Source organism: Aquarana catesbeiana, linkage group LG01, assembly GCF_042186555.1.
Source record: "Aquarana catesbeiana isolate 2022-GZ linkage group LG01, ASM4218655v1, whole genome shotgun sequence".
Classification (NCBI taxonomy): Eukaryota; Metazoa; Chordata; class Amphibia; order Anura; family Ranidae; genus Aquarana; species Aquarana catesbeiana.
Genome location: NC_133324.1, coordinates 193,463,979 through 193,677,459, shown reverse-complemented (window position 1 = coordinate 193,677,459; position 213,481 = coordinate 193,463,979). Strand labels below are relative to the sequence as shown.

Here is a 213,481-nt window from a genome sequence, read left to right as displayed (position 1 = left end):
CTCAAACCTTCTGGCACAAAGTCATTTGGAGTGATGAGACCAAAATTTTGCTTTTTGGCCACAACCATAAACGTTTTTGGAGAGGAGTCAGCAAGGCCTATGATGAAAGGTACACCATTCCAACTGTGAAACATGGGGTGGATGTTGGGGATGTGTGAACTACAAAGGCACAGGAAATTTGGTCAAAATGCATGGCAAGATTAATTCAGTATGTTATCAAAAAATACTGGAGGAACGTTTGCAGTCGTCAGCCAGGAAGCTTGTGCATGGGACGTACCTGGACATTGCAACATGACAATGATCCAAAACACAAGGCCAAATTGACCTGTCATTGGCTACAGCAGAATAAAGTGAAGGTTCTGGAGTGGCCATCTCAGTCTCCTGACCTCAATATCATTGAGCCACTCTGGGGAGATCTCAAACATGCAGTTCATGCAAGACAGCCTAGGAATTTACAGGAACTGGAGGCTTTTTTCCAAGAGGAATGGGCAGCTTTACCGTCTGAGAAGATAGAGCCTCATCCACAAATACCACAAAAGACTTCAAGCTGTCATTGATGTTAAAGGGGGCAATACACGGTATTAAAGTGGATGTAAACCTGAAATTTTTTTTTTTATGTCATAATGTAGAGTATAAGATCTCCTATCATTTGAGCCTAGTCTTGCCACAAAGAGTTAATCCAGCTCTGAGCAATCCTCTTTTATTGTTCAGTGAGATAAAACTTGACAAACAGAAAAAAACTTTGTCAAATCTTCCCCCTTGCTGTGAGTGACAGGTGATTTACATCTTGTGCACTAGCCTAAGACATGCATTATTTTTTAATTCCCCCCACTCCTTTCTTCAGCAGCTCAGCAAGGATTGGCTGTTCCACACCTCAGCATGATTTGGCATGCTGAAGTCATGTGGTTACTTTCCTGTCTTTTCACTGGATGTTAGAGATCATAGCAGAAGTTCAGTGTTAGAAATACACAGGAGAAATGCATATTGACAAGGGGATTGTAGAGGTGGGCTGGGAGTCTACTGACATCACGACTCCACCCACCGAGCTCCAGACAACAGACCCACCCACAGAATATGCAGTTTTTCGGGTCTCATAACAGACAGACGGGAGACATTTGACAGGTAAAGATACATGCAGGAGGCATGTATATCCTTATAGATAACCCCTATGGCAGTAGTTTAGAAAGGATGACATTGGGTTTACATCCACTTTAAGAACTGGGGTATGTAAACTTTTGATCAGGGTAATTTGGGTAGTTTCTGTTGTGATTATGAAATAAAAAGAGTAAACACAGCTGACTGATAATAAATGGCTTTGGCCAAACACTAACCTTGAATGAAAGAAAAGTTTTTGTGTTATCATTCATATTCTCTGAAAAATGGCCAATAAATCATAAATTTTGCCAGGATATGAGCACAACTGACATGGTCACACAATGCTCCAGTTGTGTGCGCTTGATTTCCGATGCATGCTACTAAACGCTACTTGTGTTTTTTAAACCTTTGGGAGCTTTTATTCCATTAATCTGTTACGATTTGTCGCACTTGATCAATTAATAGCAGTTTTGTTTTGTTAAAAATCATGTTTTAGCTTTCACTTTCAGGCCATCCTCCCATTATATAGTATGTTAGCTTAAAATTCTAAGGTCTCATTTACACTGGCACTGATGCCTGGCACTGATGCCTGTACACCATGAACAGGCCTCTCATCCTAATGTGACAGGCATGTGGGTGCACACTGTCTGTCTGCGTTTATAGCTGCTTACTCATATCCATTCACGTGACACATTAGGACATCCTAAAAGAATTGCACACCGCACCTTCCGGCTAAGGTCACATAAACAAATGGGCCCGCTCAGTATTTGGGCATCGGCGCCAATGTGAACAAGGCATTAGTCAATGAAGCTTCTAGGCCCAGCCCCACTAACACAGTGAGTCACATGAAAACTCTATACTTCAGTTATGAGCAATTATTTTCTCCCAGATATTTTATAGTTTTGGCAACTATACGAAAAAGTTATGCATGATATTTTACACTTGTGAAATGTATTTTTTTTTCCTTTTGTCATTTGAGTGTTACATCTGCTTTTATGCAAAACTATCTACCATATTCTTCATTGTAGAAGGGGCATTATAAGGGGCAGAGAGCCATGCAGTGATTCTTTTTAGAAATGCTATATGAATTACCTGCATTGTGAAGTCTTCTGGTGTTGCAAACGTAATATTCCCTATGCGCACATTCCCAAGAATGGCTGTAGTAATGCTGGGTGCTGTAATGACCACCAGGTGGAAACTGTAAGCAATCAAAGTGTAGAAATGTCATCAGCACACCAAGGATTCCTCAGAAGGATCCAAAGCTTTATTCATAGTCGCACAGTACACATACTGTACAACAATGTTTCAGAGCCACGCAGGGCCCCTTCATCAGGCAAGTGAGCCACTTGCCTGACGAAGGGGCCCAGCGTGGCTCTGAAACGTTACTGTGTGACCTTGTGAATAAAACTTTGGATCCTTCTGAGGAATCCTTGCTGTGCTGATGACATTTCTACATATTGGTCTTTTGGTGGTGATCACATATAGGTGGGGGTGTGAGTAATACACTGACTTTAGCTTCCTTTAGCTTGCTGTGTCATTTATCTCTTCCTTTTGTGCTACCAAATTTCTTCGCATCTATTACACACATCAGACTTTTTGATTCATTCCAGTATGTTCTTAAGAACAGTTGCTACAGGCACTTGTGTTTAATTCATCACAAGTGTCTGAACAAGGCCGATCTTGTGTTGTAATTGTTGTCATTATACTTCAAAACAGGAGGAGGAACACCACAACTCAAGGGCCTGTAGTTTCTGACTAAAGGAATATAGCTCTAGAAATGTGTTTAAAACTACAACAAAAAAGCAAAGTATCACAGCAATGGATGTTTATATATATATATATATATATATATATATATATATATATATATATATATATATATATATATATAGTAGGCTACTGCCCTGTACACACGATCGGCCTTTCCGACGGAAAATGTGCGATCGAAGCTTGTTGTCGGAAATTCCAACCGTATGTAGGTTCCATCTGACTTTTTCAATCGGAATTTCCAACACACAAAGTTTGAGAGCTGGAGCTAAAATTTTCAGACAACAAAATCCATTTGCGTAAATTCCAATCGTGTGTAGACAATTCCGACACACAAAGTGCCACGCATGCTCGGAATCGAGCGGAAGAGCAGCACTGGCCATTGAACTTCATTTTTCTTGGATCGTTGTACGTCACTGTGTTCTTTACGTTCGGAATTTCCGACCAACTTTGTGCAAACGTGTATATGCAAAACAAGTTTGAGCCAACATCCTTCGGAAAAAATCCGATGGATTTTGTTGTTGGAATGTGCGATCTTGTGTACAGGGCATTAGTGTAGCTAGTCCTTTTGTCTTTTAATGAGAAGTGAGCCTGTGTGTAACACATATCTTCCTTGTGAAATTCCATTGCAAAAGCTATGACATGAACTTGCAAACATTTAAATGTGGTACATTCTAAAAATTTCTGCCACCAAAATAAAGCTAGAGGCATTGGGGTGGATGAGCAGAGGTAATAAGCATATACAGTATTTGTTGGCTATAATATAGTCTGCAATACTATATGCTGCAATACTACTTGGGTATCATTATTTAAATCTGCCTTTGGGTCACATGTTCTGCAGCAGCTCTGCATTGTAAGTGCCATTGTCAACAGCGTGTTCATTGCTTTTTAAATCTCTGACAATACAGTAGCATCCCATTGCATGTCTTTAGGTCACTTGACCTGGAAGGGGAAAACCCCAATTTGTTGTGTTACAACAGGTAAGTTTATGCTTGGGATAGCACTATACTGTCGCTAATGCTTCTCCAGCTTTCTAACTGATTGAAGCAAACCTAAAGTGTAATTTGACTTTTGTTGAGGACAAAGTAGCATGCAGAATGCCTGCAGGTTGCAATATTGCACTAATTTGTGCAGAAAATTACAGGGGCTGCAGATTGAAAAGAAAAGGTAATTTTAATTGCATTAAATTGCAATATGGCTTGTCTAGTATGCCAACAACAGTGTACCTGATTGTCGCTACACAAGTCCCAGTGTCGCCAGACCAGTGTAAGCCAGCAACCGTGTTCTAGATTGCTTCCACACCAGTCTCAGTGTCACCAGACTAGAGTATGCCAGCAACAGTGTCCTTAATCACCACCACACCAGTCCCAGTGTCACCACGCCAGTATAAACCAGCAAGAGTGTTCCTGATTGCTGCCAAATTGGTCTCCAGTGTTGCCACACCAGTGTAAGCCAGTAACCATGAACCTCTTCACTTCCACTCAAGTCCCAGTGTCACCAGACCAATGTAAGCCAGCAGCAGTGTTTGTAATTACCGCTACACAAGTCCCAGTGTAAGCCAGCAACAGTGTTGCCTCTGCCCGCTGCCTGTACTGACCTTGGCCTAGTTATTAACCACATTTTCTGCCTGCTGCCTGGACCATTCCACTGCCTTTTTACTGACCATGTCTCTGCCTGCTGTCTGAACTGACACATCTTCATGTCCCCACCAACTAGGTTTCTGCAAAACACCAGTTTCAGCCATTTTCTGAAGACCACTGCACTGGAGTCCTTTCTTCAGCCTCCTGTGCTTCCTGGCCAGTGAAGATGGTGTTCCTAGAGGCAGCCAAGTACCAGTAAGCTAGGTTTGCAGGGACAGGGAGAGCTATAGGTGACACTTCACTAAGCTGTATTCCGTGACCACTCATACAGGGGTGACCATTACAGCATACTGTTGTTGATACGATTGGCTTATTTGTAACAGGCAAGATATAATGTCCAGTACATAAATTACATTTTCATAATGCCTTTCAGAAAATACCTTTGGGTGTATGCCTTCTAAAATGGGGTCATTTTTGTGTGTGATTCTCCTGTCCTGGCACATCAGGGACTCGAGAAATATTATCAGTAGTCAGGAAATTAAATTGATGTGTGGATTGTGCTAACTTCTAAAAAATAATTAATACCATACCACTTCTATTAACCAAAAAAAAAAAAAAAAAATATATATATATATATATATATATATTTTTTTTTTTTTTTTTTTTTGGTTAATATATAATATATTTACACCTATTATCTATTTATGTGTGAACCCCTTGCAGATATGTTTCTTCATGCTGACAATTTATATATGCCCAAACTACACCACAATATAATATTACCATGTGGGAAAACCTTAACAACAAATATTTATCAATGGTTTAAAGTGCAAGTGCCAAATTTATAAAATATTGAAATATAGAAAAAAATGTGAAAAAAAGAAAAATGAGGATAAGGTTGAGAATAAACCAAAAATTTACAGATATTGTGTAATCAAATAATTCAGTTCATTGAGTCCATGCATAAAAAATGCGTGTATTACAAAGTACAGTGAATGTCCACAGTGAGTGATCAATTCCTTTCAATGGTGACGTTCCTCAGCAATATTTAAGTGCTTCCACTTTCACCATTACAGTGACTACACCACCACCTAGTGAAATGGCCACTCACCACATATAAACAATGATGTGCCTTTGGTTCATTCATTTCGGATAACCACTCCTTTTTTCATAGGTCCAACAGCAGCCTTTCCAAGCAGTATACTAATGCCTCTTGCTCTATTGGTTCTCATGAAACATATAGATAGCCATCATAGTGTAGTATGTAACTGTATTTTTATTAAAAAAGTTAAAAACACACAATTGAACTCACATGTTCAGGTGCCCCTAAGCCGGCACAAAGCTAATCCAGCCATGTACGTAAAAATGTTGTTTTTTTTTTTCCTTTTATACCTTTTTGTATAGTAAAAAGTGAAAAACCCAGAGGTGACTACCACCAAAGCTCTATGTGTCTCAAAAAAAAAGTTATAAAATTAATTTGGGTACAGTGTTGTGTGCCTGAGAAAAATGGCCTGGACTGGAAGGGAGTGAAACACTCCAATCTTCAAGTGGTTACGTTATCTGTGCTAAATTGTTGGGAGAAGTTAGAGTAGATGAAAATGTAGCAACCATGGCTATTGTGTAGTGGAGCACCTTACTTAAAGTGATTGTAAAAGATCACCTTGTAAAGCAACCCATTCAGTTTAAAATAGAAATGAAAGGCAAAACATTTTTGTATAGATATAAAAAAAAAACAAAAAACATAAATACCTGTTTTCTCTTTTTTATAAGTGATCTTCTGTTCTCAGCTGCATACGAGCTGGGGGGGGGGGGGGGAGCAGTAGCAGCACACTGAGCTTCCCAGTGACTGGCTGTGCATGGGGGTGTATCAGGACAAGTCTGATCATTGGAGGATTCACTTTATTATTGATTTTGTTTATGTATCACATTCTTTTTTTTGAGAGAGGCTTTTTTATTCATCATAAGCCTTTATACACTGCCTAGTGAACTGCACTTCACATTTGTTTGGAATTCAGATAACATTAACCCATTAATTAGGGTTTATTCAGTAAATACTCACCTTTGCCTGTTACCCCCACTGTGTTAGGGGGGTATTTTATTATTAGCAGCGCCGTTTTCCCTGTTTTTATCACACATGTTTCATCATAGAGCAATGTTTTTGAAGGGTTGCAGTGTTTAGATTTGTGACATTTCAGATTTCTTTAGAAAAACAAATACACCTGTCCATGTCTATGTGTGTAGGATGGATCATGGCAGATTTTACTGCTGATCAGGGCAAATTAAAGGGGTCACCTACAGTGGAACTTTACTTAGGGGGAATAAAGACAAATCTTACAAAATTGTTTTTTTTTTTTTTTTTTTTTAATGTAATAAAATGTATTAGGCAAATACACACTACACAGGTACAAAATCATGTAATATGAAAGCACTGTATAAAGATTTAGGGCTGGTTCACACCACAATTTCTGTTTTTCAGATGTGTTTTTGCATATGTGCTTACGTTGCGTTCCAGTGCATTTTTTCCTTTTTTTCTTTCTTTTTTTTTTTTTAAATGTATGTCGACACAGGAAAAATCTCAAGACTGTGTGTTTTGGTGCATTTACATGTGTTCCAGTGCATTCCAGATGCATACCATACAGAAAGAAATACAGCAGGTTTTGCTTTTGTTGACTGCACTGGTGGGAACTAGGGCTACTGGAGTACATGGAAAACGCTGTGCATTCGTTTTTGATGTGTTGTTTGTCCAACAACACAGTTGGACAGACAGACAGACAGGCAAAAAAATATATATAATACAAGCACAATAGTTCAATGCAATGCAAGTAACAAAAACTGTTGACTTGTTTTTTTTTTTTTTTTTAAAAACACCATTTTGTGTTTTTACCTGTGAGGGTGACTTGGGTCCAAATGCATTTTGAGGAGACAGGATAAAGGAGAAATTTAGACTGAAGTCTGATGTTTGCAGGAGTTTGAACCGGAAGCCTAGTCTCTCAATATTTTATCAAATAGACTTGTACATTTCTTTGTACAGGGACAGTACTTTGTTGACCAGACATTTCCATAAATTGATGTCCAAGTCTACAGTGAATGTCCAGTTCAGCCCAATGTTTTTCCTCGTGTAGAAAAGCATTCGGCAAAGAAAAGTTATTTGGATGCGCTAAAGTTGATAGCCCCAGAGATGCCTATTAGACACCAGTCCGGTTTACCGATATTGGGAATAGTAAAATTCTGGGAAATTAGAAGCATTATACACTTTCAAATGCTTTTGTTATTTTAACTAGGTAGTCATGTAGTTATATGCACAGTGCTGTTTGATTGCCTTACCTATTACTTCAGCTAGCTTGTCTCTAAACAAGTTCCTGTTCCGGGTCACACAGCATCCAGTGCTGCCTTGCCCTCCCCTCTGTGTCACATCACAAAACTGGGAGTGCTAATATAATAAAAAATAAATAAATACAAAATCTTCCAGCTGCATGGTAAGCTCTCTGTGTGTCTGTGAATGCTCTGCAGGCTTGTGACTATGTCAGATCTAATTACTGCGCAGCTCTCACCTGCACCAGTATTGTACTGAGAATACCCAGACATTGTAGGATATGAAGTTTCTGGACAGAAAATGTCTGGTCTCGCACTCAAGATAGAGGTCATGCCAAATACCTCATGTTTCTACACAAACAGAAAGTGCTGTGGAATATCTCTATCTACCGATTGACATTTATGAAAGGTAGGTGTATTCCAATGTGCCCGTTATAAACAATCTAACCTGGGTAAAATATGATCTATGAAAATACTGTTCTGTGAGTTTATCTGGGGCAGATATCAATAAAAAGTGGTATACCGCGCTAAAGTAGCTTAGTGAATATGTACATATAATGAGGGACTGCAGCGACTAACCATGTGATCTAAACATAGCAAAAACATACATTAAACATACACAAAAAGTTGTGCTAATCTCAAAAAATGAAAAAAAGAAAAATTTAAAATCCTTCATGTGACATGATACACTCTGTGCATAAATAATGCCCTTGTATTTTTCAGGTGATGAGAAAAAAAGAAGACAGTTCAAAAACTGTGCAAGTAATTAATCCTCGTAGTAAATATGTAGAAATCCAAAACAAAACTGATTAGACAGGGATTCCATCACCAAAAAATCATGCAGAGCCTTCTGTGGCACCCCACACCCTGTGATCAAGGGCGGAGCTACACGCTGACACCATCGTGCCATACATGACCCCAGAGGTGCTAGTGAAAGAATTTGTGTTTGCCGGCAAATGATTTTATCTATGCTTTTACTGCTTTTTAACCACTGTAAGTAGCCATTTGGCTTTATTCAATAAACGTATATACAGTATTACACTATTGGAGCTCTCTATTTGTATAGTCTACCTTCTGTTTGAAGCTGGTTTGGTTATCCCACTGTGAATTTGACCGCACCGGAGGACCCATTCTATCATCAGAGCGTCCCAGAGGCTTCCTGGTTGACCATTCTAGCAATAGGTGATCCCTACCATCTGGTAAGTGTCCCTGATCACAGGGTGTGGGGTGCCACAGAAGGCTCTGCATGATTTTTTTGGTGGTGGAATCCCTAATCAGTTTTGTTTTGGATTTCTACATATTTACCACAAGGATTAATTTCTTGCACAATTTTTGAACTGTCTTCTGTTTTCTCATCACTTGAAAAATACAAGGACATTATTTATGCACAGAGTGTATCATGTCACATTAACCGCTTGCTGACCGCTGCACGAACATTTACGTCGGCAGAATGGCACGGACAGGCAAATGGACGTACAGGTACGTCCCTTTAAATTTGCCGCCGTGTGATCACGTGCACGACCCTGCCACGAGCTCCGTGAGTGTGATTGCAGGTCCCGCGGACTCGATGTCCGCGGGAATACCCGCAATCGTCTCACAGAGAGGAAGAACGGGGAAATAATGATGTAAACAAGCATCTCCCTGTTCTGCCTAATGACACTGATCACAGCTCCCTGTGATCAGGAGAGGTGATCAGTGTCGTGTCACACATAGCCCCCCCCCCACAGTTAGAATTACTCCCTAGGACACACTTAACCCCTGCAGCGCCCCCTCCTGGTTAACCCTTTTACTGCCACTCACATTTACACAGCATTTTTAATCACACTGATTGCTGTATAAATGTGAATGGTCCCAAAAAAAGAGCCAAAAGTGTCCGATCTGTCTGCCATAATGTCGCAGTCATGATAAAAATCGCTGATCGCTGCCATTACGAGTAAAAAATAAAATTATTAATAAAAATGCCATAAAACTATCCCCTATTTTGTAGACGCTATAACTTTTGCGCAAACCAATCAATAAACGCTTATTGCGTTTTGTTTTTTTTTTTACCAAAAATATGGAATATAGAATACGTATCGGCCTAAACTGAGGAAAAAAAATGTTTTTTTTTATATATTTTCTTGGGGATATTATAGCAAAAAGTAAAAAATAAGGCATTTTTTTCAAAATTGTCGCTCTTTTTTTGTTTATAGCGCAAAAAATAAAAACCGCAGAGGTGATTAAATACCACCAAAAGAAAGCTCTGTTGGTGGGGAAAAAAGGACGTCAATTTTGTTTGGGAGCCACGTCGCACAACCGCGCAATTGTCAGTTAAAGCAATGCGGTGTTGAATCACAAAAAGTTTCTTTCTTTTATTAATTTTTGATACTAGCGCAACTTTTTGTTTAACCGCGCGATGTCTGCCGGGCACCCGTGATCGCTCGTGACAGAATGACAACGGGGATGTGTGTGTGTAAACACACAAATCCCGGTTGTGACGGGAAGAGAGACAGATCGTGTTTTCCTACTAAATAGGAACAACAATGAATCCGAGACTTCCACACTTTCGATTTATCCCGGACCCAACTATATGGGCCCGATATGGTATAAAAACACAGATATTACCTCCCTGAATGGGTTTTACACGTTTGATGCTCTAAAGAGGGATCATGGAGTGCCTAACCATATGTTTTTCCGATACCTTCAGCTCCGTCGAGCCCAGTTCCCCCTTCCTGTCATGCTGGAGACCACTGAGGTTGAGCGCATGTTAGGTCTGGAGGAGGACCTTAAACCCGTCGGCTCTCTACTCCGACTTTGTCGGGTTGGACACCTCCAGGGTATCCCGATTGTTCTCTAAATGGCAGGCGGACGTGCCGGCACTTGCTGATGATGATTGGGGGGGAGGGTATTCAGCAATGCCTTCCCCTCATGATCTCTGTGAGGTTCACCCAGGTTAAGTTTATACACTGAGTATATTACACCCCTGAGCGGCTAGCCAGGGTGTACCCGACCAGGAGCCCAATCTGTCCCAAATGCATGGGTTCATTCATCCATGTTACCTGGTCCTGTCAGCAACTCCAAATTTTCTGGGAAGGGGTGGTTAAGGATATCAACTCGATTAGCAAGCTACATGTCCCACACAACCCGATACCACTGCTCCTGGGTATTGTTTATACACTGGAGACTACACAATCTAAAAAACTGTTTGTATTCTACACAGCCTTTTATGCCAGAAAAGCGATCCTCCAAAAGTGGAATGACCCCTCTTCCCCCCCCCAACGGTACAACAGTGGAGATCCCTGGTGGATGCAGCCTTACCCCTGTATAAACTAACTTATATGGGATGTAACTGGATATGGGCGGCGTGGATTAGGGAGAGACAGTTAACTATGGAGTAGGGTTTGGAGCCGGGCACTGAATAGCTTGAGATCGGCAGAAATTTGAATTTAAGGGGTGCCCCCCCCCACCCCCCGTCAATAACCTGATTTCGCTGTAGATTCAGACTCGTACCCAACCTTTCTGGATCCCCTCTAATGGTTCCACCTGATCAGGCCCTAAACTGGTTGGGTCCCCAGGCACAGCTGTACTCGCCTATATTGTATTACCATGTCGCTTCTTTGTATTTTTATACATACCTTGTAGGAAACCGGTAAAGCCTGCTTCACACCCTTGATTACGACTACTGCTTTAAGGTTTCTATTGTCTAAACTATGTCTGTGGATTGTTGAGAATGTACCACTGTTTTTGTTGTTTTTATGTGTTATTCAAAATTAATAAACTTTTCGTTAAAAAAAAGTAGGAACGATATGTCTCCTCTAGTCACTCCCATCACCCCACAGTTAGAACACACAGTGAGGGAACACATTTAACCCCTTGATCACCCCCTAGTGTTGATTCGTTCTCTGCCAGTGACATTTATACAGTAATCAGTGGCTATTTTTTAGCTCTGATCGCTGTATAAATGTCAATGGTCCCAAAAAAGTGTCCGATCTTTCTGCCGCAATGTCACAGTCCCGATAAAAATCCCAGACGTAGTATCTGCTTCTGTACCGAATCCCTCAAAAATATTCTGTAACCCTAACTGGGCCCCTGTTGTATTCCTAAATTGGAGATCTCTAAGGCCCTTTTCACATCTTGTGTAGAAGGAATAAACGTTCCCGCTCATGATTTTTGTAAGCGTGATTTCCACTTGTTTCCATGTATCGCGCATAGGGCAGCCCGTTCACTTGAATGGGCTGCCATACGTGTGTTACGCAAAAGAAGCTTGTGCACCTTTTTGGGCAATCCGCTTCGTGCAATTTTTAAACGTGGGTAAAATCACACCGTGTTTAGGGTGCCATTAAGAATGATTCTGCCCACGATTCCAATCTACTTGCTGTGAATGGGGCCTCAAATACAGTGCCAGCCATCACTAGTTCCTTTTTAAGTAAGGAAAATTATTTAAATGATCCCTGAGAGTACAATCAGTGTAGATATTTCATTACCACTTGGGCCCATTGAAGGCCACTGGGAACAATTAGGAAGTCTACTTGCTCTGGGTTATACCAACTAGAATTTATTAGGAGAGTTGATTTGGGTGGTATGTGGGAGCATTTGAAGATATCTGTACGTTTTAAAGACACTGTTAAAATTGCAGTACCTTCATAAGTGGAGAGTATGTATGTCTATGGATATTCTTAGAAAATATGTGTTTTTTACACAAAAAGAACGCTGCAGCCTCCATGACTGGCTGCATTATTTAGATGGAGAAATAACCACCAATGTACAGTATTTACACCAGCTGTGAGGAATAGTAATATCTCTGTAGGTCTGGTAATGCCAGGCCCTCTTGGGTGAAAGGGAGCTCTAAAGTTGATAAGGAGAATCTGGGAGGCTTGGGCTGCTAGAAAAATGAAGATATCAATGAGTTAAGTTCTTGGAAACTAAACCTGCCTTTAATGATATAAACAGGGAAGTTAGAGAATATTATGAACAGAAATTTTAGGAGAAAATCCATTTTACATAAATTGATTCTTCAGAGGAGAGTAATAGGAGTCCTGTCCGAACTGCAGTTTTATGTTTTGAATACTATGATAATGGGAGTTAAATTGTTTTCAATGTATTTGACAGGGCTAGCTCTATTTCTACTCCTAAGTATCTTAAATTATCAGTATGTTGCAGGAAAGTGTTGTTGTATTGTACACTCTATCTTGATGCTCAGAGGAATTAACTGCGTAGGTGTGAGATTTATATCATCCTGGACTGACCAATCAAGATGGATGAAGTCATAGAATCTGAAAGAAGACCAGGCATTGGTGTTGCATCATAAAAGCAGAGGTAAGTACAGCAGATAAATTCTGTCGTAACAACCTCATCCTCAACAGTAGTTATGTTACATTTGAGCTTTGAGAAGGGTTATTTTAGGAGTGCCAATGACAATTTTTGCACAGAGCCAGCCTTAGATGAATATACTCGGGTTACTTGATGTGGTATTGACAGAAATTATTGTTGATTGATGTAAAGGATTCAAATAAGCATTTGTGTTATTGAAAATGGTTAATGAGGCAGATGATATTTCTTCAAGGGAAACATGGTTGATCTTGTTTGTTAACAACAGACGCCAGACTGAACTTGTCCAGTTTAGAAAAGACGCTAAGCTGTACGCATGAGAAACTCTCTGCAGGTGTTCTGGAGATGAGATGATTCTGATTACAGCTACTCAGAGGCCAAGCGTTACACTGCTGGAAATTACCTGGGGGACTGCTAAACTGGAAGATAATTTATTACATGAATGAGTAATATTTAAAATTAATCTTTTATCGGGTATACAGGAGGGTTTTTTTTTTTTTTTTTTACCAAAATACATACATTGACTCCTGATATAGACTCATTGCCCTAAGCCAAGTCTGGCTCTTTGTCTTGCTTTCACTGAGTTATTTTTATCCCTGCCTTTATGCATATTTTTTCTCTTTCTGCATACAACCTTGTTTAAAGGATAGGCTTATGTTAAGAAACATGTTACACCTGTATTTAGGAGATAAACATATGCCAGCACCTGCCCTCTTCACCCCCGAGTCCCTACCCTTTTGACAGGGGGTTTCTCTTCCCCACAACCACTGTCTCATTTAAATACTGCCTAGCCAATCGAGGGCCATTAAATATCTCAGCATACATATACTGATGGCATTATCTACTCTGACTCATCTTAATTATACCCCTTTACTATATACCTTTCATTCCTGCCACACATTTTGTGGTTTGGCCATATAAATGCTGTGCAAATGGATATTTTACCAAAACTTTTATAAACTTTTCAGTCCATCCCAGTACCCCCTCCCTTCAGCTTTTTTTTTCTGTCTGTCAATAAAGCTGTCCGTTTTTTTGTATGGCGTAATAAAAATAAACCCCCAGGATTAGACAACCATTCTCTCCCTGCCTAAGGTTGGAGAGGGGTTGCCTTACCTCAGATTGCCCTATATTTCCAGGCGGCATCTTTAGTTAGAGGTCCGCTAAATTATGGACTCAATTTGAAGCTGATCTGATCTCCCCAGAACTTATTTCTTTACTTTGGACAGACCCCACTCATAGGCCCTTGAAGGACCTCTTGGCTATGTACTTGCATATTGATTGCTCTCCCATTATTTTCCCATTGCAAAAAGAGGAAGTGGAAGAGAAGAAAGCAGAATGCCAGACTCTTAACTTATTAACTGCTCTTTAACTGAAAAGGAAACATTATGTCATTTCATCAGTTCCTCATAAAATCTTCCTTTCCATTAGATCGAAAAAAGCATAACTTTCCTCAAATCTTTTAAAGCTTAACTCTAGACAGATATAAAAAGACACAGATGCAGATCCGTAGTCTTTGGTATATCATTAAATGTATTTTTTTAAAGGCAAGCAATGTAAGTACCAGGTATCAGACTCTTACAATCCCTGTACAGCACGACTGCAGTGTGAGAGAAAGAAGTACAATGAGCCAGTCAGTTCATGTGCTAACAAGAAGCATGCTGATAGGAAGACAAAGCAGAGTGACTAAGGGATAAGCTCACCGCTGTGCTGTTTTTCCCTTCATTATCCAGTCACAGATTGGGATGGGTCCAGGATGACCTGGGCTCAGACAAGGTGAGTTGAATAATGCTGGTCATGTGACTGAGGACAGCTACTGGCCCCCTACTATGGAGGAAAGCTCCAACATTAAGATGAATATTGCAGCAAAAACTGGTTTGTGGCTCTCATTTTTATCAAATTTTGGTGGAGTTCTACTTTAAGCAGCAGCATACCAATGCCCATGTTTAATATTGGCAATACACATTTAGGTTTTGTTACTGACAAGTTGAAGAGATTGGCTTACCCATCTCAATACCATTGTTTAATACCTCTTCAGTTCCATCCTATTTTTCAGTTTTCAGTGCTGTGATAGTTTGACAATTGTTTGCTCATGCGATAGCGTACCCACACTTAATAACATTTTATATATATATATATTTTAGACAATTTTCCTTTGGTTGTATTTAAAAACTACTGGGCTGTTATAAAATATATAAAATAAATAGTTTTTCTTCATAAATTTAGAACAAAAGAGTATACTGCTTTTAGAGTCTACATATACTGTATATAACCTTAATAATCTGACTGCTTATCACATTTCATGAGGCCCTAAAATACCAGGACAGTAGTAACATCCCCAAAATGATCTAGTTTTGGAAAGAGATGTATCACACACAGCAAGGGCATACTTAAAAGTACACTGCAAAACACATTCTGCTACTCCTCCTTAGTATAGGGAAAGTACGTCTGAGACTTTTTCGCTGTGTAGCTATATGAAGGGGCCCAAAATCCAAGGAGCATCTTCAGGCTTTCATGGGTCATACATTTTGCAGCTAATTTCCTGATTACCTATCACATTTTTCAGGTCCTGAAGTTCTAAGACATTAGAAATACTCACAAAATGACCCCTTTGTGGAAAGCAGACACTCTAAGGTATTTGCTAAAAGACATGGGGAGTTTTTTTTTAAGATTTCATTTTTTGCCACAAGTTTTTAGAAAACGCCAAAAGAAAGTTAAATAGGCACCACAGTGGCTAAGTGGTTAGCACTGCCACCTGGCAGTCCTAGGGTCGATGGTTCCAATCCCACCCATAGCACTACACGCATGGAATTTGCATGTTCTCCTTGTGCCTGTGGGGTTCTTCTAGGTACACCGGTTTCCTCCCACACCCCAAAGACATGCTGGTAGGTTAATTGGCTCCTGTCTAAAATGGCCCTAGTATGTGTGTGTGTGGTATGAATGTGAGTTAGGGACCTTAGATTGTAAGCTCCTTGAGGGCATGGCTGATGAGAATGTATAATAAATATGTAAAACGCTGCATAAATTGATGGCACTAAAAAGCACCTGTAATAAATAAAATATAAATTTTAATAGGATATTTCTCACACACAGTGTGGACATACTTATGCCCCGTACACACGGTCGGACATTGATCGGACATTCCGACAACAAAATCCTAGGATTTTTTCCGACGGATGTTGGCTCAAACTTGTTTTGCGTACACACGGTCGCACAAAGTTGTCGAAATTTACGATCGCCAACAACGCGGTGACATCAACCACGTACGACGAGACTAGAAAAGGCCAGTTCAGAACCAAGCGCGGCACCCTTTGGGCTCCTTTTGCTAATCTCGTGTTAGTAAAAGTTTGGTGAGAGACGATTCGCGCTTTTTCAGACTCGTGGCTTTCAGATCGTTTTCTGCGGTTCAGTTTGTGCTTGTGGGTTTGTATCTGCTCTTCAGTGCAAGCAAGTTCCGCATGACTTAGTCATTGTGTTCTTGTTCGTTCGTTACTGTTTTTCAGGTCGCTCTTCACAGGCCTTGCTGTTCTTCAGTGCGTTCTGTTACTTCGTTCTGAGCAGCCGACCGTTTTCTAGCCATGTTGCATATACGTACTCCTCGTAGAGTTCGTGCTGTGCGGGGGCTTGGTGTTGGGGTCCTGACCTTGGCACAAGTCCAGTCCATGAACAGGGTGGGGAGGAGTTCATGGACCAAGAATTGGTTGCTTCAGCGTGACCAGTTCTCTCATATGCCTTTGCTCCGTGAGATCCGTGAGAATAATCCTGATGATTTCAGGAACTTTCTCAGGATGACGGACCCCGTATTTCACCGTCTGCTGGCTTTGCTGACCCCCTATATCAGCAGGCAGGATACCTGCATGAGGCAAGCCATCACTACGGAGCAGAGGCTCGTCGCTACCCTGCGGTACTTGGCAGTAGTTCTCAACAGGCATCTCCCCCCAGGCTCTGGGTATCATTATCCCAGAGACCTGTTCTGCCATCATCCAGGTCCTGCAGAAGGAGTATATGAAGGTAAGGTTTTTATCCTTTAATATCACATTTTATTGTATATAATGTTTGCTAATGTAATGTATTTCTTTCCTCATTCCCTAATTACCATGATTGTAATATGCTGTGAATGTCCCCTTTGTTCTCATGCATGCTGGATTTTTATGTAATTATTTTTTTTGTCCTTCCTACATATTTGCCTTCACTAACCTCCCCAGCATGCTCTCCTGCCCTATATTCACCTCATGTAGTCACTTAACAATGTATTTTGTCAGCTCCATAGTAGTGCTTTACCCCAAACACCCCCTAAAATGTTTTGAAATGTGATTTGTGCTTTAACCACTTCAGCCCCGGAAGGATTTACCCCCTTCCTGACCAGAGCACTTTTTACAATTTGGCACTGCGTCGCTTTAACTGCTAATTGCGCGGTCATGCAATGCTGTACCCAAACTAAATTTGCGTCCTTTTCTTCCCACAAATAGAGCTTTCTTTTGATGGTATTTGATCACCTCTGCTGTTTTTATTTTTTGCGCTATAAACGGAAAAAGACCGAAAATTTTGAAAAAAAATGATATTTTCTACTTTTTGTTACAAAAAAAATCCAATAAACTCAATTTTAGTCATACATTTAGGCCAAAATGTATTCGGCCACATGTCTTTGGTAAAAAAAATGTCAATAAGCGTATATTTATTGGTTTGCGCAAAAGTTATAGCGTCTACAAACTAGGGTACATTTTCTGGAATTTACACAGCTTTTAGTTTATGACTGCCTATGTCATTTCATGAGGTGCTAAAATGGCAGGGCAGTACAAAACCCCCCCAAATGACCCCATTTTGGAAAGTAGACACCCCAAGGAAATTGCTGAGAGGCATGTTGAACTCATTGAATATTTATTTTTTTTGTCCCAAGTGATTGAATAATGACAAAAAAAAAATAAATAAATAATAAAAAAAAAAAATTACAAAAAGTTGTCACTAAATGATATATTGCTCACACAAGCCATGGGCATATGTGGAATTGCACCCCAAAATACATTCAGCTGCTTCTCCTGAGTATGGGGATACCACATGTGTGGGACTTTTTGGGAGCCTAGCCGCGTACGGGGCCCCGAAAACCAAGCACCGCCTTCAGGATTTCAAAGGGCATAAATTTTTGATTTCACTCCTCACTACCTATCACAGTTTTGAAGGCCATAAAATGCCAAGATGGCACAAAACCCCCCCAAATGACCCCATTTTGGAAAGTAGACACCCCAAGCTATTTGCTGAGAGGCATGTTGAGTCCATGGAATAGTTTATTTTTTGACACAAGTTGCGGGAATGTGACAAATTTTTTTTTTTTGCACAAAGTTGTCACTAAATGATATATTGCTCACACAGGCCATGGGCATATGTGGAATTACACCCCAAAATACATTCTGCTGCTTCTCCTGAGTATGGGGATACCACATGAGTGGCAATTTTTGGGAGCCTAGCTTCATACGGGGCCCCGAAATCCAATCACCGCCTTCAGGATTTCTAAGGGCGTTAATTTTTGATTTCACTCCTCACTACCCATCACAGTTTCGAAGGCCATAAAATGCCAAGATAGCACAAAACCCCCCAAAATGACCCCATTTTGGAAAGTAGACACCCCAAGCTATTTGCTGAGAGGCATGGCGAGTATTTTGCAGCTCTCATTTGTTTTTGAAAATGAAGAAAGACAAGAAAAACATATTTTTTTTTTCTTTTTTCAATTTTCAAAAGTTTGTGACAAAAAGTGAGGTCTGCAAAATACTCACTATACCTCTCAGCAAATAGCTTTGGGTGTCTATTTTCCAAAATGGGGTCATTTGTGGGGGGTTTGTGCCATCTGGGCATTCCATGGCCTCCGAAACTGTGATAGGCAGTGAAGAGTGAAATCAAAAATTTACGCCCTTAGAAAGCCTGAAGGCGGTGCTTGGTTTTCGGGGTCCCGTACGCGGCTAGGCTCCCAAAAAGTCTCACACATGGGGTATCCCCGTATTCAGGAGAAGCAACAGAATGTATTTTGGGGTGTAATTTCACATATTCCCATGGCATGTTTGAGCAATATATCATTTAGTGACAACTTTGTGCAAAAAAAAAAAAAAAAAATTTGTCTTTTTCCCGCAACTTGTGTCACGATATAAAATATTCCATGGACTCGACATGCCTCTCAGCAAATAGCTTGGGGTGTCTACTTTCCAAAATGGGGTCATTTGGGGGGGGTTTGAACTGTCCTGGAATTTTATGCACAACATTTAGAAGCTTATGTCACACATCACCCACTCTTCTAACCACTTGAAGACAAAGCCCTTTCTGACACTTTTTGTTTACATGAAAAAATTATTTTTTTTTGCAAGAAAATTACTTTGAACCCCCAAACATTATATATTTTTTTAAAGCAAATGCCCTACAGATTAAAATGGTGGGTGTTTCATTTTTTTTTTTTCACACAGTATTTGCGCAGCGATTTTTCAAACGCATTTTTTGGGGAAAAAACACACTTTTTAACATTTTAATGCACTAAAACACACTATATTGCCCAAATGTTTGATGAAATAAAAAAGAAGATCTTAGGCCGAGTACATGGATACCAAACATGACATGCTTTAAAATTGCGCACAAACGTGCAGTGGCGACAAACTAAATACATTTTTAAAAGTCTTTAAAAGCCTTTACAGGTTACCACTTTAGATTTACAGAGGAGGTCTACTGCTAAAATTACTGCCCTCGATCTGACCTTCGCGGTGATACCTCACATGCATGGTGCAATTGCTGTTTACATTTGACGCCAGACCGACGCTTGCGTTCGCCTTTGTGCGAGAGCAGGGGGGGACAGGGGTGCTTTTTTTTTTTTTTTTTTCCTTATTATTTTTTTGCTTTTTTATCTTATTTTTAAACTGTTCCTTTCATTTTTTTTTTTTTTAATCATTTTTATTGTTATCTCAGGGAATGTAAATATCCCCTATGATAGCAATAGGTAGTGACAGGTACTCTTTTTTGAAAAAATTGGGGTCTATTAGACCCTAGATCTCTCCTCTGCCCTCAAAGCATCTGACCACACCAAGATCGGTGTGATAAAATGCTTTCCCAATTTCCCAATGGCGCTGTTTACATCCGGCGAAATCTAAGTCATGAAATGCTCGTAGCTTCCGGTTTCTTAGGCCATAGAGATGTTTGGAGCCATTCTGGTCTCTGATCAGCTCTATGGTCAGCTGGCTGAATCACCGGCTGCATTCTCAGGTTCACTGTTGGGACAGGAGAGCCAGAGAAAAACATGGAAGACGGTGGGGGGGGGGTCATTCCCTCCCACTGCTTGTAAAAGCAGTCTAGAGGCTAATTAGCCGCTAGGATTGCTTTTACATGAAAGCCGACCGCTGGCTGAAAAGAATGATACCAAGATGATACCTAAACCTGCAGGCATCATTCTGGTATAACCACTCAAAGTCCAGCAACATACCAGTACATTGCTGGTCCTTGTTGGGCATACATTGTAAACTTTTTTTTCATGCAGCCTGTGGGCTGAACGAAAAAAAGATCTTGATCGGTGGGTATGCCCACCATTAGAATACCTCCCTTCATCCATCCACTTCTAATGATGGGCATACATGCACCGTTTTATATATGCCGAAGCATGGAGGCATCCTCCCACAAAAGGCAGGAGCAAATCGCTCCTCCACCCACTGCTGCCCCCACGCTTCGGCATATATGCTGAAGTATGTAACTGTGGTGGTGAAATCACCTCCGACAGCGCTGGAGTCACGGCTTTATGTATCGTGGGAGCAAACGCTGTTGCTGTCAAGATAAATAAATCCGCGCTGCAACTGAATGGCGTACCTGCTAAGCAAATGATGGTAAACAAAGTAACATTACAGTATAACAGTAATACTTACCATACCTGCAAAGCAAATACAAAAAAAAAAACATAGTAAAAAATAAAACATTTAACGCAACCTGTGCCTACCTAAAATATATATATGCCGAAGCATGGGGGCATCCTCCCACAAAAGGCAGGAGCAAATCGCTCCTCCACCCACTGATGCCCCCACGCTTCGGCATATATGCTGAAGTATGTAACTGTGGTGGTGAAATCACCTCCGACAGCGCTGGAGTCACGGCTTTATGTATCGTGGGAGCAAACGCTGTTGCTGTCAAGATAAATAAATCCGCGCTGCAGCTGAATGGCGTACCTGAAAACAAAAAAATGGTTAAAACACATTAAACTATAAAAAAATTACATACCTGAAAAGCAAACATGATAAACCATAACAATAAAACATTGCAGAATAGAATACAGTAAAAAAGAGCAGAACAATAGAGAGAAAATAGAGAGAGAGAGAACAATAAAACGACAACTATTTTTGTTTTTTTTATTTTATATTTTTTTTGTGTATTTTTTTTTTTTTTTTTACTTTTTTTTTACTTTTTTTTTTTATAACTGTAACTTTTAAAACTGTAACGGTTCCAGGTTTGGGTCTCTCAAAATGCGATGGCATCTTGGGAGACCCTGTGAAAGTGTGTCCTAGTCTGTGCAGTGCTGTACCCTACGCTAAAACTCAACTAGTGTATGGTAGTGTTCAAAACATTCACCAATGCAAAGACCAGGATTGCCAGGACAGGAGGGACAATAATACCGGGTGTCACGCCTAAATCCGCGCTTGCTGCAGACACGACATTTTCTTTGGGGGGCTCGTTGGGTAGGGGTACTCTGGAGGCCATAAGGAAAATGCCTCTCATGCAGCCGGCCTACTGCATTTGGTTGGGGAAGGTGAGGTGGAGCACCGTCTGGAAACAGAAGGGCTCTGACGATCTCTTCCTGGAATTTAAGGAAGGATCCAGTCCGTCCTGAAGCTCTGTATAGCACATGAGCGTTCAGCAAAGCCAATTGAAATAAGTATACAGACACTTTTTTGTACCAGCGTCTGGCCTTACGGGCAATTAGGTACGGCGCCAACAACTGGTCGTTGAGGTCCACCCCTCCCATATTTTGGTTATATTCGTGGACACAGAGGGGTTTCTCCACAACACCAGTCGCCGTAGTAATTTGGGTCGTCGTGTCTGCATGAAGGGAGGTAAGAACGAATACATTCTTATTGTCCCTCCACTTCATAGCGAGCAAGTTATTACACTGCAAGCAGGCTCTCTCCCCCAGCCTAAGACGGGAATCTACAAGCCGCTGAGGAAAGCCCCGGCGATTAGGTCGCACGGTGCCACATGCTCCAATTTGATGATCAAAAAGGTGACTAAAAAGTGGCACACTCGTGTAATAATTGTCCACGTACAAGTGGTACCCCTTTCCGAATAAGGGTGACACCAAGTCTCACACTATCTTGCCAGCGCTTCCTATGTAGTCAGGGCAGTTTGTCGGCTCTACGTGACTATCTTTGCCCTCGTAAACCATAAATCTACATGTATAGCCTGTGGCCCTGTCACAGAGCTTATACATCTTGACCCCGTATCTGGCACGCTTGCTGGGAAGGTACTGTTTGAATGACAAGCGGCCAGAAAATTTAATCAGGGACTCATCAACGCAGACAACTTGATGGGGAGTAAACAAGTCTCCAAAACGTTGGTTGAAGTGGTTTACGAGGGGCCGAATTTTGTAGAGCCGATCGTATTCAGGGTCTCCACGAGGACGACAGAGTTCATTGTCGTTGAAGTGCATGAACCGCAAAATCTGCTCGTATCGTGCCCTGGCCATGGAAGCAGAGAACACGGGCATATGGTGAATTGGGTCAGTGGACCAATATGACCGCAACTCACTCTTTTTGGTTATGCCCATGTTGAGGGAAAGGCCCAGAAAGATCTTAAATTCGGAGACCGTAATTGGTCTCCAATCTCTGGCAAGGGAGGACTGGGGAATAGTGGCGATGTGTTGACCAGCGTATAAATTGCTTTGGTCCACAATAGATCTATAGAGATCTTCGGTGAAAAACAGTGAATAAAAATCCAGTGGCGTAAAATCAACTGTTTCCACCTGAATTCCGGGTTGGCCAGTGAATGGGGGCAATACGGGTGCTGCAGAAGTGGTGGGTACCCAATTCGGATTGGCGAATGCAGCAGGAAGGGCACTATGGGCACGACGGGCCTGTGTTCGTCTTCTTGGTGGCAGCGGGACCCTACTAGTGCTTGCCACCTCACCAGCTTGAACTGCACTTATGGGACTCGCCACGTCACCACGTGATACTGCAGTGCTGGATGTACGACCAGGGTGTACTAGGCTGCTGGTGCTTGCCAGTTCACCAGAAGGAATAGCGGCACTAGTACTGCTCTGCTCCATACGAGGGACCTGCGGTTCTTGCACTTCAAGGACAGAAGAAGAAGTTCGGGGTCTGGTACGCCTGACCCTAGCAGGGACCACAACTCCGTCGTCAGAGCTATCTGTCATGGAGCCGCTGTCCTCTACAGGATCGTATTCTGAGCCTGAACTTGACAGATGAGTGGCTTCCTCTTCACTATCTGTCATGCTCAGAAACGTGTAGGCCTCTTCACTAGTGTACCTTCGATTTGCCATTTTGGGCTCTAAATTTAGGGGTACACTAGTGAGACTCACAGGCAAAAAAGCTCCTGACTGTCAGCGACTGATTCAAAACGCTACCAAAAAACTGTTAGCGATCGCAGGGATCAGGCCTGACTCTGCGAACGCTGCAGTTATGTGTGCTTAGTGTTTTGTGACAGTTATCGATCGATACTGCACTTGGGTGGGCTGGGCAGGGCTGGGCCGAGGAGCAAAACGCAGGTGCTAGCAGGTATCTGGGCTGATCCCGCTAACACTGCGTTTTTTTGGGGGACCCTAAACTGCTGGGGAGTATAGATCTGATCGGATCAGATATCGATCCGTTCAGATACTATAGCACTAAGGGAGGTGTATGCTGCGTGCGTTGGTGTTAGCGGTACTGGCGCTAACCTGACGCTGCCTGGGGCGACGCAGACCTTATCTGACCCTAAAAACTTAACTTATATCACCGCCGGGCAATTAGGGGGTTAAACCTTTATAAGGTAATAAACGGCGGGTGCCCTAAAACTATAATAAACTATAATAAACTATAAAAAACTACAAAAAACAAACCAACTAACCAGCGTCACCCGTAACAATTATATGGTGATCACTGGTGAAAGGGTTAACTAGGGGGCAATCAAGGGGTTAAAACCTTTAGAAGGTAGTATATGGGGGTCCCTGTCGCTATAAAACACTGACGGCGAACCTATATACTTACCTCCCTAACTAGCGTCACCTGTGTCACTAATACAGCGATCAGAAAAACGATCGCTTAGTGACACTGGCGACGGGGGGTGATCACGGGGTTAAAACTTTATTAGGGGGCGTTAGGGGGGTACCCTGGACCTAAGAGGGGGTACCCTAGACCTAAAGGGGGCTAACCTAACTGCCCTAACACTTATAACTGACACAAACTGACACCAATGCAATAATCAGAAAAAAAAAAAAACCTGCTATTGGTGTCAGTATGTGTGGGGGTACAGGGGGGTGATCAGGGGGTGACTGGGGGGTGACAGGGGGGTGACAAGTGTGCCTGCGTGTTCTACTGTTAGTGTAGTGTTGGTGCACTTACTTGGATGTCTTCTCTCCTCTGCGCCGGATCAAAAAGACCGGCTCGAGGAGAGATGACATCACTTCCTCCGCTTCTGTTTACATTCACAGAAGCCGAGGAAGCCCATCATTGGCCAGGAGCGATCGCGAGGGGGGAGCCACGAATGAGTGGCCTCCCCCTCACCTTCGATCGACCCTGACCTGAATCCGACCGCCGCTGGCACCGGGGGGGGGTCCGATCGGACCCCCCACCCGCGGGCAGGCAAGGACGTACCTGTAAGTCCTTTTGCCTGCCCGTGTCATTCTGCTGACGTACATCGTCGTGCGGCGGTCGGCAAGTGGTTAAATTCAGGCAGAGTGCCAGAGGCATTTTTTTTGTGGTGTCCCCAAATCATTTTTATTAACGCTCCCTCCCCCCAACTGCTAAGTCAGCTGATCCCAATTCTCTATCTATCCTCAATCATCTATCTGCTGACTTTGCCAAACCCATACACACTATACCCATCTCTTTTGTGGTCAAATGTATGGATGAATTACCCAAAGCATGTAGTGCAAGGGCCTCCCTGTATACTTTCAAATGGTACTGTTGAAAGTTTTTGTATCCTATTATTATCTTGATAGGTAATAGCAGAATGCCCAAATGTGCTCAAATGTGTACAGTGTGTATTTATATCTTTGTATTATGACACTTCTTACCTGTCCAGTGGGCTGCCAATAGTGTAACTAAGGAGGGGCTGTTCCAAGTAATACCCTGTATTTAGGCATTCATCTCTCAATGAAGTGGAGAGGGTTACCTGTCCAAGATTCCCCCCCCCCCCCCTATAATGTTAGAAATGGCCCATGAGAGGGGGGGGGATATGATAGGTGTACCTTATACTTTGGTGTTGTAAAATTCCCCTTAATAAATGTTATCTGAAGGTTGGCCAAGAATGTTTGTGTCTAATCTGCTTGCCATGTTTATGTGCAAAAATACTAATTTTTTTTTGTTTTCCTCAACAGTTTCCTTCCACACCACAGGAATGGCAGACTGTGGCCTCCCACTTTGCCCAGCGATGGGATTTTCCTAACTGCGGAAGGGCAATTGATGGGAAACACGTCCACATCGTCCCACCACCCAACTCAGGGTCGTACTATTATAATTACAAGGGGTTCAATAGTATTGTGATGTTGGCGGTGGTGTCGGCTAATTACGACTTCTTGTATGTGGATGTGGGGAACAATGGCCGGATGTCCGATGGTGGAGTCATCGCCCAGACAGAGTTTTACAGGCGTCTCCAGAATGGCAGCTTGGACTTGCCACCTCCAGAAGACAATGTGGAAGGACTCCCATTCGTCTTCGTTGCGGATGAAGCATTTGCGCTGGGGGACCATCTTATGCGGCCATTCCCTATGATCACCCTCACCCCGAAACAGAGGGTTTTTAATTACCGGCTGGCCAGAGCCAGAAGAGTGGTGGAGAACACATTTGGAATCATGGCCAGCCGGTTCCGCCTATTTCTGACACCCATCCATATGGCGGAGTATAAACTTAATCATATAATCCTGGTGTGCTGTGTTCTACATAACTTTTTACGCCAACATTCTGCCAACTATGCTGGCTCAGTTGGGCCTGAGGCCGGAATTCTACATGAAACAACCCTGACGGCACTTGAAAGTGGCCGTCCTGGCTTGCCCTCCCTGAGCGCCCGTGATGTCCGGTTAAGATACCTTGAGTTCTTTGCAGGTAGGGGGGCCATCAATATGCCAGACAATTTGTGAAGCCTTTATCAAATAAAAAAAAAAGCTAATCTTTGGTGACATTTACTGCTTGTGTTTGTTTTAGCTGACTCTGACAGCAATGTGGGGAGTCCTGAAAATGGCGTGATTGTGTAACCTGATACAAAGCACTGTTGGGTGTTATTTACTAAAGGCGTAGACACTTTGCACTACAAGTGCACTTGAAACTGCACTGAAACTGCACTTGTAGTGCAAAGAGGATTTGCCCTTAGGAAATAACCCCCATGTTCACAGAAAACAGCAATTACATCACCACAAAAGTGTTGTAGCGTTGAGACAATAATCCACACATTCTTGATTAACAATCTTTTTAATACCTGCACAATCACATGTGCATTTAGAAAAGGTTTTTAAAACAAACCAACATGTTTGTTGTATAACAATTTTTGGGGTGGCATTATCAAAAATAGAAATGTCCATTTGAGATAAAACAGGCCTGTGTAAAACCAACAAGACAAAAATCTTGAACTTACAAAGTTCACATATGGTAAAACTTGAAGGCAATATCAGACATGAGTATTTAGGAACTGTGTTTGATATTGCGTTCAGATGGGGTGAAGTCACCCCCTGAAAAGCCAAATTTGGAAGATGCACACCAATTTACGAATGTCAACATGTGCTAGCTGCCATCACGGGGGATCAAGGGACGTGCTTTGGGGGAGCAACCCCTTCCTCACAGCTACTTTATTATTACGGAAGGGGTTGCACCCCCAAAACGCGTCCATTGATCTCCCGTGATGGCAGATAGCACATGTTGGCACACTGTGTGCATCCTCCAAATTTGGCTTTTCTAAACATCGCTAAAACATTTTTAAGATTGTAGCACACAAAAAAACAAAGTGATTTTGCGGGGTTTTAAATTCGCCCCAAAACATCAATGATGTTATTATTTTTTTGAATAACATCATTGATTTTTTCTTGAGGTTTTCCAATTCTAAATTACACCCCATGATCTCCCCGATCAGGATCTGGGCACTTTCTGTTGTGAAAGGATCTCGATCCACAACATCACGATCACCTAAAATAAGAGAAACCAAACAAAAACGGGTATCAAAAATTTGCCGGCATCCATCTCTTACCTGAGTCTGTGGTCGCAGACACTCACCTGTTGTGGTGTCAATTTCCACCACGTCTTCTTCCTCCTGCTCAGCTTGGGTTGGGGGTATTTCCCCTTCTTCCAGAGGTGGGGTGTCTGTGGTCTCCTTGGATGTGGGGTGTCCTCCGAGTCTTTTCTCCCCTATGTAAAACAAAAATGGTATAATTAGCACACAGATATTTGATGGCCGAAATATAAAGATGAAACATTGCTTGGAAGTGTGGTACAATTGTCTATTTGGGCAGAGTTCCAAGATGTAGCATTTTTATTGTCCTTTGTCTATCTTCAATACTTTACCTGTCTTGTACAAGCTTCATTGATGGAGACACCCCTATAGTATACACTGGAGCACCTGTGTGGGCCCCCTAATAAAAAGGGTGTTCTTGTGTCCCACACTAGTGCTCCAGCGTCCAGATGTGAAAACAGCTGCTGAGTGTCCTCTCCTTACACAGAATCTAGTTTGCATTTCATTCTAGTAACAAACCCATCTACACAACCAAATAGTTTTCATACAAGTAGGCCCTAAAAAATGTTGGCAAATGCATATGGCCTAAACAATGGTGTTTTATAGGCCGAAAAAAAATATGTTTGATACGAACGAATAATGGGCCCATGAACATTAAATTTGCCATTTTAAACTAAGAAAAGCATATGGAGCAGCACGAACGTAATAAAGGCAAAAAGAATAGCAACACAGCATAACTACTTACTTTTTTGCAGCACTCTCCGGATCTTTCTGTACTGCTCGGGTTCTCTTAATTTCAGGTCCGACCACCGCTTCCTGAGCTGATCTTTCGATCGTCGTACCCCGAAATTCCGGTGCATACTTTTGACCACTTTCGCCATGATCTTGGCCTTTCTGATATTGGGGTTGGGGTAAGGTCCATACTTCCCGTCATAGTCAGCCTTCTTCAGGATGTCCACCATCTCCAACATCTCCCCAAAGGACATATTTGTGGCCTTAAATCGTCTCCTTCTGGATCGGGACGTTTCCGGATCCGGGCTTTCCTCCTCCTCGTTGTTATAATTAGCACGCACCTGCTCTGACTCTGCCATGTGCTCTTCACCCACTGCGCCGAACAAAAAGGGGCGGGGAATAGACTAAAAAGAACGTCGGGGGCGGGCGGAGTTACACGCATGCGCAGTGTGTATAAAGCGTAACACGCGTGCGTATTACATACGATCTGTGAGCGGAGGAAGGAGCATTGGAGACGCCGATCGTAATAACGAAGGTAAGAGACAAACTTGGGCCTATACTGCTTCTAGATTGAGGCCTATATTGTAACAAGATTAGGAGAGTTTTGCCTGACATTAGGGTTTGTCCTAGTTAAAATGGATATCTTGAATGATACAGACTTCATGGCAATATTCATTGACATGTTCAGGGAGCTGCCTTGTCTGTGGGAGATCAACCACCCACATTATAGGAACCAAACAAAGAGGAAGGCAGCGCTGGATCAATTGTTGGAAATTGTGAAGCAGGTGATCCCCACGGCAGACATCACATATTTGAAGATCCTAATTGGTGGCCTGAGGAGCACATATGTAAGGGAGCGCCAGAAAGTCCAGGATTCGCAGAGATCCGGAGCAGCAGATGACATCTATGTCCCCAGGATGTGGTACTATGACAGGCTGCATTTTCTGGCAGGTCAGACTGAACCCAGGTCATCACTCTCCAGTCTTCCTTCCACGCTTCCTTCCCCCCCAGCTGAGGCTTCTGACGCCCAACCTGGGCCTTCCAGGCAACAACATGTGGAGGAGCCCAGATTGAGCCAGGTATAGCATTCCTCTAAATATTTCAGGTTGTCCAATCAATGATGTTAACTAGATGTTAGTTTGGAGTACTAATTTATGATTGTGATTGATGATGCAAAACATTAAACCATGTCCCTTTTTCATACACAGGGAAGTCTCAGCCAGGAGGTGGCCGGGCCATGCAGGCTGCCTGATATGCAGGTCCTTCCCCTACACCTGCAAAGAGAAAGTGGCAGGAAGAGAAGTGCCCTAGAGGAGGCTGCTATAGGCCTCTTTTGGAAGGCTACAGAGGCCCTGGGAGCACCACACACTGTGGAGGAGGACTTTGCTGGCATAATTGCGTGTAAAATGCAGCGGATGGAGGAGGGCCAACAACTCATGTGTGAGTCATTATTTTGGAGGCTCTCAATAAGGGGTTGAGGGCCCAAATAACATCTGATACCCACCTTTGTGACCTCACACATGGTCCTCCTCCTCCTCCAGGTCCTCCTCCTCCTTCTCCTCCAGGTCCTACTAGTCCTCCTCCTCATCCAGGTCCTACTCCTCCTCCTGCCACATCTCCAACAGCAGAGCCACAGCCAAGAAGGAAGCGTGGAAGGAAGACCAGAAAGTGATGGCCATGGGTTCAGTCTGGTTGGCCAAAAGATGCAGCCTCTTGTGGTACCACAGCCTGGGGACACAGATGTCATCTGCTGCTTTCCGGATCTCTGGGACTTCTGGACCAGACTGCACTCCCTTACATATGGACTCCTCCTTTGATGTTCAAGAATTGATGTCTGCCCTGGGGGTCCAAGGCTTCGCTAATTTCTCCTGTTTCTCCAGCGTTGCCTCCCTCTTTGTTTGGTTCTGATCCCTTAATAAAGGATTTTTGGTTTCAGTTATACTTGCCTATGTGTGTTTTCCTTCTAAAAGGACAGTTTGTTTGTGAGGATTCAGGTACATTTAAAAAATACAATGTGAAATTAACAAGGGACACCAACACCAAACAATCCCCTTGAGATTAAATAATACAAGATAGTTATGGTGTTGTGGTAACTTGACACACAAAACACGCACAAAAATATTCTGGAGTAAAACTAAAACTAAAATAAAACAAAGATCAGCCTTTGAAAAAATACAAACCTAAAATAAAAAATAAATCTGCCTTTAAAAAAAACAAAACAAAAAAAACAACACAAACATATTTTTGTCAGATGTGACAAATCAAAATATATTAAGGGAATCCCGATAAATAATAAAGAAATAAGTTTGTGAGAAGTGTGTGTGAATATGAGCAGCAAAACTACTTAATTCTTCTCACATTATAAATAAGAAGAGAGTGCACTGTATTAAACCATTTTTTACATTGCACCGTGACTAAAGTGCTGTATCCATTGCGAACTCAGTTTACCAGACCGAGCTGTTCCGTGTCGGAATTTCTTCTGAGCATGCGTGGCACTTTGTGCGTTGGAACAGGCCACACACGGTCGGAATTGATGCGATCGGATTTTGTTGTCGGAAAATTTTATAGCCTGCTCTCAAACTTTGTGTGTCGGAAAATCCGATGGAAAATGTCCGATGGAGCCCACACACGGTTGGAATTTCCGACAACACGCTCTGATTGGACATTTTCCATCGGAAAATCCGACCGTGTGTACGGGGCATTAGAATTACACCTCAAAACACATTCCGCTACTCCTCCTGAGTATGGTGATAAGTGAGAGATTATGTACCTGACCTTGTATCTTATGTATCAAGAAAATCAAAGAACATTGTGATAAAAACATTGTCTTTGTGGTATAACAAATGCAAAAACACTATCACAGCAAAAAATAAAATAAAAAAAACACGGGTCCAGCATAAAGCAGTTCAAATGTGTGTAATTATTAAAGTAGAATTTCAGGTTAAACCTAACTGATCTTAAAAATGCTCTATGTCTCCACTTTAATTCAATAATGTCACTGGCAGTGATCAGCAACACTTGAAATACTAGCACTGGCTATGTTCAGCAACACTGTAAATACTGCCACCGACTGTATCTTTTAATGCCCCGTACACACGATCGGAAAGCAAAAGACTGATGAGAGCTTTTGGTCGGAAAATGCGGTGTATGCTCCATCGGACTTTCCAGCCAGCAAAAGATTGAGAGCAGGTTCTCAATTTTTCGGTCGGAAAAAGTTCCGATCGGAAATTCCGATCATCTGTACCAATTCTGACAAAATTCCTACGCATGCTCGGAAACAATTCGACGCATGCTCGGAAGCATTGAACTTAATTTTCTCGGCTCGTTGTAGTGTTGTACTTCACCGCATTCTTGACGGTCGAAAGTTCAGCGAACTTTCATGTGACCGTGTGTATGCAAGCCAAGCTTGAGCGGAATTCTGTCGGAAAAACCATCCAAGATTTTTCCAACGGAAATTCCGCTCGTGTGTTCACGGCATTAGAATCCAAACACCTTCACCGCACTGTGTGACATCTTATTAGATCTTTGCTGCAGACACTGCATTTTTTGGGTGACCTGTCTAGATAGAAGGGATAACATCAGGTAAATGTCTCTCGTGCAGCCTACTGCATAGCTCCCAACTGTCCCTGATTTTGAGGGATTGTCCCTGATTTGCAACAATGTCCCTCTCTCCTCCTCATTTGTCCCTCATTTTGGTCTGATCTATATAGTTGTATATAAAATGAACTTTTTATCTTTCAAAAAGTGTTTCCCATGTGCTAAACCTTTCATCCAATTTCTTAATTGCTACATGTGTTAATTTCAAAACCAGTATAAAGGAATAATAGTAGTAAAAAAAGCACTTGTGGATTAACTAATCTTTTTTTTATGTATAAAGCCGCGTACACACGGGTGGACTTTTTGACTGGACTGGTCCGACGGACTTTCTGACGGACTTTCAACGGACTTTTGATGGACTTCCGATGGACTTTTGATGGACTTTTTAATGAACGGACTTGCCTACACACAATCACACCAAAGTCCGACGGATTCGTACGTGATGACGTACAGCGGACGTCAAAATAAGGAAGTTGATAGCCAGTAGCCAATAACTACCCTAGCGTTGGTTTTTGTCCGTCGGACTAGCATACAGACGAGCAGATTTCTGGGTCCGGCGGAGTTACGACGTAAAGATTTGAAGCATGTTCCAAATCTAAAGTCCGTCAGATTTTCGACTGGAAAAGTCCGCTGAAGATCTGATGAAGCCCACACACGATCGGATTGTCTGCCGGACTCGGTCCGTCGGACCAGTCCGGTCGAAAAGTCCGACCGTGTGTACGCTGCATAATTCTCCTTTAAGGGGGTGTGGCAGGGTGTGTGTCCTATGCCTACGTACATTTGCTAATAAGTGTCTCTTGTTCCGATCTTAAAAAAAATTTTTTTCATGATCAGGGTTCTTGTGGTAAATTAAGACTGGTATGATTTCCTCACGATATCTTGGAAAGGAGCCAGGTCTTGCTGCAGATTTTTAAATTACATATAAATTGTAGATGGCCAAGTAAAATAAATAGATGGACACCTTTTTGTACCAGTACTTGATCTTTGAGTTGCCAGGTAGGGCCTTTACTCCTCTCATATGCAGATTATACTCATGAATGCAGAGTGGTTTTTGGACTCAACTACCACTTCCCTAAATTGGCATTCAGGTATTCGGGTGGGGGGGATAAATGAAATTGTATAAACATCCTATTTATCTTCCTATTTAATTGCCAAAAGTTCACAGCACAAACTTGCTGACTCCCCCCTTTTTTTTGCCTTGCGTTGACAAGTTTTGAGGAAAGCCTTTGTAATTTGGTCCCACTGAGCTACAAGCTATGGTTTAGTGTGAGAAAAAGATGTCCAAAATGTGGTTCGTGGGGATATGAATTGTCCACATAAAGGTGGTATCCCAGATAAAAAAAAGCAGTGACATAAGGTTCCACAATATCCTTCAATTGTTACCCATACGAGATGGGCATCTAGTTGGCTTCAACTGGCTATTTCTCCCTTCATAAACACGGAAAACAAAGGTGTAACCTGTGACCCTCTCACACAGTTTGTATAACTTGACCCCATACCTAGCATGTGTACTAGGGATGAACTGCTTTATATTGTTTGCCTGTAAAGTGGGTGAGAGGCTCTTTGATACAGACAACTTTTGTGGTGTTTACATTTCTGTTTTTAGCTGGCTTTGATCAGCAACGCTGGAAACACTGGCACTGGTTGCAGTCAACAACACTGGAAACACTGGCACTGGTTGCAGTCAACAACACTGGAAACACTAGCACTGGTTGCAGTCAACAACACTGGAAACACTGGCACTGGTTGCAGTCAGCAACGCTAGAAACACTGGCACTGGCTGTGATCAGCAGACTGGAAACACCTGCATTGGCTGTGATCATCAGACTGGAAGCAATGGTGCTGACTCTAATAAGCAAACTGAAACACTGGTACTGGCTGTGATTGGCAACACTGGCACTGACTTTGATCAGCAAAATTAGAAAAACTTGCACTGGCTGTCACCGGCTATAGAAAACATTACTGTGCTTAGCAACACTATGGTCAGCAACACTAAACCATAGAGACACTAGACCAGTGATGGTGAACCTTGGCACCCCAGATGTTTTGGAACTACATTTCCCATGATGTTCAACTACACAGCAGAGTGCATGGGCATCATGGGAAATGTAGTTCCAAAACATCTGGGGTGCCAAGGTTCACCATCACTGCATTAGACTCTATTCCTGTATGTTCCTACCCTGTTTCCCCGAAAATAAGACCTAGCGTGATTGTCAGTGATGGCTGCAATATAAGCCCTACCCCCCAAATAAGCCCTACCCTGTTTCCCCGAAAATAAGACCTAGCGTGATTGTCAGTGATGGCTGCAATATAAGCCCTACCCCCCAAATAAGCCCTACCCTGTTTCCCCCGAAAATAAGCCCTACCCCGAAAATAAGACCTACAAGGACTTTAACTAGGGCTTATTTGGGGGGTAGGGCTTATATTGCAGCCATCACCGACAATCACGATAGGTCTTATTTTCGGGGAAACAGGGTACCTATACTTTTTTTTAGTACAATGCTAGTTAGATACTGCCAGCCTCTGCTTGCTAGAAGTTGAGTTTTGCCCTCACATAGTTTACAGTGGCTGTTGATCTCGTGGAGTCAGCAAAGTTGCCACACACAGACTGGGTCTCAGGAAAGAAATGAAGTATGAAGAAAAAAAAATGTTGGCAAAGTGGCACGGTGCGCAAAATCCCATATGGGTATGTCGGCCCTTAAAGAGCGATCGCGTGCACGAGTTCCAGCATGGGGATTTGTGTGTGTAAACACACAAATCCCTGTGCTGTCAGGGGAGAGGAGACATGTTGTTGGTTCCTAGTAAATACCACCAACGATATGTCTCCTCTCTTACTCAGTCCTATCCCCATACAGTTAGAACACACTGAGGGAACACACATTTAACCCCTTGATCAACACCCTAGTGTTAACCCCTTCCCTACCAGTGACGTTTACACAGTAATCAGTGCATTTTTATAGCGCTGATCACTGTATAAATGTCAATCTTCACAAAAAATGTGTCCGATCTGTCCGCCGCAATGTCGCAATCCCGATAAAAATCACAGATCGCCGCCATTACTAGTAAAAAAAAATAAAAATGCCCTAAATCTTTCTCATAGTTTGCAGACGCTATAACTTTTGCGCAAACCAATCAATATACACTTCTTGCGATTTTTTTTTTTTTACCAAGAATATGTAGAAGAATATATATTGGCCTAAACTGATGAAGAAATGTGTTTTTTAAAAACATTTTGGGGGATATTTATTATCGCAAGTAAAAAATATTGTTTTTTTAAAATTGTCGCTGTTTTTTTGTTTATAGCGCAAAAATAAAAACCGCAGAGGTGATCAAATACCACCAAATAAAAGCTTGATTTGTGGGAAAAAAAGGATGCAAATTTTGTTTGGGTACAACGTCGCACAACCGCGCAATTACCAGTTAAAGCGACGCAGTGCCAATTTGTAAAAAGCGCTTTGGTCAGGAAGGGGGTAAAAATCTTCCAGGGCTGAAGTGGTTAATGAAGTTCTTTTTTAAGGTCAGCTCAGACAAAGTGTCAGCTCTTTGTTTATTTTCAGTGTGAGCAAAACCATATGCAATGGAAGCATTTTTAATTTCTTTTTCTTTTTTTTAATTATTGTGCTGAGGTTTGTATGTGTCTGTGAGATTCTTGCTTGTGGCACAGCAATTAAAGTATGTAAAGGAAATTTGTAAGTTCTGTATATAATTGTATTCTATTTTATATGTATTGCACCCTGCCCTCACTGTGCACACGGCACTAATAATATTTTCAGTACATTTTTGCATTCTTTCGAATCCTGATTAGAATTAGCCTGCCTATGTTACGCCCCTTGTTGCCATAAACATACATTTGTAATAATAATGTATTACCTATGTAATCATGTGTATAAAAACCTTCAATTGCGCCATAATAAAGCAGAACAGTTATTTGGAAAGATGCGGAGTGTATCTTTTGTGTCTGTTCCCTACTGCAGTAGTAATTATTAATTAGGAACCACTAATCAATATGAGGATAGGAGTTGCCAGCTATAAAATCCCATGTCAGTTTTGTAGGTACAAGCAAGGCCGGGTTTTGTTTACCTATGCCCCTTAAGCCCCTCCCACTGTTAACAATTTGGCCACACCCATATTTGGCATGGAGCTCGCCACAGATTAACTCCACCCTCAAGTGTCCCTCATTCTAAAGTTGGGAGGTATGCTCTAGGTTGCTCCCCTGATTTGGACTACAAATAAGTTTGTATCTCTACTTCAGTTACATGGGGGGGGGGGGCAATTGATAGTTTACAGATGATAGCTAGGAAGAAGATATTCTTCAGTGCAGCTCACAGGAAGTGACAAGGATACTGCATTTCTGGCAAGATCAACAGGTATATTCTGTACTTGCTGAAAATATTCTGAGCTTGAAAAAAAAAAAAAAAGAACAAACTATACTGTAATGCAGCCACCACACGACTTTAAGCTGCAATATGTTACTTTTTTGTTCTTGGGTTTAGTTATCCTTTAACCCTAAAGTGGTTGTAAACTCTGAAAACAAAAAAAAAAACCTGCAAGACAAAGGCATAATGAGCTAGTATGCATATGTTTCTTCAGAGCCCATGTGCCGATGATGTCGGCACATGCGGATACAGTGAATATCTCCTAAACTGTTTAGGATATATTCACGGTACCTACAGGTAAGCCTTAACCACTTACGGACCGCCACACGCCAATATACGTCCTAACTTTGAAGAGGAAAATATCGTTGTTATGGCAGCAACTAGCTATCCTCTTCTTTGGCCGGCGGTCCTCTTTCCGATAAGAGTGGTCTCTGCGGCAGATTCGCCGCTTACCGGAGACGTCGGCAACAGCGGAGCCGATCGGATCCTTTCACATGCTGGGTATGGAGACGAGTGAGGGGAAGATGGCCCCCATCCGTCTCCATAACATTGCAGGGCGGAAGTGACGTCAAAACATCACTTCCGCCCATAGCTCTTAAAGGGCCATTTTTCTAAATTACCTTTTTAAATGACAAATGTATTTATTTATTTTTTAATTGCATTTTAGTGTAAATATGAGATCTGGGGTCTTTTTGACCCCAGATCTCATATTTAATAGGTCCTGTCATGCTTTTTTTCTATTACAAGGGATGTTTACATTCCTTGTAACATGAATAAAAGTGACACAATTTAAAAAAAAAAAAGTGTAAAAATAAAAAAGGTAAAATAAATAAAAAAAAAAATTTTTTTTAAACGCGTCCCGTCCCGCCAAGCTCGCGTGCAGAAGAGAACGCATACGTGAGTAGCGCCTGTATATGAAAATGGTGTTCAAACCACACATGTGAGGTATCGCCGCAATCGGTAGAGCGAGAGAAATAATTCTAGCTTCCTCTGTAACTCAAAACATGCAACCTGAAGAATTTTTTAAACGACGCCTATGGAGATTTTTAAGGGTAAAAGTTTGTCGCCATTCCACGAGTGTGCGCAATTTTGAAGCATGACATGTTGGGTAACATTTTACTCGACATAACATTACCTTTCACAATATATAAAACAATTGGGCTAACTTTACTGTTGTCTTATTTTTTAATTAAAAAAAGTGTATTTTTTCCAAAACAAGTGCGCTTGTAAGACCGCTGCGCAAATGCGGTGTGACAGAAAGTATTGCAATGACCACTATTTTATTCTCTAGGGTGTTAGAAAAAAAATGTACCGTGTATTCGAGTATAGGCCGTCCCGAATATAAGCCGAGGCACCTAATTTTACCACAAAAAACTGGGAAAACTTATTGACTCGAGGGTGAGAAATGCAGCAGCTACTGTAAGTGGAAAAGAGGGTCAACAATGCCCATCTGCAGCCTCACTGTGCCCATTGCATGCCTAACTGTGTCCATTGCATCCCTCACTGTGTCCATTGCATGCCTCACTGTGTCCATTGCATGCCTCACTGTTTCCATTGCATGCCTCACTGTTTCCATTGCATGCCTCACTGTGTCCATTGCATGCCTAACTGTGTCCATTGCATGCCTAACTGTGTCCATTGCATCCCTCACTGTGTCCATTGCATCCTTCACTGTGTCCATTGCATCCTTCACTGTGTCCATTGCATCCCTCACTGTGTCCATTGCATGCCTCAGTGTGCCGATCTGCATACCTGATCAACCTGTGTCATGTTCAGACGGCGGCCATCCAGTGTACAAAAGCCGCGCCTCCTCCTCGTCCCTGATAGGGGAACACTCAGTTTCCCAGCAGTGAGTCAGTGTTCAGTGTTCCGCCTATCACGGACGTCCTCTCGTCCTCATCCCACGGATGAGACGATGTTAGGCAGAACACTGAACACTGACTCACTGTTGGGAAACTGAGTGTTCCCCTATCATGGACGAGGAGGAGATGGCGCTTTTTTACACTGGTCGGCCCGCCGTCTGACTGCATGACACGGGGTGATCAGGTATGCAGATGGCAGTGACTTGAGTATAAGCCGAGGGGGGCTCTTTCAGCACAAAAAAATGTGCTGAAAAACTCAGCTTATACTCGAGTATATACGGTATAATGTTTGGGGGTTCTAAGTCATTTTCTAGCAAAAAAAAAAAATGTTTTTAACTTGTAAACAACAAATCTCAAAAAGAGGCTCGGTCCTTAAGTGGTTATTATAGGCTTACCTGTAGGTAAAAGTGGTGTAACAGACTTTACAACCAATTTAACATAAAAACCTGATGAAAAATAACTGTCTATAATTTGCACTATTGGCACAAAGTGGAAGATTTTCTTTTCTCACACACTTGTATGAACAGAGCCTTTTGATCTTAGAGTTCTTTTAGCGGCATTATTCCTGCATTACAACAAGGAAACAACATCTGAGTCTCCTTTATCAGAGCCTCACATGAAAGCAGATCTCTACTTGTCAGGAAGTAGGACATGATGGCAGATATCCTTTCTACTTGTTACAGGATACATATCAGGTGTATAATGTGACCGCAGATTTCATTACAAATTTACCCAAACGCACCCTAGATGTTTTCAGTCCGTGGTTGTTATATTTCTGCGGGAAAGCTGCCAGTGTTTATACTTTGTGTGAGAGACAAAGTGACTTGACACTATCCGATCAATGGGCATGAACTGTACCAGATACAAGTCTATTCATGGGTATGGAAAGGGTAGAGGGAGGAATGCTGCTTTGCACAATGGTGACTACTTCTTGTCAATTTTTAGCAAATTTTTTTTAATACGTAGAAATTCTTAAAGCTGGATAACTAAATACATAGATAATATAAGATTTGTTTTTCTGTCCTTCCAGTTCTGGGATTCACACAGCCCAGCCAAAACAGCACAACCAGCCTGAAGACCTGAATTGTTTCTCCTGCATTTAAGTAATACAACTAAAGCCAGCCATAGATGGCTCGAATCTCGGGAGGTTTACGCAGTATTAACCACTTCACCCCTGGAAGGATTTACTCCCTAATGACCAGGTCAGGCACTGCATTGCTTTAGCTGACAATTGCGCAGTCATGCGATGCTGTACCCAAACAAAATTGATATCCTTTTTTCCCACAAATAGAGCTTTCTTTTGGTGGTATTTGATCACCTCTGCAGTTTTTTAATTTTTGCTCTATAAACAAAAAAAGACTTGACAATTTTGAAAAAAAATAATATATTTTTTACTTTCTGCTATAATACATATCTAAATATAAAAAAACATATTTATTATTCCGTTTAGGCCAATATGTATTCTGCTACATATTTTTGGTAAAAAATAAATAAACGCAATAAGCGTATATTGATTGGTTTGCGCAAAAGTTATAGCCTTTTAGGGGAGAAATAGGGGAAAGCTTTTTTTATTTTTTTTTTTATTGTTTTTACTAGTAATCGCGGGGATCAGTGATTTGTAGCGGGACTGAGACATTGCAGCGAACAAATCTCTGACACTTTTTGGTGACCAGTGACACCAATACAGTGATCAGTGCTATAAAAATGCACTGATCACTGTATAAATGGCACTGGCAGGGAAAGGGTTAACACTAGGGGGTGATCACAGGGTTAAGTGTCCCCTAGGGAGGTGCTTTCTAACTGTCAGGGGAACGGACTGACTGGGAGTAGAGAGAGATCGCTGTTCCAGATCACATAGGCAGATCCCCGTTCTGCCTCTCTTCACCGCGATCGCAGGTGGCCGGTGGACATCGAGTCCACCGGAACAGCGAACGAGCTCCCGCACGTGCCCGCAGTACCACATACACAGACCGATGTACAGGTACATCGGTTTGTGCAGCCATGCCGCCTTGCCGCAGTATATATGCGGAAGGCGGTCGGCAAGTGGTTAAAGCAAAGTAGAACCTTGCGCTTAGTTATATATAGAGAGATTGGAGCTGCTGCACTCAATTACACCTGAATACCAGGTCTGAAGTAACAACCAATATATCAAACAAAATGGTGCGCTGTCTCCTTAACCACTTGCCGACCGCCTCACGACGATATACGTCGGCAGAATGGCACGGGCAGGCAGAATCACGTACCCGTACGTGATCTGCCTCCCGCGGGCGGGGGGTCCGATCGGACCCCCCCCCCCCCGGTGCCCGAGGCGGTCGGCTTTTGTCCAGCGGCGATCGGAGGTGAGGGGGAGGCCATCCATTCGTGGCCCCCCCCTCGTGATCGCCGCCGGCCAATGAAATCATTCCTATGCTGCTGTATGGTAAACAGCAGCAAAGGAAATGATGTCATCTCTCCTCGGCTCGGCAGTTTCCGTTCCGGCACAGAGGAGAGAAGACTGTAATGTGAGTTAAAACACACACACAGTAGAACATGCCAGGCACACAAAACACCCCCGATCCCCCCGATCACCCCCCAATCACCCCTCCCCCCCCCCCGTCACACTGACACCAAGCAGTTGTTTTTTTTTCTGATTACTGCATGGTGTCAGTTTGTGACAGTTAGTGTGTTAGGGCAGTTAGGGTTAGCCCCCTTTAGGTCTAGGGTACCCCACTAACCCCCCTAATAAAGTTTTAACCCCTTGATCACCCCCTGTCGCCAGTGTCACTAAGCGATCATTTTTCTGATCGCTGTATTAGTGTCGCTGGTGACGCTAGTTAGGGAGGTAAATATTTAGGTTCACCGTCAGCGTTTTATAGCGTCAGGGACCCCCATATACTACCGAATAAAGGTTTTAACCCCTTGATTGCCCCCTAGTTAACCCTTTCACTACTGATCACCGTATAACTGTTACGGGTGACGCTGGTTAGTTCATTTATTTTTTATAGTGTCAGGGCACCCGCCGTTTATTACCGAATAAAAGTTTAGCCCCCTGATCGCCCGGCGGTGATATGCGTCGCCCCAGGCAGCGTCAGGTTAGCGCCAGTACCACTAACACCCACGCATGCAGCATACGCCTCCCTTAGTGGTATAGTATCTGTACGGATCAATATCTGATCCGATCAGATCTATACTAGCGTCCCCAGCAGTTTAGGGTTCCCAAAAACGCAGTGTTAGCGGGATCAGCCCAGATACCTGCTAGCACCTGCGTTTTACCCCTCCGCCCGGCCCAGCCCAGCCCACCCAAGTGCAGTATCGATCGATCACTGTCACTTACAAAACACTAAACGCATAACTGCAGCGTTCGCAGAGTCAGGCCTGATCCCTGCAATCGCTAACAGTTTTTTTAGTAGCGTTTTGGTGAACTGGCAAGCACCAGCCCCAGGCAGCATCAGGTTAGCGCCAGTAACGCTAACACCCACGCACGCACCGTACACCTCCCTTAGTGGTATAGTATCTGAACGGATCAATATCTGATCCGATCAGATCTATACTAGCGTCCCCAGCAGTTTAGGGTACCCAAAAATGCAGTGTTAGCGGGATCAGCCCAGATACCTGCTAGCACCTGCGTTTTGCCCCTCTGCCCGGCCCAGCCCAGCCCACCCAAGTGCAGTATCGATCGATCACTGACACTTACAAAACACTAAACGCATAACTGCAGCGTTCACAGAGTCAGGCCTGATTCCTGCGATCGCGAACAGTTTTTTTGGTAGCGTTTTGGTGAACTGGCAAGCACCAGCGGCCTAGTACACCCCGGTCGTAGTCAAACCAGCACTGCAGTAACACTTGGTGACGTGGTGAGTCCCATAAGTGCAGTTCAAGCTGGTGAGGTGGCAAGCACAAGTAGTGTCCCGCTGCCACCAAGAAGAAGACAAACAGGCCCGTCGTGCCCATAATGCCCTTCCTGCTGCATTCGCCAATCCTAATTGGGAACCACCACTTCTGCAGCGCCCGTACTTCCCCCATTCACATCCCCAACCAAATGCAGTCGGCTGCATGAGAGGCATTTTCTTTATGTCCTCCCGAGTACCCCTACCCAGCGAACCCCCCCAAAAAAGATGTTGTGTCTGCAGCAAGCGCGGATATAGGCGTGACACCCGCTATTATTGTCCCTCCTGTCCTGATAATCCTGGTCTTTGCATTGGTGAATGTTTTGAACGCTACCATTCACTAGTTGAGTATTAGCATTGGGTACAGCATTGCACAGACTAGGCACACTTTCACAGGGTCTCCCAAGATGCCATCGCATTTTGAGAGACCCGAACCTGGAACTGGTTACAGTTATAAAAGTTAGTTACAAAAAAAAGTGTAAAAAAAAATAATATATATATATAAAATTTTAAAAAATAGTTGTCGTTTTATTGTTCTCTCTCTCTCTCTATTCTCTCTCTATTGTTCTGCTCTTTTTTTTACTGTATTCTATTCTGCAATGTTTTATTGTTATTATGTTTTATCATGTTTGCTTTTCAGGTATGCAATTTTTTATTCTTTACCGTTTACTGTGTTTTATTGTTAACCATTTTTTTGTCTTCAGGTACGCCATTCACGACTTTGAGTGGTTATACCAGAATGATGCCTGCAGGTGTAGGTATCATCTTGGTATCATTCTTTTCAGCCAGTGGTCGGCTTTCATGTAAAAGCAATCCTAGCAGCTAATTAGCCTCTAGACTGCTTTTACAAGCAGTGGGAGGGAATGCCCCCCCCCCCACCGTCTTCCGTGTTTTTCTCTGGCTCTCCTGTCTCAACAGGGAACCTGAGAATGCAGCTGGTGATTCAGACAGCTGACCATAGAGCTGATCAGAGACCAGAGTGGCTCCAAACATCTCTATGGCCTAAGAAACCGGAAGCTACGAGCATTTCATGACTTAGATTTTGCCGGATGTAAACAGCGCCATTGGGAAAGCATTTTATCACACCGATCTTGGTGTCGTCAGATGCTTTGAGGGCAGAGGAGAGATCTAGGGTCAATAGACCCCAATTTTTTCAAAAAAGAGTACCTGTCACTACCTATTGCTATCATAGGGGATATTTACATTCCCTGAGATAACAATAAAAAAAAAAAAAATGAAAGGAACAGTTTAAAAATAAGATAAAAAAGCAAAAAAATAATAAAGAAAAAAAAAAAAAAGCACCCCTGTCGCCCCCTGCTCTCGCGCTAAGGCAAACGCAAGCGTCGGTCTGGCGTCAAATGTAAACAGCAATTGCACCATGCATGTGAGGTATCACCACGAAGGTCAGATCAAGGGCAGTAATTTTAGCAGTAGACCTCCTCTGTAAATCTAAAGTGGTAACCTGTAAGGGCTTTTAAAGGCTTTTAAAAATGTATTTATTTTGTTGCCACTGCACGATTGTGCGCAATTGTAAAGTATGTCATGTTTGGTATCCATGTACTCGGCCTAAGATCATCTTTTTTATTTCATCAAACATTTAGGCAATATAGTGTGTTTTAGTGCATTAAAATTTGAAAAAGTGTGTTTTTTCCCCAAAAAATGCGTTTGAAAAATCGCTGTGCAAATACTGTGTGAAAAAAAAAATGAAACACCCACCATTTTAATCTGTAGGGCATTTGCTTTAAAAAAATATATAATGTTTGGGGGTTCAAAGTAATTTTCTTGCAAAAAAAAATAATTTTTTCATGTAAACAAAAAGTGTCAGAAAGGGCTTTGTCTTCAAGTGGTTAGAAGAGTGGGTGATGTGTGACATAAGCTTCTAAATGTTTTGCATAAAATGCCAGGACAGTTCAAAACCCCCCCAAATTGTTGTTTCTCCTGAGTACGGGGATACCACATGTGTGAGGCTTTTTGGGAGCCTAGCCGCGTACGGGACCCCGAAAACCAAGCACTGCCTTCAGGCTTTCTAAGGGCGTAAATTTTTGATTTCACTCTTCACTGCCTATCACAGTTTCGGAGGCCATGGAATGCCCAGGTGGCACAAACCCCCCCCCCCCCAAATGACCCCATTTTGGAAAGTAGACACCCCAAGCTGTTTGCTGAGAGGTATAGTGAGTATTTTGCAGACCTCACTTTTTGTCACAAAGTTTTGAAAATTGAAAAAAGAAAAAAAAAAAATTTTTTTCTTGTCTTTCTTCATTTTCAAAAACAAATGAGAGCTGCAAAATACTCACCATGCCTCTCAGCAAATAGCTTGGGGTGTCTACTTTCCAAAATGGGGTCATTTGGGGGGGTTTTGTGCCACCTAGGCATTCCATGGCCTCCGAAACTGTGATAAGCAGTGAAGAGTGAAATCAAAAATTTACACCCTTAGAAATCCTGAAGGCGGTGATTGGTTTTCGGGGCCCCGTACGCGGCTAGGCTCCCAAAAAGTCTCACACATGTAGTATCCCCATACTCAGGAGAAGCAGCTAAATGTATTTTGGGGTGCAATTCCACATATGCCCATGGCCTGTGTGAGCAATATATCATTTAGTGACAACTTTGTGCAAAAAAAAAAAAAAAAAATGTCACTTTCCCGCAACTTGTGTCAAAATATAAAATATTCCATGGACTCAACATGCCTCTCAGCAAAAAGCTTGGGGTGTCTACTTTCCAAAATGGGGTAATTTGGGGGGGGTTTATGCCATCTGGGCATTTTATGGCCTTCAAAACTGTGATAGGTAGTGAGAAGTGAAATCAAAAATTTACGCCCTTAGAAATCCTGAAGGCGGTGATTGGTTTTCGGGGCCCCGTACGCGGCTAGGCTCAAAAAAAGTCCCACACATGTGGTATCCCCGTACTCAGGAGAAGCAGCTGAATGTATTTTGGGGTGCAATTCCACATATGCCCATGGCCCGTGTGAGCAATATATCATTTAGTGACAACTTTTTGTAATTTTTTTTTTTTGTCATTATTCAATCACTTGGGACAAAAAAAAATTAATATTCAATGGGCTCCACATGCTTCTCAGCAATTTCCTTGGGGTGTCTACTTTCCAAAATGGGGTCATTTGGGGGGGGGGTTTTGTACTGCCCTGCCATTTTAGCACCTCAAGAAATGACATAGGCAGTCATAAACTAAAAGCTGTGTAAATTCCAGAAAATGTACCCTAGTTTGTAGACGCTATAACTTTTGCGCAAACCAATAAATATACGCTTATTGACATTTTTTTTACCAAAGACATGTGGCCGAATACATTTTGGCCTAAATGTATGACTAAAATTGAGTTTATTGGATTTTTTTTATAACAAAAAGTAGAAAATATCATTTTTTTTCAAAATTTTCGGTCTTTTTCCGTTTATAGCGCAAAAAATAAAAACCGCAGAGGTGATCAAATACCATCAAAAGAAAGCTCTATTTGTGGGAAGAAAAGGACGCAAATTTCGTTTGGGCACAGCATTGCATGACCGAGCAATTAGCAGTTAAAGCGAAGCAGTGCCAAATTGGAAAAAGTCCTCTGGTCTTTATGCAGCATAATGGTCCGGGGCTGAAGTGGTTAAAAGGGGTTGTAAACCCTTGTTTTTTTTTTAAATAAAAAAAACAAACATGCCTATACTTACCTTTGTGCAATCATTTTGCACAGAGCAGCCCCGATCCTCTTCTTCTGGGGTCCCCCGCTGGTGCTCTAGGCCCCGCAACTTCATCAGGTGCCCCCACGGTAGGCCGCTTTCTGTGGGGGCACCCGTGCGGGCTTGCTCCCGAGTCCCGCTGCTGCGACACAGACAGCTGGACTTGGCCTCACCCCACGCTCCCGTGTCACTGTCGAGAAAGTCAATGAGGAGAAAACCACGCACATTGCTGGATCGGATCGGGCTCAGGTAAGAAAAAGGGGGGGAGGGGGTCTGAGGGGAGCTGGAGCACAGACGGTTTTTCACCTTAATGCATAGAATGCATTAAGGTGAAAACCCTTGAGGCTTTACAACCACTTTAAATAACATTCATTATTATTGTGTTTGTAACTGCACAATTTTATATTCCTGATATGTGCCTGATGTACCATGTACTTGTATGGAAAGTGTTCTCTTTGATTTGCTTCCTTTGTGTGAAATCCATGGTGTCCCTGCCAGTCCCTCTGCTTTCCTATTAATAACTGACCACACTAAGCAGGAGAACACATCGTGGTCAGTTCTCTAGCTGTGCTGGGAACTCAGAGTGCTCTCCTCCAATGATCACACTTGTCCTGACACATCCCCCCTGCACAGCCTATCACTGGAATGCTCAGTGTAGTGTTGCTTCTCCTCCCACCAGCTCTTATGAAGCTGAGAACCGAGGGTATGTGATCACTTATAAAAAAGGGGAAAAAGGGTATTTATACGTTTTGTTTTTTTTTGTCTTTTTATAGCTATACACAAATGTTTTGCCTTTCATTTTAAACTGAATGGGTTGCTTTACAAGGTTATTGTTTGCAATCAAAATCAGCCCATGTGCCATTAAATCCTTTGTCTAAAAAAGAAAAATCACACCCACAATATAGAAAGTAAATCAAATCACACTATGATTTATATGCTTCGATATCCACTAATTAAAAAGATAAATCATGGGTAAGCAATAAATATTTAAAAACTAAATTCATAAATCAGCATTCATAATAAAGTCCATAAATATGTGAACCAATATATTTCCAAAAAATCATGTGTGAGATTATCAAAAACTATATTTCATCATAAACTAAATCAGTCCTTGGAAAGTCCATAGATGGCCCAAACAAAACTGCTCAGTAGTGCTCACAATAAAGTTCAAATGTGCTCAAAGTGCCCATGAGGTAATGTAGCCTCTTACTGGACCGTAATGATCTCAAATTATAGAGATCATTAGCGCTAGTGTATTTCCAAGGAGCCGACGCTCTCAGCCACAGGTTGCCGCTCAGACCTATGTCTCCTACAGATAAGACTGACAGCCCAGTCTCCAGCGTCTGTCAACACTTCCCAGCTTAAACCCTGACACTCGTATGTGATGAACATATAAGGAAAAAGGATCTCATAGCACAACTCTGCTAGTAATACCCATTTATTAAAACAGTATTGCACTTACATGAGTTCTGATACATCGAGCATTAGCCAGACAGCTTTGCTATGGTGTCATCCGAACAGCCTCGGCGTGATGACGTCACAGACCCAAATCCCCCGACGCGTTTCCCCATATAAGGAACCCTCCGGGATTGGAATCACTTTGGAATCACTGGTTTACTTTTGCAGGTAAGTGTGCATCTGTGCATACCTGCACATTATGGCAAGTACCCACCCACCATGATTAAAGTATAACTAAAGGCAAAACTTTTTTTTGTTTTGGATAGAGTGGAGGTGGATTAGAACACCTGTATGTTTTTATTGCTGTCTGTGCCCCCTTTGGGGAGATTCACCCTCTCCATTTGTCCTGTTTACCATCGAAAGTGAATGTAAAAGAAAATCACATATTTTGAGTTATCTCCAGAAAAGTAATAGCGGGGAAATCTTCAAATGGGGACACTGGTTCTCATGACCTGGGGGTCCCCAGATTCCCTTAATTTGCAGGGATTTACTCTCACTTCCTGTTTTGGCTATGGAACAGGAAGTGAAGGTAAATCTCCCCAATGGGACAAGGAGGGCAAAACACCTTGCTTCAGAAAATGTCCCAGTTGGGCCCTCCTTATCCTGCGCATGCAAACCACAGCCCAATTCATTCCTAGGGGGAAATGGCTGGAGGAGACCATGAGCATGTCTCTCCATGGTGTGCATACACAGGATGAAGAGGATCTGGCAGGGCGCTTTCTTAATCAAGGCTGTGCTGTTCCAAGCAGGACCTCACAGTGAAGTCATCTGCACACAAGACAGTTGAGACATGTCCTAAAGGACAACTTGTACCAAAGGTCATGCTGACTGCAACAGGGTCAGCATGACTTCTAGGCAATTGGCATTTGCGGAATGAGAAATTAGCAATTGCAAACCCCATGTTTTTCTATGGTAAGGTTTCCTTTAATTAAGTCAAACCAAATGTGACCTGGGAAGTATCTGTACTCTTTAACTTTCTTTCCACTTTAGCTTACCAAATATCTCAGAACTTTAAGAATAGCAGTAGGAACCCCTTTTTTTTTCTTCAGTTGTGTATTGCAAAGACCCATGGGGTCTAATAATGGCTTGTGCAATGTACTATGCCATGGCATATATAAAGCTGTGGCATGCACCAAAATAGTGGCAATGCAATAACACCGTACTTAGGGCCAATTCACACTATGTGCGGCAAGTGGTGTGTCCTATGTCTGCATACTTTCGCTGATAGGTGTCCCTCATCGCCATCTCAAAAAGTTAGGAGGTATGCATGGTATGTCTGTCACCGCAGGGACACAAGTTTCCTGTGTGTCCCATTCCCACTGCAATGCAGTTGTCACGTACCAGGGTGGAGGCTGAGGTGACGAGAGGGCTCCCCTTGCGGCTGAGTGCAGAGTACCCCTGGAGTTGGAGACAGAGGGTGCTATGCCCAGAGATGAACGCGTTGCCTGCCAGTGTAGCTGTCTGATGGTTCCAGGAGCAGACACCCAGGAGCAGAGAAGGTGGTCACAGCCAATGAGTCCCTGGGGGTACTGGCGGATCTTAACAGGTGGAAAAGCAGAGACATCGTCAGAAGCCAGGCCGGGGGTCAAACACAGGAAGTCAGTCAGAAGCAGAGGCAGGAGGTGTAGTTGTGATCAAGCCGGGGTCAAACACAGGAAGTTAATCTGGAACAGACAAAAGCAGGTCTGTGAAACAAGCCGGGTTCAGAGCCAGGAGAGAAGCCAGAGCAGGTCAGGGTAAGCCGGGTCGGTAACACGTAGAGGGTTCTTTACTGTAAGAGCGGCAAGGATGTGGAATTCCCTTCCACAGGCGGTGGTCTCAGCGGGGAGCGGGGAGCATTGATAGCTTCAAGAAACTATTAGATAATCACCTGAATGACCGCAACATACAGGGATATGTAATGTAATACTGACACATAATCACACACATAGGTTGGACTTGATGGACTTGTGTCTTTTTTCAACCTCACCTACTATGTAACTATGTAACAGGTAATCAAACAAGAAACACAGGAACACAGGATACAGAGCTGACGATAATCCAGCGATTTATGAGAGAAATTGGAGTCCTTATATAGGCCAGCAAAAGACTGGTAATTAGCACGTTTTAGCAACGGCTAACGTGCGTTCACCGTTACACGCCGATTGCTAATGCGCATGCGCGGAATCGCGCGGCCATAATGGATATTGGCATATCTGCCAGTTCTTCTCCGGTTTCTTCCCTGACAGCAGTCTAGCGCTGCGCTAAAATACAGACATACTGCAGTTCATTGCAGTGCACTGACCCAAAGCACGCTGCCACACATTGCAGTGAATGAAGTGTACGTTTTGTGCACTTTAAACAAAGCTCATACAAATCCCAAAAAAAAGGGAGCAGTGTGATGAATCACGCACCACACTGCCCCCTAGCTCAGCCAGCAATGCAGAAACACTCCTGGCGCTCTGCATTGCAGTGTGAATTGGACCTTACTGTCCTGAAGTAAAATATGGGGCTAACAGTGGTGAAGGCAGAAATCCCATTGTCTTGATAGTGTCTCTGGAGGGGAAAAAATGCCCGTCGGTGTGTGTCAATTGAAGAAACAATACTGCTGTGTTGGTGGGGTCACTAGAAGAAAAAGAGGCCAAAAAAGTGTTTGGATTAACTAATTCACTACCAGCAAATGGCTGAAAACATGAAACCTGATGATGACCTTCTCCTAGTCAGCTACAAGGTGTCACAGGCACACCACAACAGTTGTAGCTGTCAGTCATAGGTCCTATATCCACTTCCCAACCTTCACATACCACAGCGATCACACCAGACTGAAAGCTATATGGTGCTATTTCTTCCACTCCTATTTTTTTTTTTAACAGAAAATTTTATTAAACAAATCAGCATTACTTTACAGAGTGATTTAAAACATTCAAAGTATAGAAGAAAATGACATTAAAATCAACCTTCAACCTGTAGTCATTGCCTATCAGATATTCCAATTGTGCAAATATCAGAAGTATCACTTAACAGTACACCTTAATACATTATAGTATTATAGCATCGTAGATAAACTTACATAAGTAACCATTTTCAATCCAACCTGATAGGGAGGAGGAAGGGGGGGGGGAGGGGGGGGAAGAAGAACGAAGGAAAGGCAAGGGGGGGGAAGAGGGAACAGGCAGCGGGAGAGCAGTCAAAGAGACACTAGATTTCCTCCAACCAGTTTCATAGCATAATAATTATGCGAGAGGGGGTTCCGGGGCCCCAGAGGCATCTACCCAAGAGGACCAGATCTTATCAAACTTTCCTGGACATTGCCTACTTTCATATGTCAATCTGTACAGGGGAAGTACCATGTTCACTGACCTTTTCCATGATGCCAAAGTAGGAGGCTCTGCCTTTTTCCATACCATTAATATTTCACGCCTAGCATAATATAATGCGAAGGTAAGACACAGTTTACTATATCTGTCTCCCTCAATATCCTCCAAATGGCTAAGCAATAGTATCTGAGGGTCAACCGGTACATTCAAACCTGTGACATCGCTCAGTGTGGTGGCCACTGCTAACCAAAAGGGTTTGAGTTTGGGACAGGACCAGACCATGTGCCAAAAGGTGCCCACTTCCTGCCTACATCTCTGACAATTGGGGTCCCTTTGATCATAAATGCGCGCCAGTCTCTGTGGGGTGAAGTACGCTCTGTGTAGGAACTTAAATTGTATGAACCTATCTTTCGCCGCTATCATGGAAGGAATGTAGGAAATTAAACACTCCTTCCATTCCTCTTCATCCAAGGAAGGGATATCGACCCTCCATTTTTCCCATGTCTTGGTTAGTTTGGTGTCATACTCTACTGTGAGGTATAGATATAACGTTGAAAGTGGCTTCCCCATCACGCTAGAAATCAGGAGCCGTTCAATGGAGTCCGGTTCCAAAATAAGGGGGTCTACTGTATTCAATAGATTCTCAACCAGTGTTAATTTATTAACTAAAATATGTAGGGGGCATCTACTGAGCTGCTAAAAGAAAAAAAAAAATAGAAAAAGGCTTTTCTTATTTTTTTCTTGATATTTAATGTTGGTAATATATTCAGGTATTATGTGCCATGGCATTATAGTCAATAGAGTTTACATTTTTTTTTTTTTTTTTATATTTTCAAATTGTACTTCTGCTTGTCAAAAAGCAGTATTTTTGTTTATGAAACTTGGTTTATGTATAAAGACATTATAAATCGCAAAAAGTGCGTGTTTTACACTGATAAATACGGTAATTGTGCTGTGCAGAGCAGGAAGAAATGTTAAAAAAAATGATCTCCCCTAGGTGTTAAATACAGTGCCTTGAAAAAGTATTCATACCCCTTGAAATTTTCACAAAGACACAAAGTGGCATATAATTGTGAAGTGAAAGGAAAATGATAAATGGTTTTAAGTTTTTTTTACAAATAAATATATGTGAAAAGTGTGGCGTGCATTTGTATTCAGCTCCCCCTGAGTCAATACTTTGTAGAACCACCTTTCACTGCAATTACAGCTGCAAGTATTTTTGGAGGTTGTCTCTACCAGCTTTGCACATCTAGAGAGTGACATTTTTGCCCATTCTTCTTTGCAAAATAGCTCAAGTTCTGTCAGATTGGATGGAGAATGTCTGTGGACAGCGATTTTCAAATCTTGCCACAGATTCTCAATTGGATTCAGGTCTGGACTTTGACTGGGCCATTCTAACACATGAATATGCTTTGATCTAAACCATTCCATTGTAGCTCTGGCTGTATGTTTAGGGTCGTTGTCCTGCTGGAAGGTGAACCTCTCTGCCCCACTTTCAAGTCTTTTGCAGACTCTAACAGGTTTTCTTCTAAGATTGCCCTGTATTTGGCTCCATCTTCCCATCAACTCTGACCAACTTCCCTGCCCCTGCTGATGTGTTCAGGGTGATGTGCAGTATTAGTTTTCCACCATACATAGCGTTTTGCTTTTAGGCCAAAAAGTTCAATTTTGGTCTCATCTGATCAGAGCACCTTCTTCCGCATGTTTGCTGTGTCCCCCGCATGGCTTCTCGCAAATGGCAAACGGGACTTCTTATGGCTTTCTTTCAACAATGGCTTTGTTCTTGCCACTCTTCCATAAAGGCCAGATTTGTGGAGTGCACTAGTAATAGTTGTCCTGTGGACAGATTCTTACACCTGAGTTGATGATCTCTGCAGTTCCTCCAGAGTTACCATGGGCCTCTTGGCTGCTTCTCTGATTAATGCTCTCCTTGTCCAGCCTGTCAGTTTAGGTGGACGACCATGTCTTGGTAGGTTTGCAGTTGTCCCATACTCTTTCCATTTTCAGAGGATGGATTGAAAATTTCTTCCGTGAGATGTTCAAAACTACAACCTACTAACCACTTCAGCCCCGGAAGGATTTGCACCCTTTCTCACTGGGCCATTTTTTGCCATACGGCACTGTGTCGCTTTAACTGACAATTGCGCAGTCATGCAACGTTGTACCCAAACAAAATTTGTCCTTTTTCCCCCCCACAAATAGAGCTTTCTTTTGGTGGTATTTGATCACCTCTGCGGTTTTTATTTTTTGCGCTATAAACAAAAAAAGAGTAAACATTTTGAAAAAAAAGCAATATTTTTTACTTTTTGCTATAAAAAATATCCCAAATTAAGAAAAAGAAAAACAACAACAATTTCTTCATCAGTTTAGGCCGATATGTATTCTTCTACATATGTTTGGTAAAAAAAATCGCAATAAGCGTATATTGATTGGTGTGCACAAAAGTTATAGCGTCTACAAAATAGGGGATAGATTTATGGCATTTTTATTATTATTTTTTTTTACTAGTAATGGTGGTGATCTGCGATTTTTATCGTGACTGCGACATTGTGGCGGACAGATCGAACACTTTTGACACTATTTTGGGACCATTGACATTTATACAGCTATTAGTGCTTTAAATAGCCACTGATTACTGTATAAATGTCATTGGCAGGGAAGGGGTTAACACTAGGGGGCGATCAAGGGGTTAAATGTGTTCCCTTTGTGTGTTCTAACTGTAGGGGGGATGGGACTGACTAGGGAAGGAGACTGATCGGTGTTCCTATATACTAGGAACACACGATCTGTCTTCTCTCCGCTGACAGGATGTGGATGTGTGTGTTTACACATATGCACACACATCTCCATTCCTGCTCTGTCAGGAGCGATCGCGAGTGTGACGGCAGACATCGCGGCCGCCGGGCATGTGCACGGGCTCCACAGTGATGCGGCGCGCGCCCCCTCATCCCCTTAAAGCAGCTGCCGTACAGCTAGGGGAGCCATTCTGCCACCGTCAATCGACGGCGGGTGATCTGGAAGCGGTTAAGAATAACCTTCTTGATCCCCTTCGGTCTGGATTTCACCCTCAGCACTCCACAGAAACTGCTCTTCTAAAACTCACAAATTACTTCCTAACAGCAAAAACCAACGGACGCTATTCCATACTCCTACTTCTGGACCTTTTCGACTGCCTTTGATACGGTTGACCACCTCCTCCTCCTCAATAAACTTTACTCCCTCAGTCTCCGTGACTGTACTTTTCATTGTCTTTCATTCTACCTATCCCACCACACCTTCAGTGTCACTTACAATTCTGCTTCCTCCTCTCCTCTTCCTTTCTCCATTGGGGTCCCCCAAGGTTCTGTTCTCGGACCTCTCCTATTTTCAATCTACACCTCCTCCCTGGGTCAGCTGATAGCCTTCCATGGCATATAATTTCTACGCTGATGACACTCATATCTATCTCTCCACCCCTCAGCTCACTCCATCAGTCTCCTCACACATCACTAACTTACTAACAGACATATCTGTCTGGATGTCACACCACTTCCTCAAACTCAACTTATCCAAAACCAAGCTTATAATATTTCCTCCCCATGTGCCTCTTCCCCTGACTTCTCTGTCAAAAGCAATGGCATAACCATCCACCCATCCAGTGGTGATCGGTGGTAAATTTTTTTGGGGGGCGGCAAATAATACCACCCCCCCGTTGGTCGATCGGCAGGCGGGTCTGGTGCACTTACCCCATCTATGCAGCGCTTCACCGGCGGCTTCCCTTGCTCAGCGGCGGCGACGACAGCTTTCCCTTCCTCTGCTCTCCGCGGGCATTGGCAGCTTCTGTTTCCTCTCTCCTCCTCCGCGGCCAATCGGGAGTCTTCTCTTTTCGGCCAATCAGAAAATTGGTCTCAGACCTGTTTCTGATTGGCCGGATTGAGGATCAGTATTACAACAGCGAATATTCATTCACTGTTGTAACACCTGTTGGCTCATGGCGCAATGCTCTGCGCTCTGAGCCCACCCTATTTTGAAGCCTATTAGAGCATATGTCTCTAATAAGGTGCTTCAAAAAAACCCCCGCCGCTGTAATTCAGGCGCCCGGCGTCCTGAAAGGGGCCAGACGCATGAATAGGGGGTGGCCGCGGCGGCCGTGGATAGATTAATGCTATGTATGAATCTATACATTATTCATATAGGGGGTGGTATTGATCGAGGGGGCGGTGCCCGGGCGCCCCTAATGGACAGGCCGCCACTGCACCCATCCCCACATGCCAGGGTGCTAGGTGTTATCCGGAACTCTGAACTCTCCTTTTGGCCCCACATCCATTCACTTTCCAAAGCTTGCTGCCTCAACCTCCACAACATCTCCAAACTACGTCCCTTCCTAACCAATGACACCACAAAGCTCCTGATTCACTCCTTGGTTATCTCTCACCTCGACTACTGCAACTCGCTCCTCATTGGCTTACCTTCAAAAAGGCTATCCCCCCTTCAGTCCATCATGAATGCTGCTGCCAGACTCATCCACCTTACAAACCGCTCAGTGTCTGCTACCCCTCTCTGTCAATCCCTCCATTGGCTGCCACTCACCCAACAAATTAAATTCAAAATACTAACAATAACTTACAAAGCCATCCACAACTCTGCCCCCAGTTACATCATTAGCCTAGTCTCAAAATACCAACCTAATCGTCCTCTTCGTTCCTCCTGCTCTCTAGCTCCCTCATCAACTCGCCTCCGGGACTTCTCCCAAGTCTCTCCCATTCTTTGGAATTCCCTACCTCAATCTGTCAGAATATCTCCAAATCTATCCACTTTTAGGCGATCCCTGAAAACTCATCTCTTCAGAGAAGCCTATCCTGACTCCACCTAACAAACGTACTTTCATTTTCTTCATCAGCTCATTCCCCATAGTTTTTACCCTTTTGTATCACTTGACCCTCCCTCCTAAATTGTAAGCTCTAACGAGCAGAATCCCTCTTGTATTGAATTGAATTGCAGTTGTACTGTCCGCCCTAACATTGTAAAGCGCTGCACAAACGGTAGGCACTGTATAAATCCTGTATAATAATAATAATAATAATGTTATACTTACCTGCTTTGTGTAGTGGTTTTGTACATAGCAGCCCAGATCCTCCTCTTCTCAGGTCCCATGTTGGCGCTTCTGGCTCCTTGCTGTGGGGGCACTCAAGTAGACGTGCTCCTGAGCCGTGGCTCTGTGTGTCCATTCACCCATGGAGCCGTGGCTTGGCCCCACCTTCTCCATCTCCTGATTTGCTCGCTGGCTGTGATTGACAGCAGCGGGGGCCAATGGCTCCCACTGCAGCCAAAAGCCAATCAGGAATGTGAGTCCCCTGGAGAGGCGTGGACATCTCTGGATTGAGAAGGGGCTCAGGTAAGTTTTTGTGGGCTGCTGCACACAGAAGGTTCTTTTTACCTTCTATGCAGAGCTGCTCCAGATTTTGCACTCTCTAGTTTTAGTAAATCAACCACTATGTGTCTTTCTATGTGGACAAGCTCTGCTTGGATGAACTACTGAATAAATAGAAAGGTTCTTGAATATTGTAGATAAGTTACTTTGGAATTCCTGCCTGTGAGTGTAGTGACACATGAATTAACTGATAGTATTGTTGCTAAAACTACAAATAGCCCATACAAAGGACAGACACAAGCCTGGTGTAACCTTTCAACTCAGAGCACTAAACTGGTTATACACAATCTGGTTGATTTACTAAAGGCAAATAGACGTTTCACTTTGCAGGGCAATTTTCCACAGAGCTTGGTGAATGGGGGGAAGTTCTGCTGACTTCCATCATCCAATCACATGCAAGCAAAAATGCTGTTCTTCATTTTGTTTTATTTGCACAGGAAGGTAATGCAAACTCCATGCAGACAGTGTCCTGGTTAGGATTCAAACCAAGGCCCCCAGTGATGTGAGACAGATTTGTTAACCACCGATACAATACCATTGTATCATTTGTATCCACAACCCTTTGCATCTTGCCAGTTTTTATACAATTCATAAATCTCTTCCCATAAACCCATGCTGCTTTGCAAGGCAAGTCAAACTTGCAAGTCAAATTAGTTTTTGTCTCCTCTAATGAATTCTCTGCATTAGGTAAAACATTCCCCACTAAACAATCCAACACAAGAACAAAAGAGGGGGAAAATTCCAATACTTTATTGCAAATATATACAAAAATACACAAAATCGAATAAACCATCCCCTCTAAATGTCAAAAACACATTCCTTCACCATGGTGAAGGGATGTGGTTTTTGATAATTTGGGGGAGGGGGTTATAAGATTTTGTGTATTTTTGTACATGATATTTGCAGTAAAGAATTGGAATTGGATTGGAATCTTCCTCCTGATTTGTTCATGTGTTGGGTTGTTTGGCCGGTACAAGCCTCTGGGGTGCAATATACCGCTGTTTCCCTGGGGTGCTTTTCTAGGGGTTGTTTTTTTTTTCATGTTTAATGTTTAAGCTTTTATTCCCCATGCCGTTTCTTTTCTAGGTGAGTAGGCAGCTGACTCTATTATATACGAGTTCCCACAGTAAGGCTCCATTCACACTAGCGCGTTTTTTGCTGCATTTTGCAGAAATGCACGGGAATTTTTTAACATGGGTTCCTATGGAACATGTTCACATCAATGCCTTTTTGTTTCTCTGCATTTTTGGAAAGGGTCAGGGACTTTTTTTCATGCAAAATGCAGCGTTTTGCATGTAATAGAATTCAATGGACAAGCATCAAAAACGCAAGTGCGCCGTTTTTGCAGCGTTTTTGCAGCGTTTTTTGATGCGTTTTTGCCGGGTTTTTTTTTTTTTTTTTTTTTATTTTTTTTTTTAGACTGTAAAAAAAAACTGTAAAAAAAAAAAAACAAAAAAAACCGCAAAATGCAAATCGCGGCAAAAACGCCGCAAAAACGCTGCTCAAAAACGTGGCAAGCATGAAAAAAAAACCTCCAAAAACGCCCAAAAGCAACATGCATAGGTGTGAATCGAGCCTAATAGCCTTTTATTCGTTTTTTTGAAAAAAATCCCTGCTAGCTATCCCCCCCATCCCTAAACACTTCCTTCCACCATTTCAGTGCTGTCTTGACTGCAGCACCTATCTCCTCTCGTCCTGGTCTCAGGCTGGATTCACACCTATGCATTTTTTAGTGCTTTTTGCATTTTGCAGATTTACACTACAGAACTAGTTCCATAGGAAACCATGTTAAATGGACTGTAGTGAAAATCTGCAAAATGCAAAAAGCACTAAAAATGCATAGGTGTGAATCCAGCCTCACAGTCAGACTCCTGTGAGGAGGGAGCGGGGGTGTGGCTTACTGGCGCTGTGTGTGTCTTATGAGGCACACAGCCCAGATCAGGAGAGTGCATGCACATGGCTAGAAGGATTGCACAGCACAGCACAGTCAGGGGAGGTGGAGACCTTGATGCGCAATATTGTTGCACAGAGTAGATAAGTATAACTTCTTTTTTCATTTGAACACACAGAAAGATTACATTTATCATCTCTTTAAAGCGGAGTTCCACCCAAAAGTGGAACTTCCGCTTTAAGCACTCCTTGCCCCCTAAAGTGCCAGATTTGGCATGTAATTTTTGGGTGGGGAGTGGGAACCTAGTTTTGACAGGTACCCAGCTCCCACTTCCTGCTCTGGTCGCCTCCTAGGCCACTCTCCTCTCCCCCTAGACGACTCCTCCTCTCCCCCTAGGCCACTCCTCTTCTCCCCCTCCCTCTCTGCAATCTTCTGGGACACGTCACAGGTTCCAGAAGATTGGCTGGCCACTAAGAGAGCGCAGCGCGACTCGCGCATGTGCAGTGCGCCCCCAGCTGTGAGGTTGCAAGCTGCCACAGCCAGGTGCCCACACTTGCAATGCCGGTGCCGCGGAGAGGAGGGGGAGAGGAGCAAGGCTTCAGGCGCCCACATTGCTGGACCGTGGGACAGGTGAGTGTCTGTTTATTAAAAGTCAGCAGCTACACTGCACTGTAAATAAACTTACAAACGAGTGGAACTCCACTTAAAGAAGTGCTCAGGGGCAGTTCTTGACAGAGTGACAGTTATGTGCCAGTTGGTGCAGTGTGAAAGATGCCGACTGCCATAAAAGAATGCACATATATTTTGCTATCATTAACCACTTCAGCCCCGGAAGGATTTCCCCCCCTTCCTGACCAGAGCACTTTTTGCGATACGGCACTGCGTCGCTTTAATAGGACAATTGCACGGTCGTGCGACGTTGTACCCAAACAAAATTGACGTCCTTTTTTCCCCACAAATATAGCTTTCATTTGGTGGTATTTGATCACCTCTGCGGTTTTTATTTTTTGCGCTATAAACAAAAAAAGAGCAACAATTTTGAAAAAAAAGCAATATTTTTTACTTTGCTATAATAAATATCCCCAAAAAATATATATATAAAAAAACTAATTTTTTTCTCAGTTAAAGCCGATATGTATTCTTCTACATATTTTTGGTAAAAATAAACGCAATAAGCATATATTGATTGGCTTGCACAAAAGTTATAGCGTCTACAAAATAGAGGATAGATTTATAGAATTTTTATTATTCATTTTTTTTATTAGTAATGGCGGCGATCTGCGATTTTTATCATGACTGCGACAATATGGCAGACACATCGGACACTTTTGACACCATTTTGGGACCATTGTCATTTATACAGCGATCAGTGCTATAAAAATGCACTAATTACTATGTAAATGACAATGGCAGGGAAGGGGTTAAACACTAGGGGGCGATCAAGGGGTTAAGTGTGTCCTAGGGAGGGGTTCTAACTGTGAGGGGGATGGGCTTCCACTGACATGACTGCAATCACTGCTCCTGATGACAGGGAGCAGTAGATCCCTGTCATATCACTAGGCAGAACGGGGAAATGCCTTGTTTACAAAGGCATCTCCCCATTCTTCCGCTCCGTGACACGATCGTGGGCCCCCAGTGGACAACAAGTCACGGAGCACGCGCCTACAATGCCGCAATTTAAAGGGGACGTACCTGTACGCCCATTTGCCCAGCTGTGCCATTGTGCCGACGTACATCATCGCGCGCTGGTCAGTTAGTGGTTAAAAACATGTGTTAAAAGAAAATTTGGCACTAAATCATTTTTATTTTGTTCATTGCAAGCGGAATAAAAGTCACCCAAATTTTTTCATTGATGCAGAAAATCTAAAAGATTTAAACAAAATTGATCTTTTTCCTTTTTGCGCTGTTTTAGGAGAGAAAGAACATTTGCAACAAAATAATTAATAACTGTTTGCTATTACATCTAGGGTTGCCACCTCATCCCTTTAAACCCAAACACATATAAATTACACAGGTTCTTAGCCTAATTTAATGCAGATAAGGCACCAAGTGAGTTTAATTACCACCTTAATCGGGTTATGAGCAACACTAGAAGGACACACTTGTGTTACAGTAGTGCAAGGAAGAAAGGATCAGAATGGAACATTGCCATTGATGAGGTCAGGCAGGCACTCCTTCTAGAGATCCTTGTGAGCACAGAACACTTGTGTTTGTTTTTTCTCCTCCTGTCTGTCTGTACACAGAGCTAGAAGTGACACCTGAGCCTTGATTTAAGGCTGTGCTCTCTTGTAGTCACACTGAAGGGGTGTAGAGGAGGGATCTGTCACATCACAGGCGGGGCACATCTTTGCATATCTTGGGTTGCTCTCATAAAATTTTCACAACATAAACACAGCCTATCAAATGGATTCTGCCTATTTTTCCATGAGCTCAGCTTGGTTGCAGCAATCAGGATCTCAGGGCAGCTCCCTGCTGAGCCCTTCCTCACTCCCCATCTTCCTCACTCCCCATCCTTCACCAAAAGTTGGCTGCAGCTGTTTGTGGACATCCATGTGCTGCTGACTGCTCCAGGGAATTCTTCTGTCTGGAAGCCGATGACCACAATGATTGGCTCCGAAGAAATCCATCAGTTTGGCTTCATTGTGGATACTATCTCCAAGAGCCAGGTAGGTGCATTGTGCTGATGGGACCATAGCTGGGAGTGATAAGGGCAGACAATATTATCAGATCCAGTATTCAATCAGAGCTGTATGGGGCTGATCTCTCCCTGCACAGAGAATGGGATCATTGTCATGAGCAGTGGGGATCTCAGTGCCAACTGTCATCAGCTTGCATCCTTGCAGCAAGTCATAGAGACTAGGATTGCTTGTGAAAAACTTGTTTGTCCTTTGTGAATATGTTTAGTACAATGGCGCCTAGTACACACAATGAGATTATCGGATGAACATTTTTTTTTTGTGCATGCTAGTCTCCATATCAAAAATAAATAGATTATTAAAGTACAAAAATTCCTGTACGACAGAATAAAAATTTGGAAGTGATGTAATGTATTGTGGTGTATTTTCGGATGAAAACTGTACTGGTTAAATGAAAATCTTACAATCGTGTTTGTCCCTTCGGATCATTTCGGACGAAAGCTGTGTACGAACGATCCGATTATCATACGATTGCTTCGAAAGCGCTATTTTTTGTACGACATTCTGATCGTGTGTACTAGGCTTAAGCCCAGGTTCACACTGAGCTGTGGGAATGAAGCCGCGCAAGTTCAGCTGAACTCCCGCCATTTCACTCCCGCATGTCAGTCCCGATTTCTGCGGCGATTTCGCAGACATCTGTGCGGGTTTCTGCACAGATGTCAATGGAAATTGCACCCCGAATTTGCAAAAAAGTAGTACAGAAACGACTTTTTGAAATCGGTGCGGCACCGCAAATGCTGCATCGCACTGATTAGGACGGTGCCATTGCCAGCAATTGCTGCCGATTTGACGTGCAATTTGACATGTCAAATCGCACCAATGTGAACTAGGACTTACTGGGGTAAAGTGTTCTGTTTTTTAGAGGCTATCTGTAATCTGTATGTATTAAAAGGACACTAAACCATATCCTAAAGCTGGGTACACGTTATACAATTTTTGTTGTTCAATTTCCTATGTAGTGGAAGGACCTGCCTGATTGCTTACAATTTGAAAGAGTTTAGGATTGACCTCATATTATATGGTTTTGGCGAAACCTAAAGGAAAGTTATACAAGAAAATTGTCTAAAAATTGTATAGTGTGTAGCCAGCTTAAAGCCTCGTACACACGATCAGATTTTCGCACAACCGTTCGTCCGTTTTTTGTGGCATGTTAGTCTCATGTCGAAAGTGAAGAGGTTACTCACCAATACGAAAATTCTCCTATGACAGAATACAACTTCAGAAGTGACGTAATGTGTTGACTGGTTTTGTATGTGTTCTTTCGTTTCTGAGTATGCGCAGTCTTGCTCTTATGATTTTCTTTGTACGAAAACCGTACTAATTAAACGAAAATCAGACATTAAGTTCATGTACGACAAAAATATTATAGTCTGCACATCCAGCTTTTGTCTGGCGAAAAACCGGAATCGGCTGTCGAAACCACCATACTAACGATCCGAAAAACGGCAGATCGTTTGCCGGACGAAATTTTTCTTCCGATTTTCATATAGTGTGTATGGGCCTTTACTCTCCAAAAATAATCCACTACTAAATGGCTCTGTAACTGTATTTCATTCAATTATTTTCTGCTGTTTCTTTCTTGTAACGTCCTCCGTGAGCTCCTGAACCTCTCCTTTACCCCTCACTTCCATTTGGAATGAACAGTGCATGTTGGTTGCGATCAGGTGCATTGCTCTATGCATACTACAAATCTCATACATAGTCTCTAGTCCATCTCCAGAGGAAGAAAGAGCCGGCAGCTAAATTCCTACATACAGTAGGACCATGGGGAACAAAGGTAGGCACCCTCTAACAGGGAGTCGGATCACAGCAGCAATAAAAAAGCAGAGAGCAATAGAAGTGACTTCCTGAGTGAAGAATAAATATTTGCAAATAATTTTCTTTTTTTAAAATCAGAGTTTAGTGTCACTTTAATATGTTGTCTGGTTATTGTCTGAGATCATTTTCCTACTAGTGTCATTTCAGATGACAGACACGTCCCATGTGTGCTCATACATCCTGGATAATTGTGTCTCCAAACCGTGCAGACTTCTGTAATAATAGAGTCCCTTTTTTTTAGGACAATGTAGCATTTACAGGCCATGTCCTTGTGTCAGCTGTCAGTCCTTGATGACTATTTATGGGCCCCTGTAGAGACCTTTGAACTGTTATAATCATTGTAAAGTGTATATATAGACAAACTTTTCTTTAGTTAAAACCACTGTCAGTTTACTTTACTTTCGTACGAAAACGGTACTAATGAAATGAAAATCAGACGTTGAGTTCACATCCGATAAAAATTTTATAGTCTGCACATCCAGCTTTTGTCTGATGAAAAAGCGAAATTGGCTGTCCAAAGCACCGTACTAACGATCCGAAAATCGGCAGATAGCTTGTCATACAAATTTTTCCATCTGATTTTCGCATGGTGTGTACGGGCCTTAAAGCTGGCCATACCCTGATTAAAATTTCACAGAAGTTGATTGTTTGACTGACTTCTGTCAAAGGGACATGCAGGAAAACGTTTGTCGATCAGCAGCTTGAGTCGCCGATCAGTGTATTCTGACAGTGGCGGGTCCTTCTGTCTGAATACAATGTCCCAGTAGAAGGGAATTCTTCCATCCACCTCACAGGCTGAACAAAATAAAACTAAAGCAGCTCAAAGATGATTTGATTTTCTTTCCTTCCATCCATGGAAAATCGCTCAATTCTCCCATCAACACAGTCATTGGGGGAATACGTCCCACGGCGCTATTGTGTTCTGCCGGTGGAGTGGTGTGGGGAGCCTTCCCGGTCGGTGGGACACAATGATTGCTTCTAGTGGCTATAGTTGCTGGCAGTAATCAAGTATAAAAAAATCTGACAGGCTGCTTATACCCAAGTTGATCAATGAATCAACTTGGGTACAATCAGCCTGCCCATACATGGATGGAATCTCGGCTGGTCCCTGCTGAACTGGATGAATGAATTGCGTTCCATATATGGCTGGCTTAACTGTTTATGGCCAGCTTAAGCTGCCCAATGGTCACCAGAACAGACAGAGAGGGTGAATCCATCCAATGTGGACATGGACAGTAAAGGTGCCCATATACTATACCAGCTTTTTACAACCAGGGTGCCTTGAGGTTTCTCTAGGAGTGCCTTGAGGTTTCTTTAGGGGTGCCTTGAGGTTTCTTCAGGGGTGCCTTGAGGTTTTTTTATTTTAGGGGTGCCTTGAGGTTTCTTCAGGGATGCCTTGAGGTTTCTTCAGGGGTGCCTTGAGGTTTCTTTAGGGGTGCCTTGAGGTTTCTTCAGGGATGCTTTGAGGTTTCTTCAGGGATGCCTTGAGGTTTCTTTAGGGGTGCCTTGAGGTTTCTTTAGGGGTGCCTTGAGGTTTCTTCAGGGGTGCCTTGAGGTTTCTTTAGAGGTGCCTTGAGGTTTCTTCAGGGGTGCCTTGAGGTTTCTTCAGGGGTGCCTTGAAGTTTCTTCAGGGGTGCCTTGGCAAAATACCTAAAAATTGCCCCAAAATTGTATACAAGCCAGTGGGTGAATGAAGCCTGGCTTTTAGTTAGGCAAAGCCACGGGTTTTCATTGTGCAACATTATGACCGTCTAGTCGTCGGCGTCCTAACAACCAATGACCCTCCCCTGCCCCTCGCTGTCAGCACTGGGGTCACATCAGTTGAGTAATGGAGAAAACCTGAGGGCGAAGAGAAACACTGGAATACTATTCAGTACTAGTCTTCCAGTTGGATTTGGAAGAATAAATCACCTCTAACGATGGGTGTCCTACCTGTGTGGAGGTTGATGTATTCTGTAAAACGATTAGAATCATTTTTTACATTTTAGAATGGGATGTCTCGAGACCGTCCATAGTTTTAAAGGATACCTTGAGATTGTGAGGAATTTTAAAGTGTGCCTTGACTGAAAAAGGTTGAGAAACACTGTACTATACAATCTGATTGTACTATCTACTTTAGATCTACCATCATCATGTAGTGCAAGGGCCTACCCCGATATGTTACAATTGCAATTAATTTTTTAGGATTGCCCTTATGTTACATAGTCTTGATGAATCTAAAGGAGATTGTACAATCTCTGTATAATTAGATTGTATAGTGTATGGCCAATCTAAGGGCTCATGCACATGAGTGTACCATAAGCTGTGTTTGGGTTTGTAATTTATATAGATCTAAATGCTGTATCATTGTAAGCTATGGGCCCATTGACACAGGTCTATTTAGCTGCATAAACTACAACTGCAAAAATATACGCTCACAGCCTGGTTTTGGCTGTAAGCATGTAAACGTTTGTGCTAACAGTTACACGGCGTAAATTGGCCCCAATGCATCACCACTACTGCCTAGTGAATTTAGGGCTGATGTGTAAACGCAAACAGCACAGCGGGCGAGGTCATTGTGCGCCTGCGCCCTCACTGTTTGTACGCTTTTGATGTTTACATCTCCCCCTGAATGAGACACTCATTTGGCAACGACGCCAGTACAGAATGACCCCAGCTTTCACTCATTCAGAACGATTAAAGGCTGCAGTCATTCTGCACCACCGCCACATGAATGACTTATTTAGGGGGAGATGTACACATTGGTGTGTAATCAAGGCTGGTGGTGCAAATGCAGAATGTGTGTCTGTATCTCTGTATACGTTCAGATGCAGTATTGACAACTTTTTGCGCTGCCAGAAAAATCCTGCATTAATAAATAAGGCAAGATTTACGGCAAACTTGGCAAGATCGGTCCTTTTCTCTTCTATCCAAAAAAAGTTTTATATTTTTATATCCCTGCATGTATTTTAGAACAGGTGACAATAAGCATACGGATTTTGTTAAGTTGCCAGTAACTGTAATATGGTGAGTGAAAGGAGGGCCCAGTAGTTATCACAGCAAACCCATGGTGGGTGGCTCTAGAAGATTCAATGTGTTTTTGCAGTTTTTTTCCTTCCCGTTTATATGAGGGGGTATTTTTTGTTTTAAATACCACTGAAACAGCACTAAAGCCTCGTACACAGATTTTTGGACGATCGTCCGTCTGTTTTTTGTTGCATGCTAGTCTCATGTCAAAAGTGAAGCGGTTACTCACCATACGAAAAATCTCGTACGACAGAATTCAACTTCAGAAGTGATGTAATGTGTTGAATAGTTCTGTATGTGTTCTTTTGTTTCTGAGCAAGCGTAGTCTTGCTCTTACAATTTTTTTCGGACGAAAACCATACTAATTAGACGAAAATCGGACGTTGAGTTCACTTACGACAAAAATTTTATAGTCTGCACATCCAGGTTTTGTCGGACGAAAAATTGAAATTGGCTGTCGAAAACACCGTACTAACGATCCGAAAATCGGCAGATAGCTCGTCAGAAGAAATTTTACTTCTGATTTTCGTATTGTGTGTACGGCCTTTAATCATGTCTCTCTGATATAAAAATGGATTTATGTTTCTGTTTGTCCATGGCGGGACGAAGGTTACAGAAACTATTATTGTGTTTCTTATCAGTGTTAAGTAATGCTTTTAAACTCAAGTCTGCATTGCTCTCTGGCTCATTTCTATAGAGTAACAAGATAAAAACACCTAAAGTAAACATGTGGCTAGACTATGGACATTAAAGTATTTACATATTATTATTAATAGCAAGCAGAAGCTTGGGCAGTTTAAAGTTTCATGATATGTACATCCGTTCCTTTACTATGATATGCTACAAAACACATGTTCCATTGATGTAATGTAGCAAGCAGAAACATTTTTAAAACAAGTCCTCACTGACTTCTGTAGCTGCAGGTACTGTGGAGCAATTCATCTTCAAAGTTCACAGCAGAAGCTGGTCAGCACAGTTGGTGCAGAGGCATTAATGGGTTCATGCGTATTAATGCAGTCGGTGGTCAGTCATCCAGCCCCGCACTTACCCCATTTAGGTCGCTGGCGGGCAGTGCTCCTATGGGCGGCTGCTTCCATTGCGTCTCCTCCTCCTCTGCATTACGGCGGCTTCCGCCCTATGTCTCCTCCCTGCTCCTCCTAGGTGTCCTTTCAGCCAATCGGGTGACAGGTCTCAGGACCCGCTTCCTAAATGGCCGGGAGGAGGAGCAGTGTGACAATAGCGAATATTCATTTGTTATTGTCACACAACTGGGTGGGCTCAGGGCTCTGTGGCCCGAGACCACCCTTTTTTAAAGCCTATTAGAGCCTCGGGCTCTAATCATGTGCTTAAAAAAAAACACTCCCCCATTGGAATCCATGCGTCCGGCACCCTACATGTAGATTCGGGGGCCGGACACATGGATGGGGGGTGGCGCCCATGCGCCCCTAATGGACAGGCCGCCACTGATTTTTGGCCTTGTTTTATGTTATACCCATATAGTATAACCTGAAATATTGTCACAATCATAAACCGCCCACCCTCAAACTGCCCTCCAATTACCTGAATTGCAGAGTGCTTCTCCCCACAGTCTTCTCCTTATTTTTGAATCTAGAGTGGCTGGGTGGGCCTGCACCAGCACAGCAATGTCATCCATTCACAGATCCATTCACAGGGATTCATAGAGGCCTGTGAATGGAATAACTACAGTACAAGCCCCATTTGCTACCATGGTACAGGGATCCATAGATGGTGGTACTTACTCATAGTTTATTGCTCACTTCCTCCAGCACTATAACTGTAGGTCAATACCTCTTTACATACCTGGGGCTGGGATGTAAACAATGCAGAGCCTCTGTATTTCACCCATGATGCATTGATCATGGTCGCAGTTCTCTACAGGTTTCAGTTCAAAAACCTTCCTAAAGTGATTCTAAGTCTAATATTTTTTTTTTTTTACCTTACTGCATTGCCTGCATTAGGGTAAATAACTTTCCACTACTTGTTCCCTCCCTTTCTGTCCCCAACACTTACCTGGCTCCTCTCACCGATCCAGTGCTGTCTTGTCTGCAGCAGTGCTCCTTCTCTTCCTGGCCTCTCAGGAGACATAGGCAGCAGCAAGAGCCATAGGCTACAAGCCCCATCTGCTACCATAGTACCGCACTGTGTGTCTCTATAGATGCACACAGCCCTGCTCAGAAGCACACTGGGGCTGTCTCCTTAGCAGCCGGCCTGTTAAGGGGGCACTTGGAAGAAGAAGGAGTGGAGAGCACAGGCAGGGGACTGCATAAAATGAGGTAAGGGACTGCTCTGTATTGCTCTCACTTTAATGATCGCGGCAATACCTCACATGTGTGATTTAAACACTGTTTACATTTGCGGGCACGACTTGCATATGTGTTTTATTTGGCGCGCCCCTTTAACAAAAAATGTCTGATAACTTTTATTGCTGGGATGTAAACATCCCTTGTAACAGTAATAGGCAGTGACAGGTACTCTTTATGAAGGGATCTGGGGTCTGAAAGACCCCCAAACCCCTCCTCTGCACTTGAAAGTATTCAAAACACCAAGATCGGCGTTTTTGAATACTGAAATTTTTTAAAAGCTGGCGCTGTTGGCTGCCGGGTTTCTACATTGGAGACTCGATCAAAGCCGAATCTAGCTTTGTTCGGATCTCCGGCCAGCCGGCGGATATGCCAGGTGGTGGCTGGGGTCTCCTGGTGGGACGGAAGACTCGGTCGGAGCGCCAGGAGGGGGGGGACGTCCCCTCCCACTGCTTATAACAGCCAAACGGCTGCTTAGCCGCATTGGTTGTCATTGCAAGATAATCACCTGGTACAACCACTTCAGTAAAATGACATACAGGTACGTGATTTAGCGGGCAGTGGTTAAAGTATATGCACCGATCAGATAAGTATAAAAATGAAAAACATCAATTTAAAGTGTATATTACCCCAACATTTCATATTCCTGATATGTGTCTGTTGTACCATATATGAATGTTAAAAAGTATTCTGTTCTTTTTTATTTCTTCCCGTGTGTGAAATACCTGGTGATCCTGCCAGTCCCTCTGCTTTCCTATTTCAAACTCCCCATGATAGGCATACAAGCACATCCATCCCAGTGTGGTCAGTTTTCTGGCTGTGCTGGGAGAACAGCCTGCCTGTCCTCCAATGGTCAGACTTCTGCTGACACATTCCCTTCCCCACACACAGCTCTTCACAGGGAAGATCAGTGCACTGCTGTTTCTCTGCCTCTTGCCAACACCCCACCCCTTACAGTCTCCACCCCCCTCCAATATATCTTTATCATTTTTTTATATACATACAAATGTTTTGCTCTTCATTTCTATTTTAAACGGAATGAGTTGTTTTGCAAGGTAAGGGTTCACGTATACTTTAATAAATGCACAGGTTTTATTTTATTAATGTTGCTACATTTATTACATTTTTTCAAAATGTGGATTATGCCTTTAACACCTCTACCATGTTCTGCTATAGCAGCCAGGAGTTTGTTTCCATGCTGCCATCATAATAGTTACAGTGGCGGTTTCAGCTAAATAATTCCAGGCAACAAGTGAGACAAATCAGAGCTACAAATGCATGCTGTAGCTGTGCTGCAATCAGAGGGTTCACCAGGTTCACCTTGATATGAACCTACCTTTTTCCCATGCACTGAGTTGTAAAAGATTCCCTTTAATGTCCCCCTCCTCTGGTGCATATACTTACAATTTCTCCTTTCTTCTACTTGCTCCTTGCTGTCACTCCAGCTGGAGATTACACTTGGCTAAGGACTGCCCCATGTGACAGTGCTGGACCAAGCGCCAAGCAGCAGCACTTTTACATGGAGTCAATTCCATACATATATAGCCAACTGCTGGACTACAGATACATGCAGATGGAGATATTGTCCTCTCTACAATTAGTTTACTTTCACTTTCTGTTATGCTGAATGTTGTGTTGCGCTACCTCCCCCATTCAGCAGAGGGAGAACTATAGCTAGAAAAACCTATGGATTCCTATGCCGAATGCAGAGGGTCGTGGGATTAAAGCGGAGTTCCGCCTGCAAAAAAGAAAAAGATACAAATGTAAAACATACAAATACTGTAGCTGCTGACTTTCAAAATAAGGAAACGTACCTGTCCATGGGGCGCCTGCGATGTCCTCACCCGAAGCCGACCCGTCCCTCGGCTCCGGGTGGAGGCACCGGCATCTTCAGTAAGGGAATCACAAAGTGAAGCCTTGCGGCTTCACAGCCTGCTTCCTACTGCGCATGCTCGAGTAGCGATGCACGTTCTGAATGGCCCCTGCTGTCTTCTGGGACCTGTGTGTCTCCCAGAAGACAGCGGGGCAGGGGGGGACACGGAGGAGGGGCCAGACATGGCATAGCTCACTGCGGATTCTGTGGCGCTCTTTCGCCAGAAGTGGGAGCGAATAACTTTATTATAAAAGTAGAAAGTCAACCAGCGCAAACAGATTACCTAACCCATGAAGCAGCTATAGCACTCAAGATCAAAAATACAAAACCTGGATAAAAACTTTCAAATAATATATAGCAGTGCTAATAAACTAAATTCATATAAAATTGGTTAAAAACGTATTTAAAATGTGAAAGACAATAATAAAATTATAAGAGAAGTCCAATGCGTATATGTAGGAACTGAATAAACAGGAACAAGGAGTATAAGAAGAAATCCTCAGCTGTGCTCACTGTGCTTGTAAAAAGACTTCTCAACTGTGCAGATTCGTGAAAAAACCTCCGCCGACAGTAACACAAGCCGCTCACCTCACACAATAGACCTTCTGAACCAACAGATAGGTCAGATCAAACCCAAACAGGGGGCAAAAGAGATGATAGGAACCTCTGCAGAAATCCAACTATTATCAAACGCCACTGCTCCAAATCGTTCGTCAGGTCTCACAGTCAAAGGCTCGTTGTACCATGAAAGGTCAACGAAAACATGCATAGTGCTCTCTGTATGTACCAGTACATTTTATTAAGTCTAAAAAGGGTTTACTCACAAATAAAGCACTGTTATCCCAGGGCTAGGCATAAAAGCATTTACAGCATACATGTCTCACCGAGACAGTGAGTGGAAGGTGGCTGCAGCTGACATGATCGGGTCCTGCTGGAATACCTGGATTAGACAGGTATCTGCTCCCCCCTGAAAGGTGCCAAATGTGACACTGGAGGGGGGTAGGAACCTGCTCAGCAGAAGTTCCATTTCTGGGTGGAACTCCACTTTAAGTCCAGGAAGTAAGCCATGTTGTGGAGCTTATGGACCCTTTGCACTAGAATTCCCAAGATGCACTGGGGCAAGGAGAAGGAGTGGGGCTGTTTTTCTGAGACTGTTCAGCTAGACTCTCTCCATACCCACAACATTTTGAGACGAGAACGAGTCCTATTAGCAAAAGTATGTAGGCGTAGGACATGCCCCCTTAAACGGCAATTATACAAAAGAAATTATTAGTTAAACCCCCAAGTGCTTTTTTATCACTACTATTCCTTTATATTGTGTTTGACATTTACAAATGCAGCAATTTAGAAATTTATTGAAAGGTTTAGCACTGGGAAGCACTTTTTTAAAGATAAATAAATAAATGATAAATAGTGTATTTTATTTACAACTATATAGATCAGACCAAAATGAGGAACAAATAAATAAGAAAGAGGGACAGAAGGACTTTGTTCCAAATCAGGGACAGTGCCTTGAAATCAGGAACATTTGGGAGCTATGTCTCTTGGCACCAAGGGGACCATTCAGAGCACACCTGCTGCATACTGACCAGACTGCTGAGAGGCCAGGCCTGTTGAAACACCAAAGGCAGCACAGACAGCTGCAATCGCATCTGCACCATTGCCACAAGGAGACCAGAGCATCCCCTCACCCTCTGCTGAATCTCCAGAGGCATTCTGTGGAGAGACTGAGGAGGTGAGAGTTCACAGTTGCACCACAGGGACTGGTGAGAGGGCACTGCCCATTTTTCACTTTTTTCCACTGCTGAATCTCCAGAGGCATTCTGTGGAGAGACTGAGGAGGTGAGAGTTCACAGTTGCACCACAGGGACTGGTGAAAGGGCACTGCCCATTTTTCATTTTTTTCGCTAGCAGGGACAGAGTTACTGGGGGCAGGACATTAAGTATACAGCACCTATACTGCACCATTGCTGCATTTTTAATGCACATTTACTTCATGCTGGTTTATCGAAACTGTCATAACTGTCACTGTAAGTGCACCAATGCTTTTTAAAGGGCCCCAAAGGTAACCTGGCAGAAGAACTGCCTAAAGGACTGCCCCTCCCATAAAATCCTCCTCCAAGTCCCCTTTGTTCCCTTCTCCCCTTTCTGTCATTTCTATGGACAGTGCACACCCAGTCGGTCTAGGCCTAGCATAGTTGTCATTAATGCACTTTGGCAGTATAATTCCTAAATTGTTCAGTAAATGAAGCTTTACTACTTCTCACTACTGCACTATAGGTGACCTTACTACTATTTATGCTGATCTGGATGCCAAGTGTCATCTTATGCCTAATCCTTATTGCTAATCACCCTGTATGCTAAATTGTGTTATTAATATGGTTAAAGTATTGTAAAGGCTGAAGGTAAAAAACCTTCTCTATGCAGAAGCCACCCCAGCCCCCCTAATACTTACCTGAGCCTGATCTTTCTCCAGCGATGTGCACGCGAGGCTCAGCTTTTCGGGGACTCTCTCTCCTCATTGGCTATGACAGCAGTGGGAGCCATTGGCTCCCACTGCTGTCAATTAGAGCCAGTGAGCCAATGAGTAGGAAGAGGAGGTGGGGCTGAGTCAAGGCTCTGTGTGTGAATGGACACGCAGAGCCGCTGCTCGGGTGTCTACATTACAAGTTGCTTGCTCTGGGGGCACTTGGCAGGAGAGAGGGACCAGGAGTGCCGGCAGGAGAACCCAGAAGAGTAAGCTCCAGGCTGCTCTGTGCAAAAACACTGCACCGAGCAGGTAAGTATGGCATGTTTGTTATTGAAAAAAAATTTACTTTACTAACTTTAATAAATGCTTACTTTGTTACCAACCATATCAGGTGACAGTTTACTGTTTTCCTTTACTAACTGGTTCAGTGCATGTTTTCTTTGATATGGTACTACTACTGTGCACTAAGTATTACTTTCAGTGATTATATGTTATAGTGCATGCTTTGTGTATCTAACCTAGTGGGTCAGAGGGTTGGAAGTTCTGGGCAAGGCAAAATAAAACAGAGAACCCATCCTATCCAGTGGCTCCTTTAGCTGTAGAGTGCTACACTTGGTAACTATTTTCGACTAGTGCTATTTAGTTGACTTTGAATGCAGTTCTCAGAACAGGAGGCTTCTTACAATTATTCTGTATGGCTGTTAGGAGAATGAAAACTCTGTCCCGTGTTCACGGGCCAAAACAGTGAGAAGCTAGGAACGTGTTATCTCAGGTCTATGTTTACATAATTATGTGATGGGGACAGAGAGGCTTTTGTATAGGACTTGTTTATTTGTAACCGTAGTTATCCTTTAAACTTTGCTGAAGGTTTTCACTAACTACTCTAAGAACAAACATAAAATAATAATAAAAAATAGAACAGGATATATTATAATGTCCTTGATAGAATTAAAGGTCTCATTTTGATGTGGTCACCATGTAGAAAAATTGACTCTCTCATGTCTTCCTCCCATTGATTGTTAGAGCATCCACTGATGTTATTTTTCTCATCAAATTTTAATGAATCTATTGTCCTGGGAGAAGAGTAATGTGCATGTCTTGGCTGAGATCCATGTAAAGTCTTTCTTCTTTCTTTTCAATCCCAGTGGTCCAGAAACAGGGTAATCTTTTAAATCAGCTTCCATTTGTTGGGAATAAGGGATCAGTTTTTGTATGAAATATATATCACACATCAGAATATTAATTTATTCTGGCCATTAGAATGCATTAACGCTCAAATGCGCGAATGTGGCTAAACACATCTTGGGTTAACCTGCCTTTATTGCGTGTTTTTCTGCTCATTCGCTCCTCTTCTGAACACGCTGGTGATGTTTTCTTTCAGCCTGTAAACTCTCCTCTTCTAAAATGCCATTGTGTGCATGAACACATAGATTACCATACAGGTGCATTTACAAGCTGCAAAAATAAATGCAAAACGTCTAAAAACTGTTTTTTCTGCCCAGTGTGCATGAGGCCTAAAAGTTATTTAATTTAAGTCAATTACTATGGATCTTACCTTGTATCCAGAAAACTTGTCCAATCTGAAGCGAAATGTCACCTTTACATGGTACGCAACTTCCATATCTGGGGATCCACTAAGTACACTGCATTATAGTAAGGAAACTATTCTCCTCTGATTTGTAACCTCTCTGCTCTATTACACTTCTACTGCCAATTCTCAAATCTCTTGGTTTGGTAGACCAAATGGTGTTAAAATGCTGCTGTACTTCTTTGGGGTATTACCCAGTCCAATCCCTAGCCTGGTTCTGTAAATACTCCAAAACAAAATATGAAATTTTATCTGGCATTCTGTCTCTCCTAGTGATAACAGAGCTACCCTGTTCCAAATGGTGATTTGAGAGCGCAATGTTTGGCTAATCATTATAGAGCAGCTTATATAGCTTCATTGGCTTAATTGCATGTGCAATCAAAAATCCCTACTTGGGCTCTACCCTATGCCATTGACTGTGAGCCTGTGATTTTCTTCTTAAAGTGGTTCTAAAGACATTTTTCACCCTAATGCATTCCCTGCATTTAAGTAAAAAATGTCCCAGTAATTGTATCGCCCCCACCTACCTATATACTTACCTGAGTCCTATCTTGATCTAGTGCTGTGCCTGTCTGCAGCGATGCTGGCCTGTATTCCTCTTCTCACAGGACACAGATGCAGCAGCAGGAGCCATTGTCAATCAATCAAGTCAAATCCTGTGAAGAGGGAGCAGGCGGTGTAGCAAGCCCGCAGGTGAGTCCCCATAGCAAGCAGTTTGCTACTGGGGCACACGCACAGAAGAGGAAGAGCCAAGAGTGCCAGCAGGGGACCCCAGAAGAGGAGGTTCAGGCCACTCTGTGCAATACTATTGCACAGAGCAGATAAGTAAACCATGTTTATTATTTTAGCAACAAAAAAGCCTTTACAATTGCTTTAACTTGGTTCCTGTCCCATTTAAGGCCATGAAGGCTATCACCACTGAGTCTCTCTATGTCATACTCGCTTAAAGTATTCTGGAGGTCTTATCTCACATCATCTGCCCTTATTAGGCTTGGTGCAGAAACTGAAACATGTGATAAGGGGCCTAATGCTCCACCATCTAATTGAAGATTAGAATACAATAGATTCATATTCAATATGAAGGATATAGATCAGAGGTGAGAAGATGGTTAGGAGCAGAGGGTCAGGAAGTAAAAAAGAGAGGCAGGACTTAGAGTAGAGGGGCAAGATATAGAGCAGAGGGTCCCATCTGCACAGTATGGCCAAATTGTGTCTCTTGCAATAATCCAGTAGCAGTGCGGTTCTTTCTCTGTACTTCCTGCAATCCAGCCCAAAGCTCTCTTCCTGCAAGGTTGTTCTCTTCCTTTCTGCCTCCATTGCCCACAACTGATCAAACTCTCGCACCCAGAATGTATTGGGGTGGATGATCTCACACTGCAGGATGATGTGACGGGCTTTAAAACAGATATGCTGCTACCTAGTGGATCCAGGGGGTGTAACGTGGGGGGGTCATTAGCTCTAATGGTAGATGCGTTCTCAAGTGATTCACGTCAGTAAGGAATCGTATTTAAGGGCCTGGCAGCCCATGTTTATTCAAAAAAGGCTAAAACAAACCAAAAGTCCAACAGATAATGTCTCCCACACAGGGGTTCTTCTCCAGTAAACATACACACGAAAATACTAGCCCACCTGGCTACTCTCTTTAGCAGTACCTCTGCTCTTTCCACTGGTCACCTAGACCAGTGGTTCTCAACCCTGTCCTCAAGTAACCCCAAGAGGTCATGTTTTGGCAATTTCTCTTAGATAAAATAGTTGTCCAAAATACCAAGCCATTGACTCTGATTTAAAGCACCTGTGCAAGATAAAGGAAAACCTGCAAACATGGCCTGTTGACCTAGACCACACGTTCTTCAAAGCCAACAGCTTCTCTCAAGCCTCAGTCCTCAGGCTGTTTACTATCTCTTGGAGACACACATGCAGCCTCTCTGACTCCTGGAGACCTCCTGTCTTGGGTGGAGCAGACTCCAACTGGGAGCCCCTGTGTCTTGGCCTAGGCCGACAAAGCCCAGGCCTATGGTGGCACTTCGCGGGGGGGCGGCACAAAAGCTGCCCCCCCTGCAAAAAACAACCCCCCTGCACAAAAACATCCCCCCGACCCGTCCTCCCTCCCGGCTCCCGCGGCCTCCTCCCGCTCAGATACAGCCTCCCGTGTGCACACACGCAACGTCGGTGGCCGCATCCGCCGCCCACAGCCACTGAGGTGCCTGACCAGTGGCGGAGTGATCTGCAGCCTTGTGTGCTGCGCCGGGGTCTGGGAGCCGGGACTTGTATTCAGACATCGGGAAATCCCACCCACTGCTTCACCATGCAGTGCAACATGCCACCCAGACTCAGGTAGGACACCATTGTAAGGGGAGAGTGTATGGCAGCCAAGAAGTGAGTGTCAAGGGGTGGAAGGCTGTGCAGTCTTCTCATGTTGTGTTTGGAGGACTGGTGGCAGCCCGCTCTGCTGGAACTTTCAGTGCCCTCTGTGGGGGGCTGAGATATGGTAGCCTCCTATGCTGGGACTTGTAGTGCCCGCTGTAGGGGCTGAGATATGGCAGCCTCCTATGCTGGGACTTGTAGTGCCTTAGACTGTGGGGCGTCTGAGGAATCCTCAGTCCCCCACAGAGGGCACTACAAGTCCCAGTAGGATGGGCTGCCATTCATCAGTCTAGGACACTACAAGTCCTAGCATAGGAGGCTGCCATATCTCACCCGTCCGCATAGGGCACTACAAGTCCCAGCAGAGCGGGCTGCCATTTTCAGTCCTCTGTAGTCTAGGGCTCTACAGGTCCCAGCAGAGCAGGCCGCTCTTACAGAACAGGAGAAGGAGCTGGGGGGGGGGGTTGTACTGGGAGCGGAGAGAAGGAGGCACAGGTTTGAGATGAGGGGAGGAATATTTCAGAAAGTGAGGATTTATGCTGGGGGGGAGAGGATTTGTGATGAGAGGGGGGGATTTATGCTGGGAGGGGGAGATCGGGGGGCATTTTTGCTAAGAGGGGGTATTTAGGCTGGGAGGGGGAGATGGGGAAGGATTTGTGCTGAGAGGGGGAATGTATGCTGGGAGGGGGAGATGGGGGTGGATTTTTGCTAAGAGGGTGAATTTATGCTGGCAAGGGGAGATTTATGCTGGGAGGGGGCGACAGGGGAGGATTTGTGCTGAAAGGGGTATTTATGCTGGGAGGGAGAGATGGGGGAGGATTTGTGCTAAGAGTGGGGATTTGTGCTGGGAAAGGGGAGGTTGAGGCAAGGGTTTGTGCTGAGAAGGGGGATTTGTACTGGGAGAGGTTATATGAGGGTGAGGATTTGTGCTGAAAGGGGGTATTTTTGATGCTAGGGGGGAGATGGAGGGGGCGGGGGTCTGGAAGAGGTGTGGTTTACGGGTGATAGGGTGGGTCTTAAATAGGAAGGGGTGTGGCCTTGACAGGAAGGGTGGGTCATATTTAAATTAGGGGGTGCATGAATTTAGTCAGGCCTAGGGCAGCACAAAACCTAAATACACCACTGCAAACACCCTGCTGGTCCTCCACAAAACCCGGACACTGGGTTGGAGATTCTGTTCCACCCAAGACACTCGCAGGAATCTCCAAACTACGACCCTCCAGCTGTTGCGGAACTGCACAACCCATGAGGCATTGTAAAACTCTGACATTCACAGACATGACTAGGCATGATGGGAATTGTAGTTCCTGAACTGAAGGGCCGTAGTTTGGAGATCCCTGCGCTATGGAATCTCCAAACTACAGCGCCCCCTCCAGGTATACCAAAACCTGGAGAAAGCTACAAAAAACTTTTTCTCCACTCCCCATCTACTGCACGGAGCCAATGTGCACACCAGGGTCCTGTAACTGACCAATTTCACAGTGGCAGAGTCTTGTCCGGTCACAGGGGACAATAATTTCCAAAGTCTGCATTCCCCGAACACAAAAAAAAGTTTATTAGCCTGGGACAGTAGTATAATGCATGATTGTGGCACTATGCACTATACAGTGTAGTAAAAACCCTCATCATCAATTCATGTAAGTGACAGATTTCCTTGGGGACTAATCAGACAGGGCCATAGTCATGTTTAGGTTTAAAGATATCATACTTGCCTTTTTCATGCATGGGCTTATTAATTTATGGAGTCAAAAGCATTTTAGGCAGGGAGGATACCCAGAGGGGACATCAATAACGACAACATACAAAGGGATCTGTGACCGTCCTTAGCAATAAGGGGTCAGTGATATCTGGTGAGTGAGTCTCCTAAAGGGCACTAAAGGGTGTTTGCACATGGAGGGGAAGAAAGAATAGCAGTTCAAGTTTTTATATATATTGCAGCTAGGGATGAGCTTCGTGTTCGAGTCGAACCCATGTTCGACTCGAACATCGGCTGTTCGATCGTTCGTCGAATTGCGAACGATATGGGCCGTTCGCGCCAAATTCGTGTGGCGCGTCACGGCCCATAATTCACTGCAGCATCGCAGTGCATTGCTTGCTGATGATTGGCCAAGCATGCACTATGACCCGCATGCTTGGCCAATCACAGCGCCGCCTTAACAGAGAGCCGTAATTGGCCAAAGCCAAGGAGGCTTTGGCCAATTATGGCTCAGGGGATTTAGTACACGCCCCACACTATATAAGGCCGCCTGCACGGCGGCCCTGTGCAGTGTGTTCCGGTGTGCTGAGAAATAGAGAGAGAGAGAGACAGTGTCATTTCATTTGAGTTAGCTAGATTAGGCAGGACAGTCAGTCAGTTAGCTGCACTTAAAGTGTATTGTCTATATATATGCATCCCAGGTGTTGCATATATATATATATATATATATATATATATATATATACACTGTATTCAGTTTAGCTAGATCCGTTCCTGTTATCTTCTAGACTATTTACATTTAGTGCAGTGCGTCCTGCTCACAGTGTTCAGCTAGATCCGTTCCTGTTATCTTCTTACTGACAGGCAGGCTTGTCTTGTTACAGTATTTTGAAGAAAATTACTGGTGTTCTTTTGATCCTATTAGTACCACAGTCTGGCAGCTAGACTATTTACATTTAGTGCAGTGCGTCCTGCTCACAGTGTTCAGCTAGATCCGTTCCTGTTCTCTTCTTACTGACAGGCAGGCTTGTCTTGTTACAGTATATAAAGCTACCTGAAGAAAATTACTGGTGTTCTTTTGATCCTATTAGTACCACAGTCAGGCAGCTAGACTATTTACATTTAGTGCAGAGCATCCTGCTCACAGTGTTCTGCTAAACCTACAAGTTAGTGGGGTGCGTCCTGCTCACAGTGTTCAGCTAGATCCGTTTCTGTTATCTTCTTACTGACAGGCAGGCTTGTCTTGTTACAGTAAATACAGCTACCTGAAGAAAATTGCTTGTGTTCTTTTGATCCTATTAGTACCACAGTCAGGCAGCTAGACTATTTACAGTTAGTGCAGTGCGTCCTGCTCACAGTGTTCTGCTAAACCTACAAGTTAGTGGGGTGCGTCCTGCTCACAGTGTTCAGCTAAACCTACAAGTTAGTGGGGTGCGTCCACCTCACAGTGTTCAGCTAAACCTACAAGCTAGTGGGGTGCGTCCTGCTCACAGTGTTCAGCTAGATCCGTTTCTGTTATCTTCTTACTGACAGGCAGGCTTGTCTTGTTACAGTAAATACAGCTACCTGAAGAAAATTGCTGGTGTTCTTTTGATCCTATTAGTACCACAGTCAGGCAGCTAGACTATTTACAGTTAGTGCAGTTCGTCCTGCTCACAGTGTTCTGCTAAACCTACAAGTTAGTGGGGTGCGTCCTGCTCACAGTGTTCAGCTAAACCTACAAGTTAGTGGGGTGTGTCCACCTCACAGTGTTCAGCTAAACCTACAAGCTAGTGGGGTGCGTCCTGCTCACAGTGTTCAGCTAGATCCGTTTCTGTTATCTTCTTACTGTCAGGCAGGCTTGTCTTGTTACAGTAAATACAGCTACCTGAAGAAAATTGCTGGTGTTCTTTTGATCCTATTAGTACCACAGTCAGGCAGCTAGACTATTTACAGTTAGTGCAGTGCGTCCTGCTCACAGTGTTCTGCTAAACCTAGAAGTTAGTGGGGTGCGTCCTGCTCACAGTGTTCAGCTAAACCTACAAGTTAGTGGGGTGCGTCCACCTCACAGTGTTCAGCTAAACCTACAAGCTAGTGGGGTGCGTCCTGCTCACAGTGTTCAGCTAGATCCGTTTCTGTTATCTTCTTACTGACAGGCAGGCTTGTCTTGTTACAGTAAATACAGCTACCTGAAGAAAATTGCTGGTGTTCTTTTGATCCTATTAGTACCACAGTCAGGCAGCTAGACTATTTACAGTTAGTGCAGTGCATCCTGCTCACAGTGTTCTGCTAAACCTACAAGTTAGTGGGGTGCGTCCTGCTCACAGTGTTCAGCTAAACCTACAAGTTAGTGGGGTGCGTCCACCTCACAGTGTTCAGCTAAACCTACAAGCTAGTGGGGTGCGTCCTGCTCACAGTGTTCAGCTAGATCCGTTTCTGTTATCTTCTTACTGACAGGCAGGCTTGTCTTGTTACAGTAAATACAGCTACCTGAAGAAAATTGCTGGTGTTCTTTTGATCCTATTAGTACCACAGTCAGGCAGCTAGACTATTTACAGTTAGTGCAGTGCGTCCTGCTCAAAGTGTTCAGCTAAACCTACAAGTTAGTGGGGTGCGTCCACCTCACAGTGTTCAGCTAAAGCTACCTGTAGAAGGTTGGTGGTGTTCTCATACTACAGGCAGGCAGTTGATTTTGCTAGCTGCAGTATCAGTACATATATATATATATATATATATATATATATATATATATATATATATCCCAGCTTAGTGCAGCTACAGGCCATTAGTATGTCTGGAAGGCCAAGAAGGAGAGGCAGACAGTCACAAGCCAATAAGAGAGGGCAAGCAGGCTCTGTGTCTAGTGCTGGTCGTGGAGACGGTGCATCCTCATCAGCACGTGGCCATGGGACACGCTTGGCCTTTTTTTCGGCAGCTGGCCATGTTGAGCCGCAACATGCGGAATACTTGGTCGAGTGGATGACCAAGCCGTCCTCATCCTCCTCATCCTCTCTCACCCATGCCCAGGGTACTTTGTCTGGCAAAGCAGCGGCCTCTTCCCTCGGCTCAATGTCATCAGTGACTCCTTCCCTAGCCCCACCATGTCCTCCTGAGGAGTCCCTCGAACTGTTTGACCACAGTGTTGGGTACATGCTCCAGGAGGATGCCCAGCGTTTGGAAGGCTCTGATGATGATACTGAGCTCGATGAAGGCAGTAACATGAGCACGGACAGAGAGGGTGCCCAAGAAGGACAGCAATCTGGCAGTCATGCTCCCCCTGCTGCAGCATACTGCCAGGTTTGCTCCAGTGATGAGGAGGGAGGGGATGATGAGGTCACTGACTCAACGTGGGTGCCTGATAGGAGAGAGGAGGAGGAGGAGGAGGAGGAGGCGGCACATCACCAACGAGGTAGGATGCCCTCCAGGGGCCAGCCTAAGGGCAGCACATTGACTGCATCACACCCCAAAGCTCCACATGTGCAGGGCGCTGCAGTCTCTGCGCGTTATTCAAAAAGTTCTTTGGTGTGGGCCTTTTTTGAGACGAGTGCATCAGATCGCACCGCTGCTATTTGCAACATATGTCTCAAGCGTATCTCGCGTGGCCAAAACATCTCCCGCTTGGGTACCACATGCTTGACCAGACATATGTTGACCTGCCATGCAGTTCGTTGGCAAGCGTATCTAAAAGACCCACACCAAAGAACAAAGAGGACCTCTCCTTGCTCCTCATCAGCTGAGATTTCCAACCCCACTAGACCTTCAGTCCTCTCTGAGACCTGCACTGAGAGGAATGAAGGTGTAGAATTAGGTGTGTCACAGCCAAGTACTTGTGGGCAATCTGATTTTGGTACACCGACGTCAGATTGTACCAGGCAAATTTCCCTGCCCCAGCTGCGGCACCCCCGAAAGAAGTTTGCTCCCAGCCATCCACATGCCCAGCGGTTGAATGCTAGCTTGGCAAAATTGCTAGCACTTCAACTGCTGCCTTTTCAGTTGGTAGACTCTGCCCCCTTCCGTGAGTTTGTGGAATGTGCGGTTCCTCAGTGGCAGGTACCCAAACGCCACTTTTTCTCACGGAAGGCGATTCCGGCTCTCTACCAGCATGTGGAAGGCAATGTCCATGCCTCGCTGGACAGGGCGGTCAGCGGTAAGGTGCATATTACCGCTGACTCATGGTCCAGCAGGCATGGACAGGGACGTTACCTAAGTTTCACGGCGCATTGGGTGACTCTGCTGGCAGCTGGGAAGGATGCAGGACAAGGTGCAGTAGTGTTGGAGGTTGGTCCGCCACCACGCCTCCAAAATGCTAATGATTGTGACACACCTCTCTCCTCCACCCCCTCCTCTTCTTCTTCCTCCATGGCCTCTTCCTCGGAACCAGCGGTGCTCCGTAGTCGTTCAAGGGGCTACGCAAGTACGCAGGCCAAAAGATGCCATGCGGTGCTTGAGCTGGTGTGCTTGGGGGACAGGAGCCACACTGGGGCAGAGGTTCTGTCAGCTCTGCCGGGGCAGGTTCAGAGGTGGTTGACGCCACGCCAACTTAAGGCAGGAATGGTGGTTTGCGACAATGGCACCAACCTCCTCTCTGCCCTCCGACAGGGACAAATGACCCATGTGCCCTGTTTGGCTCACGTCCTTAACTTGGTGGTGCAGCGGTTCTTGGGCAGGTACCCGGGCTTACAGGATGTCCTGAGGCAGGCCAGGAAAGTCTGTGTGCATTTCCGACGGTCATATAATGCCAGTGCTCGGCTGACGGACCTCCAAAAGGAGTTTAACCTGCCCAAGAACCGCCTAATCTGTGACATGCCCACCAGGTGGAACTCAACGTTGGCCATGCTGCAGCGGCTGCACACGCAGCAGAGGGCCATCAATGAGTACCTGTGCGACTATGGCACCAGGACAGGGTCAGGGGAGCTTGTTTTTTTTTCCCCACGCCAATGGGCCATGATCAGGGATGCATGCACTGTCCTGTCACCATTTGAGGAAGCCACCAGGATGGTGAGTAGTGACAGTGCATGCATCAGTGACACTGTCCCCCTTGTCCACTGTTGGAGCACACGCTGCGTGGAATAATGGACAGGGCACTTGAGGCAGAACAGAGGCAGGAAGAGGAGGACTTCCTTAGCTCTCAAGGCCCCCTATATCCAGACAGTGTTCCTGCGTGCCCGCCGATCACACAGGAAGAGGACGAGGAGGAGGAGGAGGAGGAAGATTGTGTCAGTATGGAGGTGGAGCCTGGCACTCAGCATCAGCAGCAGTCTTTAAGGGATCAGTCCCAAGAAACACATGGACTTGTACGTGGCTGGGAGGAGGTGGCTGCGGACCATGTCGTCCTTAGTGACCCAGAGGACTCCGGACCGAATGCCTCAGCAAACCTACGCTGCATGGCCTCCCTGATCCTGCAAAGCCTGCGTAAGGATCCTCGTATTCGTGGTATCAAGGAGAAGGACCAATACTGGCTGGCAACCCTCCTTGATCCACGTTACAAGGGTAAGGTTGCGGACCTTATCTTGCCATCGCATAGGGAGCAGAGGATGAAACATCTTCGGGAGGCCTTGCAGAAAGGTCTGTGCAACGCGTTCCCAGAGACTGGGAGGTTACAAACTCCTGTTTCTGGACAACGTGTTGCTGAGGCTTCGGTCAGTCAAAGAAGGAGCGGTGGAGAAGGTGGCCGTCTGACCGATGCGATCAGGTATGATCGGTTCCAGCAACCATCGCCAGCGTCTGTTTTACATGGTGCAGGAATACCTAGGGGCAAGATCAGACTTGGACACCTTTCCCACCGAAAATCCTCTGGGTTACTGGGTCTTGAGGATGGATCACTGACCAGAGCTTGCACAGTATGCAATTGAGCTACTGGCCTGTCCTGCATCCAGCGTTCTTTCGGAACGCACATTCAGTGCTGCTGGAGGCGTGGTAACCGATCACAGGGTGCGTCTGTCCACTGACTCGGTCAATCGACTGACCTTCATAAAAATGAATCAGTCTTGGATCACCACCAGCTACCAAGCACCTAATGCTGATGTAACCGAATAATTTTTTTTGAAATCTCAGATCCCTTCAAAGACTGCCTATGCTGATGCTGAGTGACTATCCCTGAGTAATTATCCTCTTCCTCCTCAATCATCACGCTGATAGCTTGTAAGAACATTTTTGGTTCTGGGCGCCACCACCAGTGCCTAAGGCACAATTTTTCAGCCCCTGTTTAACAGGGGCATGTAATTACAATTTTTGATGCAATACTTTGCAGCAGGGCTCGTTCCTGCATTCCAACTAGAGTGTCTGTGAGGGGTTGCAGTGTTGTGGCACCAGCACCAGTGCCTAAGGCCCATTTTTTCTGCCCCTGTTTAACAGGGGCGTGTAATTACAATTTTTGATGCAATACTTTGCAGCAGGGCTCGTTCCTGCGTTCCAACTAGAGTGTCTGTGAGGGGTTGCAGTGTTGTGGCACCAGCACCAGTGCCTAAGGCCCATTTTTTCTGCCCCTGTTTAACAGGGGCGTGTAATTACAATTTTTGATGCAATACTTTGCAGCAGGGCTCGTTCTTGCGTTCCAACTAGAGTGTCTGTGAGGGGTTGCAGTGTTGTGGCACCAGCACCAGTGCCTAAGGCCCAATTTTTCAGCCCTTGTTTAACAGGGGCGTGTAATTACAATTTTTGATGCAATACTTTGCAGCAGGGCTCCTTCCTGCGTTCCAACTAGAGTGTCTGTGAGGGGTTGCAGTGTTGTGGCACCAGCACCAGTGCCTAAGGCCTAATTTTTCAGCTCCTGTTCAACAGGGGCATGTAATTACAATTCTTGATCTAATATTTCACAGCAGGGCCCTGTGAGGGCTTACAGTGTTGTGGCCACAGCAACACCTAAGGCCCAAATTTCTGCTGAGTATATAGGGCAGGACCCTACTTTCAAACAACTAACTTACAAACGACTCCTACTTGCAAACGGAAGGAGACAACAGGAAGTGAGATGAAATCTACCCCTAGGAAGGGAAATTCTCTCCTGTAAGAGTTAATATGGGAAAAACATTTCTCCTTTCCACTGATGCTTTCCAATCCATTGGGACAAAAAGTGAGGTGAAATCTTCTGAAGAGGAGGAAAGACAGCAAAACAAATGTCACAGGGGTGATAACCCTTCCCTATGTTTTCCAAAAAGCTTAAAAAAGATTTTTTGGCTGGAGCTAAACACGTTAAAAATGTACCCGTTCAAAATTACAAAGAGATTCTACTTAACAACAAACCTACAGTCCCTGTCTTGTTTGCACCGCCTGTATACTGCTGTTCAGAGTATATAGGGCCTGGTGGCCCCATACCTTTCCTTATTTTAATTTGGGTGTGGGGTTCCCCTTAATATCCATACAAGACCCAAAGGGCCTGGTAATGGACTGGGGGGTACCCATGCCGTTTGTCTCACTGATTTTCATCCATATTGCCAGGACCCGACATTACATTAAACCCGCAAGCAGTTTTAAATGAGATTTTTTCCTTTAAAAATGACATTTGGTGCAGGGACTGTTCTAAACACGGGAAACACGCGTCACTTTACAGGCATACTATAGACACCCCTCAGGTACGATATATAAAGGAATATTTCACTTTTTTTTTTTTTACTTTAAGCATCATTAAAATCACTGCTCCCGAAAAAACGGCCATTTTTAAAAGTTTTTTTTGCATTGATACATGTCCCCTGGGGTAGGACCCGGGTCCCCAAACTCTTTTTAGGACAATACCATGCAAATTAGTTTTTAAAATGAGCACTTTTGATTTCGAACGTTCGAGTCCCATAGACGTCAATGGGGTTCTAACGTTCGTGCAAACTTTCGGTCCGTTCGCAGGTTCTGGTGCGAACCGAACCGGGGGGTGTTCGGCTCATCCCTAATTGCAGCACTGGATGCATCTTGAACTGTGTTTTACACAGAGTGGGCTTTGTTACACATTCACTGGCTTATGGCCAGTGACTTCATTGATGGCCGCTGGTGCATGGTGTTTTTTTTTTTTTTTACCTGTGTCATTTGTGAGTACCTTTTCTTACCTAATAAAGAGTATTTTTAGCCATGGTTGACCCCTGCACCTAGCAGCACTAGAGTCGTTGGTTCGAATCCCAGCCACTGTGCTACCTACCTGAATTTTGCATGTTCTCCATGTGCCTGCGTGGGTTTTCTCCGGGTTTGCCGGTTTCCTCCCACATTCCAAAGACATGTTGGTAGGTTAATTGGCTCCTGTCTAAATTGACCTTAGTATATGTATGTATGAATGTGAGTTAGGGACTTTAGATTGTAAGCTGCTTGAGGGCAGGGACTGATGTGAATGTATAATATATATGTAAAGCACTGTGAAAATTGATGGCGCTATATTTGTACCTGTAATAAATAAAATAAATAAATATTGCCCTATGTTTGTTTGCTTTTCTTCCTATTACTCCTGAAGGTGAGCTTTAGGAGGCTAGTTGATTTAGGGCTCATGCACACAGGACATTTAACCACTTCAGCCCCGGAAGGATTTACCCCCTTCCTGACCAGGCCCTTTTTTGCGATATGGCACTGCGTCGCTTTAACTGACAATTGCGTGGTCGTGCGACGTTGTAATCTAACAAAATTGACATCCTTTTTTTCCCCAAAAATAGAGCTTTCTTTTGGTGGTATTTGATCACCTCTGCGGTTTTTATTTTTTGGCGCTATAAACAAAAAAAGAGCAAACATTTTGAAAAAAAAAGCAATATTTTTTACTTTTTGCTAAAATAATATCCCAAAAAAAATTATATAAAAAAACAAATTTCTTCCTCAGTTTAGGCCGATATGTATTCTTCTACATATTTTTGGTAATAAAAAAAAAATCGCAATAAGCGTATATTGATTGGTGTGCGCAAAAGTTATCAGGATAGATAGGGGATAGATTTATGGCATTTTTATTATTAATTTTTTATTAGTAATGTTGGTGATCTGCGATTTTTATCGTGACTGCGACATTGTGGCGGACAGATCGGACACTTTTGACACTATTTTGGGACCATTGGCATGTATACAGCGATCAGTGCTATAAAAAATGCACTGATTACTGTGTAAATGTCACTGGCAGGGAAGGGGTTAAACACCTAGGGGGCAGTCAAGGGGTTAAGTGTGTTCCCTGGGCGTGTTCTAACTGTAGGGGGGGATGGGCTCAATGGAACATGACAGAGAGCACTGATCCCCGATCACTGGGAACAGTAGATCCCTGTCATGTTGCTAGGTAGAACAGGGAAATGCCTTGTTTTCATAGGCATCTCCCTGTTCTGCCTCTGTGTAACGATCGCGGGCCACCACCGGACATCGCGCACGCGCCCGCTAGCCGCCGATGATGCAGCGACGTACAGGTATGTTGTTTTGCGCACCTGTGCCACTTTGCCAACGTATATCGGTGTGAGCTGGTCAGCAAGTGGTTAAAAAATGCCAGTGCTACTGCCAGAAAAAGCAGTTGTAAAAACATGTTTTTAGCCACATTTTTGACTAACGTTTATGCACATTTTTGGGCGTTTTTACGCTAAAAAAAACACTCCCTATAATGTAAAACTGCCTAAAAAAGGCAAAAGAGGCTAAACGCAGTTAAAAGCTTGTTACAGCATTTAGCAGAGTTTTTTGGCGTTTTTACAGCTCAACGGCCTCTGCTCCTGGACGCACAGGCTGTCGTTTTTTTCTACTGCCCCTAAACGCTTATGCCTCCAAACGCTTCTGAAAGTTTACGTGTGCATGGGCACATAGGCTGACATCAAAGGGCATTTAGAGGCAGTAAAAAAAAAAAAAAAAAACATTAGATGCCCCTAACAGCAGCTGTAAAAACGTCCTGTGTGCATGAGCCCTTATAGAAGGAGAAACACATGGAAGCATACAGTGTGTCTGGTGGGGTTCTACCCTTCTCACAAATGCATTAGATCTCTTTATAATACAGAGGTCATGTATCTTTGGTAAGAAGCTGGCACTGTTGGTGGTCTGGAAAGTTGGGAGCACTTAGGGGTTGATTTACTAATGGCAAAAAGACTGTGCACTTTGCAAAGTGTAGTTACACCTCTGCAAGTGCAGTTGCTCCCCAGCTTAGTAAATTAGGTAAATCTTCACATTGCAAAAAATACCCAATCACATGCAAGAGAATAAAACAAAAAAACATCATTTTTGCTTGCACATGATTAAATGATGGAAGTCAGCAGAGCTCTCCCTCATTTACTAAGCTCTGGAGCAACTGTTCTTGCAAAGTGTACAGTCTATTTGCCTTTAGTAAATCAACCCTAGACTGTTTGATATTTTATATTATGTTCTAGCAGCCCTTTGGGTTACCTGTGGACACTGAGTGTGGACTTTGTTCTTTCACATTTGATTTTATTAATCATTTTTGGGTTAACATTTGTTTGCATTATATACTTTTGCATTTAGCGGATATTTTCAGTATTGATGTGGGCACAGAAAAATAATATTGCATTGTAAATGTAAATTTAGTCATATTTTTGCTTATTTTTTTTTTAGTTTGCACACTGTGTTTGTTTTTATGGTTACAATTCTATGAAATATGTGACATAGCAGTGCATATTTGTAAAGCAAACTATAACTGTGGTCACAAGTACTGCATTTAAGTGTATATACTAAAGTAAACTTAGACTTTACTTTACCATGCCCAATATTTAATGCAATCTTTTTTTTTTTTTTTTTTACTTTTCTAAGTGTCTCTCTGACCCAAGTCCTGACCTTGGGATCTATATAGCTGTCCTTTCCATATCAATTGTCTGTTCCTTTTAGCTCTCATTATAATACTAATGGTTCAAGAAATAAAAATGAGTATATTCCAAACAAAAAAATTCCAATAAATCTAGCAGCAATAGACCTATCCTGCTTTCACTCCCTTTGTCTAGCATGAGAGCTCCAATCCATTCTCTGAACACTTTCTCACATTGATTACCAATGGGAAAAATTGCGCGGTGAATAGAATAGTTAACAAATGCACTTTCCCTCCCCCACTCATGCAGCTTTCACAGGCCTGCTAGTGCAGCTATTTACAAACCATGAGCTTACTGAAGACTATGTCCCAGAATAAATAGATACTATGGTCTGCAGGCAGAACGTGAGCAAGTATCATGCAAACAGACAGATAATAACTTAATGAGCTTTCAAAGGATTGAACAAACAGCCAGTGCTTCACACACCCATATAAGTAAACAACGTGTCTATTTGTATTCCAATTATAATAAGACAGAGGAAGATTGGACCTTTAGGCCTTCTGGATAAAACACTATGGGGGTCATTTACTAAACCTGGAGAGTGCAGAATCTGGTGCAACTTTTCAGCTTCTAACTTCAGCTTCATCAATGAAGCTTTGACGATAAAACCTGGAAGCTGATTGGTTACTATGCAGAGCTGCACCAGATTTTGCACTCTCCAGTTTTAGTAAATAACCCCATATATGTGGTAGAACCGGGGGCATGGGGAAAAACAAATGCACCTTGTACGTAAGCGTTGTTTTTTTTTATCTGCTACTTTCATCTGTACCTCACTGTTTTTTCATTTAGGCCTCATTCACACAGCACAGAGGCCCATAGTCTGGGAATGAGCTATGTGTTTATGCAGCTTGATCTGCCAGGCGATGCATACAGGCAGCCCATTTAAGTGTATGGGGAATGCAGCGGCTGCATGGACACACCTGCCTGTCCCAGTTTGACAGGCGTGTGGGTGTCTGCATTGAAGGTCGTGCGCCCGCACACTTGTCAGATTGGGAGGAGCAGCTGTGTACTGCTGCATCCTTATTCGCTTACACAGGTTGCTGGTACGCAGCACCTGGCAGTTCAAGTTGCTTAAAGTGGAGGTCCACTTTAAAAAAAAAAAAAAAAAAAAATTTAAGTCAGCAGCTACAAATACTGCAGCTGCTGACTTTTAATAGTCAGACACTTCACTGTCCCGCGGTCCAGCGATGCGGGGGAACGGAGCCCTGCTCGTCTCCCCCGCCCCTCTGTGTAGTGCCGGCATTGTCACTGTGGGCGCCTGGCTGTGGCTTCACAGCCAGGCACACACTGCGCATGTGCGAGCCGCACAGAGCGCTGTGACTGGCCGGGCAATCATCTGGGAAGTGTGATGTGTCCCAGATGATTACCGAGAGGGAGGGGGGAGAGGTGATCTTCCTTTTGGTGCCCCAGGAGGAAGTGGGAGCTGGATCCCTCTAAAAAGAGGGTTTCCGCTCCCCCCCCCCCCAAAAAAAAATGACATGCCAAATGTGGCATGTCAAGGGGTCACCTTCCCTTAATGCAGAAGTTCCATTTTTGGGTGGAACTCCGCTTTAAACACAAGCATGTATATTAGGAGTCTGACCTGGGCAAAGGTGCCCAGCACAGTCCCCATGATTTTGACGTGAACAAGCTAGAGGCAGGCATTGCTATTCTTTACTTCTAAAAGTGCTAGTTTCTTCGTTGTTATGAAGGTTCCCTGTAGCCTTTCTCAAATCTTTGCCCTATAGCACGTGTCAAACACAAGGCCCGCGGGCCGAATCCGGCCCACCAGGCCATTTCATGTGGCCCTTGCACCCCCTCGTCTCTGCCCCCATCCTGTCTTAGCAGTCGGCAGCAGCGAGGAGGAGAGAACTCCTTCTACGCATCCTGCACCTCTCTGTGCACCCGCAGAACCCCCTCGTCTCAGCCTCCCCTGGTCTCAGCATTCAGCAAACTGGCAGCTCTTCTCAGGTCCTCCTCCAGACCCAGCACTTTCTGCTTTCCAGCTCTGCCCCCAGCTTCTTCTCTGCAGCAGCACAAGGCAAAGGGGGTACAATGTGATGTAAGGGAGGATAGGGGACTCTTGATGTCTAATGGTGGTGGTGGTGGTGGTGGGGGGGGCTCTTGACATTTAATGTAAGGGGGACGGTGCTCTGGACATCTGCTTATAATTATTATGAGAATAATACAATTTTATGCCGGTTTAAAAAGGAGAGTGGAACGCCAATGATACCATATGTTAATACTAAAACCAGTAATAATTGAATGCAGAGGCAATTATTCAATATGATAAAGAGTAGATACATTTACAAAGTCTTACAGATACAATCGGCCCTTTGAGAGTAACCATAATGCTGCTTTCGATATGACACTGCGTTACTTTAACTGACAATTGCGCGGTCATGCGACGTTGTACACAAATAAAAATTATGTGCTTTTTTTCCCACAAAGAGAGCTTTATTTTGGTGGTATTTGTCTATTGCAACTCCCTTCTCATTGGCTTGCCTCTCCATAGGCTATCCCCTCTTCAGTCTATCATGAATGCTGCTGCCAGACTTATCCACCTTACCAACCGCTCAGTGTCTGCCAACCCTCTCCTCCAATTCCTACACTGGCTCCTAATCACCCAGCGAATTAAATTCAAAATACTAACCACAGCATACAAAGCCATTCACAACTCTGTCCCGAGCTACATCACCAATCTTGTCTCCAAATATCACCCAAATCGTCCTCTCCGCTATTCTCAAGACCTCCTACCCTCAAGCTCTCTCGTCTCCTTCTCTCATGCTCGTCTCCAGGATTTCTCCAGAGCCTCTCCCATCCTCTGGAACTCACTACCCCCACCTGTCCAGCTATCCCCTACTCTTGCTACCTTCGGGCGATCCCTGAAAACTCATCTGTTCAGGGAAGCCCATCACGTCCCCAACTAATCTTCTACCACTTCCATCAGCTCATTCCCCACAGTTACAACCTTTTTGTACCACCTGCCCTACCCTATTAGATTGTAAGCTCTTCTGAGCAGGGCCCTCTTAATCCTCTTGTATTTTATTGTATTGTAACGGTATTGTCTCCTTTTATACTGTAAAGTGCTGCGTAAACTGTTGGCGCTATATAAATCCTGTATAATAATAATAATAATAATAATTTGTCTTTGTCATCTCTGCGGTTTTTATTTTTTTGCGCTTTAAACAAAAAAAGACAGACAATAAAACATATCCAATAAAAAGATTTAAAAAATCTAATTTCTTTATAAATTTAGGCCAATATGTATTCTGCTACATGTCTTGGGTAAAAAAAAAAAGCGTATATTGATTGGTTTGCACAAAAGTTATAGCGTCTACAAACTATGGGATATTTTTATTTACTTTTATTTTATAGATTTTTTTTTACTAGTAATGGCTACGATCAGCGACTTATAGCGGGACTGTGACTCTGACACTTTTTGGGAACCAGTGACACTAATACAGTGATCAGTACTAAAAAAATGCACTGCCACTGTACTAATGACACTGGATGGGAAAGGGTTAACATCAGGGGCGATCCAAGCATTAACTGTGTGCCTAAGCAGTGTTTATATGTACTATGGGAGGTTACTAGGGGACGACATGGATCTTAGTCCCTGCTTTGCAGAGACACAGTATCCATGCCTTCCCTCCTGTCAGACCACCATTCTGACTCTGTGCTGGATGATCGGCATGTGCCAGGGTTGCCAACCGCCAGTAAATTTACTGACAGTTCATAAAAATCAGTGATTTTTTTACAACTGCCAATAAATATCGGGGGCTGATAATTTCATGCTGTGTTGACTTTTTAAGTGTAAATCAAGCAAATTACTTTGTTATAGGCATTGCCAGTGTTTCCATATCATGCTTATACTGTTCAAATATTTACTGTGTTAGTTTTCAATAGGAGTTCTGTAATTTCTCAGGTTGTCAGTAAAAAATGTGCTCTGCCAGTAATTTTTCCATGTTTTGTCAGTAAAAAATGCTGCGGGAGGTTGGCAACCCTGGCATGTGCTGGTGGACATGAAGTCTGCGGTACCTGCCGCTGAGCTCCCGCTGTGTGTGTGGTCACAGCAGGAGCGAGTCAACGGGGGCACGCATGTATGCCCCCTACCTGGAAGAGCCGGATCACGTATATATACGTGATCAGGTATAGAGGTGCTGCTCTGTAGCAGTAGCGGTACAAATGCTATAGGGCGGACCTTAACTGCTTGCCGACCAGACACCATCATTATATTGCGGCAGGTTGGCTCGATCAGGCAAATTGCTGTAGCTGTACGTTGGTCCCTTTATCTAAAGCTATAGCAACCCGCGCGCCCGCTGCATGGCGGGGGGAGATGATGCGTGTGGCGGCGGCCCCAATGCCCACCGGCCGGCCGCCATCACTCCACAGAAAGCCAGAATGGGGATCTGTCAATGTAAACAAACAGACCCCCATTCTGACAGGTGAGTTCAGAGTAATTGTCTGTTCCTAGTGATTAGGAACAGCAATGTCTCTGTACTCCCTGTCATTCCCCTCCCCCCACTGTTAGAAACACCTCCCTAGGGAACACTTAACCCCTTGATCGCCCCCTAGAGTTAACACCTCCCCTGCCAGTGCAATTTATACAGTAATCAGTGCATTTATATAGCATAATCATAACATCATAATAAAAATGCCATAATTAAATCCCCTATTTTGTAGACGCTATAACTTTTGCGCAAACCAATCAGTATACACTTATTGCGTGTTTTTTTTACCAAAAATATGTAGAATACATATTGGCCTAAAATGATAAAGTAATTTGTTTTTTTATAAATCTTTTTGGATATTTATTATAGCAAAAAGTAAAAAATATTGGGTTTTCTTCAAAATTGTTGGTCTTTTTTTGTTTATAGTGCAAAAAATAAAAACTGCAGATATGATCAAATACCACCAAAAGAAAGCTCTATTTGTGGGAAAAAAAGGACATCAATTGTTTGTGTTCAGCTTTGCATTACAGCGCAATTGTCAGTTAGAGCAACACAGTGCAGTACCGCAAAAAATGGCCTGGTCATTAAGGGGGTAAGTCTTCCGAGGGTTAAAGTGGATGTAAACCCGATTCATGAAGTTTGAGCTGGGCACATATATGTGCAGTGTTTTCTTATCTCTCTTCAAAGCACTATGTCCCATAGCTGTCTCCTGCTCCGTTCTTCTGTTGTCAGCATGATAACTTCCTGACAAGTTCTCTGTCAACTGTGTGATAAAACCAGTCTGAAATTTGTGTTAGGGTGGGTGCTATAAATAAATTAGCGGAGAGTCGGTCTATACACAGCAAAGCTCTGCAAGTATCTGCCTATGTGGAGGGGGGGGGGGGGTATGCCTTTCCCCCAGTCAGCTGTCTCACAGTGTATGGCAAGAATCCACACCCCCAGGTGAATCAGGATGAGAAAATTTTAACAGGATGTGCACTTTCTAAACAGTATATAAAGCTAAAGACAGCAGATATACATGTAAAACTTAGGTAGGGAGATTTGTTTCATCTCTGTGTATCATCTGAAGCTGTTCACTTCACTGGGTAAATGTGAGGGTTTGCATCCACTTTAAATTGGAGTTCCACCCAAAAATGGAACTTCCACTTTTTGGATTCCTCCCCCCCTCCAGTGTCACATTTGGCACCTTTCAGGGGGGAGGAGGGAGCAGATACCTGTCTAATACAGGTATTTGCTCCCACTTCCTGGCAGAGATCACCGCGGCACTTGCTGTGACCTATGCCACTTCCGGCGCCTACCCCGCCCTCCCCCCAGGTCCCAGAACAAAGCAGGGACCTGAGAGGATGCGCAGCACGACTCACACATGCGCAGTAGGGCCGCACAGCTTCACTTCCTTATTCCCTTACCGAGGATGGCGGCGGCAGCCGCCGAGAGCCGAAGGACGGATCGGCTTCGGCTGCCGACATCGCGGGCTCCCTGGGCAGGTAAGTGTCCATATATTAAAAGTCAGCAGCTGCAGTATTTGTAGCTGCTGGCTTTTTTAATATTTTTTTTTCAGCGAACCTCCGCTTTAAGTGGTTGATTCCAAATCAAATTTAAGTACCTAATTTAGTTCCATTTAAAATGGATTTTGCTTCTCTGTGTATTTATTTTCAAAGGCATGGCTTAAGCCGGCCATAGACAGTTCAAACCTCGGCCGGTTCAGCAGGAACCGGCTGAGATTTGAACCATATATGGGCAGGCTGAATGTACCTAAGCTGATCGATCAACTTGGGTACAACCAGCCTACCAGATTTTACATGTGATTATTGCTAGCAGCTGTTCTAGCCACTAGCACTAATCACTGTGTTCTCCTGGCGGGGACAGTTTCCCCTGCCAGGAGAACACAATGGTTGCCCGGGAGGGATTCCCCCATCAACACTGTGTTGATGGGGGAATCAAGTGTTTTTCTTTCCTGCAGCCACCACGAAAATCGCTCCATCTATGGCCGACTTTATTGAATGATTCCAACAAAAGTAAAGTGCAGACAATGCTACAGAAGATCTAATGGGCATCAAAGAGCCATGAAACTACAACAAAACCGTAAAGCACTTTTTGCCATTTAGAGACCATGTGTCTTGCTAATTGTAGGATCAGCAGAAACATACACAAGTTCTCAGGGGGCAGATATCATTCCACCAAAGGCTTGTGTATGTTTCTGTTGTAATGCTGAACCAACAATAAACATGACACGTTCTCTATGAATAGTAAGAAGTGTCTGTCTGTAGTCTGGCAGTATTGAGATCACCATTGAGGGATATCCCTATTGGGGTATAACATTCTGAGTGAGAGTTTTGTCCTGCTGACTTTAATATAATTATAGGTGTGCACCCCAAAGCTCAAACACATATCAGTGTATATGTATACATATATACACACTGACGGTGTCGGTAGTTTTTATTATTATTTTATTGTAGTGCACTACCCCTGAAGGAGCGGCTGTTTGTTTATTTTATCCGTAAATCACATTCACCACCAAACACATCACAGCCCATAAAAATAGAAACAGTCCATATTGTACTTTTTCTTGAACTGGGACAGGGAAAGGGTTTTCTGAGATGCTCTTTCACTGCTTCATAATCCTTCCTTTGATTCTTATACTTAGATCAATGCGGATAAAGAAAAGTCACTCTGCATAACTTTTCATGGGAAAACTGGAGTAGTATGGTCTTTGAGACTATATAGGTTGGATAGCAAAGAGTCACTCTGAATAACTCTTCACATATAGGCTTTGGTAGATTTACTTTAGAGAATACACAGGCTGTGTAGCAAAGAGTCACTCTGAATAACTCTTCATTCGCAGGCCTTTTTAGAACAATCTGTATCTCCATTTATGCTCGTAACTCTACCTCCGCCTTTTGACCACTACTTCCTGTTTGTACAGTACTTCCAAGTTGAGCAAAAGAAGACATTACTCTGAATAATTCCTCCCGCCTGACTGATTGGATTCCCGGGGCTTTGTTGAACCAAAAGTCACAGACCATCGGTGCCTGCATCACTGACTTGCGTACCAACATCCCTCAGCCTCTGGTAGTACTGCTCCCCTGGGCTTTCGCTCACTTGAACAACAGCCCATGTGCCACTCACAAACAATCGATCACCCAGTTTTCTTCTTTCGCTTAGCTCCTACTTCCTCCTGATGGCTCCTTCATCCCTCCTCTCCGGTCTGGCCTGCTCCCCCTCCCCGTGGGGGGCGTCCAGCTACACCAGCGACTACATGCTGCACGTTGTCTCCAACTCCTCTGCTCCGCGTGGCCTGGCCCCCCCCTCCCCGCAGGGGGAGCTCACACCTTCTCTACCCCTCCCCGCAGGGGGAGCTCACACCTTCTCTACCCCTCCCCGCAGGGGGGGCTCACACCTTCTCTACCCCTCCCCGCAGGGGGGGCTCACACCTTCTCTACCCCTCCCCGCAGGGGGGGCTCACACCTTCTCTACCCCTCCCCGCAGGGGGGGCTCACACCTTCTCTACCCCTCCCCGCAGGGGGGGCTCACACCTTCTCTACCCCTCCCCGCGGGGGGGGCTCACACCTTCTCTACCCCTCCCCGCAGGGGGAGCTCACACCTTCTCTCTCCCTCCCCGCAGGGGGAGCTCACACCTTCTCTACCCCTCCCCGCAGGGGGGGCTCACACCTTCTCTCTCCCTCCCCGCAGGGGGGGGCTCACACCTTCTCTCTCCCTCCCCGCAGAGGGGGCTCACCCCTCTCTCTCCCTCCCCGCAGGGGGGGCTCACACCTTCTCTCTCCCTCCCCGCAGGGGGGGGCGCTCACCTTCTCTCTCCCTCTAGCGTGGCATGTGACCCCAGCTTATATTGGAGTCCCACCTCCTGCCAAACAAATTAATGATTGGCCAGAACTCCACACATGAGCTGCCTGCCACTCAGATCCCAAGTCCAACCTCTCTTCCAGAACCATTTCCACTGAAAGCATGAGGAGGCATCTCTGGGCCCGAGCACAGGTGGCCACACCTTCCACTACACTGACACTCCCAGTCCCCAGAATAAACAATGAGGCCTGAGATAGGAATACAGGCCTGACTAAATTTACCTGAAACTGTACCCTGTCATTTAACACAGAAAAATCACCTACCTTTAGGTAGTGACCGCTACATTATTTTTTATTATTTTTTACAATTTTATTTATTTTAATATTTATTTTTTTTTACATTTATTTTTTTAGGAGGGCTTTGGTGAAATATCAGGGGTCTAAACAGGGGGAATATGCACCACGTGGGGTGATTGGGGTATGCCCGGGCACACCTGGCACACCCCTTGCACACGCCTATGAATATGATATTAGGTTTATGTGTTTTTTCAGACCCCAGCCTCAATTTAGAATTGAAAAATATTCTAGTGTTTATGTACTTTTTTTCTTGTTGATTTACATGGATTGTTATACTAGGGTGGTACTGATGGACAGCTCCCATGTCATATTCCTGGGGAGTTACCATGCTTTCCGAGGAAGCCTAAAAACACACACAGGGTTTATATGACTGTGACAGGTCATATTCATTTGGTTCCCTCCCTCTTCTTTTAGGCTTTCTCCCATCCCCCGGCAGAAGAATGCTATTACATAGCACTTTCATTTCCTCTTCTGATGAATGTCATATGTAAAACAAGTTATTTAAAACTGCATAGCTTTACAGCTCAATGCCTTCCTATTATATTGCAAATATTGTATTTTTTTATGAAAGAGACTTGTCTTCATTTGAAAGTAATTGGAAAATGCAAACTTGGCTACAATCAGAAGTAGGAACTTATACCGGAAAAATAAGCAAAAAGTGTGGAAATAATGTTCATCAAACTATTATTCAGTGCAGCACAAAAAAAAAAAAAAAAAACAATCTTGCACCAACAGTGTGTGCAGCACTTTACAATCCAATTGAATACAAATCTGATCCCTGCTCATATGACAGCAGGGATCAGCTCATGAGAGCTTCAAAATGTAAAAAAGGGAGGGCCAAGTGATATTAACCCTTTCGCTGCCAGAGATGCTTGAAAAATCATTTTAGGCCTGAAGATTACATAAAACCCCCCACACATTATATATTTTGTGAAAGCAAACACCCAAGAGAATACAAAATTTTAAAAAAATTTATGTCACAAAATATTACCGCAAAGGTCTAGGAAATGCAAAATTTCAGTAAAAAATACACTAAAGTTAACTTTAGGGCACACAAATGCAATAAGTTACCCAATTTGTTGGTAAAATATGTTAAGATGAGGTTGCACAGAGTAAATAAATACCCAACATGTCAAACCTTACATTTGCGTGTGCCCATGATATGGCAACAAACTTCAATACCCTATATTTTCCATAGGCTACTTTTAAAAGCCCCATATACAGTGGATGTAAAAAGTCTACACACCCCTGTTAAAATGTCAGGTTTCTGTGATGTAAAAAAATCACACAAAGATAAATCATTTTAGAACTTCTTCCACCTTTACAACTCAATTGAAAAACAAATCAAAATAGTTTGGGGTGGGGGGAGTATAAATAAGAAACTAAAATAATGTGGTTGCATAATGGTGCACACCCTCTTATAACTGGGTATGAAGCTGTGTTCACAATTAAGCAATCACATTCAAACTCATGTTAAGCCCAGGTTCACACTGATGTGGGTTAGAAATCGTGCAAGTTCAGCTGAACGGGCACAATTTCAAACCGGCAGTACAGGAACTACTTTTGGGAATCAGTGCGGCACCGCAAAGTCGGTACTGCATCCATTTGGACGGTGCCATTGCCGGCAATAGCCGCTGATTTGTCAAATCGCATGCCAAATCGGCCCAATGTGAATGTGGGCTCAATAGGAGTCAGTACACACCTGCCATCATTTAAAGTGCCTTTGATTAACTCCCATGTAGGGTACAGCTGTTCTAGTAGGTCTTTCCTGACATTTTCTTAGTCACATCCTACAGCAAAAGTCATGGTCTGCAGAAAGCTTCCAGAGCACCAGAGGGATCTCATTGTTAAAAGGTATCAGTCAGGAGAAGGGTACAAAAGAATTTCCAAGGCATTAGGTATACCATGGAACACGGTGAAGACAGACATCAAGTGGAGAAAATATGGCATAATAGTGACATTACCAAGAACTGGACGTCCCTCCAAAATTGATGAAAAGACGAGAAGAAAACTGGTCAGGGAGGCTGCCAAGAGGCCTACAGCAACATTAAAGGAGCTGCAGGAATATTTGGCAAGTACTGGCTGTGTGGTACATGTGACAACAATCTCCTGTATTCTTCATATGTCTGGGCTATGGGGTAGAGTGGCAAGATGGAAGCCTTTTCTTAAGAAGAAAAACATCCAAGCCCGGCTAAATTTTTCAAAAACAAATCTGAAGTCTCTGAAAAGCATGTGGGAAAATGTGTTATGGTCTGATGAAACCAAGGTTGAACTTTTTGGCCATAATTCAAAAAGATATTTTTGGCGCAAAAACAACACTGGACATCACCAAAAGAACACCATGGCCACAGTGAAGCATGGTGGTGGTAGTGTCATGCTTTGGGGCTGTTTTTCTTCAGCTGGAACAGGGGCCGTAGTCAAGGTAAGGGAATTATTAACAGTTCCAAATACTAGTCAATATTGGCACAAAACCTTCAGGCTTCTGCTAGAAAGCTGAACATGAAGAGGAACTTCATCTTTCAGCATGACAACGACCCAAAGCATACATCCAAATCAACAAAGGAATGGCTTCACCAGAAGAAGATTAAAGTTTTGGAATGGCCCAGCCAGAGCCCAGACCTGAATCCGATTGAAAATCTGTGGTTCTGAAGAGGGCTGTGCACAGGAGATGCCCTCACAATCTGGCAGATTCGGAGTGTTTTTGCAAAGAAGAGTGGGCAAATATTGCCAAGTCAAGATGTGCCATGCTGATAGACTCATACCCAAAAAAGACTGAGTGCTGTAATAAAATCAAAAGGTGCGTCAACAAAGTATTAGTTTAAGGGTGTGCGCACTTATGCAACCATATTATTTTAGTTTTTTATTTTTACTTCCCTCCACCTAAAAGATTTCAGTTTGTTGTTCAATTGATTAGTACAGTTTATAAGTCACATTAAAGGTGGAAAAAGTTCTGAAATGATTTATCTTTGTCTCATTTTTTTTACATCACATAAACCTGACATTTTAACAGGGGTGTGTAGACTTTTTATATCCACTGTAGGTCATCAGCTTAGCGTTACAGAGGAGGTCTGGTGCTAGAAATACGTAACATGTGTATCGCAACCAGCGGTTTCATGTGTAGGCACCCCCGACATCCAGGGTCTCCTCTGTACTCCACTGAATGTAATCGCATTGAATTACATTGTTTCCTGGGTATGCCTACTGGTGACACCGAGAGGCAGACCCAGAAGTGATGTCAAACGTTTCTTTCCGGGTCAACAAGGAGGGGAGGAGAGCGGACATGTGTCAACTTTGCTCCCTCCTCTCTACCTGGCATCACCCGCTATGCGGCACGCCCCCGCTTGTGTAGCTGCAGGCCTGGGAAACAAAGCGGTGGCGTACCACGTGGGAAGGGGGGCGTCGTTACCAGGGGTGTGTGGAAACAATCGAATCGAATCGAATGCTTCCAACTGACAGACAGGACTCTGCTTGTCAGATATACACACAATGCCTGTGGCTGTAGCCACTGGAAATGTGTGTAAAAACCCCTGCTGTCAGGTCTGTATGATGTACGGAACTGGCAGCGAAAGGGTTAAAGGTAAAATCTCTGAGGGATGAGCTGATGGAGAAAGTAAAAGTACAGTTTATTAGGTGGAGGCAAGATAGGCCTCCCTGTAGAGAAAAAGCAGCAGTTATGGAAAGATTTAAGCAGCCCATAGCTGAGTCTTTTTTTTTTTTTTAGTTCAACCAGTGGGTTAAATAAAAAAGACTCTCTCATCCACACACTAATATGTCAGTGAGTATATTATTGATATGCGAGGAGACTGATGAGGTGAGCAGAGGAGTAGAGAGACAGATTTGGGTGTCGCCAGCATAGAAATGATATTTTCAAAGCTGTGTGATGTCATCTGCTGACCCAGGGAAGACGTGAAGAAGAGAAAAAGCAAAGGAGAAGGCACAGTTGTCAGTGACACTGAAGGTGCTATAAGATAGGAGAACCAGCAAAAAGCAGAATCATGGGAGGCCAAGGAAGTGGAGTTTTTTCAAGCAGGACATCTAAATATACCATGAGAAAAAAAACAAACTTATAAATGACAAAATTTTGTGTGAAAGATTCCTCTTGTATTCTAGTCTATTTCATAGTATAAATTGTTAACCTTGCAAAATTGTGCATAAAAATAATAAAAATAAAAAGATGGTAAGCTGCAAACACAAAAGTGGATATCCTCTCTAATACAGTGCTATAAATAATAAGTGTTGGGCTAATACATAACCAATATCACATAAATGCCAAATAAAGTGACCACAAATGCCAAAAAATAGTGCTTGTTACAGTGCCTTGAAAAAGTATTCACACCCCTTGAAATTCTCCACATTTTGTCATGTTACAGCCAAAAACATAAATGTATTTTATTGGGATTTTATGTGATAGACCAACACAAAGTGGCACATAATTGTGAAGTGGAAGGAAAATGATAAATGATTTTCAATTTTTTTTACAAATAAATATGTGAAAAGTCAATACTTTGTACAACCACCTTTCACTGCAATTACAGCTGCAAGTCTTTTTGGGTATGTCTTTACCAGCTTTGAACATCTAGAGAGTGAAATGCCCATTCTTCTTTTCAAAATAGCTCAAGCTCTGTCAGATTGGATGGAGAGTATCTGTGAACAGCAATTTTCAAGTCTTTCCACAAATTCTCAATTGGATTTGGGCCATTCTAACACATGAATATACTTTGATCTAAACCATTCCATTGTAGCTCTGACTGTATGTTTAGGGTCGTTGTCCTGCTGGAAGGTGAACCTCCCCCCAGTCTCAAGTCTTTTGCAGACTCTAACAGGTTTTCTTCAACGATTGCCCTGTATTTGGCTCCATCCATCGTCCCATCAACTCTGACCAGCTTCCCTGTCCCTGCTGAAGTAAAGCATCTCCACAACATGATGCTGCCACCACCATGTTTCACGGTGGGGATTATGTGTTCAGGGTGCTGTGCAGTGTTAGTTTTCCACTATACATAGCGTTTTCCTTTTAGGTCAAAAGTAAAATTTTAGTCTCATCTGACCAGAGCACCTTCTTAACATGTTTTCTGTGTCCCCCACATGGCTTCTCACAAACTACAAACAGGACTTCTTCTGGCTTTCTTTCAACAATGACTTTCTTATTGCCACTCTTCCATAAAGGCCAGATTTGTGGAGTGCATGACTAATTGTTGTCTTGTGGACAGATTCTCCCACCTGAGCTGTGGATTTCTGCAGCTTCTCCAGAGTTACCATGGGCCTCTTGGCTGCTTCTCTGGTTAATGCTCTCCTTGCCTGGCCTGTCAGTTTAGGTGGAAGGCCATGTATTGGTAGGTTTGCAGTTCCATTCTCTTTCCATTTCCGGATGATGGATTGAACAGTGCTCCGTGAGATGTTCAAAGCTTGGAATTTTTTTTTATTAACCTAACCCTGCTTTAAACTTCTCCACACCTTTATCCCTGACCTGTCTGGTGTGTTCTTAGGCTTTCATGATGCTGTTTGTTCACTAAGGTTCTCTAACAAACCTCTGAGGGTTTCACAGAACAGCTGTATTTATACTGAGATTAAATTACACACAGGTGGACTCTATTTACTAATTAGGTGACTTCTAAAGGCAAATGGTTCCACTAAATTTTAGTTAGGGGTATCAGAGTAAAGGGGGCTGAATACAAATGCAGGCCACACTTTTCTGATATTTATTTGTAAAAAAGTTTGAAAACCATTTATCATTTTCCTTCCACTTCACAATTAAAATACACTTACATTTTAGTTGTAACATGACAAAGTGTGGAAAATATCAAGGGGTATAAATACTTTTTCAAGGCATTGTAAGTGTAAAAGGATGAACATAACACAAGTCCACTTTGTCTAGTGAATGAGACTCCTGATCTCCAAAATAGTCAAATCACCAGTGTCACTTACCAGATAAAATGACCCCCTTATTCAGAGTGGTCCAAATATGCTCAGCCCATGGCTGCTCCATCTCAATAGCATCTCTTTCCACAGAAGCCAACATTGTCCATCTAAGTTGTTCTTCAGATAAGTAATAAATGCACTCACACACTCAGAACAATGCAAAAGTAAGCAGATATAGACTCCTCATGGTGTAGAGGTCATAAAACACAATTTATTCAATTAAAAAAACACACTTGCATGGATTAAAACTGGTTGTGCATGACAATATATCATCTAGCCGACATAACAGCATATACTTTCCGGTTTACTTGCTGTATGTGATGACATTGTAGGGAGGCTCTGCCTGATGCATTTCATCATAAGCAGACTTCTTCCAGAGCATGAAATCCCACCCACTTCATCACGTATATATAAAATAAAACCAAGCCTAGTTTCCAGATTATCCAAGGCTTGGAATCTTGGTCTGGTCTTTGATGGGTGCCAAGCTGTTAAGTCAACCTAAAAGTACAATAAAGTTAAGACAGGATCAGGAACACTATTTAAAGCCCAACTCCAAGATGGAGAAAAAAAACTCCCACCTGTCTGCAAGGAGCTGTGGGGTATTACTTTCTGTACCCCTTGTTCAAGTGCTGTCCTCTTCTCTTCTCTGCTCTGGGCTGTAGGCGGTCCCTCAGCATCAGCACATACAGTTTTGGGCTATTGACCAAGTATTGTATGTGGAGGAGACAGGCGTGTGAATGAGACTGAGAGCGCCTTAAGCCTAGTAGACGCTACCAGCGGGTTGAATGAAAAATAACTGACAGCTCCAGGCGAAGTTGCTGTACTAACAATCCGATGTTAGTACAGCGATCTCCCCAGCTGTTGTGTTCTGACAGGGGGGCAACCCCCCCCCCACCAGAACACTCCGGTCACTGTTCTCAGCCATTGGCCTAACGGTCGGCTTCTGTCGGACCGGCTGTTGTGTTCTGACAGGGTGGCGGCCCCCCCACCAGAACACTCCGGTCACTGTTCTCAGCCATTGGCCTAACGGTCGGCTTTTGTCGGACCGGCTGTTGTGTTCTGACAGGGGAGCGCCCCCCCCACTAGAACACTCCGGTCACTGTTCTTAGCCATTGGCCTAACGTTCGGCTTCTGTCGGACTGGCTGCCATACACACGGGCTGTTTTTTTTTAACTGCCCGATGTCACCCAGCATTCGCCCCTGTGTACTAGGCTTTAGAGATGTTGCTTTTTGGGCGTGGTTGTAGAAATGGAGGAGGAATGAAGTGTAAGGTAAGTATTACTCCTTATCCCTGTACCCCTAGACTTATGCCCCGTACACACGATCGAAAATTACATAGTTACATAGTTACATAGTAGGTGAGGTTGAAAAAAGACACAAGTCCATCAAGTCCAACCTATGTGTGTGATTATGTGTCAGTATTACATTACATATCCCTGTATATTGCGGTCATTCAGGTGATTATCTAATAGTTTCTTGAAGCTATCAATGCTCCTCGCTGAGACCACCGCCTGTGGAAGGGAATTCCACATCCTTGCCGCTCTTACAGTAAAGAACCCTCTACGTAGTTTAAGGTTAAACCTCTTTTCTTCTAATTGTAATGAGTGGCCACGAGTCTTATTAAACTCTCTTCTGCGAAAAAGTTTTATCCCTATTGTGGGGTCACCAGTACAGTATTTGTAAATTGAAATCATATCCCCTCTCAAGCGTCTCTTCTCCAGAGAGAATAAGTTCAGTGCTCGCAACCTTTCCTCATAACTAAGATCCTCCAGACCCTTTATTAGCTTTGTTGCCCTTCTTTGTACTCGCTCCATTTCCAGTACGTCCCTCCTGAGGACTGGTGCCCAGAACTGGACAGCATACTCCAGGTGCGGCCGGACCAGAGTCTTGTAGAGCGGGAGAATTATCGTTTTATCTCTGGAGTTGATCCCCCTTTTAATGCATGCCAATATTCTGTTTGCTTTATTAGCAGCAGCTTGGCATTGCATGCCATTGCTGAGCCTATCATCCACTAGGACCCCCAGGTCCTTTTCCATCCTAGATTCCCCCAGAGGTTCTCCCCCCAGTGTATAGATTGCATTCATATTTTTGCCACCCAAATGCATTATTTTACATTTTTCTACATTGAACCTCATTTGCCATGTAGTCACCCACCCCATTAATTTGTTCAGATCTTCTTGCAAGATTTCCACATCCTGCGGAGAAGTTATTGCCCTGCTTAGTTTAGTATCGTCTGCAAATACAGAGATTGAACTGTTTATCCCATCCTCCAGGTCGTTTATGAACAAATTAAATAGGATTGGTCCCAGCACAGAACCCTGGGGAACCCCACTACCCACCCCTGACCATTCTGAGTACTCCCCATTTATCACCACCCTCTGAACACGCCCTTGTAGCCAGTTTTCAATCCATGTACTCACCCTATGGTCCATGCCAGCGCACCTTATTTTGTACAGTAAACGTTTATGGGGAACTGTGTCAAATGCTTTTGCAAAATCCAGATACACCACGTCTACGGGCCTTCCTTTATCTAGATGGCAACTCACCTCCTCATAGAAGGTTAATAGATTGGTTTGGCAAGAACGATTCTTCATGAATCCATGCTGATTACTGCTAATGATATCATTCTTATTACTAAAATCTTGTATATAGTCCCTTATCATCCCCTCCAAGAGTTTACATACTATTGATGTTAGGCTAACTGGTCTGTAATTCCCAGGGATGTTTTTTGGGCCCTTTTTAAATATTGGTGCTACATTGGCTTTTCTCCAATCAGCTGGTACCATTCCAGTCAATAGACTGTCTGTAAAAATTAGGAACAACGGTCTGGCAATCACCTGAATGAGTTCCCTAAGTACCCTCGGATGCAAGCCATCTGGTCCCGGTGATTTATTAATGTTAAGTTTCTCAAGTCTAATTTTAATTCCGTCCTCTGTTAACCATGTAGGTGCTTCCTGTGTTGTGTCATGAGGATAAACACTGCAGTTTTGGTTACTGAAGCCCCCCGATTCACTCGTGAAGACTGAGGAGAAGAATAAATTCAATACCTTTGGCATCTCCCCATCCTTTGTAACCAGATGTCCTTCCTCATTCTTTATGGGGCCAATATGGTCTGTCCTCCCTTTTTTACTGTTTACATACTTAAAGAATTTCTTGGGATTTTTTTTGCTCTCCTCCGCTATGTGTCTTTCATGTTCTATCTTAGCCAACCTAATTGCACCCTTACATTTCTTATTGCATTCTTTATAAATTCTGAATGCTGTGGATGATCCTTCAACCTTGTATTTTTTGAAGGCCTTCTCCTTTGCTTTTATATGCATTTTTACATTGGCGTTAAGCCATCCAGGATGTTTGTTCGCTCTTTTAAATTTATTACCCAATGGGATACATTGGCTAATGCCCTTATTTAATATGCTCTTAAAGCAAACCCATCTCTCCTCCGTATTCTTTGTTCCTAATATTTTATCCCAATTTATGCCTTTTAGCAAGGTTTGTAGTTTAGGGAAGTTGGCTCTTTTGAAATTCAGTGTCTTTGTGTTCCCTTCATGTCTCCTATTTGTGTGATTTATACTGAAACTAATTGACCTGTGATCGCTGTTAAGACTGAGGATTGCCCCGTATTTCCACATCTGTTATCAGGTCTGTATTGTTGGTAATCAGTAGATCTAGTAATGTTTTATTTCTAGTTGGTGCGTCTACCATCTGACCCATAAAATTGTCCTGCAAGACACTAAGGAACTGGCGAGCCTTAAATGAATGCGCGGTTCCCTCCGCCCAGTCTATGTCTGGATAATTAAAATCCCCCATTATGATAACACTTCCCATCCTTGCTGCTAATCCAATTTGTGATAGGAGATCCGTCTCCACTTCCTCCCTCAGGTTAGGGGGCCTATAGCATACTCCCAGTATTATTTTCCCCTTAGCTTCATCCCTTTGGAGCTCTACCCATAAAGATTCCACCTCCTCCCTAGCCCCCTCAGTGATGTCATCTCTCACATTCACTTGTACATTATTCTTGATATATAGGCATACCCCTCCCCCTTTTTTACCCTCTCTGTCCTTGCGGTATAGGGTATACCCTTGAATGTTTGCCAGCCAATCATGAGAGCTGTTGAACCAGGTCTCTGAAATTCCCACAAAATCCAAATCCTCCTTGTACAACAGTATCTCTAGTTCACCCATCTTGTCCGCCAGGCTCCTGGCATTGGTGAACATGCCACATAGTTTAGACCGGTCGCATATTGTCCTCGTATTGGGTGTTTCAAGATTGCAACTTGGACTTGCTACTATACTCACCTTGTGATTTTGTGCTTTGGTTAACCTACCACTAATGCCCCCAATACTACCCTCTGGAATATCTTCCGAGCTGGCTATCACTGTCTCTGGACCCTCCCCCCCATCGCCTAGTTTAAAAACCCCTCTAACTTTTTGGCCATCTTCATTCCCAGCAGATCTGCACCCTCCTCATTTAGGTGCAGTCCGTCCCCTCTATAGTACCGGTTACCGACTGAGAAGTCGGCCCAGTCCTCCAGGAACCAATTCCGCCAGCAAAAGTCCGATGTGAGCTTTTGGTCGGAAATTCCAACCGTGTGTATGCTCCATCGGACTTTTTCTGTCTGAATTTCCGCCAGCAAAAGATTGAGAGCTGGTTCTCTATTTTCCCACGGAAAAAGTTCTTGACGGAAATTCCATTCATCTGTATGCAATTCTGACGTGCAAAAAAAAACACGCATGCTCAGAAACAATTTGACGCATGCTCGGAAGCATTGAACTTCATTTCCTCGGCTCGTCATAGTGTTGTACGTCACCGGGTCCTTGACGGTCGAAATTTCAGAGAACTTTTGTGTGACCATGTGTATGCAAGCCAAGCTTGAGTGGAATTCCGCCGGAAAAACCATCCAAGATTTTTCCAGCGGAAATTCCGCTTGTGTGTACGGGCCATTAGGGTACGTTTATATGTGCAGCAAAATTGCCATGCCTCTGAAAAGTGATCCACAATCAACAAATGATGAGGAGACAATTAGTCACCTCCTCACCACCTGTTTTAACCCCATAAATGTTCATGTAAATGCTGCTTGAACTGGTCACATTTGGCGGAATGCATTACGACCATGGCATGTGACCACTCCCTATTTGTCTTTGCAGCTTTCGGGAGGGCCGTTGGGGGACATTAAAATGCAGCTCAACTGCGTGTTTTTAACACCCCTGACCACGAGTCTACACGAGCCCTTAACAAGCAGTAAACCCGTGCAAGGGTAATTCATTTTTCCTGACGCCTCCATGGCAGCACACACTGGGTTGTGACTCCGCCCCCACAACCTGACAGGATTGGTTAGCTATAAGTTTGAAGGGGAGACACCCCGCTGCATTCTCTTTTTTATCCTCACCTGACAGATTGGGATAAGCAGCTTGCTCCTGTTGTCAAGATAAAGAAAAAGCCTCTTACTGCACTCGCCCCAGCAGGTTCAAGCCTCTCCTGTTTGGAAGTCCCTCCTGTACAGTCTCTAAAGGAGCTTCTATGGAGGGAACCCCCGGTCTGGTGGTCTCAGGGGGCGTCTGGACATCTGGCACAGTAAGCTTTAAAGAAGCTTCATATTTTGCAGTGGTCTCCTTTCCTTTTTTGCCTGTACCTTGTTTATGTATGTTTCTCCTGCTTAGGGGGCTTGCTGGCACTTGCTGTCCACCGCTGTGGAACCGTCATGGCTGCCGAGGCCGCCTCCTCTGCTCTGCAATTGGCCTCAGGGCTAGATTCTGCCTTGGGAAGGTTATGCCCTTCTCCAAGATGGCGCCGAGGCGTTCGGGACGCTCTGCGCATGCGCGGGAGCGTCATTTTGCCGCGACGGCGGCGGCAGATTTAAAAGCACAGGCATTTCTGTGTTTGCTGAGCATTATCACAAATACCTGGATTTCGTCGTGCATTCAACTGCTTTGGCAGAAAACAACTCAACAAGACCAGGTAAGTCGAATCATCTGATTTAGCCTTTTTAAAAAAAAAAAAAAAAAAAAGTAAGGGAATTAAAAAAAAAAAAAAAAAAATTTTCTTTTTTTTTTTCTCTTATTACCCTTCAGTCTTACTGAGTTACTGTCACTATCACTATGGAGACCACTGCCCGCACAGACCACCATCAGCAAACGAGGTAAGAGGCCATCGGTCATTGGTAAGTATTGAAGAAGGGGAGAGAAAAAGAGAGCCAACCACTAACGCTGCGTTTTTGGCAGCCCTACCAGGTCAAGAGCCGCAAGTTCCAGGCGTGAAGGGAGATCAAGTCATGCGTCAAGCAAGAAGTCTCGCAGAAGCCACTCAAGATCTTCTTCCCGCCACCGAAGACATAGCCGCTCACGTCACAGCCGCTCAAGACGCAGCCGCTCCCGTCATAGTCGGTCACACCGCAGACGGTCACCTTCATCACACCGCCAGAGCCGCCACACCCGTCCTGCAGCAAACCCTTGCTGGGTATGCGGCGCGCCGGCCTTGCCAGATAAGCTAGTCTGCAGATCCTGCTTCAATGAAGCAGCAAAGGACAAAGAGCTAGACGCAGCAGTGGCTACGGAGCTCATAAGAGAATTTGTGCGGGAATCCATAAGGGAGACAACAGCACCACTAATCGATAGGCCTACGCCCAGCACATCGGTAGCTGATGACCTTCAACCCCAGGCATCAGAACCCTCCTCAGGAGATGAGGATCAGGACATGTCAGCAGGTTTTGATTTCTCCCTTGTACAGCCTTTCGCAAAGTCAGTCAAAGAAGCGATAGGCTGGGAAGAAGATAAAGCGGAGCCGCAGAAAGTCCGGAAATATTTCCCAAATTTAAGGAAAAAAACAGAGAATTTCCCTTTTATAGGTGAACTGGAGGATCTAATTAAAGATGAGTGGGAAAGATCTGATAAGCGGTCCAGTCTCACCAACAGACTGACAAAAATGTATTCTCTGAAGGAGTCAAAAGTCAAATCATTGATGAACGCCCCAGTAGTTGACTCCTCCTTGATGCGTCTTGCACGGCATGTCACTCTGCCTATTGAAGACGCGGTTTCCTTTCGGGATGTTCTGGATCGGAAATTGGATCTGGAATTGAAGAAAGCATACTCCACTGCTGGGGGCGCGTGCAGACCAGCAATTACCACAGCAGCAGTGGCTAAAGCCATATCAGGTTGGGCAACCAAGGTAGAGAAAGATCTGCAAGACAGTACTGAAGTAGACAAAATAATATCTTCTCTTCAGGAGATCAAGTTGGCAGGTGACTTCATGGCAGAAGCTTCAGTGGATATTATAAGATCCTCGGCGAGATCAATGCTAGCCTCAGTCACGGCAAGAAGGGCCTTGTGGCTGAAACCATGGATGGCCGATACTGCATCTAAAACAAACTGGTGCAGAATTCCATATGTTGGCTCAAACCTGTTCGGGTCTAAATTGGACACCGCTATCTCGAAGGTAACAGGAGGGAAGTCAGGATTAATTCCCTCAGACAGGAGACCCAAGGCCCAAAAGGGTTCCTTCTTCAGGCGCAACCTCCCTGAGAAATATAGGGAAGCTAGATCCTACCGTCCTGTTAGGGAGTTTAGAAGAGACTGGAAAAACACAAGACCTTCCTTCCTAAGGATGCAGAAGTCCAAGCCTACCCCAGCAGGGGAGCAGCAGAAGTCTTTTTGAAGGTTCGCCTGCCCACCCAGTACAGGTGGGTGCCAGGCTCAAGGACTTCGTACAGATTTGGTCAAGCCATATAAAGGACCCGTGGACTCTTTCCACAATCAAATTTGGACACAAGTGGAAGTTTATGGGCAAAATTTCAAAAAATCACTTCCAATCAACAAGACTGCCATCTTCACTAATCAAAAGGAAGTTACTATTAAAATATATAGTGGAATTGAAGGAGAAAGGGGCAATCCTGGAGGTTCTGTCAGATCAAAAGGGGAGGGGGTTCTATTCCCCACTATTTTTGGTAAAGAAGAAGACCGGAGACTTACGTCCTGTATTGGATTTAAAAAATCTCAACAAGAACATAAAAATAGAGGCCTTCAAAATGGAGAGTCTGCAGTCCATACTTCTGGTAGTGAACCTGGACGACTGGATGCTCTCAGTAGATTTATCGGACGCTTACCTACATATTCCAATTCATCCCGCCTTTCAAAAATTCCTCCGATTTGCCATCAACAAAAGCCACTTCCAATTCCAGTGCCTTCCTTTCGGCATCTCGTCGGCTCCCAGGACATTCACCAAGGTCCTCCTACCCTTGGTTGCATTCCTCAGGGAAAAGGGTCTGCGAGTCCACCATTATTTGGACGACATCCTGCTCTTGGCAGAAGATCAAGAAACCTTGCTATGTCATCAGAGAATCTTACTCACGACTCTCCAGGACTTCGGTTGGCTAGTCAACTGGAAAAAGAGCAGCTTAAAACCCACACAAAACATGGTATTCCTGGGAGCGGATCTGAACACCAAATTGAACAGGGTACAACTCCCTCAGGAGAAGATTCAGCCTCTAGTACAGAAGATGTGGAAATTACTATCAGCGAGGCATCTTCCAGCCAGAATCTGCTTGAGTGTGCTAGGGTCCATGGCTGCAACCCTGCCCATGGTGTAATGGTCACAATGGCACATGAGAGTCCTCCAAAACTCCTTTCTGAGGCAGTGGGATGGAGTATCGATGCGTCAGACCATTACCATCTCCAGACCAATGAAGCAATCAGTGTGGTGGTGGACACACTTGACCAACCTCAGGAAATACAAGCTGATAGTTCCCCCAGATCCGATAATAGTCACCTCGGATGCCTGTCAGAGCGGCTGGGGAGTTCACTGTCAAGATCAAGCAGCACAGGGCCGATGGCAGTTCCAGGCCCAGGATATAGTATTGAATATACTGGAACTCAGGGCAGCCTTCCAGGCCCTCATGGCATTTGCACCAGTCCTCAGAGGGAAGAACGTGCTTATTCGGATGGACAACAAGGTGGCAGTGTCCTACATCCAGAGGCAAGGGGGTACCAAGAGTCTCACACTGATGGAGGAAGTCCGTCCTATCTTGGAATGGGCACAGGCACACCTAGCAGATTTAAAAGCAAGATATGTTCCTGCGGCACAGAACATGTTAGCCGATTACCTGAGTCGAGAGACTCTTTCGAACAACGAATGGTCCCTGAGTCTCCAGGCCTTTTCTCTTCTCACGGAGACATGGGGAGTGCCAGAGATCGACTTAGCAGCCACTCCTGCGAATACGAAATGTCCGAGGTTTCTATCCAGAGCATCTTTCCCTTCAGCCGAAGGGATAGATTGTCTAATTCACCCCTGGAACTTCAAGTTGGGGTACATATTCCCGCCAACTCCGTTAATTGCGAGATTCCTGTCCAGGCTTCGGAGATCTTCAGCCACGGTAATCGCGGTAATCCCTCTTTGGCCGAGAAGACCATGGTTCACGACCCTATTGCAGCTCAGCCTTCAACCTCCAATCCTTCTTCCGGTAACTCCGGATTTGCTATTTCAAGGCCAATTTCTACATCCAGCTCCAGAGAAGTTGCATCTGACGGCATGGAAGTTGAAAGGGTTAGGTTAAGGGAACAAGGCTGCTCACAGGAAGTAATATCGACTCTGATGTAAGCCAGGAAAAGTACCACCAACACCACCTATACAAGAATTTGGAACCAATTCTTTACAATGGCGCAGCAGAAGGGATGGGATCCTATTGCTCCAGAACCTTCTCAAATCCTAGAGTTCCTCCAGTCAGGAATCAACAAAGGTCTAAGTTCAAGTACCCTTAAGGTACGAGTATCCGCCTTGTCGGCCAAAACAGGCACCAGATGGGCATTACATCCGCTGGTTATCCAATTCCTGAGAGCCTGCCTAAAAATCAAACCTCCTAAGAAACCAGTTTTTCCATCATGGGATCTCTCCGTAGTTCTCGAGGCCTTCACCAATCCTCCTTTTACTCCATCTGAATCAATATCTCTGTGGGATCTGACTCTAAAACTGTCTTTTCTCATTGCAATTACATCAGCAAAGAGGGTGTCTGAGATCCAAGCACTGATGGCATCAGAACCTTACTTAGTATTCTTTCCTGATAAGGTAGTACTAAGACCTTCAGACCACTTCATCCCGAAGGTAGCAACTTCCTTCCACTACAACCAAGATATTGTCTTACCATCCTTCACTAATGATCAGGGTGAACCTCATCCTCTGGATGTTAAAACTACCATCATTAGTTACCTGGCGGCTACAAATTCTTTTAGGAAGACGGATACCCTCATGGTCATTCCACATGGGAACAGACGAGGTCAAGCGGCTACTTCACGTACTATCGCCTCCTGGTTAGTCAAGTCCATCAAGAAGGCATACTCCATGCATCATATGGCAATTCCTGAAGGCATCAGGGCACACTCGACCAGGGCAGTGGCTACCTCCTGGGCAGCGTATTGCAGGGTTTCACCGGAGACGATTTGCAAAGCAGCAACTTGGTCCTCCAGACATACTTTCATTTCTCACTATAGAGTAGATTCTGCTCACTTGGCTATGGCAGACTTCGGTAGATCTGTTGTTAGAGCCAATTCTTCCGCATTATAAGGAATAAATATTATTTTCTTGCACCCACCCGACTGGCGAGTTATTTCCCAGTGTGTGCTGCCATGGAGGCGTCAGGAAAATGGAAAATTGTATACTCACCTTTCCGTAATTTTCCTTTCCTGACGCCTCTCCATGGCAGCACACAGATTCCCACCCCGTTTTATGGTGATATATTTACAGAGAATGCAGCGGGGTGTCTCCCCTTCAAACTTATAGCTAACCAATCCTGTCAGGTTGTGGGGGCGGAGTCACAACCCAGTGTGTGCTGCCATGGAGAGGCGTCAGGAAAGGAAAATTACGGAAAGGTGAGTATACAATTTTCCGTTTTTCTTTCGTGCCCAGAATTGGGCTTCAGCAGTATATTCAGAATGATAGTAGATTGCCGCACCTTGCTTTGTTATAGAATAACTTATCAATATATTGTCTGCATAAAGAAACAGCAATCTATTTAGATGTGTTTTTGTGTCTGCAGTGTCCGTCTACCTTAGATGTGTCTCTGGGAGTTTTTCTGATAATGGATTAGACTAATTCTATTAAATACCATTGTTAGCTTTTAACTGTATGTTGAATGATCAGAAGTAAACAGCTAATGGAAACCTTTACTCTGATGGAGTGGACTTTCCATTAGAGGAAGTCTCCTTAACTCACTTTCTGTAATAGGAGAAACCTTTGACTCCTATGAAGGCTTATCTACAATCAGTTTTAGTTTTTTGTCAGAAAAGGTAACATTGCTTACCAGTCAGCTTTTTCCATCATGTTAAAGCTGAACTGTTTTTGCCATGTAAACATAAATGACCTGTAATAGTGGGTTGCTCGCTGTTACCTCCTCTATTCACAAAATGTTCACAGAATGCAAGGCATTTTGTGATTGGAGGGCGGTGCAGATAAACTCCACAATCTCCCCTCCTCCAATCACACATTCCCTTGATATTTGTGAAAGGAGTTCAAGACATTTTGTGAATGGAGGTATATGGTGAGTTGACTTACTTTATTCAGAGTAGTCAAGCCAGGACTGTAAAATTCTGCGCTGGACGTTCGGCTGTTATAGTGGTGTCCGGGTTGCATGAAAGTAGAAGTTTAACATAGCGGCAGCCAGTAATGGGACACCTATCATTACAGGTAATTTCTTTTTGGCAGAAAAAACTTTTTCCCCCAGAGTTTAGCTTTAACTAAAAAAAAGAAGTGTAAACTAGACTGTAATATACAGTACTGCTTTTGTTTCAGCTTTAGTATTATGTAGAGTTTATATGGTTACCTCTCTTGTATGACTGTCCTTATAAACACAAAGGAACTCCATCACTGGAGTTGCTACAGGATTATGTTCCCAGAAACCTTCAAAGGTGTGTAATTTCATGCTACAACGGCAGTCTTCATCTTGCTTTGTAGGTCACATGGACTAATACGGTATTATGTGTCAGCAAAAGAAAAATACTATGATTTATTTATCGTTTTCATTCTAGTCATGTTTGTTCAGCAGCCACAGTATCCCTTGGTCAGCACACACAATCCAGTTATGGTAGAATGGGGAAGATACATATCAGTCTCAAAGATTGGATCGAAAGCCAAACTCCAGGTGAATGCACCCATGAATACACATGCAACCTGTATTTTATCTTTCAAAGGATTTATAATCCTTAGAATCCTTGCAATCCAGGCATCCCTGCCGGACAGATCACGCAGGTCCTGAACCCTCCTGCAAACTATACTGCAGTTAAAGTGACACTAATCAATAATCTCCAAAATAATCCCTACACATCCACTACTTAATTTTCCTGAAATAAATTTTTCATGAAATTGTCCTTCCCTCTAAGCCGGTGGTCTCCAAACTGCAGCCCAGGGGCCAAATGCGGCCCTTTGCTTGCCTTTATCTGGCCCTTGGGGCAGTATTCCTCCAACAGACATGAGGCAGTATTCGACAGACTGACACCAACAGTGGGGCATGTGGGGCAATGTCAGAGTTTGAATAGTATGGAGAAATTTCAAATTTAAAGATCAATAAAGAGAAGACGGAGATATTGAACATTTCTATCCCTTTAGCAGAATGCAGAGATCTTAAATCCCAGTATCTGTTTGCTTGGAAGCGTAGAGGCCTAAAGTACCTTGGTATGCTTTTGTCTACTTTGGAAGCAGATTTTACCAGGATAATTATTTACCTTTATTAAATAAAATTAAGCAAGATCTGAAGGGATATCTGGTAAATAAATTGTCATGGTTTGGTAGGATAAACGTGATTAAGATGGTGACACTGCCGAGGGGTCTGTATGTGTTTCAGACTCTCCTGATAAACACCCCGAGCGCCTATTTTAAGACTCTTGGGATGTTGGTTGGAAAATTTATATGGAAAGATAGGAAAGAACGTATCTCCTCTTGGTCTTTGACAAGGCAGCGGTCCAAAGGGGGACTATACCTTCCAGATTTTGAGAGGTACTATGAGGTGTTACAGAGGACGATCGACTGGGTCTATGGTGCCTCTCAGATAAAATGTGTTTCATTGGAAGAAAATTTTAGTGAAAGACATCCAAGTCAAATAATGTGGGCACCAAGGCAGTACAGGGACCTCCCCGGAGATGTGGCTCAAATAACAAAGGAAACCTTAAGAGCATGGGATAGCCTGTTTAAAACCAGGCTATGGCAAAATAACAGTTCATTGATACCCCTCTCGGGTACAAATTATATCCCACCAGGGAAGGAGAATAAGTTATACCTGAGGTGGTCATTCTTGGATAGTTTAAGATTAAAAGATGTTATGAATGGAAATGTTCTCTGCTCAATATGTGAACTACGAGAGAGATACGGGGAATCACCATGGGTTATGTGGAGATATAGGCAACTTCAACATTTTGTAGACACCCTCCCAAAACTCCTTCGCTCCATCAAGGAGCTTACTCCATGGGAAAGCTTACTGGACAAAGGGGGGATAAGGGGTCATGGAACATCTAATATATATGGGATGCTGATCTCTCCCCCGGGATTGGGGCCCTCACGCCTTCTAGAGAGTTGGGAAATTGAATTAGACCAAACCATATCAGAGCAAATGAAACATAAAGTCATGGATTATGTACCCTCCACGTCAATAGATACAAGAATAAAAGAAATGAACTATAAATTGTTAACAATATGGTATTATGTCCCAACAAAACTTCATAAGATTAATCCAGAGATATCATCGTTATGTTGGAGGTAGTGTGGGTTGAAGGGCACACATGCTCATATATGGTGGCAATGCACTGGGATCCAACCTTTCTGGAGAGAGATACTGAAAATTATTAAAAAGATCAGTGGGGTTGAGCTTGGGCAGGATCCATGGCAGTGTTTGTTCCACGCTATGGAAAGGCCAAGGAAGAAATATAGAACAGCAGTAGTACCGTATCTATTAAATGCCGAGACAATGAAAATCAAAGAAAACTCCACTAATAAAGGATTGGTTCAGAGAGGTGGATAAAATTAGATTGATGGAAGAACTGATATCTTTACAAAATGATCTTAGACAAAGATTCTATGGAATTTGGAGAGGATGGTAGGAGTTTAAACAAACAGAAGTACAGTCAGGTCCATAAATATTGGGACATCAACACAATTCTAATCTTTTTGGCTCTATACACCACCGCAATGGATTTGAAATGAAACAAACAAGATGTGCTTTAACTGCAGACTTTCAGCTTTAATTTGAGGGTATTTACATCCAAATCAGGTGAACGGTGTAGGAATTACAACAGTTTGTATATGTGCCTTCCACTTTTTAAAGGACCAAAGGTAATGGGACAATTGGCTGCTCAGCTGTTCCATGGCCAGGTGTGTGTTATTCCCTCATTATCCCATTTACAAGCAGCAGATAAAAGGTCCAGAGTTAATTTCAATTGTGCTATTTGCATTTGGAATCTGTTGCTGTCAACTCTCAATATGAGATCCAAAGAGCTGTCACTATCAGTGAAGCAAGCCATCATTAGGCTGAAAAAACAAAACAAACTCATCAGAGAGATAGCAAAAACATTAGGTGTGGCCAAATCAACTGTTTGGAACATCCTTAAAAAGAAAGAACGCACCGGTGAGCTCAGCAACACCAAAAGACCCAGAAGGCCATGGAAAACAACTGTGGTGGATGACCAAAGAATTCTTTCCCTGGTGAAGAAAACACCCTTCACAACAGTTGGCCAGATCAAGAACACTCTCCAGGAGGTAGGTGTATGTGTGTCAAAGTCAACAATCAAGAGAAGACTTCACCAGAGTGAATACAGAGGGTTCACCACAAGATGTAAACCATTGGTGAGCCTCAAAAACAGAAAGGCCAGATTAGAGTTTGCCAAACATCTAAAAAAGCCTTCACAGCTCTGGAACAACATCCTATGGACAGATGAGACCAAGATCAACTTATACCAGAGTGATGGGAAGAGAAGAGTATGGAGAAATAAAGAACTTCTCATGATCCAAAGCATACCACCTCATTAGTGAAGCATGGTGGTGGTAGTGTCATGGCGTGGGCATGTATGGCTGCCAATGGAACTGGTTCTCTTGTATTTATTGATGATGTGACTTCTGACAAAAGCAGCAGGATGAATTCTGAAGTGTTTCGAGCAATATTATCTGCTCATATTCAGCAAAATGCTTCAGAACTCATTGGACGGCGCTTCACAGTGCAGATGGACAATGACCCGAAGCATATACAAACTATTGTAATTCCTACACCGTTCACCTGATTTGGATGTAAATACCCTCAAATTAAAGCTGAAAGTCTGCAGTTAAAGGACATCTTGTTTGTTTCATTTCAAATCCATTGTGGTGGTGTATAGAGCCAAAACAATTTAGAAGCACTGAGACAATAAGATTGGGAATTTATAGTTGGGACAAGTTTTTGTCCCCCTCTCCCCCTTCCCTTCTCCTTATTTATTTTTTATTAAAAAAAAAAAATTAAAAAAAGATTTTTTTTTTTGCCTCTGCCTCTCTCTCTGCCCCCCTCTGTAGAAGTTAGAATAGAAATAGAGATAGTAGAAATTGTATAAATAGTAAAAGTTGGATTTCGGGAGTGGGGAATTTTAGAGTAAGAAATATAGACCTAATAAGGTATGACTTTTACTTCAGGAATGTTAAATGTAATGTGTTATGTAAACATGTAGTGGTTATGGATGTATTTTTTTATATGTTGAGTCCTTTTGAATGTTATGTTTTTAAAAAAAAAAAAAAAAAGAGTTGGACAGAAGGGGAAAAAACATTTGCCGTAAATGCTTATAAAGTTTTCTTGTAAAAAAAAAAATGCTTATAAAGTACTTGCTGCAGTTTGACTTCAGTTTGTCAGTGTATTTTTTGTATTGGTTTTTTTTTTTTGCATTATAATTCGAACACGTGTATTTTTCCCGAAAACTTGCATTTGAAAAACCACTGTGCAAATACCATATCATATAAAAAAAATTGCAAAACCCACCAATTTATTCTCTAGGGCCTCTGCTTTAACAAAAAAGCTAATGTTGGGGGGGGGGTTCTATGTAATTTTCTAACAAAAAAATACTGATTGTTACATGTAAATAAAAGAATCAGACAAAGGCCTGGATGAATTGTGCTGTTTGTATTGGTACAATGTGCTCATCAGACAACATTCGATTACAAGGAATAGACTATGGAAGATGATCCCACTGATGCTCTCCCTGGATCACCTCTACAACACGCCCCAATACATGGGCTTTCACTGATGTCCATTAGGACGGCTCTGGATGATGTCTCTGACACCCAGTGAGCCCAGGAGAAGTGTCAGGTCTTCTCTACCAAGCAGATCACATTATCCCCGCTCTCTGGGGTGTCAGGACCACGTGGTGGGGTGGTGGGGTGTAGCGGTGTCACCATGGTAACCGTCACACCTTCCAATCATTAGCACACCGTCCACCTGCCGCGATCACCCAATCTTGTATCTTTTGTGGTTTCCTCAGAAGCCCCGCCCCGCTACGAGGTGCCGACCACACCCCTTCGCATTGTTTCGCCAATAGACGCGCTCTAGTTCACTTCTTCACGCCGGTGTGGCTTAGCCCCGCCTACTATGGGAGTGGTTGCGTGTTCCGGCTTGATTGCGGCTGGCTGGACTGCTAACAATACAGAGTGAGGAGTAGAGCTCTCAGTATCACAGAGATATAACATAGCCGGGACTTGGATCGCAGCTGCTGGCTGGCCGCTTCCTGGGACTATCGTACAGCTGTGTGTTGGCTGCTTAGTCTATATCGGAGATGGGGGAACCACAGAGCCCCGAGGCTGGAGACCGCAAGGTGGGTGATGTGGGGGGCGATCCATGGATTACACGTGGGTGTGGTGTAGCCGGTGTCCCCGTGTGTGTGTATATAGGATGTGATAGAGGAGCCCAGGCTGGCCTCTCCCCGCACACTCCACTCATCCGGCCGGTCTTGTGATCTCAGCACCTGGACAGAGTGCAGGAGATCCCTATGGAGGAGGAGGGCATGGATCCCCCTATGGAGGAGGAGGGCATGGATATTACACCTATGGAGGAGGAGAAGGGTGTGATCCCTATGGAGGAGGGCATGATCCCTATGGAGGAGAAGGGTGTGATCCCTATGGAGGAGGGCATGATCCCGAATCATGGGCTCTATCCTTCACCCCCCCATATAAACTGCACTGTCACTGATTGCCCCATCAGTGCTGGGGATAGACTGCAGGCAGGTTTAGCAGTAAGAAGGGTCGCTGGTTCGAATCCTGACCATGACACCATCTGCCTGGAGTTTGCATGTTCTCCCTGTGCCTGTGTGGGTTTCCTCCGGGTACTCCGGTTTCCTCCCACACTCCAAAGACATGCTGGTATGTAAATCAGATCCTGTCTAAATTGTCCCTAGTATGAATGTGAGATAGGGACCTTGGATTGTAAGCTCCTTGAGGGTAGGGACTGATGTGAATGTACAATATATATATTGACAGCGCTATATAAGTACATGAAATGAATAAATATTGCAGCTTACCAATTCTTAGATGTGATGGTTGTATTAGTTTTTAGGTTTTCTTCACTTTTCTTTTTTTCCCCTAGTGATCCAGTAAGTCATTGTTCTTTTGAAGAAGGAAAAAGCACTCCTGCAGCTGTATTGATTAGAATAAACCATTTAACCCTAGCAGGGGTGCTTATGATGATCCGTCTTATGTAAAACCTTTTATCCCAAAAAGGAAAAAAAAAACTACCGTATTTATCGGCATATAACACGCACCCCAATTTAGGAGGGAATATTAGGGAAAAAAAAAAACTTTTGGGAGGGAAGTTGAAGGGGGAAAAAACTTACATTTAAATGCCCATCAGTGCAGCCTTGCCACTCGCTGAGCTTCAAAATCGCCGACCGCGATTTGAAAATGGCGCCGCCGGCGCCGAAATACACAGAGCCGGTGTTCTGCCGAGAAAGTTCCGCTCGGCGGATTAGTTCCCCCCTCTACTGCGCATGCGCAGTAGAATCCGGCGGAAATAGCCGAAGCGGAACAGCTGAAAATCAGCTGTACACGGCGCCTGTAAGAGGGCCCCTCGCGGGCTCGCTTCGCTCGCCACGCTTCGGGCACGGCCTCGCTGCGCTCGGCACTTTTAGATTCCCCCTCTAGGTCCACTTGGATAGTGGGGAAGGAACCTGGACTCAGAGCGCAGGCGCCGTGTACAGCTGATTGAAGCGTTTGAGCTTCGGCTTTCTCCGGCGGCCGAGAGTAGTACGTACTGCGCAGGCGCTGCGCAGTACAGGGGGGGAACCTATCCGCCGAAGGAACTTATTCGGCAAGACACCGGTCCTCGGCTCTTCTCGGCGGCTCTCGTTCACTTTCGGCTCCACGGCGTGACGGTGAGTGGAGCTATCCGAACCTAGCCGAGTACACTCGGCTAGGTTCGGGCGGCGCTCGAGTGAAGCCGAAAGTGGCCGAGAAGAGCCGAGGAGCGGCACTGTGTATTGCGTCGCCATTTTCAAATCGCTGTCGGCGATTTTTTTTTTTAGATCTGACAGCAGGGGATCGGCGTATAACACGCACCTGCGATTTTTTTTTTTTCCCCTGATTTGAAGGGGAAAAAAGTGCGTGTTATACGCCTATAAATACAGTATTTCCTGTAAAAGCTGATAAAGTATTTGCTACAGTTTGACTTCAACTTGTCAGTGTATTTAAATCTGCTAGTGCATCCTAACACGTTCCCTGTCCCCCAGACTGACAATGCTGCTGCCCAAATGTGCACCCTGTGCTCCTTCATCCAGTGGGGGCACTCTAATGCTTAATGTACACTTGGCCGTCATTTACAACAGTCGTGGGTAACGCAAGAAAGCTGTGACTTTTTTTTTTTCCAGCGGTTTCCTGCCGGCAGTCAAAACATTCCTATCCTCCATGCGATTCTTCTGCGTTCAGGAGAGGGAGGTTGAAGACCAACTGAACTTGGCAGCTTCTAAATTCTGATACAGATTGTGGGGTAACTGGACCCTAAAACTGGACGTGTGACCAGACTTTTCAGAACAGAAAAGACACAAAGTAATATTGGTGGTTGTTGGAATGCGAATTGTCACACATGGTCTTATTTTGGCACATCTCTTCATTATGTCGCACTGCGTGTGGTTTATTTGATGTGCAGTACAGAGGGTTTGATTTACTGGAGAGTGCAGAATCTGGTGCAGCTGTACATGGTAGCCAATCGGCTTCTAACTTCAGCTTGTTCAATAAATCTTTAACTATAAGACCCCTTTCACATGGGGTGTTTTAGCATTAAAAATAGCGCATATAAAGTGCCTAAAAAGCACCTCTCATGTCACCCCAATGTGAAAGCCCGAATGCTTTTACACTGGGGTGGTGCGCTTGCAAGACGGGAAAAAAAAGATATGCAAGCAGCATCTATGGGGCAGTGCGGGAGTGGTGTATACCACATGAATGGGCAGTGCTGCCGAAACGCTTTAGCGTGTTGGACACTTTCTTCATTATGTGTGAACTCACTGTGGTGCATATCAAGAACTGAAGTTATGGACTGTGTTAAATCATGTTATCTATAGACTAATCTCAATTTATGAGTGCAACCTCTTCCATCCTACATGTAGATACCTGTACAGCTCATTGAGAGGCTCAAAGCCTGTATCTACACTTCCAGCCTTTGGTTAGCAGACACCATGGGGGAGATTTTCTAAACCCAGTGCACAGAATCTGGTGCAGCTGTGCATAGTCACCAATCAGCTTCTGGGTTCACACTGGTGCGACACAACAGCCGCCCTACTTTGGATCCGAGTTTGCCCTGCGACTTGGAGCCGACATACGTTCGACTTTTAATGAACAGGGATCCGATTGGGATCCCCGCCAATATCAGGTACTGTGTGTGATATGAATCTTGAGGGGGACCTCCACGTCAAATTTTAAATAAAAAAACTGGCATGGGTTCCCCCTCCAAGAGCATACCAGGCCCTTCGGTCTGGTATGGATTTTAAGGGGAACCCCCTAAGCAGAAAAAACGGCGTGGGTGTCCCCCCAAAATCCATACCAGACCCTTATCCGAGCACGCAGCCCGGCTGGTCAGGAAAAGGGGTAGGGACAAGCAAGCGTCCCCCCCCCCCCCCCCCCTCCTGAACCGTGCCAGGCCGCGTGCCCTCAACATGGGGGGTGGGTGCTTTGGGGCAGGGGGGCACCTTGTCCCCGTGTTGATGAGGACAAGGGCCTCTTCCCGACAACCCTGGCCATTGGTTGTCTGGTCTGCGGGTGGGCTTATCGGAATCCAGGAGCCCTCTTTAACAAGGGCCCCCCCACCCTATGTGAATGAGTATGGGGTACATTGTACCCCTACCCGTTCACCTGGGGGGGAAAAAGTGTCAATTAAAAAAAACACACTAGACAGGTTTTTAAAGTAATTTATTAGGCAGCTCCGGGGGTCTTCTTCCTTCCTCTTCTCCCGCTCTCCGGTATCTTCTGCCGGGCTCCTCCGCTATCTTCTGATCATCAGCGCACAAGTCACATGCCAAAGTCGGATCATGCAAGACAGCGATCTGACTTTGATCCGACTTCAATGATAGTCAATGGGCTGAAGTAGTATCAAAGTCGGACCAAAGTAGTACAGGGAGCATTTTCAAAGTCGGACCAGTTGAGGCTGCTCCCATAGGGAAACATTGATTTTCACACGTCATGTGACATGAGCTCCCAATGTCGGAGCGTTTGTCACACTAGTTTGAACCCAGCCTTATTTCTCATTTCATATTCCTGATGTGGCTGCTGTTAGGGATGCACCGAATGGGTTTTTTGGTGCCGAAACCGATACCGAAAATAAATCCTCCTTGATCCTGAAAACGATACCGAAACAACACCGATACCGAAAGTGACTGTTTTTAAAAATATTTTTATACAGGAGATGGTCAGAGACTGGGGGCATGGTACAGGAGAATGGTCAGAGACTGGGGGCATGGTACAGGAGATCAATGCAGCCAGCCTGTGTCCCCAGTAGTGCAGCCTGTGTCCCCATTGCAGCCAGTGAAGGGAGAGGAGAGCCACCGCCGCCTGTTTGATTACAGCGCCGGGAACATCACAGCTTTCATTTCAATAGCTGTGTGTTCCCTGCTGCGCGCCGTCACATACAGCCCCTCCCCCTTGTCCGGGCACTTTGACAGACAGATCACCCGTCCAATTGAAATGAAAGCTGTGATGTTCCCGGCGCTGTAATCAAACAGGCGGTGGCTCTCCTCTCTTCTACAATATAGGAAGCCCCTTTCAGTATAGGCAAAAATTCTCTTTCGGCTTTTTGCCAAAATGGCCATTTTTGGCCGATATGTTTCGGTGGCTGAAATTTCGGTGCATCCCCAGCTGCTGTACCATGTAGTTTTATGATAAAGTATCCTGTTCTCTTTGTATTGCTTCCTTTATGTGAAATACCTGGTGTTCCTGCCAGTCCCTCTGCTTTCCTATACAAAAGACTGACAACACTAGGCATGAGAGCACAGTGTGGTCAGTTCTCTAGCGGTTCTGAGAACTCGGCCTGCTGCCCTTCAATGATCAGACTTGTCAACTCCCTCTCAATCCCGGCACAGCCACTCGCTGAGAAGACCAGTGTGCTGCTGTTTCTCCTTCAGCTCTCTGAGCTACTTATGTAGCTGAGAACAGAGATTGTGATCTCTTTATATAAAAAGAGGGAGGGGAAAATGTTTTCTAAAGTGAGGGTTTACGTATACTTTTACCTCAGGTAACTTGGATAAGCAGATACATGTAGAGGGCCTCGGCTCCTTTTAGCCTCTCATACATGCTTCCTGGCTGCCACTGATCAGAACTCCTGAGCCCGGCTGCAGGTATCCACGCCATGACTGATTTAGAACGTGTAAATGTGGCCTAAAAATAAGAAAACAAATGCAGCCGCCATGTATAAGGACTGGTGCACTGCAATATATTACATTGAGTTCCAATAATAAATTCTGGGTCCTAAACTTCCTGGTTGACATTGTAATAAAATGACTGCCCAGGGTAATCTTTGTACACACAATGACACCGGTGCATCCCATTGAAGTGAAGGTACCGGCATTGCTATGCAGCCTCCTTTTTATGTGAGGATCTGTCATGGTTACATGTGTCTCTATACGCTGCTGGATAGAAAAGAAGCCCAACTGTCCTTTCCCATCATTGATTGGTGCTTTGCATTGTAGTGCTTGCAGTACTTTGTCATCATTTTGCTTCATCATCCTTTCAGGCTGCAGTATTAGGGCGGCTCCAGTAAGTTGCAGCATCTCTTGGCTTCTGGAAGTTGTTGGCTTTCTTCCAGTGAACGTAGTTATCTTTATGACTTTTGATTGCAGTTTGATTTTTAAATGTAGTTTGTTTTTAATCTCCTTAGGAATAATCAGCATTGAATGGTAGTCTTGTTTAACCAACGGTTCTTTATGCTGAACACTGAAAATTGGGACTATTAATGGCCAATACGTCACATGAGATAAAAACTGGCTTCGTGCTTGACGTGTGTATGTGTTCATGGGACAACGTGTCAGAGTTGTCCCATTTCTCATTACTTCTCAGTCAACGTGTCGCCAGAACAAATATTTCTCCAGTGGGAACACAGCAGTAAAACCTTGAGGGTCTAAGGCTAGGTTCACACTTCTGCGTGTGGCTGCGGGCGCGGGAATCGCAGCGTTTTCTTGTTACCATCTACAGTGAAAATGCACTGCTCTGTGAAAAAACGCGTGGGGGCTGCCCCACACATGTAAAATTGCAGTGCTTGTGCGGGACCCACAGGGAAATCGCACGGTAATAAAAAATGCAATTTTTTATTTTTTTGCAAAAACGCAGGCACAGCAGTCAATGCAAACTCAGGCTGCAAAAACTGAACTCTTGAATGTAGATAAAGATGTTGATTGTCTCCTTTTTAAAGTGCATTGAAGAAAGTATCGCTCATGAAGAATGCTTACAATATTGTTGGGAGCCATGTGGCTATGTTGCGCCACCTTTTACTGGATGACTCAAGTGTGTGTGTGTGTGTGTGTGTGTGTGTGTGTGTGTGTGTGTGGATAGCACATTCAAGTGGGGAAACTTGCACAGAAATGAAGGGTTTATCATAGGTGTATTTTAAATGATAGAGACCAAATATCAACCAAAAAACAAATGCTATAAATTTGAGTTGCGGTATTGGTGAGTAAAATAGGTATTTGATCCCCAAGCAAAACATGACTTAGTACTTGGTGGAGAAACCCTTGTTGACACGCACAGAGGTAAGACGTTTCTTGTAGTTGGTGACCAGGTTTGCACACATCTCCAGGAGGGATTTTGGCCCGCTCTTTTTTAGACCCCTTTCACACTGAGGTAGTTTTCAGGTGTTTTAGCGCTAAAAATGCCCGAAAGCTGCCTCTCAAGCCTCCCCAGTGTGAAAGCCTGAGTGCAAGCCGCATCTTTTGGGCGGTGTATACTCCCAAGCCGCCTGAAAAGCGCATCTGAATACGCAGCATCACAGGCTCTTTTTAACACCACCTTGGGGGTTAGGGCAGGGGAGCACTCTTTGTGCTTGAGGGGAAAAAAATATTTAACATCTGCATACGGAAAATCTTCACAGTAAGAGCTGTGAATATGCGGAGCAGACTTCCTCCAGAGCTAGTCTTGGCCAGCTCCGTTAATGGTTTATTTAAAAAAAAAAAAAAAGTTGGATTAATTTCTAATGGATAGAATATACCTGGTTATTAACAGTTCTAAGTCATCTCCACCAGAGATTGATGATCCAGTGACTATCCAGTTGCATTCTGGGAGATCAGGAAGGATTTTTTTCCCTGTTGGAGCAAATTGGACTGCTTGGTTTTTCTTGCCTTACTTGCTGTTTGTATGTTCTGTATGTTGAGATTATTTTTATTTATATTTTTCTATTTAAATCTGACTTGTCAATCGTTTAACTTAACGCGTATGTCTCATTGAGATATAGGGCTTTCTCCAGAACTGTGTAGGGAAACGTTTTGAGCCTCCATAGACAGAAGTGGGTCTATGCAGAAGAAAAAAATAAATGGTCTGCAAACGTGTTAATCGTTCAACCAGGCGCAATGAGTCTTTACTGTATTTTGTTTAAAGCAGATGTACAGCCATAGCTTGTGTGGCTGTACTTCTCCTATGGATCACAGGGGTGCGGTTCATTTTGCACTCCTGTGACCCATTTTCAGCAGAGAGCAGGCTGAAGTCCACTTTCTGCTGATGTTGGTCGGTCCGGCATCATCATGACCATGGATCCGGGATCTGCCTGAATCCCTGGACTGACACTTGGCTTAGCCTTTCAGCTAGCCGCTGAGAGCCTGAGCCGGCTGCTCCCACCCCCTCCTCCCACCCCCTCCACAGCCCAGTGCTCCAGTGAGCGAGGAGGGGGCAGAGCAGAGAGCTGTGACTGATAGAAACTCTCTGTTCTGGGAGCTGTTAGAAGCGATCGGTGGTGTTCGATCACTCAGCTCTGTGTTAGAGGCGCCAGGGATGCAGCAGCGGTCCAATGCTGCATCCACCTAGGTAAATATGAAAATGGGGGGGGGGGGGGGGGAACCCTTCTCTTTTTTAATGCATTTATTTCCTAGGAACATCAGCACAATCTAGTGGGAATAATGCAGTATTTTTCCCAGAAATACCTCAGGAAAAAATAGAGCATTATTGCCACTAGATGATGCTAATGATCATGCCCATCTGAGATTCTTACAACAATGTTTTTTAGCCTAGGTTCACACTGATGCGAGTTAAGTCTATTTTGCAGTGTTATTTGGTACTGGAATCTTCTAGTCCAGTCTGTGGAGCTACAAATCAGATTGCATCAGATTTTCACTCATTTATGAGGTCAGGCACTAATGTTGGACAAGAAGGCCTGGCTTGCAGTCTCTGCTCTAATTTATTCCAAAGGTGTTCTATCAGGTTGAGGTCAGGACTCTGTGCATGCCAGTCAAGTTCCTCCACCCCAAACGTGCTCATCCATGTCTTTTGTGGAACATTCTTTGTGCACTGGTGTGCAGTTATGTTGGAACAGGAAGGGGCCACCCCCAAACTGTTCCCACAAAGTTGGGAGCATGAAATTGTCCAAAATGTCTTGGTATGCTGAGGCCTTAAGAGTTCCCTTCACTGGAACCAAGGACCAAGTCCAACCCCTGATAAACAACCCCACATCATAATCCCTCCTCCACCAAATGATTTGGACCAGTGCACCAAGCAAGGTCCAAAAAGACATGGATGAGCGAGTTTGGAGTAGCAGAACTTGACTGTCCAGCACAGAGTCCTGACCTCAACGCAATAGAACACCTTTGGCAGGAATTAGAGTAGAGACTGCAAGCCACATCAGTGTCTGACCTCACAAATGCGGGTCTGGAAGAATCGTCAGACCTTCCCATAGACACACTCCCTGTCACATGCTGTGTTTTTCTGACCTTCTTGTCCTATACTGGGATGTACAAGCCTAGTGTGTGCACTGTGGGAGCAGTTATTCAACCTACCTTGAAAAGTAACACACGGGCAACCAGAAATATAGAATTATATTGCCACTTTGTACAGCGTGACTTTTGTATTGATAAACCTGTAGTAATAGGGTCTCTTTAAAGTTATAGGGCAGCCATTCTTGACCAGGGTTACTGAGGATGCCTGGAGCTGTGTCTGTTTGCTCTCACATCTGATAGTTCTGTGTCCAATGCTACTTGGCAAAGCTAGCAGCATGACACCAATCTTTTTAGCGGTCTGTAAGGGTGGCTTTCTGACCACCACCATGAAGAGGCTATTCCCTCTGACCCCGATAAATTTAAAGTAGGGGTTTCCTGAGAACTAAAAATTTCAGGGTTACTCTGTGGGTAAAAAGGTTGAAAGAGGATGGTGTAAGTCAAGATGTGGTGCGTTCCCCTTATTGGGGCCCCATGTACAATGAGTGTTTAGTCCCATCATGCGTCTCTGGCCTTAAAGTGGTTGTAAAGCTTTACCTATACCCAGTGTAGTCACTGGCCTCTGGTGATACAGAGATGAAACAGATCTTCCTACATAAGTTGGAGCTGTGTAACTACAACCATCTTTGCCCTACATCCATTTAAAGTGCAGAATTGACACAGGATCTCTCGGCTCTGAAAAGCAGGGGGTGTTGAGCTGAAGTTACATTAGTGAGGAGAGCTCTGAGAGCTGATTGGAGGGAAGGGGCACACCCCCTACACACAGGTACTGAGTTGAGGCTGTCAATCACAGGTTGTGCCTTTCCCGTCACCATTTTCACCTTGTGTCGGGAAAAACTCGTCAAACTCTTTTTGCTTAGAATAAACGTCATGATTCTCTGCATAACATCTTTTACATTATACAAAAAAAAAAACTTAATTGAAGTGTGTGTGGTGTGTTTTTTTTTTTTTTCCCCTCCCAGAAAATTGTGCTCGAAAGACTGCTTCACAAATAGTGTTGTAGTGTTTGGGGGTTCTAAGCAATTTTCTAGCAAAAAATACAGATTTTTAACTTGTAAGCAACAAGTGTCAGCATAAGGCTTAGTCTAAGTCATGTGTGCTTAACCTGTGGCCCTGCAGCTGTTGAACTACATGTCCCAAGAAGCATTGCACGCCGCTTACAGTTACAAGCATGACTCCCAAAGGCAGAGGCATGATGGGAACTGTAGTTCCGCAACAGCTGGAGTGCCACAGGTTGAGCACCCATGGTCTACTCTAAGTGGTATAACTGGCCTCATTTGCAGACCGAAATTTCTTCCTGTTTGAAAAGAACCAAATGATACTTTGCTCAGCACTGAGAGATAAGAAACAATGTTGTGATAAACTTTGCCTGCTGCCCCCCCCCCCCCCCCTTTTTTTTTTTTTTTTTTTTTTTTTTTTTTCTTTGACAGCTGTGGGGCTGCCTTCACACTTCAAGCGTTTTAAATCTCAAATGCAAGTTCCATGTTTTATCATTCATACCTCAGCGCTGTCAAATCGCGGGCAGATCTGCTGCAAATCTGCCTGCGTTTTGACAGCGCTGAGGTATGAATGATAAAACGTGGAACTAGCGTTTGAGATGCCATTCATTTGAATGAAGCCTCAAATCCCGGTGCGGGATTGCCACACGATAAGACGCGCTGCAGTCGCGGCAACCTGCATCGGGGGAAGCACGTCGCCTGCAAATATAGTTCAGGAGCTACTTTGGGGCGACATGCGTCCTGTGATTGCAGCACGTTGTATTGTGCGACAATCATGGCAGACCCCCAACCGCGATTTGAGGTCTCCCTATGTAATCCTAAATGACTTTTTTGTGATGCCTTCTGTAAAAAGAAAATGAATTGACATGATCCATGACATGAGATCTAATTAATTTGACCTTTGTACCATTTTCTTTTTACAATGGCGAGCTAGGATTAGCAAAATGAAGTTGATTATACTGTACTTCCTACGGCAGGACAGACCGTGTCTGCACTGAGATGTCTATGGCTTTCTCTAGAACGTGTGCTCTTTTTAGTTCTTTTCCCACAGAAGTCCTAAATGTGCAGACAAAACGCCCCTTCCGAATGATTAACTACAGGCCAGAGCTTTCTCCTAATTCGCTCAGCCAGACCGTAATTCACTCTCCTCTGTGCATCTGTGTAATTGAAGGAGACAGTCCCCCATCATGCATCTACTCTGTAATGTGATTTATTCCAACTGCTGGGCCTAGATATGGTGCCTACGTCCAGGAGTTTGTGGTGTAGTCTTATTAACCTGTTGGCAATAATGAGGAATGTGTATAAACAAGTCAGCTCTTCTCTTCAGTAATAAAGAAAAGCGGAATGTGCCCTCTACTTGCTTTTATTCTATTTTTTTTTTTTTTTTTTTGGCTATGCCTATGTAGGGCAAAGCAACACGTTCGCTTTAATCCTACCCAGCAGAATGTTATTTATTATTTTTCACTCCCTTGCCACTTTTCAACTGCAAAGAAGCAACAAAACTTCCTGGTATTTTCAGGTATGGAATAGCATGCATTGAAATAAATTGAAAACACAGCAAGAATGCCTCAAAAATGCACTTGTATTGTGTTGTGTGTGGGGGTTTTTTTTTTTTTTTTTTTTAATGCATTGAGTCACCTGACCTATGAAAAACACTGTAATCGCAGCAAAGTTGCATGCATTTTCTGCAGCCATTACCGGCACCTTCCTTCTTCTTCTTTTTTTTTTTTTTTTTTTTTTTTTTTTTTTAGAACACGGAAGCGTAACGGACTAGTGTGAAGACGTACGTAGAGTTTAAAGTTTTGTGCTAAAGGTGCCAATAATAGCTGACAATACATTCATAGTCATTTAAATTCATGATATTAACGATGATTCATGATATTAAAAAGTTGAAATATATATATACACACACACACCCTCCCTGTTTCCCCAAAAATAAGACCTAGCGTGATTGTCAGTGATGGCTGCAATATAAGCCCTACCCCCCAAATAAGCCCTAGTTAAAGTCCTTGTAGGTCTTCTTTTCAGAGAAACAGGGTAGGGCTTATATTGCAGCCATCACTGACAATCATGCTAGGTCTTATTTTCGGGGAAACTATATATATATATATATATATATATATATATATATATATATATATATATATATATATATATATATATATATATATATATATATATATATATATATATATATATATATATATATTATATTCATTGGTTTTGGCCAAGTGTATCCTGAATGTTCGGTTTTGGCACCAAAATTTCCATTCAGTGCACAAATGAATGAGTGATTTGTATAGCGCTACCTATGCGAACTGAATCGCCTCAGGGCGCTTTTTGCCGCTGGTGTCAATGCGGTTTAGCACGGTCCTTTACCCCGTAGGGTCATACGTACATTCACATATTTTGGCTAATTTTTAGACAGGGTCTAACCTACCAGCATGTCTTTGGAGTGTGGGAGGAAACCCACGCAGGCACAGGGAGAACATGCAAACTCCAGGCAGATGGTGTTGTGGTCGGGATTTGAACCAGCGACCCTATTGCTGCTAGGTGAAAGAGCTAACCACTACACCACTGTGCTGCCATATAATTTATTTATTTATTTTTTTTTTCGCTGATGATTTCCTGGCGGCCTGAAATTTCAGTGCATCGCTAGTTCTAACCACTGCCCTTTTTGCCATCTATGTCCCATGGGAGATTTTTTCCTTCACTTGCCAAAGTGGGGGAATCTCGGTGTGTCACCAGAACTAGTGTTCCCATTGGAAGTTTTTCCCCTCTATTATTCTGATGTCCGCACAAAATTTTCTTTTGCTTTCTATAATAGTAAACAAGACAGAGTGAATCTCCATAACTGGGGAAAAGACCGCAGTCATAAATGACAGTTGTTCTAATCCCTCTCCACTCTATCCAAAACTAAAACTTTTTTGCTTTTTAAGTAACCTTCCTTCCAGAGACACAATAGGAAAGTGAAAGGAAATCTTACCAAAGCAAGGGGAATTCCCTTCTTACACAATTACAATGGAAACCGCCGCTCTTAAGGGGAGTTCCTCCCTCCCTACGCCTAAACTTTTGTGTTTTTTACCATCACTTTCTGTACTGGAAAGCATGGTCAGCAGGACAGATAGAGAAGGTGAATTTCCCCAGTGGGGGGTACAGACAGAACTATTAATCTGTATAGAGTAAAATTAGGAGAATGCCAAGCTAGGAGTATTGGTCTAGTATTACTACTTGTCACAAAAGGATCCATCAAAAGTTGACAGCCAACCTATTTGGGGGATTCTGCACAAATCCCCCTTCATCAGCAGACTGCCAACATTACTGATTGAGCACAGTTTATGAAGAATTTGGATCCATGATTAACGACCTTTCTCTCTCTCCATTTTGCTTTTACATTAAACACCCAAGCTCTGGGATAGGGACATGACCCTTGAAGTGCATTGGCAATCAGTGCCTTATAGACCCCCTTTTTGTCACAATAAAAAAAAAAACAAAAAAAAAAAAAAACACATTTTATATCTGGACCCAATCCCTAACGGATTGGCCTTCTCATCCTTCCTTTCCTTTTTAGAGCGGAGCTCCAGGTTGCTTCAGAAAAAACTTAAGTCAGGAGCTACAAATGCTGCCGCTGCTGACTTTTAATATTAGGACACTTGCCTGTCCAGGGATCCAGTGGTGTCTTCAGACGTTGGAGCGGGTACCTGTCAGAACTAGGTTCCTGCCCCCCCCCCCCTCCCAAAAGGCAGGGGGGAGGGGAGGAGAGGCGAGGCAGACCCTTTTGGGTAGAGCTCTGCTTTAAGCCGATTCTCCCAGGGAACCCGTCTGGGCAGTAGAGAGCTGTGACACTACAGTATTTGATTTATGTAGAACTAGCGTTGCACCAATACTGGTGTCAGTGCCGATACGAAGCATTTGAATGAGTGCTTGTATACTCATGCAAATCCTCAGATACCATTTGCGGTGCAATGTGAGCCCATACAAAATGAATGGGCTCAAATCGCAGGGCAAAGAATCTAATGCAATTTGAACAGGAATTTCACAACGTTACTGTTCAAATCGCATGCAATTCTTTGCAGTGTGATTTAAACCCATACATTTTTTCAGTGCTCAGTATCGGCAAGTACTTGCCTGTTAACAAAAGCTATCAGTGCTAACCCTATTCATAACCTCCACCACACTAGTTCTGGAAGCCATAAAAACCCAATAGGGTTATTAACATTTCTCACTCTAGCCAAAACTTTTAGCTTATTTCGATCCATAAAACGAATTGTGTTTTATTTTTATTTTTTTATTCGTTAATGGTTGCTTGCCTCTAGTTTTCCCTTTTTTAAACCTGTTCACCCCAATACATAACATTGTGCAAAAGTCCTTTATAGTGTTGTTAGTTTATTGACTGACTTATTTGAGAGAACAAATGAGTCAATGACCCAATATCTGGGTATGGGAATTGCTACAAATCCATTTGAAGTTCTCTGGCTTGTTCTCGAAATCTTCTGAGGTTCCATAATAGACAACTGTCAGTTTGCAGGGGGCCCTGGGGAGGAATTCAGACAGGTGAAGCTCCAACATGGTGAAGGCTAATGCCGACTATAGATGGATTGAATCTTGGCTGGTTCAGCAGGGACAGGACGGGGCTGGCTGAGATTCTATATTTCTGTGGGCAAGCCCATTGTACCCAAGTGGATCCATCGCTTGCCTGGGGTACAACCAGCATGTCAGATTTTAGCCTGCAAGTATTGCCAGCAGCTAAAACTGCTAGCCACAGTTTACAACAGTGGTATATAAAAGGACATATCTGAATACATGTGGGGGGAAAAAAGGCTTTATAGCTTACTGTGCCTGTTACACTCCCTTCTGCCTATGTCACAGGCAGCACTGCTTCATGGGGCAGATCAGAGCAGTTGATTGACAGTGGCCCTTTCACTGGGTCTTGCTGTCATCTGTTCTCTCAGCAGTCCTGCAGAAGCATATTTTCGACACTAGGCTCCACCTCAGTGGGCAGATGGCAGTTGCCTGACCACTCATAATTTATTGATTAAAGCATTTTTTCACCCATTTGTACAGTAATTGTTTTATTCCAAAGGTTAAAGTGGATGTGAAGGCTCAAGGCTTTTTACCTACAGTGCCTTGCAAAAGTATTCACCCCCTTGGCATTTTTCGTGTTTTGTTGCCTCACAACCTGGAATTAACATGGATTGTTTGAGGATTTGCATCACTTAATTTATAGAACATGCCCACAACTTTGAAGATGTGTGTGGTTTTTTATTTATTTATTTATTTTTTATTTTTTGTGAAGCAAATAGGTCAAAATAACAGAAAAAGTCAATGTGCATAACTATTCAACCCCTAAAGTCAATACTTTGTAGAGCCACCTTTTGTGGGGATCACAGCTCCAAGTCTTACCACTGGGATTTTTGCCCATTCCTCCTTGCAAAACTGCTTCAGCTCCTTCAAGTTGGATGGTTTGCGCTTGTGAAAAGCAATCTTTAAGTCTGACAGATTTTCTATTGGATTGAGGTCTGGGCTTTGACTAGGCCATTCCAATACATTTACGTTTCACCTTAAACCACTCAAGTGTTGCTTTAGCAATGTGTTTGGGGTCATTGTCCTGCTCGAAGGTGAACCTCCGTCCTAGCCTCAAATCACACACAGAGTGGTGCAGGTTTTGCTCAAGAATATCCCTGTATTTAGCACCATCCATCTTTCCCTCAACTCTGACCAGTTTCCCAGTCCTGACTGCTGAAAAACATCCCCACAGCATGATGCTGCCACCACCATGTTTCACTGTGGGGATGGTGTTCTTTGGGTGTTGTGTTGGGTTTGCGCCAGACATATCGTGTGGTGTTTTTTTGGCCATTAAAAAAAAAAGTGTAATTTTAGGCTCATCAGACCAGAGCACCTTCCTCCATACATTTTGGGAGTCTCCCACGTGCCTTTTCGCAAACTCAAAATGTGACATCTTGTTTTTTTCTGAAAGTATTGACTTCTTCTGGCCACTCTGCCATAAAGCTCAACTCTATGGAGCCTACGGCTTATTTTCGTCCTATGTACAGATACTCCAGTCTCTGCTCTGGAACTCTGCAGCTCCTCCAGGGTTACCTTAGGTCTCTGTGCTGCCTCTCTGATTAATGCCCTCCTTGCCCGGTCCGTGAGTTTTGGTGTGCGGCCATCTCTTTGCTGTTGCCATGTTCTTTCCATTTGGTTATGATAGATTTGATGGTGCTCCTAGGGATCATTAAAGATTTGGATTTTTTTTTTTTTTTTAATTTTTTTTTTTTATATATAACCTAACCCTGACTTGTACTTCTCAACAACATTGTCCCTTACTTGTTTGGAAAATTCCTTGGTCTTCATGGCAGTTCATGGTTAGTGGTGCCTCTTGCTTAGGTGTTGCAGCCTCTGGGGCTTTTCAAAAAGGTGTGTGTAATGTCAGATCACGTGACACTTAGCTTGCACACAGGTGGACATCGTTTCACTAATTATGTGACTTCTGAAGGTAGTTGGTTGCACCAGAGATTTTTATGGGCTTCATAACAAAGAGGGTGAATACATACGCACATGCCAATTATCAGTTTTTCTTTTATTTCTGAAAAATAGTTTTATGTATATATTTTACTTCATCAAGTTAAACTATTGTGTTCTGATCATCACATATATTTCAGATTAAAAAAAAAAAAAAACATTGTACTAAAGGCTGTAATGTAACAAAATAGATAAAAAGCCAAGGGAGTGAATACTTTTGCAAGGCACTGTATATGCATGAAGGTAAAAAAAAAAAAAAACCCTTGTGCAGCATCCCCCTCACCATACTTGCCTGATCCCCCATCTTGATCCAGCAATGTGCTCGAGCAGCGGCTCTCCCAGGTCTTTTCCACGTTGTCTAAGAGTGCAGAAGGAGCCATTGGCTCCTGCTACTGCCAATCACAGCCAGTAAGCCAATGAGGAAGGGGCGGGACTGCATTCTGTGTGTAAATGGGGACACAGAACTGCTGCTTGGGAGCAAGCCTGCTCGGGTTCCCCCATAGCAAGCTGGAAGGGCAAGGAGCGCCAGTGGCGGGGACCCAAGAAGAGGAGTATTGGGTACAAAACCATGTAAGCATTAAAAAAAAAAAAAAAAAAAAAAAAAAACCCTCCTTTTTAACCACTTCCGGACTGCGCACGCCGATATACATCCTAACTTTGAAGAGGGATATCTTTGTTATGTTTTTTTTTTTTTTTTTTTAAACGCGCCCTGTCCCGCCAAGCTTGCGTGCAGAAGTAAATGCATACATGAGTAGTGCCCACATATGAAAACTGTGTTCAAACCACACATGTGAGGTATCGCTGCGATCGTTAACACGAGAGCAATAATTCTAGCCCTAGACCTCCTCTGTAACTCAAAACATGCAACCTGTAAAAATTTTTAAATGTTGCCTATGGAGATTTTTAAGGGTAAAAGTTTGTCGCCATTCCAGGAGCGGGTGCAATTTTGAAACATGACATGTTGGGTATCAATTTACTCGGCGTAACATTATCTTTCACAATATAAAAATGATTTGGGCTAACTTTACTGTCTTATTTAAAAAAAAAAAAAAAAAAAAAAGCGTGCTTGTAAGACCGCTGCGCAAATACGGTGTGACAAAGTATTGCAACAACCGCCATTTTATTCTCTCTCTAGGGTGTTAGGGAAAAAAGTGTAATGTTTGGGGGTTCTAAGTACTCGGTCCTTAAGTGGTTAATATCACTTTAAAGCTGATCTCCGGCTTTTAGTGACATTTTATATAGTGTGGACCAAGCTGCTTCAAACAAACTATTACCTGCAGTTGCTGGGAGCACTGTATAAACTGTAGCCTCAGCTACATACAGTGGCAAGAATTTTTTTTCTGCAGTAATTTGCCAATAAATTATAATTGTACCTGACTTATATAGTGACAACAGTTTATGCAGCACTTTACAACATGAGGGCAGACAGTACAGTTACAATACAGGAGGAATTGGGGTCCTGCTCATTAGTTTACAATCTGATCCTCATAATAACAATAGACAAACACAATGCGCTTAAGTGATAACGCAAACAATTCAAATTCCCTGTGTCTTTAAACACCAGTTAAACATTCACAGTGCTGGAGGAAAAAGTGAACTAGACTAATTACTTCAACAAAAGCTAATGGAGTCAGTAGTTTGCAAATCTTGATTACAATTAACCTCTTCAGCCTCTTCAGAATTTACCCGCTTCCTGACCAGAGCACTTTTTGCGATTCGGCGCTGCGTCGCTTTAACTGACAATTGCACGGTCGTGCGACGTGGCTCCCAAACAAAATTTGACATCCATTTTTTTTTTTTTTTCCCCACAAATAGAGCTTACTTTTGATCACCTCTGTGGTTTTTATTTTTTGCGCTATAAACAAAAAAAGTGACAATTTTGAAAAAAATGCATTTTTTTTTTTTTGCTATAATAAATATCCCCAAAAATATATAAAAAAAACTTTTTTTCCTTTCAGTTTAGGCCGATACATATTCTTCTACATAGATTCGGTTTCTGGCACACCTTTAGTAATGAGCTCTGTGCTTCTTTTCATACTAGTTGAATAGCCATTATAGTGATTTCCCCATTACATATTTATTCCCTTATTCACACGGGAATACCAATCTGTACACATGCGAAAGGGCGTGCAGGCAGCCTGTTGAATCCAATGACAATCGGCTGCACAAACCAAAACATGAATCCTGGAGTGGACCCGCACAAATGTGCACTCCAGGATGCGTGTGTAGGTCCATGCAGCCGACCTTCCATTTGGAAGAAACAGGAGGTACTGAAAACTGCTGCAGGTATGTGCAGGCACTTCAGGGTACCTGCACTTTGTACATGTTGGTAAATTATTTATTTTTTGTTGGACTCCTGAATGAGTAAATATCCTCTAAAAACAAGTGGCATATGCATATTCTTAAGATCTTGGGAGTGCTTGTGTAGTTTTTCTAAATCTGTGCAATAATTCAATGTAAAACTGCCTCTGTAGGCGATATTTACTCTCTCCATGTGCAGGGTGACTGGTATTGTATCTGCCCTCTGTAGTGGGTGGAATTTGCTGGGTCCTTCCACCAGCTCTGCCCTCTGCACGGGTTATGTTCAGCACATTGATGTGACGGCTACCTTTTACAAGGTAATATCTGCGTTTGTAAAGACCTTTGGTGCACAAAAAGTAGATTTATTTTCTTTGTGGCTCTTGAGAAATATATTTTAATGTTTTTGTGCCTAGAATTCAGCTTTAAAGTGACAAAAGTAAATTGGATGTGTTGTCTTCTCTGGGGTCACATACAGTGCCTTGAAAGTATTCATCATACCCCTTGAAATTTTTCATTTTGTCATGTTACAACCAAAAACGTAAGTGTGTTTTTATTGGGATTTTATGTGATAGACCAACACAAAGTGGCACATAATTGTGAAGTGGAAGGAAAACGATACATTTTTTTTTCAATTTTTTTATTTATTTTTTTCAAATATCTGAAAAGTGGTGTGCATTTGTATTCCGCCCCCTTTTACTCTGATACCCCTAATAAAATTCTAGTTGAACCAATTGCCTTCAGAAGTCACCTTATTAGTAGTCAGCGGTTCTGTGACGCCCTCAGAGGTTTGTTAGAGAACCTTAGTAAACAGCATCATGAAGGCCAAGGAACACACCAGACAGGTCAAGGATAAAGGTGTGGAGAAGTTTAAAGCAGGGTTAGGTTATAAAAAAAAATATCCCAAACTTTGAACATCTCACAGAGCACTGTTTAATCCATCATCTGAAAATGGAAAGAAATATGGCACAACTGCAAACCTACCAAGACATGGCCATCCACCTGAACTGACAGGCTTGACAAGGAGAGCATTAATCAGTGAAGCAGCCAATAGGCCCATGGTAACTATGGAGGAGCTGCAGAGATCCACAGCTCGGGTGGGAAAATCTGTCCACATGACGACAACTACTGTATTAGTCGTGTACTCCACAAATCTGGCCTTTGAAGAGTGGCTGGAAGAAAGCCATAAGAAGTCCTGTTTGCAGATTGCAAGGAGCCATGTGGGGGACACAGCAAACATGTGGAAGAAGATGCTCTAGTCAGATGAGACCAGAATTGAACTTTTTGGCCTAAAGGCAAAATGCTATGTGTGGCGAAAAACTAACACTGCACATCACCCTGAACACGCCATCCCCAACGTGAAACATGGTGGTGGCAGCATCATGTTGTAGAGATGCTTTTCTTCAGCAGGGACAGGGAAGCTGGTCAGAGTTGATGGGAAGATGGATGGAACCAAATACAGGGCAATCTTAGAAGAAAACCTGTTAGTCTGCAAAAGACTTGAGACTGGGGTGGAGGTTCACCTTCCAGCAGGACAACAACCCTAAACATACATCCAGAGCTACAATGAAATGGTTTAGATCAGTGGTTCTCAACCCTTCTAGTGCCATGACCCCTTGATAACATTTCCCAAGTTGTGGGCCCCTAACAGTAAAATTATTTTCATAGCGTGGGTTGTCGGCACCCAAGGCAAGACAAGTAATTTGCACCCCAAACACATGAACATTTAGCGCTCTCTGAGCCCCTTCCACTCGTACAGTATTAAAACCCCTTATGGTACATTTTAGGATGTTAGGATGTTGCCACTTTTTTTTTTTTTTTTCTCTTTTGCTCTCCTTTCTTACCCTTTCATCTCTATGCTCATTTCCCCCCCCCCCCCCCATCCCTCTCTAGCCGTTTTTCTTGTTCTTTCTCTTATTCTTTTTATTTTTCTTTGTTTATCCCCCTCTTTTCCTCTCCCTTCCATGTATTCTCTATTTTTATTCCTTCTCTTGCTCATTGGTAGGGGGTAGGATGAGTGGTAGTGCTGGGGGGGGTTCTGATCATCCAACCTAGGTGCTCTTGATCAAGGTCATCTGCTGATCTGAGAACTGTAGTGGGGACTTTTAATGGCAACTATAATCACAGGTAGTGTTACTCACTGTGTCTAAGACTTTGTGGTGTCTCGTGGCAGTGACACCTATGCCGAAATCAGGAGATAGGGTCTCCTCCAGCCCCTCCCACTTCACATTCCTCACTAGTCAGCTGACCTCTAGTCTCTGTCCCACAGCCATGCCGTGAACTGAATGGGCAGCTGCAAAGAGGCTGAGTGGGCAAAGGCTCCAGGGACAGCCCTGCTGGACGGCTGCAAAAGACTGGGAGAGCAGCGCGGGCTTCAGGAACAGCCCAGGATTCAGTGGCCGCTGGCAAATAGTCATTCGAACCCCAGGTTGAGAACCACTGGTTTAGATCAAAGCATATTCATGTGTTAGAATGGCCCAGTCAAAGTCCAGACCTAAATCCAATTAATAATCTGTGGCAAGACTTGAAATGCTGTTCAGACGCTCTCCATCCGATAGAGCTTGAGCTATTTTGCAAAGAAGTATGGGCAAAAAATTCACTTTCTAGATGTGCAAAGCTGGTGGAGACATCCCCAAAAAGACTTGCAGCTGTAATTTCAGTGAAAGGTGGTTCTATAAATATTGACTCGGGGAGCTGAATACAAATACATGCCACACTTTTCACATATTTTATTTGTAAAGAATTTTGAAAACCATCCACTTCACAATCATGTGCCACTTAATCCCAATAAAATACATTTACGTTTTTGGTTGTAACATAACAAAATGTGGAAACTTTCATGGGGTATGAATACTTTTTCAAGGTACTCTATGTGCCTCAGTGTTTGCTGCACAATGAACAGCAGTTACAACAAAGTATTTCTAATCCTACCTTAGCTTTTGTAGACTGCACATCCACTGAGCTCACTTCTAACGTTCACTCACCACACTATGTAGGATTAATGTTGCCACCCTAGAATAGGAAGGGTTTTAGGACTACAAGACTCCCTTCTCCATAACATTGGCACTGCTGTCATCCCACCACAGCCCTGCAGCTGCATTCTAGGCAACTTCTGGTGTGAATGGGCCCTTAAGGGATTAATGGAGTCCATAAACGTGTCAAATCCATCTTCTTCCCCCCCCCCCAATCACCCCTGATTGGAATAAGCCATCTGTAGTTGATGACCCATTTTGGATCAGTATTCTACACATGGGGAAGTGATCTGATCGCGATATAATTGTATTTATGAACTTAGTATCACAGTGCTGTTTGATGTAAAATGATGATAATCCTCTATGGCTGATCAACTTGGTTTGTTCTAAATTGAGTCTAAATCAGTTGGAAGGGAAGTTTAAAGCTGGGTACACATTACAGGGTTTTTTTTTTTGTTTTTTTTTTTTTTTGTTGTTTTTTTTTTTTGTTTTTTTTTTTTTTTTTTTGTGCAACCAGACTACTCTGGTCAGGAGCTGCTGTACTAACTATGCATGGTTAGTCCAGCGATCTCCTCCGCTGAACTGTTTTCTGACAGGGGGATGCCCCACCAGAACACTTCGATCAGCGCTCTCTGCCATTGGCTAAGAGCGGTAATCAGGAGTTGGTCGGCTGCTAGTATTCCAGCATGCACATCTGACAGAAGCCGCTCATACACACGGGCAGAATGTCGTACGGTATTTTTTTTTTGTACTGGCAAATGTCTCCTGACATTCTGCCCGTGTGCACAGGCCTAAGGCTATTCAGTTTTGTAGATTCAGTTGTTTTGATTGGATCACACATCAATTCGATAAAGCGTGTATGACTACATTTATGCAGCTTAAAGTGACTGTAAGGGTTCGTTTTGTTTAAAAAAACAAAAAAACACCATACTTGCCTCCACTGTGCAGCTAGTCTTGCACAGTGTGGCCCCGAATCGGCTCTTCTGGGGTCCCCCGGTGGCTCTAGCGGCTCCTCCCTACATGAGGGGGGTTACCTTGCGGGCGCGCTCCCAAGTCCAGCATTCGGCGTCCATAGAAACCGAATGCAGGACTCGGCCCCGGCGTCTTTGGATTTGATTGACAGCAGCCATTGGCTCCAATAAAGAGCCGAGAACCCTGGGCAGAGACAGCACGTCCCCATGGGTCAAGTTTTAGGGCTTAGGTAAGTAAAATGGGGGGGCTGGGGGGCATTAAGGTGAAAAAAACGCGTAGGTTTACAACCCCTTTAAGTACTATGTGCACTTTTTTGTCTTTTGGGAACAAGGTGATTTATTTACTACAATTCTCCAAAACTGCTTTTTTTTTTTTTTTTTTTTTTTTTTTTTTTTTTTTTTTTTTTTTTTCTCCCCTTAGTCATGTATTTGTATTTTATTTTTTATTTTTTTCTCTCCAGGCTGTGATTAAAAATATTGAGCGAGAGCTCATGTGTCCTTCCTGCAAGGAGCTGTACACACATCCCTTGATTTTACCATGTCAGCACAGCATCTGTCACAAGTGTGTAAAGGAGCTCCTCTTCCTGACTATGGAAGATTCCACCGATGTCAGTTCAGAAGTGTCCTCACCAGGAAGTCCACGTGTTCGAATACAGTCACCTAGTGTGGAAAGGCTCGATCGAATTCTCAGATCAGGTTAGTGTCATATCACAAAGTTGTACATTCTGCATGTCTCTGCAAACCCTTGCTCAAAATGATCGTTCAAGCCTGGGGTTATTCTATAAAGTGTATATACTGCCATTCTTCCTGGAGGTTTAATGTATGGGAGGGGTTCTAAAGCAATGTATTGCCCACAGCAACCTTCATTTTTGTTTCAGTACAGGATGGAAAATTCTAAACTCCTTCAGTAAATCAGCCCTTGTTCGTTATAAGAATGCTGTAAGCAGTAACAAGCTAACCACTGATGCTCCTGCTCAGCCTTGCTATGCTATAGTTATTTTGGCTTCTAAGCATTAAGACCAAAGATTTTTTGGCCGTACTTCTCTTTTTGGTCACAGGTGTGTACTTGTGCTCTCCTGTGACCCAGTTTTTTTTTTTTTTTTTTTTTTTTTTTTTTTTCTGGTTGCCGGGATCTGAGAAAAATGAACACGTGACTTAAAAAGCGGTGCTTTTTGTATTCATTTCAATAGGGAGCTGTGTTTTTGGTGTGGTTTTCAAATCATACCGCACCCGTAGTACAGTTGTGTGACGAGTCCCAAAGGATATAAAGGGAAATCCTTTTTCTTGCAAGGTAAAAACGTATTAGTGTGAAAGAGCCCTTTGTGTCTGCCAGTGCCACCATTTATGCATATACATGCATTATTGGGCACCTATGGGCGTGCTGTTGTGTGGTGTGTGTTTTTTTTTTTTTTTTTTTTTTTTTTTTTGTTTAGTGGCTAGATTAAATGAAAATTCTGGACAGTAGAATAAGTTCATATGTAAAACACCTAATATTTAAAACGCATGTTTAGTATGCTTAGTCTTCACTTTGTAAATGCTGTTCACCTTATAAATATTAAATTTTTTTACAGCCACACAACATCGGAGCTATTTTATGAGAAGCAGAGGTGATTTATTCTCCATATGTAGATGTTCTAGGCTGTGTGCTTCAGTGTTTATTGGCTTTATTCCTTTTCTAAATTTCATTCTGTTGGAGAGGTAAAACTTGGTAATGTTTATGAATGATCTACCAGCATTTCATTGGTCGAAGGTGTCTTTTGGGGAGCTGGGTACACAGGGCCCAACTTTGCTAGGTTTTATTTTATGTATCAATAGTTTTTATTGGAGTTTTATAATACAATGAACAAAAATCTCGACTTTTCATTATGCAAGATGTAACATGTTTAGGGAGTCACACATTGAATAATATAACATATTAAATGATTCCTTCTCTGATAGCTAACTTAGACCGGTATTGTCTCCTTATGTTAACTATATAACATTTTTACTTGGGTAGGTGTGGCTTGTAAGCCTTTCATACTTAAGAATTTTAAACCACGACCTAATATATGTCAACTCCTAAACCCTAACGTATGTTTCACCCACTAGGGAGAACCAGCTCCCCATCTGACTATCGGGGGAGTCTGGCTCTTTTGGTCGTGTGGGTATCTCCTTAAATGGCCCAAGTTGGCAACGGTCCATCGAGAATAAATGAAGGAAACCACATAATAAATGAAACAAGAATGGAAACCCCATAATTAAATGTTATTAAGGGGGGGGGGATTAGAACAGAGTAGTGAAAAAGTGCAGAAAGTAGAGCAAAGAAGGGAAGGTTAAGGCGGGGGGGGGGGGGGGGGGGGGGGTTTAGAACTGCGGCTCCGTGCCCAGAAACCCATGGTAGGTTTTATTTTAATAATGTTGACCATTTTGATGCAGTAATATTTCAAAGCAATGGTGCTCTTTCCGGCGTAACTTCATGCCTAGGAAAGTGTACAAATTCCATCATGCATATTACCAAGTTAGGGGAGTGTGCGCGCTTCTATGCGTTGGGCTGTCTGCTGCGAACTGCACAGAAGACACAGCATGACAGTTTGCAGAAAACTAGTGAGAAACCACCAACAAGAATGTTGGAAATGTATTGAAAACCCATTTTCAGTTACCTTTCATCACCATCTCTCTGCTTTCATTGCAGTATTAGACCATTCAGTAGGGATATTTATTATTATATAATAATAATATTATTATACAGGTTTTATATAGCGCCAACAGTTTGCGCAGCGCTTTACAACATGAGGGCAGATATTACAGTTACATTACAATTTGGTACAAGAGGAATCAGAGGGCCCTGCTCGTTAGAGCTTACAATCTAAATAGGGAGGGTCAATTAATACAAAAGGTAATGGCTGGGGGGGGGGGGGGGGGTGAGCTGATGGAGGAAGTAAAAACAGTGTTAGTTAGAAGAAGGATACGTTTCTTTGAAGAGAAGGGTTTTCGGGGATCGCCTAAAGATGGACAGATTGGGGTAGGGAGTTCCAAATGATGGGAGAAGCTCTGGAGAAATCCTGGATGCGAGCATGGGAGGAGGTGACAAGGGATCTAGAGAGCAAGAGGTCTTGGGATGACCGAAGAGTGCGGCTTGGTTGGTATTTTGGGACTAGGTTAGTGATATTTAAGATACTGCCCAGTCTGGCTATCTTGATTGATCATCTTCGTACACACGATCGGATTTTTTGACAACAAACATGCAAATTAGCTGTTTTAAGGCAACACCCGACCGTGTGTATGCTCCATCGGACAAACTTTTTCGTTTTTCATCGGACTTTTGTTGGCTGTGCGAACGGACAAACTTTCCGGCAACGAAAGTCCAATGGAGCAAAGTCTGATCGTGTGTACACAAAACCATTGGACTTTTGTACAAACTACAAACGCGCATGCTCAGAACCAATGCAAAAGATCAGGCAACAATACAGAAGTTGACCAAAGGGTGGCGCCAGAGAATTGAACGTCTTCTTTTTGAAGTGTCGTCAGTACGTTTGTGTTTGTTGATGAAAAAGTCCTGCCGTGTGTATGCCTGGTGAGTCGCCCCTTCCGGGAGCAGTGATTATTTCTAGTAGCTTCAGCCACAGGCAGTAATCATATGAAAAATCTGAAAAAGTGATCCCATAGACTAATTCAATGAAAGTGAATTGGAGTCAGTAATTTGCACATCTGGAGTCCAATTAATGAAATGAGTTTGGGGGTGTCGTTTTAGAGCTACGTTGAGTGTCTTAACCATTTTAAGATTGCTGTGCGTAAGAAGCATTAGTTGATTTGAACCTTGCCTCTCAAAAATTAGCTCTCTGAAGATCTTCAATCGAGTAGTTGATCTACATAAGTCTGGAAAGGGATACAAAGTTCTGTGTTTAAGGCCCCTTTCACACTGGGGCAGTGGGGGCGTCGGCGGTAAAACAGCGCTTTTTTTAGCGCTGTTTTACCATCGTTTTTGTGTCTGTATTCGGCCGCTAGCGGTGCAGTTTTAACCCCCGCTGGCGGCCGTAAAAGGGTTAAAACCGCTCGTACAGCGCGGCTATAGCCGCGCTGTCCCATTGATTTCAATGGGCAGGAGCGGTGAACACACCGCTCCTTCACCGCTCCAAAGATGCGGCTCGCAGGACTTTTTTTACCGTCCTGCCAGCGCACCGCTTCAGTGTGAAAGCCCTCGGGCTTTCACACTGAACAAACAGCGGAGGCTGTTTAGGGGCGGTTTGCAGGCGGTATTTTTAGAGCAATAAAGCCTGCAAACCGCCCCAGTGTGAAAGGGGCCTTAGGCATCTATCAGTCAACAGACAAATGCTCTATAAATGGAGACAGTTTAGTACTGTGGCTACTCTGCTTAAAAGTGGGCACCCAGCCAAGAGGACTTTCAGGGCACAATCTTCATTGAGTTAAAGAACACACAAGTAACTGCTAAATACTTGAATACCTCACTGGAACTTGCAAATATCCGTCTACCATATGTATGTCTTTGAACAGGCAGGGTGTTCATGGCAGAACACCAACAAGGAAACTGCTGTTGACCAAAAACATTGCTGATTGACTGAAGTTTACCAAAGAGCACCTGGGCAACTGTTTTGTGGACACATGAAAAAGTTGAATTGTCTGGAAATAATTCTCGGCACTATGTATGGGTGCAATAAGGGCACAGTCTACAAACATCAAAACATCATCCCAATGATTAAGTATGATGAAGGAAACTTCACAATTTGGGCTTGCTTTGCTGCCTCAGGGCCTGGACCACCATCGAGATGCTGTAGAATGACCTTAAGAGAGCTGCTCGCACCAGGCATCCTACAAATGTTTCTGAGCTGAAGGGGCTTTGTAAAGAGGAATGGTCCAAAAATTCTTCCTGAACCTTGTGCAGGTCTGATTCAGAGCTACTGAAAGTGCTTGCTTGAAGTCATTGCTGCTAAAGGAGGCTCAACCAGCCGTTCTCTCAAGAGTTCACTTAGGCCGGACATAGACTCTTCAAATCTCCGGTTCAGCAGGGACCGGATTCGAACCATGCATAGGCAGGCTGAAAGTACCAGAGTTGAACAGTCAGCTTGGGTACAATCAGCCTGCTGGATTTTACATGCGATTATCACTAGCGGATAGTTTAGCCGCTAGCAGTAATAACTGAGTTCTCTCCGCGGGGATGGCTTCCCCTGCCCCCTTGTCGGGAGAATACAATGGCTCAGCGGGAGGGATACCCCTATCAACACTGTGGTTGCAGGAAAGAGATTCGCTCAGAATGGCCTGCATAAGGGTTTCCTCCAGCACTGTGAATGGGTGTGTTCAATAAAGACAGAACTTAGAATTGTTTGCTTTATCAGCTGCAACACATTTGGGGTTATTTACAAAAGGCAAATTCACTTTGCACTGCAAGTGCGCTTGGAAGTGCAGTCACTCTAAATCTAAGGGGTAGATCTGAAATGAGTGGAAGCTCTGCTGATTTTATCATCCAATCATGTGCAAGCTAAAATGCTGTTTTTTATTTTCCTTGCATGTCTTCCTCGGATCTACAGTGACTTTACTTCCAAGGGCACTTGCAGTGCAAAGTGGATTTTCCTTTAGTAAATAACCCCCATTGTGTGTTGTCTATTGTGACTCTGAGAATCGGATCATATTTTATGTCAAATTACTGTAGGAAACCAGTTAAATTCAATAGGTTCACATACTTTTTCTTGGCACTGTGCTGTTCAAAAGTACACGTGTACACACACCCACCCACCTTTATGATATAGTCATAAGTGTATGGCTAAATCTTCCAATAACCGATCCCCTGATGGACAGACCAGACCTGCTGGTGTGTTTAGATTTCAATAGGCAAAGCTAAACAGATGGCATTAAAAACAGTTTACTGGTCACACAAGTGTCAGCTATGCAATATGTTTGAATGAAAGGCTTATGTTTTGAAGGATGCTGGCAATGAATGGTTGTCATTTTCATTGACAAACATCCACCCTTATGCTTGAATATTTTAATTGATCCCATAATAAAATGCAATCATTTTTGGTTCTGTATGCAACATTTTGCCATACATGCTTGTTGAGCTCTGCATGATTGTCAAGCTTTATATTAAGTGCATGCTGCTTCTCTACTAATTGTCAGTGACTTATCTAAGTATAGGTTTATGTAATGTTGCTCTGGGCATGCATGTAGACAGTATATTCTTTGCCCCTAGAATGCCCTAATCTGATAAAGGAGATTTCACTCTGCTGGTGATGGTTTTTTTTTGTGTAATCAATCTACTCTGCTAGTGATGGGTTTTGATAGAATTTTTTTTTTTTTTTTTTTTTTTTTTTTTTTTTTTTTTTTTTATGCTGGAATTACACAATTTGATATCTTGTCTATCACTTAAATATTGGATTGGGAAGCTTTAGCCTAATTTCATTGGAAGTGTGATCCTAGGCCTTAGAGGATGGTCACACCTTTATGGTTATCCCAAGATTTTTCCTCACCAATACTCCAGGCTGGGTTCACATATATGCAAACTGGATACATTTTTAGCTGCATCCAATTAACATAACATGTGACTGAGCGGCTTTCAATGGCGCCAGTTCACACATGCTTGGGGCGGCTGCGGTGCGGTTTGAAAGGGTAATAATTTGCACCTGAGCCGGTGAACAAAACTACACTGGACTGCAAACCGCAGCCAGACATATGTGAACCCAGCCTCAGTGTTGCAATACTCAGGACCCTGCATTCACTATATCTGTTCTCCCACGGTACATGGAAATACAATTATTTTAATAATTATAAACTGCTAAATACCTTTTCTCATCAGCAGTAGCAGTCTTGTGACTTCTATCAGTTTCTGGCTGAGCACTGGTTAAAGCTTGTAGGAGGAGTTTTCCTTCTCCTCTGACTGTCCTATGAGGCTGCAGGATACCTGACTTTTTGTCTGGGCAGTGCCAATTGGCCCTGTGCTGATCACATGCACCTTCCCTAAAATTACTCTTGAAATGCACACCAAATTGAGCATGTGTAAAGTGCCTCCTAAGGCTCTATACTATCAGCGGGTGGATTAGGGACAGCAAAAGGGAGGATCAGAGAAGACTGGATCTAATGGCCTTTTTACACAATGCAGAGGGTTAAACCCTTAGGTTCCACAGTGAGTATAACCAGCATGCTTTATTGTATATACAGACTGATTTTACTGTTGTGGCTTTAGCAACACTTTTTAATATAAGCATGCATGTTCAGATTGTTGGCCCCAAGCATGCATGTTTATGTAAATGAGGATGTAGCGCTCTAGACATTGAACTTGTCTATGGGAGGTCAGATCTTCATTAAATTGAATTCTTATTTCTACTAGATTAATGCCTGCTTGTGTCCTTTGACATAATTTGCAGAAATGGCATAAGTATAGCTGGCCATACATCTCATTGAATAATCTCCTGTAGTCCTGCCAGCAGTTATGTAATAAAAGAGACTATGGGGGTTATTTACTAAAGGAAAATCCACTTTGCACTGCAAGTGCACTTGAAAGTAAAGTCGCTGTAGATCCGAGGGGGACATGCAAGGAAAATAAAAAACAGCATTTTAGCTTGTACATGATTGGATGATAAAATCAGCAGAGCTTCCACTCATTTCAGATCTACCCCTTAGATTTAGAGCGACTGCACTTTCAAGTGCACTTGAAGTGCAAAGTGGATTTGCCTTTTGTAAATAACCCCCTGTGACTAGATACAAATGTAGCAGATTGTTTGGATGGAGCTTCTGCTACATACTTTTGATAGTTCAAAAGAAGAATAAACTGTATTTGCACATTCAGATTGCAAGGTGCCGCTGTTGCAGCACTTTTTATAGGTGACCGGTGTATGATGAGGTGTGGGGAGCTACAAAAAATAAAGTTGTGTCACATGCAGCCTAGTTAACTGTTATAGGGGTTTTCTAGTAATCAGCAGAATACTTAGGCCTCATGTACACTGCTGCTGGTAAACGGACGTTCAGAGGCAGTTGGCTGCTTTTTTTCAGCTGCCCCTGAACTCATCCAATGTTATCTTATGTGTACATAGGTTCATTTTTAATGTTTTTCGGCAGTTGAGTTTAGAGGCCTTTTTTGGAAAGCAAAAGAGTTCAGACGCTAATTTAGAGGGATTTCAAGCGCCAAACGCTTATAAATGCGGTAACTCTCGTTTTAGCCATGTTTCATTTACAGGCGTTTTTCATTTTTGGCTATTTTGGGGAAAAAAATAATGTATTTTTCTTTTTTATTTCTAAACTTAACCATGGCAAAACGGACGTCTTTAAACGTGGGTTACGATCTGTCAAGTTAAAATGTTCAGGGGAGGGGGTTGAAAAAAAGTCCTGTGTACATTAAGCCTTAGATGACCAAGACCGCATTTGACAGAGATCTGGACAGGTGGGTTCTTTTGGCTGCTTCCTAAGCCAACATTTTTGTTTTTCATACTAAGAACTTTCTGCCACACATGGTGCAGTTCAAGAGATCCCTTGAGGGTCTTATTTGTCAAACATTTTATCTAGGTTGGGATTACCTGTTTTATGGTCAGTGTTGGCTCGCTTGATCTACACTCTCTCATGGATCAACAGAACATGTTACACACGCAATGCTATTTGTCATTTATCTTCCATTCAATTATGAACAATATGGGGTCACAGTGCCTGTGTGTACATTTTGTGTACCATAATTTCACACCTCATGGAATGGCTTCCAACAGAATGAAAGTATATGCTGCCTTGATGTAATGGATTGGTGTCTGTGTTTTTATGTACATCACTTTCTTTTGGTGTTTGCATGCATTTTTAATTTCCTGAACACCATTGGTTTTATGTTCTAATCCTAGTAAGCTTAATAATGTAAGGTACAAGTTGTCTATATATAAAAGGTTCCGGCAACGCTGAAACATATGCAAGATGTGTATATATTTATTTTTTTGCCTGTAAACTGAAACTGTTCATACTTTTAGCCATCTACATGTTGTCCTTGAGACCTATAAAGATTTAAATCTTGGCCACTGTGTGTGCCCGAGTCTCCTCGGCATATCTTTGATTAGGTCTACACCAGGGGAACAAATTTTGGCTTCCTTAAGGCCCCGTTCACACCTGAGCGATTTTCTGCTTGATGTTTGTAGCTCAGATACGCTCAACAAACCAAATCTCATTTGATGGCTCTTGTTCATATCTGAGCGTTTTGTTGCCTGTAGAAAAACATTGTCACTTAAGTACATGGCAGATTGGCCCCATAGGCTTCAATGGGAACGCCTGGAAAACGTTCAACATGAGTATTTTTCAAGTGTTTTTTATGAGCGTTTTGTTACGTGTTTTCTGACAAAATGGCAGCTCTCCGCCTCTAATTTCCTCCCCTAGTGCTTTCTATTGGCTAAAATAAAAACACCTGAAGATTGAGTACACATATAAAATGCTTGTAATATACTTGTTAAATGCTCGTAATGCGCTTGCAAAACTCTCAAATGCCTAATCGCTCTGCTCAGATGTGAATGGGGCCTTATGCTATAGGGATGTCTTTGTGAGCTATGTTGTCAGTCAACATACTGTAGTAGGATAGGCACAAACAAACTACGATGGGGTGTTTTGTAGCTGGAATACATATAAGCTGATGTTCTTGATAGAGAAAGAAGATCAAAGCGTTAATTTTAATATTTGATTTGAAAAAAGGGTCTGTTAACTTTACTGAAAGGGCTCATTCATTAAAAAATAAAGTTAAAAGGGACTCTTTTGGCACACCTTTTGGTGTTCGTTAAATGCATAGAAAAGCTTGCGCTAAAGATTTGTTTCATATCTTTTATAATGGGCAACTTATGTTTTACATTGAATGTGTAAATGTCTGTCTGTTTTGTGTCTGTAAGTGTTGTCCTGCTGTGCAGTTAGCTCCGTGCTGTGAACACCCCACACTTGCAGCATGTAGTATTTTTTTTCAATTGAAATATCCTCAAAAGACTAACTTTCCTGTACTCCATGGATGACCTCAGGACAGTCGAGTACTGTAGTACACGCAGGTGGTTTCTGCTTTGCTTAGTTTTTGCTAGAGCCAGAAAAGAGGAGCAAACAAGGAATGCCACTACAGAGATGGATCTGGATGTGACCTAGATTCTGCCCCAGGCATTCCACTGAAGGTGCCCTTATAAAAGTTGCCATAGACTTCTGAATTTAGAATCTAAAGCCTCTTCATTATGTTTGACCTGTCCTCTCCCTTTGACACAGACCTCTTTTCTACTACCATAGCCTCTTCTTCCTAGGTATCAACTGCCTTGAGCTCTTTTGGATCTTTACATCACTTCCTGGATGGACTTTTAGGCTTTTCATTCCCACTCTGCTTCCTCTTCTCACCCACATTGATGCATTTATACAGTTCTGCTACTGGGTTTTCCTCCATCTATGCCACATGCATACCCATGATCCTGACCAGCTAATTTATATTAAAAAAAAAAATTAAAAAATTACTGGTCCATGAAATGGCGAAAAAATTTGGAACGCAAAATTGTCTAAGCGATGGTTTAAAAGCCTTTACAGTTAATCGGCTGAGAGTTGACCATGATTGATGGTCCTAGAATTGTTTTTACTCTTGTGTATAGAACGATGCCTAATGTTTGACACTTTGATTTTCTGTATGTGTTAGCACACAATGCGCATGTTTGGGTTCATCTGTACATGTACCTGGGGAATGGTGAAAGTATGTGTTCACCCCCCCCCCCCAACTAAAAGGGGGCTTATAAGCTTCCCGTGTGTGGTTGACAGGTTCTCTTTAGAGAGGCATCAGGGGTCTATTGGACTGCTAATGTCACCCCTGCTCTCAATTGAAGCAGACTGTTCTCAATCCGCTTCTTCCCTGGCCAATGTGGCTGAAGATTGACAGCTCTGTACCTAGAAGGGCTTGGCCCTGAGGGCTTCCCGATTCATCCTTCGCAGAGAAGATCAGAGACTAGATATTTGCTGATCTCCTGCCACTCTCCATGCTGGCATCCACTATGGATGTCTAGGGAACCCTGGAGTGACAGGAAACCCCTGGGACACAGTGGTTGGGGGGCAGGAGGGGGCACATTACTTTTTGCATACAGAAATTATCCATTTCCTTCTACAACAAAGCCGACCACTCACTGTAAGAAAGTGTTGACTCCAGTTTACATATTGGTGCTGCTGCCAATATCCCTAAGAGAATAATACATTCTCAGTTAAGTTTGACTCCTGCCATTCCACTTGCTATTCCATATACCAGTACCTCTGTATAAGGTGGTTGTAAGCTCGTTCTTATGTTGCAGCAGTCTGGCAAGGCCAAGCTATGTTTTGTGTGTACTGTACTTGGTTGTCAATTGTCATGGTGGTAATTTTATATAAATATGATCGTGTGCACCAGGAGGTCCTTCTAGTCTTCAGCAGCACTGATGTAGAAGACTATATTTTAACCATCGTAAATTGTAAGCCTTACAGAGAAAGTGGGTATTAAACCTTAGAATGGTAGTCTGTATTACAGGGTCATTGCTAGAATTATAGGAAATCCTGGGACACCCTTGGGCGCACCTAGAGGAGAAAATTGGTGTGGTATGACAACATTGTGCCAGGCAGTTGGGTCACTTTAAGGGGCATGGTTGAATGCCAACTCCAGCAATAAACGTATTTTGTATGGAGTAGGGAAGAGTTTGAACCTCCTATCAGATTTCTACAGCGGTCTTTATGCCGGTTTCGTAGGTTTCTTTCACTTGTTGTCAGAGCAGGAAACACACTCTAGTAAGAACACGAACAAACATAGTTGGGCGCATTCCTCATGGGGCACGCTGGAGTTCGCATGCTCAGTGGGGAATCTGTCCGCTGATTCCTTATGCGGATGGCTTATGCAGACCAGACAGACACAGTTTGCTCTTCTCTGAGGGTGATCTGATGGATGTAAACGGACCGGCCTTCTGTTTACACCCAACTGCCAACAAATCCCCATTCGTGTATTTTTAGCACATAGGATCAGAAGTCGGCGGGTGTAAACGGACATGTCTGTTTACACCCGCCATTCCATAGAGGAGACTAGAGGGTCCGACCGAAAAACTGACAGGTGGACCCGATTGGTCTGCTAGTGTTAAAAAGGGCCTAAGCATGAGTCTGGAATGTAGAGCCCTTTTTACATTGATGCTCAATGGGAAGTAAATGCAACCTTATATTGGTGGTCAGCGTGAAGAAAAATGCCCCCTGACGTTGGTGGCCAGTGGGGGGCTTACCTGGTGTAGTGGTTGAGGGGCGCTGCTCAGTGTTTGAACCAGAGCCATTCTCTAGCCCTGCCATGGGATATTGGTGCCAGAACCGTGCTGATGCCATCCGGCGGGAGAGCAACCCTCTGGATTTTGCTGACGCAGAGCAAGAACCCAGATGCTGCTTTTTAACCATGCCCCTACATTGACTTTAGTTTGCGTAGCTGGCTGAACTAATTGTTAGGGTATCGCCGCCATGACACTGCTTTGAACAGGCATTGAGAATCCTTCTTTTTTTTTTTTTTTTTTTTCTTTCTCTTTAAAAATGTATCCCGTAAAGCTGACCACACATTATACAATTTTCTTGTTCAATTTCCTTTTAGATTTACCTTCTGTAGTGCAAAGACCCACCTGACTGCATACAAATTGAAAGTTTTTTAGGTTTGACCTCATATGGTTTTGATAAATCTAAAGGAAAATTGTACAGTGCTTGGCCAGCCTATGTTTTCCATATTACATTTGCCTAAAGCAATTCTTAGTTATATACTAGCATGCTATGTAAATATTGTCATGTGCTTTAATCCAAAATAGAAGTGTGGTGTTGTGTTTTTTTTTTTTTTTTTTTAAATGTATGGATTATTTATTTTGCAGGATTGGTGAAATAAAAAAATCCCTAGAACTGGGATTCTTGCTTTCAAAGTTTGTGTCAATGAAAGCCCGGCTTCTTTTAAGAGAGAAATTTGAACCATTTTTCACCCTAAACAAAACTAAAACAATGTTTGGCTGGCTTGTGGGTTTTTAAATGTGTGGTATAAGTAATGATGATTTAATGGGCTGAAGAAATTTTGTTTATGAACAGTACAAGTCCACTTTCTGCTTTTCGATTTTAGGAGAATAATCAGAACTGTATTTGTCTCCCAGTAATCTGTTCTTATGTCCTGTAGGTTCTAAACGCAATTCACTGACTCCCAAGATCACAACTCTATCATGTCCTGGATGTTTACACGATGTGGACCTCGGAGAGCGTGGGATCAATGGGCTCTTTAGGAACTTTACCTTGGAGACTATTGTAGAACGCTATCGCCAGGCAGCTCGTGCTGCTACTGCGATCATGTGCGATCTTTGTAAACCTCCAGTTCAAGAGTCCACCAAAAGCTGCCTGGATTGCAGCGCTAGCTATTGTAATGAGTGCTTTAAAATTCACCATCCCTGGGGAACAGTCAAAGCTCAGCATGAATATGTTGGACCTACAACAAACTTCAGACCAAAGGTGAGTGCCTTGTCCCTTTTTTAAAATGCTAATGTTTTAGCAGTAATTTTATATGTACACTAATGCTCTAGAAGAGCCTTGTAGCATAATTCTCTAAATCCAATCTTCTGGGAATGAATGTTACACTTTTAATTTATAAAGGTCGATCAATCTTACCTGCAGTATGGAAATGCTGTAGAATCTGGCACTTCTTAAAGTATAACTAAAGGCAAAACATACATTTTGTTTTGGCTCATGGAGACGGAGTAGAACACCTGTCGGGGTTTTATTGCTGTCTGTGTACCTGTTGGGAAGAACCATCCTCTCGGTCTTTACCATTATCATTAAAAGTAAAAGAAAATCACAAATTTTGGGTTGACGCCAGAACAGAAATGGAGGGGAAATCTTCTGGGGGGCATACTAGTTCTGCAGAAAGCCAGGAATCGGATCACAGAAGTGACAACAGGGCGAGGGAAGTACTAGTTAGGTGGCCGGTCAGACGTGTACGGTGAGACCGCACCAGTTAGAGTAGGGAATCCCTGCCCAGCCAGCACAGCAAAACCAGGAGCTGTGTCTCTGTAAAGCGGGCAGCTTCTGGGGGGGGAGTCCGAATTAAACAAAACCGGTAGCTGCAGTTGGTCAGTGCCATACGAGGCAGCAGGTCCTCATTGCTGAGGTGGCAGTGTTGTATAGGGCTGCTGCCTTCAATGCGTGTGTGTACCTGCCAGTGACCTCTACCTTTTTTATTTTGCATTAAAGTGGCAGCTGCCTAAGAGGAGGAATTGGTTAATGGCTAGGGCTGTAAATGTAAACCTGCTGCTGCGTATTAGATTTGGCTCACATTTAGGCATGTCGGGAATACTTGGAAACTTGTATCCATTTCTGGCATGCAGAGAAATGCACTGCTTTTTAGGGACACGTGGGGGTGCCATTAGTTAATGCACACCCCCCCGCAGTGGCAAACTAAGTTTCTGTATACACCATCGCCAAACCGCATGGTTTGTGGTTCGGTGCACAAAAGGGAAAGTGTACAATTTTTACTGTCCCTCAAAAAGGGTCCGAGACTATCCCTGTGTTTCTCATGGGTACGGCAGCCCATTGAAATGGACTTCCCTACATGCAGCATGCTGTAGTAGTGTTAACTAAGGCTCATTTGCGCTTGCCAGCACATTAAACCAGAGTGGTTTATTGTGTGGGTAGCAGTCCATTTTGAGCTGCAGTGATGTGCAAAAGGGGGTGGTGTGATGCATGCTTTACTGCATCATGCACAGCTCCCCTTTTTGCAATTTTTTAAAATTCTAAAGTGCAGGAAATGACACTTCCTTCCTTCATTCCACCACACAGAAACTAGGTGTTTTGCGCTTGCTGTGTGGTGACATGGTGTCAGCCAGTGAGATGTAACCGTATGCCACATGTCTGGTTTTTAATGCACCTCCCTGCACCACACATCTGAGTTGCAGTGAGAACAGGGCACATGGAAAACCATTATCTGTGTGCCCTAGCGGTGACTGTTGTTCTTCCTGTGTGGAAAAACACCAGCTCCTGCTCAAGTGTGAACGGGCCCTTACACACCACTGAACTCTGCACTGTTTGTTACATTCCACTGATCCTGCACACTGTTACTTTCAACTAACTACTGACCTCTGGATTACATTCTGCTGACACCTGCATTTTGTTACATACTGCTGAGCTCTGCACTACTCACTCCTGTGCTCTGCATTACTCCTGAACTGAGTGGCATACTACTCTCCCCTGCATTCTGCTTACTTACGCCTGACCCCTAAACTGTGCATTACATACCACTGAACTTTTTTTTTTTTTTTTTTTTTTTTTTTTTTCTTTCCCACTTCAGCAAAATTTATTCTGAGACGTTGTTTCAACTTTGAAAATCAAAATTTATTTATCCCATCTCTTTTTTTTTTTCACATCATTGTGGCTGATATTCAACTTATCTTTATTAATTCAAAAGCTTCTGAGTTGAAAAAAAATAAAAACAACAATTCCTCCAACTGAGCAAATATTATTAACAGTACTTATACAATCTACAGTGGTATCTATAAACATCTTTTTCTCCCTCCACTTTCCCTCAACCCCCCCCAATCACCCCGTCCACCTCCACCCTCCTCCCCCCCCCAAATACACACCACCCAATCAACCTAATACTCTTATACCTATCTAACCCATTCATACTCCAGCCATAACTTCCATATATTCTTATATTTCTTTAAGCTGCCTCTCCTTCTATACCAAAATTCCTCCTTGATGATCGTATCCTTGACCTCTCTTCTCCATTCTCCTACCGTTGGGGTTTCTTTCGCCTGCCACTTCCGCGCTATAATTTTCCTACCCTGGAACAAGCATCTTATAATTGCAGTCTGAGTATCCTTCAGCATATTGTTCTTCTCAAACTCAGAAGGCAGGTTCGAGCCTCCATTGCCAATGAAGATCCGAATACTACATTAATTTCCTCCACTAATTTTTCCCAATACCTATATAGCTTGGGGCATCGCCAGAACATATGTATCAGGTCGCCTCTCCCATCTCCACAACGCTGACATTTCGCATCCTGCCTCTTTCCAAACCTAAATAATTTTTCTGGTGTATAATAAAGTCTATAAATCAAATACAAATGGGAGACCCCTTGTGATGGTGATTGAGATACCCTTGGGCCCAATGCTAGATTAAACTTCCATTGTTCCTCCGTTATTGTGCCGATCTCTTCCCCCCATTTAATTCTCCTCCTGGGCTCCACCTCCCCTTCCTGCCCCGCCTTGGTTATACTCCTGTACATTTCTGAGATCAGCCCTCTAGATCCCTTGCTATTTACCAATTTCCTTAACAAGGGCATTTCACTCCACTCTATCTCCTTGCCTTTAAATTGTACCTCCAGGGCGTGCCTCACTTGCAAGTAGCCAAAAAAAGTCTATTGGGCACTGCAAACTCCTCTTATCTCTTGAAACAATTTCAACCTCCCTGCCCTATACAGTTGCATCAAACGGTGGATACCCTTCCTATCCAATTCTTCTATTTTCCCCATCACACTGAGCTCCTTCAAATTTTTGTTGTTCCATAACGGAGAAAACTCAGAGAACCCCGAGTATCCCAATACAGCCTTTACCGTCTTCCAGCATCTGATCATTAACTGAGTTGTAGGGCAGCTATGTCCAAAGGATTCTGCCTCCACTGCCTCCACCTCTGTATCATAGCTGATGTTACTAATCCATATACTATTTCTTCCTACCCTTTCTTCAGACAAATTGCTGCCTCTCATAAACTGTATTTGGGCTGCTAAAAAATAGCTCCAGGGGTCCGGTAGTGCCAGGCCTCCCGCCTCTCTCGGCCGCCGCAGTGCCTTCAGATCTATCCTTGCCACTCCATTTTTCCAGATTAATTCCCTGAACAAGCTATTCAGCTTCCTAAACCAATGCCTTGGAATCCAGACAGGAGAATTGTGTAATACAAATAGGATTTGTGGTATCCATATCATTTTAATAAGATTGCATCTACCGGCAACAGAGAGGAAGACCACCCCACACCCGGCTCTTCTGTTTTAATTTTACCATTAATGGTACTACGTTGCCTGTTGTATACTGCCCTGGGTCTTTGGTTATATTTACCCCCAAGTATCTCATTTGATTTACGATTTTTATAGAGTTCACCTGTCTTGGGAGAGGATTTACCAGGGGGTCTATCGGTAATAAAGCTGATTTTTCCCAATTAATCTTCAAACCCGAAAAGCGCCCAAATTCTTTAATTAGTTTCATGGCTGCTAGCAAGGAGGCTTGTGTATCTTCCAGAAATAACAGGATATCATCCGCATACATTGCGACTTTCTCCTCTGCACCCCTACTTTTGAAACCCTGAATTTCTTGTGACATTCTTAGAGCGGTTGCCAAAGGCTCCAGTGCAAGGGCGAAGAGCAGGGGCAACAATGGTCACCCCTGTCTCGTCCCCCTCCCCAACTGGAACCACTCGGAGCACTCACCATTGACCCTGACTCTGGCTCTCGGTTTGTCATATAGAAGCCTCAACCAGTTCACAAAATTCGGGCCAAATTTGAACTCTGCCAGTACCTTCCACAGATAGTTCCACTCAAGGCTATCAAATGCCTTGACCACATCTAATGATAAGATAGCCCTATTGCCTCCTCTCTCCGTAGGTACTTGTATGTTACCATACATTCGCCTAATATTCATACTCGCCGATCTATCCGGTATAAAACCGGTTTGATCCGCGTGTATTACTTTAGGAATTATTTTTTTTAACCGGTTTGCTAGGGCTTTAGCCAGGATCTTAACATCTGTACATAAAAGTGAGATTGGTCTGTATGAGGCGACATCTAACGGGTTCTTCCCCTCTTAACAAAATTATGATCGTAGCTTCTGTCATGGACATGGGTAATCTACCTTCCACCACGGCTCCGTTCAAAACTTCTAATAATTTTGGGAGCAAAACCTCCCCATATTTCTTATACAATTCTACGGGCAAACTGTCAGGTCTAGCGCTTTTTGATTCGCCATTTCCTTTACCACTCTTTGTATCTCCACCAGTGTCAACGTGGTTTCCAGGGTATCTCTCTCCTCACTGGATAGCGGAACTATTTTCAATTTTTCAAAGAACTCCCACATCTCCCCTTCTACATCCACCTGTGGGGCCTTATACAGATCTTCATAGTAATCTTTGAACATACCAAGAGTATGTCTTATAGTGCTCCCGCCTCTATCCCACACTGCCGGTATAGTGGATGAGGGGCCGTTTGCCCTAGCTATTAGTTCTACCCACTAATTCCCCTTCACCAAAAAGATTCTGTTTCTGGAACATTTTACTCTTTTCCTCTTTCTCCAGGACTAATTTTCTGTATTCCTCCTGACCCTCTACCCAAGCCTCATATCTAACTGTAGTTGGCTCCTCCAAATATCTATCTTCTACCTCCCTCACCTTTTCCCTTATTCTATGTTCCTTGACTTGTGCTTTCTTTTTAACATAGATTTTCTGTATAAGAACCCCTCCTAAGGAACGCCTTCAAGGCATCCCAAGTTATACCTAGCGGGGCGGATCCTAGATTCAAATTTATGAACTCTTTCAGGTTGCTAACAAACCCCCCCATCATCCCCAATTACTTCAAGCCAAAAGGGGTTCAATCTCCACTCCCCTCATCCAGCACTCAACCCCATTTTAACTGAAAAGACCACTGGAGAATGTTCTGAGAGTCCCCTAGGGTCATAATCTATCCCTTCCACTATTTTCAGAGCTTCCTCATTACAGAGCACCAAATCAGTCCTGGATAGAGTGGCATGAATATTGCCTCTCACCCGGATGCCCCTCCAGGAGCCAACCCTGTCGGGAATCTATCTAAGCGATTGTTCATGGCCATATTAAAGTCCCCCGTCACTATAACCGGCACCCCGGGTTTATCCGCTATTAAACTTATCAGTTCGTTAAGTATCTCTGTTTTAAATGGTGGAGGAATATATACACTTGCAAGGATACAGTCCCGCCCCTCAATATTACAATAGAGAAAAACATACCGACCATACTTGTCCAGTTTGCTCTGTCTACAGGAGAAGACCAATCCAGTGTTTATCAGCACACTCACCCCCCTCGAATACGAGGTATGGTTTGAGTGATACTGCTCTTGATAGCTCCTATTCCTTAAAGTATTAACTGAACCCTTATCTAAGTGGGTCTCCTGGAGACAGAGTATCCTGACATCTCTTGTTCTGGCCATAGAGAAAATTGCTTGTTTCTTACTAACATCTCTTACCCCCAGCACATTCCATGAACATACCTTCATACACTTAAATATTCCTGAGGTTACCCTCTTACCTATTTTTGTGCCTACCATCACCTGTTCCTATACCTTAACTCAAAATAATTCTCAATTTCCAAAACTATTGTGATTAATTTTTGAAATTTTGGTGCCTTTACTTTTTGTGTGACTTCAATACTTCCTCCTTCACTCCACTCTACCCCGTACCATTCACACATCCTCTCCCCCAAACCCGACCCCACCTTGGGCCCATCCCACCGAGCTTCTAAAGTGACCGTGATTAACCCTTTAAACCTCGGTATACCTCCTTACTCCTCTTCCATTGCAACCCAAACCTTTATAAGAGGGGAATTACCCCCAACATAATTAATGTGTATAAAAATTTCATATCTGCTACCCCCTTAAACCCACACCTCTGTAAAATATATCCCTGAGAGAAGGGTGGGAAAAACAAAAAGGAAGGAGAGAAGAGAGAAAAAAAACAGGAAAAACAAAAAATGACAAATCACATCTCTAAATATGCATCTGTCCACTGGACAAAGAAAAAGGTGAAGAGGCCCTAAATTCTGACCTCCTGCTCCTTCCCACTTTCCTTCTAGGGCCCTTCACCTGGCCGTAACCTTCCCTCATTCTTTTCTAGCCATGAAAACACCTCTGCAGGAGCATTAAAGAATTTCACCTCCCCATTTACTGTTACCCGTAGACGAGCTGGATACAGCAGCGCATAACTGAATTTACGCTGCTGTAAACTTCGTTTACACTCTATAAACTTTGCTCTCTGTCTCTGCAGCTCGGGAGAAAAATCTGGATACAGAGATATTCTTGCACCATTGTACAGAATATTTTTCATCTCCCTTGCTCTCTGGAGAATAGTAACTTTGTCTCTGAAAAACAAGAGTTTGACTATAAGGGGCCTTGGCTGACCCCCTGAGTGTGGAACCCTTGGGGCGACTCTGTGTGCTCGTTCAATAGCAAACATGTTAGAGTGCGTCCTTGCCAAACATGTCTCTGAACCATCCCTCCATGAATTCTACAGGGTTGTTGCCCTCACTTTTTTCGGGGAGGCCCAGAACCCTCACATTCTTCCTGCGTGCCCTGTTCTCATATTCATCCATTTTCTGGAGGCATGTGTCTAATTGTTCCTTCATCCTTTTAACCTCCTGTCTCCAGTGGGTTCACGTCATCCTCCACCTGGCTGAGTCTCTCTTCTAAAGCGGTGGTTCGAGCACATACCTCCTGCATATCTCTTTTCAGCATAGCCAAATCGTCTCTAATACCTCTAAGTTGGTCTGATAGATCCGACAGCGTGGTCTTACAGACATTGACTGCTAGGAGAATGTCCTTCAAAGATGGTTCCTGCTCTGGTGTCTCCTTATCCTTTATTGCTTCATTGCTCAGGCCACTCTCCTTTTGCAGATGCGTCTGTGACGCTGATTCGGTTACTATAGATACACAAATTTCGGCTGAACCTTGGCTTTTCCTCCCCCCAGGGTGGTTAACCTGCGCCCCCTGATGTTGTGCACCCCCCACCTGGTTTGCTTTTTTTGGTGTGCAGTTTCGTGTATGGGCAAAACGCTCCAGCTTTGCGGCAGCTCCCTGAGCTACTTTATCTTTGGGTCCTCGCAGATTGTGCGCCCCAGCTCCTTTCTGTGCTGCGGCCTCCTCTGACCCTTTTTTCCTGGTCATCTTGTCCTCCCTCACCCCTTGGGACTTCAGGGACAAAGGATTATACCAATTGTTCAGTTTCTGCCAACTCCTTCTTCCCAAATAATATAATAATTCACTATTAGCCCAAGAGAAAAACCGCCTCCAGAAACCGCCTCCAGAGAGCTCAATAGACCCTGAGATGAAGCGCTAGGCAGTATGCTCACCTTCTACCTCACAGCACCCTCTCCAACCTTTAATATTCCCCCTCCCGTACATCGAGGCAGGAACTCACCGAAAGATGTCCCTAAGGGGAAGTTCCCAAGATTCTCGTCTTTCAGGGATGACACAAGCGGGTTACCTCAGGGCATACAGCACACAGTGTACCTGAATAGTCTTCCTTCCCCCTATCATCTGATCCGCTGCTCTGACCAGCAGTGTCCACCTGTTTGCAGACAGCCAGCATGAGCGCTCTGATGGAGGATCCTGTGTGGTGTAGACTCCTGTCTCCAGGACAGCCAGGGTAGCGGAGCCAACCAGGTCTTTGAGCCGGCTGCTCACTACTTGTCTCCCCTACCTTCCGGCCGTCACAAGCATGGGAAAAGCAGCTACGGCATCCTGAACATCCAGTGTGGGCGGCGGGCAGCAGGAGGAGCAGCTAGGTCCAGGTTCTCAACGCCCTCCCCTTCCCCTCAGCCTCCGATCACGCCCATCCCCGTTGGATGTATACCACTGGACTGTTCTCTTTGAAAAAAAAAAAAAGTGTGCGGTACGCTGGTGATTTTATCTCTTACAGGTTGTTCAGGTAGAGCTCTACCTGTCTATGGTAGCCTACCCCTTGGGGTAAATGTTCTCCCTTCTGTATGCCTCCATTTTCCCTGGTACCCATGTTCCATACTGACATCTGTCATCTTTTGTATCACAGAGAGTAGTAGAAAGTCAGATGCCCCCCCCCCCCCCCCCCATCTCTAGATTTTGCTGATTAAGTAATACCAGCTGTATGGGTGGTTCCAGGACTTCCTGCTTCAGTACTTGAACACGTACTTTTTTTTTTTTTTTGGCTCTGTTTTTTCCTCAGCTGTGCAATCTGCAAATATTGTTGATCATATTGTGCCTTTTAGTCCATCGTGTCTGGGACAGCAGGGAGATGGGAATGTGGATGAAAGGTGACGAGGCACACAATGCCCGGACAGCTGCATTCTGCAATGACTGTCGGTAATATCTGACCAGACTGTTGCATGGCAACATAACAAAACAAGTTTTTGCATTTAAATTTTGAAGACTGATCTTTGGAAGGCCCAGGGGGTCAGTTGAATGCTCTGATCCTTTTTGTCATGGTGTGCATTTATTAATGTATTGTAATGGTAAATGTCAGTGAAAGGGAAGAAATCTCTGATGACATTTGAAGAAACTGATTTCTATACTGCTAAACATTTTGCCTTGTAATTCTCTGCCTCATAACAGCTCCAGGCTGCATTTAAAGGCCTCAGAACTTGAATGAATTTCAGCTATTTGGTTTGGCAGTGTTAAAAGTACTCTGTGGCTGAATCATAGTTGTCTCCATCCCATGCAATGACTACACTGCTGGCTTCTAAAGATTAAATTTAGAAGTGTTAGTAATGTTGGTGTGACATGACAGGCCAGGGACTGCGGAATGCTTGGCGGGAGCTAATCCTGGTCCTTGCTCCAATAAAGTCTCTGAATTACACTTGCTTTATGACTTGCACCATAGTTCCCTTCATTGCTTTGATACCAGCGTACACTAGTCCATTGTTTTTCTACCTTAGTTTGGGTTGGTTTGGTCTTTAAAATAGACCCTCACCCTCTGTATGTACTTTGCCTAATTATCCTTTACTCCTCCTTTCACACAATTGAAAAATACAATTTATTATTATTTATTTTTGAGGTTTCATGCACACCTGCAAATACAGCCTGCCTCCTATAAGATGCAAGACCCACAGGGGTTCCTGCTGTGTGCTGTGAGAGGCAGACGCATTAAAAGCAATGGGAGGCTGCTGGCTCTTGCAGCTAATCGCAGCCACTCAACTGTAATGCCTCATGCAGCGATCACATGTGAGTGGTCAGCCCTGGATGCAGGCAGAGTGACTGACTAGCTGTGGGAGCCATCAGCCTCCCATTGCAGGGGTTCTCACATCTAATCGGATGCATGGTGCGTTTGCTGGTGTGAATGCACCCGCACCCTTGCTTATAATGGCCCATCACTTCCAAAATTGTTCCCTAGGTTGAGAGTAAAGTACCACTATAGCCCCCTGGGATACTTGTCAGTCATTCCAGGAGGTTTCAAAGTAATCTAGTGATAATGCACATATGCCAAGGCCAGGGGCCAGCTGCAAGACACAGGAAGAAACCGCCAGCTCCCGATGATATCCAAGAGGAAGATGGTGGTACAAAACCTTGTGTGTGGCAGTGGATCACTGCAGAGTGCTGCTAGATTTGCTGGGGGTGAGTGTTTTTGTAGGTGCCACTAACAAAAAAGGTAAGGGGGATAAAAAAAAACTTTAAGCAACTTTCCGAGAGCGGACTTTAAAGTATGTTCCCTGAATACTGTGCAAGTATCTGCACCAAGTGTGCTTTAATATAGATATGTACTTTGGCAATAAGGTCAGCACGTGGTTCTGGTGCTTTTGTTGTTCAAGAAAACTGTATCATTATAAAATTGTAGTTTCAAAAAAGAGGGCATGACCAGGTGCTGACTTCTTGCCAAATATTTTAAGAATCGTGAGGTACTGTGGGGAATCATTGAGCAGAATGTGCAGACATGTCTTGACCCTGGTGCTAGCCGTTTTCTTTCAGAGAAAGTACAGATTCGTATTAAGCCTAATTCCAGGAATTTGAACAAATCTAACCCTGCAGTGAGGTCCTCCAACTTCAAGAACCCTGAATTGTACATGGGGCGGAGTGTGTGACCGTGGCTGGGAGGAGCTTGGGAAGGCCATACATTATGCAATTTTCATGCCTTCAACCATGGGTTGAAGGCATGAAAATTGCTAGATTCCGCCATCAACAGTCATTGTTGATGGGGTAATCCCTCTCGCAGCAATATTGTGTTCTGCTGATGGGGAGCCTTCCCCATTGGCAAAATACAATGATCACTGCTGCCGGCTATAGCTGACACCAGTGATCAGGCGAAAAAACCCAACCGGCGGGTTGTACTGAAGTCAGTCAATGGATCGACCTCGGTACTACCAGGCTACCCATAGATGGATCGAAATTCATCCAGTTTCTGCTGTTCCAGCCAAATTTCGATCTGTCTATGGCCGGCTTCAGGGTTGCTTCACACCAGATGCAGTCCAGTGTGTGTTTGTTTTTTTTTTTTTCCTGCATTAAAGACTCATAGACAGTATATTATATGGGTTCCAATGGCCTGGTTCACACCCACGCGGTCAGTTCCAGTGCAGAAAAAAATAGAAGATGCTGCATTTTTTTTTCCTGCACAGGACTGTACTAAAACATGGAAAAATATATAAAAAAGGCATTACCGCAAAAAAAAGGGGGGGGGGGGGGGGGGGGAGCATTGAAAATGCCTCAAAACCATGCATGCAGCAACGCTTACAGAATGCATCTGTACTGCGTTTCTGTGGTGCGAACCAGCCCTTAGAGAAGAGGTTGCTGGGGTCTAATCGCACCACTGGAGGCAGCCTCCTGGAGCATGAAATACATAAGTAATGTTTTTTTTGGTGCCCAGATTTTATCTTTAAGTTGATTTTATTTTCTTCCAAAGCTTGGTATGATGAGAGGAGTTCCAGGCTTCATTTCTTTCATTTCACTTTTTTCACTGAACATATGGCGATAAGATGAATACTGACAAGGGAGATAAAATATTCTGGTCCTTACTATATTCGAGAATGGAGATTAAAAGAAACCTTCCATTTGGTGATGGTCTGTATATTGCTTAATTAAAAAGTAAATTAGCTGATCTAAATATACCAATAGACTAGAGACAATAATCCCAACTCATAATAAACAGATTTCATCAGCTTTTTTACATTTTGCCCACCTTGTGTTCCATTGATTTTTCTCTTCCCATTGGTGGGAGGGTTGTCATTTAGCGGTTTCATGTGCTTTAAAATAAAGCTCATCGTCTGCCATATAAATGTGTGTTTTTTTTTTTTTTTTTTTTTTGTTTTTCTTTTTTTTTTTGGGAACATGTTTTACTGATCATAAATTTTAAGCTGCATGCAATGTATTATGTAAGAGGTGAAGGGTTCATGTTCTATTCCCATGTGGCACTTGGTGATTTGAGTAACTTTGTATATGATGATCTGATTCTTGGTGAGCTCATCCCCCAGTTGTTAGGCTATTGGGTTTCCCCCATTTAGATGAACCATCTGTTTCCAGTGTAATGCAGAGTGCAGCTTTCATATAGCAGATTTTCTCTGTCTTGAGAGAGATCTATACCTAGTAAAGACTAAACCCGATTGATTGGTAGATGCAGGACTAAATCTATATCACTTGGTTAAAGCAGAACTCCAGCACCACATTCATTCTTGCACAGTTATACAGGCCCCTTTGCTGTACTGAAATGGCTTATTCTGATTTCCCTGCACACTGAGCTTTTCACAGTGTGCACTAGTAGATGCAACAAGGAAGTTGGTCCATCTCATTTCTTTGCAGTTCGGCATCCAGCATTTTTTAGATCTTTCCTCCCCTTAGATTTTTCAGTCATGGAGGCTCGGCACCACATGTAGGGTGTTACCTAGGTCTGTCTGTGTAAATGTAGTGTGCCTAGGAACGTCTACTTCTTCAGACTGAGGCTCATCATAAAGGCATTTTGAGAAATCCATAACTCTTCCCAAGAACAAGCCCACTGCCTGCGTCAGGGCTGAGGGCTCTTTAGAGGAATACTGAGGGAGGGGGCTATGTTTTTAGGAAGCTATACACAGAACCCTGCAAGTCCCTCCCAGCCATAATCCGCCTGTATTGCATATAGATGCACCAAGACCCAGTGATGACATCACAAAGTCAAAAATAAGTTCTGCAATGCAACCGAAAAGTTCAATTTAAACCTTTTTTTTATTAGTATGTTCATGAAGGGGGAAGGCAGAATAAACTGTAAACTGGGCTCTTGCACATGGCTGTGTATTGCTGCCCAGCGTAAACTTCAACAGTGTTTGTTGCACTTGGGAGCTTAACTTTGCCAATAGACATGTATTACAGAATGCATGCAGCTATACATGGCTAAATGTCAGTATGAATGTTTTTTTTTTTTTTTTTTTATCGCAAAGTTGTGTTTGTGAAAATACATCCATCAACATGTAGATGCAAGTACAGTACCAGCATTTTCATGTGTTTAGCTGCATACAGCGTATTTTGTAATGTATGTCTCTGGGCAAAATGACGCAGCAGCTGTGACCCCTGGGCACAGCAAATACAGCCATATTTAACCCTGTATGACATATGCCCTAATATATGGCAGTGTGAAAGTGTACAACATTAGAAACATTTTATTAACCTTTGGGTTTGCTTTGGACAGACCTTCATTTGTACTTCTTTGCTACAATTAGTGCCGCGTGTGTGTGTGTTTTTTTTTTTTTTTTTTGTACTTTTATTGACCCATTGTTTCAGTTCACGCTAATTAACATTTTCAGTGGCACAGGCGTGGATGGCTCTTGTTGCACAATTACAGCAAGCTGTGGTGCCCAACCTGCAGCCCAGAGGCCGCATGCGGCCCTTTGGTGTTTGATGTGCGGCCCTTGGATCCCAAAAGTCTGTAGCGGGAACATTGATTAGGGTAATGTGATTGACCTCTACTAGAGCTGCACGATTAATCATTAAAAAAAATTGAGCTCTTGATTCAAACCCCCCCCCCCACGATCTTAATCTGGCATTTCCACAATTTGTGTAACGGGTGCAGAGCAGTTCTCTGCTTGCAGCTGTTAAAACGTTGCCAGTTTTTTTTTTTTTTTTTTTTATCACAACATTGCTCAGTGCTGTAACTTCTATCATCTGATCATAAACAGCATTTTTGCTGGTACATTTTCCTTCTGTGTGTGGCAGACCCCCCCCCCCCCTCTCTAATACTTACCTGAGCCCAATCTCTCTCCAGCGGTGTCCACGAGTGACTTAGCCATCTGGGACTCTCCTCCTTCTTGGCTTAGACACAGCAGTGGCGCCATTAGCTCCCGCTGCCATCAAAGTCAGTTAGCCAAACGGTGGATCCATGTCTGAATGGACACAGGGAGCTGTGACTTGGCTTTGGTGCCCCCATAGCAAGCTGCTTGCTGTGGGGGCAATAGACAGCAGGGAGGGGCCAGGAGCACAGAAGAGGGACCGAGAATCTGAGGATCTGGGCTGCTCTGTGTAAGGCTATGTTTCCACTATTGCATCCCCAAAGTCGTGCAATTTACACTGCGACTTTGCTATGTGATGTGTTGCAATGTCATGCGACCAGTGAAAGCCATGTGAGAACAAGTCACACCGAAGTAGGAACAAAGTAGTGCAAGAACTTTTTGGAGTTGCTGTGACTTCAGTCGCTCCAATTAGAACTGGGGACATTGAAATACATGGGTTTTGACTTGTCATGCGACTTCACATGTGTCAAGTTGCACAACAACTCACAGTAGTGGAAACTGAGCCTAAATCCACTGCACAGAGCAGGGAAGTATAACATGTTTGTTATTTATAGAGGAAAAAAACAAGACTTTACAATCACTTTAAAGACCAAGCTTTTTTTCTGACACTTGTTGCTTACAAGTTAAAATCTGTATTTATTGCTAGAAAATTATTTAGAATCCCCAAACATAATTTTATATATTGATGGAGAGGTAGAAATATCTATCAGAGACCCTAGAGAATAAAATGGTGATCTTTGCAATATTGTATGTCACACTATTTGCGCAGCGGTCTTTCAAACACATTTTTTTGGGAAAAAAGTACACTATAATGAATGAAAAAAAATAAAATCGGTAAAGTTAGCTTTTTTTTTTTTTTTTTTTTTTTTTTTTTTTTTATTGTGAAAGATGATGTTGCGCTGAGAATTGAGAGAATCCTAATCTCTACTCTACTCTAAGCAAAAAATAGTGATTCTGATTTTGTCCAGAATCGTGCAGCTCTAATCCTCTACCAGACTTGTTTAACTTATTCCCAGTTTCAGATTGTCTTCTGTAGTATATCCCCATTCAAATATGTAAGCACGTTCACGCTCTCATTTCCTCTATTAGGTCTGCAGTGTCTGACAGTCCTCTTAAACATTACATATATTGAACATTATATGGAGATGGGTTTGTGCCAATTATGGATACCCTTACCATATTTATTGTGCACACTAGCAGCCAAAAAAAAGCAGGTGCTATCATATTAGTGTCCAATCTCCTAGAAGCAGAATGGGACTCTACTGGTAATTACCGCATTTGCCCCCATAAGCCGTGATGACGGTTTTAATGTGCATTCAGCAGACTAAAAGCTGGTGCAGAACATCTGTCAGGTATTTGTGTGTACCTCTAATAAAACACTCATACTATCCAGCTTTGATTACCATGACGTTGTCTTGTCACTAGTTAAAGCAGAATTAGACATGCACACTGTTCTATAACACTTGTGTGTTGGTAGAGCTACTTGTGCAATAGAGCAACACGTGTTGTCTGCTGCTGTAAATTCCTGTCTCCTCTACTGCAGATGAATACTGCTAAGTTTAGAATCATTTCCGTTGGTGTCTTGAAATGAATGATGGTATAGTGGATCTGAACCATATATGGATTTCACAATGACTAGATGACCTATAGAGGAGGTGTAACATTAGATCACATCATAGCAGGCAAAATATGAAATGTATCGGGGATAAAGTTAGGGATGTGTGTGGTTTCTTCTTTTATATTGAACAGTACTGAAAGTGCTACTAATTGTAAATTCTAGGTGTGGTAATTTAAACGGGGTTGACGGTTAAAATATAATTTTTTGTTTTCTGGACAGTTATTGCCTTGTAGTCCTTGTCACTGCATGTGGTTAATGGTAGCACAACCTATTGCTTTTCTAATCCTGATGGGAGGCCTTTAAAGGATACGTTCACCTTTTGGGAACATGTTATATGTTACCTCTTCTGCCTGCAGCATCTACACAATCCCCTGCCTGTAGTGACAGTGAGTCGGCTGCGTCATTCATTGAGTTCTGTGAATGGGAGAACTACAAGTACTGGCAACCTTTGCAGACTTCGGCTTGTAGTTCTCATTGAACTACCAGGGTGCTGTTGAGTGCTCTGGGTAGTTCATTGATGCTTCCTGTCTGTGTAATTGACTACTCGTGCGGGCAGACAGCTTACACAGACCGTCTACAAGATGCCTGCATTGCACCTGCAATCTCATGATCATGGATGCAATGCTTGCGGGTGTTTTGTTTTTTTTGTACCTGCAAAAAGATGGTTATTACAAATTTTTTTTTTTTTTTTTTTTTTTTTTTACAGCAAGTGAAAGTTGCTGTAGATCTGAGGGGGACATGCAAGGAAAATTAAACAGCATTCCCTCATTTCGTTTTTTTCCCCTCAGATCTATAGCGGCTGCACTTCTAGTGTGCTTGTAGTGCAAGTTAATTTGCCTTCCGTAAATCCCAGTGTGTACTTTTTTAAATTGAGGCTCTGAAATACCTGGCTTTAATATGGCAGTAAGAGTTAGTGATTGTAAAATTATTTTTTTTTTCCAATAAACATAACAAACCTGTTATACTTGCCTGCTCTGTTGCAGTGGATTTGCACAGAGCAGCCCATATCCTCCTCTTCTCGGGTCCCTCTTCTGTGATCCTGGCCCTTCCCTGTTCAATGTCCCCACGCCAAGCAGCTTGCTATGGGCTCACCCGAGACAAGTCACAGCTCCCTGTGTGCATTCAGACTTGGAGCCGCAAACTGGTCCCGCCTCCTCTCTCCCCTGATTGGCTAACTGACTTTAATTGGCAACAGCCAATGGCGCCACTGCTGTGTCTCGGCCAATAAGGGAAGGAGAATCTTGGACAGCTGAGACACTTGTGGACACAGACCTCAGGTAAGTATTAGGGGGGCTGCTGCACACAGAAGGCTTTTTATCTTAATGCATGAAGATGATAAAACCTTCTGCCTTTACAACCAATTTAATTCATATTTCTTTGGGTTCCTCTGGTAATATGCATCATAAGCAGCTGGTAAAATCCATGGCAAACATACTGGACATTAGACAACATCTCTGATCATTCGAGCTCATGTCGGGGTGTTTTTTTTTTTTTTTTTTTTTTTTATATTTAGTTAAACTTTTATTGACGTAAGTACAAATGAAGGATCACAACAGGCACATGAGATATAGAACAGTGACAAATCCGCTCGTCTGTATGCTAGTCCGGACGAAAACCGACGCTAGGGCAGTTATTGGCTACTAGCTATGAACTTCCTTATAAATTTTTTTTTTTTTTTTTTTTTTTCAGTCCGGTCGTACGTCATCACGTACGAATCCATCGGACTTTGGTATGATCATGTGTAGCCAAGTCCGTTCGTTCGAAAGTCCGTGGAACGACCGTCGGACCTTTGATGCCGAAAAATCTGCCCGTGTGTACACGGCATAAGCGTTTTTAGTGTTTTTTGCAGACCTGCACTACAGTCCATTTAACATGGTTTCCTATGGGACACAGTCACATCTATGGTGTGTGTGTGTGTGTTTTCCCTTTTGGAAAGGGCCAGGGACTTTAACCTCCCTGGCGGTTTTCCCGACTGTGGCTCGGGGTTAAAATTCAGGACCATTAGCGGTAACCCCGAGCCACACTCGGGATTACATCGCAGGATCCTGGTGCCTCCTTACTTACCTTGTCCCCGGGATCCTGCGATGTCCCCCGCTGTGTCTGCGGGCTCCGTCCTCCTCCGAAGCCTCTCCGTGCCAGGCTCCGTTCCCTGCGAGCGGTGCGACGCAAGGGGGCGGAGCCTGGCGGCAAATTCAAAAAAAGTGTAAAATCATAACACATACAGCACTGTAATCTTACAGATTACAGTACTGTATGAAATGATTTCACATCCCCTTTGTCCCCAGTGCTTTGGCCCATGCCCTGCATGCAGTTTTTATATTGCATATACTGTTCTTTCTGCCTATAAACTGGAGATTGTCCATAGCAACCAAAAAGTGTCCCTTTACGTCAAAAATGGCTTTGGACCAGCTAGAAAACAGCGATAGTAAATTAGAACACTTGCAGAATTGAGCGATAGTGAATCGTGTGGAAATTAATTTTATTACTATTTATTTTAATTTTTTTTAATTATTTATTTTTATTATATTATAATTTATGTTTTTGTGTTTCAAACTTTATCATACCCGGGATATCTACTAGACTCTTGTTTGGACAGATTTAAGTGTGTTATTAAGAATTACAGACCTACAATATAAAACGCCAAATTTCCATGCAAAATAATTGTACCGCTTTCAGCACCTAAAATCCGAAATAATCATACCGCCAGGGAGGTTAAGCATATAACCGTGGTTTTTGGTTCAATAGACTTCAGTGGAGAAGCTGCTGAAAAGCATCTAGTGAGTTTTTGCGGCACTTTTTTTTTTTTTCTTTTAATCTGCCCAACAACAAAAAAGCATAAAAATTTCAGTAAATGCAAAACACTCTGCAAACAGCACTGCAGCAATGAATCAAAAGCAAACTGCCTAGGTGTGAACAAGCCTAAAAGTCCTTTATGAGGAAGAAGAGTGCCAAGATCAGATCTTCTCTGTTTGTCTTTAATACAGGGAAGTGACTGTTCAGGTACAATGTATTTATACACCTGTTTCAGATGACTGTAACCTTCAATCCCAAACCTTATTGTATTTAGATGGGCACCCCCTGTGGATGTATAAAAATTTCCTGTAGGGCAAAGTTCTTTCACAAGTCCAGATTGTCAATTTGGGAGGTGTGGCCCTCATCCACTGTGTAGCTATTGATTTTCTGGCTGCAAAGAGTTTATTGTAAGAAAATCTTGGTAAACTTTTGTCCTAGATCTGGATTAGAAAATGGTCCTAGCAAAAGCATTGTTTAGGTAGTGTCATGGGGGAATTTAACAACCTGTGTTCAGAAACCCTGCATAATGGGACAGGTCCATAACGAGTGATAGAAGGTGCCAGAATTATGGTTGCATATAGGACAAGTGGTGCTTTAAGCTCCTGTTTTATATATCGGGCTAATCTAAGTGGAGTGAGATGGGAACGATGCGTGATCTACAACTGGATAAGGCTATTGGACAACCTAAGTGATACTGCTTTGCAAGTGTCCAGAAAGGGTTCATATCTTACGCATTTTTGTTGTGTAAGGACCGTGATTGAATGCACTTTGCAAGAAGTTACTACTGTCCATGTCCATTTTATTTTCATTACATCTTCACATTTGTGTGGAATGCTCGCATAGAACAGTCGGGGGAAATCAAAGCATTTGTGACGCTTTTATTTATTTATTTTTATTCTGTTCAACAGATTCAGGTAGTTCTCATTTGTGCCACTTTTCACAGTGTGTCACCATGGCTTTGACAAATACAGAAAGAGTTTTGGACCAGCTCTAAGTCAGACACGCCAGCGTTATTCAAGTGGAACTATATTATAATCCATTAAAATGTTGTGCATTATCTTAATTGGTTGCTAGGATGCAAGCCACCAGTGTTTGAGCAAACAGTGACTAGTTCTCCAAGTCCACCTTTGTTGAGACTGATGGCAGTGGGCAGCTTCCATAGCTGCTAGACTGCCCAATGGTGGGGAATATTGTCTGAGTTTCCCATCCGGTCCTTTTTATAGAAAAGGAAAAAAAAAAAAAAAGTGTATTGTAGTCTCAAATAGTTGGTGGCCAGAATGATTGCTAGGATCCCTAGATAATTTGGCCCACTTCCATTGTGATGGACAGCAGTAGGTAGATTCCATAGGTGGTGTTGGGCTGTCTAGTAGCTATGGAATCGCCTACTGTGACATGTCACTTTGCCTATTGAAGAGACCCCTGGTTGACCCGACGCATTGCATTTTGGTATTTGACAAGTTCCGCTCCACAAACATCCAGAAGGTTGTCTTATTAAAAAACTCTTGGTGTGCTGGCAAAATATTGTGTCTGCTGTGGTGCCATGGGGACGGCTGTGCGATGGAGAGATGCCCGTCTGTGTGACCCGTGCAGGTGCTCAGCAGGGAGCAATGGTGCGTCAGCAGTACTGAGGATGTAGTGTATGGTATGGATACTGTGGTCTCAGAGCTGGCCCCCACCATACCTTCTGCAGCGAATTCATGAACCTGTTTCCAACAGGTACCTGAATTGGTCGTAAGCATTGAGGGGTTTTGAGGGTTTTTTTTTTTTGTTTTTTACTTGTAAAATAACATGGGTAGTAGCCCACTTATGTTGATGAAAGGTTCACAGCTTCTATACACTTTTTTTTTTTTTTTTTTTTTTTTTTTTGCAATGAGTGCAGTCCCCTTTATATCACCATACCCCTTGCAGTGATTATTTCCCCTCCCTGCAGTCATGACTCGCCCTCACTATCAGTCCTCCATGCAGTCATGCCCCGCCAAACCCCCCCCAAAATAACAGTCCTCCCTGCATCGGGCCCATTTTAATCTCTGCCTCCCCTGCAGTGTCTTACCTTTGGCAGTGTAGAGGCAGTTGGCCTATTAGGAAGGCTGAGGACGGGAGCAGCTGCAAATCGGGACAGAACGGGAGCTAAACTTTTATATTAAGTGGGTGTTATGAAAAGTTTCCCGCTCTCTCCTGATAAGCAGCTGCTCCCATCCTTAGTCTTCCTAATAGGCTGACATTAGCGGCTGGTTGGGAGACATGAGAGAATACACAGGCTGCTAAATGGCCTGCACTCCATGACAGGACTCTCCTGCTGTGACAGTGGCCCGCTCAACCGGCTATGCACTGGTCCAGGGGTTGGGGATCCCTGTTCTAGAGGATCATGTGATGTACTGGGTCATCTCCCTCTTCTCCCTGGGGTGGCAGTCTTCCATCATGCAGAGAATGAAGCTGACATAACACCTCTGCAATATTGTACTCGGTGCCCAGGGTGTTTTCATGAATACCTGGGCTTACAAATAGTGGACTCGATGGAACTGGAAGTCTGCAGGGCCGAAACATGAAAGAGGACTGGTGGCCAACGGTGCAGCAGACCTAACTGAAAAGCAGTGAGAAGTGCATTTTTTTTTTATTTTTATTTTTTTAATATATTTCAAAAGCTGGGGTAACTTCTTTAAAATCTCTAAAATTAGAACCTGAAATCTGCTTTTAAACATGTATACACAGATATCTGTAATGGTTTGGTAAATGTCTCCTTTGCTTGCAGGTGCTTATGTGTCCAGAACACGAGTCAGAAAAGGTGAACATGTACTGTGAGATCTGCAGGAGGCCGGTGTGTCACTTGTGTAAACTTGCAGGTTCACATGCTAACCACAGAGTGACAACAATGAGCAATGCCTACAAAACATTGAAGGTGAGCTTGTCTGCCTCTGGCATTAAAGACTGTAAATACAGCCGCTCGGAGACTCCATTGTTATGAATACTTTCTTTTCATGATTTTGAATTGCTAGTAAGAATGTAATGAGTACAAAGCCAAATCTATTTAAAGTTTTGAGTTGTCCCTCCTGCTTTTTTTTTTTTTTTTTAATGTTCCTTTTGTTGGGGGATACCTTGAGCAATGATACTGTAAATGGTATCCCCCTTTTGGCAAATTCCCCAGAAGTTATGTAGCTGATTGGATCTTTTATGACAAACCAGAATTAAATAGATGGTCGGTTTGAAAAGGATAGCTCTGTAGGAGCTGCATTAGTTCCATTTTTATCTCTCGCACAGAGCAGCAGCTATGGTGGCCAATAGGTTTGTGCTGGTCTGACTTCAGTTAAAGTAAACCTCTTTGGAGAAGTTGCGGAGCTCCTTTTTGAAAATACTAGTTGCTGGCATGTTATGCACATCCTTTGGCTTTAATACTGTCTTGAGTCACTGAGCTAGATCCGGAGTTCTGGGGAAATGTCATAAGTCCTCATCTGTATACCTGTTCCAGGTCAGTGACTGAGATTATTAAAGAAAGTCTTCATGACTGCCAGGGAACTACCTCTTTTAGAAGGAAGAGTTCAGCTTCTATATTTCCATCGTGACAGGTTTACTTTCATGTTACTGGGTTGTAATGCATTAATGCAAGACTACTCCTTGTGCTAATTACTGACTAGGAATACAAATAGAAGTTTATAATCAAATAGATTAGCCCTTTTGGCTTTGAACTTATATCTAAGGGATTGGTTTAAGACAATTCTGCATTCAATCAGAATTCCTTAACTGTTGGATTTGACCTGCAGCAGTCTCCTCATCTGCATTTGCCCTGCGTCAAGCAGGTTTTGCATTGCCATGGACCTGAACGGGTACATAAAAACCATTGATTCATTAAGGTGAACAAGTCTGAACACACACCCTTAGGCCTCATGCACCCGAGACGCTGTTAAACTCGCGTTCAGAGGCAGTTGGATACCTTTTTTCAACTGCCCCTGAACCCATTCAATGTTATCCTATGTGTCCATGTACACAGTCTCGTTTTTTGGCGTTTTTAGGCAGTTGCGTTTTAACCTTGTTTTTTCAGAAGCAAAAAAATGGGTTTCGGACGCCAAATGCGGGTACCGCGTTTTGCGTTTTTATAAGTGTTTTTAACCACTTCCTTACCAGGCCAATTCTGACATTTCTCTCCTACATGTAAAAATCATAATTTTTTTTGCTAGAAAATTACATAGAACCCCCAAACATTATATATGTTTTTTTAGCAAAGACCCTAGAGAATACAATGGCGGTTGTTGCAACTTTTTATCTCGCACGGTATTTGCGCAGGAATTTTTGGAACGCGTTTTTTTGGGGAAAAAACTTTTGTGTTTTTAAAAAAAAAAAAAAAACAAAACAGTAAAGTTAGCCCAATGTTTTTGCATATTGTGAAAGATGAAGTTACGCCGAGTAAATAGATACCTAACATGTCACTCTTCAAAATTGCACACGCTCGTAGGATGGCGCCAATGTTCGGTACTTAAAAATCCCCATAGGCGACGCTTGAATTTTTTTTTTTTTTTTTTACTGGTTACATGTTTTGAGTTAGAGGAGGTCTAGTGACAAAATGATTGCTCTCACTCCAACGTTCGCGGCGATACCTCACATGTATGGTTTGAACACTGTTTTCATATGTGGGCAGGACTTAACGTATGCGTTCGCTTCTGCATGCGAGGACAGGGGCGCTTTAAAAAAATTTTTTTTTTTTATTGATAATTATATTTTGTTTTTTTTTATTTTGACACTTTTTTGAAAAAAAAACAAAACATTTTTGATCACTTTTATTCCTGTTACAAGGAATGTAAACATCCCTTGTAATAGGAATATAACATGACAGGTCCTCTTAATAGTGAGATATGGGGTCAATAAGACCCCACATCTCACCTCTAGGCTGGGAAGCCTGAAATAAAAAAAAAATAAAATAAAATAAAACGATCACCGCTTCCCAGCCCATTTTTGAATGGAGAGGCCGGCCGTGACGTCATAACATCGCGCCCGGCCGCTGACGATCGTAGAGACTCCGGCGACCATCTGGTCCGCCGGAAATCTCTATGATCTACATCCGGCGCCGGCGGATCCGCTCTCCGCCTCACCGATCAGAACGGTGAGTCGGAGCAAGCACCGGAGGGAGGGGGGGGGGGGGTGTCGTCCCCTCTCGCCTCCCATAGAAACGATCAGGCGGCGGAACGGCCGCTATGATCGTTCCTATGGTGTAGAGATTGGCCGACTGAAACCGGCAATATCTGAATGATGTCTGTAACTACAGGCATCATTCAGATATACCCGCCCAAAGCCAAGGACATCATATGACGTGTGCGGGCGGGAAGTGGTTAAAGAAACATTTTACAACTCGACTTTGGGGGCTCATATCTCAGAGCCACTTGGTGCTAGGAATTTGGTGTGCAAACACAGTGGAACTAGCACTACAACATATCCAAATTTGGGGTTCCTAGCACCAAGTGACCCCGAGATACAGGGCCCCAAAGTCGGGTCACAAAATGTCATTCTCTGCTGCAGAAAAGTGCTTGACATTTTGCAACCCGACTTTGGGGCCCCATATCTCCGGACCACTTGGTGCTAGGAAACCCAATTTGGTGTACTAACACTATAACATATACAAATTTGGGGTTCCTAGCACCAAGTGGCCTTGAGGTATGGGGCCCCAAAGTTGGGTCGCAAAATATCATTCCCTGCTCTGCACACGCTTCTAGACGCAAACGCGGCAAAACGGGCGTTTCTAAATGCCGGTTTCAGCTTTTAAAAACGTGTTCAGCAGAGTTTGCACCGGCATCTCGTGTGCATGAGGCCTTAGGCTTTAGTATACACTGTAGTGGTGTTAGAGGTGCAGTCCGATACACAACAGTGTTGGCTCCATGTGGCTTGATTTTTATTTTCTAATCTGTTCCAAGAAAAAGTAGAATGTGGTTTAGTGCTGTGACTAGCATTGCTTATCAAGCTGTAAGTTAAAGTTATAAAGTTATATCGGCTGTGGACTCTAGCAACTATTTTTGGTTTTGGAGAAACTTGCACACTTTTCTAATGCTGGTGACTGGCATCTAGTGTTTGGGGCTGGTCATGCATCTTCTCCCAATATGGTGGCCAGCTGGTGGTGTTTGTATCATTCATTGTGGTGATATTTTTACCAATCCAGCTATTTTCAAATGTCTCTTGCTGCCTTTTTAGTCTCTGGTCTAGACCAGGGGTCTCCAAATTTTCAAAAGGGCTAGTTTGCTGTACTTTAGGGGGGCCAGACTGTTCCCAGTAGGGGTAAACTATGCCCAAACTTTGGTATTGGGGAGGGGAGAAATAGTTGGTATCAGTGGGAAGAATGGTGCCCCATTTTTGGTGGCAGTGGCAGTAATTTTACCCCATTATTGGTGTCAGTGGAAGGAATAGTGTCCCATTTGTTGGTGATAAAGGCGAGCAAAGGGTCAAATCTGGCCCTGAGCCTACAGTTTGGAGACCACTGGTCTAGGCTGATATTAAAGAAAAAAAATTGGGATAAAAATGAAATATTTGTTTTTAAGGTTTTTCGCTTTCTGCTTTGCCTTATGAAAGCATCAAAATCATGCATTAAAGTACATTTAATCTTTTTTTGTCTTTTTTGTTTTGCTGTTTAAGGCCTTTCATCTATTTCATCTATTTTAATCTATATGTCTTTATAGGAAAAACTTACAAAAGGTATCGGCTATCTTATCAGCAAAGAAAGCCAAGTTCAGACCCAAATATCTGAACTGCAGATCCTAATAACGCGCACTAAGGTGAGTGGGTAGCTTGAAAATATCAATCATTGTTTTGACTCTGACTGCCAAGGATATATCCCATATGCCATGACTGACCCTCTTAGGTCCTCGGGGGTGTATACAATACACCATGTCAGGTTAAGGGTTAAACATGCTACAGCAGTATATGCTTGCTTTAATTTTAAATATCTGTTTGCTGCACTGGATGCTTTATTATTTGATAAAAAATAACATTTTTATTGAGCATAATGAAAAAAGACTTACAACGAGCAGCAGGCACTAGTCATAAGGTGGATGCAGTGACATATTCACATTGACTGACTGCAAAACATTAAAGGTCACAATAAGAGTACCTGATTTCAATATAACAGAATATATTACACACACGGGGGTAACATCAAACAGCTCAGTGCATATCAACATAACTAGGAGTGGCCTGGGGGGGCGCATTAGAAAAGAACATTAAGATACGTATACACAATGTACTGTGGGGAAGCTTCCACTTTTGAGTGAGGATTCATGTCTCAGCAGTGCAGGTGGAGGCATCCACCAGATGGAGCAATTCAAGGCTGGGGTTAGAGTCATGGAAATAAGGAGTTGCACGCATGACGGAGCTGGAAGTAACCACGACACTACCTGCCTGGAGTTTGTATGTTCTCCCTGTGCCTGCGTGGGTTTCCTCCGGGTACTCTGGTTTCCTCCCGTACTCCAAAAACATGCTGGTAGGTTAATTGAATCCTGTCTAAATTGTCCCTAGTATGTATAAATGTGAGTTAGGGACCATAGAGTGTAAGCTCCTTGAGGGTAGCGACTGATGTGAATTTACAATGTATATGTAAAGCACTGCGTAAAATGACAGCGCTATATAAGTACCTTAAATAAATTAAAACGTGGTTGGGCACACCATAACCAGCTTTCAGTGCTTGAAACGATTTAACCAAGCCATTTAGCTATGACCCACGAGAGATTAAAAAAAAACCCCTGAGCCATCAATAGTTTGTAATCTGGAACAGATAACAACTCGGGAAGTGCGCCTTGTTCCTTGAGGCGTATGGGTATGAAATGTAGGAGCCTTAGTGATCATAGCCAGCTTTACAGTGATGGAATAACATACGACTCCTATTGCCCGTGTGAGACAACTCACGAGTACCACGTAGTTAAATTTGGAAGGGGTGAGCCACTGGGTGGGAGGCACGGCAGCATACTAGAGTGGAATACCTGTTACTGTCCTCCTGGTTAAAGTAGAAAAAATGTGAGAGCTGGGAAGCAATGTAATATAGAACTAGGTCTGATAATGCGTTGCCCCCAAGGCTGACAGGACATTTCAGAGCTCGCCATGATAATATGTGACCGAAGGAACCCCAAATGAACGTGTTGAGAATGGATTTCATAGATTTTAATATACGTGCTGGGATATATAATGTAGTTTGAGAAGGGGTATCCTTTTTACCAGGTTGATACATCCCATAATTCCAAGTGGAAGATGAAACCAGGTCTCTGTTTAGGTTTTTAGAAGGTCATTTAGAGGTTCAAGGTTAAGGCCTATGTAGTCCATTAAAGATTGGGAGACGTAAATGCCCAGGTATCTGACCTTGCTGACTCTGACCAGGGGAGTGCGGCTTGATCGGCTGTTGAAGGATTTGGGATTTGGTCTAGTTAATCTGCATACCAGAGAATACACCAAGTTGCTTGATGGAGTGAAGGGCCAGCGTCCCTCAAATACAGAAGCATGTCTCATTGGACAGGTGACAGGTTATAAGTCTGTATGCAGAGGCCTTTGATGTCTTGATGTGCCCTGATAGCAATAGCGAGGGGTTCCATGTACAGTAATGGGGATATAGGACAGCCTTGGCGGGTGCCACGCGAGAGCGAGAAGGAATCTGTAGCCCTACCATTGACTTGGATCTGGGCAATGGGAGCCTAGTATAGAAGTTGGAGCCATTCAATGAATTTCAGGCCAAAGCCAAACCTGATGGGTTTTACTTCCTTTGTTCCCCTGCAAACCTTGCAAAGGAAAAGCATAATGGGCTAGTATGCACCGCATACTAGCCCATTATGTGCCACTCACCTGAAAACGAAGTCCGCGGTGTCGCCGCTGGTGGCCACATACATTTTCTGCCCATTTCCTCCTGGGACCACGAACCATGGGCCGCAGCTGTGTGACGTCACTTCCATGCAGGCGCGCGGGAGCCATCAGTCATGGCACATACGAGTGCAGACACGGTGCAGAGGTCAGTTTCTTCACAGCGCATGTACCTCAGGAAATATCTCCTAAACGGTGCACGTTTAGGAGCTATTTCCACTACCTATAGGTAAAACTTACAAATGTGGGTTTGCAACCACTTTAAGGTGCAGGGCAAACATTTTGGCAAGCATCTTAACATCTAATTGCAGAAGAGATGGGGTGGTATGATTTGGGGAACAACTGGTCTTTCCTCGGTTTGGGTATTAAGACTACAAGAGCTTCACCCATGGTGATAGGGTGTGTGTCTGAATCGAATGTGAGTATATAGTTCTTGCAATTTGGGGACAAAGACCTCCCTAAATTGGTCATAAAATTTTAAAGGGAGTCCATCAGAGCCAGGCGCCTTAAAGGGTGAAAGGTGGGCCAGAGCCTCTTCAATGCAGTCTGTGGTAATTGGCTTCTCAAGCTTACCAATTTGAGGAAAGTCAACGTCCTGTAAGAATGCAGTCAGCTCATCTTGAGAATAGTGGGCGATGGAGGTGTGTCAGTTGGAATAGAATGTTCTGAATTCTCTGGCCACTAGGTCGGGCTCTGATCTTATTTCCTGAGGCAGACTGGAGTATAACCATTAATGGGGGTTTATGGTCAAGATGGGCCATGTAGGCGAGCAATTTACCAGCACGTTCACTGTGCTCAAATATATTGCTTACTGAAAAATATTCACTGTTTGGCTTTCTCAAAGTGTAATTGATCGGTGAGTCTAGTCTGCATTCTCACAAGGGAAGCACTGGCTGCAGAAGCGTCAGTCAGAAAGACCTGTTCAAGGGATTTCTGATGCTCCCCTGCTTGTTGAAGTACTAGTTTAGAAAAAGCCTTATGCATATTAATGTGTGAGGATAGGCTCATGCGGGCATGTAGTTTTGAAAGCTTCCCACACCATCCCAACCAGAGCAAACCCCTGGTTAGTGTGGAAATAGTATATCCATTTCCTTTGGATATTCTCTCCAAATCCGACTTAGTAGTGAGCCAGAAGGGGGTTCAGCCTCCATATGTCAGAAAGCACCCTGGCACTGAACCCCACATTGAGTAGATTAGGCAATAGGGCACAACAAGAAAAAGATCAATGTGGGAAGGGGTGAAACATGAGAAAGGTACAGGTGTCAACCAGGGTGAATTCTGAAAGGAATCGCCTGAACCTAGTAGTAGGAGGTTGAATGGATGCAGGGTTAGTGGGACTGAGTTTTTTCAAGGCTGGGATTTATTGTCATGTTGGTCTCCCATCCATTATAGCAGGCATCGCAGGGTGCTGAGCTGCAAAGGCCTTTAATGCTGCTTCTTCAACATCTCGTTGACAGTGCTGCAAGGTTAGGGGAGTAGGTGAGGTAACGGGTATGTGGGTTTTTTTTTTCTAATTGAAAGAAGGAGTGCCTATTGAAGTGAAATTGGGTGGCCTGCTTTCTACACAATGTTCCTCTGCCCTCTCTTCCTGTCCCCAATAGTCTATTCAGGATATAAGTGACAAGATTAGTTGGCATTAGCGTTGCACGATTCTGGATAAAATGAGAATCCACAATTTTTTTTGGCTTGGAATAAAGATCCTGATGGCGTAACATACATAATCTTTCACATTATACACAAAAATTGGGCTAACTTTACTGTTTTTTTTTTTTTTTCAAAGTTAAGTGTATTTTTCCCCCCCAAAAAATTGCGTTTGAAAGACCGCTGCGAAAATGCAGTGCAACATAAAATATTGCAGCTACCGCCATTTTATTCTCTAGGGTCTCTGCTAAAAATATATATATATATATATATATATATATATATATATATATATATATGGATTAATATAATATTCTAAGTAATTTTCTAGCAAAAAAGATTGATTTTAACTTGTAAGCAACAAGCATCAGAAAAAGACTGTCTTGAGGTGGTTAAACTGACCTCAATTGCAGACTGCAGTTGAGCCCTTTGATCTCTAAAGGCCCGTACACACGATCGGACTTTTTGACAACAAACATGCAAATTAGCTGTTTTGGAGCAACATCCGACCGTGTGTACGCTCCATCGGACAAACTTTTTTTGTTTCCATCGGACTTTTGTTGGCTGTGCGAACGGACAAACTTTCCGGCAACAAAAGTCCGATGGCGTAAAGTCCAATCGTGTGTACACAAAAGCATCGGACTTTTGTACAAACTACAGTACGCAGCTGCGAGAATGTTTCCATCGCGCTGGTTCTCGGCAACAGGGTACTGTACATCTCATGCTGGCTGCAATAGGAAAAAAATATTTTCCTATTGCAGTGAGCGCAAGAGGGAATTCCCCTCTGGGGGGGCATGCCAGGCCCTTAGGTCTGGTATGGATTTTAAGGGGAACCCCCTACGCCGAAAAAAACGGTGTGGGGGTCCCCCCCCCAAAGCCATACCAGACCCTTATCCGAGCACGCAGCCTGGCCGGTCAGGAAAGGGTGTGGGGACGAGCGCCCCTCCTGAGCCGTACCAGGCCGCATGCCCCCAACATGGGGGGGGGGGGGTGTGCTTTGAAGGAGGGGGCGGCCCCCCCACCCCAAAGCACCTTGTCCCCATGTTAATGAGGACAAGGGCCTCTTCCCGACAACCCTGGCCATTTGGTTGTCGGGGTCTGCGGGCCGGGGCTTATCGGAATCCGGGAGCCCCCTTTAATAAGGGGGCCCCCAGATCCGGCCCTCCACCCATTGTGAATGAGTATGGGGTACATGGTACCCCTACCCATTCACCTAGGGAAAAAAAGTGTCAATAAAAAAAAAAACTACACAGGTTTTAAAAGTAATTTATTAGGCAGCTCCAGGGGTCGTCTTCCGACTTCGGGGGTCTTCTGCCGACTTCGGGGGTGTCTCAGGCCTCTTCTCCCTCTCTCTGCTGTCGTCTCTGCGCTCTCTGGTTCTTCTCCGATGCCTGTGAGGTCATAAGGGGGCGTGGTCATAGGATGACATGACCACGCCCCCCTTAAGACCTCAGTTCCAGCATGCCCGGGACTGTGATGTCATAGGGGGGTGGGGTCACCACCTATATAATCATAGCAGAGCGCACAGACAGCATTACAGCCGTAGAGAGCGTTGTCAACATCTCTGGAAGTGAAGAGGGAAGAAGACGATCCAGATGTCCGGGATCCTCCGCTAGCAAAAGAGCAGAAGTTAGCGGAGGAGCCCGGCAGAAGGAAGAAGGCACCGGAGAAGAACCAGAGATCGCGGAGACGACACCGGAAAGAGGGAGAAGAGGCCTGAGACACCCCCGAAGTTGGCAGAAGACCCATACTCATTCACATTGGGTGGGGGGCCGGGATCTGGGGGCCTCCTTATTAAAGGGGGCTCCCGGATTCCGATAAGCTCCCCGCAGACCCCGACAACCAACGGCCAGGGTTGTCGTGAAGAGGCCCTTGTCCCCATCAACATGGGGACAAGGTGCTATGGGGTGGGGGGCCGCAGGGCGCCCCCTTCCCCAAAGCACCCACCCCCCATGTTGAGGGCATGTGGCCTGGCCTGGTACGGCTCAGGAGGGGGGTTGCTCGCTCATCCCCACCCCCTTTCCTGACCGGCCGGGCTGTGTGCTCGGATAAGGGTCTGGTATGGGTTTTGGGGGGACCCCCACACTGTTTTTTTTTTCCGCGTAGGGGGTTCCCCTTAAAATCCATACCAGATCTAAGGGCCTGGTATGTTCCTGGAGGGAAACCCATACCGGTTTTTTTATTTAAAATTTGGCGTGGAGTTCCCCCTCAAGATTCATACCAAACACAGTGCCTGGCATTGGCGGGGATCCAACTCTGATCCCCGCACCAGTGTGAACCTGGCTCACAAGGTGTCAATCTCGCCAATAAAAGTGGCGAGATTGACACAATATCAGACAACAATACAGAAGTTGACCAAAGGGTGGTGGTAAAGAGCTGAAAAACCACGTGATTTGGTAAAAGTTGGCTGGAAGCTTGTACTTTTTTTATTTTTTTTGGAGCTTCAGGCATTTTGGTTCAGGTGACAAAATGCTCAGATGTGAACAGGTGCCATTGAAATGAATAGGGTTTTGCTTGTTGGGCGTTTTTACAAGGTGAAAATGTTCAGGTGTGAATGCAGCCTAAAAGAACAGATAGGTACAATGTATCTTATTTTTCAGCATCTGCCTTTTTTTTTTTTTTTTTTTTTTTTTTTTTTTTTGATGGCTGTGAGCAGAACTGCTGTGCACTTGTTACATGAATCCTGGAAATGCTGGATTAAGATTGTGAGGGGGGGTGCTGGGGGTTTAAATGGAGATCGCGATTAATCATGCAGCTCTAGTTGGCATAGAGTTTTATGTTCACCAGTCACCTTTTGTCTGAAGTACTATTCAGCCTTGAGGACTTCAGGTTCCCAATCTGGGTTCTCCTTAAAACACCCCAAACACAGTAAATATATTAATTGAAATGAAAAAAGTTTTGATTACTATTTTTATTACAATTTTTTTTTTTTTTTTTTTACAGAGCAATGGAGAACGAGCCCTAGAGGAAGCAACGTACAACTTTGAAAAGCTATTTAATATATTAGAAGAGAGGAAAACATTTGTGCTGAAATCTATACAGGATTGTCAGTCTACTCGACTAGAGAGGCTTCAGAACCAAATGGAAGAATACCAGGGTCTACTGGAGAATAACGGGCTTGTGGGCTATGCACAGGAAGTGTTAAAAGAAACTGACCACTCATGTTTTGTTCAGACTGCAAAGCAGCTGTACACAAGGTACCAACATAAAGCTTTTGTCAGTGTATAGCCAGGTTTCTCCCCATCCCTTTTTTTTTTTTTTTTTTTTTTTTTTAAATTCTGTTGGAGAATCATCATGTAAGGGCCTGTGTTGATGGGCTTTGTTTCAAGCATATTTTGCATTCCCATACAAGTGTATGTGAATGCAAAACTTGCTTGGAGGTCACCTAGTTAATACATTTTTAATTATTTTAGAATCCTTTCAAACTGATGCTGTCAACGCCAACCCAAGCCTTGTTGACACAGGCCATTAGGAATCCCCTTTGTGGACTGATTTATTGTTGAATACTAGACCTTTTTGAGATCTAATTTGCAAAAAAAAGTTCAGAACGCTAACTTTAATTTGACCTTGCCCATATATTCTTGTGTATGAGCATTCTTAAGACATCTACAGGCAGACGTCTAATGTCTGTCACCACAATTGTAGTTCAAAGTTTACTTCCTCCAGCCTGAGAACAGAAGGAGCTGGAGGTTAATGCAGCAGCTTATGCATTGTACCCATGACATACTGATTGTGATTGCAATGGTCTGTAGATTTCCAGTGAAATACTATTGAAGGTTAAAAGGTGTGTGTGTGTGTGTGTGTGTGTGTGTGTGTGTGTGTGTTTTTGTTTATGATACTTTGTTTAGCTGGGTGCCACATCTGTCTCCCGGTGCCTCTAACACTGAAAACCGAGCGATCTAACACCGCTGATCGCTCGGTTCTCACAGCTCTCTGCTCTATCCTCCCTCACTCACTGGTGCGCTGGGCAGTGGAGGGGGCGGGAGCAGCCGCCTCAGGCTCTCAGCTGCTTGCTCAGCCGGGTGCCGGTCCAGGCATGTGGGCCGTTTCCAACTTCGTTGTTGCGATCTTGCCTGGGCTGGCTTTGTGATGTCAGTGGAATTCAGTCCACTGTATGCTGAAAACAGGTCACAGGAGTGCAAAATGATCTGTGATCCACAGAAGTACAGGCAAATGAGTTTTGGTTGGTTGTACTTTTCCTTTAAACCTGCTCCTACCCCCATTCTATGCACTATTCTAACTACCCCTGTAAAGGAAAGATGTCAATACTTATCTATTCTGAGGGGCGCTCCGGCCCGGTCACATAATTGGCTCCCAACACCCAGCTTCAGTGTAGAGGGGGGACAGCTGAGATCAAATGCCCCACAGTAAGCTTATGGGTGACGACACTGCATAGGCATTGTGCTGTTGACAGCGATCTCAACTCTTCACTGAAGCCAGCTGCTGGGGATCATGTGACTGGACTGCCTTTAGAAAAGGTAAGTATGCACACCTTTTCTTTACAGGGAAGTTAAAATGAGGTTTAGAATGGGGGTGGGGAGCAGGTTTACTTTTAGATAGCATTTGAGTGGACTTCTCCTTTTTAGAGGCATAATGTTAAGATTTTTGCATTTAAAGCGGTTGTAAAGGCTGAAGGCTTTTTAAATTTTTTTCCTTAATGCATTCTCCTGTAGCTCCCCCTTAGCACACTGTATACTTGGCCTGGTCTTGATCCAGCAATGTGCATGAGCAGCGTCTCTCTCGGCTCTTTCCCTCCTCATAAGCTTAGATGCAGCGGTAGCCATTAGCTCCCACTGTTGTCAAACGCAGCCAGTGAGGAGGGAGCGGGGGGCAGGGCTGTGTCTGTATGGACAAACACAGGTGGCTTAAGAGGAGCACTCACGAGTGCCTCCATAGCAAGCAGCTTGCTATGGGGGCACTCAGCTTGAGGAGGAGCGCCAGTAGGGGACCTGAGAAGAGGATCCAGGCTGCTCTGTGCAAAACCACTACACAGGGCAGGCAAGTATGTCATGTTTGGTATTTTTTAAAATGGGGGAAAAAATATGCCTTTACAATCACTTTAGGAAAGCAAGCCATTTACAACTGCAATTCTGTAGACACATTTTGTCTACAGCTGGCCGCAACATTGGAAAATGCCAAAATATATAATTTTATTCAAATTTTTTAAATTTTATTTTTGTTTTTTTATTTTTCTCTTTGAAGAAAACCCGATCTTGGTGCAGAGCAACATCAAAATTGACAAACCAATACTCGCTTATAGGCTCAATGTGTAAATGTGTAGAAAGTAAGACTATATAATAGAGTTGAGCTAAAGAAAAAATATACAAGTGTTTGCTAGAAGTGAATGCAAACCTTAGGGAGGCAAAAGAGTTAGCCAATCAAAGTAGGTATAACCAACAAAACCATGCCCAATATACGGTATATCTTTTAGTCAGGTGTTGCAGCCAGGAGAAGGTTGGGTGGATCTGTCTATGATATCCTACCGATTTCCGATTTAAATGTATTCTACTTACTGTGTCATCTGAAGATCACTAAGTGTCTGTTATTACCTTCCCTTTTTTGAAGGATTCAGAAGGCATCAGAATCCCTGAAAACTTTTCACCCAGCTGCAGATTCCAGCTTTGAAGATTATTTTGTTGATGTTTCCAAGGAAGAAAATCTGTTAAGTGACTTGTCGTTTAATAAAGGTACATTTTAATTGAGTTGTTCTAGGACTAAAATTAGAAATGTAAAATAATTATATTACGGTCAGTGACATTGCATGTGATATTTAATGTTGAACCCTGGCCAAAAACAATATTGGGGCATTAGCTAGGCACTAATAATGTACCTCCATTTGTTTTCCACTTGTGACTGCTGCTTAGTTCTTGAAAACAGTTTTAGATTCGTGCACCCCCTGACAGTGATGTAAGCAATGAAGTTCTGCTGAAACTGGAGCAGTGCATCAGCTCCCCCACTAACCTCCTTGTATTCTATTCAAAGAATAGAAGATATTCTGTGATTGGACATGGAGGGGAATGAAAGCCTCAGCCTTCCCTTAATCAGAATGACTTGTATATGAAAAGGATTCAAGAAGTCTTATGAATAGAGGAGCAGCACTAAGAACTTGCATTGATCGCTGTGCTCCAGCCTTGACTGTCAGTTTTAATGCTGGAAGTTCAACACTTATATCACTGTCGGAAGTTTAACACTTATATTGGTGGATGATGATCCCGTTTCAGAAATGAAGCAGCAGTTAGGAGTGGGGCACACATTAGAAGTACATTATTACCTAGCTAATGCCCTCATTTTTTTGCTTAGTTAGCAATTTTTAGCCCATAGGTAAGCCCAAGGCTTTTTTTTTTTTTTTTTTTTTTTTAATTTGTATTACAAATACATAAACGATATGAAGGTTGCAAAAGCAAATTGCCATGTACATTGAACAAGTTATCATGACCATACTTACTGCACAGCTTGGGGTAAGTAGGCATGAGCCTATCATTATCAAAAAGTGCCAAGACTGCCCAAATGGAACAGCCATAGCAAGCTTGAGCCAATGCAGAGGCAGGAGAGGCTTCCGATAATTTCCAAGGCCGGAAGCCTCTTTTTTTTTTTTTTTTTTTTTTTTTTTTACTGTGGGTGATCCCAAGAATTTTACTGTCAAACGGCTCACTGCTGTAGCCTGCAGGTCATTTAACCGAAGCTTCTGATTTTTGTGTTCGGATTGATAATGACCCTGATGCACGGAACAGAATTATATCAGACACAGTGCAGATTAGTCAGATTACCGTGGAGGAGCTGCTGTACCTGGTGTTATCTTTGCGACTGGCCTTCCAGTTTGTCCTGCTTTGTGGCTTGAGAGCTGACCGTAGCTCCTGTATGAATCAATGCTTCAAAAAGTTTGCGACTTTCATTCATAGATTGGTACATATATGCAAATCAAGTATCTGGGGGATGGGTATAAGAATTCAACCAACGGTAACAACGAGAATCACAGCACTGACATATCTCTTGATGTGTCAAAATGGTTGTAAACTTTCACATACCCAGTGAAGTGACTGGCCTCAGGTGATAGAGATGAAACCAATCATCTTGAATAGGTTGTACCTGTTTATCTGCCCAGTCTTCTCTCTCCATCTGTTCAAAGTGCAGAATTTTTAAAGATTGTCTGAGCTGTCAGAAAAAAAGGGGGCAGGGAGCTAAAGTTACTCTGTAGTGCTCTGAGAGCTGATTGTAGGAAAGACGCACCCCCCTTCACACAGGAAAAGAACTGAGGCTGTCAATCAGCTGGATGTCCTTCCCATGTCACCTTTTTACTCTTGGTGTCAGGAAAACTTGTCAGAAGTAATTCATGCTGATAGCGGAGGAATGAAACAGCAGACAGAATGACACTTTGTCCTTTGGAGTGAGACAAGACTTTAAAGGGATATGCTTTGTTGATATTTCATGTCTGAGGTTTACAACCACTTTAACGCTGAAGTAAATTTGTTTTTCCCTCCTTAGCTCTGGAGATGCCTGAAATTAATGAAAAAGAAAGTAAGATCTACAACAGTGCTAAAATTTGTTGGAGCAGGCCTAATGACTCGGGTCTTGCAGATAGTTATGTTCTTGAATACAGAAAGCTTGACAAAAGCGAAGATCCAATGTGGAATGAAGTGGAAACAACCAGTACCAACAAAGTCCTCTCTGATCTGGATCTGAACAGTTCCTACTGTTTTAGAGTGCAGGGACTCAAAGGGTCTGTGTGTAGTCCCCGCAGCAAGGAGATTGTACTAAGGACGCCCCCTGCACCAGGTAAACTGTGCTTCTTTACCTATCTATCTACCAAGAGCTGAAATGCAGTTCATTCAGCAGAATGGAAAATATTTTGACCCAAGCATTTTGGGCCCATTCACACCCTTATGTTGCATTAATGTGTGTTACTTGCTATGGTGAGCTGTGCTATTAATTTTTAATGGCACCCCAACACACCTGTGTACCATACATTGTGATGCGCTAGCAAAAATGCAGCAGGTTTTAGATCCATTGTGGTGAGTATGGCAGTTTTGGCCATGAATATGTGGATATTAACACAAGGCAAGTTAAATCCACCACAAAACACCTTGGTCTGAATGGGCCCCAGTGAAGCTTTAAAGTGAAACCTAATGATATTCTTGTTCAAAAATAATCCATCCACATCCACTAAAAGTGGTTTGAAAAGCAGAAGGTTTTTTCCCCCTTTTGTATTCCATGCATGAAGATAAAAAAAAGCCTTCTGTGTGCAGCAGCCCCCCTAATACTTTCCTGAGCTCCATCTCAATCCAGCGATGTTGCACAAGAGCCTCGGCTGTCTGGGACTCTCTTTTTTTGGCTGAGACAGCAGAAGGCACCATTGGCTCCTGCTGCTTTCAGTCAGTGAGCCAATGAGAGAGAGGGGACGGGGCTGGACACACAAAGCAGCTGCTCGGGTGTCTCCCCCCCCCCCCCCCATAGCAAGCTGCTTGCTGTGAGGGCAGGAGGGAGGGGCCAGGAGCTAGGGCTGGGGAAAAAAATCGATTTTAAATCTTGAATTGAGTTGAGAGGTCAAATCATTTTTTTACATTTTTTTTTTTTTTTAAAATGTTTTTTTTCCTGAGGAGCTGCGGGCAGGAGTTTTTAGGCGAGGGCGAGGCCTAGTCTGCGAGTCTGGATGCCGTGGACTAGGCCAAAGCCGCAGCCTCGCCTAAAAACCTGCCCGCAGCTCCTCAGGACCAGTGCGCTGTGCAAAAAAAAAAAAAACTCGATGTGAATCAAGTTTTAAAAAAAAAAAAAAAAAAAATCGCCCAGCTCTAACAGGAGCACTGGTGAGAGACCCCACAAGAGGAGGATCTTTTTTTTTTACACTATCACTTGCTTAAATTTTTAATTGCATTTAAACTGGAATTTTGTCCCCTGTTTTGTGTCCTCTCCACACATTTTGTTATGGTAAGTTGTCTCTGGACAGATCAATTCGGTTGACGCTGACTATTTGAGCAGTATCTTTCTTGCAACAAAAAATTTACAAATAGAATATGTGCATTGACAATCTTACCAACGGTTATCTCTTAACAGACATCTTGTGTATATATTATACTACATGTTGAGACATGCATTTACATATATAACAGAAAAGATAATAATAATAATCATGGTACATTGTTGACATATGTGTCCTCATCACTCAGTTTCCATTAAATGGCAAAAATGCTGGTGGAGGGCAGTATTTAGGTAGGAAAAGGAAGGTTCGCCTTGCTAACTAAGGGTTTCTGTGGCTTGTAGCCTCCCAAACTTTATTATATTTTGACGACCATCCTCTGTGCTTGTATGAGTTTTTTTTTTTTTTTTTTTTTTTTTTTTATATATGGTAAGCTATTATTCACTTCTGCTACCCATGTACTGAACTCAGGTGAATTAGTTCTCATCATTGCCTTGCCAGCACTTTTAGTGAATTTGTTCATATCTGACTCTGGGTATATCCCCAGCAGGCAAGGTCTGGGGTGCAGTGTAAGAGGGGAGCCCATTGTATCATGTAGAAATTGTACAACTTGTGTCCAGTAGCCTTGTACCCTAGGGCAGCTCCAAATTAAGTGCTAAAATGTGCCGGTTTCCTGGTTACACATTGGGCAAAGCAGTTTGGTCTCGTTTGTACCTGGTTATTTTAAGAGGCGTGAGATGAGAACAGTGGAGTATATAGATCTGTGTGTGGCAGTCAGAGTTTGGGGGAAACTAGTTTGCATGTGTCCAGGGCATCACTCCATTCCTCATCCTCTGTTGCCCCCACGTCCACCTCCCATCTGGCCTTCAGCTCATATGCCGATGTGGAAGATGGAGGTAGTAGCAACATACTGTAGAAGACGGAAATTAGTTTTAGGGTCAGAACTCCTTTCACTTTCATTAGAGGATTATTGGCCAGTTGGGGGATACCAGTCAAGAACTGTGCTCTGAAGGCGTGTCGGATTTGTAGGTATTTGAAGAGCATGCGAGTCGGTAACTCAAACTCGGACCCAAGTCTGTCAGCTTTATTTTGCCATCAAGAGTTAGGTGGGACAGGTAAAAAAAAAATCCCCTAGAGTTTCATATCTCAGAGTCTGGGATAGATTTAAATTTCAGGGAGATTCGTGTTGTGCCATAGCGGAGTGTGGTTGTGTATCTGGGGTAGTTTGAGTTTGTCCGGTACGTCCCACAAGCACCAGTCGTGGTATAGCATTGATGTTCGCGGTCCCGTCGCCTCTGCACCTCTCACCCTCCTGTGATTGCAACAAAGGGGTCTCCTGTTGATTGTGTCCATTTGGGGCACAGAAAATGTAAAAATCTAGCTCTATCTGTTTTATCAATGTGAAATAGTTGCGCCACTATTTAACACATGTTAAAGTCCGGTAACGCCATCCCACCCAGATCTGTGGGGTTTTTTAATTTGCCCCAGGGTAGTTTATGCCTACTCTTTCCCCATATGAATGATTTAGGTATCGCTTTCATAGATTTAAAGTGCTTAAGCACCAAGTATTCTGGGGAGTGCCATATCATATAAAGAATTTTGGGCAACACCATTTATCCCAATTGATTGTGAGGCCTGAGAAGGAGCCAAAGCGTTCTATCAGGGCCATGGCGGTGGGTAAGGCCTCTGTTGAGCCATCCAAGTAAAGCAGGGTGTCATCAGCATAGGTACTGACCTTTTCGGTCATGTGTCCTACTCGTAGTCCTCCTATATTAGTGTGAGAGCGTATCGCTATTGGTTCCTCTGCAAGTGCATACAGTAGTGGGAACAGAGGGAATCCCTGTTGTGTGCCCCTAGTAAGGAGAAATTTGTCTGAGCTCCACCCGTTTGCCAGCACTCTAGCCTCAGGGGCCTGGTGTAATAATTGCACCCACTTGATAAATCTAGGCCCTAATCTGAATTTTCCCAAGCAGGTCCACAGTGCCACTCTACCAATTCGAACGCCTTGGCAGTATCCAAGGCGACGATCATTCTGGATCCCACATTTTCATGAGTTTGCAGGTTAATAAACAGCCTTCTGAGGTTAAAGGATGTATTCCTACCTGGCATTAAGAGCGAATGATCCTTGTGTATTAGGGATAAAATAACTGTATTAAGGCGGGTGGCAAGGATCTTGACATCCACCTGCAGCAGAGATATGGGGCGGTATGATTCCGGGAGTTTCGGGTCCTTACCGGGTTTGGGGATTAGCACCATCATCGCCTCTCGTATAGGTGTGGGTAAATGAGTCTGCAAAAATATGATTGTATAGACTTAGACGTTTAGGGACTGGAAATTCCGAGTATGTAGAGAACAGTTCAACAGGGGGGCTGTTGGAGCCCGGTGATTTAGATTGGGAGAATTTAGGCTACTGTTTCAGCTATCTCATCTGCTGTTAAAAGCTTTTTCTAATGGTGTCATTTGTTCGGTTAGCCGAGGAATCTTATTCATTAAGGAAAGCTTCCATGGTTGTATCGTCACCCGAAACCGTGGACGTGTACAGTGTGTCGAAAAAGTCCCTAAAGCGTGCAGTAACTCGACTGGGGTCAGTCACTAGCTCGTTTCCACCGGATCGGAGGGAGATCACCACCGGTGGTCTCTCCTCATAGTGCACCAGGTAAGCTAAAAGTTTACCGGCCCTTTCAAATTGTTCAGATAATTTTTGTTTATGGAAAAACAGTTTACGTTTAGACTTTTCATATTGCAGTTGCTTAACTATCCTAGTGTGTAGTTTGACTGTTCGCCCCGTCTTCGGTGGGATCATCTAAGAATGCTCTCTGCAGATAGCAAGTCAGCAGTCACCTATTGCATGTCTAACTCCGAGGTTCTCTTTAATCTATTTATGCGAGTAGCAAGAGTGGACCTAATATGGGTCTTAAAAGCAACCCAAACTATATGCAGTGTGACCGTTGTTTGAGATTTGTTGTTTAACAAGTTAAAAACAGGTTTGTTTGTGTGTTTTTTTTTTTTTTTTTTTTTGTTTTTTGTTTTTTTTTTGCTAGAAAATTACTTAGAACCCCCAAACATTATACTTTTGTTTTTTGTTTTTTTTTACTAACACCCTAGAGCAGTGATGGTGAACCTTGGAACCACAGATGTTTTGGAACTACATTTGCCATGATGCTCAACTACACTGCAGAGTGCATGAGCATCATGGGAAATGTAGTTCCAAAACATCTGGGGTGCCTAGGTTCACCATCACTGCCCTAGAGAATAAAATTACAGTCATTGCAATACTTGTTAAAATTTTAAAAAAATATTTGAATTAAAAAGACAACAGTAAAGTTAGCCCCCATTTATTTATTTATTTATATATATATATATATATATATATATATATATATATATATATATATATATATATATATATATATATATATATATATTAGTGAAAAAAAAAGTAAATTGATACCCAACATGTCACGCTTCAAAATTGCACCCGCTCGTGGAATGGCGAAAAGCTTTTACCCTTAAAAATCTCCATAGGCAACGTTTAAAAAATTCTACAGGTTGCATGTTTTGAGTTGCAGAAGAGGTCTAGGGCTTCTGCACGCGAGCTAGGCTGGACAGGGCACTTAAATAAGAAAAACTTCTTTTTTTTTTTTTTCTAATTTTACCATCTTTATTTTTTATTTTTAAACTGTTCTTTAAAAAAAATAATAAATTGTCACTTTTTATTCCTATTGCAAGGAATGTAAACATCCCTTGTAATAGAAAAAAAGCATGACAAGACCTCTTAAATATGAGATCTGGGGTCAAAAAGACCTCAGATCTCATATTTACACTAGAATGCAATAAAAAAAAAACATAAATAAATTTGTCATTTAAAAAAATGGCTCTTTAAGAGCTATGGGCAGAAGTGACGTTTTGACGTCGCTTCCACCCTGCATTGGTATGGAGATGGGTGGGGGCTCTCCTCACTCTCCTGCCATCGATCAAAGTGATCTTGCGGCAAATCCGCTGCAGAGACTGGACCTCCCGCTGAAGGATACCAGAGTTATGGCAGCTATCTGCTGCCATAACAATATTACTCTTCAAAGTAAGGACGTATATCGGCGTGCGGCGGTCCGGAAGTGCTCAATGTGGCCCAACAAGGACTGTGATCCGAGAGCACTCTTGGGGAGAGGCCAGCATCCTGCAATCTGGGGAGGAGAGAACTGGAGATGAGGATTAGATCTATTCTGGACATTGAGTGGTGCGTGGAGGAGACACAGGAGAAGGCCTGGGCATTGGGATGTACAGCTCTCCAAGTGTCCACAAGATTAAAGTCAGCTACAAGCCTGGTAAATCGGGTAGCTTGAGGTTGGGTTTGCAGTGGAGGGGTCGTATAGCGTTTGTCAAGGCTTGGGGTTAAGTGTCATATTAAAGTCGCCTAACCACACCACCCGTACTTAGGGGTGCAGTGCTATGTAACGGAAGCCATTGGTCAAAATTGCGGAATTAAATGGTGGAGGCACGTAAAAAGCCAGTAGCAGAATTGGTTCCCCATAAAAAGCTGCATGCAAAAAAACACACCTGCCTAATGGGTCAATCTCAGAACCCTGGAGCTCAAAATGGGTGGATATTGCTAGGAGGATAGAAAATCCTCGAGAGTGGGTGGTGTATACGGAGTGATATTCCCATCCTATCCAAGGGCGTTTAAGAGCTAGCTTTAATCGGCCTTCAATATTTGTTTCTACCAGTACTATAATATTGGCTTTTTTTTTTTTTTAAGGAAAAAGAATATAGCCCCTCCCTCTCCCTCTCCCTCTCCCTCTCCCTCTCCCTCTCCCTCTCCCTCTCCCTCTCTCTCTCCCTCTCTCTCTCCCTCTCTCTCTCCCTCCCTCTCTCCCTCCCTCTCTCTCCCTCTTCTCCCTCTTCTCCCTCTTCTCCCTCTTCTCCCTCTTCTCCCTCTTCTCCCTCTTCTCCCTCTTCTCCCTCTTCTTCTTCCAACACAGGTTGCAAGTGTAGTAAGGAAGGGACGAAACTTCACTGTTTAACGAAGCATAGAACTATGCTCACTGAAAGAAGTGAGCTCTTCGTAAATTTGGTGTGGTGTCTTCCGCCGGGAAGAACTTCAAACAAGACATATAGAAGATAATAAAAACATGGTCTGTCCCTGAAATAACTGGAGGGTTCCAATTTCTTCCTGGCAGCAGGTTAAGTTGTGAGGATTGTCTCAAAAGTTGAGCAACAGCAGCCTCTATTGGTAGTTTTTATGTGAGTATCAATAACACTCCATTCAATGAGGCTAAAGTTCAGATGTAAAGCAAGGATCCCTCCCCCTCCTAACATATTAAGTCATGATGGCTAGCATGGCATCACAAGCATGTTTCCTAGGGGAAACAAAAGGGCTCAAAGAAAAGGGCTATAAAGAGGATGTACTCCCCTATGCTCGGAATCCAAAGAAGTAAAGAAGAGGCAGTCAGTGAGTAATAGATCATGAAGGGAAGGTTTATAGGGGTATTTGGCTGTGAGCGTCCTGCTGTTCAAGCCAGGTGATAGCTCCGTCTGGATCCTCAAAGAAGTATATACTGTCGCCTCCTTCCACTCTCAGGCGTGCCGGAAAGAGCATTGCATATTTAATGTGTTTGATACGGAGTCACCTCTTGGCTTCCGTAAAACGTTTACGCTGCATGTCAGCAGAAAAATCTGGGAAGGCGGCAATCATTTTATTGCCCAATGGGATATTCCCCTTCTCCTTACTTAGACGCAGGATGGTGTCTCTCTGTAGTTGAGGAATTTTGCTATGTGCGGGGTGGTGCCCCAACTGGTGGTGGTCTCCTAGGCATACGGTGGGCTCTTTTTACAAAGAATGTATGGGAAAATACTTCCTTACCGTATGTGTCGCACAGCAACTGCTCCAGAAATGGGGTGGGGGGTCCGCTCCCTCTACCCCCTCTGGCTGCCCGATAAAGCGTAAGTTACACCGGCGCAGCATGTTCTCCATTTTGTCCTGCTTCTGGAATAGTTGATTGACTTGTAGTTGCATGCTGTCGGAGGTGTTTTGTAGTGAAGGGGAGGGAGTCCTCTACATTGTTCCACGGACCTGTATCACAGGTGGGTGAGACTGAATATTGACCTCCTGTCCTACAGGTTCAACAACAAACTGGACAGGTTTGTCACCAGGTAGAGGAATGAAAGTAGGGGGGGCGCAATAGCGTACCCTACCTATGGGAATAGGGACAAATCAATAACCAGTTTGCTAAAAAAAAAAAAAATTTAAATTCTGTTATTTAAAGCGGAGTTCCACGCAAAAATGGACCTTCCGCTTTCCGGAACCCCCCCCTTTCAGAGGGGAGGGGGGTGCAGATACCTGTGATACCTGCAGGGACCAGTGTTTGCCTATCAGCACCATCAAGGGCCACATGTTCTGAAAAGTTTACAGTTTGTATAAAAATACCATTCTACTTCTGTGCCATCTTTGCAGGCTCATAATAAAGTTATAGAAGTATATTTTTGTAAATGGTAATTATACAAAAGGCAATAAATCTAGAAAGTTCACAACGATATAACCCCTTTAAATGTTGGAACCATATAAACCTCAACAATTTCTTTTGATACTCTATCTCTGAACAGTACAACTTTACGTTTGTGTTAAAGTGGAGTTCCACCACAAAAAAAAAAAAAAAATTAGTAATGTGCTTAAAAAAAAATAATCTTAATCATCTGGGACACGTGACTGGTCCCAGATGATTGCGGGGCCAGTGACTGCGCTCGCCTCATGCATGCGCAGTGGGTGCCCGGCTGTGAAGCCACAGCCGGGCGCCCACAGTTAAAATGCCTGCGCCGCCGAGCAGAGGGGGGAGGGGGGGGGGCGAGCGGGGGCTTCGATCCCCCGCATCGCTGGACCCTGGGACAGGTAAGTGTCCGATTAAGTCATCAGCTGCAGTATTTGTAGCTGCTGACTTTTTTTTTTTTTTTTTATATGGGAACCCCGCTTTAACACTTCTTAGTGTCTTTTAATTTGTAAATTCTATAAAATGTAGGTGTTCTCTCTATAGTTTGTGTGGCTGTGCATCATCTCACTGTCACATAGCTTTATGGTACATTGCCTTGGATCTCTTTTTAGTATAGATCAGCCTGCAGTGATCCCAGATAATAACTTCTCATGTTACGTGGATTTGGGAGGAAATTATTTGCTTGTCAAACAAATGAGATGAATGCTTGTAAGCTGGTTTTGATGCAGCCTTCCTAAAACTGGGAAACTTGCTACAATTATACATAAAAAGAACACAACACTCATTTAGGGCCAGTTCACACCATAGAAACACATTCCGGATGACTTCCAGGTGCTTTTCTGCATGCACGTTTTTGATGCGTTCCAGTGCGTTTTTGATGCAGTCCAGTGCACCCCCCCCCCCCCCCCCTCGTTTTTCTTAACCTTAAATAAGGACAATTGTGTTGCAGTCCATTTTTGATGCATTTAGGTGCGTTTTTGATGCGTTTTACAGCGGTCCAGTACAGTCCAGTGCAGTAAAAATGTAGCATGTTCGGTTTTTTTTCTTTTTTTTTTTTAACTGGAACTGCAAGCACTGGTGTGAACTATGCCATTGAAAACCATATAACATACTTTCCATGCGTTTTTGATTCAGAAAAAAATGCACTGGACTGCATGTGGTGTGAACTGGCCCTTAAAGTTTAAATATATTCACGTGTTTGTAAAGAAAATTATATTTGTGCATACTCTAAGATATATACTTTAGTTTATGTAAAATTTGCTTTATAACCTTTTACTGTGCCAGTTGCCATGATGGGCAGAATGGGGCAACAAAATTACTTTTTTTTTTTTTTTTTTTTTTTTGTAAAATTGCCAATAGCAAAATCTGTGTAGAAAATACCATCTCCTCTATACCATCATTTTAAGTATGTTCTTTCAATAGAAACTCTTGTATTTTTGAACTTTTAATGGTATTGAGGTGTGTTTTTGTTGTTTTTTGTTTTTTATAATCCAGTTTTAATACCAGCATTGCTAATAGTCCTTTCATTTAACCACATCATGTCAGCATTTCCACCCCTGTTCTTGTATGTCTCGCTAAGCTTTCTGCTGAGCAATCCTGGCGCCCCTTGCTGGATTCATCATAGGAATGTACTTAAAGCGGTTGTATATCCGCACAGAAAAAAAAAAAAACCTGTAAGGCAAAGGCATAATGAGCTAGTATGCAGCACATACTAGCTCATTATGAAATACTCACCTTAGAGCGAGTCGACAGCATCTAATCCCGGTCCACGTTGAGGGAGCTGACATTTTTGCCCTCTGCATTTCTTCCGGGTTTAGGTCATCTTTTTTTCCTGGCAAGGTCCGTCAGCGTCTGGCGGACCTTCAGCTGGGCCTTCACAGCGCATGCAGCGCTGACGTCCTCTTCCTGCATGCAAAGTGACTATCTCCTTAACCGTACAGGTTTAGGAGATGCTCATTTTACCTACAGGTAAGCCTTAGGCTTACCTGTAAGTAAAAATTAAAACAAGGGGTATACAACCACTTTAACCGCTTACTTACTGGGCACTTAAACCCCCCTCCTGCCCAGACCTATTTTTAGCTTTCAGCGCTGTCACAATTTGAATGACAATTTTTATATATTGTTATTCTTATATAAATTATAATATTTATAATTTTTTCCCCACAAATAGAGCTTTCTTTTGGTGGTATTTGATCACAGCTGGGATTTTTATTTTTTGCTAAACAAACAAAAAAAAAAATGGAAAATTTTGAAAAAAAAAAAAATCATGTTTCATAGCTTGTTATAAAATTTTGCAAACAGGTAATTTTTCTCCTTCATTGATATGCACTGATGATGCGGCACAGGTGGGCACTGATAGGCTGCACTGATGGGCATGGATAGGCACAGTTAAGGTGGCACAGTTAAGGCGGCACAGTTAAGGCGGCACTGATGGGCAACGCTGGCAGGGGGCACAGGTGGGCACTGTTGATTTTGGCGGCAGTTCTCCGTGATCGAGACTGATGTCCCTCTCACGGCCGCCTGTGATCGCCTTTTTTTTCCTCCTCACGCTTTCAGCGCGAGGAGAAAAAAATAGCCGATTACCGGCTCTGTTGATGTCACATGATCAGCTGTCATTAGCTGACAGCTGATCATGTGGTAAGGGGTCAGGATCGACCCCTTACTCTGATCTGTGATCAGGCGAGTCTCATAGACTCGCTGACCACAGAGCGCACGGCGCGCGCCCTGCAGGGGGCGCGCAGGCCGCTCGTGCACGGGACTACGTCAATAGACGTAGCCCCGGCAAAGCAGGTCCGCGCTGTAGCCATCATTCGGCTATAGCGCGGATCTCTAGTGGTTAAGTGTTATTAAACCCAAACCAAAAATGTAATATATTGCAGCTTACAAGTCCTTAGATGTGGTGGCTGCATTTTTTTACTTTTTCAGACCCCCCCCCCTCTTTCTGTTCACCTGGTCATTTGGCCAGTAACACCTTGTTACTGCCTCCACACTGGATGGAGAAGCACAGGGGCACCTTTTGGACATCCGCTTTCAGTCTAGGAGGAGGGGAGTGTTGGATGTACTTACAGATTTAGGTACAATAACAAATTGAAGCCAAACTCCAGCTCACACTTTGTAATCAGTTACAGCAAACTTTTTTTTTTTTTTTTTTTTTTCCTTTTTGGGATAAAGGTTTTATATAAATGCTGATCAATGTAAGCACCTCTGTCAGTGGTAAATAGTTTTCCCCAACCCTCTAATTCTACATGGGCAGGACAGCTTTTTATGTTGAAAAACAGACTTGCTGTCAGGAGCACCAGATGAAAATAAAAGAAAAGAGAACTAATGCAGCTATCGCATCTAAGAATTTGTAAGCTGCAAAATAATTGTTGCTTTTGGGTTTAATACCGCTTTAACCTGATGAAATTGATCTCTCCAAAGCTTACTTGTAATTTTGGTGCAAAAGCACATAGAATGACGTTACTTTTTTGAACGATTTGATCCTTAGGTTTTAATGTGAATTTTATTAAGCTTACTCATTTTTCCATTTCTCATTTTATTGCAGTGTTCAGTTTCTTTTTTGATGACAAGTGTGGGTACAACAAAGAACATCTCCGGTTAAATGACAGAAGGGACACTGTGGAAAGCATAGCTGGCCTACCCCTGCTACTTGGAGCAGAGCGAGTACAAGTGGGCTGCTATATGTGCCTGGATTATATCATTGCTGATGTTGGCATAACTAAGGGGAAGTACTTCTGGGCCTTTTCTGTAGAGCCTTATTCATACATGGTCAAAGTTGGAGTTGCATCGGACATCAAATTGCAGGAATGGCTGCACAATCCTCGTGACATCAGCAGCCCAAGGTAGTATATACTAAGCTTCCATTTTTATCAGCTTAACATTTTTAAACCTAGTTTTCTGCTTCATAGTAGATGTGATTCGGGCGCTTTGAAACCTTACTTTAGCTAAAGTGTATCTGAAGTTTATGGGCTGCACCACTATTTTAATTTTTCTTTTTTTTGATTGTCTTGTTTTTGAAAAAACAGTGTGTCATGTGATTTGCGTTTTTGCAGATTTGTAGTCTATTTCTAATACTAACATATGCTTTTACAGGTATGATCAAGACAGCGGCCATGACAGTGGCAGTGAAGATGTTGCCTTTGATGCATCTCAACCATTTACCTTGGCAACTATAGGAATGAAGAAGTTTGTTATCCCAAAGGCCTCTAATGTTTCAACAGCTTATAATGAACGCACCATACCCCTTCCTAGCCGAATTGGGGTTTGTTTGGACTACGATAAAGGAAAAGTTGGCTTTTATGATGCAGACACCATGGAATGCCTTTATGAGAGGGACGTTGACTGCATCGGAACAATGTATCCTGCTTTTGCCTTGATGGGAGGTGGAGTCATTCGTTTGGATGAGGTCATTCCTGCAAAGCAACTGGACTATTCTCAAGAAATGTAGTATAGGAAATATTGAAAATGATCAGATGCCTTTTTGAATGTCTGTTTTGTTTGCACTGGTCTGTTTCTTTTAAATGTAGTTCCACCGTTTGACTCCTGCCTGGTGACCAGTAGTCTTTTGGCCAGGATTGCGTGTTTGTCTAGGCTTTCAAAACAACCAACTGAAAAGGGCTATTGTAAAACTTTTAGATTTACAGTGAAATGTCAGCTTGTTTTAACTTTGGACATCACATTCATCTTTTTGAATTGTCATGAATATCCTTTTAACAGAATTCATCATATATTTAAGCGGTTTTTATTTGTAGTCAGTAAAATTTAAGTTATACTGATTTACAGTGCTCACCATACACCGCATTAATTTAGTAGAAACTTGCAGGGTAATTGGTTTTAAAGCAAACCTAATGTCTCCTTGATGCTTCCCTCCCTCCATGATGCCCTAAGCCTTCACTTACTCTTGGCCCACCACTCCTGGCTCTTTTGGGTTGTAGGTGTTCCATTGGTGGTGCTGTTGCAAGTGTGTTTTGGCAGATCTGCGGTTTGGTTGACTGTGGCTTGAGGGTCACTTCCAGCATCTGCAGTTGAGTTACATCTAGATTGGTGATTAAGTAGGTAAACTTTTTACAGCCATATTAACAAGTTAGGGCAACGTGGTGGGACGGATGGGTGTTGACACATGAAATAAATGCAAGATTTTAAGCCCTCTTTACATCCATTCACTAAGGAAGAGTATAAGGTGAAATAAATATGTATGTGTATTTATTTGTTTTTCACTTGTTTCTGGTTCCCTTCTTTCTTTTTTTTTTTTAATGTTATTCTCCCTCAAACACACAGTCTTTGTCTTTTTTTTTTTTTCTGTGTTTTTTTTTATGTTGTGTGATCAAACTTTCAGCCTTATTAGCAGTAGTACAATGTAACCAAAAACACTGGGCACAAAAAATGTTACACAATAGGTACATGAAATAGGTTTATGTAATTTTGAGGAAAACTCTAGTACTGTACGAATTGATGGGAGTTTTGGGATTGTAATTACAGAATGTAAAGGGTGTTGTGGGAGCTTTTCAATTTTATTTTGGGAATAAGTACCAAATGTCTCCTAGGCCTCTACTCCCATGATGCCTCAATATCTTGGAAAGGAAACTCTGCTGGTAGCAACTAATCTGCTTTCAGGTCCTAGCATACATTGACAAATGACAACTGGAAATTTTAGTTATGGGCAACCCTTTTCCTTTATGGAGTAATCCGGCTAGTAGTAACATTACATTCCTAAAGTAAAATCTTATGTCTTTTTTTACATGCTAGCTTAGATGTAGGCACAATTAAAAATAAATAACACTAAATGTTTCATTCACACTTTCACTTTACAAAACACATTTGTATGTGTTTTGTAGCACTGATTCACGCACAACATTACACTGCTTTTAGTGACTTGTTTTTTCATATATAGGTTTATGGGTACTTGTAATTTATAAATTTGCTTTATTGCAAGCTGAGCTGTGAAGGATGTAGACACATGAAATTCAGTTTGTTCAATATAGTGTGATGTCTATACAGAACAGACTTTGCACATGGTATGACTTTTTTATGCATTACAACTGAGGTGACGTAGCTGTGATCCTTGGTTATTTGGCACTTTATAGCATAGACTGCTGCGTACTATGCATCGTTATAATATTGTACAATTACGCTGCTAAACTGTAACTAATGGGTACTACTGTTATGAAATATACATTATGCAAATCTTGAATCTAAGTCTTTTACTGTTAAGGCATTTCAAAGTAAAAATACTAGGTGTGTTTTTATTGTATAAAGTAATAAAATTTCATTTTATAAAGTGTATTTGTTTCTTAATTACAGCACTTTTATTTTCTTTCCATAAGGCATATCAAAATCGGCCATATAATTGCCTGTTTCTGAATGTGAGGTGTTTGGCCATTGGCAGCTCTTCCTTATTTGTGAAACCCACAATATCTGCCAATGCTGCTGGCTAGTCTCATGTCTGTAGTCTGGGAGCCAGATAACCAATGTTCCTGTACAACTGGCTTAGACTGGGATCTATGATCCATGGAACACATTCTACCCCAGTCATTTAGATTAAATGACAGGCTTCTGAATTTTAAATTACTGTCCTGTGGTGATTTAACGAAAAGATCCTGGGTCTACTATAATCCTAATGTTTAAATTATAATAGTATTTCTGTTTAGTTACTGGACAAGATAAATACAGAATACACGGGTTGGGATAGATTTAAAGTATAGCTAAGGCAAAAACAATTTAGTTTTGGTCAGAGTTGAGATTGGATACCACCAATGTCGAGGCGGGGGGGGGGTTTCCATTTTTTTTTTTTTTCTCTGTGTTGGATATTTTTTCCTTCCTAGCCAAATTGTGGTTTCCTTGGACTATGATAAAGGAAAAGTTGGCTTTTATGATGTTGTTTGTTTGGAGGAGGTCATCCCTGTGAAGCTGCTGGACTATTCTCAAATGTATAGAAATATAAAAAAATGATTAGATGCTTTTTGGATGTCCTTCAAGTGTAAGTAAAACCCCTCTATCGTTTTCAGCCAAGGAAGCTGCCATCTTTGCCTCTGTTTAATCTACAACTGCCATGATGCCGCACATGTTATCAGTTATGACACCAGCCATTGGATAGTTTGACAGTTTTTGGTTGAGAGCACAACCAATGGGAGTGTTACATTTCTGGCATGTGCCGGAAATTAAAGTGTTTTAAGGATGGGTTTACTTCCGCTTTAGAGCCCTTTCACGCTGAGCCGCCCCGTGTGTTGGCGGTAAAATGGCGCTATTTTTAGCGGCACTATACCATTGTTTTTGCGATGTTATTCGGCCGCTAGCGGGGTGCTTTTAACCCCTGCTTGTGGCCGAAAAAGGGTTAAAACCGCCCACAAAGCGCTGCTACAGCGGTGCTTTGGCGGCGCTGCCCATTGATTTCAATGGGGAGCAGCAGTGGAGGAGCGGTGAGTTCAGGACTTTTTCTGACGCCCTGCCAGCGCACCACTCCAGTGTGAAAGCCCTCGGGCTTTCGCACTGGAGTGACTGGAGCTGCTGTTTCAGGGCGCTTTGCAGGCGCTATTTTTAACACTAAAGCGCCTCAGTGTGAAATATTAGGGTCTAAATGTTTTGTTTGCACTGATCTGTTTCTTGTAGCTCTACTGTTTGACTCCTGCCTGGTGACCGTTATGCCCTGTACACACGGTCGGACTTTCGGACAGGAAAATGTGGGATCGGAGCTTGTCGGAAATTCCGACTGTTTGTGGGCTCCATCGGACTTTTTCCATCGGAATTTCCGACACACAAAGTTTGAGAGCAGGCTATAAAATTTTCCGACAACAAAATCCGTTTGTGTAAATTCTGACCATGTGTGGACAATTCCGAAGCACAAAGTGCCACGCATACTCAGAATAAATTGAGACGCAAGCTATTGGCTACTGCCTCGTTTATAGTCCCGACGTACGTGTTTTACGTCACCGCGTTGAGAACGATCGGATTTTCCGACAACTTTGTGCGACCGTGTGTGTGCAAAACAAGTTTGAGTCAACATCCGTCGGAAAAAATCTATGGATTTTGTTGTCTGAATGTCTGATCGTGTGTACAGGGCATTAGACTTTTGGCCAGGTTTGCTTGTTGTCTTGTCTTGTTGTCCCTGTTCTGCCTAGCATGACAGATCTACTATCATCGGGAGCAGTAAGCTGTCATGTTCTAGTGAGACCATCACCCCTACAGTTGGAATCACTCCATAGGACACACTTAACCCCTTGATAGCCCCCTAGTGTTTAACCCCTTCCCTGCCAGTATCATTTACACAGTAATTGGTGCATTTTTATAGCACTGATCGCTGTATAAATTACAATGGTCCCAAAATAGTGCCAAAAGTATCCGATGTGTCCGCCATGATGTCGCAGTCACGTTAAAAATCGCAGATCGCCGCCATTACTAATTTAAAAAAAAATAATAAAAATTTATCATTTATCATTTTTTGTTTGGGTGCAACGTGGCACGACTGTGCAATTGTCAGTTAAAGCGACGCAGTGCCTTATCGCAAAAAGTGCTCTGGTCAGGAAGGGGGTAAATCCTTCCGGGGCTGAAGTGGTTAACAGAACTCCTCATATTTAAGAGGTTTTTATTTGTAGTCAGAAAAATTTTAAGTTATGCTGATTACAGTGCTCACCATACACTGCATTAATTTATTAGAAACTTGCAGGGTAATTGGTTTTAAAGCAAACCTAATGTCTCATTGATTCTTCCCTCCCTCCCCCCTTGAAGGATGACCTAATCCTTCATTTATTCTTGGGCCACCACTCCAGGCTCTGTTGGGCTTTAGGTGTTAAATTACTGTCCTGTGGTGATTTGACTAAAACAGGGGTAGGCAACCTCGGCCCTCCAGCTGTGGTGAAACCACAAATCCCATCATGCCTCTGCCTGTGATTGTCAGGGTCTTGCAATGTCTCATAGGACTTGTAGTCTCAAAACAGCTGGAGGCCCAAGGTTGCCTACCCCTGGACTAAAAGATCCAGGGTCTTCTATAATCCTAATGTTTAGATTAAATTTTATATTTGATCCTTTCTTATAATAAAAAATAGATTGAAAGTAAATTATAATAGTCTGTGTTTAGTTACTGGACACGGTGAATACATGGGTTGGGAAAGATTTAAAGTCAGGGTCGAGATTAGATACCACCAATGTCAAGTTTTTTTGTTTTTTTTTTCGTCTGTGTTGAGGGATATTTTTTACAACTTGGTGTCTAGAGAGCTCTACAATGTAAAATAATTCTCCTAAAACAGTGGTCGCTGGAACAAGTGTCCCCATTAAAGATTCCCACTTTTAACATTCCAATTGCAACTCAAATTTTATCTTTCCATCCCAGGGACACTGGTCAAGACAATCAGAAGGTAATTTTTCCCTAGGGGGGGAGACACTGCAATAAAAATCTGACCGGCGTTCCAACCCTCCCCTACTATATTCACAACCCGACGAAAAAGGGACTTTAGATTTAGGTTCTTGTTTTCATTCTGTTGCTTCCAAAACCACATGTACACAAGGTTCTGGCAGTGAGTCATATTGGAAAGTTTTCTAAATAAAATATGATTTAGTCCTCATTTGAATTTGGCTAAGGGCATTCAGAATGATGTGAGATATGCAGTCTAAATCTGACAGAAGGAAAATGCCCCCACTCTCCAGACTGCCATATTATCATGCACATTGAGGTAATCTTAACGCAGTATTAAAGCATACATTTATTATTATACAGGATTTATATAGCGCCAACAGTTTACACAGCGCTTTTACAATATAAAAGGGAGACAATACAGTTATAAATGCAATAAAATATAAGAGGATTAAGAGGGCCCTGCAATCTAATAGGGTGGGGCAGGTGGTACAAAAGGTTGTAACTGTGGGGAATGAGCTGATGGAAGTGGTAAAAGATTAGTTGGAGACCTGATGGGCTTCTCTGAAGAGATGAGTTTTCAGGGATCGCCTGATGGTAGCAAGAGTAGGGGATTGCCAGACAGGTTGAGGTAGCGAGTTCCAGAGGATGGGAGAGGCTCTAGAGAAATCCTAGAGACGAGCATGGGAGGAGGAGACAAGCTTGAGAGGAGGAGGTCTTGAGAAGAGGATGATTTGGGTGATATTTGGAGACAAGATTGATGAAGTAGCTCGGGGCAGAGTTGTGAATGGCTTTGTATGTTGTGGTTAGTATTTTTAATTTAATTTGCTGGCTGATTGGGAGCTAGTGTAGAGATTGGAGGAGAGGGTTGGCAGACACTGAGCGGTTGCTAAGGTGGATAAGTCTGGCAGCAGCATTCATGATGGACTGAAGAGGGGATATCCTATGGAGAGGCAGGCCAATGAGAAGGGAGTTGCAATAGTCAAGGCGAGAGAACAAGGGAGTGAATGTTTTGGTTAAATTGGCTGCAGTTCGGGTTTCCGGTCTACTGCACTTGCTTTGTCCCTAAAGACTCACTCAGTGATTAGGTTGGCCAGTAAGTGTGAATGAGCCCTTAAAGCAATTCTAAAAGCAGAATGTTTGTCTTAATGCATGAAGATAAAAAAAACCTGTGTGCAGCTTCCCCCTCAGCCCCCCTAATACCTGAGCCCATCTCGATCCAGCGATGTTGCACAAGGGGCTCTGCTGTCTGGGACTCTCCCACCTCATTGGCTAAGACAGCAGTGGGTGCTTCTCGGCCTTTTGGCTAAGATCAAGTGTCGTATCGACAATAGCCTTTAGGGGTGTCTCTGCTTCACAGCTAGGACGTTGAGAACCACTTGTATCTATCCAAGCCATTTGGTCCTTGTGGGGTACCCTCTGCTCGGCCTTGTAGGATCGTTGATTCAATTCAGCTTCACCTACTTGCTGCTATTGGGTTAGAGGCTTAGCCCCCACAGGGAACGAGATTGTGGTCTCCCCACTCCGCGTTACTACCTCCGGGCAGTAGATGCTAGAGCCTTTGTAAAGGCTACGAAAAGAGCGAAGACGTCGAGGAACCAGAAGGAAGCTGCCTAAGAACACCTGAAGTGACATCTAACTCCTCGACGATGGGGAAGAGCGATAAGAAGACCAGCAAGACAAAGAAGAACCCTGTTCCAGCCACTTCCTCCGAAGACCCCGAGAATGTCGCTGCCTCAATCTCCACCTCTACCACGGCCTGGCGCCAGCACCAGCCAACCGTGACCAGCCAAGCCAGACCTGCCTGCAGACGGGCTCCCAACCCTGGAGCCTTGCATGAAGCAGACGGTCGTGCTGCAGCTGAAGGAGGTGGACAGAAGAGTCCCCAACATGACCCCGGAGATCTTTGGAAAGAAGATGATCTTGGAGCAGGGGTTCAGCAAAGCGGAGACTCTTTCTGTGCAGACCTTCACAAAAGGTATTTTCTTCATAACTTTTGTGTCTTTTCAGGTCTGCAGAACATACTGGGAGATGGTGAAGACCAGTGGCCCTGAATCCCCTTTCCGTAAGTTAGTTGCGAATTGCCCCATAACACGGGACAAAAAGCGGGTAATGGTGGCCATGAGGAACCCCCATACCCAAGGAAAGGACATGGCCACCTACCTCTAGAGGTTTTGAACCGTGGTAAAGGACCCAGTCCAAATCCTCGATGTCAACGGCTTCTGGATAGGTAAGTGGTCTGTGCTTTGCAAACTTAGGAAAGACCCTTCAGGGGACATCCAGCACTTGCAGCTGTGCTTCTCCCTGGGATCATCCACAGGAATCCTTTTCTACCCCGGCATGCCCCACAACTGTAACAGATGTGGCCATCTGGGACACATAGGTAAGGATTGTACAGCACTTGCTTGCAGGTTCTGTAGGTTTTCAGGCCATGAGACCAAGGACTGTCTGAGGTCCAAAGGCTGCACCCTTTGTGGATTGGCAGAGCCTGTCTTCAGACACTGCCCTCAGAGGACCAGGACCTACGCTGGAGCCCTGATCCAGGGTAAGCCATCCTCCAGCACCGGGAGGAAGCCGCCAGAAAACAAGCCACAGGAGCCTCGAAAGGCCACAGGTAAGTCCACTCCTGCCCCTGCCTCCAGCACACCCCCACCCACCCCCTCTGTGTCAGAGGAGATCTTCCCCCTCCCACCCTGGACTTGTCCTCCCTGGAGGACTTCCCCACCCCCACCAGTGGCCCAACAGGAAGCCGGAAACAGAAGCCAGAGAGCCCAACAGCAGAGGAACCCTCCACGAAAGGGTCCAGCGCAACAGCGATGGACCAGAGCCAGTAGTGAAGAGGACCTAGAGTCTGCAGGGGAGGAGGAGGAGATCACGGCTGACTCTGAGCCTGACCTCACCCTCACCCTCAACCGGAAGATGATGAATGCTGTCCTTGAGGAGCTGGGTCTGACCCAGAACACAGGACAGGCAGAGGATGCAATGGAAGAGTCACCCCCCCCTCCAGGGAGGTATGTTCGGCCCCTTGCTGACTAGACCTCATACCCTTTTTCATTATGGCTGAGATCTCCATCTTTTCCTCCATCTTTTCCATTAATGTGAGGAGTATCAAGGATACATCTAGAAGGCAAGACCTTTCTTTCTACTCAGCAGAGTGTTGTCTACATGCTTCAGGAGTGCGCCCTTCCTCCCTTGAGGAGGTACACTCATCTGACCTCCCAGTGGACCCTTGGTCCCTCCTACTGGTCCAGGGATGGCGATTGTAAGTCTGCAGGGGTAGCCATGCTTGTCAGGGGTGGTCGCTTCACGGTTGACTATCCATGAGCTAGTCTGTGGCTGTCTTTTGGTCATAGACGGCTTGTGGTGGAAGAGCCAGTTAGGCTCATCAATGTGTATGCCCCCCTAGATAAGAATGTGCGGCTGGAACTTTTCCAGACCCTGCGGACCCAACTCGTCACCACCAGAACAGTAGTGATCGGCGGTGATTTTAACTGTCCGATCGAGGTGGGTGGGCGCAGCTCCAGCATGTACGCAAAACTTGATGCTACTTCTCGGCTGCTGAAGGAGATGATCTCGGAGGCTTCATAGGATCCATAGGGAAAGGTACCCTGAACTATTCGTGGTGCCGACCCGATGGATCTGTGCGTTCCAGGATTGAATTCATGCTCACTTCAAGAACAGTCAAGCATCGTGAGTTCTCCATGATCCCCTGCTTTTTCCCTGACCACAGGGCTATTCACTTTCGGCGTGACCTGGGTGAGGGCTTTGCCTGCGGTCCGGGTTCCTGGAAGCTGAATAGCACCCTGCTGGAAAATGAGGAATTGATGAGGAAACTCCGGGAGGCTTATGCCACCTGGATGGAGGAAAAGATTCTTCAGAAGGGTAAGTGATTGGTGGGAATTTGTGAAAGTTAAGCTGCGCAGCTTTTTTCAGGCAAAGGGACACCAGCAAGTGTGTGCCAGGAAGAGGGAACTCAGGAGACTGCAACGTTAGTTGCAGGACCTTCATAACTGCGGCTGGGACGTTAGGTAGGACCTGGAGGACACCAAGAAGAGCCTGAAAGGGCACTTCGAGGAAGAATCCAGGCACATTGTCTTCCGTGCCAAGGTGGAGAATCTTGAGAAAGGTGAGAAGTGTAATTCTTTCTTTTTCAGGAAACTTCACTCAGGACACACACCTTTTGCCCTGCGTGACGAGACTGGAACACTCCAAAAGGGGCAGGAGGCTGTGATGCAAGTGGTCAGCGACTACTACACCAACCTCTACTCCCCGAAAGAAACAGACACACAGGCGGCCGACAGGTTCCTGTCAGGTATCTAACCAAATTGATCCTGCAGGTTCATCAGCCGTCAACGCCCCCTTGGTGTTGGAGGAGCTGCACTCTGCCGCTAAATCCTTTAGGTGGGGCAGGACCCCGGGCTGCGAAGGTCTCCCAGTTGAGCTGTATGTAGCACTGTGGGATCTCGTGGGCCCGGACCTGCTCGAGCTGTATGAGGGGATGGTGGTGGAGGGCAGAATGCCTCCATCACTGAGGGAGGGGATGACCACAATTTTGTATAAACAGAAGGGGGAGAGATCGGATTTGAAAAATTGGTGTCCAATCTCTCTTCTGAACGTAGACTACAAAATCCTCACCAAGGTTTTAGCCACAGGCTGAAGTTTGTCATCGGACAGATCATCCACCCGGATCAGACTTGTGGTGTTCCTGGTCACAGGATTGCGGACAGCCTTGCGCTTGTCTGGGACACGGTCCAGTAGATTTATGGCCGCCATGTGCACGTGGCCCGACCAGGAGAAGGCCTGTGACCGTGACTCCCACAAGTTTATGTGCAGAGCTCTGTGGAGGTTTGGTCTTGGGGAAATGTTTTGTTCGTATGTAAATGTAATGTATAGTGACATTTGGTGTTGGTAAATGGCTGGAAAACTGACCCCTTTCCAATTCGGTCTGGGGTCAGACAAGGCTGCCCTCTCTCACCTCTGCTTTTTGTTTGCTGTGTAGAGCTCTTCGCCCAAGACATCAGACGGAACCCAGAGATCAGAGGGATCACCGCACCAGGACCAGACAGACGGGAGGTCAAGTGCTCACTCTACATGGATGATGTGACAGTGTTCTGTGCCAACCGGCGCTCCATCGACACACACTCGCCCAGACCTATGAGGACTTCAGCCAAGCTTCAGGGGCAAAGGTCAATGCGGGAAGTCAGAG

At 43.6% G+C, this 213,481-nt stretch overlaps 2 protein-coding genes across 4 annotated transcripts in view; both read left to right on the top strand.

Moving 5' to 3' along the window:
* Positions 1–59,807: 59,807 nt before the first annotated feature.
* On the top strand, positions 59,808–205,167 carry TRIM36 (tripartite motif containing 36). 3 transcript variants are annotated; one of them, XM_073624636.1, is made up of 11 exons: positions 59,808–60,259; positions 142,231–142,465; positions 143,341–143,376; positions 154,869–155,194; positions 175,840–175,986; positions 179,741–179,836; positions 186,486–186,739; positions 189,108–189,229; positions 191,025–191,315; positions 202,477–202,774; positions 203,025–205,167. In XM_073624636.1, the coding sequence occupies exons 1-11, from the start codon at positions 60,188–60,190 to the stop codon at positions 203,377–203,379; spliced, it is 2,232 nt and encodes a 743-aa protein (XP_073480737.1). In that variant the 5' UTR covers positions 59,808–60,187; the 3' UTR covers positions 203,380–205,167. The 3 variants fall into 3 exon arrangements, with proteins under 3 accessions (XP_073480737.1, XP_073480739.1, XP_073480738.1); XM_073624637.1 differs by lacking the exon at positions 59,808–60,259 and adding an exon at positions 119,214–119,437; XM_073624638.1 differs by lacking the exon at positions 143,341–143,376 and having other exon boundaries at positions 59,810–60,259.
* Positions 205,168–209,924: 4,757 nt separating this feature from the next.
* LOC141102562 (uncharacterized) overlaps positions 209,925–213,481 on the top strand; it is a 12,616-nt gene continuing 9,059 nt past the window's right edge. Inside the window, 3 exon segments of the mRNA XM_073591499.1 lie at positions 209,925–209,949; positions 210,065–211,286; positions 212,006–212,157. Of these exon segments, the coding sequence (XP_073447600.1) occupies positions 209,925–209,949; positions 210,065–211,286; positions 212,006–212,157 (1,399 nt within the window).

Bases quoted from the DNA above. Each gene is read 5' to 3' on its own strand.
- TRIM36 (XM_073624636.1), top strand. From the start codon at position 60,188: ATGACCACAATGATTGGCTCCGAAGAAATCCATCAGTTTGGCTTCATT. The intron at 143,377-154,868 runs GTGATTTATTCT...TATGTCCTGTAG, and splicing joins CTATTTTATGAGAAGCAGAG to GTTCTAAACGCAATTCACTG. The intron at 175,987-179,740 runs GTGAGCTTGTCT...ATGTCTTTATAG, and splicing joins ATGCCTACAAAACATTGAAG to GAAAAACTTACAAAAGGTAT.